The 280,286-nt window shown below is 50.5% G+C and overlaps 1 protein-coding gene and 1 long non-coding RNA gene across 7 annotated transcripts; one reads left to right on the top strand and one right to left on the bottom strand.

Moving 5' to 3' along the window:
- Positions 1-12,357: 12,357 nt before the first annotated feature.
- ARAP1 (ArfGAP with RhoGAP domain, ankyrin repeat and PH domain 1) lies at positions 12,358-205,263 on the top strand. 6 transcript variants are annotated; one of them, XM_053306340.1, is made up of 34 exons: positions 12,358-12,521; positions 89,332-90,153; positions 115,723-115,859; positions 116,395-116,465; positions 120,093-120,202; positions 123,253-123,417; positions 124,027-124,096; positions 125,597-125,717; positions 129,831-130,036; positions 132,390-132,496; positions 133,175-133,374; positions 139,038-139,123; positions 151,049-151,231; positions 158,980-159,154; positions 164,557-164,691; positions 165,952-166,087; positions 166,687-166,789; positions 168,022-168,211; positions 169,527-169,572; positions 171,118-171,281; positions 173,065-173,277; positions 176,108-176,213; positions 177,715-177,862; positions 181,951-182,037; positions 184,169-184,237; positions 184,520-184,637; positions 185,995-186,108; positions 187,644-187,789; positions 190,101-190,183; positions 194,161-194,211; positions 199,723-199,786; positions 201,476-201,631; positions 201,780-201,819; positions 204,225-205,263. In XM_053306340.1, the coding sequence occupies exons 2-33, from the start codon at positions 89,426-89,428 to the stop codon at positions 201,795-201,797; spliced, it is 4,506 nt and encodes a 1,501-aa protein (XP_053162315.1). In that variant the 5' UTR covers positions 12,358-12,521; positions 89,332-89,425; the 3' UTR covers positions 201,798-201,819; positions 204,225-205,263. The 6 variants fall into 6 exon arrangements, with proteins under 6 accessions (XP_053162315.1, XP_053162317.1, XP_053162316.1 ...); XM_053306341.1 differs by lacking the exon at positions 12,358-12,521 and adding an exon at positions 58,609-58,711; XM_053306342.1 differs by lacking the exon at positions 151,049-151,231.
- Positions 96,828-99,847, bottom strand: LOC128349671 (uncharacterized). The gene is made up of 2 exons (XR_008318913.1): positions 99,701-99,847; positions 96,828-99,536 (listed from the first exon to the last, which is right to left on the bottom strand). It is a non-coding gene; the product is annotated as an uncharacterized LOC128349671 (long non-coding RNA).
- Positions 205,264-280,286: the final 75,023 nt, after the last annotated feature.

Consider the following 280,286-nt stretch of genomic DNA (forward strand, 5'->3'; position numbering starts at 1 on the left):
CAGTTCTGGAATCTGCTTAGCTGGACCCCCACATAGGAAGAGGGTGTGTGAAGCTAATCCCCTTTGCAATTTGTGTTACTTGCAGCCCAAATCTAGGGGTGACCAGTCCACTGCCAACTAAGCAACTTGTCCCCATGTGTAACATAAACTGGGAGCTCACATTGTGGTACAGCTCCTGAGCATAGCAAAAGTGCAATCTCCAAGCCTGGAGGTGCAGCTGTAAACAGGGAGGCTTCTGGGAGCTGGGCAGAATAAGCTCAGCTGGTAACAGCTATCTAGCAAGGAGATTATTGGGGAGGGTCTGGTTGATATTATAAATGCTACTTTGAGGGAAGGTAGGATGCCTCCCAATCTCAAGATGGTAATTGTTAGACCTCTTTTAAAGAAACCTATATTGGCTCCCTCAGAGCTAGGTAATTATAGACCCATCTCCAACTTCCTGTGGTTGGCCAAGGTAATTGAGAGGATGGTAGCCTCTTAGCTCCAGAAAGTCTTGGATGAAACAGATAATCTATCTAGACCTATTCAGAGTGGTTTTCGGGCACGTTATGGATTGGAGACTGCCTTGGTTGGCCTGATGGATGATCTCCAATTAGGTATTGACAGAGGGAGTGTGACTTAGTCCTTTTGGATCTCTTGGCAGTTTTCAGTACCATCGACCATGATAGTGTTCCTTCTTTGGAACACTTCCCCCGCCCCCCAGATTCGATCAGTCCCCTCCCTAGCTGTTTTTAAGGCTCTTCTTAAGAGCTACCTGTTTCACCAGGTGTTTGCCCCTTAATTTTTTAAAAAATTGTTATTGGTTTTATTATTGTTCACTGCCTAGAGTCTTTGGAGGAGGAGGTATATAAGGAAATAAAATAAATACATAAATATCCATCTGGATCACCTGAGGGATTTGGGTGTAGGAGGCACTGTTTTTACAGTGGTTTCACTAATACCTCTCAGGTAGATTTCGGATAGTGTCGCTTGGGGACTGTTGCTCTTCAAAGTGAGAGCTTTTATATGGTGTCCCTCAGGGCTCCATTTTGTTTCCAGTGCTATTTAATATCTACATGAAACTGCTGGGGGAGATCATGAGGGGATTTAGTGCAGGGTGCTATCAGTATGCTGATGACACCCAGATCTATTTCTCTGTGTCAACTTCATTAGGAAATGACATAACTTCCCTAAATGTCTGCCTGTAGGAGGCAATGGGCTGGATGAGGGATAACAAACGGAAGCTGAATCCAAATAAGACTGAGGTACTCATTGTAGGGAGCTGCAATTCAGGAGATGGGATAGATCTTCCCGTTCTAGATGGGGATCCCCCCCACCCCCAAAGAACCAGGTACACAGGTTGGGTGTAGTTCTGGATACTTCTGGATCCAAATCTCTCTCTGATGCCTCATATGGAGGCAGTGGCCAGGAGAGCTTTTTATCAACTTTGGTTGATATGCCAAATGTGCCCTTTCCTGGAAGAAAGTGTCCTCAAAACAGAAGTGTACATGATGGTAACCTCCAGGCTTGACTACTATAATGTGCTCCATGTGGCGCTGCATTTGTACTGCAATTGGTGCAACATGCAATAGCCAGGTTGGTCTCTGGGACATCCTGAAAAGACCATATTACTTCTGTTCTGAAAGAACTGCACTGGCTGCCAGTAGGTTTATGGGCATAATAAGAACATAACAACAGCCCTGCTGGAACAGACCCAAGGCCCATCTAGTCCAGCATCCTGTTTCACACAGTGGCCCACCAGTGCTGGGAAGCCTACAGGCAGGAGTTGAGGGCATGCCCTCTCTTCTGGTGTTACTCCCCTGCAACTGGTATTCAGAGGCATCTTTGCAGAAGCCATGCTGGTTCTCTCCCAGCAGGGCCTGGCCTTCTGTGTGTGTTACAATTTTATCCTTGAGGTTGTTTTCCATCAATTTGCCTGGAAGAGACGTTAAGCTAACTGGCTTGTAATTTCCCGGATCGCCTCTGGATCCCTATTTGAAAAATCGGTGTTACATTCACTACTTTCCAGTCCTCTGGTATAGAGCCTGATTGCAGGGATAAGCTATATATTTTTGCAAGGAGGTCGGCAATTTCACATTTGAGTTCTTTGAGAAATCTTGGATGGATGCCATCTGGCCCTGGTGATTTGTTAGTTTCAATTTTTCCAAAATACAAAGTGCTGGTTAGTCTGAGGGTGCCCCCAGTTCACCTGGTGATGGTTCAGAGGCAAGGCTTCTCTGTCGTTGCCCCAGGGCTGTGGAACGCCCTTCCTGCTGAGATTAGAGCTGCTCCATCACTGATGGCTTTTAGGAAACACCTGAAGACACATCTCTTCAGCCAGGTATTCGGATGAATTATGCGGTTTTGTTGTTCAAATTTGAATTTTATATACAGGTATGCCTGGTTACTCACAGGGATTCAATTCCTTGCTGACTACCATGAGTAACTTCCCCCTGCTAGCTTGGCAAAATGGCACCTTTTAATGTGGTGATTCTCTTTACTGAGCAGGGGGAGAGTAACTGGCCCTCTCCACCCCCAGGAGCACAGGACCTCCAGTGACGGTTGCTGGTGTCTGTCTTATGTTTCTTTTTAGATTGGGAGCCCTTATTTATGTATTATTTCTCTGTGTAAACTGCCCTGAGCCATTTTTGGAAGGGCAGTATAGAAATCAAATCAATCAATCAATCAATCAATCAATCAGCTTCCTATGTTGAGGCTGGAGTTGCAGAACGTCTTGGGCAGCAGTACGAGACACAGGTCTGAGCCTCAGTGCCTCCAGAGCAGGCTGCCACTTGAGATGTGTACAATTTCCTCCGAAACTACCAAGACACGAGTCAGATTGAAAGCATCTGCCATTTGGCCCAAGCAATTGTTGTTGTATTGAGGAAGTGTCCGTGTGTGAGAATTTCTGCATGTCTGGATTGCCGGGCAGCTGGCTAGACGGGAGCCCTCTCTCTGCACAGCCTCCTTCAGTCTCCACATCAGCAGAGATGACCTGAGAGCGTCACAGTCTCGGGTGAGGTGCTCGGGTCACCTCTGTTGCTGTGTGACGTTCCTTTTCCATCAGCACATTGCTTGATTAATTAGCTCCATTGCCAAGGTATCACGTTAAACATTCGGCCCACTTTGGCACCAGAAAGCAACACACGTCGGCAAATGTAATGATACCTCCATTGAATTAAAGGCCCCAGAAGGGCAAGTGGGCGGGGAGAGAGAAGGAGAGACCGCTGGCATTGTTGGAGAGTGTATTGGCTTTCCGGAGGCACAGAGGCTTCTGGGGCTGCCTCCCAACAAAAGAGGGCTGTGTCTGGATTTGTGGTTCTTTCACAATAAAAACGGATGCCAGCAGCTCTTTGCTGTTGCCTAAAGAAAACAAGTCGAGATTAGATGCTGGAGATTGTGAAGCAGACCTGCAGGAACAGGTTTCTGTCCTGGAAAATCCATCCCTTGCAGGAGAAGGCAGGAGAGGAGCTGGGGCGGAACTCTGAAGCCGGCCAGAACTGCAGCAGGACTGGAACTCGGCTCCCTTCCCAGGGTAGAGCTAGCACCGGTGGGATGAGGAGGTCCCCCAGAGAGGGCAGATTCTGGAGGAGTGCCACGAGAGAGTAATGAAGGGTCAGTGATTTAGTGGGGATGATGTCTGTACCTCCACTGGCAGGCAAGGATTGCTTGTCCCAAACGCGTCAAAGTATCTTGTGCCCTGCAGGTTCAGCCAGCCTGGAAGCAGATAAAACATTGGGAGCTGCTTCCTACCGAGTCAGACCCTTGGTCCATCGGGCTCAGTATTGTCTGCACAGACTGGCAGCAGCAGCTGCTGCTCTCCTCCATTCCAGGCAGGGGTCTGTCCCCAGCCCTTCCTGGGACCTCCTGCATGCCACAAGGAAGCCCTTCTGCTGAGTTGCAGCCCCATCCTCTGCACCCCTCTAGTGCCGGGGATCCCAGCCAGAAGCCGTTGGACCACAACACCCATCGTCCCCAGCCACAATGGGCCAGGAGGTGATGTGGTCCAGCAAGATCTGGGGGCCCACAGCTGGGACCCCCTGCGCTTACAACCCCTCCCTCCCTAGCTGGGTTCCCCTCCCTCCTGTTCCCATGTTGGCAGTGCCGTAACTAGGGAAGACGGCGCCCAGGGCAAGCACTGAAATTCCCGCCCCCCGCCGCACCCCCCGCCACCCCCCCAACATACATCTGACTGACACACATGGAAAACTTTTATTTTTAAAATTTAAAAAATTACAAAAATTACCAATATCATACATGTGGTCAAGCTCCTATCTACCACTTCAGATTTGTTTTTTAAAACTATCCAAATTGTGGGGCTATCATTAATTTGTTTGGATAGCTCAGGTTAAAATGCTGGAAAATGACAAATTTCATTATGCTGGGGCTCATGAAATCCCCAAATATTATGTGGAGGTGTACTTGGAAAACTAACAGAACCCTAACCCTAACCCTAACCCTGCCCCCCTATAGATACGCCCCTGCATGTTGGCCTCAAGGTTGCTTTCCCTGCGGCCCTCCCTCCCTCCCCAGCTGCTGCTGCTGCTGCTGCTGCTGCTTCCAGGTCCTGTCCAAAGGCCGGTTTTCCTCCAGGACTGCTGCCGCCTCTTCAGAACATCAGACCAGCCCTGCTGCAGGATCAGGCCCAAGGAGGAGGCCATCTAGTCCAGCCTCCTGTTTCCCACAGTGGCCCACCAGATGCCTCCGAGAAGCCCCCAGGCAAGAGGTCTGTGCATGCGCTCTCTCCTTCTGCCGTGGCTCCCCTGCAACTGGCATTGAGAAGCATCCTGCCTTTGAGGCTGGGGGTGGCCTGTAGCCATCAGGACTAGTAGCCATGGATAGACCTGCCTTCCATGAATTTGTCTGAGCCCCTTTTCAAGCCACCCAACGGGATTTATCAAGGGGACTCTTCTCCTCTCTCCCTCCTGGCTCCCTTCTTTTAAGTCCCACATGCCACGGTAAGCCCCACAAGTACTGGCACCCCAAAGGCCTCACCTTACCTTCCCTCATAGTAGGTCTTTCTCTGACATGGGTCCCCACCCCACTTCTTAAGGACTGCCCTGCTGGGTTGGGTCAAGGATCCCTCTGTCTGAGCATCAGGGTTTGCATAGTGGTCAGCTAGAGATGGCTCTGGGAAGGAAGCCCCCAGGCAGGGCATGAAGGCAGCAGCCCTCTCCTGCAGTAGCTCCCTAAAGACTGGTATTTAAAGATAGACTGCTTCTGAACATGGAGGCTCCATTGGGCTCTTCTTACTCTGAATGCAGGAGGAGGAAAGGGGAAGGGAGGGGTGAGCTACCATTCAAAGGTCTTCCTGACGAAGAATCTGCTTATTTCCTTGGTTGAAGGAGCTGGGAATGTGCAGCTCAGAGGAGAGAAGAAGACTCTGTTTCATGTGTGGTTGGTACTCCCGTGATGTGGAGCAGCACACGGAGATGCTTTCACAACCCAATGTCCTGGGCCGGATGCATTTCGACAGATAACAGTCTTCGTCAGTGGCGTTAACTGTGGTATATCCCACTCCTTGTTTTCCCATGTTGTTATTCCAACATTCAGCATTTAGTCTCTTCTAGAACAGATCTATGACTGTGAACATCCTCACTCCGAGTTGCCACAGAAAACCTTGGCCCTTCTCGCTCCCATTATGCAGTTGTGCCCCACTTCCCCGGAGCCTAGGAATCGAGTTGGGCTCACCAGGACTGTGTCAACCTGCACAACCTAAGGCCCGGGGGCAGATCTGGCCCACGGGGACCTCTTTGCTGGCCCCAGGTAAGAATATCCTGTAGCAACAGCAGGAGCTATGGAGCGCTCTTGGTCTGTTCTGCCGATTCACAGTTGCAGGGGCTCAGTGCGGCTGGCCACTTGAAGACCTCATCTCCCCCATCCCTGGGCTGGAGCCTGCTACTAGCACTTTCCCTCTTTCCCCTCACTCCTACCCCTGACTCTGTCCCTCTGCCTTTCATTAATATTTTAAATCATTAAGTTAAATGTAATAATTGATGTGCTGAAATTAACCTTGGCCCCGACACACCAAGTCATGGTTGATTCTGGCCCACCCAGGCATTTGAGTTGTGCACTCCTGGGTTAGATGCATACAGCACCATGAGGCTGCTTGTTGTATCTGCCTTCTGTTGTGCCCTGAAGCCCAGACTGAGCAAAAGGACTCCTGGAAAAGACAGACCCAGAAATTGCCAGCCAGGGGTGTGTGTGTATCTGTCTGTTTCTACCCAAGGAAGGGGAATCCACTTGTGCCAAGCTGCTCTTGGGATTGGGACATTCCTCCCAAGGTGTGCCAGCAACCTGCTTCCCTGTCCTTCACATGAATGGGTGCAAGGCCCAAGAAAACAATATCTTAGAAATTACTAATCATTTGCTCACTCCCCAAAAGGCCTGAGGAAATAATGGCAGTCAAAGAGCTGAACACAGGGTGCAAGAAACAAACAACGGGTGAGATTAGTTCTGTCATTTTATCTGTTTTGAAATTTATAACCCACTTTTTCTCTCGGAGGAGGCCACCATAAAATAATAAATGCCAAAAAAAAAAACCCCACCAATCTCATAACCAACCAACAACAATATTACTAAAAGCAACAAAACAACAGATCACAACAATTTAAAAGAAATGTACCAAGAGGTATTCTGGCTTCTTTTATACAGTCTTTCAAACAATTTTTACAGTTGTTAAAACAGCCCTGGATGGCCATTGGCCGGCTTTTGGCTGGGGGGTGGGGGGAGGGAGAGAGAAAGCTTGGGAAAAGAAGCAGCACGTTAGCAGAGACGTGGGTGCTATGGCAGATGTGGGGCAGAGGAGGCCCCACTTCATTCTCTCCCCACCCACCCCCCAGTGTCTGGGGATGGAGAGCTGGCCTTGTGGTCACAAGCATGACTTGTCCCTTGTGAAGCAGGGTCTGTCCTGGTCTGCCTTGGGATGGGAGGCTACCTGTGTGTGCACTCTTAAGATACTCCCCTGAGGGGATGGCGTCCTAGCTCAGTGGAAGAGCACCTGCCCGCTTGCATGCCGAAGGTTCCAAGTTCCCTGCCTGGCAGCATCTCCCAGATACGGCCAAGAGAGACTCCTGCCTGCAGGCTTGGAGAAGCCGCTGCCAGTCTGGGTAGACAGTACTGAGCTAGATGGGCCAATGGTCTGACTCGGTAGAAGGCAGCTTCCGAAAACAGCCAGCATAAGAATGTTTTTGAATGGTAGTGGAATCCTGACAAGGAAGGAACGGAATGATTTCCCATAGCAGGGAGTTCCACAAGATGGGTGCCACCACTGGAGTCTCCACAGTTGAGCCCCCTTGCCAGAAGAGGAGTCCTAACTAAAGCTTTCCTGGTAAAAGGACTACACACCTTTTATCTCCACTGATAGACCCCACTGGATATACAACCGAAATGGACTTTAAGCAGCCAGCCAGTCGATTTTGCCCAGGGATGGACTGCATCATGGCCAGTCCATGCAAATGATGGTCTTAGCCAGTTCTTAAAAATCTCCAGTGGCTTATACCATTTGGTATATCAATGTGCAAGGTTACAGGTTTCACTCTGTGCAATGCAAAGCAGTGTAGATCAGCAGGCTGCATACCTCCCAGCCAGGAGAGGTTGAAAGCTTTGTCACCCTTGATCCGCAAATGAGCTACATAACACTTCAAGAGGATTTGCAAAGGACTTTAGTCAGTAACGTATTTTCCTCTCTGCCCGCTGAGTAATCCTTGGGGATGCTGAGAGCAGGAGCAATTGCATTCTGTGCCATAGGAATGAAAGCCTATATGGACAAGGTAACATTCTCTCACAACCCTTAACCTCCCCCCCAAAAAAACCCCTTCAGTCTCAGAAGTGATGGAGTGAGTCCTTCCTTGCACGCCACAATGCAAGCGTCCGACCAGGCGGAACACTTGCCGGCCTGTGCCATGCAAGACCTAGGAGGTTGTGTGTATGGAACAGCGCCATCTGCTGCCTCCTTTCGCAATCACGTCCATGGCAAATCCTGGATTTTGCAGGAAGTTTTCCAAGAGAGAATCTGACCACAGGGAGGCGTCCATACAAGGGAACTCCGCCACAGAAGGAGGACGGGGGAAGCCACGGTCTGAGGTTAACGTGGAAAAAGTAAACCTTAACAAATAGGAAAGCTCCGCCCTTGTAAAAAGCTCAAAGGTAGTTTTCAACGACATGAGTCATCTCTCTCTTAAATGAAAGGCAGATGATAAATAGGAATCAATACTGTAAGTAAAAACATTTGAATGGCGGAACATATCCCCCAATGTGTCCCACTCTGGCTGACTGAACATATGAAAGATATGAAGAAAGGCGAAACTAGGAGCACGGGACGTTGCCTTCTATGCACCAGGCCATTGGTCCAGCTCACTTAGTGTTGCCTACACTGGCTGGCAGTGGCTCTCCCAGGAGCCCCTCCCAGCCCTACTTGAAGATGCTGCCAGGGAGGGACTGGACCGGTGGGACCTTCTTCCCACAAAGTAGATGCTCTGCCAATGAGCGGGGGCCCCATCCCCAAAGGGGGCACGCATGGGTCTCCCATCCCGGCCCTGACCACCCCAAGACCTGCTTAGCTGTATGGTGTCCCCTTAGACCATGCGCTCTGGGACCCAGTTTTGTGGAGGGCTTTTTCGTTCTGAAAAGTGTGTTGAGGGTGGGGATCGGAATGACAGAGGTTCGCAGAGTTATGCCCCGTTTGGTGGAGACCGAGAAGTTAACTCTGGGTCATGGAATGAGATCGATGGACGGGAGATTTAAGCCAGAGAAACCCAAAAGGCTTCTTTGTACAAGATGAAATTAATCTGTGGACTTCAGTGCCACCAGGGCAGTGCTTAGATGGCTTTAAAAGGGAATCTGACAAATTCACACGGAGGCCAAGGCCATGGCTAGCTAACAGCCGATGTAGAACCTCCATGTCCAAGGCAGTATACCACTGAACGCCTGCCACTGTGGGCACAACGGCAGAGGAGAGCTATTGCTTCCGTGCCTTGCTTGCTTGACTTCCCAGAAGCCTCTCTGGTGGGCCATGGCGAGTAGCGGGAGGCAAGGCCAGCTCATGGGCCTTTGGCCTGATCCAGCAGGGCTCTTAGGATGCCTCCGGAAAGCTGGGGAGTGTTTGGAAAACTCACAAGCAGGGGCCGGAGGTAGTTGTCCGCTCCCACTCCTGCAGGACAGAGCTAGTTCTTGCCATTCCTGTGCTTGGACTGCAGCCGGGGAAGCTTGGTGGGTCTCGCCCGCTCTTTGTCCTGCCTGGGCCTGCTTCCCCTCGGACAGCGGTCTGCAAGCCTCTGGTCCTACACAAGGCTCCAGAGTCTCTGAGCAGAGGGTGCCCAAGCCCCAGAACGGCAGGGAATCCCACCGACGGGAGGCGTCGGCTCGGTCTCCTGCTTTCGGTGCTTTCCAGGGAAACAGACACCGCCTCCGCTCCGGCCCGGGCAGGCAGCCCACGAACAGAAGAGAGCCCGGGCCCTTCTGTCAGCCACCCACGGTCGGGAGAGGGGCAGTTGCAGGTGGGTGACTGGGGCACACCAGGGTGCGGAGGAGGGGGGAGGGCGGTTTCTGCCGCCCAGGGCTGGCTGCAGTCCCAGGGAGAGCAGGGCCCAGGCAGGCGGCTGGAGGAGCCTGCTCTGGCTTCCGGCTGACTCATCGCTGGGGCGGCTGCTGAGTCATCCTTTGGCACTGGGGGGGGGAGACTTGGTCCGTCTGTTCAGACCAGGAGGTAAGGTCCAGCCCCGTCTCCTCCACCCCACAGCACACCTCTGCCCCCCCCCCCGTGCTGGGTCCCCCCCGGCTCTAAAGCTCCTCTCCCTTCCTGCCCCCGCCACGTCAGACCCCCTTTCCCCGCCCCATGTGTGTCCACACCCCCCTGGGGCGACTTGCCCTCCTGAGCAGCTCTGAATAGTCTCCAAGGCACGCCATGGCTTTCTTGGAGAGAGCCCCAAGGAGCTTTCCTGGTCTGGCGAGGCCATCACTGTAGCTACAGCCAGACTAGTTTTCTCAAGAGTACTACTCGGAAGTCGCTCGAAAGGATCACACGGAGTTCCAGCAGGACCCCTCCTGTCCGCCACTGGGGGTGGGGAGGAACAAAACCAGAAACGGGACTTGCCTGCTAGAAGATGCTTCCTCGGACCCGAGAGGGTGCCAGAGAGCCGCTTCTACGGAGCCACATGAGTTGCTCAGAGCCCCTGCAAATTTCTCAAAGGGGGTGGGGGGGTGGTTCTTACACCTGGGCCCCACTGACTCGCCCCAGATGCTGCTGGACAGCTCCCATCATCCATTGTGGCTGGGGATGATGGGAGCTGTAGTCCAACAGGGACCCAAGTTTGGGGATCCCTGCTCCCAGGAATGCCCTTGGGGTGCGCCCTCACTGGACACGAGCAGGTCCCCCAGCTGCTCCAAGAGCTGCGGAGGAAGCCCAGGTGGGGAGCTCAGGACCATCCAGACTCCCACCCGCCCCCCGTTTATCACAAGATCCAGCCATTCAAACCTCCTGACAACCCCCTTTCAGGTGTTACCTGGAGATGGATGCCAACCCCAGAGGGCTGGCAGCTCTGCATTTTGTGCAGAATTACATCTGATCCAAAGAAGGGGCAGCTCAGAGACACCAGGTCACAGGTTGTCCCAGGTGCTGCTGTTTCCTCCAGTTGGTGCAACCTCAAACAAGTTTGAGGAGAGCTGGTCTTGTGGTGGCAAGCATGAATGCCCCCCTTTGCTAAGCAGGATCCACCTTGGTTTGCATTGGGATGGGAGACTACATGGGTGAGCACTGTAAAATATTCCCCTTGGGGGATTGGGCCACTCTGGGAAGATGAGCACCTGCCTGCTTGCCTGCAGAAGGTTCCGAGTCCCTTCCCTGGCAGCATCTCCAGATAGGGCTGAGAGAGGCTCCTGCCTGCAACCTTGGCTGCCAGTCTGGGTAGACAATACTGAGCTAGATGGTCTGACGTGGCAGAAGGCAGCTGAGCGTCCTATGTTCCTAAGTCACTCTGGAGCAGAAAAGAGAAGCACCTGGGCACTCAAGTGGGGGCCCTTGCATCTGGGTCATAAGAACAGCCCTGCTGGATCAGGCCCGAGGAAGCCCATCTAGTCCAGTGTCTGGTTTCCCACAGTGGCCCATCAGGTGCCTCTGGGGAGCCCACAGGCAAGAGGTGTGTTCATGCCCTCTCTCCTGCTGTGGCTCCCCTGCAACTGGGATTGAGAGGCATCTTGCCTCCGAGGCTGGAGGTGGCCTATAGCCCTCAGACTAGTAGCCATTGATAGGCCTCTCCTCCGTGAATCTGTCCCTTTTAAAGCCATCCAAGCTGGTGGCCATCACCATGTCTTGTGGCAGAGAATTCCCTAGATTAATCATGTGCTGTGTGAACAACTAATTCCTTCCTAAATTTCTTGGCAGTCCGTTTCATGGGATGACCCCCTGGCATGGAGTCCATGCTGGACAACTATATGCATTTAGGCTGGGGCTCTTCCCCTGGGTGCTTTCCAGATTAGACCCTGCAACGGGTCACGGCGTGTCTCGGAAGTGTGCTCCCACACTTCCTGCGTTGTGACACCGCAGTCCCGACGGGGACAGCATGGTGCCGTTCACATTTCCAATGCCTTATTCTGAATTTAATCGCTGTGATATCAAACGGGGATGTTGTATATCCGGCATAAGGAAGTTGCTGTTTTTTCCGGGTTGTTCGTTTTCATGAGAGGGCTCCCTCTGCTGTTTATATTTCAAATGCAACAACTTGCCTGAACGGAGACATTTTGCTGCTGTTGAGCAGGGAGAGTGGAAAGCTGACTGGAAAGGTAGCCGGCTTTTCAGTGGCAGCACCAGAAAAAAATGGAGGGGGGGCATAGAAGGAGCAACGTGCATTTCTGGGTGGGTGTTGGGTGCGCTGGGTCCCCTGTTCGTTGTTTGAAACAGAACTCATAGCACATTTCCCAACAGCACTCTCATCCTTAACAGTTTGCACGGAAATAAACCCTTCGAGTTCCTTAAATGGGGCAAGGGGGGGGGCCACTTCTGGCCCGGTGGTGCGCTGACCCCCCCCGGCCGGGCCCCCAGTCCCGTGGCGAGAGAGGGAGCTCTCTGTGCACATGCTAGGAGCCCTGCGCCCATCCAGGCACGCGCGTGTCAGCTGCGGGAGTTTAGGCGCGTCCCTGAGACGAACCGGGAGCTTGCAGGGAGGGCGAGCGGGGCAGGCAAGCGCGGCGCTCCAGCGCGAAGGGAGAGGCCGGCTCTGGGCAGCGAAGGCGCCCACGGGACGCTCCGGAGGAGCTCCACGTGTCCGGGGAGAACCGCACGTCGCGCCCTGCACACGTGCTGGCCCGGGCGCCCCTTCCTCCTCCTCCTCCTCCGCGCGGGGCTGGCTCAGCCCGCAGCGCCGCTCAGCTCAGCTGCTCTCCGGGGCGCTCAGAAGGGGCGGCTCTCTCTGCCCGGCCAGCCAGCAGCGAGCGGGGCGCAAAAGCTCGCTGGGCGTCGTGGGAAGCGCCAGATCCCGGGCAGCAGCAGCAGCAGGAGGAGGAAGAAGAAGGGCGCCGCCGGAGCAGGGGGCGGAGGAGGCGCCCAGGTCAGTTCCCCGCGGCGGGCGGATCCCCTCCCTCTCGAATCCGTCCCGGGCCAGCCCGGCGCTTTGGCCCGGAGGAGAGGAGGAGGAGGAGGGAGGTTGCTGCGCACATTCCTGGGCTGCTGCTTTGCGGGGAGGCGGCGAGTCGGCGACCTGCGCCCGGGCCGGGGCTGCTCCCTCCAGCCGCCCTCCCCAGCCGGCCGCCTCAGCAGTCGCTGGAGGAGCGCAGCGCTGAGCACGCGTCGCCACAGCCGTCTCCCGCCGGGAAGGGCTGCCCGTCCGCCCGCCCGCCCGCGGAGAGCGTTTTCGCGGCCTGCGGCGGCGGAGTTGGCTAGGTGGTGCCCCAGTGCAGCCGGCTTTCCCGGAGCGGAGCCTTCAGGGCGGAAGAAGCCGTGGCTCGAGTCGCTTCCCCCTCGGGGCTGGAGACTAGCTCAGCTGCTCGGCAGGCAGGCAGACATGCCACCAGTGACGCGCTCTCGCCGCACTACAGTGTGTGGGGGCAGTGGAAAGCTGCACCTGTTGACTCCCTGCCTGTCACGCTGCCCCAGGAGTCGGCGGAACGCGGAGCTGCTGCTCTTCCTCGCAAGAAGTGCTTGCTTTCGTTGCCGCTGCTGGCGCCTGCCAGGCTGGCCCGGCGGCGGATGATCCTTGCGCCCTCGGCTCCCGTGGCTTTCCCGAGTGCAGCAGCAGGCAGCAATACTTTCCGCGGGCAGAGAGCCAGGCAGGCAGGCAGGCAGACGTGGGGCTGGAGGAGGAGGACCACTTGCCGTCGCTGGGGCTGAAGGGCCGCCGCGGCAGGCAAGAGGTGCAGCAGGCTGGGGGCCCCCGCTTGGGGTCCCCAGCTGTTAGGCTCCGGCAGCGCCCCCCCCCCCGCAGCCGCCTCGTGCCGCAGGAGCTCCGCTGGTTTCTCTGCTGCTTTGCTGGGGGAACGTGTCTCCCTGGGATTCTCACCCCCCTCCCCGCGCCCCACTTCTTGGGAAGCAGCAGCCTGCCCGCCCGCGGCAACGGCGAGCCTCTTGCTCCTGCGCCTCGTCGGGTCGGGAGTCCTCCTTCTGCCTGTTAGAAGCAGCTTCGCGAACCCCAGCCTGCTCTTTGCTGCTTCACGACTCCTTAAGCTGCTGGTCCGCAGTAAGGTTGCTGCCCCCGGGCTTGGCAAGCGTGTGGATGTGCGCCCGGAGGATCCCGCCCTGATTTGCGGTCCTCTCTGATGTGACAAAGAGCCCTGCGCTGCTTTTGCGTGCGGGTGGTTGGCTCTGCGTTGGAATCTCGCAGGCTGCGCCTCCTGGGTTTGCGCGTTTGGATGCGTGGCTTGGGGTGCGCCTGCGCCCGGATCGGCCAGCTGAGGAGGACACTCCCGGGAGTTCTTCTTCGCACCTGGCTTCGGGGTAAACGTCAAGCGAAGCCGCCTCGAAGCACCCTCGCGGCATCGAGGGAAGCAGCCCCTCCCTTCTGCTCTCGGTTTTGTTTTGAAACAAGTCCACATGGCATGCTCCGCGTTTTCCTTCTAGCCAAAGGGGGGGGGAGGGAGAGAGCGAGTTCCTGCAGAGAGAGATCTGCATTTCTGAAGAAAAAGTAGCTTAAAACAAAGCATTTGAAAAACCTGGACATATGTTGAGATAGCAAGATTAGAATTCGCATCACAAAGCCCAGTTTGTGTGCAGTGTTCCCTTTAACAGGGACCTTCCAGTTGTGGAATACAACTCCCAGAATCCCCAGCTGCAGTGGCTTTTGCTTGGGGGTTATGGGAGTTGTAGTCCACAACATCTGGGAATCCCTGTTAGGGGGAACCCTGTTTGTGTGTGGAGTGGGTCCAGAAATCTCCAAGGGGCTTAGAGGTAAGTTTGGCTGGTGTGTGAACACACACACTCTCTTCTGAAGGAGATTCAGGGCAGAAGCCCTGTGTGTCAAGCCTCCGGGCATCTCATGGAGTGGGCTGAAGCCACCCTGGGCTGCCTTGGGAGGTCCTTTGCCCGCAGGCTTTTGGCCGCATCCTGCAAACAAGGGGTCTTTGTGCCCCATGTGCCCATGGCCCTTCTACATTGGACACCCGCGGCTGGGAGGCCCACATCTTTATTTCGGGGGTTTGTGTCTGTGGATGAAGTGGCCCAGTAAAACCAGTCAATAAAAAACTGGTCCAGTAAAACGGAAGATGCTTCTTGTTTTTCTGTGAGAAATACTTTGACCCCCATTAGATTTTATTTCACTCCTTTTTTAAAAAAAAAGTCTGCTCTATGGGTGGATCACTTTTGGGAGCCAAGATGGGATCTGTTGCAAACTGCCACAAGCTTTGGAGAGTAAAAATCTATTTGGGGATGCTTGTTGGCGGCTTCAGAATGTAGCTCTCGTTGGCTTCATCTGGGTCGTGGGCCGCCAACGGAGGCAACCAAACTCGCCCACCAAGTGGATGGTTTTTGTGCTGCCTCTTGATTCTGCCCCCTGCCCCCGTCCTTGCTGCAGGGACTGGCCTCTGAGTACCAGTTGCAGGGGAGCAACAGCAGGAGAGAGGGCCTGCCCCTTTCAACTCCTGCCTTTAGGCTCTACAGAGGCATCTGGTGGGCCACTGTGCGAAACAGGATGCTCGACTAGATGGGCTCCCTGGGGCCTGATCCAGCAGGGCTGTTCTTATGTCCTTAAGGCAGGGCTGCACAACTCAAATGCCCTAGTGGGCTGGAACCATCAACAAGTTGGTGTGCAGGGGCCAAGGTCAATTTTTAGCACATTACATTCAAATTAAAAATATTATTAGTTACTTGTGGATCTATTCCCCCTGTCAATTGACCCATAGTTTTAAACAAGGATAGTGGCCAGAAAATGAGTCCTGTCCCTGCTCATCAGTGGGGCCCCTGGAATGCATGCCAGCCCCGAACAAATGCGAAATCCTCTCCTCTCCTTGTATCCCCGTTGCTTTCAGGCTGCAATCCTAGGCATGCTTATATAGGAGCAAGCCTCACTGGGCACACCATGGAGCATATTACTGAGAAAGCATGCACAGGATGGTGCTATAAGGCAGTCCCCAGCTCCTGTGTTGCTGCAGGATACCTGGGGGCCAGTCAAACAGTCCCTGCGGGCCGAATCCAGCCCCCCGGGCCTTATGTTGTGCAGGCCTGCCTTAAGGTGTGTGCATGTGGGAGCAGGAGCTTCTGGGCCTCTGGGGCCATTCCTAGGAAGAGTCTTGCTGGGTCAGACCGAGGTGGGCCCAGCAGCCTCCTGTTTCCCCCAGGGGCCAGCTAGGTGCCTCTGGGAAGCCCACCCTTCCCTGCTGCTCTCCTCCTCCCAGGGCTGGTATCTGGAGCTACCGCAGCCCTCGTCGTCTTCCAAACTGCACTGCAGTCATTCATCTGTGTGCGCCTCTGACGACGATCCAGTGAACTTGGCCGTCCACCCCTGCAGTGTAGGCATTGGGAGGGGAGTGGCTCATCGTGTTTCTCTCCCCCCCCCCACACACACACCCTCCCTGTCAGGCCCTCCAGATACAAGCTTCTGCCCAGGGCCTGGGACATGGTCGGTGTGCTTTAAGGGTCCACAGAACTGCCATGGGAGCGTGCCGAATAAGTGCTTGCAAACGTGCCGCCCTCAGCCCCTGTCGCCTTGGAGGCCCCGGGATGTCCGTGGGTTGGGAACCTGTGTAAGGAAGCCGTGCATGATCTGGGAGGTGTGCTGCTGCTGCTGCAGGGTCCCTTGCAATCTTGCCGGGGATTTTCAGGCTGCTCCTCTTGCCCAGGGAGGCCCATCTAATCCAGCATCCCGTTTCCTACAGTGGCCCACCAGATGACCACCAGATGAGCCCCCAGGCAAGAGGGGAGGGCATGGCCCCTCTCCTGTTGCTGTTGCACCCCTGCAACTGGTATTCAGAGGCCTCTTGCCTCTGAGGCTGGACGGGGCCCGTAGCCATTGGACTAGTAGCCCTTGACTGACCTGTCCTTCATGAATTTATCTAAACCCCTCTTAAAGCCGTATCCAGGCTGTTGGCTGTCACCATATTGTGTGGCAAAGAGTTCCATAGATTAATTATACGCTGTGTAAAAAAGTACTTCCTTTTGCCGGTCCTCAATTTTCTGGCCTTCGGTTTCAATGGGGCAGCAGTGTGTCCTGCTATGGGATCAAAACATAGTAGGAGGCTGCCTTCTGCTGAGCCAGACCATTGGGCCATCTAGCGGAGCATTGTCTGCTCTAGTTGGCAGCGGCTCTCTAGGGTTCCATGTAGGGGTCCTCCCCAGCCCTGCTGGAGATGTGGGGGATTGCTGAAGCTGGGGCAGGTGCTCTGCCTCTGAGTGGCCGTCCTCCTGCCCCCTCTGCTGCACTGGGGTTTTGGAGAAGAAGACTGTGCCTGCCCTGGGGACTTTCTGTTGTATTTTGTTTGACTTGCTTGCTTCCAGTCCTGATGGCCTTAGGAGGTCTGCTCCTTATCTTGCTTTTTCAAGGTGTATGTTGGTCCTGTAATCCTTGGGTTCCGCTCCTGTGATCATCAGTCATTTTTTTGCAGCCATTAGGTTTTTAAGATTGAGATTCTTAAGATAATCAGTTCTGCGTTGGATACCTAAGCCTGCAGCTGTTAGTCAACAGCTTTAAAAAGGTTTTTATCCTGGAGTAAAATCTCCCGCCTGATCATTTGGGCTGATAGTGGGCAAGAAACCTTGCAGATCGTGCTGATGATTTGGCTTCCTTATCAGCAGATTTGGAACCAGATTTACATTGGGTTTAAAACGATTTAAAAAGCTGTTAGGGCAGAGCTTGTCCCTAGGAAAGTGGGTCTCCAGATGTTGTTGGACGAAAACTCCCATCACCCCAAGCTTCAGTGGATGATGGGAGTTGTCGTCCTTCAACATCTGGGGACCCAATTTGAGAACCCCTGTCTTTGGACGTCCCAAAATGGTCATGCTGTCGCGAAATCCAAAGGCTGCTTCAGGAGGAACGAGAGGGGAGTGTGGAATGCTCTGGCATGTCCATGCATGAATCCAATCAGGACTGCATGAGGCACGGACGATGAGGTAGCTGTTCCCGCCAGGGGATCCCAGGATGCACATCTTGGCTTGCATACACATGCTTTTCCTGGTGTTGGTACAAAACGGGGAATGTTGCAGCTCATGACTCGAGTAGGGAAGCCTCTTCCCTCAACTGTCTCTTACTAGATTCTGCAACCAGGACCAGACATTGTGCACAATGTGAGGGTTGCATTACATAAGAAAATGTCCTGCTGGATAAGGCCCCAAGGCTCATCCAGTTCAGCATCCTGCTTTATGCAGTGGCCAGGCAGGTGCATCTGGGAAGCCCCCGAGTGGGGAAAAGAGGGTGGCTTCCCCTCCCATCATTCTAGCATCTTCCCTGGCAGTTAAGAAACCCCAGGCTCATCTTGCCTGTGGCTAGGATAAGAAGAACGTTGGGGTATTATTTCCAATTTGTGCTCATCAGAATAAAGTGTTGAGGAGCTGGAGAGGAGAGCTGGTCTTGTGGTTTCAAGCATGACTTGTCCCCATAGCTAAGCAGGGTCCGCCCTGGTTGCATCTGAATGGGAGACTTGATGTCTGAGCACTGCAAGATATTCCTCTCAGGGGATGAAGCCGCTCTGGGAAGGTTTCAAGTTCCCTCCCTGGCTTCTCCAGGATAGGACAAGATTTTTTTTTATAGGACAAGATTTTTTTAATTGAACCAACAAACTACCAAAGCATACAGTACGTTGCCAAAGCACAATTATATACAAAGTGGTTGTTTGTACATGATATATCTACAAAGATTTACACACAAGGATTTGGAAACACACACGTTATGAAGTATATGCAGGTAGTACTGTAACTCGGGGGTGGGGGATTACAAGGCACATCAGGTAATCGGGGGGGGCGGGGTTTACGTCCGACGTCCATTTCCACAATTTGTCCCATTGCTGTTTAGAAGAGATACTCTTGTCTTTTTGCACATAACCATACAAACTTTTCCAGAAGAGATTTACTGTCTCATCTGCGTGAACCTCTTGGTCGCGTCTTCCCTCCCGATTCCTATGCAGGAGCATTGCAGAAATGACATGCAGGTTTACTAACCTGATGACGAGAAGGGGAACGTTCCAGTTCCCTAGTATGGGGGCACCCATTCCATCCTGTTTCCTTGAAGGTTTCTTTCTGAGAGAAATTCCTGCCTGCAACCTTGGAGAAGCCACTGCCAGTCTGTGAAGACCATACTGAGCTAGATAGACCAATGGTCTGACTCAGTATATGGCAGTTTCCTATGTTTCCTATGAGCTGGTCTCCCAAGTTAAGCGCCAGCTTTGTGCTGGGATAGCAGCAACAACCACCACCAACAAATATTTATACACCGCTTTTCAACAAAAGTCCCCAAAGCGGTTTACATAGAAAAATAATAAATCAGATGGCTCCCTGTCCCCAAAGGGCTCACCATCTAAAAAGAAACATAAGATAGACACCAGCAACAGTCACTGGAGGGATGCTGTGCTGGGGGTGGAGAGGGCCAGTTACTCTCCCCCTGCTAAATAAAGAGAATCACCACATTTAAAAGGTGCCTCTTTGCCCAGTTAGCAAGAAGATCCTTAAGAACATAAGGACAGCCCTGCTGGATCAGGCCCGTAGCCTATTTAGTCCAGCATCCTGTTACATACAGTGGCCCACCAGATGCCATTGGGAGCCTACAGGCAAGAGGTATGTGCATGCCCTTTCTCCTGCTATTCTCCCTCTGCAACTGGTATTCAGAGGTATCGTGCCTCTGAGACTGGAGGTGTCCTGTAGGCCTCAGACTAGTAGCCATGTCTTGCATGAATTTGTCTAAGCCCCTTTTAAAGACACCCAAGATGGTGGCCATCACCACACCCCGTGGCAGAGAATTAATTGCATGGATTAATTATGCGCTGTGTGAAAAAGTACTTCCTTTTGTCTGTCCTAAATTTCCCAGCCTCCAGTTTCATGGGATGACCCCTGGTTCTAATGTTGTGTGAGAGGGAGAAAAATTTCTCTTTAAAGCAGAAGTCCTAGTGTGTGTATCTGTGTTTATTTGCCAGGGCTTGAATTGGGGGCTCTGTGTCATTTAGTTGTTTCTTCCTGCCTAGAGGGGGGCAGAGGGAGGAGTCAGATAGGGCTGTAGTGAGTCACACCTGGTGGGAGAGCCCACATTCCTGTGTCTCAGTTTGAAGCCTACTCTCTATATAAGAGGTGATGGTCCAAGAGCTTAGCGAATTGAGCTTAGTGAACAGGGCACTGGAGTTTTGCGGGAGTCTAGTGAGAAGTGTACAAGGGAGCCTGAAATGAGTCCCCTTGATCACAAGGAGCCCAATGGGAAGAGAAGGTAATTACTACTTCCTCCTTCACCAGTTATGAAGATAGAAAGTCAGCATGGTGGTGGGGGGTACTTCTCAATGTATTGCACAAAGTGTTGCATGTATGACTATTTGCCCCATGGGCAGAAGTCATGGGTGTGTGCTCGGTGCAAGGAGCTCCTGGCTTTCAGGGAACAAGTTGATTCCCTCGAGACCAAGGTGGCGAACTTCTGCCCATGGAGCAACATGGTTTAGATTTGTTAGGCACAGGGATACATTTTGTGGCAAGCAAAACCTGTACAAAAGGCACAGGCTGCACTTGAACCAAGCTTGTTGAGAAACCAAGTTGGGTGACTATACAAGGCCGGAAAGGGAATGTGCTACTGGGGATGTGCTATCGTCCTCTGGATCAAAATGCTGACAGTGACTGGGAGTTGCAGAAGGAACTCATCGAGGCTTCAAGGAGAGGCAGGGCAGGAATAATGGGTGACTTCAATTACCCACACACAGACTGGGTAAATTCACAGTCAGGTAATGAGAAAGAGGTCATACTTCTAGATATGTTGAATGACTGTGCCCTAGAACTGTTGGTCACGGAACCAACCAGAGAGAAGGCGACCTTGGACTTAATCCTGAGTGGCACCCAGTACCTGGTGTGTTATGTCAGTGTCATGGACCCCTTAGGGAAGTGTGACCATAGTGTGATCAAATTCAGCATACATGTGGGGAGAGAATCGCCAAGGAAGTCTTTCAGAAGACTTTTCAGAAGGAAGAATTTCAGAAGAGGAAACGTCTCCAAAATGAGGAGTATGGTGAAAAGAAAACTGAAAGGGAAAATCAGGAGAGTCGCTTCACTCCAGAATGCATGGAGTTTACTAGAAGCACAGTTAGAATGTATACTAAAAAGGAGGAAAGGTATCACTAAGTCCAGAAGGATGCAAGCATGGCTAATAGGTACCGTCAAGGAAGCCATAAAAGGGAGGAGGACTTTCTTCTGAAATGGAAGACCTGTCCAAATGAAGAGAACAGAAAGGAACACAAACTCTGGCAAAAGAAATGCAAGGTGACAATAAGAGAGGTGAAAAGAGAGTTTGAGGAATATTTAGCTAAAAGCATCAAGGGGAATAACAAAAGCTTCTTTAAATACATCAGAAGCAGGAAACCTAGGGAGGTGGTTGTACCGTTAGACAATGAGAGAGTGAAAAGGATTATTAAGGAGGATATGGAGGTTGCAGAGAAGCTGAATGAGTTCTTTGCGTCTGTCTTCATGGCAGAGGTTACTGAGCATATACCTGTTCCTGAACTAGGCACTTCAGCGGCAGTGGCTAAAGAGCTGAGTCAGATAGCCATAACAAGAGATGATGTTCTAAACTGTCTGGAAAAATTAAAAACTAGCATATTGCCAGGGCTAGACAGCATCCATCCAGGAGTGCCTAAAAAACTCGAATGTGAAATTGCTGACCAGCTAGCAGTATATATATATAACTTATCCCTGGAATCGGGCTCTGTACCAGAGGACTGGAAAGTAGCAAATGTAACACCGATTTTCAAAAAGGGATCCGGGAAATTACAGACCAATTAGCTTAACGTCTGTTCCAGACAAATTGATGGAAAGCATCCTCAAGGATAAAATTGTAAAGCACATAGAAGAACAGGCCCTGCTGGGGGAGAACCAGCAGCCTCACGAACCTTTTGGAGTTCTTTGAGAGCGTCAACAAGTGTGTAGATAAAGGTGATCTGGCTGACATAGTATACTATACTTGGACTTTCAAAAAGCTTTTGACAAGATGCCACATCAAAGACTCTTGAAAAAACTTAGCAGTCATAAGGGGACAAGTTCATGTGTGGAGTGGGCAACAAAATGGCAAATGCGGTTCAATGTTGGCAAGTGTAAAGTGATGCACATTGGGATGAAAAACCCCAACTTCAAGTATATGCTGATGGGATCCGAGCTGTCGGTGACGGACCAGGAGAGGGATCTTGGGGTCGTGGTGGACAGCTCGTTGAAAGTGTCGACTCAATGTGCAGCAGCTGTGAAAAAGGCCAATTCCATGCTAGGGATCATTAGGAAGGGGACTGAAAATAAAACGGCTAACATTATAATGCCCTTATACAAAACTATGGTGCGGCCACACTTGGAGTACTGCATACAGTTCTGGTCACCACATCTTAAAAAGGACATTGTAGAACTGGAAAAGGTGCAGAAGAGAGCAACCAAGATGATCAGGGGCCTAGAGCACCTTTCTTATGAGGCAAGACTACAACACCTGGAGCTTTTTAGTTTAGAAAAAAGCTGTCTGCGGGGAGACATGATAGAGGTCTATGAAATCATGCATGGGGTGGAGAAAGCGGAGAGAGAGAGATTCTTTTCCCTCTCACACAACACTAGAACCAGGGGTCACTCCATGAAATTGATTGCCAGAAGGTCTAGGACCAACAAATGGAAGTACTTTTTCACACAACGTGTGATCCACTTGTGGAACTCTCTGCCACAGGATGTGGTGACAGCCAACAACCTGGATGGCTTTAAGAGGGGTTTGGATAACTTCATGGAGGAGAGGTCTATCAACAGCTACTAGTCGGAGGGCTGTGGGCCACCTCCAGCCTCAAAGGCAGGATGCCTCTGAGTACCAGTTGCGGGGGAGTAACAGCAGGAGGGAGAGGGCATACCCTCATACCCTATACTGCCTGTAGGCTTCCAGTGTCATTTGGGGACAGGGATCCATCTTATTTATTTATGTATTTATTAATTTTTTCTCTGTGTAAACCATTCTGAGCCATATTCGGAAGGGCAGTATAGAAATCAAATAAATAAAATAAATCTGGTGGGCCACTGTGTGAAACAGGATGCCGGACTAGTTGGGCCTTGGGCCTGATCCAGCAGGGCAGTTTTTATGTTCTTATTTCTCTCTTTCCACACTCTCTACTCCATGCATAACTGTATACACCTCTATCATGTCTCCCCATAGTTGCCTCTTTTCCAAACTAAAAAGCTCCATGTGGGGTACCCTGGCCTCATAAGGAAGGTGCTCCAGGCCCCTGATCATCTGGGTTGCCCTCTTCTGCACCTTTTCCAGTTCTATAATCTATTTTTATTTATTTATTTACTGTTACATTTATATCCCGCTGTTCCTCTTAGGAGCCCAGAGCGGTGTACATGTTTATGTTTGTCCTCACAACAGCCCTGTGGGGTAGGTTAGGCTGAGAGAGATGCAGCTGGCCCAGAGTCACCCAGTGAGTTTCATGGCTGAATGGGGATTTGAACTCGGTTCTTCCTGGTCCTAGTCCAACACTCTAACCACTGCACTACACTGCCTTCCTACAATGTCCTCCTTAAGAAATGGTCACCAGAACTGCCTGCAGTACTCCAAATGTAGCTGCCCCATAGATTTGTGCGTAAGGGCATTGTAATATTAGCAGTTTTATTTTCAGTCCCCTTCCTAAGGGTGTGGTGATTAGCTAGCTGTCTCCCTAGCTGTCTTGGTGATCAGGTGTTTGGGGTTTTCCAGGGCTGGGGTTGATGGCTTTCAGGCCATGGTAGCTTTTCAGAAGAAGGTGGCAGAGTCTTTTGACCCCTTAAAGATGGGACAGGCTTTACGACAAGTATCTATATACCGCTTTTCAACAAAAAGTTTCCAAAGCGGTTTACATAGATAGCTAGAAATAAATAAATGAAATGACCCCCTGTCCCCAAAGGGCTCACAATTTAAAAAAGAAACATAAGACAGACACCAGCAACAGCCACTGGAGGGATGCTCTGCTGGGACGGATAGGGCCAGATGCTCTCCCCCTGCTCAATAAAGAGAATCACCACTTTAAAAAGGTGCCTCTTTGCTCAGTCAGCAGGGGACACTTTCTTGGGTCGGAGCCCACTTTGTCCTGATGCATGAAGTTTTTACGGTGGCAGAAGCCTTGTTGGTGTCTTTCTGAGGACGACGATCCCTTTGAAATCAGAAAAGTCCCCCCAATGCCAGCCTGTCTCTCTGCAGATCAGGCCCCACAAATATAAGGAATGATGCCGCTCTTTGAGCTTTCCGAGTAGGGGCTCTTTGGAGCAGAGAGAGCGGAGAAACAGTGGCCACTACAGACGAAAAACTGAAGCAGGTCACCAGCTTTCCCTCACCCACCCTGAGAGAGGGGGAAAAAGACTCTTTGTATGCAAGAAGAAAAGGACAGCAATGGCTTTGCATTCACATCTTCCCACAAACACGGCTGCAACGTTTCGGCTCCCATTGCTAGCCTGAAAGAGACCTTTGGCTGCTCCCAGTCCACAGTCGGGATCAGGAGCACGTGCCCATTTCCTCTCTTGCTGGTTTGGCTCTGATTTTGGGGAAGCCTCCTCACCCGAGCCTTCTGTGAGGTGCCCCTCGACATGGGGGATAACTGAAGGGTGGGGGAAGTGCCCCCCCCACTGCTCAAAGAGCTTCATTATACATTAAGGCGGGGGTTTTCCATCTTAGGTTGTTGGACTACAACTCCCACCATCCACAGCCACAATAGTCTTGTGGTGGTTGTGGATGATGGGAGCTGTAGTCCAGTGACATCTGGAGACCCAAGCAGTGTTGCCTCTAACAAGGATTCCCAGATGTTGTAGACTACAACTCCCAGCATCCCCTGCTGCAGTGGCCTTTGCTTGGGGATTATGGGAGTTGTAGTCAACAACATCTGGGAATCCGTGTTAGAGGGAACCCTGGACACAAGGTGGGCAGGAGAACCCCTGCAATAAAGGGTCAGAAGTAAACACACCATGAAGCCGAAGGAGAGGCAGACAGGTGGGCAGAGGCTGTTTCAGGTGGCAGATGTGAATGGGCTGTGTGGGAGAGATGGATCTGACCTACGGGGCATAATTCAGTGGGAAGTCGTCCCATGCAAGCCCCGTAGACATGGGTGTGGGCACACGGGCGTCCTTGTGAGTGGTTTTCTGCATTTTCTCCTTTTGCCTCTTTGGATGTTGCTCCGATGAATCAGGATGAATCAGAGTCTGTTCCCCTCGCCAGAATGGGTGGATCTTAGCATAGAGCACCCTTTCTGATCACGCTGTGCGATGTTCCCTCCCTCCAGCTTGCTCTTCGGGGAAACCCGGTTGTGTCCTTTTCCTTCTTTTCAATGGCTCAGTCCCCTTGGCCTGGCATTCTGGTAATGCTGAACTCTGAGGAGTGGCTTGCTTTCTCTTACTGCTATAATGGGACAGGGACATTTCTGGGTGGGCCTCACCTTCAGATTCTGGCAGGGTTGGTTAGATTCCCCCCCCCACTTTGCATCTACGAAGGGCATTTTCACAAGTGATGCTTAAAGGTCGTCTTCTCTCTGGAGATATTTGTGTACCTGGGATCTGAATAAGCAGGTTCCAGCTCTTGGAGCAAGGACAGATGTGCAGCAAGATGGATCTGTACTACTGTCTTGCAATACATAACAACAGCCCTGCTGGATCAGGCCCAAGGAAGCCCATCTAGTCCAGCATCCTGTCTCACACAGTGGCCCACCAGATGCCACTGGAAGCCACAAGCAGGAGTTGAGGGCATGCCTTCAATCCGGCCTTCGTATAGTTTCTGAACATGTCGCAAAGCTGCCAAATCCAGAGCCAGAACATTGATCCATCTAACCGGATGCTGTCTACCCCTAGGGGTCCCCAGATGTTGTTGGGGACTCCTCCTACTACTACTCCCATCATTATCAGGCACAGTGGCCTTCAGCTGTTGTGGCTGAGGGTGATGGGAGTTGTAGTCCAACAACATCTGGGGACCCGAACTTGGTAACCCTTTGGTTTAAGGCAATCTCGAACAGTGACTTTAAATCTGAGTCCTAGGTCCTTGAAGTGGCCTGCTAATTTGACTCCCTTGGTAGAGCCAAGCTGCATCATCTCATTTCTCGGAGCAAATGCAGGGCCAATTGGTGAACATGATGCATTGGGAGCCTGGCATCTTGGTCTCGAGGGAGGCAATCTTAGGTGCGCCTCTCCTGTTTGCAGGCATCATGGCCAGTCTGTCACCTCTTTGGAAATATATGGATGAATGGGTGGCTGGCTGGCTTTTGGGGTGGGAGGGAGGACAGGCTGTCACCCAGCAGTTGGTGGCGGCGGCTGGAGGATCTTGCGAGGTCAGTGCAAACAGCAAAGGCTTAAGTACTAGTAGCTTAATTTTAAAGTGTCAGTCACCCAAGTACTTGTTAGTTAATAGATGCATAAGAGTGAATAGGTTGACCTTTTTGCTCTGCAAGGGGGCAGAAGACCGCATGTTGGCCATGGTCAGCCCCTCCTGTATTCTACCAAAGGAAACCACATGGCTCTGTGGTCACCAGGAGTCCACACTGACAACCTTACTTTTAAGTAAAAGGGCAAAAGGTTTGTTTTCTCCTGGGACGAGCCTGGCCTCTTTAGCCTCTCTCCCAGTTTCACAGTCCAAGTGGGTCCCGTATAATCCCTTCCATAAACTGCCAGCAAATACAAAAGACAACTGTACATCCACTTCAGGCATGAACTGTATGTCGGCAGCTCACTCCTGCTAACTGAGCAAAGAGGCAGCTTTTGAAGTGGCTAAAGAAATAAACCATATTCAGGTAGTTTTCCCCCCTAACGGCAAGTTGTAGACTTGCTGGGCTTCGCTCTGGCCTTGGCATTCTCTCTTCCTGGCTCCAGCCTAGGGTTGAAATGCTTTCCCTTGCTTTTGAGCATCCTGCCTCCTGCCAAGCTGGTAGGCCAGAGGCTTTGCATGTGGGTGTCAGGCTAGAGGTGGCTCTGAGGGACAAGCTGAGCGTTCTTCTCTGGGGCTGCCGATCTGGCTCGGCCAAAGGAAGCTGAAAAGCAGCCCTTGGTAATGCTCGGAGCAGAAGTGGCTTGGCGCCAGGGAGTTCTCAGAAGCCTTGAGGACATCAAGGCCTGGAGTATTTATAGGGAGCAAGGACTTGCTCTCCAGCCTTTGACCTGCATCCAGAGCTCTTGGCCCAGAAGTGATTTGCTTGCAGGCGGAAATCCGTGTCGTCTTCAACCCGCTGTCGAAGAGACCTGTATTGGATCCCTCAGAATTAGGCAATTATAGGCCTGTCTCTAACCACCCATGGTTGGGCAAGGCAGGCAGTCCTGGAAGAAGCAGATTATCTGGATCCATTTCAAACTGACATTTGGGCAGGCTGTGGGGTGGAGACAGCCTGGGTCGGCCTGTGGAATGATCTCCAATTAGGAATCAACAGCGGGAGTGTGACTCTGTTGCTCCTTTTGGAGCTCTCGGAGGCTTTCAGTACCATTGACCGTGGTATCCTCCTGGAGCGCCTGAAGGGGTTGGGGGTGGGAGGCCCTGCTTTGCAGTGTGGTTCCGCTCCTACCTCTCAAGTAGGTTCCAGATGGTGTCTCTGAGATGGTTGCTCTTCAAAACGAGAGCGATTGTATGGGCTCCTGAAGGGCTACGACTACGAGTATTTATATACCTCTTTCCAACACAAGTTCCCAAAGCGGTTTACATAAATATACATAAATAAATAACTAAAATGGCTCCCTGTCCCCAAAGGGCTCACAATCTAAAAAAGAAACATAAGACAGACACCAGCAACAGCCACTGGAAGGATGCTCTGCTGGGGCTGGGTAGGGTTCTGGATTGGGTTGCACTCCCCCAGAAAGAGCAGGTATGCAGCTTGGGGGTATGTCTGGACCCAAACCTCTCTCTGGTTTCTCAAGCTGAGGCAGTGGCCAGGAGTGCTTTCTATCAGCTTCTGCTGATATGCTAGCTACATTCATTTCTGCAGATAAACTACATTAAAACAGAGGTGCATATGCTGGTAACTGCCAGACTTGACTACTACAATGCACTCTCTGTTGGACTGACTTTGTCCATAGTCCAGAAACAGTAGCTGGCTGCTACAGAATGCAGCAGCTAGGTTGGACTCTGGGTGGGTTGGTTGGTTAATCAATCAATCAACTGATTAACTAACATATTTTTATACCGCCCAAAATGCAAGCTCTCTGGGTGGTTTACAAGAAAATAAAAACAACCAATCAAAAGATTAAAACATTTTAACAATTACAATTTAAAAGGTTAAAGCTATTAAAACAGGATCTAATTAAAAGTCTGGGTGAACAAATGCATCTTGACTGCCCTTTTAAATGTTGTAAGAGATGGGGAGGCTCTTATTTCAGTAGGAAGTGTGTTCCAAAGCCTTTGGGCAGCAATGGAGAAGGCTAGACCCCAAATAGCCACCAGATGAGCCGGTGGCAACTGCAGACGAACCTCTCCAGGTGATCTCAATGGGCGGTGTGGTTCATAGCAAAGAAGACGTTCTCTTAAATATCCAGGGCCCAAGCTGTTTAGGGCTTTATAAGTTATAACCAAAACCTTGTACTTTGCCCGGAAACTTATCGGCAGCCAGTGTAGATCTTTTTAAGATAGGAGTGATATGGTCTCTCTGAGATGACCCAGAGACCAGCCTGTCAGCCCCACATATAGTGCATTGCAGTAGTCAAGTCTGGAGGTGACTAGCAGGTGTACTGCTGTTCGGAGGTCATTTAACTCAAGAAACGGACGCAGCTGGTGTATCAGCCGAAGCTCATAAAAGGCACCTCTGGCCACTGCCTCAACCTGGGACACCAGGGAGAGTTTTGTGTCCAGAAGCACCTCCAGACGGTGTTCCTGTGCCTTCTGGGGAAGTGTGACCCCATCCAGAACAGGCAGATCAAAATCATCTCTCGAGTTCCAACCCCGCACAATGAGTACCTCTTTCTTATCGGGATTCAGTCTCAGCTTGTTACCTCTCATCCAGCCCATCACTGCCTCCCGGCAGGCATTTAGAGAGGTTATGCCTTCTTGTGATGACGTTGACATGGAGAAATAGATTTGGGTGTCATCAGCACACTGATAACACCCTGCACCAAATCTCCTGATGTTCTCTCCCAGCGGTTTCATGTAGATGTTAAACAACGTCGGAGACAATATGGAGCCCTGAGGGACACTATACTGAAGTTCCGTTTTTGAAGAACAACAATCCCTGAGAGACATCATCTGGAATCTGCCCGAGAGGTAGGAGCAGAACCATGGCAAAGCAGTGCCTCCCACCCCTAACCCCCTCAGATGCTCCAGAAGGATACTATGGTCGATAGTATTGAAAGCCGCCGAGAGGTCCAAAAAGACCAACAGAGTCACACTCCCTCTGTCAATTCCCAATTGGAGATCATCCATCAGGCCGACCAAGGCAGTCTCCACCCCAAAGCCCACCCGGAAGCCAGTCTGAAATGGGTCTAGATAATCGGTTTCCTCCAAGACTGCCTGGAGTTGGGCGGCTACCACCCTCTCAATTACCTTGCCCAGTCACGGAAGGTTGAAGACAGGCCTCCTTAAGACAAGGAGGCATCCTGCCCTCCCTCAGAGAAGCATATATTATCTCTACTAGGCCTTCTACAACAACCTCCCTTCCAGATAGTATTAGCCACTTCGGGCAAGGGTCAAGAGAACAGGTGGTAGGCTGCATCGCTCCAAGCAGCTTGTCCACATCCTCACGAGTCACAAACTGAAACCGATCCAGCCTAACCACATAACAGGAGTCGCTGGACACCTCCGATTCAGACGCTGCAGTAATTGTGGTGTCTAAATCCAAGTCAGCCTGAATACGAGAGATTTTATCCACAAAGAAATCATTAAACATGTCACAGCGTGTAATAGATAGTTCCAAATTCTGATCAAGGGAGGAGGGGCACTCACTAGCCCTCTCACAATCCTGGACAACTCCGTCAGACATGAATTTACGGATGCAGTATGGGCCAAAAAGAATCGCTTCTTTGCCACCCATATTGCCAGAGCATAGATCTTCAAATGTTCTCTATGTTGCAATCTGTCGGATTTGAGTCGAGTCTTCCTCTGCTTGCGCTCCAGTTGTCTATCTCACCGCTTCAGCCTGCATAGTTCTTCCGTATACCAAGGGGCCAATTTTGAAGCGAGTCAGAGAGGACGCTTAGGTGAGATCATGTCTACTGCCCTGGTGAGCTTGCTGTTCTCCACGAGGGCATCAACAGGTTCACCGGCAGAGCCAGCACTAAATCCCTCCAAGGCTTCTTGGAACCCTTGTGGATCCAATTACCTTCTCGGGCAGACCATTCTAATGGGCCCCTCGCCCCTGTGAAGGTGGGGTGTGACTGTGAGTCCACCTTAATCAGATAGTGGTCTGTCCATGACAATGGGGAAATCACAGGAGTCCCCACCCACGGAACACCACCCTGATCAGAGTGAACGACCAGATCAAGCGTGTGACCAGCAATACATGTCAGTCCCGAGACCACTTGGGATAGGCCCATAGTTGTCATGGCCACTATGAACTCCTGAGCCATCCCAGACAAATTGGTCCCAAAGTGGACATTGAAGTCCCCCAGCACCACAAGCCTGGGAGACTCCAATGCTAAACCTGAGACCAAGTCCATCAGCTCAGTGAGGGACTCTGTCGGGCAGCAGGGCAATCGTTACACCAACAGGAGTCCCAGTCTATCCTTGGCCCCCAAACTTAGGTACACACATTCAATATGGTCAGACACTTCCACAGGGATCCTGGTCAGGGAGAGGTGATTCCTATAGACCGCAGCCACTTCATCTTCCCGCCCACGTCCCCGCACCGGCTCCTCAAGAGAGTACCCTGGAGGGAGAAGCTGGGACCAAACTGGGCCACCAGCCTCCCCTAACCAAGTCTCTCTAATACATACCAGGTCTGCCCCTTCATCCCGAATCAGATCATGGATGGTTTCTGACTTATTCTGGACAGACCTGGCATTACAGAGGAGCAAGGGTGGTTGGCACTGCTCCCCAAGGTCAAAGAGCTGGCAGGACAGCCGGAAGGGGAAACAGCTAATGGATTTCTGACTTCCCTTCCCCTGTAACGACGCACTGCCAACTTTACTTCCCCACCACCACTGGAATAGCCACCCCATAGTCAGTGGACGCCCCCCCCCGTCTCCCCATCCCCAGACAAACCAAGACACATCTGAAACACCCAGGATCCAAATACAACAGAAGCAAAAAAAATATCACCAGGCCCTCGTCCTCATTGTCCCCCAAAGGGGCAGCCCCGTTTGGGGGCGACCCCACTGCCACAGGGCAGCAGCCCTTTTTATAAGCCCAGAAAGATGGCTAATCTGAGCAGCTGACCCTCAGGAACTGCTGACTCACCCCTCTGACCCTGATCCCGCACAGACTCACCTGCAGGGCAGCCACAGCCCCACATGCTAGGGGGCACACAGGCTGGCAAGCTGATAACAGCAGACAGCAGCCACACAGGCTCTCAGTACTGGGCAGCCACTGTCTCTGGGAAGCAGATGTTAAAGCCGCCGCCTCCTCCTCCCTACAAGGCTTCTGGCAACTGAGGCCAGAGTTCAAGAGATCAAGAGCCGAAGAGATCATTTTGCACCCATTTTAAAAGAACTGCACTGGCTGCCAGTAAGTTTCTGGGTGAATACAAAGTACTTATTATTACCTCTGAAGCCCTGAATGGCTGGGGGCCAAGGTATTTAAGAGATCGCCTTCTTCTTCATGAACCCTGCTGCCTAGTAAGATAATCAGGGGAGGTCTGGTTGCGGTTGCCTCCGTCTCGGTTGGTGGTGACTCGAAACGGGGCCTTTTCTAGGCTTGCCCTGGGACTTTGGAACGCGCTTCTTAATGAAGTTAGAGCCTCCCCTTCTCTGGATCATTTAAAGAAGGACCTGAAAACATACCTGTTTGGTCAGGCTTCTAGTCCATAATTTTAAAGATGAAAGTTTTTTAGAGTTTTTAATCTGCATTTTAAGCTATTTTGCGTTGTGTTTTAACTACTGTTGTGTTTTAAAATTGTGAACCAGCCAGGGACTTGCATATAGGGTGGTATAATAATGTGTTAAAGACATATAAACAAACAAATGACAGGACCACCGATAGGTGGCTACAGCCCACACGAGCCTCTACTGATAACTCAACCATTGCAGCCACAACATTGCGCGGGAACATTACAATATCACTAGCCCTTGATCTCGGAGCAGATCAGCATTTGAGTGATCCTGGGTAAAGGTAGTGTGTGCCGTCAAGTCGGTTTTGACAGGTGTTGCTGTGCGCTGTGGCAGCACACGAGCAAAAATAGGAGGCGAATGGAATAGTCGCTCTGTTAACCTCATTTAAGGGGAGGGGGGATTAGGCGGGCTAGCTGCTGAGCCCGGTGGTTCCGGCGATCAATAGAAAGCGGTCTAGGTTCCCTTACTGATGGTGGGAATCCTCTATAATAAAAGGCTTGGTGTCCGTCCGTGGACGGACACCAAGCGTGTGTCCGTGCCTCCGATGGTTGTTCTGGGCATGCGCGGAGCGCATGCGCAGGACGGCCGAGGCAGAAACGGACAAAGGGACCAGGCGGCCATGTTGGCCGGGTGGGAGGAGCGGCGGCAGGCTGAGGAGAAGCCTCCGCCGCCGCTGGGCAAGCCGGCCGAGGGGGCGGCAGAGCCGCCCCCTCGGCCAGAGGAGACGGCGGGGGAGGCTGAAGAAGGCGGAGGCGGCAGAGGAAGCGGCCATAATGCCCCCAACTCTGCGGACGATGACAACGCCTCCATGGCGGTTGCCGTTGCCCTGCTTCGCCCACCGCCAGGAGAGGGAGAGTAGGAGGATGCGCTGCTGGACTGGCTGCGCCTCCTTTGGCCGCGCTGAGCCCCGAAAAGAGCTGCCGCTTCTGACCTGAGCCTGAGCCGGCGGCGGCAGCAGCGTCAACAGCAACAACAGCGGCACGGGAACATTCCGCCACCTTGCTATGCCCGCCAGCCTCGAGCGTGGGGAGGGAAAAGTTCTTCCATAAAATGGTAATCCTAATCCTAATCCTATACCATCCAACCCCCCCCCCACTAGAGCCCGTTATTACAATGGGCTTACACATACTAGTAGTGTCATATTATTGCTAGAGTCAATCTACAAACCTGCTTACATTGTTTATATGCCACACTGTTGGTCTAGTTTACAGTAAACCACTTTACTATGAACACCCATCCACTTTATCAGAAAAAAGAGGCAAATACATCTGAAGTCATCTGAGATACTGAGGGCATTCTCACGATCAGTGGAAAGTGGGCGAAGGGAGCTTAGCCCGCTCTCCACGGATCGTGGGAACCACCGGACTCACAGGCGAGCCTGGTTTCCCCAAAGCGGGTGGCCCGCTTAAATACCCCTCCCTTAGCCCAGGTTAGCGGAGCGAGTGCTCCACTAACCTGGGTTTTCCGATCGTGTGCTGGCGTGGCTCCGTGCTGGCGTGGCTCCAAGCAGCCTCCCAGGCTCATGGGTCTCTCCAGCATGGCTCGCATGCTTGTGCGGGGCATCCTTGAACTTCCGGGAGCCACACGGCCCCCGATCCCTGCAGCCCCCACCAGCTCCGGGATGGAGTCAGTGGTCGTGTGGGCAGCCGATCCGGCCACCCAGGGCTGCAGCCTTGATCGTCTGCGGGGAGAGCGGGCTAAGGAGAAAGGATTCATGGTCCATACTTGAACCTATCTCTCTTTCTGGAAACCTTTTAGAAACCATTTGTGGGTCAAATCCCTTCCTATTTACAATATACTACCAAGGAGAATGTACTAATTTGTCTGATAGATCTGTTTATGGTCTGCAATTATTTGAGGTTTTGCCTGCCAGCTGTCTTTTTCCATGTGGTGATAAAGTAGTTGAGTCAACTACTACTCTTTATTATATTGTACATTTTATAATGAGGTTCGGCTTGCTCTTACTACTCCATATTTAAGAGATTGCTCTGGCCATTCAGATGAAGCTTGTATTAGCTATTTACTTTTGGATTGAGATGCTGAGGTTGCATACAATGTGGCTGAATTTCTTCTAACTGCTAACAGCAGTAAACAAGTTATGGTATCCTCTACAGCTTCTTAACTTTTCTCTATTACAATTGCTGGATGTAATTTGTTATGCTTTGATGTTTTGATGTATTTTTTCCTCTTCTGGTCAGTGACCAAATAAAGAACTTTTACTACTCTTTTTCTACTGATTTCTTGAATTATATTGACAAGCTTGAATTACCTTTGCAATTTATCATGGTGGTCATAGATATTATCTCATTGTATTCCACAAGATGAGGCCTTCCATATCATTGAATTGACTCAGCATAAGAGGTCTATTCTGGAACTTCCTACTTCGTTCCTCAGGGATTTAGTGGAAATTTTTCTTGCCAATGCGCCCCCCCCCACTTCAGTTTTCCAAAGATTATTTTTGGCAGATTCCTGGAGTTGCCATAAGGTGTTGATTTGCTCTGGAATTGGCCAACCTTTTAATGGATAATTTGGAACAACTATATATTTTAAAGGACAATAACTTTTGGAGCTTATAAGAGACACCTTGATGATATTTTCATTATATGGTCAGGTCCTGAGGAGGAACTATTAAAACATTTCTAGACAATATCCATCCAACTATTAAATTTGATTTATCATGGGGAGGATGAGATTAACTTCCTGATGTGGAAATTAGGAACAGGGGGTGGGGATCTTAGTTGTGGATTTATAGAGAAAATCTTCAGATGTCAATTCTGTTAAAATGTGGTAGTTATCACCCTGGCCCCTTGAAAAAGAATCTTCCTTACTCTCAAATGCTAAGACTTTGAAGCAGTTGTAGTGACTTAACTTCCTTTTGTAGGCAAGCCAACATTCTTAAAATACATCTCTTAGAAAAAGGATATCCGGAATGCATTATCAAAGAAGCTTTTTACAAAGCCAAAGCTAAAGGAAGAGGGATGCTGTGGGGTCCTAGTACTGGAAAGAATGCTGCAGATAGGATGGTCATCCCTGTGACCTACAACACTCATTTGCATGGTATAGAATAGTTATTAGGAAACACGCATTTGTTACAAGATGTGAAAAAACAACCTATGTTTGCATGTAAGTGGGGTCTGGATTTAAGAGATATGTCAGTACGCAGCAATATGAGAGATGTACAGAAGGTCAGGCTCTACCTGTAGGACATTTCCTTGTGGCCATTGTACAGTTTGCCACAACTGTGAGAAACTCAAGAAATTTAGGAACATGTGGTGTATGGCCTGAGTAGGACCTGGTGCGAGTTGTCAGTGTCGTGGAACCTTTAGGGAACAGTGACGACAGTATGATCAAGTTCAGCATACATGCGAGGATAGAAATGCCAAGGAAGTCTAACACAGAATTAGACTTAGAATGCCAGAAGAGGAAACTTCCCTCAGATGAGTTTGGTGAAAAGAAAACTGAAAGGGGAAATTGGAGAGTCACTTTGCCCCAGAATGCATGGGCATTGTTCACACAGGACTTTTAGCTCACTTCTCCTCCGGAATGGAGGATGTGTGTTCACGTATCAGCCAGATTTACACTGAAGTCCCTGCGAGCTATTGAGATGCACTTCACACACAATTTGGGTTTTTCATTGCAAGTTAGAGTGTAGTCCGATTTATATCCAGGGTTAAAAAATAAATCAATTTTTGCATCCTTTTTGGGGGGGCAACTTTGAACTTGCAGTAAAGCCTCACAGTTAACAGTAAAGCCTGCTGTGTGAAAAATGCCATGGAGTTTATTTAAAACCACAATAATAGAAGCCCCTTTACAATGTATACCAAAAAGGAGGAAAGGTACCACCAAGTCTGGGTGGATGCCAGCATGGCTTACAAGTAAAGTCAGGGAATCTATAAAGGGGGAGAAGGCTTCCTTCCGAAATTGGAGGGCCTGCCCAAATGAAGAGAACAGAAAGCAACACAAACTCTGGCCAAAGAAATGGAAGGTGACAATAAGGGAGGCAAAAAGAGAGTTTGAGAAACATTTAGCTAAAAGCATCAAGGGGAATAACAAAAACTTCTCTAAATACATCAGAAGCAGGAAACCTGCCAGGGAGGCAGTTGGACCATTAGATGATGAGGGAGTGAAAGGGATTATTAAGGAGGATATGGAGATTGCTTGATAATATCTCCATATCCTTCTGAATAATCCTTTTCACTCCCTCATCATTTAAGGGTCCAATGTGGCTCTAAGAGTTTACACCGACTTGACTTCACTTAATCAATCAATCAATCAATCAATCAATCAATCATGGATTGCAGAGAAGTTAAATGAGTACTTTGCATCTGTCTTCATGGCAGAGGATACTTAGCATATACCTGTGCCTGAACTGAGCTTTTCAGGGGCAGAGGCTAAAGAACTGGGTGAGACAGAGGTGATGAGAGATGACATTCCAAACTGTCTGTAAAAATTAAAAATTTACAAATTGCCAGGGCCAGATGGCATCCACCTGAGAGCCTTTAAAGAAGTCAAATGTGAAATTGTCAAACTCCTTACAAACATATGTAACTTATCCTTAAAATCAAGCTTTGTACCAGAGGACTGGAAAGTAGCCAGTGTAACACTGATCTTCAAAAAGGGATCTGGGGGATCTGGAAAATTACAGGCTGGTTAGCTTAATGTCTGTTGCAGGCAAATTGATGGAAAATGTTCTCAAGGACAAAGTTCTTAAGCATATAGAAGAACAGGCCCTGTTGAGGGAGAACCAGCATGGCTTCTGCAAAGGTAGATCTTGAGGCAGGGCTCTTCCCACACACGAGCAGGCTGCAGCCTTGGGCGGCCGGATTGGCCACCCACATGACTGCCGGCTCCCTCACGGAGCATGCTCTGCACGAGGGCACAGAGCATGCTGGAGAGACCCCTGAGCCGGGAGGCTGCATTTTAGCCTCCCGGTTGGGGGTCTCCTCCTGTGGCGCAGCAACACACAATTGTAGAGCCTAGGTTAGCGGAGCACTTGCTGAGCTTAGAGGGCTTAGGGGAGGGCTCCGTCAGCAGGGAACCCTCTTGGGAGCAACCAGTCTCGCCTGTGAGCCCGCTAATGGCTGGAGTGCGGATCTAACTTCTTCGCGTACTAGAGGTTCTTGCAAGTAGGGAATATCTTCTCGAGGATCTTGGATGTGCAGGGCCCACCCTGGTTTGAATGGTAGATTACATTATTATTTATTATTTATTACATTTATAAACCATCCCATCCAGAGGCTCTGGGCGGTGTACATGCATCAACATCCCCTTATGGCATGGGGGCCTGTTCTGGGAAGAGCTTCTGCCTGCTTGCATGTAGGAGGTTCCATGTTCCCTCCCTGACAGCATCTCCAAGACAGGGCTGAGAGAGACTCCTGCCTGCAACCTTGGAGAAGCTGCTGCCAGTCTGGGTAGACAATACTGAGCTAGGTGGACCAAGGGTCTGACTCAGTATATGGCAGCTTCCTATGTTTTTCGATATATGCAAGGAAAAGAAACATTTTCAATACAACATAAACTTCATACAACTATGCAATTAATTCCTTTGTTCCTGCTTTTCAGATCACTTAAAAACTCTGATCCCAGCAATAGACAATTTTAAAGAGAATTCATGGTCAAAATACAAAGAAATAATTAAAATACAATGGAATAAAATGTAATATCTACCAAATCTTCAAGTTGAAGAATCTCCTAGAAGTGGGAATCCCTAGAGGGGAAAGGAAATGAGCAAGTAATGAACAAGTCAGAATAATTTCAAATACTGTCCCACAAACATTGGCTCCTATTGATACAAACAATGTATCAAAAAGGTTTATTATCTGGACCTTGTCTGTGAGCCTCCCATATTGTGGGAGAAGACAGACAAGGCTTGAATTAGTAGATCAGGCCATAGGGAGATTAAAGGGTGGAGAATGCATCTTAGAGTTTTGACCTGTAGGGGCCATCTAGAATTCAAACTGGAAGCTTCCTGGTCTTGAGTATTGATACTTTTACCAATTTATAATCAATTTATGAAATTCATTGCCACAGGATGTGGTGACTGCTATTAGCTCTAGTAGCTAACAGCAGTCACCACATCCCCCCTTTATCCCCTTTTAAGAGGATAAACACATCCATGCAAGAGGAGAGTTCTATCAGTGACTATGAGTCAGGAAGGCTCAATAGAACTTCCAGGTTCAGAGGCAGTATACCTCAGGATGCCAACTGTTGAAGAATAACAAAAAGGGAGAGGGCTGTTGCTTTCACACACTGCTTATGAACTACCAGACGGCATCTGGCTAACTGCCCTGGAAAGCAGAATGTGATTGGAAAAGAACTGCACTGGTTGCCAGCAGCACGGTTCCCTCTAACAGGGATTCCCAGAGGTTGTTCCCTACAACTCCCAGCATCCCCAGCTGCAATGGCCTTGGCTGGGGATTCTGGGAGTTGTAGTCAACAACATCTGTGTGAATCCCTGTTATAGGGAACGCTGGTTGCCAATAAGTTTCCGGGTGAAGTACAAAGTGCTTGTTATGACCTCTAAAGCCCTGAATGTCCTGGGTCCAAGGTGTTTAAGAGAGCGCCTTCTTTTTCATGAACACTGCCGCCTATTAAGGTAATCAGGGGAGGTCTGGTTGCTCTTGCCACCGACTTGGTTGGTGGCGACTCAAAACCCGTCCTTTTCCAGGGTTGCTCCAGAATGGGCTTCCTAACGGATTCGAGCCTCCCCTTCTCTGGATGTTTTTAAGAAGGACCTGAAAACATAGTTGTTTAGTCAGGCTTTATAGTTGTAAAGTTCTTGATCTGTATTTTTAGCAGTTTTTAATTGTGTAAATTTTTTTAAAAATTGTTGTGTTTTTAGATTGTGGAGATGCGGTTAGGACTTGGAGATGCGGCGGTATAAAAATATGTGAAATGAATAAATATTGGCTGGCAATGGGAAGAAGCCATGGAAGGGATTCTGTAGGGCAGGGGTTCCCAACCGGTGGTACTCCAGATGTTGCTGAACTACAACTGCCATCATCCCCAGCCACAATAAATTGCAGCTAGGGATGATGGGAGTTGTAGTTCAGCAACATCTGGAATACCACCAGTTGGGAACCCCAGCTGTAGGGCAAGGGTTCTTGGGTCCCAGATGTGCTGGACCACAGCTCACCTCTCCAGCCACAATGGCTGAGGGATGATGGGAGTTGTAGTCCATCAATACCCAGGACCGCAAACCCTTGCTCTGTAGGGGATACTGCCTGACAGGGAAATGGGGCATCATTGGAGTTGGACCTCATTTTTAAGTCTGTTCAAAGTGGCAAAGCTCTGCCCTACACATGGGTTGTTTTTAAAAAGGCAAGAGGGCTTCTGAGCATATGCAGAGTGCCTTTTAAGTATCATCACATGCAACCAGTTCTGATGTGTCTTCAGTAAGGGGGAAGGCTTTCAGCTCAGCAACGTCCATGAAAAGCCGAGCTCTTGTTTTCAGAGGTGCACCTAGGTAATTTTGGAGCCTGAACCTAAAGGCCTTTGGAGGCCCCTGCCCTTGCTGAAGGGTCCCCCTCCATGCTCCAAGTTAAGCATCATTCCCACCCACCCCCACACACAAATCATGACACACACAATATTGTTAACACATGTGTTCTTGAGGGCACAATCAGCAACGGAACTCACAAGAATGTAAGAATATTAAACAGATATATTTATGCAAACATGCATTTGCAGAAACATGTCAACACATAACATACTCCCATCTCACATATTTCTTTCTCCACTCCTGCCTCTGTCCTTAGCACAACTGGCACAGGTCACAACCACACTCAGCCACCCAGCTGCGACCCCACCACCCAGGACAGACTAAAGAGGATTTGGGGGGCCCCGGGGGTGGGGAGGCTCTGGGCTTCAGCCCCGAAGTCCAAGGCTGAGAGCGCCACTGCTTGTTTTTCAAATGAAGCCTCGGTCTTTGCAGAGTGGGCTTGAACTGCTGACTCTCCTGGACCATTTCAGGCCACAGGTGGGGGCGGGGAGAGTGCATTTGGCATCTCTAAACATTTCCCCACTCACAAGATCTCCCTGCATGCAGAAAAATAACATGTCAGGGGGCAAAGGCAGAGGGCTGAACACTCCCCCCTGCCATGGTGTGGGTGAAAGCGAAGATGGGGGCGTCCAGCTCTGAAAGACCGACGTGGGTCTCTCTGTGGAAGAGCAAAACCACCAGTGGAAATTTACTGCTGGGAATTCTCTGTTGGGCCCCTTGCCAGGCAGAAAATGGGCCAGCCAAAACAACACAAGCTGCAGCGAGAGAGGGAGGGAGGGAGGGAGGGAGAGAGATTCTTTACACTCTGTTTGCTTGATGGGGTGGGGGGAGTGAGAAGAGAGGAGGCATGGATGGATTGAAGTGGCTGGAATTGCGTCTGGCTCAACTTAAATTATTATTTGGGCTTGTGGAGGGAAGAGAGGGCAGGAATCATGGCAGCTGATGCAAAGTACTGTATCTATACAAGGTGGTTAGACAGAAGTAAACCTCTCTGTCTAATATTTAATTCTGCCCTTCCAGCAAAGAGCTGGGGGCAAAGTACATGGTCTTCCCAAAACCTTGCAAGGTAGGCTAGGCTGAGAGAGGAGATTGGCCTGAGGTCATCCAGCTAGTTGGGTGACTGAGGAGGGATTCAAACCCAAGTCTAAGAAGGACACTCTGGGATCCTCCCTCTGTCTCTCCCAGTTGGTAAGGTAAGCCAGGGGCACTTTATAATATTGACACCATTTCCCAAAGTTAATCCTTCCCCATTGCCATCCCAGTGGGCTCCAGGTGGGTTTCTTGGTATAATAACTAGAACTGTAAGATTTAATCCATTCATCAGCCAGACAAATTAATTAACAAGTTCTTCTAGTATGAACTAATTTGCCTGGTTTCCTCTCACTATCCCTACAACTGGACTAAATTTGGTCCAAATCAGGCAGTTCACAAGTTAGCCCACTTTGTTGGGGTGATTGGCGAACACCCGGAAAACTACCTTTTGGGCTCATGTGGGGAATTTAGCCCAGAAAGGAACAGTTTCATGTAAGTTTTCATTTATGCAAAGTTTGGGCACAGGAAATGACGGGACCGAGACAAGATTTAGGTTTCAAAATTAAAAGGAGGTTTTTACTGTAGGAGCAGAGGCACTCTTACCCCTGGACTTCGAGGCCAAAGTCCAGGGCCTCCACACACCCTGCCCCCCCCGTCCTCTTTAGTCTGTTCTGGGTGGTGTGGTCTGTGCCCTCAAGAACCTACATGTCGTGTTTCAAAATGATGCTTAACTTGCAGCTGGGTGTGTGTGTGTGTGCGTGCTTCAAAGGCCTTTAGGTCCACACTCCAAAACTACCTAGGTACACCTGTGTGTAGGAGGGGGTACAAGGAAGAGAAATACATGGTTAGAGCAATATAACTATCAAAAACACATTTATCTGCAATGAGGCGTTTTAGCTCAGAGTCCTAATGGTGCCAGTTCCCAGGCGGGCAAGAGAAAGAGGCTTTTTAGAGAAAGAGGGGGTTGGATTCAAGAGAAGGGAACAGAGGTAGACTTTGGACCCAAGGAGGGGCTAAGGCTCATATCACTTGGTCTGGACGGGGAGCTCCGGTGGGGGATGTGTGGCATGGATGGACCTCGTTCCTCCGGAACAGATTGGTCCGAAGTGAGTGCCCGAGGGTCAGGAAGATTAGTCGATGGGGTGGATTCCGGGAGAGTATTTTCCTTGGTCCCAGCTTCCCAGGTTAGCGAGGACGGCTGGGCAGGAGAGCAAATCTGGGAATTGGCACGAAGTGCTGAACACAGCCTGGTGTGAACAGCAAATCTCCCCCAAAGCTGGTGGGGTCCCAAGTAAAGCCTATGCGGGAGCACGAAGATTGCAGGGTGCGCTTGTTGGAGTCCTGAATGAAAGACACAGGGGAGCACATGGGACCATGTCATTGGGGGTTCTTATGTCCCAAAATGTATTGTGGGGGTAAATTCCTCTTGCCCTTTCCTTCTGATTAGAAGTGCCAGGATGGACCTGCATGGAATGCATTGTTGTTGGTCGCTCTTCCTGAGTGTAACAAGGTGTTAATTTCTGAGGCACGCAAGGCTTTTGTTATGAGAAATAAAGGGAGATGTCTCATAATCTAATCAGCAGTTTTGATGGGTGCATCTCTTAGGTTCCTTGTTGCTTGCTTGATGGATTGGATGGATGAAGTGCCTTCAAGTCGGTGTGGACTCTTAGTGACCACATAGATAGATTCTCTCCAGGATGATCTGTCTTTAACTTGACCTTTAAGGTCTCTTAGTGATGCATTCATTGCTGTCGTCATCGAGTCCATCCACTTTGCTGCTGGTCCTCCTCTTCTTCTCTTTCCTTCCACTTTCCCCAGCATTATGGACTTCTCAAGGGAGCTGGATCTTCGCATAATGTGTCCAAAGTATGATAGTTTGAATCTGGTCATTTGTGCCTTGAGTGAAAATTCTGGATTGAATTGTTCTATGATCCATTTGTATGTTTTCCTGGTCTCCTCAAAAGTCTTCTCCGGCACTACAGTTCAAAAGTGTCAATGCTTTTTCTTTCCTGCTTCTTCAAAGCCCAGCTTTCACATCCATAGAGTGTCACAGGAAAAACCATTGGCAGAACTGTTCTAATCTCTGTAGGTATCGACACTTCACAGCATCTAAATATCCTTTCCAAGGCCTTCATCGCAACCCTACCAAGTGCTAGTCTGCAACGTATTTCTTGACTGCTGGATCCTTTATGGTTGATGGTTGATTCTAAAAGACAGAGCTGTCCACCACTTGAATGTTTTCATTATCAGTTTTGAGACTGGTTGCTCTACCCGTTGTAATTAGTTCAGTCTTCTTGACATTTAGTCGTAGTCCCATTTTTGCACTGTGCTCCTTGACTTTCATTACTAGAGCTTGCAGAACATCTGCATTCTCAGCTATCGGAGTGCTGTCATCAGTGTAGCGCAGGTTATTGATGTTTCTTCCTCCAACTTTAAAACCACGCTCATCTTCTTCCAATCCAGCTTCTCTCAGTATATGTTCAGCATATAAACTGAATAAATAAGGAGAAAGTAGACAGCCTTGTCTTACTCCTTTGCCGATCTGGAGCCAATCTGTTTCACCATGTCCCGTCTGGACTGTGGCTTCCTGTCCTGTGTTTAAGTTTCTCATGAGAACAATGAGATGTTCTGGGACATTTTCCGAAGGATATTCCACAACTTGACATGATCGATGCAGCCAAAGGCTTTTCTGTAGTCAATAAAGCACATATTGACTCTGTGTGTGTGTGTGTGTGTGTGTGTGTGTGTGTGTGTGTATTTGGCTTTTTCTTATTCAACCTCTTTGTGGGAGGAGGAAGATTTGCCTTCACTGGCTTCTCTATCTCTTCCTGAACATAAGAACAGCCCTGCTGGATCGGGCCCAAGAAGGCCCATCTAGTCCAGCATCCTGTTTCATGCATTGGCCCACCAGATGCCACTGGAAGCCTACAGGCAGGAGTTGAGGGCATGCCCTCTCTTCTGCTGTTATCCCCCTGCAACTGGTACTCAGAGGCATCCTTTGAGGCTGGAGGTGGCCTATAGCCCTCCAACTAGTAGCCGATGATAGACCTCTCCTCCTGAAGTTATCCAAACCCCTCTTAACGCCATCCAGGCTGCTGGCTGCCACCACATCTTGTGGCAGAGAATTCCACAAGTGGATTATGCATTGTGTGAAAAAGTACTTCCGTTTGTTGGTCCTAGATTTCCTGGCAATCAATTTCATGGGATGACCCCTGGTTCTAGTGTTGTGTGAGAGGGAGAAGAATTTCTCTCTTATCCACTTTCTCCACACCATGCGTGATTTTATAGACCTCTATCATCATGTGTCCCCGCAGTAGTCTTTTTTCTAAACTAAATAGCCCCAGATGTTGTGGTCTTGCCTCATAAGAAAGGTGCTCTAGGCCCCTGATCATCTCGGTTGCCCTCTTCTGCACCTTTCCCAGTTCTACAATGTTCTTCTTTAGATGTGGTGACCAGAATTGTACACAGTACTCCAGGTGTGGTCGCACCATAGTTTTGTATAAGGGTATTATAATATTAGCAGTTTTATTTTATTGGCTCCTGCTGAGCCAATTAGCACATTAACTCACTGCTGTCATTAGCTCACTACGGTCACTAGAACATTAGCTCACTTTTGTGTAAGGAGGGGAAAAGCTGGGTGGTTCCTTGGTACAGGATGGCCTTGACAGAGAGTTAACTCGATTTGAGTTACTTCTGGGGTCTACTTAGAGGAATTCCCATGTAGGGAAGCCCTGCATTTATTTATTTACAACTTGCTTGTTTAGGAGCCAAATCTAGGGGCCAATAGCCCATTGCCACTAAATGACCTGTCCCTATGTGTACAAACAGAGGGCTCACGATTGCTGTGAGGCTCCTGAGCATATACAGTGTGTGATCTCCAAGCCTGGAGCCTGGAACATAAGCAGGGAGGCTTCTGGCAGCCAGACAGAACAGCTTTGCTAGCAACAACCTGCACCTCAAAAATTCATGTGTCTGCCATCTTGAATTAGGGTGGATGACATCATTATATATTATCCTTTTGAGGTGTCCTGACAATTGAACCAAATTTGTTCCAAATCAGTTCCCACTTTTTGCCTCAAACGTTTAATCATCTGCCATCTGCCATCATCACAAACTATGCCATTGAGGTTTGCCCGTGTGTCACTCACAACAACTGTTCCAAATTTGGTTCAAATCGGTTAGGCGGTTCACAAGTTGGCCCACTTGTGCCTCAAAAGGTTATGCATCCTCCATCTTGAATCGGGATAGATGACATCATCACAAACTACGCCGTTGAGGTGTCCCTATAACTGGACCCAATTTGGTTCATATTGGTCTGGGCATTGCGAAGTTGATGAAGCGGGGCGGAAACACAAACACACGGATGGATACACAAACACCACACACAGAGAGAGAGAGAGAGAGAGAGAGAGAGAGAGAGAGAGAGAGAGAGAGAGAGAGAGAGAGAGAATGCCAGGTGATCTACAAGTTGTCTCCAATTAATTGGGAAGCAGTTTTTAAAGTTTTTTTAAAATACAAACATGCATAAAAACTGCAAATAGATCTGAGCTATGGGGGTGCTTAACCCTTTCCCTGCTGCAGATTCCATCCCTGACCCGTGTGCCACAGTCAAGGCTGTGGTCAGCTTCCATGGCCTTCTCCCCAGGGCCCCCAGCTTGCCTCTGTCCCGTCAGTCTTTCCAGCCAGAGTCGTTCAGCCTCTTTCCCTTCCCAGCTTAGCAGGCTCCGTTGGGCTTGAGGAGGAGGCAACAGCTTAAAAGCACTTGTTCACATGGAGAATTCTGTGCAAAAAAAGGTTAATTCTGCAACCTTTGCCAGTTGAGCACACCTGCATAGATGCTGCTCTTGTGCACAGATCTGGTCCTCTGAGCCCTGGAAGAGTCAGGGAATGATGCAGACCCAGTTCCCTTTTAGACGTTAAAGGTTTAATGTCAAAGATGAATAGAAATCTGATACTTTCAGGAAGTTTAGCTGAGTGTGAGTCCAATCCTTTTGCCTCCCTTTATCCTCCCAGACACTCTTCGAGGGAGGCTGGGTGAAGAGAGTGCCTTGCTCAAGGACCTCCGGAATTTATCTCTGGGTCTTGGTTCACTGGCTGAATGGATTGTACTGAGTCATTTGAATAAATCAGATGAACAGTAAGAACTGGTTCAGTGTGATCCAGAAGCTTGCATAGCCTGCCCCCCGTGGTTATCTTGTGGAATTCTCTGCCACAAGATGTGGTAACAGCCAACAACCAGGATGGCCTTAAGAGGGGTTTGGATAACTTCATGGAGGAGAGGTCTATCAACGGCTATTAGTTGGAGGGCTATAGGCCACCTCCAGCCTCAGAGGCAGGATGCCTCCGAGCAGCAGTTGCAGGGGAGTAACGGCAGGAGAGAGGGCCTGCCCTCAACTCCTGCCTGTAGGCTCCCCAGAGGCATCTGGTGGGCCTCTGTGTGAAACAGGATGCTGGACTTGATGGTTCTCCTTGGGCCTGATCCAGCAGGGCTCTTCTTTGGTTCTCATGGCTCTCCTCCCCTAGAAGTCAAACAGAGGCTGGACAGAAATCTGTCAGGGATGCTGTAGGAGTTTCCTGCAGTGTCCAGGGGGCTGGAGTAGAAGACCTCAAGGGTACCTCCCCGCTCTGGCCGCCTGTGATTCTATGGCAGAGCTTCCAGATTGCGGCAGTTCTGAGATTCTCTTAAAAGACATGGTTAACCGCAGGATGGATGCGATGGGGAGTGGTTTCCTGCACCTGCCGAAATGACCCCTGTCGGTTCCTTGGCGTGTGCTCATGTTCTGCCAGACGATGTGTGGGCCGGACCTCCTGGCTGGGTTAGCCTGGGGGCAGCCAGCGGAAGCCCGTGTGGCTCTGGGTGACTCACCAGCTGGCCCTCTGGTCAGTGACTCAGCCCCGATTGGCAGGAAGATGACCCCGGCTGCTTGCCCTGCTGCTGCTGTTCCTCTCCTTGCCAGAACAGTCCCTCTGGGATGTGACCTTTGGAAGATCACCTCCCCAGGACAGCTCCTCTTCCTGTCCCAGCCGGGCTCTCCCAGCTGCTCTGCCTGCAAACCCCATCCCTTGAAATCTGTTCCCTTCTCTGTTTCGCTGTGAGTCCCCTTTCTCCCCTCTCTGTACAAACGCCAAGACACATTGTGATGAGACCGGGGGGGGGGGGGACACGTAGGAAACGGCCATATACTGAGTCAGACCCTTGGACTATCTAGCTCAGTGTTGTCTTCACAGACTGGCAGTGGCTTCTCCAAGGGTGCAGGCGGTGGGGGTTGCTCTATGCTTTCCTGGGACCTATCCTCAGTAGAGAGATTGCTCTGAGGCGGCCGCCTCACTCCAGCAGGCCCGAGCAGAATGCTCTCCTGGTCTGCCTACTGCCTGTCTCGAGAAAAGGCGGCTCCCAGCACCCTGTCCCGTGTCCATGTGGCCAAGAGACAGAGGCCAGGATGAGGCTCTTCTGCAGACAGGAGCAGCTGTCAAGGGGTCTCTTCTCCTTCCCTCGGCCCAGGAGCAGGCGGGCTTCTGCTTCCCAGCTGGAGTGTCCAGAGGCAGGGAGCAGGCCCAGTCTGGACTCCTAGGGCCCAGCTGGTCTAAGGGAGGAGAGCTGGTCATGTATTGTCCCCTTGGCTAAGCAGGCTCTGCCCTGGTTTGCATTTGAATGGGAGACTTCACGTGTAAGCAGCACTGTAAGGTCTTCCCCTTAGGGGGTGTAGCCGCTCTGGGAGGAGCACCTGCATGTTCCCTCCTTGGCAGCATCTCCAGATGGGGCGGAGAGAGAGACTCCTGCCTGCAACCTTGGGGAAGCTGCTGCCAGCCTGGGTAGACAATCCTGAGCTAGATGGACCAAGGGTCTGACTCGGAAGAAGGCAGATTCCTAGGTTCCTCCTTGATAAGCTTGCCTAGGTGGCTAAGGGATGCAGGGGCATCAGGTGGTGAGTTCACCATGCGATGGCGAGTGTGCCCTCCCCCTTATGTCAGCCCCACTTACCTGCTGCTGCAGCCCTGCCTCTGTGTCCCCCCATTGCTGGTCCTGCCCCCCACATCTCTGGCCCCACCCTCAACCACCCAGCTCACTGCTCCTTCCCCCCCACCCGGGCCAAAACTCAGATCTGATTGCCACCCTTCTTGGAGAGGAGAGCCGGTCTTGTGGTAGCAAGCCTGACTTGTCCCCTTAGCTAAGCAGGGTCTGCCCTGGTTGCATACGAAAGGGAGACTTCATGTGTGAGCACTGGAAGAGATTCCCCCTCAGGGGATAATGGGGCCGCTCTGGGAAGAGCTGAAGGTTCCCAGTTCCCTCCCTGGCAGCATCTCTAAGATAGGACAAGATTTTTTTATTTTTTTTAATAGGACAAGATTTTTTTATTGAACCAACAAACTACCAAAGCATACAGTACGTTGCCAAAGCACAATTATATACAAAGTGGTTGTTTGTACATGATATATCTACAAAGATTTACACACAAGGATTTGGAAACACACAAGTTATGAAATATATGCAGGTAGTACTGTAACTCGGGGGTGGGGGATTACAAGGCACATCAGGTAATCGGGGTTGGGGGGGGTTACGTCCGACGTCCATTTCCACAATTTGTCCCATGGCTGTTTATTAGAGATACTCTTGTCTTTTTGCACATAACCATACAAACTTTTCCAGAAGAGATTTACTGTCTCATCCACATGAACCTCTTGGTCACGTCTTCCCTCCCTATTCCTATGCAGGAGCATTGCATAAATGACATACAGGTTTACTAACCTGATTACGAGGAGGGGAACGTTCCAATTCCCTAGTATCAGGGCACCCGTTCCGTCCCGTTTCCTTGAAGGTTTCTTTCTGGGACTTCGAAAGGAGGTTCTATTGCTCAAACCCGAGGTTAGTTCTTCCCAAGTCTGCTTTTCCAAATCAGGCCACTCTAACAGCTTGCTTACTCCCTGCCACACTCTTTTGGCTACCACACACTCTTTTAAGAAATGTGAGTGGGTTTCCCTGAATGTCTTGCCTAGCTCACTAGCTTTCTGTTTGCAGGTGATTTTAGGGCACTCTTGCTGGTCCTCTGGGAGCCATGGCTTAGCCGCATTAAGTGGTAGTACTTGATGGTATAAGCGCCACCTTGTTTCCCATAAGTGGAAAGGGACTTTTTTCTCTTTAAAGAGAGCGATAGGGTGATCGGGTTGCAACAAGTACTGTGAGGTGCGTTGTTTGTAGCGTTTACATTCTAAATCAGGTTTTAAGAAACCCACTTCTAGAATCTCTCCATAAATTGTTTTCCTTAGCTGCTTAACTGAGGAGGATCCTTTAAATAGATCCGGTTCAACCTTCCATTTTTAAAGTGTGAATAACAAATCTCTCAAGTAGTCCAGGTGTTCTCTTTTTAATACTTGTGTGATATTACCATTGAAATATCCTTTCCCCCACCATGGTTTGCCCCATGCTGACTTTCGCCAACGCAGAGCGAAAAGCGAGACCCAGGTTTTTTGCAGGAGGTTGGACATATTATGGACATTCACGAAAATCCAGTTTCCAAAATTGTAGGACATGAATTCAGTTACAAAATAGGGTTGCAGGGCAGGTAGGGCTGAGAGAGATTCCTGCCTGCAACCTTGGAGAAGCCGCTGCCAGTCTGTGAAGACAATACTGAGCTAGATGGACCAATGGTCTGACTCAGTATGTGGCAGTTTCCTGTGTTCCTATGTTTCTCCCTCGGTGACCTCTTTGGTGGCCTGCAGAGCTCTCTTTCCTGGCTGGTGTTGCTGCTGGTTGCAGGAAGCGTTTCCTACTGGTTTCTCTCACGGCTGCTGCTGTGCTGCTCTGGCTTGTGCTCGCTCATTCGCTCTCTCTCTTCTCCAACACCAAACCTGTCTAGGTTGTCTCCTTTTGAAATGGAGGCGGCAAAGCAGACCCAGGTTTCCTGAAAATGGGGTGCAGGGGGGAGGGGGGGAGATCTGAAGCCGTCCCACTCAGCCCCATCAGAGTCCTTGAACATCTTTGGACTCGATTCTGGGAGTTTCCAGCTGCAGCTTTCAAGAGTGCTTGCATCATGTAATTGGGCGAATGCCTTCGAGTTGTGTGCAGTGGAGGTTGCTTGGCAGAGGAACCGGGTCTTATCTTTATAGGAACACAGCAAAGAGCACCCGGAGGGAGAAGGAGAGACGCTTTTGTTTGGCCACAAATACCTCCGACTGCAAATTCAGCTGCATGGTTTAGTGGGCAGCAATAGCTGCGTTCTGCTCCGGGGGAAAGGAGAGTGAGATGAAATTCTTTTTATTGGAGCAAATAGCTTGTTGTTAAGAGTACACCACCTTTCAAAGGTCAAAGCAGAAATCATACGATTTAGTGGTTACACAAAACTTTTCTTGCAGGTTTGAATGATTTCACACACATTTTTGATAGGCTTCTCAGCAGCCCTTTGAGGCGGGCCTGCAAGTGTTCCTCCTGATTTTTTCCATCTGTGTGTGGAATTCGTCTTGTTCTGGGCAGCAGTACCAAGGAGGCAGGGTGTCCAGAGAGCCGACTGCAACCTGAGCAGGATCTAAAAGGAACTGAGTGGACAGAAGAGAACTTGTGAGCGCGCCCGCGCATGCGCCTGCCTTTTTGGGAACACGGATGCCCATGGAGGATGTCAAAGCTGGAACAGCTGGCTGAAGACACACACCCCACGCCACCCCCACTGAACTCTGGGCTGAGCTGAGCTGGTGATCAGCAGCTTCCTAGCCTAGAGCGCCTGCTCTGAACTGCTGAGGCTGCTGTCAGAACTGCACGGGAGTGACTAGTGAGGCGCTCTTGATGTGCTGGTGGTTAGAATGCTGGACTAGGACCGGGGAGACCCGAGTTCAAATCCCCATTCAGCCATGAAACTAGCTGGGTGACTCTGGGCCAGTCACTTCGCTCTCAGCCTAGCCTACTTCACAGGGTTGTTGTGAAAGAGAAACCCAAGTATGTAGTACACCACTCTGTATAATAATAGCTGAAGTTAAAAGAAAAATTGGAAGTGAATACATACGGAGATTTAGAAAAATCCTAAAGTCCAAACTCAATGGCGGGAACACCATACAAGCCATAAACACCTGGGCTATACCTGTTATCAGATACGCTGCAGGAATAATAGACTGGACCCAGGCAGAGCTAGAGACGCTAGATTGTAAGACCAGGAAAATCATGACCATCAATCATGCTCTGCACCCCTGCAGTGATGTCGATAGGCTATACCTCCCTTGCAGCTCAGGGAGGGAATGCTGCAAGTCAATCAAACAGTAGAGGAGGAGAAAAGAGGCCTTGAAGAATATATAAGGGACAGTGAAGAAGATGCACTTCAAATGGTCAATAACGAGAAACTATTCAACACCAATGAAAGAAAGCAGGCCTACAAGAAAGAACAAGTCAAGAACCGAGCAGAAAAATGGAAAAAGAAGCCCCTGCATGGTCAATATTTACACAATATAAGTGGAAAATCAGACATCACCAAGACCTGGCAATGGCTTCAGAATGGCACCTTGAAGAAAGAAACAGAGGGTTTAATACTGGCTGCACAAGAACAGGCACTACGAACAAATGCAATAAGAGCCAAAGTCAAAAAATCCACAACAAACAGCAAGTGCCGCCTTTGTAAAGAAGCAGATGAAACCGTGAACCACCTAATCAGCGGTTGTAAAAAAGATCGCACAGACTGACTACAAACAAAGGCATGACCAGGTAGCAGGGATGATACACTGGAACATCTGCAAAAAATACAAGCTACCTGTAGCCAAACATTGGTGGGACCATACAATTGAAAAAGTGGTAGAAAATGAAGATGCAAAAATATTATGGGACTTCCGACTACAAACAGACAAACATCTGCCACACAATACACCAGATATAACTGTAGTTGAGAAGAAAGAAAAACAAGTCAAAATAATCGACATAGCAATACCAGGGGATAGCAGAATAGAAGGAAAAGAAACAGAAAAAATCACCAAATACAAAGATCTACAAATGGCAATTGAAAGGCTGTGGCAGAAAAAGACCAAAGTAATCCCAGTAGTAATTAGCTCCCTAAGTGCAATTCCAAAAGACCTTGAAGAGCACCTCAACACCATCGGGGCCACAGAAATCACCATCGGCCAATTACAAAAAGCAGCTTTACTGGGAACAGCCTATATTCTGAGACGGTATCTCTAATAACCAACAGTACTCATGATAAAATCCAGCCATCGCAGGTCCTTGGGAAGGACCCGATGTCTGGATCAAACAAACCAGTCAGTAACACCTGTCTGACTCTGTAAACAAGAAATAACAAAGTGGGGGAAATTAGCTGGCATGGGAGTCCTCCTGCTTCTGGCAACAAGGCCTGCTTGCTCTGGTGCTTTTCACCACCAGGCAGAATGGAGAGGCAGCAAAAATAATGCATCATCCTAAAACACATTTATACTCTGCCTTTCTGTTTCCAAATGGGGGCAACGAAGTGGCTTACAGAACATTAATTTACATAATTAATAATTCTTTTGGCTGTTAATTAAAACCACATAACATAAAAGCAGAGTACTGCAAGCAGGAGTCAAAGAAAAGAGCTTCACAGATGCAGCCGGCCAGAAGCCGTCAGTTTCCTAGGAGGAGGCCATCAGGGTGCGATGTGGGTGGATCACCTTGGGCTGGGAGCTGCAAAGTCTCGGTATGTCATATGTATGCCTGGAGAAAGAAGGAAAGCTAAATTACAGCAGAACAGTCAAGGAAAAGTCATGTATGCATACAGAGAGATGCAGGAGTTAGCTCTTGGACTGTAGTTTAGTGTGAAACAGTGCCTGGATTTGTGTGTGTGTGTGTGTGTGTGTGTGCTCCCCAGGCCCCGCCCACCCGATCGGTTCCCCTTCTTTTGCACTGGATGGATCATATGAGCAGGCTGTCCTACTTGCATACAAATGTACGTGTAAAGGCCTCATTGTGCTCTGAGCGTTCTGTGCGTGATTATTGGTGGTCGCCTTTTATGCTTGCGTCATATCCAGAGACATGTCACCAGAAACAGGGTCTTCCTTTGTCTCTGAACATAAGGTTCCCAGGCTTGGGTCCCCAGATGTTGTTGGACCAGAACTCCCATCATCCTCAAAGGCCATTGTGGCAAGAGATGATGGGAATTGTAGTCCAACAACATCTAAGGACCCAAGTTTGAGAACCCCTACCCTAATGCATATCCCTGTCTGAAGGTCACACACTTCCCACTACACAGACTAGGGATGCACAACTTTGCCCCCGCCCCCGCCAGATGGGAGTTGTAGGTTTTGGACTACAACTCCCATCATCCCCAGCCCAGTGTCCTTTAATCAAGAATTATGGGAGTTGTAGTCCATCATCTGCAAGAGGGCTGAAGTTGTGCAGCCCTGACACAGACAGAAGGAAGCCGGGTTTTGCATAGGCAAGTCCAAGTCTGCTTGGTTGTTGCTGTGAAGGCTTGCCGTGTGAACTGGCTCTGTGCAAATGACATGTTCCGCCCCAGAGGTGGCTGCATTCCAGTGAGCGACATGACAGGATTTGGTGGTTAGAAAGGACCTGTGTGTGTGCTAATTGCCCAGGGACGTCTTTGTATGGGGCGGTATATAAATGTACTAAATAAATACAATAATAAAGGTAAATGCAGAGATCATTCTGGCTCCCTGTATTGTTGCCCTTTTTTGCATCTTGGCTCTTTTCTGTTTCGTTGGAACCTTAAAGACTATCAGATGCACTGCAACAGAGGCGATTGCACAGGAGAGAAGCCACTCCATCTGACAAAGTGGACCCTGGCTCAAAAAAACATCTGCGACTCTCAATGGGTTTTTCACCACAAAGGTGACCCCTCCGGAACTTCTTTTCCTCAGGGAGTCTTAAAATCCTGAATGTTGTGGGACTGGTAATAAAAGGAGAAGAAACAGTTTCCTCTTTCAACGAAATGGAGGATTCCATTACAGTTGTGGGGAGAGGCTAGAAAGCATGACTCTCAAGGTGTGACTGAAAATGTGTGAAATGTTGAAAGGAAGCAGCCAGAAATGGACAGGCGTGTGTGTTAATGCGTGTGTTAATGCGCTCCAAGCCACGCTTAGAGCTGGGCATATTCAGAAGGGTCCTGGGTACAGGAGGGAGTGGGAAATGCTACATAATAATAATAATAATAATAATAATAATAATAATACAGACAAACATCTGCCACACAATACACCAGATATCACTGTAGTCGAGAAGAAAGAAAAACAAGTGAAAATAATCGTCATAGCAATACCAGGGGATAGCAGAATAGAAGAAAAAGAAACAGAAAAAATCACCAAATACAAAGATCTACAAATTGAAATGGAAAGGCTGTGGCAGAAGAAGACCCAAATAATCCCAGTGGTCATTGGCGCCCTGGGTGCAGTTCCAAAAGACCTTGAAGAGCACCTCAGCACCATCGTGGGGGCCACAGAAATCACCATCAGCCAATTACAAAAAGCAGCTCTACTGGGAACAGCCTATATTCTGTGACGATATCTATAACCATTGACAATGAAATTCTGGCATCCCAGGTCCTTGGGAAGGACTCGATGTCTGGATAAAACAAACCAGTCAATAACACCTGTCTGACTGTGTAAACAAGAAATAATAATAATAATAATAATAATAATAATAATAATAATAATAATGTTAATAATCCTCCTCCCCGTAGCTTTGTGTTTCCCAAAGCAAAGCAAGCCACGTGGAAAGAGGAGGGGGAGAGTAGCTCTGCGGAAGGGGCCTTTCTTGGTTTCACTCTTGCGGCCATCGTCCTGTCTACGTATGTGTGAATCCCAGCCAGGCCCCTTTGCCTTCACTTCCTCATCTCGGTCTCGGAGGCTTCTCGAGTTCCCTTTCCGGCCCGTTTCCCCTCTAGATGGCTCGTGTGTCGCCCTGCAGAGACGTGCTCAGGGCTGCCGGCAGCCTGACTCCGAAGCAGTCTGGGGGGGCTGCTGTACAACTGGGCGCCCTCTCAACATTGCAGGGATGGGCTCAGGACCTGCTGGCTGTGGCCCCTCCCACTCCATCCCAGGGATTGCTTGGTGCCCCCCCCCTTCTCAGCCCGCTGGGGCTGCACCACTCTGGCCACCTCTGGCTGTTCTCGAACTGCAGCTCCCCTCAGCCCGGAGAACTGGCCACTGTGGCCGGGGTGGTGGGCACTGCCGTCCAAGAGGGCCAAGGCTATGCAGCCCGACCCTCACCCGTTGCTCACTGCTGGAGGTGCGGCCTGCCTTTATTCTGCAGCAGGCGGCCCCTTCACTGGGTTGAAAGGCTGGAGGGAGGGCAATTGCCCTTAGAACAGGGATTGCCCTACAAGGCGTGATCAGCGATTCAGAAGGGAGCAGCGTGTCAGCTGCAGGGTGTGGAGTGCCAGACACTCTGTGTGTGTGTGTGTCTGTGTGTGTGTTTATGCACGTGTGCTTGAGAAAAACAGACGCCTCCACATGCCACACTCAAGAGTAAACTTCCGCCTCGAGGAGGCTGTCGACTCCAGCAGCTCGACTAGCCCCCAAGGCAAATGGAAGGCTAGGGTCTGAGCTGGAGGCAGCCCCTGCCCCTGGCCAGGATGGACAGCCAGAGGGCATGCAGCTCAGGCCTTGGGCGGGCAGCAGAGGGGAGGGGGCTGGGTGCCAAGGGGACAGCTGCCAGGAAGCCTTGCTCGGCTGCCGTGCCCCAGATGTGCTTCCGGTACGTGTCCCCAACCCGGGCCCTCCAGAGGCGGCTTTCTGCTTGCCTGGCTGACGGGCCACCTCTTGCCGGGCAGTTCTGAGCAGAGACCCAGTCAGGGGCCAAGGGGCCTTCGCTCTTTTCCCTGCTGAGCAACCCATCCCGAAAGCAACACAAGCAAGACCGAAGGGGGGTGGTCTCCAGTACCTGCCTGTGTTTCTGAGAGGTTTCCTGTCATTTTGCTGTGTGCATTTCCTGCCAGAGCCCGATCATGGCCCAATGCCCTTCCTGAAGCAGGAAGCCGGGTCCTGCTCTTACACCACCGGATTCAGTGCCCTGCAATCGGCAGCTGGCTGGCTTATTCGGCTTCCTACCAGTGGCTGAACAAATTGTCCCTCGCTTGCTGGGATGCAGAATTTTTATTAGAGTGAAGAACCTCCCCTGCAGAACAAACAAGAAACGTTGGCTCCTCTCGGCATTATTTACTACTGCCAGACTGGACAAGTTGCTGGATCCCCTTGGAGGATTTCAGCTCTCAGTTTTCCTCCCCGCTCGCTCCCCACAGAGAAGGGCTGCAGCCTTCCAAACTGGGGAGAGTGAGAACCTTTGAGAGCAGACAGGCAGGGTCTGAATGGCTCTAGTGTTGTGGTCCTGGAATGTCTGTGCCCTGCAGCAAGACCCTTTGTCCGGACTCCGGCCATCAAGAGTCCCCTTGTGCTCCAACAGCAACTGCCTCTCACATCGCCAGCCATGCATTTCTGAAACGTTAAGACCCGGCCTCCTACCTGAAAAATGCATTTTCTTATAGGGATGTCCAAATCTCAAAGGAATAGGGGGCTGGCTGCATTTACCCTGTCTGCTTGGCACACACAGAGACACTCTTTATTACCAGAGTTTTGCATTGCCTCTGTCTTGAGCTGTGCTGCAAGTTGCATGCAAGAAGAAATAGCTAGGCACCCAGTTTCTAGGAAACTATAATTTGAGAATCTCTCTCTCTCTCTCTCTCTCTCTCTCTCTCTCACTCACACACACACACACACACACACACAGGAGGAGCAGAATCTTGAGCATTCTTTACTTGTCCCCTTAGCTAAGCAGGGTCTACCCTGGTTGCCTATGAATGGGAGACTAGAAGTGTGAGCACTGTAAGATATTCCCCTCAGGGGATGAGGCCACTCTGGGAAGGGCAGAAGGTTCCAAGTTTATTTATTTATTTAACATATTTTTATACCGCCCAAAACTTACGTCTCTGGGCGGTTTACAACAAGATAAAACCAAAGTAAAACATTAGTTAAAACAAAAACAAGAAATTTAAAACACAACTATTTAAATTTTTTAAAAACAATATTAAAACAAGTTCCCTCCCTGGCAGCATCTCCAAGATGGGGCTGAAAGAGACTCCTGCCTGCAACCTTGGAGAAGTCGCCGCCAGTCTGGGTAGACTGCGCTAGATAAACCGATGGTCTGACTCAGTATATGGCAGCTTCCTATGTTCCATCTAGCTCAGTACTGCCTCCAAGGCTGCAGGCAGGAGTCTCTCTCAGCCCTATCTTGGAGATGCTGCCAGGGAGGGAACTTGGAACCTTCTGCAGGCAGGTGTTCTTCTTCCCAGAGCGGCCTCATCCCCTGAGTGCTCACACATGGAGTTTCACACATGCCGTCTCCCATTCAAATGTGAACCAGGGTGGACCCTGCTTAGCAAAGAGGATAATTCATGCTTGCTACCACCAGACCCGCTCTCCTCCTGGAGGAGGCATGGGGGTGAAGGACTTGAAGGGAAAGATGAACAACATGTATTTGGAGAGAGAGGTGAGGGCAGGGTTCTCCTTGGGGGTGGTGCAGAGGGAAAAGAAGAGGGTGCAAGCCCCCCAGCAAGAAGCGGTAGCCTGGAGCTTCTGGGCCCCAGCAGTGTGAAATCTGCTGCCTGGAACCCCACCACTGCTGACCGGAGTGCATCTCACGCGGACCACAGCAGCCACCTTCTGACTCGGTTGACCTTGTAATGCGCTCTGATTTGCTGAGCAGCAGGTCAGGACCCAGCAGAGTCGGATGGCAGCAGCAGTGAAAGGTGGGAGCATGTGCCAGGTTGGCGGCGGGGGGACGGGGACCTTTGTGCTGGCAGGGCGGAGAGCCCCCGACCCGTTGCAGATGCCTCCCTCCAACTCAGCCCGCAACGTGGCCGGCTTGTACTTGGGGCAGGGAGATTTGAGGCAGGAATTGCCTTGCTGGCACGAGGCTGGGGAAAGAGGCTGATGCCCCTTTTGCCCACTCCAAAGATACCCCTGGGTGGTGGAATAGTTGGCTAGTGTTTCGTTGTTGCGGTTTTGGCATGGCTTTAAGCGGCTCTCCATCCATTTCTGTCCCCTTAACTCTGGAGTGTAACAGCTGCCTTTGGCTTCTGGGAAGGCCGGAAGGGCTGCTGGGAAGTGTTCGGGGGAACTGGAGAACGCTGGCCTTGTGGGCTCCAGTGAGCTTGGCACGGCGGTGGTCACTCTGGGATGCCTTCGGCTCGCTTGGGGTTTGGACCCTGTACAGCTGACTGAGGCCTTCCGCTCTATAGTGGTAAAACAAGGCATGTGCTGGGTGGTTGCTTTAAGATGTGGCTCTCCCAGAATTCCGTGTCTGTTCAACCGAGTGATTTCTGTGTGGGCCCATAAATAGGCATTGAAGGTGCGGTAACTCTGGCCACCTTCCCTGCGTTGGGTTCTGTTTCTGTCCTGAGGACCAAGGGTGGTTCCCCATGGCTCACTTGGGCTTTCTTCAGGTTCTGCACACGCCTCCCACGCCCAAAAAGGGAGGCATGCTTCACTCTTCATTGTTTATTTTGCAGAGTGTGAAAGAATAAGGATTACCTGCCTCCGAGGAGACATTGTGTCTGCATGAGTCATGCTTCTGCACATGTCTGCGTGAGTCACTGTTCTGAGCATGCTTCCTGGTGTGTGTGGGGGGAGCGCGGGAGGGAGGACGAGCATCCTTCCTCGAGCTCCTGCAGTGTCCCTCCCTGGGTCTGTGTGCTGGGAATGACCAGTGAATGCAGAGACGGGGCAGACTGCCTAGCATCAGTGGGGACCGATTGGAAAGGGGTTGTGGCTCACGCAGAGACACGGCGGGCAGCCTCCTCTGTCCTTTGGGCTCGCAGAAGCCTTTCAGGATTGAGTGTATGTTCTTGCAGTGCCCAACTGGGGAGCAGCGCGTGGATTAGGAACTGCTGACCTAAATGGAAAAAGAGCAATAGTCCTCCTTTTGAAAAATCACGTTAACAGTCATTGCATCTTTGACCTGCTTCTTTTTACGAAGTGGCTAAGAGAGAGAAGCTAAAGCAGGGATTCTCAGCCTTGGTCCCCAGATGTTGTGGGACTACAATTCCCATCATCCCCAGTCACAATGGCCTTTGGCCAGATCATTGATTTAGGCAGTATAAAAATGTAATGGATGGGAAAATAAACATCTGGAGGCCCAAGGTTGAGCATCCCTGGACTAAAGGGAAACCGAGGGTGCATAATCCCAGTGGGAAGTTCTCCTGCAAGCCTTATTGAAATGAACCAGAGCAGTGCAAGAGCATGGTAGTGTTCTTGCGCTATGCTGCTTCATTTCAATGAGGCCTGTGTAGGAGAACTTCCCACTTCTTTGTCCAAACGTTAATGGGGTTGAACAGAGAACAATGGACGTGGTGAGTGGGGAGGGTGACGTGGACTCTGCCCTTGCTTTGGTTATTGCAACTTCCTCCGGTTTACCCTTCTGATCAGGATGGTTCCTTTTGTCAATCATTAAAAGGTCCCTCTATGTTGAGCGCTGCAACAGTCAAACACTCATGCTTATGGCTCTCAGCATCGGCCTTCCTGCTGCTAGACTCCTTGCACGATGTTCTCTGCATGCTTTTTAAGGTGGGGTGTGTGTGTGTTTCTCTCTCCAGTTCCTCATCTGCGGTTTCAGCAGTCGGAACCGTCTCATAAGCAGAAATTCCCTGTGCTGGTCACAGAAGCTCAGAACTGGAGGACGCTGCTGCTCCACTCAGGGACTGCCAGCCCAGGAGGAGGCCAAGTGGAGAGAGGTCGGTGCTGGATCTCTGGCGGGTCTTTGAAATCTAGATTCCGAGGTTGATTTGGATCTGCTCCTCTGAGGTTGGAAGGAAGTCGAGAGTAGGCTGCGAAGCCTCTTCAGTGAAGCGCTTTCCTGCTGTTGGCAGCTAGATGCCACAGTGATCTCTGACAGCCTAGTCCTGCGGGTGGTTTACTCAGATGTAATTCAGAGGAAAGGTGTGCAGAAGCACCTCCGAGCTGTGTTGCTTTGGGTACCTTTGGAAGGAGCATCCCGTGGTTTCTATTCTGGAGCCTCAGTTAGAAGGATATGTGAACAACCCCCCACCCCAAGCGCTGGAGGAATTTCAATCACTTTTCGCTGCCTTCGCTTCCCTTGAAATTCCTCCAGTGAGTCACTCAAGGAAGAGCCTCTGAGTCAGCTTCAACATTTTGCTTTAGGTGAAATTTTGTGGCAGCTTCTAGTTTTGGCCCATTGTGGTCAGAAGAGTCGGGCCGCCACCCCTGTGATCTTGGGAGACGGCGCCCTTTCTTTCCCTCTGGGTATGCCACAAATAGGGTAGTGTGAAGCAGGGTTTTTGAGCCACATGTTGTTTGGGAAGGCTTGGCTAAGAGGTTTTGCTCCTGCATGGGGTGGCTAGTTTAGTGTCGAAGCACCTGTTTGCAGGCACCTGGTCCCAGGTTCAACCCGTGGCATGTCCATTAGACTGTTTTGGATAGCAGAGCTGGGCAGGAGTGGACATGGGAGCCCTTGAAATGAGTCGTGGTGGAGAAGATGTCACGGTGTGTAGTGTGTTCCTCTTTACGAGCACTTCCTGTGCTCTGGCCCTGGGCGTGCTGGCTGGCTCCGATCCGGATTCCTGTGCTGAGCAGGGGCTGGCCCAGGAGATCTCCCAGGTCCCTCCCAACCCTGACATTCCCGGGAGAGTTGCTGCCTGTCCAAGAGAAGACCCTTCGGGAGTCGATGAACCAACCGTAGGGCCACACGTTGGGCAACTTCATGTGTTCCTCCTACCAGATTTCCCTCCCAGGTGAAATTGCTTTCATGTTTCTGCGCCGTGGGTGTGTTTTCGCTTTCTTGTGTGGTTGTCTTGCCTGGGCCATCTGGCACCTTTCAGCGCCCTGCCTGCCTGTGCTTCTCTAGATTGTGTGGGCAGAGCCACGGCAGGCTGTTGCTGAGCAGCGTCCTCCGCATGCTTTCTCTTCCCAGCAGGGTCCCTGTGCCTAAAACTCTCGGGCAGAACAGACACAGCCCCAGCCTTTCCCCACCACTACATCTCCAAGCCTGGGCAAGATTCCACCAGAGAGAGAGGGGGCTTGTTTCTTAAAGGCACAGCTGGCCTTTCCATGGTTTTTTTAAAAAGCAAGTTGATGTGGGGAGTGACCTGTGGTCTGGAGGCCGGACTCACTCGATGGCCTCTGGTTCTTTCTGGAGCTTGCCGAGAAGAATGTGGCTTCCAAAAGGGAGAGGTGCTCTGGGGTGGGCCGTAGGGTGTAGTGAGTAGAGGTCAGGAAGGCAGGATAGCCTGTTTTCAGTCACAGGATTCACCCTTCCTTAATGGCAGGAACACTTCCCATCTCCTGGACCTCAGTCTCACTGTCTGTAAAGCTGAGGAAAGAAGGGCGCCCCACCCCACCCCACCCCTTTTAATGAGCAAAACTCTCCTGGATCAAGCCCATCGTGCTCTCTGCACTTCTCAGCCGGAAGGAACGGTTTACCTCGCCAGTGTCTGAAAGCCTGTCTCATTCCTGGTCCTGGGTAGGTCAGGACAGCTCCCCGGTCCAGGAGGGGGCGGAGGTCCAAGAAGGCCCAGGGGGGCTTGTGCTGCCCTCCCAACCAGCTGCCCCAAAGGCAGTGTTTGGGGAGAGCGACTCAAGTGAAAAGGCAGCGGCCTGGTGGTGTGTCCCTTGGGAAGGGTGTGCCTGGGCAGATTCAGCCCTCCTTGCCCCTTGGAAGATTGAATGAGGACTGGGACCCCCCCACCCCGCACCCGCAAGCACCACCCAGCGTCAGTGTGCCTGGGGGTTGGAGGCACCAGCAAGAACTCTGTGTGTGCTTGTTCCGTGGAAGGGGCAGAAATTGTGCATCCATTCCTGGGAGGGGCAAATGAAGCGGCTGGGGGTGTGAATTGGGCAAAGGGCGGAGGAGCGGGGAGCATGGGGGTGGTTGTGGGGTGGTGGGGCTTCTTATGGGGCTGTGTGCAAACACAGCCCTCCATTCTTCTGGGGAAGTGCCCGGTGGCCCCTTCGAAGGTGCCATACATCTCCCCAGGTGCCTTGTTGGTGCTGCCAAGGACGAGCACGGCAGCTGCCCCTCTGGGAATCCTCTGACCCCCGGGATGATCCAGACTGCCCACCACGCCCTTCGAGGACGGGAATGCGGGCCTCTGCCTTGCTAGTCCAGATGCGCACCTTGCGCTGAGTGCCAGGCTGGAGACAGAGCAGCACACAAGGCTGATGAGGTCACCCCCAGGGAGAGAGAGGCAGGGGGCTTGCGAGGAGAAGAAGGGGGTGCCCCTTGGCTTGGCCCGGCTGGCTTTGTGCTCGCCAGACAGCAGGCTGCAAGCAGGCGGGTTGGCTGGCTGGGACAGGCAGGGAGGCAGGCGTGTGCTTGGAGGCGTGCTGGGGCCGACCCCCTCGGCCAGCGGGGCTCGGCTGTTAAAGCAAGACGGTTGTGTGTCTGTGCATGTGCTGTTTATTTAAGGGCGCTGGCACCTGCAAATAAACCACAGCTACCGGCTCTTCATGAGCAGCGCCACTTAAGATGCAGGCAGAAGAAGATTGGGAGCCATTCTTACTTTACTTAAAGAACTATTTTTCTAATATAGACCTTTCAGCAGGGTTTGAAATTTAGTAATTACAGCAGGTTGGGCAGGGTAAAATCGAGTTGCAATGTGGAGTATCTATGTCTTGAATTACTATAGCAATGGTTTATATCTATAGCTAACATGGACCGCGCAGACTGGTAAGCGGGAAGTCAATATTGACTTAATTAAATGTAGTTGGATTGTTAAGATGTTGCAAAAACCAATAAAATTTTAAAATGCAAAAAGATGCAGGCAGAAATGTCACCAGTTGTTCCTGCAAATAATCTGAACCTGCTGGATGTATACCTGTCAGGCAACACAGCTGAAGTCCGGCAGATTAACTCGCAGTAGAAACAATGGCAAGGCTGGCTATTTTATAGCTCTTTCTTCTTGTGTGGGGCCTGGTTTAAATGTTGGTCCTTCAGAAACCTTGTGCATGTGGAGGAGTGGGTAGTCCTCTTTGCGTGCTATGTTCAGCGCGCACACAACCCCCGTCCAGACATTCTGCTGTATGTGCATGCCGATATCTGTGCACATGTTCCAAGTTCTTGTGTGAATGCTTGCACATGTGTCCATTTCAAAGTGGGTGAACCTGGGAACAGACCCCTCCACTGCAGGCTACAGATGGGAAGTGGGCTGCTGCTGCTCTCAGTGTGTGGAACCGAATAGCTGACTAGCCCGCTGGGTCCCTCGGCATGATAACTGTGCCAAAATATCGTAGAGCGTTGTCACTCCTAGCTCGTCTTGACACGCTGCATGCGGCCGTGCTCAAGGGAAGATCTAGGAAAGTCCTTGCCCCGTCACACAGATAGCACCGAGACAGCTGCCGTTGTATTGCTCCATTGTAACCATTCTAGAGAGATCCTCAATTATTTTCTGCTCCCTTTTTTGAAAGATTACCCAGGACGGTTGGACAGTTTTAATGAGAATTTTCTCTTAGATGAAAATGATTTAATCTCTTTAAGTGCTGCTAAGTTTTGTGCCGTGGCAAGCAGAGAGCATCACAAGATGATCACCTCGCTTGATTAGCAAGCATTCTGTGTGATAGTTCTGTGTAGGCATAGGGTGTGGGTTGTTGTTTTTAATCACCTTGGGTAGTTTTTCTTGTGTTTAGATTTCATTTTCCGAGGGGTTATTAAGTAATTGGTGGTGATTTGTAACTGTTCGGGTTGTTGTCCGAAATAAACAAACATAATCTGTGACTAGCTTGCCATGTGTATGGAGCTGTTCATGCACCCACTGTACACAGATTGTACCTGTGCAAACATAACATCTGGCTGGGACTGGCCCGTGCTATAGCCTGTAGTGTGTACTGTACCCTGTCAGGCACAGTTGGGGCTGCTGCGTGAATTGGATGTGCGTAGAGCCATCTGCCTGCATTATGAGTTAGGTTAGAAGTGCAACCACCTTCAGTTTGGGCGATGGCGTTTGATGTGTTCATACCCCAGGCGGGGTTTCATTTTGAGCCAGTGTTCAAGAGCTCAGGTTTCTGAAACTTCAGTGATGGGATTGAGCTTTAACCATGTGTGAAGTAATGAGGAGGAAGAGTGCCTCTGAGCACATGCAGAACCTTTGCCCTCCAAGCATCATGATCGTTACTACTATTTATATGTCACTTTTCAACGAACAAGTTCTCAAAATGGTTTACATAGAATAATAACAACAACTAGCTGGCCTGGTGCAGAGCATCTGTGCCCCTCGTTCTCCCTGTCTCCACCCCATCAGCCTCATTTTGTTCTTTTCCTCTCCCATCAGCCCCAGTTCATTCTCCTCCCCACCCCACCAGTGCCCTCCATGGGTGGCTGGCCTGGCCTCAGCTTGCCCTCCGCGGCCGCCTCCTGCCGGCCACTGCCGCTTGCCCTCTGCCAGCCTCCTCCTGCTGGCCACCGCTTGCCCTCTGGCAGCCACCTCCATTTGTCTTCCGCCGGTTGGCCTGCACTACCGTCCCTGCCCCCCGCCCGGCTGGCGCTGCGGCCATTTTCTCCCTCGTCCCCATGGCTAATCGGCAGCTGCTCATGAACTCTTGCGAGAGCTGCCATGCATGGGATTAGCCACGGGTATGCATTAGAGAAATAAATATATAGACGATAATATGCACCTACGAATCCACTTGCCACCTGGCCAGTGGGAAGTGTCACCAGCATGCTGGTGAACAGGACACCCAGCACCACACCAGTCTCCTCACCAGAAGCCTCATTTCCATTTCGGAGAAGTTAAGAAGCGGCAGGAATCCTTCCTGAGCAGTCAGAGAGGGCTCTCACCATTGCTTGCCCTTTTCACCTCCCGGTGCAAATGACAAAAGACCCGCTTCTCTCCCGAGCCCTCTGCCTGTGTGCCAGGAAAGGATCTGAGGGAAGAGAGCGGGGTGCTGCTGGTGGCCACCACAGAGAAGGGCTGGCCGGTGAGCTACGCCTAGACTTGTGGGTCCCTGAATGTGCATCTGCATGGCCTCCTTGGGTGGGGCCCCGAAGGAGCCAGAGGTTGGATTCATGAAGCCAGCACCACTCCTGTCAAAATAAGAAGGCCTTCTCTCTTCAGTTGTAGCCAGCACATCGGAATGGACGGGAACAAACGACCTCCCACTGGCCCAGGGCTGGAGCCACCATTGAGCCAACGGGTTCGAAGAGCCAGGGCCACCGCCAATCAGGGGCCACCGCCAATCAGGGGCCCCAGCCCCTGTGCCTTATGTCAGATGCAGGGGGCATAGCTTGGCTTGCAGACGGGGCCGCACAGCCTGCAAATAATCCCTGCCTTGGCAGCGCGGCTGGAGCTGCTTTCCCTGCCTGAAGGTCAGGGGGAGTCACTCCCGGCCACGCTGAGCATGTGGCTCGGGAAGGGGACTTTGCCTGCCAATGGGGCTGTGCAGCCCCGTTTGCAAGCACAGCCATGCCCCCCAGCGTCTGATGTCCGGCTCAGGGGGTGGGGCTAGGGGGCCACTGCTGGCCTCCTGCCTCCACTGCACTGCACATCCCTTCATTGGCACCTACGTGATGGCTGCTGATAATGGGGTGTGCAGTCCTGTGGGAAGCGGGGAGTCTGCAATGTCCGGTGAGATCAGCTTTACTGCATCTCCCTCAAACAAGAGCTGGTCTTGTGGCAGCAAGCATGGATTGGCCCCTTTGCTAAGCTGGGTCCACCCTGGATTGCATTGGAATGGGAGACTACATGTGTGAGCACTGGAAGATATTCTCTTTAGGGGATAATGGGGTCACTCTGGGAAGTCCACCTGCCTGTTTGCACACAGAAGGTTCCAAGTTCCTTCCCTGGCAGCATCTCCAAGTTGGGGCTGAGAGAGAAGACTCCTGCCTGCATCCTTGGAGAAACTGCTGCCAGTCTGTGTAGACCATACTGAGCTAGATGCACCAAGGGTCTGATTCAGTCAAGGGCAGCTTCCTATGTTCCTGCCACTGGAAATGCAGCATTTGGCTACATGGCAGGGTAGCTAATCTGGGGCCTCTCCAGACTACAACTCCCATCATGCCCAGCCACAGTGTATTGTCGCTAGGGGTGATGGGAGTTGAAGTCCAGCAACAGCTGGAGAACCTCAGGTTGGCCATCCTTGGTACATGGGATTGAGTGGTTTGCAGAGGCATACCGGAGTGTTAGCATCACGGAAAGAGACAGAAACCAAAAAAGGTTGGCCTGGCCATAGAGACCAGGAAGCCACCACCTTGAATAGGATTGCTCATATGCAGCCATTAGACAGACAGAGAGACAGGCAGGCAGGGAGGCACATAGGAGGCCAGTGGGAAGGGGCTTCAACTGAGGCCGGAGGGAAGGGGCTGCAGTCCAGCACATGCTCTGTTTGCAGAAGAGAAGACGGAGCTAGATGGGCCAAGGATACGACTTAACAGCACAGCAGTGCCCAACCTGTGGAACTCCAGATGTTGCCGGACTGCAACTCCCGTCATCACCAGCCACAACAAGTGGTAGCTGGGGGTGATGGGAGTTGTAGTCCAGCAGTATCTGGAGGACCACTGCTTGGGGACCCCTGGCTGAGTAGCAGGCGGCTTCAAATGCCCCCCTAGGTCAGTCTCCTCGGACCATCGGCAGTGGCCCTCCAGGGCTCCAGGCAGAGAGGGGGGTTCTGTCTTTCCCAGCCCTACATGGAGAGGCAGCCAGGGAGGGAACCTGAGTCCTCCTGCCTGAGAGGGGCTGCAGCTCCTCCCTCTCATTCCGCACCTCCTAAGTCAACCTTCTCCTAAGTTTATTTTTCAAAAGGTCCTTAAATGTAGCTGTGTGAGCAGAAGATGAAGAATGCCGTCTGAATTCCTTCAGTCCCAGAAATCCGTTTTGTCCTAAAAAAACTGCCGAGCGCATTTCAGCTCCTGCCTTCACCAGCGGCTGTTATGCAAGACAGAAATTCATCCTCTTCAGAAGAAGGAATCTGTGTCTCTTCCGCCCACAGGGAATATTGCTCCTCAGGAAAGCCTTGAGGAAGACTGCAGTTCTCCTTAGAACCTCCACTGGTCATACGGAAGCTCCTGTCCTCTTCAGGAGATCTTTAATGCTGGAGGTTCAAGCATGCTCCAGGCAGTACAGTTTGCAACACGTCTCTCAATACTTGGGCCTTCTTGGGTATCCTTTATTTCCTGTGCCTGAGCCTAGAGCCAAGCTGGCCACTGGATAATAGGAGAGATAAAATTCACATCTTCCCTGTGCGGCCAGATCCTACAGACGACTGGTCCCCAATGTGACCACTTGCACCAGTGTGAACGTGCAAATGAGCTCCACATGGCAAAGAGCCACCAGCATCCTTTGCAGGACATTCGGGGTTCAGTGCAGAATGATCCTGAGGGAAGGAAGCTGGCTGCAGCCTGGGTACATCTGTCTCTTATGACCCACGCCTCTGTACGTGTGGGCAAAGGGAAGTGTCTAGGTTTGGAGCTGCCGTTATTTAGGGTCCTAGAATGCCATTCAGTGCCAGTCCCTTATCTGGGCTCCACACATTTTTGTGTGTGGGAGTGGATCCAAGATTTTTTTCAGTGAGCTTGTGTGGTTGCTACTTTCTTTTAAAACCTTTCAAAAGACTTTTTGTGGGTTTTCTTGATGTTTCTGCTTTTATTATTGTGCATTGCTTTATTTGGGTTGCAAGCAGCCAAAGAACTGTTTGAAAGGCGGTGTTTGAATGCTGGAAACAAGCAGCCAAGTAATGCAGGATGCATGAAATTTGATGCCCCTGTCCAGGTGCCCATCTGCATTTACCTTTCCTGCGATCATTGGCTTGCAAACAGGTGTGTGGCCGCGTTATCAGAATTGGGGAAACACCTGACCTGATGCCCCAAAGGAGCAGTTTCTGCATGGTCTTGATTAGGTGTCTGCCACAACAGCCATCTTACTGGTAGCTTCAGGGTAGCTCAGGTGATGTGGCCCTCTGACATCCAGCTTCCTTGTGCTTTGTGGCCAACATGGATGCCTTGGCAATCTCCCCACACCAGTCAGCTGAAACCCAGAAACAGGGATTCCCAGATGTGGTTGACTACAACTCCCAGGATCCCCAAGCAAAAGCCATTGCAGCTGGGGATTCTGGGAGTTGTAGTCAACCACACCTGGGAATCCCTGTTAGAGGGAACACTCGACACTGCCATCATCCCAGTCACCATGACCAAAGGCCACAGTTTCTAGGGATGCTGGGAGTTGTAGTCCAACAGTGTTTGGGAACCCTTGCCGTGTGCCCTTCACCAGGGCAATGTTGCTTCCCACAGGTTGGTAAGGTGGCAAGATCCGTGCTGCATGAGCGCCTCCCAGCTCCATCATGTGGCATGGCAGATGGGGGCGTCTCTTGTGGCCCACAAGTGCAAAGCTGGCACATGGTTCGAGGACAGCTGCTCCTGTGGTAGCGAGCATGCATGGTCTTTTTGGATCTGAATGGGAGAGCACATGTGAGCACTGTCAGAGATTCCTCTTTGGGGATAACAGGGTCTCTCTGGGAAGAAGAGCACCTGCCTGCTTGCAAGCAGAAGTGTCAGAGTGCCCTCCCTGGCAGCATAGGAACATAGGAAGCTGCCATATACCGAGTCAGACCATTGGTCCATCTCGTTCAGTATTGTCTACACAGACTGGCAGCGGCTTCTCCAAGGTTGCAGGCAGGAATCTCACTCAGCCCTATCTTGGAGATGCTGCCAGGGAGGGAAATTGAAACCTTCTGCTCTTCCCAGAGCGGCTCCATCCCCTGAGGGGAATCTCTTGCAGTGCTCACACTTCTAGTCTCCCATTCATATGCAACCAGGGTCGACCCTGCTTAGCTAAGGGGACAAGTCATGCTTGCTACCACAAGACCAGCTCTCCTCAGCATCTCCAGGATAGGGCAGAGAGAGAGAGAGAGAGAGAGAGATTCCTGCCTGCAGCCTTGGAGAAGCCACTGCCAGTCTGGGTAGACAGTACTGAGCTGGATGGACCAAGGGCCTGACTCGGTCTATGGCAGCTTCCTGTGTTCCAGTCTCCGGCTTCCAGCTCCAAGGTAGCTGGGGGCCTCCATGGAAGAACTGCCCCGCTGCCGTCCAGGGCATCACCAAGGTGGGGGGTGGGGTGCACTAGGCTCGGGCATGTGCTGATGACACACCCAGCAGGGTCCAGAGGCCTCCCAGGAGGCCCGGCGAGTGTGGCCAGGCACCAGGAGGGACCCAGCGCACGACGGCAGCGAGACCTGCCCTCCCCGCTGACCACCCTCTTGGGCTTGTCCCAAGCCGCCTGCCTTGAATTGGGCCCCAGCCTGTCCCCAGCCTCTCCTGCTCCATCTCCTGCTCTTTCCAGCGCTGTTTGGGTGGTCAGTTAATGCATGGGGGGTGGGGAGTGGGACGGCAGCAACAGACTCCACCCCCTGTCCTGTGGGCACAGAGCCCCCAGAGCAGTGTTCCCCCTAACAGGGATTCCCAGATGTTGTTGACTACAACTCCCATAACCCCCCAGCAAAGGCTCTTGCAGCAGGGGATGCTGGGAGTTGTAGTCAGCAACATCTGGGAATCCCTGCTAGGGGGAACGCTGGGTGGGGGTGGGGAGTGGAACGGCCTCAGCAGACTCCGCTCCCTGGCCTATGGGCACAGAGCCCCCAGGCCTAGTTGTGCATCCCAAGGAGTGGGGGCAGGGCCTCCGCCCCACACGTGGCCCCTGAACGCGCTTTGCGGGCCTGGCCAGGGCTCCTGCGGCTCCCTCTCCCCTCTCGCTTGAAGCGGCCTTTTCTGCTTCGGAATTCTTGCTGCGGCATCTCTTAAGTCTCTTGCAAAAGCTGGTTGCCTAATCCCAGGCAGGAATGCATTTTGCAAAGGGGAGACTTGCAGCAGGGCAGCTGGAGAGGGAGAGGAGGCGGCCGGGCCCTCCCTGCCCACCGTGGCCCCCTCTCACGTGGGCCGCCCAGCCACGGAGACCTGGCAGGCCTCCCGTCTCTGGGCTAGCTGTGGAGCAGAGAGACGCCAGGCGGGTGCTGCTTTGCTCGGCACGCCATGGAAGTAGCTCCGCACCTCGGCGTTGCTCTTTTGCAACAGCCTTGTGGTCCTTTCCCACTCACCACTCCTGCCACAGCCTCCTTTGGGGGGTTAGGAAGCTAACAGTGTGAAACACGGGAGCATGGATTCCAGCTGCCCCTCTGAGCAGAATTGCCACAGGCTGGAGCTCAGCCTGTCCATAGACGGAGAGTGTGTGAGGGGGTGGGCAGGAGCAGGCTGGCTGGCCACACTTCTGGTGCTGCGTTCGGGTCCTTCCAAATGGCCGTAGGAAGGCATTGAATTTCTGAATGGCCAGCAGGCATCCACCCTGCGTTCAGGTGAGAAGAATCAAATGCACAACTACAGGACGGGGGAGACGTCGCCCGGCAGCAGCGCATAAGAAAGGGGCCCAAGAGTCCCAGTGGACCACAAGTTGAGTACGAGCCAGCCGTGTGATGCAGCGGCAAACAAGCAAATGCAGTCTTAGACGGCATTGACAGGTGCATAGTGGCCAGATCACGAGAAATAATCGTTTCATTCCACTGCACTGGTCAGACTGCATTTGGAATACTGTGTCCAGTTCTGGGCCCCACATTTTAAGAAGGACAATCAGAAAGAGTTCAGAGGAGGACAGTAAAGATAATGAAGGGTCTGGAAACCGAGTCGCGCGAGGAACGGTTTAAGGAGCTGGCTGTGTGTAGCCTGGAGTAGAGGGGAGATAAGGAAGCCGTCTTCAAATATCTGAAGGGGATGGGCTCATCGCTCCGTGGCAGAACATCTGCTTTGCAGGCAGAAGGTTCCGGGTGCAATTCCTGAGAGCATCTCCAGGTAGGCCTGGGAAAGACCCCTGCCTGAAAACTTGGAGAGCCGCTGCCAGTCTGGGTAGACAAGACTGAGCTAGATGGACCAAGGGTCTGACTCGGTATATGGCTGCTTCCTTTGTTCCTTCGCACTGGTGTGGTGTAGATTAGAAGGAGAGCCGGTCCTGAACGCAGGACTAGAACCAGTGGATAGAATTGTCAAGGAAGCTGTTAGAGCAGCTATCAACTGCAGAACAATCTGCTTCCTATAGTGGTGGACTCTCCATTGCTAGAGGTTTTCAAACAGAGTCTGGATGATGCCCGTCTGTCGGGGTGCTGTAGTCGTTTCTGGCACTGAGCGGGGATGGACTAGAGGACCTCCAAGGCCCCTTTCCATTCTGAGATTCAGAATTCCTTTCCGTGCGGATTCTGCCACTCATTTTAGTATGCCTGGCTCTAGTTGACAAAAGCTTCTGCTGCAGTGCATGTCTTAGTCTTGAGGCTGCCACCAGACGTGCTGTTGTGTTTGCTGCAAAAGACGAACTGATTTGCTCCTCTCCAGAACGGCCAGGAATGGCTTGACTTTAAGATGCCACAAGACTTGTCTTCACCCTAACCATATCAATGCTTTCACAATTTTATTATGACTGTTGTATAGCTCGAGGCTTTTGGAAACTGTGGAAGTCACAAAATGAGCAGAAGTTGACCACTTTGCAGAGAATGATGGACTTCCGGTGGACGTGATTCATTCTCAGTTGCCAGGACTGTAGTGGATTGCTTCAGTGATGCAGATTGTGTGTGGTGTGTGTGCCGAATGAGAAGGGAAGGAGGGCGAGGAAGGAGGAGATGCCCACGAGGCCTTGTGATGCATTGGCCCCAGTTCTGGGCAGCAGACGCAAGGATTGCGTGCCCCACATAGACCTCTCTGCAGCTGCAGCCTTTGGCTGGCTCAAGGTCCCGTGAGCTGAATTCAGGCATCACACTAAAGGGACTGTGATTGGACAGGCTGTCTGGATTGACTTTAACGATGTACTTTTCCCCTCCCATTTCTCTGGTGCTGTCCTACATGGCATTTCTTCTGAGGCAAATGTGCATAGCCACTTTAATTGAATGTGTTTATAAAGAGCTTTTATCGTGTATCTATGATTCTATATCCGCAAGAAAAGTTACTTATAAAAACACAGCTAGTAACATCGCAACAATGAAAAGTAAGATAGCATAACAGCAGTTAAAGCTGTAGAGGATTTACATACCAAACGCACCACTCCTGGGGAAAATCCAATAATTGTACCACTGCCACTTGGTCAACGGAGCCTTCAGCGTCCGCCAGCCGTACTTCCAGTGGTGATGGGCCAGAGTTGTGCTTCTGGGGATAATTTGAAGGCTCATCAGAACATAAGATGGACGCTGCTGGAAACGGCCCATCTAGTCCCGCATCTCCCCCCCTTGCAATGGCCCACCAGATGCCTCTGGGAAGCCTACAACCAGGAGATGAAGGCATGCACCCTCTCCTGCTGTTGCTTCCCTGCAGCTGGTATTTGGTGGCATCCTGCCCCGGAGCCTGGAGGAAGCCCATCGCCATCAAGTCTGTCTGTCTGCCTTGTGGGCAAAAAAGCCTTGTCTGTCCACCATTTGTGAGAAGCTGGTGCTAGAGAAAACTCCGGAAAGGGGTAATGCAGGGTGGTTCTCGGGACGAGAGTAGAGGTATATGAAAAGTGGTATGAAAAGAGAGGAGAGCTGGTCTGGTGGTAGCAAGCATGACTGGTCCCCTCTGCTAAGCAGGGTCTGCCCTGGTTGCATATGAATGGGAGACTTGATGTGTGAGTACTGTAGGATATTCCCATCAGGGGATGGAGCCACTCTGGGTAGAGCAGAAGGTTTCAAGTTCCCTCCTTGGCTTCTCCAAGATAGGCCTGAGAGAAACTCCTGCCTGTAACCTGGGAGAAGCCGCTGCCAGTCTGTGAAGACAATACTGATCTAGATGGACCACTGACTCAGTATATGGCAGCTTCCTATGAGTAGTAAGCGGCTGATAGACCTGTTTTCCATGAATTTCTCTTAGCCTTGCTTAAAGCCATCCAAACTGGTGGCCATCACAACATCCTGTGGCAGAGAATCCCATAGATTAATGATGCACTGTGAAAAAAATACTTCCTTTTGTCTGTGCTAGATTTCCTGGCAACAGGGGCGTATCTAGGGAAAATAGTGCCTAGGGCAAGCACTGAAATTGCGCACGCACACCCCCCTCCTGTCCAAACATGTGACACCCATCTTTCAATGGAAGGTGAAATGCTTGTGTTGTGTTAAAGATTCATCAGGCATGAGTACAGAATAAATATTTATCAGGCATGAGCACATCCATTCCAAAAGAAATATTGATTTCTGTTCACTATTATATGGCTTCTCTTTCACTGAAGGTGAAATTGAGTATTTCATTTGCAAATGAACAGTCAGTATCCCCATCCATGTTGTACCAGATCAACTGATACAGTTGAAATCCCCCCCCTTTTAATTTACCCAGGAGCGGGGTAGGGTGGGGGGAGGAGGGTGTTTGAGGAAAACGGTTGCGTGTAGTGGTTAGAGGGTTGGACTAGGGCTGGGGAGACCCAAGTTCAGATCCCCATTCAAGCCATGAAACTAACAGGTGACTCTGTGTCAGCCACTTATCTCTCAGCCTCACCTCTCTCACAAGGTTGTTGCAAGGATAAACATAACCATGCCGTCCTCTGATCTTCTTGGAGTAAAATTAGGTTATAAATGGGAAAAACCAACACATTAGATGCTTGCACCAGCACCTGATCACCTAATCCACACCTGATTGCCCAATCCACACCCACCTGCCCCCCCCCAGCGAGCACTTACCGTTTATTTCAGGCAGTGTTTGCTGCCTGAAAGCATCTATTCCCCTTTCTCTCCCTCCAGAGAGGGAGAGAAAGGCAGAATAGATGCTTTCAGGCAGCAAGTGCTGCCTGAAATGATGCCGAAGAGCTTGCTCAGGCTCTTCAGAGCTTGAGGCCATGCCCCCTTTGACATCACACACAAAGGGGTGTGGCCTGGAGCTCCGAAGAGCCTGAGCAAGCTCTTCGGTATCATTTAAGGCAGCGCTTGCTGCCTGAAAGCATCTATTCTTCCTTTCTTTCCCTCTCTGGAGAAAGGGGAATAGATGCTTTCAGGCAGCAAATGCTGCCTGAAATAAAGGGTAAGTGCTTGCTTGGGGGCGGGGCGGGGCAGGGCGCCTCTCTGGACCGCATTTGGGGTGGAGGTGGGGGCAGGGCATGGCAGGTACTTTGCGCCCCCAATGGCGCCCAGGGCACATGCCCTGCCTGCCCCACCCTCATTACGCCGCTGCCTGACAATCAGTTTCATGGGATGACCTCTGGTTCTAGTATTGTGAGAGAGGCAAAAAAAAAGTCTTTATCTACTTTTTCACACCCTGTGTAAGATTATAAACCTCAGTCATATCCTTCCTTAGTTGCCTTTGGTCTAATCGAAAAAGCCCCAGACTTTGAAGCCTGTCCTCATATGGAAGATGCACAGCAGGCCCCATGATGATTTTCCTTGCCCTCTTTTGCTGATCCTGGGTAGAGTTGCCATGCCCCCCGAAATACTGGGTTTCACCCAGATTTTAAGCATCTCACCCAGATTGCTTAGCCCACCCAGATTCACCTGGATTTCAGCTCTCTCTCTCTCTCTTTTTTTAAAAACCTAAGCTCTATCCCTTGTAGAAGCAGAGTTATGGAGCAAAATGTGCAGTCACTATTCTGCTCAAAAATTATTTTCAAGCCAATCTACATAATATGCAAATTAGGCATTGGGATTTGGAAAGCCAGAATATGGCACCCCTAATCCCCGGGTAATCCAGTTAAATGGTGCAGTGTGGAAATAACTTGCCTAGGGAGCAAGAGGTTGCCGGTTCAAATCCCCGCTGGTAACTCCTATATTGGGCAGCAACGATATAGGAAGATGCTGAAAGGCATCATAATCTCATACTGCGTGGGAGGAGGCAATGGTAAACCCCTCCTGTATTCTGCCAAAGACAACCACAGGGCTCTGTGGGTGTCAGGAGTCGACACTGACTCGACAGAACAACTTTACTTAAATCCCGGGGGGTGCTGCTTCTTAGTTCCCTCCATTGTGAGAGTGGTCCATTTTATTCCTACTTTCTGTTGTTCTTTAACCAGAAATCCCTAAAAGGAACAGTTGTCTAATCCCAAGACTGCTAAATTTATTCAAGAATATTTGGTGAGGGCTGTTGTCAAAAGTCCAGGTACAGTATACAATGTCAACTGGATCACCGCTTTTCACATGTCTGTGTCCAGGGAACTTGACACTCTCTGGTGAGGTCTACAAGATTAGGAAGGACAGGCTTCCCTTTGCAGAAGCCATGCTGATTTCTTGTTCTTCGATGTGTTTAATAAACGTACCTCCACTTCCAGCCTCAGAGGCAGGATGCCTCTAAATACCAGTTGCAGGGGAGGGCAGGAGGGAGGGAGGGCATGCACAGACCTCTTGCCTGTGGGCTTCTCGAAGGCCTCTGGTGGTCCACTGTGTGAAACAGGCTGCTGGATTGGATGGGCTTCTTTGGGCCTGATCCAGCAGGGTTGTTGTTCTTATGTTCCTAATGTATCTTTAATTATGTGTATGACCAATTTACCTGGAACAGATGTTGAACTAACCTGCCTGTAATTTCCTGGATTATGCCAGGATTCTCTCCCCTACCCCTGCTTTATGAAAATTGGTGTTATATTGTTAATCTTCTTGTCCTCTGGCATAGACCCCACTTTAAGGGATAAGGTAGATATCTTCTGTGAGATCAGACATTTCACAGTTGAGCCCCTCAAGAACTTGCAGGTGGACGCTGTCTAGACCAAAAGATATGTTACCTTTTAATTGTATCAGACGTGATCTGTTGCTGCTTCTGTTTGACTCCCTCTCAGACCCCCTCTCTAAGGAGGTCAGTTCAGGGGCTGGTCTCTGCCCTAGATCTTCTCTAGTGAAGACATGGAAATGATTCATTCCGCTTCTCTGCAGTCTCCGTATCCTCCTTAAGCATTCCTTTCACTCCCTTGTCATCTGTCAGTTTGACTGCCTTCCTGGCAGGTTTCCTGAATCGGATGTATTTAAAGAGCCAGTGTGGTGTAGTGGTTAGAGTGCTGGACTAGGACCGGGGAGACCCAAGTTCAAATCCCCATTCAGCCATGATACTAGCTGGGTGACTCTGGGCCAGTCACTTCTCTCTCAGCCTAACCTACTTCAAAGGGTTGTTGTGAAAGAGAAACTCAAGTATGTAGTACACCGCTCTGGGCTCCTTGGAGGAAGAGCGGGATATAAAATGTAGATAGACAGACAGATAGATAAAATAAAATAAATATATAAAGCAGTTTCCAGTGTTGTTTTGGTGATATGTGCCATACTTCTCATAGGCCTGGGCAGTGGAAGTAACCTGTTCGCAGGCTGTTAAGGCCTTTAAGAACAGAAGAACGGCCCTGCTGGATCAGGCCCAAGGAAGCCCATCCAGTCCAGCCTCCTGTTTCGCACAGTGGCCCCCCAGAGCCCTCTAGGGAGCCCACAGGCAAGGGGTCTGTGCCTGCCCTCCTCCCTCCTGCTGTGGCTCCCTTGCATCTGGGATCCAGAGGCAATACTTCAAAGCAAGGCTTCCCAACTTTGGATCTCCAGATGTTAGACTACACCAGCCACAAGGACCAAGGAGACCCAGTATCTCTCCTGCTTTTTAACATCTGCATGAAGCTGCTGTGAGGGTTCCTTGGGTGTGAATAGCCCTCAGTTCTGCCTCTCCTCCTCAGTATCTGATTTTTCAGTAAAGCTGCAGGAAAAGCCCTGATCCAGGGCCTGGCTGGGGGAGGTTCTGGTCCGGAGGATGAGGGCTGGCAAGCTGAACCGCAACCCAGCGGGGCCAAAGGTGCTGTGGGCCATGGATTCTTCTGCCCTGCTTGGAGGGGGGTGCAGGCTGTCTTGGGCAGGATTGGGCCTTCCCTGAAGGGTGGGCAGGGTGTGTGTGTTGCTGGACCCAGCCCAGCCCCAGATGCCCTGGTGCTGGCTGCTGTGGTCAGAAACAAATCTATTGTGGCTGGGGATGATGGGAGTTGTAGTCAGACAATAGCTGGAGAGTCCCAGGGACAATTTGTCCAATGGGCACCTTTTCAGCAGTGTACCCCCCCCCCCGCGTATGTAGTGCTGACCTTTATGTTCTCCAAGGGCCGTAGGGAAGTGTGCCTCTGTGCACATGCAGAGTGCTTTTTCCTCACCACCAAGTGAGCTCCTATAGGACACGTGGCTTGCAACCGATGGGAGGCCAGTCATATGTCCCTCATCATCCGAATGTGATGCTCGGTACTCCACAGGTGTCCAGCATCCCTTCCTTGGCTATCATCTCTGTCGTGCCTTTCCCCGGGACACCCATCTGCCAGAGTTTGCATTTCCTGATTTCTCTGCCTGCTTCCTTGTGGAAGTGATAATTGACTGCATGGAGTGGAGAGGGTAGACAGAGAGAAGTACTTTTTCACACAGTGCATAATTAATCTATGGAATTCCTTACCATAGGATGTGTTGATGGCCACCAGCTTGGATGGCTTTAAAAGGGGTTTAGACAGATTCATGGAGGACAGGTCTATCAATGGCTACTAGTCTGGTGGCTATAGGCCACCTCCAGCCTCAGAGGCACAATGCCTCTGAATCCCAGTTGCAGGGGAGCAGCAGCAGCAGGAGAGAGGGCATGCACATACCTCTTGCCTGTGGGCTTCTCAGAGGCATCTGGTGGGCCACTGTGGGAAACAGGAGGTTGGACTAGATGGGCTTACTTGGGCCTGATCCAGCAGGGCTGTTCTTATGACTGGTCCTTGAGAAGCAAACCAGACCTGCAGTCTCTAGCCTTGGTCAGTACAGCTGCAAAAATGACTCTCAGCAATTCGGGGTGGGTGGGTCTAGAGAGAGCCAAAGAGCACCTTCTTAAAGTGGTGATTCTCTTTTTATTTAGCAGGGGGGAGAGCAACTGGCCCTATCCACCCCCAGCACAGTACCCCTCCAGTGACTGTTGCTGGTGTCTTGTGTTTCTTTTAAGATTGTGAGCCCTTTGGGGACAGGGAGCCATCTTTATCTATGGATTTCTCCATGTAAACCAAAACTGCTTTGGAACTTTTGTTGAAAAGCGGCATATAAATCTGTAGTGGGAGTAGTAGTCCTAGAGAGAAAACAAAGAGCAATAAAGATGCAATCACTTTTGACTACTCTAACCCCTTGCCAGTTCAAATGGATCAGCACTACAATGTCACCGCTGAGTTATGTAAATACAGAGCCATTATGGCCAAGCACTTGTGGTTACGAGATGTCAGACAGGACAGGATGCTTCTAGCCGACAGTTCAGGCAAAGGCAAACATTCCCAAAGTTCATGGAGCTTGTGGCCAAGAGGGTTCTTGACCAGAGTCTCTTCACTGCTCCTGGACCAGCTTAGGTGCAGAATCAGGCCGTGCCGGTTGGCGCAGCACACCTCCTGCAAAAGCAGGTTATGAGCTGTGACTTGGCCGTATTCTTGGTGAAGGTGACTGATGAATGGAGAGCTTGTGCAGCCCAGAGGACCCAAATAGTGGTTCATTTCTGCCCTGAGCGGACCTGGTCTCAACCCTGCCTTGGAATCCCTTACTCCAGACCTGCAGTGGCTGATTGGGGCTGTTGAGTAGGGAAGCCACTCTGAATATGCTCAAGGGAGCTTTTGTCCTAGCATTTAAAAAAGGCTGAGGCGGCAGTTATGCTCTAGAAACAAGGGAGGAGGTCGCGGTTTAGTGGCGCAGAGCTTGGTGACTCAGCCAAACGGCTTCTGCTGGTAACTTTTAAGGGGAAGTGTTCTCTGGGAAATGAGGGGGATTTTTCAAACCAAGCTAGGCAACTCAAGAAGTGTGACGAAGCTGCCCGGGGAGCAGGCTAGGGTTGGGAAAGAATCCGCAGCAGCCACAAGCGGCGTGACGTCTGTTGGTATGGCGACGTTTTAGGAAGCTTAAATTAGCCAATGCTACTATTTTTACCCTGCGCGCTGCAAAAATCCAGAGGAAAAGCTCAGCTTGTGTGATTTGGTCCGTGCAGGTTTCTCTTCTTCCCCCTCTTGACACACTGGGGTGTGGGCCAAATTGGTCTGTTATGTCTTCTGAGTGTTCTCTCCACCCTCCCACCCCCAGTTTCCATTGCTGGGGGCCTACAGCAACTGGGGCTTATCTGTCCCATTGAAAATTAAGAGTGTCGGAGTAGGCCGACTGCATGAGGCCAGAGGTCTGTCTTGGGCAGCATCCTGTTTCCAGTTGTGGGCAGCCGGGTGCTCCCAAGAAGCCTGCCAGCAGGGCCTGAGGACAACGGCCTGCTCCCCAGCAGCTGGTGTTGAGTGGCATTCTGCCGCTGAACCTGAACCCAGACCTCGCCCATCCCATGTGACCTTGCCAAGCTGTCTGAGAGGGGTGCTCCCAGGATTCCTTGCCGTGCCACTGAGGCTGCTGGGATGCCAGAGTGTCAAGGTAGCATTGAGAGATCCGGGGTATATAACCTTCCTGCATGCAAAGGAATTTTAACTACTGTATGTGCATGTATTAACTGTAGAAAATTAAGACCTTGTCTGGAGCAGGTGAGTTGCCTGGCTCTTTTCTTAGTTCAGCCAGGTGAGGAGGAGAAGGTGAAGGCAATTTTAGACTCCGTTTGCATGACTGGTTAAGAAGAACATAAGAACAGCCCTGCTGGATCAGGCCCAAGGAGGCCCATCTAGTCCAGCATCCTGTTTTGCACAGTGGCCCACCAGATGCCCCTGATAAGCCCATAGGCAAGAGGTGAAGGGGGCAGGCCCTCTCTCCTGCCGTTACTCCCCTGGAACTGGTACCATAAGAACCAGCCTATAGTCTACGTATGAGGCATAAAGAATTCCTAAAGATGCTGAGGTGGGAAGTGCTGGCTTGGGGAGGGAGTGGGGAAGCCATTTCTTTTCCATGGAAACTTCATCCCGGGTGCAAATGCCGCAGCCAAAGTTTCAGACTGAGCTGGTGTTTTGGAGTGTGCAAATCTGTTGTGGTGCCACCTTCGCTGTCTTCTGATTCATTTCCTAATACAATCTGAAGTGTTAGTTTTTAGTTAAAGGCTTGTCTTCTCCCACCCCCCTGCTCAGATCCTTGTGGGGGGGGGCAGCTATGTTGGCCTACTACCATCAGAAGTAAGATTGCTGGGACTCCTGCATGCTGGCTGTTCAACAGGTAGAGCTGTGTGTTTAACTGTGCAGCTCTACCTGATGAATGGTCAGCCTGCAGGCAACGTGGCTCTAGGCGTGGCAGGATGGGAGAGAGAGGAGCAAGGGGAACTCTGGGAAGGAGAGGCAGCTGTGCCTCCCCCCTGCCGCCCCGGGCACAAGCTTTATCTCTGCCTCCATAAGGGCTAGATCCTTGCTTTTAAAATGAGTAAATGTGGACATTCTCTGTGCTGAATGTTCTGTTTGGTTCTAAACCTGAGTGGTGATTTCACCTGGAATTCCCGGGCACCAGATGCTGACCCTTGCGCCCGTTTCCGCTCCAGCAGATGCTGTCGTGGCCAAAGTTCCTCTGTTCCTCTGTGTCAAAGAAATCAGGACATCTCAGCTTCCTGTTGGAAGTCAGTGTCCCGTCCAAAGGTCAAGCGGATGAAGGGCCTGAAGTTACCTTTTTGTACCCAAAGGTCTTTGCAGCCGGCACGCTCTTGTCCCCTCACCGCCAGTTCCTGTCCAGACCACACGCTGCCGCCGAGAGGTGGTTGCCTGTGTTGGGAGGCTGGCGGTGTTGCGCTTGTGCCTCTGCGAAAGGGCGTGTATTGGCCGCCGCGTGGGCTGCTGTGGTGAGTCGGAGAAACGTGACTCTGGTGACGGCCGGCCTGGGTGGTGGTGCCCCCTCTTCTTCAAGCACAGGAAACTCCTGCCGCTCCCGTTCCGGAGGCCCCAGGCCGCCAAGCCTTCCAGGGTCTCTCTGCAGCCTATTCTGGTAATAGGGGGCTCTGGGGGTGGGGGGAAGGGGTCTTGGGGCAGAGGTACCAGCCGCAGGCCTGCCTGGAATTGGCTTCCTTGCCAAGGGGAATCCCCCTCCTCTCTTCTCATTGACCTGGGTGCTCAGTTTTGCCATTTGGGGTGGAGGAGAGCTTGCTGCTGCTGCCGCCGCCACCACGAAATTCAGCCTGGAAAGAGGAAGGGCGGAGGAGGCCGCTTGCCTTTTTGTAGCATCTGCCAGCCACTGGGCTGCTGTCGTCGGGTAGACCCCGCTCTTTGGGGGCTCACGGAGTGGAGTGGGGAAAGAGGAGCTCTGCATCGGGGGCCACGAGAGCCTTTCCGGCCACGGTTGGACTACAGCTCCGAGCATCCCCAGCTGCATTTTATTACGGCAGGGGATGATGGCAGTTGGAGTCAAACAACAGCTAGAGAGCCTGAGGTGGGCTACCCCTGCTCCCTAGTCCCAGCCCTGGCGTATTGGGGGTGGCTGGATTAGAACAGTGATCGGGTGAATAGATTGGACTTGAGAGCTGGGGAGAGATCATAGCCCAGCGGCAGAGGGCCTCCTTGGCCTGGAGAAGAAGGCTCCATCCTTAGGGGTGTGGGTGGCAGGGCTGGAAAAGGCCGCCTTCTGCCTGAAACGGGGACAGCTCCTCCTGCCAGGCGGTGCTGGACTGCAGCCTCCACCCTCCAGCCCTTGCGGCTCACAACATCTGGAGCACCAGCGTTGGGGAGCCCTGCTCTGCAGCCGGTTATAGCCAAACCAGTCAGTGAATGTGGGGAAGGACTGCACTTTGTGGGGGGGTTTCAGAGGTGGGGGGAGCAGGCTGGGCCCGTCACTCTTCCAGCTGGGCCCACCCTCCTGCAGAGAGGGGGCAGAGACTGGGGTGTGTGTTGAGAATGGCAGCCCACAGTGGGCTGAGTCTAGGGTGGCCATAGGCTGGCTTTCCCGATCTGGGTGCCTAGTTTGCATATTATTATGTAAACTGGCTTGAAAAATAATTTCTGAGCAGAAGAGTGACGGCACGTTTTGCTCCATGACTCCATTTCTACAAGGGCTGGAGCTTAGCTTTTTTCTTTTTCTTTTTTAAAATGAAAGCTCAAATCTGGGCGGTCTAAGCAATCCAGGTGAGAGGCTTAAAATCCAGGTGAAACCCAGAATTCCGGGGGACGTGGCAACTCTAGCGGAGGGACTCTCCTCTCAGGCGGCAGGGGTGGGTCAGGCCCACACAGACCCTGAGGGTGAGGGGCTCCTGCGCTGACATCTTGATGCTCACAGAGGCCCCCTGAGAACAGGACGGTTAAAGACGCTGCGGCAAAGCATCTTGGCTCTGCCATCATTTGCTGCGCCTTGTGATGTTGTTGTTCCTTGGCTTGACAGGTCTGGTCAGGGGTGTAACTATAACAGGGCAAAGGGAGACAGTTGTCTGGGGGCCCACTGCCTTGGGGGGCCCCCCAGAGGCAAGTCACATGACTGACTCCCCCAGCCACGCACCCGCCCAGGGGATTCCTTCCGTTGTATTCATCCTCCGAAACTGATGTGAGTGTGAAGACCTGGAGCTACCAGAACAGCAGGTCTTTCTCTAGGACCATTAAATGACTTGTATCATCCATACAAAACCATTTTTAAAATAATTTAGGATGATGTTCTATTGTGGCACATAGGATCTATCTATCTATCTATCTATCTATCTATCTATCTATCTATCTATCTATCTATCTATCTATCTATCTATCTATCTCACACTATGCTTTTTGTTACCTCTATTCAGCCTCATTTAAGATTTCTTTACTTCATGAGCTGAGCTTCAGTGAGGGGGGGCCCATTTTAAAATCTTGTCTCTGGGCCCCCCACTCCAACCTTGCTACGCCTCTGGGTCTGGTGGTCCATCCATCCCTTGCCAGGGTCCTGCCATTGGCTGAAGAGTGTCACTCACTGTGCAGCAAGTGCTGCAGAAAGAAGCCACTCCCCCTGTTCTCCATATTCTTTCATTCATTCATTCATTCATTCATCCCAAAATGGATTGTGAGGAGCTCCAAAAGGATCTCTCCAAACTGGGGGAGTGGGCGACAAAGTGGCAAATGCAGTTTAGTGTCGGCAAGTGTAAAGTGATGCACATTGGGGTGAAAAACCCCAAGTGTACGCTGATGAGATCTGAGCTGTTGGTGACTGACCAGGAGAAGGATCTTGGGGTCATGGTGGACAGTTCGTTGAAAGTGTCGACTCAATGTGCGGCAGATGTGAAAAAGGCCAATTCCATGCTAGGGATCATTAGGAAGGGGATTGAAAATAAAATGGCTAATATTATAATGCCTTTATACAAAACTATGGTGCGACCACACTTGGAGTACTGCATACGATTCTCTGGTCACCGTATCTAAAGGAGGACATTGTAGAATTGGGAAAGGTACAGAAAAGGGCAACCCAGATGATCAGGGCCCTAGAGCACCTTCCTTATGGGGCAAAGCTTACAACAGCTGGGGCTATTTAGTTTAGAAAAAAGTCAACTGCGGGGAGATATGATATATAAAATCATGCATGGTGTGGAGAAAGTGGATAGAGAGAAATTCTTCTCCCTCTCCCATAACACTAGAACCAGGGGTCATCCCATGAAACTGATTGCCAGGAAATCTAGGACCAATAAACAGAAGTACTTTTTCACACAACACATAATCGGCTTGTGGAATTCTCTGCCACAGGATGATTTAATTCATTTTTTAAATGAATTTTAAAAAAAAATGTTTTAAAGATGTTTTGTATTTTGTATGTTTTGTTTTGTGTTGTGATTTGTTTGTTAGAACAATTTGTTATGGTGGCTAACAAAGTCCATCATCATCATCATCATCATCATCATCATCATCATCATCTGTGGTGGAGACGAATGTCTCCAGTATTTGGTATTCAGAGGTATCCTGCCTCTGGACATGGAAGCTCCATTTAGGCCTGATTCTCTTCCAAAGTCTGGAAGAGAATCAGCCTGTTTTGGTGGTGGCTGGTGGAAGGCAGGGGTTTCTGGGTGGAGAGAGAGAGACTGAGAATATTATTTAATAGAGTGAAGTTTGCAGGGGACTAGGCACCACAGGAAGCAGCACAATCTCATCCATTTCCTCTGTCCCTGGAGTAGCTGCTCACCACCGAGAAGCAGCACACCTATCTGGAGGCTGCCAGTTCTCGGGAGGCATCGCGGGGGGGTGGGGGGGTGGGGCACCTGCTTGCTGTGTGGCAGGTCCCAGGCTCAGCCCTGACCTTCCCACTTGGAGGCTCTCGGGTTGCAGCGTGGCCGGGGAGGCCCCACAGGCCAGGGAAGCTGCAGCTAGAAGTGGGGTGAGTGTCCCTGACTCGTCACCAGGGTGCTTTCCAGAGTAGCTGCTCATCAGCAGCAAAATGCCTCCATTCAGGCAAGTCTCCTTCCAACCGTAAACAGCAGGGGGAGCAGTCTGGCGGAAACTAACCACCCGAAAAAACAGCAACTTACGCTGGATATACGACGTCCTAGCTCTATATTGAAGCGATTAAATTCGGGACAAGGCATTGGCAATGTGAATGGCACCCGGCTGTCCGCATAGTAGGGACTTCGGTGTCATGATGCAGGAAGTGTGGGAGCACACTTCTGAGATCCGATGTGACGCTCTTGCAGGGTCTAGTCTGGAAAGCACCCAGGAGTGACAGCCCCTTGTTCAGATCTCTGCCAGCTTTCTGAAATTGCCACGGTTGGTCTCCCTGTCCTCACACCACGTTGCTTGCCACTGCAAAACCGGGAGGGCTGGTCTTGGGGTAGTAATGCTAAGCATGCTAAGCGAGGTCTGCCCTGGTTTGCATCTGGATGGGAGACTACATGTGTGAGCAATGGAAGAGATTCCCTTCAGGGGACGGGGAAAGTCCTAAGTTCCCTCCCTGGCAGCATCCAGGGGGGTCAACTCCATAGAGGTGGTGGGGCTCAAGCCCCTTCCAGAATTTCCCTGAGGGATCAAAGCCCTCGCCGGGCTGCTAGGTGGGGGTGGTGGGGCTCAAGCCCTCTTCTGGATTTCATGGAGGAGGCAATGCCCCCCCTCAACTGCCAGGCAGCACCAGCAAGCGTGCATGCTCAAGTTCATCGGTCAACTGAACAACCTAGTCAGCCCTGTGTTGTCTTTGAGCAGCTCAGCACGTTCTTAGGAGGCAGAGCTTCCTTTCCGGCCTCTTTGACTCTATGATTCTCTGATCAGAAGAAGGAGTCGAACAAGGAGAAAAGCTGGTGGTGCTCTCTGCATCCAGCTGCTCTGCCCAGGGCCACCCCATCTTCCCTAATGGGAAAATATCTTCCAGGGCTCATGCATGTCGTCTCCCATGCAAATGCAAACCAGGGCGGACCCTGCTTAGCAAAGTGGACAGTTCATGCTTGCTACCACAAGACCTCTCCCCCATGTGCCCCGTGGCCCGCCGGAAATTGAGAAGTCTGTGCCCCTGGCAGCATCTCCCGATAGGACTGAGTGAGACTCCTGCCTGCAGCCGTGAAGAAGCCGCTGCCAGTCTGGGTAGACAATACTGAGCGCGATGGACCAAGGGCCTGACTCAGTATATGGCGGCTTCCTATGTGTGAACTTGTTCTGTTTTTCATGCAAGGGTTTGCTGATGGCCGTTGTGTGTGATGCCCTGGAAATGCTGGGCAGCAGGGCCAGAGCGGGGGCCCTGAGAGGGGGGTGGGATGTATGAGGGGAGGGCGCCAGGTCTTGAGCAGAATGATGGGTACTTGAAGGTGGGAGTATCCACTGCTGCTGGGTGCAGCGGGGAGCAGGGGCGCCCCGTGGGTGGGGCACACCGGGAATCTGCCCTGTTGCCCTGTGGGCCTGTCCGAGTCTGCTGGGCGGTGCCATTTGTGCCGGGCCTCTTTAAGAGGCAAGCCTGGGAATCCGCAGGGAAAGAAGGCCAGCAGGCTGGGCTGGGGCGTCCGTTTCAGTTTCGCAGGCACAGTAGAAGCCTGCCTAAGTGGCCTGAGCCTGCGTGATCTCCTTAGGGGCCCAAGCCGCTCCTCATCTCCAGGTTCATTGTGAATCTAAAGACTGCAATGGATTTCTCTGCCTCTGGAGTTTGAGAGTTCAGAGTGCTGTCTGCTCCCTGACATCTGTGCTGCTTCAAAAAAACAACAGCCACTAGGAAAGAAAGACCTGTTTCTCTGTTTGTTCAGGCTTTTACCCCTCAGGGGTGGCCAGGTTTCTTAGCTCTTCTGTTGCTCTGTCTGCCTTCTTTATGGTGTTTGCTTTTTGGCGTGTTGTGGTTTTTATGGTTTTAACTGATTTTAATGTGTATTTTTATGGTGTATTATTTTTAGTCAACGGCCTTGGGATAAGTTTAATGAAAGGCGGAACAGAAACTGAATTGTAAATAAAAATAATACATTAGTGAGGCCAAGGACTGGCTTTTATCTTTCCAAAGGCAGCCTGTCCTCCGCTGGTGGTGTGACCCAGTACCAGAGCCTTTTTGTAACCCGAAACCCAAGAGGCAGCTTGGGCTTAAATTAAGGACAGGCATTGGGTCCTCCCTTCTCCATTTTAAGGCTGAAAAAATTTGGGGGCGAGGATGAGCTGGTCTGAACACCATGCCCATGTCCAGACAGATAGGTCAACAAACAAACAAACAAATAAATCTTGGTCATCTAGCCTGAAGAAGACTATTGTGTAACTCAGAGGCTTGCATGTTGCATTTTGAATACTGAGTGCATCATAAGCCTCCACGTGTCAAACTTTGGTGTGAGTTTTTCAGCTGGGCAGGGTTGCTCTTCATGCTGTACGGATCGCATCTGTGGTGAGGCTGGAGGTAGGCAGGTTATTCTGGTGCCCAGACTAGGAATGGACTCTGTTAGAAGATGATTTTCCCCTTTAAGCTGCTCTTCTGATACATCAGGCTTAGTAGCTCTGCTAACTGAGCAATGAGGCACCCTTTAAAATTGGGATTCTCTTTTATTGAGCAGGGGGAGAGCAACTGGCCCTATCCACCCCCAGCACAGCATCCCTCCAGTGGCTGTTGCCAGTATCTCTCTTCTGTTTCTTTTTTAGACTGTGAGCCCTTTGGGGGCAGGGGACCATTTTGTGTATTTGTTTATTTATATCGATGTAAACCGCTTTGGGAACTTTTTGTTGGAAAGCGGTATGTAAATATTTGTAGCAGCGGCAGCAGTAGCTCACAGTAAGTTTCGTAAGAGCGTCAGAGGCCTGGGCTGGTACTGGTGAAGGAGGAAGGAAGGAAATGGTTTTCATCTGACCAGCTCCGAACATCCTGGCTTGTAACGGCTTCCCTGGTTCCGTTGGCAACAGGCTTATCTTGCTGTACAGCGGCAGGGGTTGTCAAACTGTGGCCAGCCATTGCCATCCAGGTGCACTGCTGCAAGTCTGCAGAACAGTTGAGAAGAGCATTCTGCAAGTTGCTCTCCTGCCTTCTCGGGGTCAGCAAGAGATGGGTCAACACCAGCAGCGTAGGGAAGCTGCTGCCGGCCCTGGTTCTGCTTGCCCCCTGCATCCTAGCCATGCCCCCGTGCCTGACATCCAATGCAGGAGGCATATCCCTGTGCAGAAATGCAAACTTCAGCCAGCACCACATTTCCAGCGTGGGCGGGAGCACCTTCCCCGGCTTGGAAAGGCAGAGGGATGCATTCCTGAACCCAGCGCTGGATGAAGCTTCAAACTGAGCCAGTGGAGCCAGTGGAGCAAACTGAGCCAGTGGAGAAGCTTCCGTTTTTGAGAAGCTTCGGCCAGGCCGGGAATGCGTCTCTCTGCCTTTCCAAGTTGGGAAAGGTGCTTCCAGCCACGCTGGAAACCCAGCGCTGGCTGCAGTTTATTTGCCAATGGGGGGGGGCGTAGCCCCATGTCCACACATGACCACACCCCCTGCACCTGATGTCAGATCCAGGGGGCGTGGCTGGGGCTCATCAGGTGCTCATCAAGAGTTGATCAGGGGAGTGGCGGCCTGGGTGCTTTGAACCTGTTGGCACTATGGTAGCTACGCCCCTGATGAACAATTGCCAGGTGAGAGCAAAGCTGGAAGGACTGCAGGTCTGGCCAGTGCTCAGGATTGGTTGTGGGCAGGGTGCTGTGCAGTGGCTCTTCAGTGCAGCAGGGACCCAGCCCTTTGTCCGGGGTCTCCGCAGGGGTGCAAAGCCCTTGGCGTTCTACATGGCAATCATGTGCTGCTCATGCTAGTCCAACCGATGACTACCACTCTTCCTGTCTTAGGGACCTTGGAAGCTGCCTTCTACCTATCAGTGGCTTGGTCTGGCAGCGGCTTCCCTGGTTTCAGTCAGGAGTCTTTGCCAGCCTTTTCTGGAGATGCTGCTGCCAAGGATCAGGCCTGGAACTGTCCACATGCAAGTCCCATGGTAGGCTGGTGTCAGGAGGACCTCCTAAAACAAATGACAGGGGACGCCCACTGAGATGCACTGGTTCCTTCCAGATGGTCATGGAAGTTATTTATTTCTCATATTTTTATACCACCTGATATGCAAATCTCCAGGCGGTGTACAACTTTTAATATTAAAAATCACAGATTAAAACACAATGAAAACAATATAAAACAAATTATTAAGATTATTAAAATTCTAATTCAAAGCTTGCGAGAACAGGAAAGTCTTGAGGGTCTTCCTGAAAACAAACAGAGAAGGAGATGATCTTATTTATTTATTATTAAAAATTTTATACCGCCCTTCCAAAAGGCTCAGGGCGGTTTACATTAAAACACCATTAAAATCAATTTACAAAACAAAAATTATAAACTACATAAAATAATAATTAACAATTAAAACATCATAAAACACCGATTAAATAGCTAAAACAATTTTAAAACAAGTTTTAAAAAGCTGAGAAAGCTTGGTTAAAGAGGGGCGTTTTATTATTATTTCAGCAGGGAGCATACTCCACAGCCCTGGGGCAGCCACAGAGAAAACCCTGTCCTGGATCGCCACCAAATGAGCTGGTGGCAACCAACCATAACTAGACCTCTCCAGACATTCGTAACAGGTGGCAGGGTTCATGGCAAAGGAGGTGCTCTCTTAAATAACCTGGTCCCAAGCCGTTAAGAGCTTTATAGGTAATAACTACCACTTTGTATTTCACCTGGAAACATATTGGCAGCCAGTGTAGTTCTTTCAAAACTGGTGTTATGTGGTCCCTTCGTGTTGTCCCAGAGACCAACCTGGCTGCTGCATTCTGTACTAATTGTATTACATACAAGGCAGCCCCATGTAGAGCGCATTGCAGTAGTCAAGTCTGGAGAAATGCATCCAATTTCCGAATGGCCAACAGCCATGACAAGGATGTCTGGTGCTCAGGTTGCTCAAGAGGAACGTAGGTCCTGGAGAGTTGTTTTGCGGTGGGTCTGGTCTAGGGTACTGGCACCAGGGCGCTGAAGAACACAGCTAGCAGTCCTATCAGCCGCCTTCTTGGGATTCTGGAAGGGTTTTAAAGGGTCCAGTTCATCTATGAGAATGGGCAGGTTCACATGGATTCAAGGGAGCATAAGAACAGCCCAGCTGGATCAGGCCCAAGGCCTATCCAGTCAAAGCATCCTGTTTCCCATAGTGGCCCACCAGATGCCTCCGAGAAGCCCACAGGCAAGAGCTGAGGGCATGCCCTCTCTCCTGCTGTTGCTTCCCTGCAATTGGTATTGAGAGGCATCTTGCCTCTGAGCCTGGAGGTGGCCTATAGCCATCAGAATAATTGCCATTGATAGCCCTGTCCTCCATGAATTTTCCTGAACCCCTTTTAAAACCACAGAAGCTGGTGGACCTGGGTTGAGGACTATGTATGGCAGGCATTCTCCAGCTTGAGTGCCCAGATGTTGTTGGAAGCCAGTATTGGAGTCCAGCAACATCTGGGTGCCCAAGCTGGAGAACCCTGATATCGGCGTTTATATGTGAAAGCCAGCCTCCCCTGGTTGAGAGGAGAGCTGGTTTTATGGTAGCAAGCATGACTTGTCCCACTAGCTAAGCAGGGTCTGCCCTGGTTGCATCTGAATGGGAGACTTGATGTGTTAGCACTGCAAGATATTCCCCTCAGGGGTTGAAGCCGCTCTGGGAAGAGCATCTAGGTTCCAAGTTCCCTCCCTGGCAGCATCTCCAAGATTGGGCTAAGAGAGATTCCTGCCTGTAACCTTGGAGAAGCTGCTGCCAGTCTGTGAAGACAACACTGAGCTAGACCGACCAATGGTCCGACTCAATATATGGCAGCTTCCTATGTTCCTATGCTTGGGTGTCCCAGAAAGAACAAGCACCAAGCCATTGAATGAATGAATGAATAGTTTATTACGGTCCATCACCAGATAATAAAACAGAATACAGCATAAAACAAAACACAAAAGTTCAGAACTTAGATAAAAGTGACTTTAAAAACTCACAGCTGAGTTGTTCTCGTCTCACTTTGCTAGCCGCTGCACAAAATTTTGCTAACCTCTCTGTGACCTCCATGTGACTATCCATTAAAAACGAGACACATAATAACCATCCGAGTGCCCCGGCCTATTTTTTAGTAATGTTTCTATCCAGATGGAGCGAATGGTCCTTAGAAAGCACAGTGTAGTAACACGTGGGCTACTGTCTCAAAGCACCAAGCCATTGACGAGAGCTCTTTTGTCCTTTCTCCCACAGTGGTGGCTGCCATTTTGGATCCCGCAAACGCTGAGAGAGAAGAGGAATGAACTGAGCCCAAGGAAGGCCCCCTCGACCGGGCTCCCTCGCCAGCATGGCGGAAGGGGCGTCCCTCCCCATGGCCGAGTGGCTGCGGGCCCTCCACCTGGACCAGTACATCGAGAACTTTGAGCAGAATGAGCTGTGGCGGGTCTCAGACTGCCAGTTCCTGACGGACGAGGCCCTGACCCAGCTGGGGGTCCTGCTGCCGGGCCACCGCAAGCGCATCCTCTCTGGGCTCTTGAAGGCCTTCACGGAGGCGCTGCCTGCCCTGGAGGTCCCCAAACTGCCTCCAAGGAGGCCGGTTCCCATGCAGCGCCACATCTTCCGCCCCCGCCCAGGAACCGCTGCTCCTTCCCCAGCGGAGCCGGATGCCGCCTGTGACCCGGTGACGCTGCCCGGAGAGACCTTGCCGCCTCCGCGGGAGCCAGAAACCGCCTCCGCTGGCCTCAGCCTTGTGCCGCCGCCGATCCCTCCGAGGGTGGGCTGCCGGCCCCCGGTGAAGTTTTCATCTCCTGCTTTCTCGGAACTCTCCAGGGCCGTTTCCCTTGAATCCGCCCCCCTTGTGGATTTTTCCTCTCCGCTGCCGCCCCCTCAGCCCGCTGGAAACAGGCTGAGTCTGGACGGGACGTTTCCTGAAGAGATGGGGAAGCCCCCGCTGCCCCCGCTCCCGGCCAAACGCCACCAGCTGGACAGCAAGCCTCCCTCTCAAAAGGCGCCCCCTTGGCCTAGCCATCCGCCTATGTTGCCCCCCAGGGCCGTACACCCGAAAGGGACCATCAGGTGAGTTTCCTTTTGCAAAGGCTCTGGGGCCGAACCTACTGGCGGGAGGGTTTTCTTGGTTGGTGTTCCCAATGCCCACACCATGCTGCCTTTCCAAGTGCCTGAGGGTGGACTGCAAAGGGGTGGCACGCCGGGGCTTCCCCTGGAGGGTGGGGATGTCTTGACAGGTGCTTTGGTGCTAGCAAACGGCCTGGTGTCCAAGTGGTGGGAGAATGGAATCCTTGGCTTTTAGAGCTGGAAAGGACTCTGGTGTCCAATCCCTTGCTCAGAGATTTCAGAGGAAGAGGTGCTCCAGAGGGTAAGGAGGCCCCTCAGGGGGCTGGCAGACAGCCTCAAAAAGAGGCTCAAAGGACTGTGGACACACTCCGGGGTAACTTTTCAATGCACTTGTGTTTTAAAAAGACGTTTTTAATGACGAGAGGTTGCTTGCTGTCATGCTTGCCATGGTGGGGGCCATTCCGCCTTTGATGTTGTGCTCTTGGGTCTCCAGAGAAGGCAACTTCATAGCTGTCCCACAGTTGGAGACAAGATGTTGGGCTAGAGGGACCCCCTGTCTGATCCAGCAAGACTCTTTTCTTCAGCCTGACAAGAGCCATGTGGCGTAGGCCAGTATGAACTTCTGCAGTGGGAAAATGCAGCTCTTTTTCTGCAATGGACTTGCAGCGTTGTAGCACTATAATGCAAAGATAAAATCTTAAATAAGGCACCAGAAATGTGAATGGCCCCTTGCTGTTAGCGCAGGGCCTGCAGTGTCAAAACACAGGAAGTGTGGAAGCACATGTAGCAGATCCCTAGTGACCCTGTGGTAAGGTTTAACCTGGAAAGCGCCCATGTGGCAGGTGGGGGCTGGGGATGAGAATTTGTCACAGGCCACCGAAACCTGTTAAAATGGCAAGGGACATTTGTATATAGCGGCTCTGATGCAACATGTTTCTGGTACAATGCTGCCATCTAGTGGTCACATTGTTGAGTTGCATCCATTAGCCTAGAACAGAAACTCTGATCCTCCAGGGCGCTTTCCAGATTAGACCCTGCAATGGGGTCATGTCAGATCTCGGAAGTGTGCTTTCAGCCGTTCACACTTCCTGCGTTGTGACACCACAGTCCCTATGGGGACAGCAGGGTGCCGTTCATATTTCCAATGCCTTAGTCTCAAATTGAATCGCTGCCATATAGAGCTAGGACATCTTCTCTCCGGCATAAGGAAGTTGTTTTCTTTCTTTTCGGGTCATTGGTTGCTGTGAGACGGCTGCCCCTGCTGTTTACATTTTCAGTGCGACTTGCCTGAACGGAGGCATTTTGCTGCTCTTGAGCAGCTACTCTGGAAAGCGCCCTGATGTTGCTGAACTACAACTCCCATCATCCCTAGCCATAGTAAATTGTAGCTGGGGATGATGGGAGTTGTTGTTCAGCAGCATCTGGAAGATCACAGGTTAAGAGCCACTGGCCTAGAATTTAGGGAGAGGAGGAGATGCACTGTCTTTCCAGACAGTGGCTGATATCACCGTAATGAAGTGCATGTGAGGTTGAGTGTGCAGGCAGGCACCCAACAGTACCCCCCTCGCACAACTCTCCCTGCCCTCCTGCACTCACACTGTTGTACAAGAGGGGCAAGAGCCCAGAGTACTCCCCATGCCCCGGAAATGGTAAGATTGGAAACACCTGGCATCGGGACAGCGACATATTTCTGATCGTAGTAAGTACCTCTGGAGTGTGCTTGGCCCTCCTGCGCAACATTGTGAGCGCAGGAGGACAGAGGGAATTGCCCAAGAGGTGCGGCTGCCTGCCTACACATCCGACTTAGATGCATTCTTCATTAGTCGGCAGGTCAGTCCGTGAATAGGATAGAATAGAATAGCATTTATGGTCTTTGACCCACAAAACAATAGAAACCAATCACAAGGCATGTGTCAATCCAATCCAATAAAATCACTTAATTCCTTAGTTACTAAAACGACTCCCCCTATATTTCTAGATTGCCAGAATTATCCAGTCACCGATTGCTAGAAGCTGTAGTTAACACATGGCGAATACTACCTGCTGCAATACAGAATTAGGCAACACTGTAGGTAATAGCCAGCAGCTGATCCATGAGAAGAAATGAAACACAAAACTCTTCTGAATGTCCTGGCAAGTTTAGTTTTTAAGAAGGAGCAATTAGAACATTATGGAGCTCATGATAAAAAATGCAATCTAGTAGAACATCCCCCCCCCCCCGCCAGTTTCAATAGCTCCTATTCCATAGGGGCATGCACACTCCATCTAGGCGATTCTCCAACCCTGCCCTCCCACACTGCAGATGGTAAGACATCAAAATGAGCACACTCTGATGATTAGGGGTTGTTGGTCCGTGGTTACTCATTCTCACAGGTGATTTGGGGGGCAGTCATAAGAACACAAGAGCAGCCCTGCTGGATCAGGCCCAAGGAAGCCCATCTAGTCCAGCATCCTGTTTCACACAGTGGCCCACCAGATGCCGCTGGGCAAGAGGGGAGGACAGGCGCTCCCCAGCAACTGGTATTTGCAACTGCTATTTTTAAACTGGAGTTAAAAGTGCAGTTTAAAAGTCCAGATGACATTCTTTGCATCCGTTTAGCTTCATTGCAAGATCTGCTTGACAAGCTGTGAATCGGAGTCTTTTCAGACTGCCTTTATGCTAACTTGAGCATGGAAGGGGGAAACCTTGCATGAGGAGGAAAAGGGGTAGACAGACAGGCCCAAGAGTGCTTATCTGCTTCGGTGGTGATGTATGGGAGGTTGGCTCCCAAGGGTACATCCGACACGCCCTCCCTCGCTTCCACACGGGAGTGGACTTCTGTTCCGGTTCTTGCCTTGTGTAGTCCTTGGTCCGTCTTTTCCCTTAATACTGAGGCCAGTTTGACATTATGATCTCTGCCTGCTTTAAAACACGCTATTGGCGTTCTCCTGGAATTTCACGCTCTTCACTGTGTTGGCTCTTTAAGAAAAGAAAGTCCTCAAGGGAAGGAGGCTCCTCCTCTCATTCTCTCTGTGCCCTTCCAAATGCTGTTGCTTCTCTTTATTCAGTGCTGCAGAGAACCAGGAGCCAGTCTAAACTACATCAAAGGGGCATCAGAAAACTTCTTTCTGTTCTGGCCGCTCCTGTTGCAGGCCTTTCAATGGCAGTCAAGTCTCAACACTTTAAAGCTGGAACTTCCCCCAAGCCCGTCCCAGGGAAGGAATGGGACGTATTCAAGGACACAAACAAGCACAGCTTCATGGATAGAATCATAGCTCAGGGACAGAATAAACGCTCTGCCTGCACAATATTCCAGGTTCCCTACCTGGCATCTCCAGTTAAAAAGGAAAATCCTCAGCCTGAGACTTTGGTGACTGGTTGCAATCACAGGAGGTAATGCTGGGACCAGTGGTCTCACTCGGCTGAAGGCAGCTTCGTATTCTGTATGTTCAGGTTTCTTTTTTGTTGGCCTGGTAACGTCAAAGCCAATTCCTTTTACATGTTATTTGTCAAATGCCAGGTTTGCTAAAGAGAGTCAAGCACATCTTTTAATATACTCCTAAATTTCAGAGTGCTGCCATTTCTGTTGTTGTAAGGTAAAGGTAAAGTGTGCCATCAAGTCGATTTCGACTCCTGGTGCCCACAGAGCCCTGTGGTTTTCTTGGGTACAATGCAGGAGGGGTTTACCATTGCCTCCTCCCGTGCAGTATGAGATGATGATGCCTTTCAGCATCTTCCTATATCGCTGCTGCCCGATATAGTACCAGTGGGGATTTGAACCGGCAACCTTCTGCTTGTGTTAGTCAAGCATTTCCCCGCTGAGTCACTTAAGGTGTAACCTTAAGTGGCATTGTAACCTTAGAGAACTGCTTCTCCCTCCTCTATTTATTTATTTATTTATTTATTTATTTATTTATTTATTTATTTACAGTATATGCCATTTCTCAACAAACAGTTCTCAAAGCTGTTTATATAGCAGAAGGAATGGTTCCCTGTTCCCAAAGGGCTCACAATTTAAAAAAAACAAAACAAAACAAGGTAGACATCAGCAACTGACCCTGTACGGATGCTGTACAGGAGCTACTGTGTACAGTTCTGGTCACCATATCTTAAGAAGGACATTATCGATCTGGAGAAGATGCAGAAGAGGGCAACCAAGATGACCAGGGGCCTAGAGCACCTTCCTTATGAGGCAAGACTACAACACCTGGGGCTATTTAGTTTAGAAAAAAGACGACTGCGGGGAGACATGATAGAGGTCTACAAAATCATGCATGGTGTGGAGAAAGTGGAGAGAGAGAGATTCTTCTCCCTCTCACATAACACTAGAATCAGGGGCCGTCCCATGAACCTGAAGGCCAGGAAATTTAGGGCCAGCAAACAGAAGTACTTTTTCACACAACACATAATTAATTTATGGAATTCTCTGCCACAGGATGTGGTGATGGCCACTAGCTTGGGTGGCTTTAAAAGGGGCTTAGACAAATTCATGCAAGACATGACTATCAGTGGCTACTAATCTGGTGTCTATGGGCCACCTCCAGCCTCAGAGGCACGATGCGTCTCAGTACCAGTTGCAGGGGAGCAACAGCAGGGAAGAGGGCAGGCACACACCTCTTGCCTGTGGGCTCCTTAGAGGCATCTGGTGGGCCACTGTGGGAAACAGGATGCTGGATAAGATGGGCCTCCTTGGGCCTGATCCAGCAGGGCTGATCTTCTGTTTTTATGAGTTGAACAGGGACAGTTGTCCTCCTCTCCTGATAAATATAAGAACCACCACTTCCACTACCTCTTGGGCTCGCGGGGTAGTTCTGTGCAAGGCTGGATGAGAAAATGTGCAGACAGCTAGTAAAGCTTTTCCTTTCAGTGGGGCTTGTGCAGGAGAACTTCCCATGGAAATATGCCTCCGCCCTCTGCACAGCCAGCAAATGATCCATTTATTCCATTTCTTGTTTTGCCCTGAGCTTTTCAGCCTGGGCAACATAGGAACATAGGAAGCTGCCTTATACTGAATCAGACCATTTGTCTTTCTAGCTCAGTATTGTCTACACAGACTGGCAGTGGCTTCTCCAAGGTTGCAGGCAGGAGTCTCTCTCCCAGCCCTATCTCGTTGGAGATGCTGCCAGGGAAGGAACTTGGAAACTTCCGCTCTTCCCAGAGAGGCTCCATCCCCTGAGGGGAATATCATTAAGCGATGAGTCCATGCTCTTTGGGGAACAGCTTCTTGTGTTCAAGCAAGAACTAGTCAGGGTCCTGGAGAGAGGCTGGCCCCTTTGCTCCTGAGAGGGACCCACAAACCGCACAAACCTTGTGTTTGTTGTGGGAACCCAGATATAGGCTGTAGAGTTGAAAGTAATCCCAGATAATTTTCCTCTGTGAATGTTTGTGTTGAATATTCATCTGATATTTGAGATCTTAGGACAATTATAATGTTTTAAAGTTTTATTGATTGTCCTTTTAATTTGTTTTATATGGTTTTAATTGTTGTGACTTAATTTTAATTTGTAAACCACCCAGAAATTTTATATGGGGTGGCTTATACATGTGATAAACAAACACATAAATCAAAATTTGAAGAGCCTTGACACCCCTGTGCCCACTTCAGAAGGCCTGACCCCAGGTCAGCGGCTGCTTTCGGGACCCCCAGGCTTTTTAGGGGTTATTTTTGCCATATAGCACCATCCGTGCTGCCTTGTGCTTCTTATTTATTTTATTTGAAGTCTTTTTGCCCCACCATTTGATGTTTTTGAAAACCCTTAAGGTGAGAAAAATCATGAATCACTCTAAATGGCAAGATAAAAAGACCAATCAAACTACAGGAGATGTAGCATAACACAATAAACCAATAACCTAGATAATATATGCCAATAAAACAGCAAAGTGGTTACATTCCAGAATCAGCCGTAAAAACCAGCACCCCTTTTTGTTAAAAATAGATTCAAACTGAAGCCTAAAATTCAAAGAGGGTAGGCAGCAGGTTACCATTTCTGGAAAGAATGTTCCACACCTAGGGAGCCATCACAGAAAAAGGCCCTTCTCCCTTGCCCCTTGCCTGAGCTCTGCAAGCTCCGAGGACACCCTGAAAAGGACTCCAGACGACCAGGGAGGTTGGTGTGGGACCAGCTGGTCCTTTAAATACTCAAGTCCCAAGTGATGAAAGGCTTGTTGGTCAAAAGTCATGCACACTAAAGAAACAGGCAAGTTCTTGCCCTGAAGAATAGCAAGGGAAACATGTAGAGTTTTCATCTGTCAGGGATGTTGGAGGCTTTCTCTGCACTGAGCAGAGGTCAGACGAGACCTCCAAGAGCGCTTCCAACTCTAATATTCAATGATTCTTTTATTTGTGGAGTGGCATTTAATGGTTTTAATTCTGTTTTATTTTGAAAATGTCTCAATTCCATTTCATACATATCGGCCCAATAGAGGGTGCGCAACTCAAATTCTTAGTGGGCCACACCCAACCGTGCATTAGTGCGCGTGGGGCTGAGGTCAGTTTTCAGCACATTCGTTTATTTTATTTTATTTTATTTTATTTATTTATTGTTGAATTTATATACCGCTTTTCATTAAAAGCAAACCCCAAGGCGGTTTACAAAAGTTAAAAAACATACAATAAAAATGACAATTAAAATATTAAGCTAAAAATATAAAACAAATCTAATATAAAAACTATAAAATACAAGCATAAAACTATAAATAAGTAGAAATATTTATTTATTTAATATTTTGTTCTTGCATTAAAACAAATCAAACATAATTATTAAAGCAATTACTAAAATATATATAATTCAAGACATAAAGACAGTGGGTTACATCCAGATTAAATCACTCACATTGAAATTAAGTTAGTCATGTCCCATTAATTCCAATAGGTCTACTCATGAGCAGTTTAATCTGGGTGTCAGTCAGATAAAATGAGAGCTGTGACATTTAATTTCTGTATCATAAGATCAGTGAACAGGCTTGCCTCCTGGTTGATGCTGAAGAGAACCTTGCTGCCCAAGGCAGGGGTGGGGCTGCCGTTGGTCGGCCGTGTTCCAAGAACGCCAGCCACCAGGAGGGGTGCCGCCACGCTCCCTGACACTCAGTTTTCTTACTCTCGCTTTTATGCATTTTTGTCTTTTTATGTCTTCTAACCTTTTTTCACCTTTTAAAAAATGCCCCCCATCCCTTTTATGTCTCTGTATGCCTTTTGTGCCTTTTTATGACTTCTATGGCTTATGATGCCCTTATGCTTCTTGTGTATTTTTCTTACTTTTATTATCCTTATGTCCCTCTACCCTGTGTAACCACCCCTTATACTTTATGCTGGTCTATGGCTGTAATAAAGATTGATTGATGGGTGGTGCTGAGGAATGAGAGAACTTTTGCTTCTATATGTCGGAGGTGAGGGTGGGGGAGAGAGAACCGTTTCCCAAGCTGGGGGATGGTGTGACACTTGGCATAGTTATCTATCTATCTATCTAATTTATACCCTGCCCAAATGTATGTCTCTGGGTGGCCCAGAAGTTGTCTGTGGCAAAGGCAAGGAGAGAGAGAGAGAGAGGAGGAGGAGGGGCCAAGCAAACTCGGGGGGGGGGGGCTCAGTGGGGCTGCCCACACCAGGCTCTGGCTGAGGGGAGGAGCAGGGCTGGAATCGGCAGGAAGGGGAGGAGGAAGCCAAGCCCCACACAAGCCTGGAGCTGTGGCTGTTTGTTGCTTTGGCCTGGGGAGGGGGCGCTCAGGTCTGCCTGTTGGCTGGGTGCTGCTTCTCATTTGTACCATGCAGCCCCCTGGGGGCCAGCAAGACGTCCCCGCTGGCCAGATCCTTTGTGCAGGGCTGTCCGAACATGTCGAGAACATCCCTGGCCGCGCTCCAACCAACCTCTCCTGGAAAGCCTCCAGTGAAGGAGGCTGGCCCACTGCCAGACAGTTGGGAACTAAGCCAGAGCTGGAGACTGAAACCAGGGGGAATGGGGCGCGACAAGTCCCAGGCGCCAGGGAGCCCTGGTGTCTAGAAACGGAACTGTAAGAGGACCCAGGGGCCTCCTGTTATTATGATTATTTTTGTTTAGTTGTTATTATTTTTATTTCACATATTTTTATACCACCCAAAACTTACGTCCCTGGGCGGTTTACAAGAAGAGAAAAACAACATTATAACCTTAGTTAAAACCCCAAGCAAGAATTGCAACACAACAACTTAGAACAATGTTCTAAAACAAGATCGAAACAATCGAGACAGTCTCAGTCCCAAGCCTGGGTGAGCAGATGCGCGGGGGGGATCAGGCCAAGCCTGGTTTGCCCCTCCGCGGCCCCCCCCCCCCGGGGCCGCCGCCAAGTCTGGGGAGGGGCGAAGCCGGTGCTGCTCCCGCCCGGGTGCTTCTCCCTCGCCTGCCTCTCCCTTCCCCCAGCACGGCTGCCGCTGCTTGGCCCCGGCGGCTCTTTGGACGGGCCCGGGGCTCCTGCGCCGCCGCCTCAGCAGCAGCTCGCGGGAGCTCAGCGGGGCCCCCGGGCGGCTGCCAACGAGTTCAGGGCGCCGCCGTTTCTGGCTCGCTTGCCGCCTCCTCGGGCTGCTGCTGCTGCTGCGGCTGCTGCTGCTGGGCGCTCCCGGAGGAGGCAGGAAATGCTGCTGCCGCTGCGAGAGGCGGAGGAGGAGGCGGAGGAGGGCGAGTCCAGCGCGGAGAGGGGCTGGCGCTTGCACCCCTTGGGGGCCGCGTCCTCCGCGCAGCGGGCTGCCTGGCTGCCGCCCCCGACCCGAGTCCCGCCTCCTCCCGCAGCTGGACACGTCGGGACGGGGCGCTTCGCGCGGCTTCCTTCTGGCTGCCTGGCGGGCAGGTGGCTGGCTGGCTGGCTGGGGTCGCCGCTGCCGCCTCGCCTCGCCGGCGTGCGCTTGCCCAGGTAACCGAGAGCGAGTCAGTGGCGCGTTGGCGTGGCGGCGGCCGGCGGAGGACGGGCTGCTGCTCCTGCTGCTCCTCTGGCGGGAGGGGCCGCCATGGCCGAGGAGGACCAAGGCAGCCCCCCGCCCTCCGCCTGCCTCTTGGGTTGCTGGCGGGCGGCCTTCCTGCCGGCTTGCACTCCGGCGCTGCTTCGTGTCGCCTGGCGCCCGCGGCCCCCCGCCCGTCTGAGAGGGGCTCTTCTGGCGCAAAGCGGGGCGGCTGCGGGAGGAGGAGGAGGAGGCGCCCACTGTTGGGGCAGCAGACAGAGGGATGGGGGGTGGGCGACCCTTTTTTCCTGCTGGCCAACCAGACGGGAGAGATTTCGCTCGTTTTTGCAAGTTTTTGCGTCCAGACTTGCTGTCGAATCCCCCCCCGAGCCTGGATTTGGCGGACGACTTCGATGGTTCGCCCGCCCTGCAATGGGTCGTCGCCCTTTGGCCGGGGGCTGGTCGTGCCCTCCCAGAAGTTCGCGGAGATGGTCTAGGAGCCTGGAAGGGAAAGAAGAGCCTGGGGAGGGAGGGAGGGAGGGAGGAGGGCCTGGCTGGTGGGGGGGGGGCGATGTGGCTCCAAAGTTAAGAGAAGGCGGGGGCGCCCCCAGCCCGGCAGGTTCTGGAGTTCTCCCCCCCCCCGCCCCGGGCATGCCCCAACTCACTTTCCTCAGTCACGTGGAATTTAGTCGAGTTGTCATCCAGTGAACGGAATCTTGGTTGATTAATTGCATGAGTTTAGTCAGTTAATGGAGTTTGATTCACATAGAAATGAAAACAAATGCGTGGGAGCAAAAGGCAGCTTTTCTTTGTTTTTCACTTCAGGGGAGGCAACATTCCCTTCTGTGTACAAAAGAAAGCAGAATGCTTCTTTTTAAGATGGTGCCTGACTTCTGCAGTTGCTACGAGCACTTACATTTAAAATAATGCATTTTTAAAAGATGCTACTTGATTAATCTGGAGCACTTTTTAGTGCTCCAGATTAAACAGATGGTTTATCTCGCATGTACTGACACACCTAAAACCTAGGGCTGCAATGTTTATTAATCAACTACATTACTTAATTAAACAAAACGTGTTAGGTTTTGTTTAATTAATGTAATTGATTTATAAACACTGAGCCCTAGATGTGTCAGTATATGTACATCTGTTTATATCTGATAGACATGGTTTTAAATTGGGATGGACCAGATGGTGACCTGTGGGCTGGACCTGGGGATCTGGCCTCTGCTCTGAGGCCCTTTTGGTGTGCCACCTCTGAGTTTTTCCCTCCAAAATCAAGATATGTTGATTTTGCCCAGAGAGCTTTGCTTGCATTCTCTTGTGTTTTAAAGCAGAGAGGTTCCAGGGAGTGTTGGACTACAACTCCCATCATCCCCTGCCACAATGGCCAATGGGTGTTGCAGTTCAACAGCATCCGGGCGCCTATGGCTGAGAATCCCTGGCAACTGCTGTTGTCTCCCGCTTTGATTGTGCTGCCCTGGCCTCTTGTGAGTGTGGTTAGCTTGGGTGGCAAAAGGCACCCTGAGAATGCAGAAGTGAGTTCCCTCTGCTTTGTCAGTTCCCCTGATAGATTAGTCTGTTGGATGCATTCACGTGGATTAAAATGTGTCACCTTGCCTCCTCATTCATTCTGTGTGTCTGAAGACCACACAGAAATGCAGTGGCTTGGTCAAATGGATCCTTTGGTCAAATGGATCAAAAAGAAACCTAAAGATTCTTCAAGCGTGGTAGCCAAGGCAGGCTGTGGCTTTCTCTCTGGCAGGAAGAAGAGCCATAAGCAGTGGCCACTGCTAGATAGCACCCCTCTGGAATGGGTGCCAGGATATCTTCAGCTGGGAGTTTGGTTAGGAACTGGACTTTAAATATATAATTTTTTATTAATCAGTTTTACCTATCTTTTTAAAGAAAAGAAAAGGGGAGGGGGAAACCCAGAGCTTGTTTATTTTTGAAGCCGTATTTATGCGGTGTTTGCCTGTCCAGCCATTCTGTTTGCTGGATTTCCAAACCGATGCAGATATTTAAAATGGGGAGTAGCTTTTGTTTACGAATCAGTGAGTCTTCCTGTATCTTCAAAGAGGCAATTCTATTGCATTGCTGGTAATGTGCATATTTATTTTCACTTAATGCATCATTCAAAAGCCATAAGGTTAATCAACTTTTAAAAAATAATCTGTAAGTGGCTAAGGATATGAGGGTCTGCCCTTTGACTGGACCAGCTCTGCCCTTTTGACCTGGGCCGCCAGGTGTTGTTGGACTGCAACTCCCATCATCCTCAGGCCCAATGGCCATTGTGGCTGGGGATGATGGGAGTTGTAGTCCAGCAGCACCTAGGGACTCCCGGCTGAGAACCCCCGATTCAGACTATTGACTCTGCCAGCCCAGTTTCACTTTTAATCTGCTTTGGCTTTTATTGCTGTTCTTATCTTTACTGGTTTGCTTTATTTTCAAGAGTCGTTTTGCGTATGTTAACTGAGATGTTGTCACCTTATGCTTGGTGGTATGTCACTGTAAGCATCTGTTGGAAAGGTGTTGGGTACATTCCCGAGGGAGATCAATAATTCTGTGGTTGGCAGCCGCTGTCCAGGATTTCAAGCAGGGATTTTGACATTCTTTAATGGAGATAATGATCCTTAGCACTTGTATGGTGCTTTCTTGAGTGTGTAAAGTGTGCTTCACTTATTGTCGTTATCCTGGCTTACAGCAACCCCGCTGTAAGGTTTATTTGTTTCTTTAAAACATAGCCCCGCCTCTCCAGTACATTACTGCTCGGGGTGGCTCACAACATTTAGGTTTAGTCCCATATTAGGAACATAGGCAGCTGCCATATACTGAGTCAGACCACTGGTCTATCTAGCTCAGTATTGTCTTCACAGACTGGCAGCGGCTTCTCCCAGGTTGCAGGCAGGAATCTCTCTCAGCCCTATCTTGGAGATGCCGCCAGGGAGGGAACTTGGAACTTTCTGCTCTTCCCAGAGTGGCTCCATCCCTTGAGGGGAATATTGCAGTTGGGAAGGTGAGGGATTCCCGGGTGATGCCAGACTACGGTTCCCATCATCTCCAGCCACAATGGCCAAAGGCTGAAGGCCACAGTGGCTGGGGATGATGGGAGTTGTAGTCAAACATCATCTGGGAACTGAAGTTTGGGAAACCCCTTCACTGGGCCAGCAAATAAATGTACATATAACACTATGGCAAGGATGGCCAAGGTTTGTTCTAATGTGTGGCTGGTGGAGATGTGTTGTGCCGTACAAAATAAATAGTGCAATGGAAGCAAAGTTTCTTTTTAGTGCCGTTGGGCCTATGGCGAGGGCTGGCATTCCAGTGTGTTATTGCAGCTGTGTACTAGCTGTGCAAACTGGTTATGAAAGTTCAGTCTGTGCACGACTGCAAAGGGAAAGCAAAACACCTGGAATCCACTGCTCTCTGGAATCCGCCTGCTACCTGCTGGAGAAGAAGAGTTCTGTGCCATGCCGCCTGGAATTTCACGTTTCAATGAAATTTTAACATGTTGGTGCTACTTTGCATCGTGTGTGTTTAACCTTTTCTTTTTAAGTCATATTGGTAGGCCGGATTCTCAAATTTGGGTCCCCAGAAGTTGGACTACAAATCCCACAATCCCCAGCCAGTTATGGCTGGGGATGATAGGAGCTGCAGTTCAACCGCATCTGGGGACCCAAGTCTGAGAACCCATGGCCTAGGAACGTGGAGTGATTATTTAAAATGGATGATGTGGTTTCTCAGAAGTCCAAAGAAGCTGTCGTCTTTAATGCAAGTAAACCCAAACGTTCCTTCTGGCAAAGGGGTCGGGGTCTTCTGATGTGCCAGAGGTAGCCAGATGGCGGTGGCAAGTGACTTCTAAACAAACCGTCTTTCTCCCCGACTCTTAAAAAGTTGACTAGCAAGCTTTCCCTTGTCCTGCCAGTTCTACAGCTCGGAAAAAAGCTCTGTATTGCTTCCTCAAAAGAAGTCTTTTTGAGAACCTTTCTGTGGGCTTGTATGGAAATCATTAACAAATTCCCAGCACTCCAGTGTTGCTGGGAGACAAGGGGGTCCCTTGTTCTGCCCTGCAGGCAGAGTTAGGAAGATGAGAAGTCCTTCCCGCTGCATCTCTCTTTGTCCACTTGCGCTCTGCTTGGGCCCCCCCACCTGACCTCCCCCCCCCCAAATTCTTGCTAGATGGCTGTAGTTTCGGTGGAGAGGCTGGATCTTTTGATAAACACACATCCGGGGCCAGTGGAGAGCAGAATCTGGAAGTCACCAGCGTTGTTGTGGGCAAGAGAGTTAACAGTTTATTTGTCTGTTTGGGGGAGATGGACTGACTAATATTTAGAGACAGCCTGAATGGTTGGAGCAGATTGACGTTCCTGGCAGCCACTGTGAATCCCCCCCCCCCCACACACACACCCAAGGGTTGTTTGTACATGTGCAGGGGAAGAATTGCACCCCTCCATTCTGTGTTGATTTGTGGTTTCTCCGCGGGTGTGCGGGCAGCTGAACTTCACGGTCTATGTCTCGGACAAGACACATCAATGTGTCCCCTTTCTGGCTGTTTCAGAACGGACCGAGGTCCTGTTGGTTGGTGGCCCATCTGATCCAGGGGACCTCGCCTTGTGAGATCGGGTTACAGAAGCCTTGCTGTGACGGCTTCTCCCTGGCACCTGGAGATTACTCTGGTGGTGAGAAAGTGGGGCTAGCCGCCTGTTTCCATGTGGCTCAGCACATTCCAGGCTGTCTAAACACCACGTGATCTGTTTGGGGATGTAGCCATAATTTAGAAGGCCCCAGGCTCACTCTCTGGCAGCATCTCCAGGTGGGGCTGGGGAAGACTCATAAGAACATAAGAACAGCCCTGCTGGATCAGGCCCAAGAAGGCCCATCTAGTCCAGCATCCTGTTTCGCACAGTGGCCCACCAGATGGAACTGGAAGCCACAGGCAGGAGTTGAGGGCGTGCCCTCTCTCCTGCTGTTACTCCCTGCAACTGGTACTCAGTTACTCCCCACAACTGGTACCCCGCAACTGGTACCATTGAGGGTGTGTACTCACGTGGGCATGGTACCACTGAGGACATGTGCCAGTACTCACTGGTACTCCTGCCTGGAACCCTGGGAGAACCGCTGCCAGTCAGTGCGTGGACAATACTGAGCCCACGGACTCGGAATAAGGCAGCTTCCTATGGGCCAGGTGTGCAGCTTCTTCCTGTAAACCTGTGGGCCAGATTTGGGCGTCCTCCTTAACCAGCACTGCTTTTGGAGACTCGGGTGGGGGCGAGGCGTGCTTTCCCCCAGCTTTAGCTGATAGGGCAAGAGTGTCCTTTCCCGGCTTCATGAGGAGATGAACTAAGACAGTGGCCTTGGGTGGCAGTCATCACTGGGCTGCAGGCTGTATGGAAGCCCCTGCCTTTGACTTCTGCCCGGCTTAGGAGGGGGAGGGGGAGGGGAAGGAGCGATGGGGAGATACTCTGGCCCACCATGTTCCTCTCCTCCACTTTCCTCTTCCTCCCTTCTCCTCCAAATCTGACCAAGATGGAGGCAGTGGGGCAGACGTTTCCCCACCGTCGTGCCAGCATTTCAGTGTTCCGTTGCAAGTGCCTAAGGATCATGGGCCGCCCTTGCTGGAGGTCAGACCCAGAGGTGCACCTAGGTAATTTTGGAGCCTGGACCTAAAGGCCTTCGGAGCCCCCCTCCCCCCCGCCTGCTGTATCTCTCCCCACCCCCCACCCCCACACAGTATTTTTAATACGTGGCTTCTTGAGGGCACAAGCAGCAACTGAACTCTCAAGAATGTAAGGGTATAAAACAGTATATTTGTGCAAATATGCTTAGCAGAAACATTTCAACACGTAGCCTCACTTATTCCCGCCCCACATATTTCTTTCCGCACTCGCCCCTCTGTCTCTAAAGCAGAGGTCATGCTAACGCTCAGCCGTCCAGCGCAACACAGTGGCCACACCACCCGGGACAGACTCAAGAGGATTTGGGGACCCCCAGGGGGTGTGGAGGCGCTGGACTTGGGCTTGGAAGTCCAGGGGGAAGAGCGCCTCTGGTCAGACCTCGCCCGTTAGGCTTGATTGCTGCAACGTGCTCTCTGCAGGGCTGCCCTCAAAACACTTTCGGAAACTTCAGCCAGGCGTACAGTGCTGCCGCCAGATTGCTGTGTGGGAATAATAGATCCGAGCACATGTCTCTGCTATTATTTAATCTGCACAGGTTGCCTGTACGTTTCGCGGCTCAATTTCCAGAAGGCCCAGTGAGGTTCCATGTCTTGAAACATGGTGCTAACACTTCAAAGGTTGAAACCAGCACTGGAATCCAAAGTGCTGGTTTTAACCTTGACAGCCCTTAATGCAAGGGCTGCTTCTGCTTGGGTCCCCAGATGTTGCTGGATTGCAACTCCCGTCATAGGAAGCTGCCTTATACTGAGTCAGACGCTTGGTCCATCGAGCGCAGTATTGCCTGCACTGGCTGGCAGCAGCTTCTCCAAGGCTTCAGATCATTGCCCGCCTCACCTGGAGATGCTGCCAGGGACTGAACCTGGGAGCTTCTACTTGCAAAGCAGGGTCTCTACGCCTGCACTATGGCCCCATCCCCACCTTTGGGCATTGTGGTTGGGGATGATGGGAGTCATAGTCCAGCAGCCTCTGGTGACCCAAGGTTGGGAGCCCCAGCCTAAAAGGGTTAGGACAAGGTGCTTTGTTTCAGGAGCGCCTCTCTTCATGAGTCCTCCCCTCCATCCCTCCCTCCTCCAATATGTCCTCTTTTGGGACGTGGAACCTAACTGGGCCTTCTGGAAATCTGGTTTGGCAAGGCTCACAGCCAGATCTACCCAAAGATACGGCAGCCCTCTCTGCTCACCTGAAGTGAGAGAGGTCAGAGGAGACACTGGGTGCCTTCTGCTTTTCGACTGCCTCATCATGCACCCTCCACTTCCTCTGACGTGTCCGCCCTTCCCTCGCTCTGCTTTTGCTTTCCTTTCTCTTCATTCGGCTTTCACCCTGACTCATCAGGGGACCCTCGAAGGTTCAGGACACTGTACAAACTTCTCTCACACCCTGCAGACTGAGTGTTGTTGGGAATGCCCTGCCAGGAGATGTAGTGGGCAGCCCCAGAGAGAGAGAGTCTTAGAGAGCTGACTCTTAAAGAAACCAACCAGATGAGGCAGATTTGTGGAGGAGGATTTGACAAAGGGCTGTTAGCGTTTGTGGCCAACGGAGCCTTGTAAATGAGCCCACAAAGGTTACTTGACTGCGAAGAAAAACAGCAGCCGGCCTTCCCATGTAGGACTGTATTAGTCATCTGTGGCATATCGATGCCTGAGCTGGTGGAGCAGGAGGAAGGGATCACGATGAGAACCGTTTCCCTCCGGCCCCCAAAGGTGATATTATTTGCTCAGCCTTGGTGGCTGGCTGTTTACAAGTCCAAGCGAGATAGAACTTCCCTGTACAGAAGCAGCATATCCTGCTCTGAGCTCCAGATGCTGAAAAGAAGCAGCAAAGAGGACCCTTGCCTTTTAAGTTCTTTGTGTGGGTTTTGCGGAAGAATCTGACCGAGCAATGACGGAAACAGGGTGCTGGCCTAGATGGACTCTTGCGCTGATCCAGCAGGGCTCCTGTGATCTTCAGATGTAAAAGGGGCATAGACAAGTTCATAGAGGAGGTGTCTGTCAATGGCTGTTAGCAATGTGCCAGTGATATGCAGCCTCCAGGTTCAGAGGCAGTATACCTGAGAGTATCAGGTGCTGGGAGGAACCCAGCATGGGAGGTGAAGGCCCTTCTTGCATCCTTTATGAAAGGATCTCACTGTCCACTGTTAGAAACAGAATGCTGGGCTATATGCTCTTGGTCAGATCCAGGATCGCGGTTCTTATGAACACAAGAACCCTGTCTACAAGATAATGCAGATTAGTTACTGCTTAGTGTTATGAAGCGGTAACTAATCTGTGTTCTTTTGTGGATGCACTTCTGAATGTATTGTTCCAAATGCACTTTGCACATGCAAAATGGGTGACGTTTAATGTGCTTCCCCAGCAAACATTCAATGCAGAACAGCCCAGAACCCCTTTTCTGGGCATTCATGGTGGTGGTGCCCAATTTCTGGCTAGAGTTTTGTGAGCCAGGAAGAGGCACACCCCTCTGACTGCCTCCTGGAACGAGGGAGGAGGAGGCAACCTGGCTGGAGCAGAGCCTGCAATCCTGGGTGCTCGCTTAATGTATGGATGGCTGAGGGCTCGTTTCTATAGAGACAGCGGCTAAGGAATGTGGCTGCAGTGGAACTGGGGCTTGACCTGGAAGTTTTCCACACTCGGCTTTTAGCCCACAGCCCTGCAAGCTGTTGGGGAGCATTTCACACATGATTCGCTGCTCGTTAGAGTGCATCCCGATTTATATCTGGGGTTAAAAAATCCACCTTTTGCATCGTGGTTTTTTTTTGGGATAATGTTGAGTTTGCAGTAAAGCCTTGCAGAAAACTTGCGGTGAAGCCTGCTGTGTGGAGAACTCCCTGGTGGTGTTTCTCATGCAGCCCTGTGCCCCCTCTTTCCCCCGCCCCACCTCTGGCTAGTCCAGAGGACAGCATGAGCTGCAGGTGCACATGGTGTTGCAAAGAGGTTGGGGATCCAGCCTCTCTCATCAGTCAAACCATTGACCCCAGATCCTGGATCCCGGCCCTCTAGGGCCAAAGTTGCCCCATCTGGCATGGGGCCTAGGCAGGGCTCTGCTCCAGAGCGCTGCTGCCCTGGCTGCTTTTGATCTCCTCTGCACTTTGCTTTCAGCTCCAGGAACCACCCTCTCTGCCTCCGGGGTTGTCTCCTTTGTCAACATTGGCTGTGCTGGACGTGGCAGCCGATGGTTCCAGGGCCGTTCTGCTCTCTTGCTGGTCTCCTCTGTCACGGTTTCCGAGAGAACTCTTAAAAAAATAGTGCTTTGTGGGAATTGCTCTCGCATTTGGGCTTGGCAATAAAGTGCTTCATCCTGGCTCCTGCCCCACTTGCCAGGATGCTTTTGCTTGGGCAGGAACTGAACCGAAGCCCTCGCTGCCTCCTAGGTCTCTTTGCAATCATGGGTGAGAGTCTGCTGTGGTTTTCCAAATTTCACTGTGCTGAGGTGCTTGTTCACAATGGGTTCTCAATGGACCCAAGAACAAAAAGCCAATTCATGGTGGGCTGGTCATGCAACGTCCAGCGCCAAGTGCTGAAGCCAGCATGGAGCAGATCCTAGTGCTTAGTTTTTAATTAATTGCATGCATATCCTGCCCGTCCTCCAAGGAGCCCCAGGAGGTATATATGCTTCTGCCTCGCTGTGTTTTGTCCTAATAGTAACCCTGCAAGGTAGGCTAGGGTGAAAGTAGATGATTGGCCCAGGGTTACCCAGGAGGCTTCATGGCTGTGTGGGACTTGAACCTGCATTTCTCCTAACCTGGTACTCTAACCATTGCACCACATTGGCTTTTGATTGAAACCAGGGGCTTTGGGGAGACAGTGAGTGTTCCTTTTGGCAGGACCTGGCGGTGGCCTGTCCTAAGGCTTGGCTTGGTTTGGCCTTCACCAGCTTTTGGCATTCATGCAGAGCTGGGAATCCACACAGTGTTCCCCAGGACAGCCGAGGGCCCCTCCCATGTTTTTGAAAACCTGGCATCTCCGTGACATCCTACAAGGAATCCTAGGAGATGTCTGTGATTTCATGCTGCCTCACTGGTGGCCATCAAGCTTTCCTGGCCACTCAGTTGAGCTGTAAGTTGGGACATTCCTGGATCGAGTCTGACCTCTACCATGAACTTGCTTTGGTGGCCTTAGGCAAGCCCTCCCTCTCAACCTCGGCACCCTAGCTGACACGTGAGGATAATACTGATTGACCTTACAGGGATATTGTAAGGAGTGCAGTTTGGTAATGCGCATGACACACTGGCAATCCTGAAAGAGAGCTTTGCAAATGCCATCTAGCTGTGATTTTGCAGTTGGACTGGCCCTTTTAGCATGAGTGTACTTTGCAGAATGTCCCAAGACTTTGCAGGACAGAAGAACATAGGAAGCTGCCATATATCGAGTCAGACCCTTGGTCCATCTTGCTCAGTATCGTCTTCACAGACTGGCAGCGGCTTCTCCAAGGTTGCCAGCAGGAATCTCTCTTAGCCCTATCTTGGAGATGCTGCCAGGGAGGGAACTGGGAATCTTCTGCTCTTCCCAGAGCGGCCCAGTCCCCTGAGGGGAATACCTTGTAGTCTCCCATTCAAATGCAAACGAGGGCAGATCCTGTTTAGCAAAGCGGACAATTCACGCTGGCTGCCACAAGACCAGCTTTCCTCCCTGGGTCTCAAGTCACCCTCTGGCCCTCTAAGGATCTGGAACTTCTTCGGCCCATCCTGTTCTGTTTCATAAGCACAAGGAAGGAAAAGGCGGACCGGAGGCAAAAAGGAATGTGACTCTTTCACCTTGGGGTTCCCAGCTGTTGTTGGACTATAGCGCCCAGCACCACCCCCAGCCACAGTGGGCTTCAGGATGAGGAGAGTTGTAGCCCAACAGGGACCCATGTGGTTGACCATGCAGCTCTACCTGACGAATGGCCAGCCTGCAGGCAACATGGCTCTCGGGCAGGGCAGGGCAGAGCGGAGCCCCTGAGCTGCTGCTGGGAAGTAGAGGTAGCCGCTCCTCCTCTGAGCTCCCTTCCCAGCTGGTTAGGATGATCCACAGCCGCCGCCGCCGCCGCCCTGAACTCTCTGTAGGTAACAGAGAACTCTAATAAAGGTAAATTTGGAGGAAGCTGCAGCAGTTAAACCAGTTTGTAAAAAAAAAAAAAAAAAGCAGATCATTGCATTGGCAGCTGTTGTGGCGGCTCAGGGCCTGATTCAGAGGCTTGCTTGCACAAGCTAGCCTGCCGTTAGGATGTGGCGTCCTGACTTTGGAGTCATCCTAGTTTCAGAACTCCCAAGGTTCTGTTGTTGCTGCAGGAACAAGCACACTGGCAAACGTTATGTTATTGTTTTTTTAAAAAAAATCCTGCCTTATTTTTACAAACAAACAACACCCTGAAAGTGGCAAACACTTAAAACTGCAAGACTTTAAGCATAAAGGACAGCAAACAATCCTTGCAGATTGCAGCAGCAGCAGCAGCAGCAGCAGCAGCAGCAGCAGCAGCAGCACATAAGCCAAGGAATAAGATCTCAGTGGACCAGCAACACAGAACACAAGTCCACAGCAAAACAGAAAATAAATAATAATAATAATTATTATTATTAATAAAATTAGCTAACCCAGGGGTTTTTGACCTTGGGTCCCCAGCTGTTGTTGGACTAGAACTCTCATCATCACCAGGCACCATGTCCATTGTGATGGGATGGTTGGAGTTGAAGTCCAACTCCTAACCCGGTTTATCTGACCACTTATCAGCCACAGTTGCTTGCAGCCGTGGCTGGCAGACCCGGGGAGGGGAGGGGCGGGATCCCCACAATGCACCGCACACTGGCGTCCTGGCACCCTGACTCTTGGAGCTACCAGCAGGAGCCCGTGCTCGTCTGGGTGGGCAATCCGCCCGCCCAAGGAGGAAGAATTTCTTGTTTGCGGGGAAGGTACATGGAACCAGCCTTCCCCACAGCCCCAGCCCTTCTCACTGCTTGTGAGAAGAGGCTCCTAGAGTCATACGCTTGTGTGAACCAGGCTGATAAGAATCACATTTTTGTCGCCACCTTCCCCCAGGACTCAATCTGGTTGGGGAGTCGTGGTGAATTTCCGTCCTTCAGAATTTCATGGGTGGAAATCAGGGCACTCTTGTGTCCTTGCTGGTCGTAGCTCTGTTCTCCAAGCCAGGCTCATTTCCTTCACTCCTCTGCCCTGCTGCTACGCATGGCTGAAGAATCTCTCCCCCCACTGCCCCCGGCTGTGTTTATTTCCTGTAAGGATTGCTATCTAATTTTGTTCCCTCCCACACCAGCCTTTGCTGGCCTAGCAAGGTGTGCTGCCAGCCGGTCTGGCACGGCCTTCGGCAGCAAGGTGTGCTACTGCATTGACCAAAGCAGCTTCCTTGGTAAGCACACTGAACAAAGTTGAGTAGAACATTTAGCCTCACCTATTGGAGGGCCTGATTGTTCTGATGCAGGAGAACTGCAAGCCAAACATGTCAAGAAACTCTTTATTTATTCAGTGGGTAGTTGGTCTTTGACAACCCCTCTCAGCTGTCAGACCATTGCAGTTTCAATTGTAAATAAGCACATAGAAGCACAATTCCACAGCAGGACCAGATCACAGTGATCTTCCAAAGATACAGACAGGAAGTTGCCCAAACGGGGGCCTTTGCAAGTCAGAAGGGAAGGGGTTAGGCAGGCCCTCTAAGGAAGAGAGTTCCAAGGTCTCTGGGCACCACAGCCAAGGAGGCCATGGACCCACCCACTGCACTGTGCTTGGAGAAGGGGGTGTGGAGCAGAACCTTCTCAGCAGGACTGCAAAGATGGGCGGAATCCTTTAACTATCCTGGACCCAAGCAGTTTAGGACAGGGATGACCAACTGTAACTCTCCCGTAGTTGTTACTATTTTTATTTATTTAAAACAGTTACATCCCATCCCTGCAGTACAGTACTGCTCGGGACAGCTCACAACAATAAAAGTAACATAAAATTTAAAACCATAAAGCAGAGCATAGAATAAAATCAATTAAAACAAACCCAGTTAAAAATAAAAGCCCAATTAAAACTCATGAGACTGTGGTTAAAAGGCTTTAAAAGGCAGCTCTAAACAGGCAGGTTTTCATAACTTTTTTTTTTAAAAAAAAAACCCCAAACCCTAAGGGGCAGGGAGCATGGCGAAGCTCTTCTCGGAGGGCATTCCAAGGGGCCACAACCGGAAAGGCCCTGTCTCTTGTCCCCGCCAATTGAATCTCACTCAGTTGGGGGTGGCTGGGTGGGTTTATTGGCAGGCTGCAAGCAGGGTTCTAGATAAGAAGTGCAGGGCCCTGGCAGATTCCTATGGGTGAATGCAGTCCAACAGATACCCTGGCCCCAAGCTGATATGAGCCACCCCGTGCAGTACTATACAGGAGAGACTGGATATAAATATTTTTGATAAATCAATAAATGCAACTCCTCTCACCCACCCACCCCTGCCACCACTGTGTTGCAGTCCACCACAGCTGAAGAGCCTTGGGGTTGGTTGGCCACCAGTGGTCCCTCTAATCTTTTCCATCTCTGTGCGGAATGAGTTTTGGTCTGGGTGGCTGTATGAAGGCAGGGTGTGCGCACCATGTGCATTCAGAGTGGCCCCTGTGTTCCTTTTAAAAGTGAACCTAGATACAGGCCCCTTCAAATGAATGGTACAAATAAGATTCAACCTGAGTGGGATCTAAAATGAACCGAGTGGACATCCAGAAACGTGTGAGAGTAGACAGGTGCGCACGCCTTCGTGGGAACACTGTTGTCCACCCTGGCTTAGGGCATTTAAAGGAAGTAACCAGCCCTTTCGGCACACTTCCAAGATGAATGGAATTCAGTGTTTGTTTTTTAAAAGTGCATGCTGCCAGGATTTGGATAAGCAGAGGCTGAGGGAGTCACACATTGGCATTTTGCACCCCGGTGTTATCAAGAGGTGCCTGGCCTCATCTTCTAGAGAATGGGAGGGGAGGTGACAGAAACCGGCCCCCACGCATGTCCACACTATAACACCCTTTTGAAAAGGTGTTTCCCAGCATCTCCCCGAGAGGTAAAACGGAGAGAGGAGTTGGAAAATAAGGGCTATCCCTGTTCAAGGGGGCAGTTGGGGTTCCCGGGAGTGTGTGTGTGGCCTGCCTCCTAACCCCTGATGTCTCTGCTGACTGTGACACACGGGATGCACTCTGCAGTAACTCAGAGACCTTCTCATCACTGGAGGCCTGCCTTTTTGAAAAGCTGCTCCAGGGTTGGGCCCGAGGCCAAATTCAGCCCTGGGCTTGCCCCTTGGAAAACTCTCGGGAGATTTGGACTTCCAGGGCTGGGGCGAGTCTGGGGTCCTTTGAACCCTCACCTTTGGGCACCCTTCAGAGCCAGGCCCTGGCTCAGAGAGAGGCTGCTTGAAATTAAAGGGGAAGCCACACCAGAGGTTTGTTCCACCGAATCCCTTTCTTCTTTTCTGTGCTAAGCAAGCCACTGTCTCTTGTACACTTCACTGGGGGCGGGGGGAGAGAAAGAAAGGGTGGGAGAAGTGGCAGAGAAGAAGCCGAGTGACTCTCGCTGCATTTTCTGGTTGCACTGAGAGCAGCAAGGGAGGAGGAACGGGAGCCCATTGGGGCGTCTCCTCTGTGGCGGGGAGGAGGGGGTGCCCCAGGGAAAGCGGATGGGGCTGTTGCTTGAGCTCAGAGGTGCCTTTTGTGACCCAGACCGGTTGGACCTGTTGTCGGCTGGCATTCTGCCTCTGCCATTTCTCCCCGCTGTTGGATTACCTCCTGCTTTTTTTGTTTTGTTGTTCTTTTTTTAAAAAATAATTACTGTTAATTTTTCAGACGGGATGAAACATTTTGTAAAACCTACATTATGACAAAGAAACAGTTAATGATATTCTCCCAACTGTCAGCATAATAAAACATTTCCTCCCCCCTGCTTTATGCAACATATAAATATGCATGACTTTCCAACCCAAACTCCTTCCTCCATTAAACGCGCAAATTTAAAAAATCCAAAACCAAAGCAAAACAAATTGCTGCAGTCGCAGAATCACCCAGTTCCTCCAGAACGGTTGTGTTTGATCTGAGGTTGAAGGCCTGTATACATTAGAACAGGGATTGCTAACCTTGGGTCCCCAGGGGTGGTTGGACCACAATTCCCATCATCAGTAGCCTTTGGCCACATTGTGGCTGAGGATAATGGGAGTTTTAGTCCAAACCCTAGGGACCCAAGTTTGATAACCCCTGCATTGCAAACTTAAGCTGCTTTCAAACCAGTATAACCATTATGGCTTCCACTAGGCATTTTGTTCTCTGAGGGAACTGGAGAATGAGACTGGGATGATCCCCACACTGAGAGAGACTTTTCAAGACTAGAAGAGATCTGCTGGGTTGGAGCAAATGTCCGTCTAATCCAGCATCCTGTGTCCAATAAAGGACAGGCAGATGTTTCTGGGAAGCCCCCAAAAACTGAGCTGAAGACCATCTAGTTTGTTCCTCGAGCAATTAATCTTCAGGAGTAGAGTGCCTCTATGCATGGAGGTTCCATTTACTCTTGACTGTTAGTTAGTAATAGCCAGTGATAGATCTATTCTCCAAGAAGTTTATAAGACACTGCTTTCCTGGAACAGCAATTATCAGTGTTCTTTGAAAAAAAGCCAGGGGCTGTTTAAACTATGTGGTTACAGTCTGTAGTGTTGAGGTGAGTTCATTAAAAAAAAAAAAAAAGTCCTCAGACATAAGTGACTGAATTATATCTTCTTGTAGTTCCTGGCGAGTTCAGTTCCTTGTAATTGCAGTCGGACGCGTTTTGAACTTAGTTACTTTTTCTCCTGTGATATTCTCACGAGGACAATGCACCTCCAACCTCCTCCTAGTTCAAAGACGTTTTCACCATTTTTTCAGGACCATCTTTCTTCTATAGGAAATTACGCCCTTATTGTAAAATTTAAAGAGCCACAAGTCCATATATAATAAGCGTATCCATCAGAAGTTTAAAATTCAAGCTTCTTGCAAAATGGCATTGATGAGGATGACGTTGTTCCTTGAAAGAAAGTCTGTGGCTGTTTAAACTATGTGGTTGCAGTCGGTTGCAGTCTGTAGTGTTGACATGAACTCAGTGGTGAGACTGAAATGACTTGCGGCTTCTGGGAATTCACATCCGCTGTCCTGGGATTGCCTGATCTCACTAGCCGCATTCAGAGATGTCTGTACACTTATACATGTGTTTGTGTGAATGACTGTACCTGTCAGTGTTCTCTCTAAGGTGTGTGCTCACACATTTTTTGGATGTCTGCTCAGTTAATTTTAGATCCCGCTCAAGTTGAATCAGGAAGGTCCCACTCTGAATGCACATGGTGCGCACACACTGCCTTGATACTGCTGCCCAGAATAAAACTCATTCCGCACACAAATTAGAGAGAATACTGGTCCCTGTGTTCATTTTAAAAGTGAACCTAGATACAGGCCCTTCAAATGCATGGTACAGATAAGAAGTGCACATTTGTACCGGAGCTCAGCATAACATGTGAACGGCTGTACCTGTGTACATGGTACACTCATTGTAGGAGGGTTGAACATGAAGTGTGGTTGGGCTTCCTGTAGCCTGGCATTTGCTGACCTCTTCAGGCATTCTAAAAGTGGGTCCAGTGTCCCCAGAGAGGGTGGAAAGGAGTTCGCTATGCTGGCGCGTCTGGTGGCCACATGCCCCTTTCTTTCCCTGGGTTCCCTTTCACTTACCTGCAGCGTCCAGTGTCGAATCTGGGAAACTGTATCCTGCATTCTGGAAACGACTTTTGGATTGCCTGAAGGAGGCTCATCTCAAGGCGTGAGCAAGAGGCAAAGTAAGAAGGAAGCTTCTTGCCATGCCTGGGCAGGTCAGTTTTCAGGCCCCACCTCTGATACCATCACAGTGTGGTTGCTGCCTTCACGTGGTCAGGGTGATGGATGCACCTGGCAATTATGTGGGTCAGCCCGATTGGGTGCAATCCATAGGATCCCTCTGTGGAGAAGCAAGGGGAGACTGCCAGCCTTGTGGCTGGTTTGAAGGAAGATCTCTGGTTTCTGATTGCAGCCTTCCTGTGAAGGACGGACCCCAAGACCCCAAGGAGCCCCTGGCCGCCCCACCGGTTCTCTTGCCGCGCCAGAAGCTACCAGAACACCAGAGTGCCCCTGAGTTGCCTTTGAAGCCCGCCCTGCAGTTGCAGTTTGGTGAGTGGACGTTTGCTGTAACCCACCAGGTGGAAGACCAAAGCGGAGCTGGACTGAATATTCACACACACCAGAGACTTCTGGTTATTTTTGCAGGCGTCAGATACAAAATGTCATTGCATTTGGTGAAATTGAATCCAATTACAGAGTAACATTGTATGTTAGCTTTGAAACAGAGCCCCTGGTGGCGCAGTGGTAAAACTGCCGCCCTGTAACCAGAAGGTTACAAGTTCGATCCTGACCAGGGGCTCAAGGTTGACTCGGCCTTCCATCCTTCCGAGGTCGGTAAAATGAGTACCCAGAATGTTGGGGGGCAATATGCTAAATCATTGTAAACCGCTTAGAGAGCTCCGGCTATAGAGCGGTATATAAATGTAAGTGCTATTGCTATTGCTAAATACGGTCATATGTACTAAATACTGTTGCATGTCGCCTGACGCCAACACTGGGTTCGACAGACCAGGGGCTGGACTCTGTTTAAGGCCGTGTCAGAAATTCACAGTGATGCCACCTCCTGCTTGGTGTGTCTCCACAGATGATTCTTGCTATGTGGACTCCCCGTTTGTCGGAGAAATAGAAGCTCCCACGGAAGAAATGACCGAGAAGGTGAGTCCATAAGACTTTGGAGCGCTCCTCCTCCTCCCCCACCCGCTGTGCTCCAAAGGGAGAGCGGAGGTGGGCATTACATTACTGCAGGGGGACCAACCGGAGGTTTTCCAGCTCTTGTGGGACTACAGCTCCTAGTATCCCCAGTTGCATTTTATTGGACGATGGGAGTAGTAGTCATCAGGTTGTTCACCCCAGCCTAACTGCATTGTTCTGGCAGGGCCCTGGACCATCCCCTGATTAGGATCAAGTGTCAGCCTTCCTCATCCTGAAGACTAAGGACAGATAATGTGTGAGTGGTGGGGAGACAGATGGAACATGCCATTAATGCAGAGAATCAAAATTAGGTCTCGGCTAACTCCCCACCTTAAGTGGTGCCGCGGGGAAATGCTTGACTAACAAGCAGAAGGTTGCTGGTTCGAATCCCCGCTGGTACTATATTGGGCAGCAGCCATATGAGAAGATGCTGAATTGAAAGGCATAATCTCATACTGCATGGGAGGAGGCAATGGTCAACCCCTCCTTTCCAAAGAAAACCGCAGGGCTCTGTGGGCGCCAGGAGTCAAAATCGACTTGACGGCACACTTTAACTTGCTCTCGGGTTTTTGAGTGCGTTTGTGCTTTCTCTAAACCCGCCCCCCGCTGCTTTTAGCTTGTTTTTAATTCCTTTTGGTTCCCTTTTCTCCGTTATTTGACCTGCATAATTTCTTCAGCAAAGTCATTTTCCAGAATGGAATGCAAGGAAAAGTATCCCCTCTGTCTTCTACCGCTCATCTTGTCCCCCTCCCCAACTCAGGGTGGCCAACCGGGTTGATGGGACTCCAACTCCCATCAACCCCCCCTTCAGTAAACTATGGCTGGGGATGATGGGAGTTGGAGTCCAACAGCTGGGAAGCCTCAAGTTGGCCACCTCTGACCTGTATTCTTTCAAGGAGCAAAGAGGAAATTAGGGAGATGGCTTTTGCAGGGGGGCAGAGTAATCATCGCCATAATGCCACCTGGGGGGCCGGATTCTGCTGGTCTCTCTCCTTTGGAAATGAAACTGTAGATACCCAAAGCCCTGAGAATCTTCTCTTTCTGGCTCTGGCCGGGCAGAATCCCATCTCTGTCCTGCGGCCACCCTCCACAATATCTGTGGAGACGCAGACCCTTGGATGTCTCCCCCACCACCCATGGTCCTGAAGGACCCCTTTCAGCTGCTGTGGGGCTCTCTGTGTGCTGCTCTGCCCGGAGGGGAAACTGCTGACCTTGCTTCTGAGAGAGACTTCTCCACAGTGGTTCCTGCTGCTATTAATAAAGGGCCCGGCTTTTGCTCAACATCCTGTTGTGTTAAGCATCTGAAGCTTGGAGGGGACAGAGACGATACAGCCTGGAAGGGGCCACCATGGTATAAAGCTCTGCTTTTTACTCTTTCCTACTATTTGCATCTGTATGGAAGGTGACATTCTAGACGGTGCTGGTGCTTTAGATAAAAGATGCATGGAGGGTTTTTTTTTCTCTCCCTTTCTTTCCTGGACTTATTATTAATTATAAATTGGGGGAAGCCATAAACGAAACGCCTAGTTGTGATGGCAAATTTGCAATTTTCCCTTTTTGTTTTTTTGGATTGCCATAATGTTAAATACTGTGTTGTAAGACTGCAACATTCAGGCCCAGTTATGACGATACTTCAACATGTGATCAGATCACGCCCAAGGAGGCCCATCTAGTCCAGCATCCTGTTTTATACAGAGGCCCACCAGATGCCTCTAGGAAGCGCACAGGCAAGAGCTGAGGTTCATCCCTCTCTCCCGCTATTACTCGCTTGCAGCTAGCATTTAGAGGCATCCTGCCTTTGAGGCTGGAGGTGGCCTATAGCCCTCCGACTAGTAGCTGTTGATAGACCTGTCTGAATTTATCTAAACCCCTCTTAAAGCCATCCAGGCTGTTGGCTGTCACCACATCTTGTGGCAGAGAATCTTAGAGGTTAATTATGTGTTGTGTGAAAAAGTACTTCCTTGTATTGGTCCGAAATTGCTTGGCAATCAGTTTCAAGGGACAACCCCTGGTTCTAGTGTTGTGTGTGAGAGAAAAATGTGTCTCTCTCCACATCATGCATGATTTTATAGACCTCAATCATGTCTCCCCTCAGTCAGCTAAAAAGCCCCAGATGTTGTAGCCTTACCTCGTAAGGAAGGTGCTTTAGGCCCCTGATCATTTTGGACAAAAAGGGAATAACTGCAAATTTGCCTCTTCTGCAGCTTCTCCAGTTCTTTCACTCTATCCACATTGGTCTGTCCGTATGGATTTGTTTTCCAAGTTGGTATAAAAAAACCCAGGTTTAAAAGTATCATCTAAACTGGCCCTTAGCTGACTTAATTGATTAGAATAATCCAGGGCTTCTCAAGGGTGGGTCCCCAGCTGTTGTTGGATTAGGGTTGGATTATAACTCCAGTTATCCCCAGTCACAGTGGCTTTTGATTACAAATATCTCAATTCATCAATAATCTGCCCTTGGTTAATTGGGCAGCAGATTTTTTATTAAAGGAGATCAGGGGGTGGGACTAAAGCCCTCCAAATTCCTGCCCCATTCTGGCATTATATGATTCATGATTCTACAGTTGACTGCATACAAGCCCATGGGTGGCAGTTGTTTTCATAAAAGACGCCTTCCCCTTTCACACACAGAAGGCTGGTATACCTCTTCTGAGATAGTGCCTGTTGTAAAATATATGTCCATCCTCAGAAAACAAAGAGATACTGCTGTTTTGTTTGTCTACAAATCTGCCCAAATTTAATTGGCAAATTAAAACCAACTGAGTAAGTTTTTTTTTTTTTAATGGAGCGACAGCTTCCTTCTTTGCTGTGTTGTTTGCTGTAGAGTTCCTGTGGATGAGAGAACAGGGCTTGGTCTTAGTTCCCCATCTGTGAAATGGAATCAATCATGCAGGTGCTCTTCCCAGAGCAGCCCCATCCCCTATCTTACAGTGCTCACACAATTAGTCTCCTATTCAAATGCAAACCTATCGCTTTTTAAAGTAGCTGCATGCTGAGCTCTAGGGCTGTGTGAACTGGCTTGAGGGCTTGCCTTTGAGCTGGACCGGGCCCTGTTCGGCTTGCTCTTGAGCTAACATCCCCCCCCCCCCCCGAGATGGCTCAGAGCTGTTTCAGGGGTTCTAAGTTTTGGGTTTTTTTAAAAGACTCACCACGGGGTCTGGGGCAGTGGTGGCCGTGGGTGGGGGTGGATTTCTCTTCCATCTCCCCTTCCCCCACCAGCCTTCTCCTGGTCTAAAAAGGGCCAGTTCTGGTCTTTTCTCCAGTGGTGGCAGCCGTTTTGGAGGCGGCCACGTGTGCCCAATGGGCCTCTGCATGGCCTGAGTCAGGACACCCCTACTGAACACAACACCACCAGGGCTGCCTGTAATGTGCACAGCTACACCCGGCTGATTGGGAATGCCAAGGTTGCCTTGGACATCTTCATGGGGGCCACTGTTTTTAATGATTGTTTTAAACTGCACGTATTGTAAGCCACCTTGGACCCTTTGCCAAATTTCGAATTAATTAAACAGTCACAGACCCATTATAAAATAAAAATGTTGGCCTTGGATCCTTTGTCCTGGCTTAACCATTCTTGCCTTCTCTCTGCAGGAGGAGGCAGAGACCACGCCGGAGACTCAACGACGCTTCCAGCGGTTCAACAGCCTGCTCAGTGAAGACGAGTTGATTGAAGATTATTACAAAGACGAATCTTCTCCCAGGTAAGGGTTGTCTTTGATGTGCTGTATCTCTGCATGTGAGCATTATGACTTGGGAATATCTTGCTGCAGCCCCTGTTCAAAGGGTGAATCAGAGGCAGAATGTTCTAGAAAGAGCAGGAAGGAACTGCTGGGTCAGCTGACACCTTATTACACAGAAAACCTACGACCAAATCTAGACTCCCCCCCCCCGCCCCCATTAAAGTAGTTGCAAACTCCAGTTGGTTTTTGATTGGCGCCGTGGTGCTGGGAGAAGGAGTGTTTAACTCTTTTCTCCTGCTGCTTTCTGCCTGGTTTTTTGCCCCAGGGCTTGAGGGGAGTATTTAGCTTCGCAAAGGAAAGGGTTAAATGCCCACCTTTGCAGCTGCTAGCAGCTGGGCAGCCCCTCTGCTGCTGTGGCTCAGAGTAGAAAATAAATCAGTGTAAATGCTGTGTGTGTGTGTGGGTTTAAAGGTTGGGAGATCTGATCATGTAGTTTGGCCCTGTAGCAGTCTGGCTTTCTGCCTCCATCACTTCTCTCAACTTTAATATGATCTCTACTGTATTATAGGAACATAGGAAGCTGCCTTCTACAGAGTCAGACCCTTGGTCCATCTAGCTCTGTATTGTCTACAAAGACTGGCAGTGGCTTCTCCAAGGTTGCAGGCAGGAGTCTCTCTCAGCTCTATCTTGGAGATGCCAGTAAGGGAATTTGGAACCTCCTGCATGGAAGCAGGCAGGTGTGCTTCCCAGAGTGGCCCCATCCTGCAGTGTTCACATGTAGTTTCCCATACAAATTCAAACCAAGGCAGACCCTGCTTAGCAAAGGGGACCATTCATGCTGGCTACCACAAGACCAGCTCTCCTCCCTTATGATGATTGTGTTATGTTCAATGCCTAGGAAGGCTGCCCTTGCCAGACCCTGCTGGGGAGTTTGGTTTTAAATCTGGACAGCTGGTCATCCTTTGTTCCAATTTACACTAGAATTTGCTCATGCCTAACAATTCCTGAACTTGTTCACTTTGTTTTCATGCTCTGGGTTTGCATGGGAGGCTGAAAAGAGGCAGAAGCCTCTGCAAAAGGCCCCTGTGCCGTTCTAGGATACAAAGTGTGCCAGCCTCTCCCACCCCCGCTGCCCACCCCCAGTTATACATTACCCAGGATAGCGCTGGGAATGGTGTGGAAAGTTATGTGCCAAGTTATGTGCATTCCAGCCACTCTGGCAAGCGAGGGGAGGCCCGCCAGGTTCCTCTGGGGAGGCTGCTGCTGACTCATCCCGAGTCCCTCTCTCTGCCATGCTGGTTATAGAACTGTGTTGTGGAAGAGCTTTGCCAGAGGGGGAATGCATTCTCCCTGGCGCCTGGGAAATGCGGGCAAAGGTTGCCCTGTCTCAGACAGGCATTTGCAATTCCAATGATGGGAGAGAGCCCTTGCAGTGGAGGCCTGCCTCCTCCAGCTTGCTCTTAGGGGCCAAGACTCACTTCTGTAAGGAGGCTGAGGTGTGGAGCATAGCAAGGGGGAGGAGGCCTTTGGCCTTTGGGGAGAGGGAGTTTGCTTCAGCCCTTGCTTTGTCATGGAAGGCCTGTAGTTATTTTGGGCCATGAGGGGTGGGCCTTGGAGGAGAGCTGGTCTGGTGGCAGCAAGCATGAATGGTCCCCTTTGCTAAGCAGGGCCTGCCCTATTTTGCATTTGAATGGGAGACTACACAGGTGAGCACCATAAGATATGCCCCTGAGGGGATGATGGGGCCCGCTCTGGGAAGAGCCCCTGCCTGTTTGCATCCAGAAGGTCCCAAGCTCCCTCCTTGGCAGCATCTCCAAGGTAGGGCTGAGAGAGCCCTATCTTGGAGATGCCATTTGTTCTGTACCCATGGGGTGTGCGTAGTAATTTATATATTGTATATTATATATGCTGAGAGTTGGCAGGTATATATCATTTCATGCCTCTGATGAACTAAAATGAATGCGAGAGAACAACCACTGAAATGCATTGCTGCTCTCCAAATGGCCATCAGCCTGCATTGAATTTCCCAGTGGCCAAGGATTATCGGCCATCCATCCTTGTTCTTAAGACAGCCAGAAGCTGTAACAGTGCAGAAATAACAAAACGATGTGATCATACTCGGCCAGGAGAAACAGTGATATCGTTGAAAATCAGCAAAAGGTCTGCTGAATGACTCATGGGAGACGTCCTGCTCCAGGAGGTTATCGTCTAGTCCATCTAGCCACAACAGAGCAGTTGCTGATGTGACGCTCCTCCTTTATGCTGTCGTCATCACACAGAGGGCCTGCAGCCGCTTGGCAGAATGGGATGTTGCTGTTGGATAATATTTGTGGGGGCGGGTGTACGTTGTTGTTGGTTTTTATGCAGTACCATAGCTCCACATGGTGCTTTACAGGTGAACGTAAGCAAAAATGGCAGGGTCCCTACCCCAAGGAGCCTGAATTGCAATGGATACCGCTTAAATATACAGAAGAAATTTCAACAGATAACAGAGGCAGGGCAAGGATGCTGGTGGCTGAATGAGTTACATGTAGTAGTTGGGCTTTCCTGTGACTGAAGATGGAAGTCAGCTCTACTTTACAAATAAAGCAAACCAATTTTGTCCCTTCTCACATTGTGAATCTTAAGAACAAAAGGACAGCCCTGCTGGATCAGGCCCAAGGAAGCCCATCTAGTCCAGCATCCTGTTTCGCACAGTGGCCCAGCAGATGCCTCCAGAAGCCACAGGCAGGAGTTGAAAGGGGCTTGCCCTCCCTCCTGCTGTTACTCCCCTGCAACTGGTACTCAGAGGCATCCTGCCTCTGAGGCGAGAGGTGGTCTATAGCCACCTTGAGATTCCATCACATCTTAAGTCATTTGATGGAATTATAGGGACTTAAAAGTTTTCTTGTTCCACAGGGAGGGCTGCTGATGTGCTTGCTCTGCCTCCTGAGCGATGGCTTGAGTTTTGGGGCACTGGGCGCTTGTCTCAGGCCGGGTCAGCTACCAGTTCCTGTGCCAGAGGACATGCAGGTGTCAGGAGCTCCCTTTAATGGCATCACCCCCATTCTGGCTTTGTGTCCCCCTCACAGCAACCACTACTGGAATGACGGTGGGCTGAACTCCTTCTATCTCAGGAGCTCTCTGGCCTTTCGTGCATTGAGCCCCGACGGTGACAGCATGGACAGGTCCGACTCTTCGGCAGTACTCTCCCCTGTCTTCAAAGCAGGATGGCTGGACAAAAACCCTCCGCAAGGGTGAGCAAACCTTATCTCTAGACCTTTGAAGTTACAAGGAAGCAGATTTAGGCTAGACATTAGGAAGAATTCCTTAACTGTGTAAGGGCTGTTGGACAGTGAAACTGTCTGCCACATGGAGTTCACTGTGGCTTCTCTTCACTGGAGCTTTCCAGACAGAGGTTGGGGGGCTGCCTGTCGGATGCTGTAGCAGTTTCCTGTACTAAGCAAGAGGTTAGACTAGAAGATCTCAAAGATCCCTTAAGAAGTGTTAAACTTCTGTGATTCTATGATTGATTGATTAAGTGCCATCCAGTCGGTGTCGACTCTTAGCGACCACATAGATAGATTATCCCCAGGATGATCTGTCTTCCACTTGGCCTTGAAGGTCTCTCAGTGGTGCATTCATGGCTGTTGTCATCGAGTCCATCCATGATTCTATGACCTGCACCCAAATCCGATGTTTGATTCAGGTATCAGAGTAGGCTTGTGCTGAGAAGATCTAAACTAACCCAGTTGCTGCCCCCTCCTTTAAGCCCTGGGGCCATCATACGCGGAGGGGACCGACACTCCCCACCAGTTTGCAGCCCATCACAGTTAATGGTGCTTTCCCACCCCCAACCTCCCTAGGTCTTATATCTACCAGAAGCGCTGGGTGAAGCTGGACGCTGACTTCCTCCGATACTTTGATAGTGAAAAGGTGAGCTGAGGAGAGGCTTCCAGGGTGACCAGCTGAGGCTGGGTGCCAAGAACTGCCTCCCACCCCCTTCCCCATGGGCCTCCTTGGGCGGGGTGGGGAGGGGGTAGAAGCCCCAAGGTGCTGGGAAACTAATTATTAGTTTTATTCATCCCTCTGAGAATCCATTCAGTGGCAAATCTTGCCTGGCATATTCTTTATTTTATTTATTTATTTATTTATTTATTTATTTATTTATTTATTTATTTATTTATTTATTGTTAAATTTGTATACTGTCTTTCATTAAAACAATCCCAAGGCGGTTTTTTTAGCTGAAAGCAAAAAACCCTCTGTTGTATTGATATCCTTGAATAAAAACATCCAACTCCACCTCCTCTGCCGCCTCTTCCTATCCCAGCACGCACCCTCCTAATTCTCTCATTCTGGACTAATAATGAAAAGGGGGAGGACGCAGAAGAGGAAATAATGAAAGGGCAGAAGAGGCAAGGAGCCAGAAGAGAAAATGAAAGGGCAGGAGAGTGCAGGGGATGCAGAGTGTCTCCTCTCCTCTCCTGACATTCCACCATTTCCTCTTTGGTGTCCTCCCCCTTTTCATTACTAGCCCTGCATGAGGGAGGGAGGTGGGCACCAGGATGGGAGGAGAGAGCAGCAGCAGAAGACCATCTCGGGGTAGCTTTGGCGAAGAGCTTCTCCGGGTGGTGAGCTGCAGGCAGTAAGAGGAGGCAGGTGAGATGATGAGGGGTGTCTTGCCACCCCGCCAGCCCCCACCATACCTGTTGCTTGAGGCAACTGTGGCACCTCACCATGGGAGGACTGCCCCAAGAGGCTTCTATCCTGGGGCAGGGGGGATCAGATGGAGCCATCCACCTCTCCCATCACTCAGGCCATAGTGTCGTCGTCCCTCGGCTTCCTGCTATGTTCCACAACCAGCACAGATTCCATGTCCTTGCCTGAAGCCCTCCCATCGTACCCCGCTGTCCTTCCTTCCCAGTGTATTGACCCCACCACCCCACCCGCAGCCTGGAGTGGTACATTCCTGTGAGCGCTTCATTTTGAATATGCATGCCCCACCTTCCGATCAAGTGGTCTCCAAGGCAACTTACAGCAGATTACAGCCTACAGAAGACGACCCAGCAGCCCTTGCTCTGCAGGTGGTAGGGGCACAGGGGTCCCTCTTCCCGCTCAGTGGGGCAGTCTGAAGGAGCTGGTAGCTAGAGCAAGAGCTCTTTCTGGCCAGGGATGGGGCAGAAAAGGACCCTCCTGCTGTTTCTTCTCTGGCCAGGGGCTGCGGCCACTTGCCCTGGTGTTCCTGGGAGGGCGGAGCCCCTCAGCGGCCCTTTCCTCCTGCCTGGTGGCAGAGACCTGAGCGTCCTCCCCCTCGTCATTTGAAGCGGTTGATGGTGTCATCTGGCCTCCTGCAAGCTGAGAGGAGGGGGCCAGCATCTCTGCCTTCTGCTGACCGATTGGCGTCTTTCTCTTTCTTGTGCCCATGCATACTTTAGGACGTTTACTCTAAACGTCTTATCCCAGTGTCGTCTATAACCCGGGTGGCCAGCATCGGGGACCAGAAATTTGAGGTGATCACAAACAACCGGACCTTTGCCTTCCGAGCTGAGAGCGATGGTAGGTGAGACTCCTTTTTACACACACACACACACACACACACACACACACACACACACACACACACGGGTCACCTCTGCGTCTGGCTTCCCGTGGCGGGGGTGGACAAGAGATGCTTAGCATTCCTCCTACTTGCTCTAGAGCAGGGATTCTCAACTGTTGGGTCCCCAGATGTTATTGGACTTCAACTTCTATAATCCCCAGCCAAAGGCCACTGGGGCTGGGAATTATGGGAGTTGAGGTCCAAAAACATCTGGGTACCCAACGTTGAGAACCCCTGCTCTAGAGCACCTTCCTTACAAGGCATGGCTACAACATCTGGGGCTTTTTAGTTTAGAAAAAAGGCGACTGGGGGAGACATGGCAGAAGTCTATCAAATTATGCAAGGTGTGGAGAGAGTGGAAAGAGAGAAAATTCTCTCTCTCTCTCACAGCACGGGAACCAGGGGTCATCCCCATGAAACTGAAGGCCGGGAAACTGTAACCAACAAAAGGAAGTACTTCTTCATACAGTGTTTTAAAAGCAGCTCCAGGAGAGAGGAATGTGCAGAGTCCAGAAGCAGCAGGGTGAATGGTGGGGTCTTCCCTTTCCCACTATATGTATTTGGAACCCTGCTGTTGTATGGGAAGCTGTGTTGGGAAGGGCCGGAATGCTGTGCCGGGAAAAGAACCCCTGGCAGGTCTCTCTGCTCTCCATTTCTCTCCCCTGAAACTGAATTTCTCCTTGGAAAATGGTACCGGGGGCTCCGTGACACACATCTGCATGCAACCAGGGGGTGATGGGAGTGCTAGTCCAACGCCATGTGGGGTTTGGGAAGCCCTGCTCTAAAGACTCCTAGTGAGAGAGGGCAGGTTTCCGGAAAAGCAGCCAGTGTTTGTGGCCACAGATCAAAGTCTGCGCTTGCCAGAGACACCACCTGTTTCGGTCCAAACTGTTCGGTGATGTCTTCTCTTTCCTTCTGGGCTGCCCTGGAACCTGGAGGACCTGGAGCGAAAGGCTGCTAAAGAAACACGACCATCATTTCTGAGACTTGGGCAATGACAACTCTCCGAAAGAGCCCCCTAGAACACTCTTGTGCCATTTCAATTTTTGTGGTGACTTTAAAAGGGTTCTGGGGCTTATTGTTCGGTGAGGTGCTGAAAGAGCCTCTATTAGAGATGTGTGGCTCTTGCAGAACCAAGTTCCCAGGCTTCCCTGCAGAGAGGGAGTGGCTGGTTGAAAGTCAGCTGCTTGAATATGCCCTTGGGCACTGATGTTGTAGCTAGTTGGCAATCTCGGGAACTTCCTCCGCAGCAGTTTTAGCTTCCTTCTTCTCCTTCCTTTTCATGTAAAATTTACAGCTTCCTCTTCTGTGAATGGCAGTGAAAATAGTTGTCTCTCTTTTTCTTGGAGATATTTTTACATATTTGAAACTGTCAGCATTTTCCCAATCAACCCTGTTGCTTTAATTATTTTTAGCATCATGAGTGGACTAGAGAGTGATCAGGAAGTCTAAAGCCCCTGTCCACGGCCCTTCCAGTCCATGTGGTGGTGGTGGTGGTGGTGGTGGTGGTGGTGGTTACAAGAGATGCAGAGCAAACTAAAGAGGCGGGGGTTATCAAATGGGTGCCAAGTGTGAGCTAGGTCTGGCGTTCCCACCTTGGGTCCACAGATATTGTTGGACAACAATGCCCATCATCCCCGACCACAAAGGCCACTGAGGCTGGAAATGATGGGTATTTTAATTCAACAACACTTGGGGACCCAAGGTTGGGAACCCCTTGGAGATAGTATAAAGCCGTCTCCCTGTTCAGAGGGAGCATAGATGGTCTATTGCTGCGAGGCAACCCTGGAGAAGACGGTTGACCTTTGCCTCCTGCTTGTGGGCTTCCCAGAGGCATCTGGTTGGCCACAGTAGGAAATGGGGTTCTGGACAAGATCTGGCAGGGCTCATATTCTGGCTGGGGCAGGGGCGTAACTAGGTTGGAGTGGGCCCTGAGACAAGATTCTTAAATGGGGCCCCCCCGTCACCGCTTACCTCTCCTTCCTCTGGCCGGATGTCTCTGCTAATTATCCCAACTAGTTACAAGGTATAGATAACACGAAAGCAGAACCAACTAATACAACAGATTTGTGATGGCGTATTGATACCAATTGCTGTTTGAATCACAATTATCTCCCCCTGCGTAGAAGATCCAACATTTGCAGTTCCAACCTATGCATGTGCAATCACTTAGAAGTAAGTCCCACCGTGCTCAGTGGGGTTTACTCCCAGGCAAATGTCCACAGGATTGCAGCCTGTGAGTAGAGAGGCATAGGACTGAACTCATAGAGGGCTCAGGTCTGAATGTTAGGGGCTTCAGGTACACTAAAAATCAGTATAAAAGTGGGGGAAACAGGAGTCCATTTTCCTCCCACTCCTCCCATATCAACTAAAGACGCTCTACTTGCTGCCGCCCTGGATCTCTGGCCGCCAGCGCCTGAGAGGGGAAATGGTGTTGTCAAAGGCGTTCGTTAGCCTGGACTCGCTCAGCAGCCCTCTCCGACTTCCTTGCAGCAAGTAATGCCCGAGTTCACGCCTCGCCTTTCTCCCCAACATGCCCAAGAACAAGGAGAGCCAGGTGAGTGAGTGTGCGCGCGCGCGCAGCAGGCAGCATCCCTTTCCCCAGACCACTAGCCAGAAGAGAAACCGGGCAAGAGATGCAGCAGCAACAACTGCACACTGCCACCAGCCCCGGGGCTTCAAAGGGGACCCAGCCAGCCGCACTCTCACCTCGCATCGCCGCCCCCCTCACCCACCCGCCGAAGAGGAAGCCGCCTTCCGTGCTTCTCCCTGGGCTTGGGTGGGGGCGTCTCTCTTGTGCACGCTCCTGTCCTTTGATTTAAAAACCTGCCGTGAGCTTTCCAGGGCTGCCTCCTCAGCAGTGGAAGATCGGGTAGGCGCTGGGTGGGGGAGAGCCTCTGAGGGGCCCCCCCAAGGTGGGGGCCCCCAAGACAACGGTCTCCCCCTGCCTAATTGTAGTTACGCCCCTGGGCTGGGGGGACAAAGGCCGGATCTTGTCATAGCCCTGGCTCTGCACACTTCAGGGGATGAGGCAGCAAGGGGAGATCCTGTGAATGAGATCCCAGGCAATCGCATGCAGTGGGAGAAGCAGGACCAGGACCCCCACCATGCCCTGAGGACATGGCCCTGCCTGCCTTCTCTCATTCAGAGACGTCTCTCAAGGGTCTGCCAGCCCAAGCGGAGGCCTGCCGGAGCCAGCACTTAAATGAACCAAAGCAGGCCCCTTTAAACAAGAGAGACTCCCCAAAGGAAGGGGCAGGTTAGTCCACTCTGCCAGGACCACAGCCACCAAACCTGGCAGGCAGCTCCTGCTGTGGGCATGCTACACCATCCTCCATCAATGATAGAAGAAGATGGAGTCGATGACGACTCTGCAGCAAGCTCCATCTTTCGCTCTTATGCTCAGCTCTCCGGATTTCCTGCTCGGAGCAATCCACTCTCTGGACCCCTTTTCACTGGTAACTTTCTGAGGTCTGTGTCCCTCCCAGATCCCTGCTTTGGTGGAGACCCTGGCTTGCCTGGGACAGGATAGATCTAGAGAAACAGATGGCCTTGTGACAAAACTGATCCTGGACTGTTGCATTTCCGACTGCAGGTAGAATGCTCCTTTGTAGAGGAAACTCTCTGCACAGGCTGGGCCGAATCAGGTGGCGTCTCTGGCAAGCACGGACTTTGATCTGTGGCCACAAGCACTTGCTGCTCTTCCGGAAACCTGCCCTCTCTATCTAGGAGTCATTAGAGCAGGGCTTCCCAATCCCCAGATGGCATTGGACCAGAATTCCCATCATCCCCTGGTTACATGCAAACATGTGTCACAGAGTCCCCGGTACCATTTTCCAAGGAGAAAGTCAGGTTCAGGGCATGGAAATGGAGAGCTTAGCTAGCACGCCGGGGAGAAGGCCTAACTTCCCTCTTACATGCTAGCTTTCTCCATGGTGTGTGTGTTTGTTTATGTAGGAGGGAACAATCCAGCATGAAATGGTACATACAGTCCAGGAACACAGTTCTGAGCAGACCCTGAGCAGCTCCGCCTAGACTGGGCCTAACCCAGATGTCCTTCTCTCTTGCAGCGGATCGCAACGAGTGGATCAAAGCCCTTCAGAAGACCTTGGACGAGCGGAAGGCCCGGTGTTCGGACAGGGTATCTTTCATCCAGGCGGCCGGCAGCAGCTTTGACTCTGTGGACAAATGCGGCCTTCTGGAGTTGCGGGGGTTTAAGAACAAGCTGTACGTGGTGGTGGCCGGGGAAAAGGTCTTCCTCTATAAGAATGCGGAGGTGTGTATATGCCAGAGCTTTTCTGAAGTCCAGCCCCCTATAGAGAGACTCCCATTGGTTGCTGCCATTGTTAATAAAGTGCCTAAAATGGCGGAGTGCTTTACGGAAATGGAAAATGTGGGGTTGGGCCACAGGCGGCCCCTTTCGTGGGTATGTTTGTTGACTTCCTGACTTAGGTGGGACTGTTAGGAAGTGGCGGTGAACTTTGTGTGTCACCCACTACATCGTCGGAGAGGCCATCCTTGGAGTGCCCCTGCCTCCAGAGGCTAGGCGCTGATAGCTGGGGGTCAGGCCTTCTTGATCGTCAGGACCCGGCTTTGGGAGATTCCACACACACACTCTGGACTAATTGCCTGGCATCTGCTCGCATGAGCTTTAGGCACTGGGTGAACACTTATTTATTTGTTCATGTCTGTTGCTGTTGTCCTGTATATATTTTGAATGCTTTTCAACACAAGAAAGTTGTCCAAACAGTTGACATAACACAAGGAAAAAGGAAATGGTTCTCTGCGCTGGGTTGAACAGCACAGTTGCTCTCCCCTGCTACATAAAAGAACGCCACCGAAAGGGGGGCATTTCGGCCCGGTTAGCAGAAGGGAGTCCCAAACTGTGAGGTGGGTCTCGCGATCAGTGAGACCCTCTTTCTCTGGGTTTGTGGGGAGAGCGGGCTGAGCCTGCTCTCCCTGCAGACGATCGGGCAGACCTGCCTGGGCGGCCAGATCGGCTGCCCACATGACTGTCAGCTCCGTGATGGGGCTGGGGAGTTTGGGGGCCGTGTGGCCCCCAGATGCTCCAGTATGCCCTGCGATAGTGCGCAGGGCATACTGGAGAGACCCCTGAGCTGCGAGGCTGCTTTTCAGCCTCCCGGCCAGGGTCTACCCTAGCCATAGTGCGGAGCTGCGGCAGGGCTACTCACGATCCCAAAAACCGGGTTTGTGGGGCACTCGCTTCGCAAACCTGGTTTAAGATGCGGGCTACTTGAGCGGGTTACCCACTCAGGAACCACCAGGCTTGCAACCGAGCCCGGTGGTTCCCACGGTGGGACGAAATCGGGCTAGTGGAGGCTAGCCCGGTTTCTTCCCATCATGTGAATAGCCTCTGTGTGTGGCAAGAGCGCCTGAAGACTAATTGACCCCTTTGTTAAGCAGGGTCTGCCCTGGTCTGCATTTGAATGGGAGACTACATGTGGACACTGCAAGATATTCTCCTCAGGGGATGGGGCCAATCTGGGGAGAGCACCAAGTTCCACCCCTGGCAGCATCTCCAGACAGGGCTAGGAGAGACTCCTGCCTGCAACTTTGGGGAAGCCGCTGCCAGTCTGGGCAGACAGTACTGAGCTAGATGGACCAAGGGACTGACTCGGTAGAAGGCTGCTTCCTATGTCTGAAATGACCCTAAGAGACGGGGGGCGGGGGGCACACAGTGTCCCTGTAGGTATTTCGGGCCAATGTCTTCTCACAGTCCTTGCAGAGTGAAGGAGGTATAACTGGGCGGAGCTGCAGACAGTTGTGGTGGTGAGAACAGCTGCAGTGAGGTGTGCTTTGATTGCTTGGGGCAGAAATCTGAGCATTTATGGGACAGGAGGTTGTCGTACAACCCCTTCTGATGCAAAAAGGGACTATAAGGGGTGCAGAAAATGTATTAATTTGAAGCCCTCAAAAAATCAAAATGCGTCTGGGCTGTATGGTTTTTTCCTCAAAGAGAGGGCTACTTTCTGGAACAATTCAAAGCTTGCCTTGGCTATAGTGAGTCCGTTTGCAATGGAAAATTGAGCAGAAAACTCTGCTATCTTGCTGCTTCAGGATTTGGAATCTAGTTCCAATCTCAAAAAAGCAAGGCTCTCCGACTGACCCAATGAGATGAGGAAAATTACTCAAAGTAGTCCCACTGAAATTAAATGGACAAATTATTGCCTAACTTGTCCTTTTTAAATTTCAGTGGGATTACGTTGAGTGATTTCCCTCATCATGTCAGTCTAGGTTTTTAGTTTCAGAAAGAGCAAAGTGCATTATTTTTATTTCTGAAATGGTCGTGAAGGCATGTTTGACAGCAGATTCCAGAGTTCTTCAAGATTTCCAAGTCTCAGGGCTTCTGCTCTTCCATCTTGCCTTCAAGGCACAGACAGCCCGGGTGCTGGATATGGGAGCAGAAGAGCCTATTGCTGGCGCTCTCCTAGACGTTGCTTGAGAGTCAAGCATCTAGTCCTCTGGAATTATCCTTGTGGTGGCGGCTGCAAAAGTGGTGTGTTCTGCTTTCATTCGGTCGAAGCTCAAGAGGCCCTGGGAATTACTCTGTGCCATGATGATCCTGGCAGTTCATCCTTGCCTGTTGTAATTCTTCTGCCTTGGCACAGGACTTCCGTTTGCGGGTAGGGATCACCTACATAGAGATGAATGTCGGGAACGTCAAAGATGTGGACAGGCGCGGCTTTGACCTGACGACGCCTTACCGGATCTTCAGGTAAGGTGGGCTGCTCTGGAAGCCCCTTGCTCAGGTCAACCGTAGGCTGTTCGGTTTCCTCCCTGCCCCGAACCCATTTTGAGCACCTGGTCCTCCTTGTTCAACTGGTATTCAGTAGTATACTAACTCTTGAGTGTGGAGGCATCTAATAACTGTTGATAGACCCATCTTCCATCCCTTTTAAAGGCATCACCACCTCTTGTGGCAGTGAGTTCCATTAGCTAATAGTGCATTGTGCAAAAATGCCCTTTATTTTGTCTGTCCTGAATCTCCTGCCAATCTGTTTCATTGGATGATGCTAACGTCTAGTGTTAGGAAAGAGGGAGAAAAAGAAATCCTTGTCCACTTTCTGTATCACATGCATAGTTTTATAAATCTCTATAAAGTCCCCCAGTAGTCCCTCCCCCCCTCCAAATGAAATCCCCCACAGAGTTTTAGTCTTGCCTTGCAATGAAGGTATTCTGTTTCTCATATCTTCAATAATTAAATAGATATTCCTTTAATAATTAGAGTTCAAATAGATATTCCCAGAAAACCAAGATGAAAACAAAACCCCAACGCTGGAACTGCCTGGTGCCAACCCCCAATTCTCCCAGACCTCCACCTCAAAACTCCTCATACAGACACTTGACAGGGATGTTCCCCAACCACCTGAGAGCTTCCTCTTGTCTCTTCCAGCTTCGTTGCAGAATCCGACCAGGAGAAGGAGGAGTGGGTGGAGGCCATGCAGCAGTCCATTGCGGAAGCCCTCTCCAACTTCGAGGTTGCTGAGAAGATCTGGGCGGTGGAAGCCAACTGCTTCTGTGCTGATTGTGGGTCCCCCAAACCTGACTGGGCCTCTATCAATCTCTGCGTGGTCATCTGCAAGCGCTGTGCAGGTGAGGCGGCCTTGTTGTCCTGAGAGTGGAGAGAGCTCCTTGGCCGGGCTTGAGTCGGCCCAGATGGTGGCAGTTCCAGACCCCCTTCTTGGAGAGCCAGCCCATGGGGGAATTTCCCTGCTGACTGGACAGTGAGGCACTCTTCCGAGTGGTGGGTTTCTTTGCATTTGACAGGGGAGAGCAACTGGCCCTATCCAACCCCAGCACAGCCTCCCTTGAGGAGTGGTTGCTGGGCTCTGCCTTTTATTTCTCTTTCGAATGATAGCCCTTTGAGGACAGAGAACCATAGTATTGTTTTCCATGTACACTGTTTTCAGAACCTTTTAGTTGAGAAGTGGTATGTTGCTAATAATAACAATAAATAATTTGTCGCCATAAGACAGGGTTTCTCAAACTTGGTTCCCCAGGTGGTGTTGGACTACAACTCCCATCACTCCCAGCCACAGTGGTGGAAGTCCCCCAACTTCTGGGGAGCCAAGTCTGGGAACATTGAGATCATCTGGAGAGGTTCACCTGCAGTTGCCACTGGCTGGTCTGGTGGCCACTCAGGGCTGGGCCTTCTCCGCTGCTGCCCCGAGGCTTTGGAATGCGCTCCCTGCTGAAATAAGAGCCTCCCCCTCTCTGACAACTTTTTAAAAGGCAGTTAAGACACATTTGTTCACCCAGGTTTTTAATTAGATATTCTTTTAATTGTGTGTTTAATCGTGTTTAGGTTTTAAATTTTAATGGTTGAAATGTTTTAATCTTTTTATCGGTTGTTTTTATTGTTTTGTTGTAAGCCGCCCAGAGACTTGCAATTTGGGCGGTATACAAATGCGTCAAATAAATCAATATAATAAATAACAGCTTTCCTATAAGCTGTTGCTCCCTTGTGCTCTGCAGCAACGAGTCAGGAAAAGTTCTCACCACCCTGCTTCCATATTTCCAGTCATTAACGGTGGTTACTGTTTTCACTGTGCTCCCAAACACGTGTTGAGAAAGGGTACACAGAGACATGCACAAGAGCAGCCTTGCTGGCTCAGAGAGACCAGAGGTCCTTTAGGCTCCTGTTTCCCGCAGGGGCCAGCTAGATGCCTCTAGGAAGCCCTGAGGGCAGTAGCCTTCCCCCAGTATGAAGCAATAAACAGCACACTAGGGGTGTGCACAAGTCATTCGGTTTGCCTGAACAGGACCGGGCATGTTTGGTTTTGGGTACCCCCGAACATCCTCCGGATCAGCTCGAGTTCGAGCCGGTTCAGACTGTTAAAAAAAATACAATTTTTTAAAAAGAATGAACTCACTGCCTCCGGGGGCGCTGCTGTGGCTGTGTGTGTGTGTTTCCCCCCTGGGGTCACACAGGTGTCCATTGTGCATGCGCGCCACCCTCCAAAATGGCCACCAAAACTATGGTGTTGCGAGGCCTGAAATGGGCCGAAAACTGCCTGAACGGGGCCTTTACAAGACTGGGGGATGCTGGCGGGGGCAGGGGAAACCTCCGGAGACCCACCGCAGCAACGCCTCCAGAGGCAGTGAGTTCATTTTTTAAAAATTATTATTTTAACTGGCAGGGCGGGGAGATTTTTTTTGGCTCTCTCTCTCAAGCCAAACTGGGCAGGTGTATTCAGAACCATTTATTTTTATTTTTATTTTACATTTTATATCCCACACTTCCTCTAAGGAGCCCAGAGTGGTGTACTACATACTTAGGTTTCTCCTCACAACAACCCTGTGAAGTAGGTTAGGCTGAGAGGGAGTGACTGGCCCAGAGTCACCCAACTAGTTTCATGGCTGAATGGGGATTTGAACTCGGGTCTCCCCAGTCCTAGTCCAGCACTCGAACCACGACACCATGCTGGCTCTCCAGTGTGTTATGCCAGTGTGTTATGGGGGGTTCCATGTGACCAGCACGACTGATGGCCCATGGGAGACATCTCTTCCTCCACTCCATTCCCTTTTAAAGACACCTAAGCTGGTAGCGTCTCCACATCCTGTGGCAGTGAATTCCATAAGTGAATTCTATCTTGTGTGAAGAAGGCTTTTCTTCTGTGTCTGTCCTGAGCTCCTGCCAGTCAGTTTTATTGGGTGACTCCAAGTTCTAGTGGTATGAGAAATGCAGAAACATTTCTTTATCTGAACACATTCCATAATTTTATGATGTTTATTGGGGATGGGGCCATCATTAATCATTCTGATGGATGTCAGAATGTCGCTCAGGCATAGAGCATCTGCTTAGCTTGCAGAAGGTCCCAGTTCAATCCCTGGCATCTCCTGGTAGGGCTTGGAAAGACCCCTGTCTGAAACTGGAGTGCCACTGTCGGTCAGAGTAGGTGATACTTGCTAGATGGACCATGGGTCTGACTCAGTAGACAGCACCTGTTCATGTCCTATTTTAAATATTTTTAAATCCATAGCCTCCATACAAAATCCTAACAGCTGTGCCAAAGATTTCCTTATACTAAAGGAATATTCCCAATCCCAACGACATTCACTGTAATGGTTCAAGATAATCGTAAGTTCACTTTGACAAGGCTGAAAAGTATTCTCCGATTCAAATTCGATAAAGGAATCTCTCATATTTAGGGTATGATAACTGATCTCTTGATCAACATCTACTGTTTGAGAGAGCCAGCGTGATGTAGTGGCTAGAGTGCTGGACTAGGACCAGGGAGACCCGAGTTCAAATCCCCATTCAGCCATGAGACTTGCTGGGTGACTCTGGGCCAGTCACTTCTCTCTCAGCCTAGCCTACTTCACAGAGTTGTTGTGAGGAGAAACCTAAGTATGTAGTACACCGCTCTGGGCTCCATGGAGGAAGAGCGGGATACAAATGTAATAAATACATAAATAAATAATAAATATAAGCTTCCGAGGTAGTGAAAGGCTTCTTTTTAGAATCAAGCATAGCCACATGACTTATCTGTGTGCTAATCTTGTCTAACTTAGCTATTACTGTTGAGAACTTCTGAAAAAGACAAATTAAAGTCTCAGCCATTAAAATAGAAGTCCTTAAGGTGGGCTCTGTAGCTAAATCAGCAACCAAAGAATTATTCGACATGCGACCAGGCTGAGTTGCTCCATTCCTCTTCCCCTCTGACAGCGCTGATGATAGTGGAGATTAGGGAGCGAAGTTCTTGGGAAGTGGGGAACTTAACAGTCCCTCATAAATGCTCCTTCTTTCTAAATCAGTTCTTTCCGTAGAATTGAATTCTATTTGTGGGTTATAATTTTGGTCTAAAGCTCCATCCGTAGATTCACTTATTGATGGCTGCGTTGCGAGGTAGGATTCTAACTTGGTTTGCATAGAGTTTGTAATTGCTCTAGTAGCAGCTTGTTTAACTCTCTGCTGTTCCTTATTCCCATTCAGTTTCTTTTTGGTTTGTTTCTTCCTCATTATTAATACCCAGTTTTCTTGCCAAAGATTAATTAACCGTCAGGAATAGTCATCCACTTGCACCAGCTTAAGGGGTTTTATTATGCCTTGTCTTGCCCCCGTTCCAAACGACATACCACATCCTCAGCTTCCTCAATTCTGTAAGCCGAGGACCTTTAAGCCTATAATTCTTCCTCTAGTTTGTCAGTTATGGGTTACAGCAGGAGCCTCTTATGTTGGCAGATTAATGAGATTAGCAAGTAGTAATTAGCCGATGCTTTACATAGTTTTTGTTGTCCTCGTTTCCTCAGTCACAAATGGCTAAATAAATGCGGACTCAGCCATTTCAGACTAAGCCAAGCTAAACTGAGCTAAACAGCTACTAATTAGATTTTTGCAGGCTTTTCTTCATAACAACTGACTAAGTTGATAAGGAAAGAGGAACAGTAGCTAGAAATATTTATAAACATACCTAAACGCAGCTCACAAAAAATATCTGTCTGTGTCCTATTATTTTTATTTAGCAAAGAAAGATGACTGGTAAGGACATTGATTGATTGATTGATTGCTGTCAAGTCGGTATCGACTCTTAGCGACCACATAGATAGAAGTTAAAACGTTGTTGCTAATAAAGTTTTAACCTCTACCATGCCCCTTCCCCCCCCTTTAATTAAAAAGCCCCAAACATCATAGTAGCCTTTTCTCACAAGGAAGGTGCTCCAAATCCAACCTTCTTATCGTCTTGGTAGCTCTTTTCTTGACTTTTTTCAGCTCTGTGATCTTATTTTTTTCAGATGGGACAACAAGAACTGTCCACAATATTCTAAACGCAACCCCACCTGAGTGGTTTGTTTGTTTGTTTGTTTGTTTGTTTAACATGTTTATATACCACCCCAAACTCACGCTTCTGGGCAGTTTACAATAAAACAATACAAATTTAAAGCAAAATTAAAACATTAAAACATTATTTTTTTAGACTGTGAGCCCTTTGGGGACAGGGAACCATTTAATTTTATTTATTTATCTCTATGTAAACTGCTTTGGGAACCTTTGTTGAAAAGCGATATATAAATATTCATCATATTCGTATTAAAACAAATTGAAATTTAAAAACAATGTTAAATTCTATAAGTCTGCTTAAAAGACTGGATGAACAAATGTGTGCTAACAGCCTTTTACATTTTTTTATATTTTATATACTTTTATATAAAGAGTTGACATTTTTAGTGAGCCATGCATTTTTCCCCCCTGGAGAGCTGCAGCCAGTTCAGAGCCATCCTTCCTTAAGAACATAAGAACAGCCCTGCTGGATCAGGCCAGAGGCCTATCTAGCCCAGCACAATACATAAGCAGGTCCCCCGCTTGCTTCCTTGCTTCCTTCCACTTTGCAGGCCCTCCAGGTGGTGAATATATATGTGAAGTTGAGATTTTGGAGAAGGGGGTCCTGATTGTGTATCCCTTTAGACTCATTCCCCTTCTGCCTCATCTGCCAATTTGTTGCCCCTTCCCCTAGTTTGGGCAGATCCTTTAAAAATCATTATTCGATCTGTGACGCAGATTCTTCTTGCTCCCGCTGTGCAGCAGCCTGGGGGGCAGAGGTGGGGCGTGGCCTCTCAAGTGCTTACCCTTAAACTGAGAGCTTAAACAGCAGCTAATGCTCTGCCCCATTGCACCCCAGTGGTCCTCTGCCAGGGTTGACTTTTGAAGCCATAACTGAGCTCCTGTAAAATGGCCCCTTTTAGTGACATGCATCCATTTGTCTCTCTTATACCTCTTGGGGGGCGGGAGCACTTTCCCACCCACCCACCCACCCACATCCCCTTTGCCTTCCCGGTTTCCTTTGCCTTCAGCCTGCTGAAAGCAGCTATGGAAGGGAGGAGGAAGAGGCTGCTGGGCTGGCAGGGTGCTTGATGGCTCCTGCCTGGGGCGGCTGTGTCTCCTCCGGCGCGCTTTCTGACTGGCCAAGAGCTTCCCGGAGCGTGCTTTGAGCTTCCCCCTGATGCAGCAGCTCCTCTGCCTCGTGGCCAGGCTGCTTCCTCCTTACAGGGTCACTCACTTCTCCAAACCTTCTGCTCTGGAGAGGGTTGAAAGCTGGCAGAACTTTTTCGATGGCCGATCCCCTCTTTCCCAGTTCTCTTCCGGCACTGCCCACTCTCTTGTCTCCTTAATAGTCACCACTTTTTCCAGACTGAGGAATCGAGGCCCCAAAGTGCTAACGGAGTTCACCGAGGGGGAACCCGTCGGATTGTCAGACCCCTGCATTGTGCCCTGCTGAGGCAAGCTCTGCCTTTTCTTTTGTCACTTCCCAACACAGGAGAACACCGTGGGCTGGGGCCTAGCATCACCAAAGTCCGGAGCCTCAAGATGGACAAAAAGGTCTGGACGGAAGAGCTGATAGAGGTACTCTTGGGAAATGAGGGTGCTGCCGGCAAAGGGGGCGGGTAGGCGTAGGGTCAGGCATCCCAGGGAAGCCCTTGGTTTGTGGGATGATGGGCTTCAAGAAAGCATCAAGCTTTGGAGAGAAAAGGCTGAGGCTTGGATCCAGCAGAGCGTGCCAGGCTGTCTGCGTGCAGAGTGGACCTTTGTGTCTGGTTGCTCATCATCGCTGGAAGTTCCTTCTGAAAGGGTGCATGGAGAAGGGGCTGCTGGGAGGTGGGTGTCAGAGAGAGATGTTGATGTTACATGGAGAAGCTCCTGTTGTTGTTAATAACAATACCTGTACTCCTTTCAGCACGCTACTGCTCGGGGCGGCTTACAACATCAATAAAATAGATACAATATAGGATAAAAAAATTAATTAGGTTAAAAGACCAAGCTAAAACCACAGTTAAAATAACATATTTAAAAAATTGAAATTAAAAGTTATCAATAAAAAGCTAAATGCTAAGAAACCTACCAGATAAAAGCAAAGGATAAGATATTTTAAAGCCTCTCCAGAAAGATGAGGACCAGTTGCGAGGGAGTAACAGCAGGAGAGAGGGCCTGCCCCTTTCAACTCCTGCCTGTGGCTTCCAGCGGCATAGGAACATAGGAAACTGCCATATACTGAGTCCGACCATTGGTCTATCTAAATCAGTATTGTCTTCACAGACTGGCAGCGGCTTCTCCAAGGTTGCAGGCAGGAATCTCTCTCAGCCCTCCTTTGGAGATGCTGCCAGGGAGGGAACTTGAAACTTTCTGCTCTTCCCAGAGGGGCTTCATCCCTTGAGGGGACTATCTTGCAGTGCTCACACATCAAGTCTCCCATTCAGATGCAACCAGGGTGGACTCTGCTTAGCTATGGGGACAAGTCATGTTTGCTACCACAAGACCAGCTCTCCTCTCCCACCAGTGGCATCTGGTGGGCCACTGTGAGAAACAGGATGCTGGACTAGATGGGCCTTCTTGGGCCTGATCCAGCCGTGCTTTTCTTATGTTCTTATTATGTGTCTTCAGTAGTTTGTTAAAAACACTGAGGGAGGGAGCACGTCAAAGCTCTTCTGGGAGGGTGTTCCAAAGCCGAGGGGCCTCAGCCGAAAAGGCCCTGTCTCTAGTTCCCGCCATGAGCAGGGCCTGAGATGCTGAACAGAGGGCCCTGGCAAGTTCATTTGGGTGAACGGTGGTCCGAGCGGGAACCCAGTCTCAAGCCGTGTAGGGTTTTTTAAAGGTTCAGGAAGGAAGGACAGACAGCATGTCTTGGCACCCATGCGAGCCTGTACAGGCTCATAAAAGGGGTTTGCTAGGTAAGGCTCTAAAGGGCAATAGAATATTGCTAATGAAAAAGGGGTTGATGCTTTTTGAAGCAAGTCACTCTCTCAGGGCAGCCACTTTAAAGGGGAGGGTTCTCAAAGTCGGGTCCTCAGCTGCTGTTGGAGGACAACTCCCATCATCCCCGGCCACAATGGCCAAGGGCCATTACACTACAAAGCAACATTTTAAAAGACATTTGGCCGTGAATTAATTGACCCAGGCCATCAACCCCATACCGTTTGAGGCCAAGATGATTCCTCTGCCATTTCCCTGTGGCAAACCGTTTTCATGAAGTTCTGTGTCCCCACGGTTTGCACTGCTTCCCAGATCTGCTTTCAGTTACGGCAAAGTGTCACTGTGGCCATGTGGGGGCGCCGTCTTCACAAGGAAGTTTCCCTGTAGTGGAATTACTGAGGGAAACCGCTGTGCAGAGAGTCCTTGTTATCAAGCGCACGGCCGCATCATTCATGAACTGGACTCCAGAAAAAGAAGCCCAACTGCTAACCGTGGGCATGGAAGGGGGCAGAAAAAGAAATCCCTAAAACAGTCCTTCACGTGCTCAACCTCGGGACTCATCGATAGCTTGTACCAACCACATGGTGCTTCACTCTGGGACAGGAGGGTCCTCCACTCCAGATATTGGTGGGCAACATCTGCTTTGGCCATTGTAGCTGGGAGAAGAAAGAAGGGGATTGTCATCCAGAAACATCTGGGGACCCACGGTTGGGAACCCCTGCTCTGGGGGGAAGAGCCTGAACTGTATCTCCAAACAATTTTAGGTGCCCCAAAAGTCTACTGCTTCCACCAACTAGGGGTGTGCACAAAACCAGTTTGCCCGGTTTGGTTCGAGTCCAAAGCGGACTTAAACAGAACTGGGCATGTTTGGTTTTGTGCCACTGAACAAACCTCGCCCCCGGTTCAGCTCGAATTCGAGCCGGTTTGGGAGTCCTAACAGTTTTGTGTTTTTTAAAAATTAATTAATGTATTTATTTTAGAATTACTCACCAGCGGGTCTGGCAGCCTCGGGGTGCTGGTGTGGCCGCGGGGGTGTGTGTGTCTCTGCAATCCCCCTCTCCCCCGCCAGCCTCCCCCCGATACTCTAAGGGCTGTTTCAGCCTGTTTTCGGGCCATTCTGTTCCTTTCCCTGGTGGGAAAGGCCATTTTGGAGGCTGCCGTGCATGTGCCCTGGCCATTTCCATGGCCTGGGTCATGATCCCCAAAGCTGCAGGACGCGGCAGTGAGTCACTTTTTTAAAAAAAGAATTTTTAAACATTAGAACCCCTGAGCTGGCCCTGAGGGTTTTTTCCCCCCACTTGAGGCCCTCAAGCCGGATCAGTTCGCACATCCTGACCACCAACCAATTTATCCATAATTATGTAGTTCCTTATTATGGATGTTAACTGCAACAAGTTTGCAGTTCTAAAGGTAAAGTGTGCCGTCGAGTTGGTGTCGGCGCCTGGCACCCACAGAGCCCTGTGGCTGTCTTTGGTAGGATACAGGAGAGGGTTACCATTACCATCTCTCGTGCAGTATGAGACGATGCCTTTCAGCACCTTCCTATATCACTGCTGCCCGATAGAGGTGTTTCCCATAGTCTGGGAAACATACCAGCGGGATTCATTTACCATTTAGGTCTAAAAGGTTGCAGGGGCAAAATAACACTGTGTGTATATGGGAGAAATCTCTCTCACCCACCAGAGAAGGCCCCCATTGTCTTAAGGGTCTTCCTTGGGATTTGGGCATCTTCCCCTCGGATTGTTCCTCTGCAATCTCTTCAACAACACCCCCCCCCCAAATCTCTTGGGATTTAGGAGGCTGTGGGGTAACAGCTGAGTGTGAGAGGGGAAAGCCCACCCACCACGGGAAAACCCTTATCCCCTCAGCATCCTCGGTGATGAGTGGTCTCACTCACAACTCCTTTGGATGTTCTCCTTGTAGCCTCTTAAATCTCCTTCTATTTTTGATGGAATCGGGAGAGTTTTTAGGGGCGTTTTAAGAGGGTGAAGTGGCAAAATCCCACCTGCCTTCGACAACTTCTAGGGCAAGAGGGCCCTTTGCGATGCAAGCCGCTTTCTCTCGCTCCACAGGGTGAGGAGGGGAGATTGTTTTCCTAGTATAAGATTGGCTTGCAAAGCGATCTGAGTTATTTTTGATATTTATGGGGAAAAACTTTGGTTAGTTTCCAAAGCAGTCTGAGGAGAGTTGGAAGAGCACACGCTCATCTCTACTTTTAAGATGATGTTTGCCATCTGTAGTTTACATATGTAGTTGTGCTACAAGAATTGCTTTCTTAAAAAAAAACAAAAAACTGCCTAATTAAAAGTTTTGCATTTGCTTAATCTGAAAGAGCCAGCGTGGTGTAGTGGCTAGAGTGCTGGACTAGGACCGGGGAGACTCGAGTTCAAATCCCCATTCAGCCATGAGACTTGCTGGGTGACTCTGGGCCAGTCACTTCTCTCTCAGCCTAACCTACTTCACAGGGTTGTTGTGAGGAGAAACCTAAGTATGTAGTACACCACTCTGGGCTCCTTGGAGGAAGAGCAGGACATAAAGTGTAATACATCCATACATCCATAAATAATCTACCCAATTAATTGACTACATGTTGCAGCCATAATAATAACTGATAGTAACCCTTGGCATTTATAAAGAGTTTTAGAGTGTTCAAAGTATTCTCTGCACATTTTCTCTGTAATCTTAATAACAATCCTGTTAGGTAGGACATTATCATCATCATCATCATCATCATCATTATTGTTATCCCTGTAATGCTGAGGCTAAAAAGGAAAGGCCTACAGCCACCGAGAGAGTGGATTGCTGAGACCAGATTGGTTTGTTATTTCTCTGTGTAAACCACCCCGAGCCATTTTTGGAAGGGTGGTATAGAAATTGAATAAATGATAATGATTATGATAATAATAATAATCATGCTGGGTATCCCCTGCATGACAGCTCCACTCTCAGCTGTTGATCCATTTCAACATGTTAATCCAATATGACGACCATGTTGATCCCGATTAGATTACTGCAATGTGCTCTAATTAGGGCTGCCCTTGAAGATGGCTCGGAAGCTTCACCTGGTCCAGAATGCTGCTGCAAGGATGCTCTTGGGCTCAAGTCGCCTCGTGAGTGTTACACGCATCCTGTGGCACCTCTGCCAGTCAGCTTCCAGGATAGATTCAAGGTGCTGGTTGTGTCCTTTCAAGCCTTACATGGCTTGGGGCTAAGGTACCTGTCGGACTGCATTCACTCATGTGAATCTGCTAGGGGCCTTCATTCAGCATCTCAGGCCCTGCTCATGGCCTCACCATTAGCGGAGATGCGGCTGGTGGAGGCTAGAGACAATAAAAGCAGTTATGGAAGTCGAATGCCAGAAGGGGGAGGGATGCTTCCCAGTGTATTGCATGGAGTGTTGCATGTATGACTATCTGCCTGAGGGGCAGAAGTTGTGGGGGTGTGCACTCGGTGAACATAGGAAGGCCATATACTGAGTCCAACCATTGGTCCACCAAGCTCAGTATTGTCCACACAGACTGGCAGCAGCTTCTCTAGGGTTGCAGGCAGGAATCTCTCTCAGCCCTGTCTTGGAGATGCTGCCAGGGAGGGAACTTGGAACCTAGAGGCTCTCCCCAGAGCGGCTCCATCCCCTGAGGGGAATCTCTTCCAGTGCTTATACTTCTAGTCCCCCATTCATATGCAACCAGGGTAGAGCCTGCCTAGCTAAGGGGACAAGTCATGCTTGCGACCACCAGACCAGCTTTCCTCCTGAAAAGAGCTCCTGGCTCTCAGGGAACAAGTTCATTCCCTTGAAGCCAAGGTGGGTGGCTTGGAGAAGCTCAGAGAGGTATGTGGATGAGACCCTCAGGGAAGTGATAGAGGCATCCCACTCCCAGGCTGACAGCTGCTCTGCTTTCATGGAAAATGAAGGTCTCAGGGAAGGAAGACATCAGGCTGAGGAAGAGGGAAATGCTCCCTTAGCAGGGACCTCTTCCTTGGGTGATACACCCATATCGTCTCACACAGAGGATACTCTTCTGGAGTTTGGGGGCCTTCTAGTAGTGGGAATTCAGTTGTTAGGGGCATAGAGGGATGGGTTTGTGACCCACATATAGACCGCATGGTGACTTGTCTGCCTGGTGCAAAGGTTGCGGATGTCACGCTGTGTTTAGGTTGGCTGTTAGGCAATGATGGGGAGGAGTCAGTTGTCGTGGTGCACGTCGGCACCAACAATGTTGGGAAATACAGTTGGGAGGTCCTGGAAGCCAAATTTAGGCTGATAGGTAGCATCTTGAAGTCCAGGACCCCCAGGGTAACGTTCTCTGAAGTGCTACCTGTCTCACATGCAGGGCCAGTGAGACAGGCAGAGCTGAGGGGGTCTCAATGCGTGGATGAGACGGTGGTGCCAGGAGGAGGGGTTTAGATTTGTTAGGCACTGGGACACATTTTGGGAAAAGACAAGCCTGTGCAAAAAGGATGGGCTGCACTTGAACCAAGCTGCAACTAGACTGATGGTGCTTAAAATAAAAGAGGTCACAGCTTTTAAAATGATGCCTGGGGGATTGTGGTATCTCATTCGACTAGCAAAATCCCCTAAGGTGCAGGGGTGCAAACTGTTCAGATAAAACCTTTCTCCACCTAGAGATGTCTATACCAGGCCGCATAGAAATATGATAGATAGATAGATAGACTAGAAGGGGAGAGAGTAGAACCAGGGGCAGAGCAGATGGAAAAATATGACAGCCGCTCAAAAAGCTCAAATGACAGGGAGACAGCACATGCTAATGCCAGGTAAGAGACTTGGCATCTAGGTGTTTATATACCAATGCCAGAAGCCTCTGAGCCAAGATGGGCGAGCTGGAGTGCTCGGTTGCTAAGGAAAACATAGATATAGCAGGCGTAATGGAAATCTGGTGGAATGGTGAGAACCAGTGCGACACTGTTATTCCTGGATACAAATTCTGCAGAAAGGACAAGGAATGGAGGACTGGGGGTAGAGTAGCACTGTATATTATAGAAAGGATAGGATCTAACAAGCTAGAAAACCTAGGAGGACTAGAGTCCTCCACAGAATCATTGTGGGTAACAGTATGAAGACTGAAAGGAAATGAGTTACTAGGGACGTGCTACCGTCCTCCGGATCAGAATGCTGAGATTGATTGTAGTTGGAGAAGCAAATCAGAGAGGCGTCAAAGAGAGACAGAGCGGTAATAATGGGTGACTTCAATTACCCACACATAGACTGGGAAAATTCACTTGCAGGTCTTCACAGAGAGGCCAGATATTCTAGACATATTAAATGAGTGTGTCTTGGTTGTGGAACCAAGCAGAGAGAAGGCAACCTAGGACTTAATCGTGAGTGGTGCCTGCCCAGGACCTGGTGCAAGATGTCAGAGTTGTAGAACCATTGGGGAACAGTGACCATAATGTAATCCAGTTCAGCTTATATGTGAATGGAGCATTGTCAAGGGCATCCAACACAGATGCGTTGGACTTCAGAAGGGGAAACTTCTCAAAAATGAGGGGACTGGTCAAAAAGAAGTTCAAAGGGAATGTCAGAAGTGTCAGGTCACTCCAGAAAGCACGGAACTTATTTAAAACCATAATAATAGAAGTTCAATTGGAATGTATACCAAGAAGGAGGCAAGGTACCACCAAGTTCAGGAGGACGCCAGCATAGCTACCAGGTATAGTCAAGAAGCTATAAAACGGAAGAAGACTTCCTTCAGAAAATGGAAATCCTGCCGAGATGAAGGGAACAGGAAGGTACATAAACTCTGGCAAAAGAAATGCAAGGAGACAATAAGGGATGCAAAGAGAGTTTGAGGAGCAAATAGCTAGAAGGGAAATAACAAAAACTTTTGAAAATATATTAGAAGTAGGAAACCTGCTAGGGAGGCGGTGGCACCCTTTGATTATGTGGGCGTTAAAGGGATTATTAAGAAGGATAAGGAGATTGCAGAGAAGCTGGATGAGTTCTTTGCATCTGTCTTCATGGTGAAGGATACTGACCATATATCCACTCTGAAACTGAGCTTCTCAGGCATGGAGGCTGAAGAACTGGGCCAATTTGAGGTGACGAGAGAGAGAGAATCTGTCTTGAAAAGCTAAAAATTAACAAATTGCCAGGGCCAGATGGCATCCACCCAAGAGTTGTGAAGGGACTCAAATGTGAAATGGCTGATCTCCTAGCAAAAAATATGTAACTTGTCCCTATAATCAGGCTCTGCACCAGAGGACTGGAAAATAGCCAGAGTAACTCCCATTTTTTAAAAAGGGATCCAGGGGGGATCTGGGAAACTTCAGGCTGGTTGGCTTAACTCCTGTGCCAGATAAATTGATGGAAAGCATACTTAAGGACACAATTGTTAAACATAGAGAAGAACAGGCCTTGCTGAAGGAGAGCCAGCATGGCTACTGCAAGGGCAAGTCGTGCCTCACTAACTTTTTGGAGTTCTTTGAGAGTGTTCAGGCATGTAGTTCAAGGTGATTTGGTAGATATAGTATGCTTGGACTTCCAAAACGGTTTTGACAAAGTTCCTCACCAAAGACACTTGAGTAAGTATAGCAGTCATGGAATAAGGGCACAGGTTCATGTGTGGATTGCTAACTGGTTGAAGGACAGGAAACAACAACGACTACTATGTATATACCACTTTTCAACAAAAGTTTCCGAAGAAGTTTACACAGAGAAACCTGTCCCCAAAGGGCTCACAATCTAAAAAGAAACATAAGATAGACACCAGCCACAGTCACTGGAGGGGTACTGTGCTGGGGTTGGATAGGGCCAGTTACTCTCCCCCTGCTAAAAAAAGAGCATCACCATGTTAAAAAGGTGCCTCTTTGTCCAGTTAGCAAGAAACAGAGGGTGGGAATAAATGGACAGTTTTCACAGTGGAGGGAAGTAAGAAAAGAGGTCCCTCAAAGATCTGTTCCGGGATCAGTGTTCTTTAACTTGCCCATAAATGATCTAGAAGGTGGGTTCTGGAGCAAAGTGCCCAAATTTGTATGACACTAAACTAGTTAGGGTAGTAAAAGCCAAAAGAGATTGAGGAGCTCCAAAAGGATTTCTCCAAACTGGGGTGTGGACTACAAAATGACAAATGCGGTTCAATGTAAGCAAGTGAAAAGTGATGCATATTGGGGCAAAGAACACCAATTTCACATGGGTTCTTGGGGTTGTGGTGGACAGCTCATTGAAAGTGTCGACTCAGTGCGTGGCAGCTGTTTAAAAGGCCAGTTCCATGCTAGGGAACATTAGGAAGGGGGTTGGAAATAAAACTGCTAATATTATAATGCCCTTATACAAAACTATGGTGTGGCCACACTTGGAGTACTGCATACAATTCTGGTCGCCACATCTTAAAAAGGACATTGTAGAACTGGAAAAGGTGCAGAAGAGGGCAACCAAGATGATCAGGGGCCTGGAGCACCTTCCTTATGAGGCAAGGCTACAGCATCTGGGGCTTTTTAGTTTGGAAAAGGAGCAACTACAGGGAGACATGATAGAGGAGTATAAAGTTATGCATGGTGTGGGGAGAGTGAACAGAGAGAATTGTTGCTCCCTCTCTCACAAACTAGAACCAGGGGTCATCTCCTGAACCTGAAGGCCAGGAAATTTAGGACCCACAAAAGGAAGTATTTTTTCACACAGTGCATAATTAATCTATCATATTTTCTGCCACGGGATGTGGTGATGGATACGAGCTTGGATGGCTTTAAAAGGGGCTTGAACAAATTCATAGAGGAGAGGTCCATCATTGGTGGCAATAGGTCACCTCCAGCCTTAGAGGCAAGATGCCTCTCAATCCCAGCAGCAAGGGATCAACAGCAGGAGCTGGGGCATCATGCCCTCACCTCTTGCCTGTGGGCTCCCCAGAGGCATCTGGTGGGCCACTGTGTGAAACAGGGTGCTGGACTAGATGGGCCTCCTTGGGCCTGATCCAGCAGGGCTGTTGTTATGTTCTAGTTGAGGACTGCTGCCATGGAGAGAATTGAAAAGTTCACAGCCTGGGCAAGGCGCGTAGCATGCTGGGAAATGTTATTGGTGGCCTACGCAACCCTCAACGCTGAGGCTGGCCTGCAGCCACTCAGAACCAGACCCTGCATCCGGCCTCTGCATCGCCACACCCTTCTCTGCTTCTCATCACCACTAGTGTTCTCCAGACCCCATGCCTGCATGTCTTTATTCTGGCTTGTTTGTTTTTCCTCTTCTGAAGGCTGCCCTTGAAACCTCCTTCCTTTCTTTCTGGCTCTGGACAGAGTCAGAGGCATTGCTGCGGATTTATTTTTTATTTTATTTATTAAACCATTTTTATACCGCCCAAAACTTACGTCTCTGGGTAGTTTAATGATATGCCTGCACACAAGAAGAGACCAAGATTCACATAACCATTTTTGAAGTGCCAAAGTGGTTGTGGGTGACCGGTTTTTTTTTTTTTTAAATTTAAGCATTTTAAATACCACAAGCTGGTCTGGTGGTAGCAAGCATGACTTGTCCCCTTAGCTAAGCAGGGTCCACCCTGGTTGTATTTGAATGGGAGACTAGAGTTGTGAGCACTGTAAGAGATTCCCCTCAGGGGATGGAGCCACTCTTCTGGGGAGAGCATCTAGGTTCCCAGTTCCCTCCCTGGCAGCATCTCCAACGAGATAGGGCTGGGAGAGAGACTCCTGCCTGCAACCTTGGAGAAGCCGCTGCCAGTCTGCGAAGACAATACTGAGCTAGATGGACCAAGGGTCTGACTCAGTATATGGCAGCTTCCTATGTCCCTATGTTCTATGTTTCCTTCCACTGTTTCTCATCTTAAAGCTATGAAAAGTGTGAGTGGAAGAGCTTCATGTCTGCTACTGCTGGTACCACTAAGGGCTTCCTTGGGGCCAGTGATGTGCTTGGCCCTGCACACAGAAGCGTCAGTATCCTGCCTTGGCCGAGAAGCTTTGCAGTATAAACAGGCAGACAAGATGTGGATGGGGGAGGAGCCAGGGGTCGAAGTTTGAGTGGCAAAGATGTGGGGGCCTGGGTTGCGGAAGGGTCAAAAATGGCAATTGCTAAGTACATAAAGTGAGACTAGGATGTCTCCAGAAGCATTTGGCTTGAAAAGGTGGCTGATGCGCAAAGCAGCCTTAAGGCCCTCTGAAGCCATGGCATGGCTAGTTCTGCAGGAGTAAAGGCAAGTTCAAGCAGCCAGTTTGTTACAGGCGAATGCCACCCCAAGGTAGGAATCCCCCTGCCCTTCATATGCTGGAGAAGAGGCCACCAGGCCATGGCGTTTCAATCAGGTCTTGAACCCTGCAGAAATGGCACCCAATTAGTTTTCGGAGGAGGGCTTGCACCAGGATCGATCATCGCCTTTGCCATGGTCAATACTCTCATCAGTGACCTAGAAAAGTAGTGTGTGTCTGGGGGGTGGGGGGGGATGGGCTTCCAACAGGAGACGTGTGTAATGGCGGTGGAGGGGGGATAATGCAAGGTGAAGGTCAGGGTGGGATCTGCTCCCTGCACGGGTGCAGCACATTTGCACCAGCATGTCGTCGTTAGACTGGAGATCAGGCTGGGACTCCATGTTGAGCAGTTCACCTCCGCTCCGCATGCCTTAAGCCCCACAGCACTTGGGAGTCCAGTTTAACATTAAAAGCAGACCAGACCATGCCTGAGGAATGATAAGGGATGAGGACAAGAAGCCAAAGCACACCCCAAAGCCTCTGCCTCCTGCGGGCACCACAGACAGGCCTCGGAAGGTGTGGCACGCGCCTTTACGTTACACTGAGATCTTTTGCCAAAATGCCATTCTGAGGATCCCCGTGACTTTGTTCAGTGATGTGATCTTCCTGCACCAGCACAGCTGTCTTCATTGTGAGCCCTTTGGGAGCAGGGAGCCATCCTATTTATTTATGTATATCTATGTAAACTGCTTTGGGAACTTTTGTTGAAAAGTGGAATATGCTTACTTACTTACTTACTTACTTACTTATTTAAACATTTTTATACCGCCCAAAACTTACGTCTCTGGGCAGTTTACAACAGGATAAAAACAAAGTACAGCCTTAGTTAAGACAAAAATGGGGAGGGGGGAAACACACACATTACAACAATTTTAAAATTTTAAAATAATATTTTAAAACAGCATTGAAACCATTAAAACAACATTAATTAAAAGCCTGGGAGAAGAGATGCGTCTTTAAAGACTTTTAAAAAGCTGTCAGAGATGGGGAGGCTCTTATTTCAGCAGGGAGCGCATTCCAAAGCCTCGGGGCAGCTGCGGAGACGGCCCGTCCCTGAGTGGCCACCAGACAAGCCTGTGGCAGCTGCAGACAGACCTCTCCAGCAGATCTCAGTGGACGGTGGGGTTCATGACGAAGAAGGCGTTCCCTTAAATTCCCAGGGCCCAAACTGTTTAGGGCTGTGTTTTAGGGCTAAACTCCCCTAAACATATGGGTGTCCAGGGTCAGAATCCTGACTCTGTGTGCCAGAGCCAAGGAGTGGGCGAGAGCTCCTTGAGGCCTCCAGGCAGTTAGAGAGCACGTTATCCTCATGCTTGGAAACCAGATGCCACCCTTGGCCAGCCAGCCTTCTTACTGCTGCGTTTTTTGCATCCTCAGCTCTTTCTCCAGGTTGGGAATGCCGTGGCCAACCAGTTCTGGGCTGCCAACGTCCCCCCCAGCGAGGCCATCAGCCCCACGAGCGGGAGCCAGGAGCGCAGACACTTCCTTGTGGCCAAATACAGGGAGGGCAAATACCGCCGGTACCACCCGCTCTTCGGGAACCAGGACGAGCTGAACAAGGTTGGTTGCCAACAGGGGAGGAGCCGCCCCCCCCCTCCCAGGCCTCTTCATAAGGGCAGGTTCAGGTGGGCAGACTGGCAGATGATGTCATATGGATACTGATGATGACATGTGGATACCAATGATGATGATGTCATATGCGTAGAATCGGGGAGGAGGAAGCCTCCTCTGTTTATGGCTTGGGACTCCTGGGGCAGGTATAATTCTGGGCAGGATGCCTTGGCCAGGGACCCCCAAGCTTGTGTCCACAGATGATGTTGGACCACAACACCCAATGCCAAAGGCTGCTGCAGCTGGGGATGATGGGAGCTGTAGTCCAGCAACGTCTGGACCTAAACAGGAGAACCCCCCAGCCTAATATACTGTGCAAAGGATTGTGCAAATCAATCCCCAATGCTGACATTTTAAAGACACCTGGAACCAGCTAGACAAATATGCATAAATTTGTGTCATTCTACTAGTTTTTATTCTCCTTGCACACTTAATGACCTTAGATTTGTTCTGAATGCCTTTTGCTCGTCCTTGCGCCTTGCAGTTGAGTTTAAGTGGTTCATTTTTTAAAAAAGGAAATGTGAATAAACCTTAGACTTCCCTCATGGGTGCTTTCTATAAAAGCCCCATCACATGGGTTGGTTAGACATTTCCACAGATGATGGGTCTACCAATGACTACTAGTGATGATGGGGTCTGTGGAGTTTCCAGGTTCAGAGGCAGTATACCACTTGAAGACCAATTGTTGGAGAGCAAGAGCAGAGGAGAGGATCGTTGCCTCCATGTCCTTATGGCTTCTGGGAGGCACCTGGCAAGATGCTGGACGAGATGGCCCCTTGGTCTGGCACAGGAGGACCCTTCTTATGTTCACCACCATGAACAGTGGCATGGATGTCCAACCACGCAAAAGACTTCCATTGAAAACTAAAGTGACTTTTGCATATCAAGCTGAAAGTTGCTTCTGTTTCCTTCTGCCTATTGGGTGGTGCAGCCATGTGTGTCTGTGTGCGGTGTCCATATTGTGGTAGAAGCTCATCTTAGCGAGTTGGGGGTAGGGATGTGCCTGAATAGTTTCGGTGCCTCATTAGAGGCACTATTCGGGTGGCCGCAGCTGAATCGTTTCAGCAGGAGGCGAGTGATAGCTTTAAGAACGAGGTAAGCTGTCCTACCTGCTCTTCCACTGCCCCACCACAGTGCAGGGGTTGAAAGTGAGAGAGGAGCAACCTGAGCTGCCTCCTTTGGCCCCTCCCTGGCTCCTTCAGATGAGCTGCTACTGCCGCACTGTGTGGTTGTCGTTCTCCCTATAGTCTGTTTGGGAGCGGGAGCTTCCAAAAGCCTGGAACTGCATAAGAACAGAAGACCAGCCCTGCTGCAGGATCGGGCCCAAGGCCCATCTAGCCCAGCACCCTGTTTCCCCCAGTGGCCCACCAGATGCCTCTGGGAGGCCCGCAATCCAGAGGTGAAGGCATGAGGCCCCCTCTCCTGCCGTTGCTCCCTGCGTGTTGTGATATTCGGAGTCGTCCTGCTTCTGAACCTGGAGACAACCTACTGTGGTCCCGAGGCTAAAAATGTGGTTGGGTCAAGCGTTTGCTGCTGGTGACCTGGAGAAGCGGAGTCAGTGACCTGGTGTCTCTGTGCTTTTCCTTTTCCACCCGGAAGCATATTTCCAAGACAAAACCGGCTCAGTGCCTAGAGGCTGTCAGGACCTGGATGGGCCAAAACAAGCTCAGGCTCAATCCCTCCAAGACCGAGTTGCTCTTGTTCAGTCTGCGATCTGGCCAATTGCTGTGTGTGAATTGATCTCCTGACGGGGTTGTGCTTCCCTTGAGAGAGACGGTTCATTATCTGGGGGTCCTTCTGGTCTTGCGGCTCCTGCTTGAGCAGCTGGTGGAGGCCGTGGCCAGGGGTGCCTTTGCCCAGCTTCGGCTGGTTCGCCTGTTATGGCCTTTTCTCGTCCGGCAGGTCCTGGCAACAGTAAGTAAAGTAAAGTAAAGTAAAGTAAAGTAAAGTAAAGTAAAGTAAAGTAAAGTGTGCCATCAAGTTGATTTCGACTCCTGGCCCTGTGGTTGTCTTTGGTAGAATACAGGAGCGGTTTACCATGGCCTCCTCCCACACAGTATGAGATGATTCCACCTTCCAGCATCTCCCTATATCGCTGCTGCCCGATATAGGTGTTTCCCTGGGAAACAGCAGGGATTCAAACCGGCAACCTTCTGCTTGTTAGTCAAGCATTTCCCTGCTGCGCCACTTAAGGTGACCCTGGCAGCAGTAACCCATGCCTTTGCTACCTCTCGTTTGGATGACTGTAATGCGCTCTACCTAGGGTTGCCTTTGAAAACGATCCGGAAGCTTCAACTAGTCCAGAATGCAGCGGCAAGCCTCCTCATGGGTGGCCGTAGATTTGATAGTGCCACACCTCTTTTATGGTCGCTGCACTGGTTGCCTGTTCACTTCCGGGTCCAGTTCAAAGTGCTGCTTCTCACCTACAAAACCTATATGGGCTTAGCACCTGTATATCTCCGGGATCGCCTCTCTCGGCCGGTTGTATCCCATCTTGTGAGGTCTTCTCAGCTGGCCCTCCTTAGTGTCCCGGGCCCTGGTGTCGTGTGTGGTGCCTTCTCCGTGGCCACCCCCTTTCTTTGGAACATCCTTCCCCCGCAGATTTGTTCAGCCCCCTCCTTGGTGGCTTTCAAGGCCCTTTTCAAGACCTACCTTTTTTGCCAGGCTTTTGCCTTTTAATTTTTTTTTTAAAAACTCTTGCTACGGTTGTTCTTATTGTTCACCACTTAGAGTCTTTGGGGCAGGCAGTATGCAAGAAAAATTTCACGAACAACTGAATTTCAGTGGTTTTTCACTCTATTTCCATATTGGAATGGGTTGTGTTGGCAGCCCAAGTCTCTGGATCGGGTGCTGCTCAGAGGGCCACCCGGAGGACCTTTTCATTCCAGTCCCAGGGACGGGAGGGTGGGGACTCCTGGAACACTGGAGTGGGGGCGGAGAGCCGTTGGAGGGAAGTGGGGAGCTGGGACTCTCCTCTCTGCAATACCTAGGAAATAGCCTGGCTTCTGAGAGCAGTCAGGAAGCTGTAAATGCGTGTGGAAAGAGGCCTGGAGCTCTTGAGGGCTCCAGGAGAGCTTTGTTGCTTGGAGCAGAAAAGAGTTTTAACAAAGTGTTCTAAAACACATGGGCTAGTATTTTAGGGCCCTGCTGCAAGACATTCCCTTTAGGGGATGGGGCCATGGCTGAGGTGTAGAGCATCTGCTTGCATGCTGGAGGTCCTGGGTCAAGTCTCAGGCAGGGCTGGGAAAGGCTCTGAAGCCGTGGAGAGCCGCTGCCAGTCCGTGTGATGTGAATTCGGTTGGCTTGTTTGGCTAGTGTCCATAGACAAGCTCGAATGTTCAGGTGTTTGGGAGCCTTGACTCCCCCCCCTTGTGGGCAATCTGAAATAGTGTCTTGGGCAGAATTTGAAATGGTGTCTTTGGCAAGGTGTCTTACCCAGGTAGGATGGTTCCAGGGCTTTGCAGCTTGGGGAGATGCTGTTGCATGTATGACTCCAGAGAAAAGTGGCAGTCTTCAGGCATTTGTTGTCTATCCCTCTCCTATAGCACTTAGGAGCAGGAAGATGAACTTTGCATTGGGCCCTCTTCCTCGAGCACAGGACAGGGTAGCAGATGGATGTTCTGTCACCATTGGGTTGGATTGGAAATGCAGTTAGGGACTGCCCTCGGGTAGCTGCTGATTGTCTGTATAAATGTAAGATGCACCTATAACCAATTTGTATTCAGTGCAGAGCCGAAGCCCACTGGATACCTTGCTAATCTGCAGTAGCAATAAACGCCTCAAAAGAGATTCCCACTGTGTCTGTTTGATTGGCTAAAAGGCGGACCCAGGGACGAACCGAATTCACATCACGTGTAGACAGTATTGAGCTAGATGGACCAAGGGTCTGACTCCGTATAGGGCAGCTTCCTAGGTTCCGATGGGCTTTTGCAGTGACAGAGAACCGATTAGAATCCCTGGGGGAGCTGATGCCAGGACCCCCAACACTAGAATGATTTTTATGCATGGAATTTCTAAGAACTCAAAACAGGTGGTTTTTTTTTTTTTTTTAATGCAACCAGCCACCCCTACCCCACGGTGGTGAGAAAGCCTTCTGATATTCTGTATGCTCAGTTAAAGAACCAAAAGGAACCCCAAAACTAGCAGAGGACCCCAAACTTTCTTAGCAGCATGTCTGCCAAGGCAGCGGTGTGTGCATGCAAAAAAAAGAAAGAAAGAAAAAAAGACTCAACAGGAGATAATAAGAGGAAACCAGATTTTAGTTGAACATTTTAGCTTACACCTTCATCAGCAACACATTTGTTGGGATTTTTTAAAAAAAGGCTGTATGAGCACACACAGCTCGCAAGGTAGCAGACTGTTCCAGGGCAGGTGATGGAAAAGAATGATTGGCAAGATGTTGCAGATGGATAGAAGGGTGTGTGTGTGTGTGTTTGTGCATGTGCACGTGCGCATGTGTGCGTAAAATTGTATTTATATTTAAGGAAATCAGTGTTTTAGAGGATGTTTTGAAAGTAAAAAAAGAAAGAAGTTCAGAGATAAACAATGGAAGCTTCTTAGACAGTTTTTTGGAGAGAAGGTCCCCTCTTTGTACTCTTTGCTGGAAATAGTCCTTTGCTGCCTCCCTTTTTTAAAAGGGGAGAGGCCCACATGCCCGTCTCAGAACAAAGGAGCAAGAAATCACCCCAGGATTTCCTGGGAGCTCTAAAACAAAAAGAGAAATTTCTCCTCTTGGTACAACAGAGCCGTTACTATGATACAGCCCTCTTTTGAGGCTCCTGGTTCTGCCTTTTTGATAGACAAAGCCAATCTAACAGAAACAAGGGTTAGACAAACCCTCTTTGGGATCCAGGCCAATCTCTCTTGGCTACAGCCCATCGGGCAGGCCTTGTCCCAGACGAGAGAGCTGGTCTTGTGGTAGCAAGCAGGAATGGCCTCCTTTGCTATGCAGGGTCTGCCCTGGTTTGCATTTGAATGGGAGACTACATGTGTGAACACTGTAAGATATTCCCCTTAGGGAATGAGGCCTTAGTTCAGTGGAAGAGCCCCTGCCTGCTTGCATGCAGAAGGTCCCAGGTTCCCTCCCTGGTGGCATCTTCAAGATATTTATTTATTTATTTATTTATTTATTTATTTAACATATTTATATACTGCCCCAAACCAAGGTCTCAGGGCAGTTCACAACAAAGCAATACATGGCTGAAAGAGACTCTTGCCTGCAACCTTGGAGAAGCCGCTGCCAGTCTGTGCTGACAATACTGAGCGAGATGGACCAAGGGTCTGACTCCGTATGTGGCAGCTTCCTATGTTCCATTTAGAGGGGAAAGTGGATGAAGTGCTTCTCAGTGCTGACCCATTATAACTCCTTTTGCCCCACTCTACAGCCTGGTCTCTGCTACCTCGGGGGCTCCCAACTTTGGGTCCCCATTGGACTACATCAGCCCAAGCCACAATGGCCTTTGGCTGGGGATGATGGGAGTTGCAGTCCAACATAATCTGGGAGCCCTGGGTTCAGATGTACAAGTGATGGTCATAAGTATGAATGATCTGTGAATAGCACACATCATCAATCTGTGCAAATAAACTGCTCCAGTGCGGTTTTTAGGACTCGCATATGGCATCCATCAAGATAGTTGACCAAACTTTTAAAATCCAGCTGATTTCCTTCACATCCAGCCAAACTCCATCTTCCTTGCTTAGAGGGTAGAATCATAGACTTTTAGAATAATAGAATTTTAGGATTGGAATGTTGCTCTGAGGTCTAGAATCAGGCCAGAATGTAGACCCCAGATGCTGATGCACTACAACTCCTCTCTCATCGCCAGCCCAGATGGCCTTCAGCCATTTTGCATGATGAGAGTTATAGTCCAATATCTGGGCACCCAAGGCTGAGGAGCCCTGGGATAAGGGGCAATTCCATAACAGGGGCTCATCCTAACGAGCGGGGGTGGGGGGGCACCAAAGGAGGCAGCTTGGATAACTGCTCTCTCTCTCTCTCCCACCCTACCCAAAAGCCACCCTGCCTGCAGTCTGGCTATTCATCAGGTAGAGCTACAGCTCTGCCTGATGAATAGCCAGCCTGCAGGCAGTGCAAGATTGAGAAGAGCCATTGTCTCCTTTGTCACCCCCCCCCCGGCTTGTTAGGAGAAGCCGCTACTGGGGAAATTCTATTATTCTAGCAACAGCAAATGGCTGCTTTTGAGTCCTGGGAAGACATAATTTCTCTGCAACAGTCTAAGGCAGATGATACAAATGCTGACACCGCTCTGTACCTCAGCCCATGCCAGATTGCTAGGTGTGGCAGTATCTAGCAACAGCCTTGCACTGAAGCCTCCTCCAGAAAGTTCCTCCTTTGTGGGACAAACAAGGCACAATTTAGCCAAGAGTACTGAGCATACCTCGAAGGAGGAGGCCATGGCAAATCTCTCCTGTATTCTACCAAAGGAAACCGCAGGGCTCTGTGGGCGCCAGGAGTCGAAATGGACTTGACGGCACACTTCATGTTACTGAGCATGGGCTAGTGAAGGACTTGGTGGCTGCAGAAGAGCGGGGCAGGTAGGCTTAGCAGGAGGGGTGTGCTTAGGAGAAGCTTTTCTGAGGAAAAGGAGGCGTTCATGGTGCCATGGAGAGAGGCAAGCGGACCTGCTTGTTCAGAGACAGAGAGGCAAAAGCTGGGGAAGGAGACCCAGAAGGCAGAAAGGAGGTGGCAGTGACAGAGCGGGGAGCCTTGAACATGAGGACTAGCCACTTGAGACTGCATGACAGTAAGGCCTCCAGGAGAGCAGAGCTGCAGTTATAGCAGCGGGAGGGAGCTTGCGGGTTTTCTGCCGGCCACGGACCATGGGTCTTGGCAACCTCCCTGCCTTTGCGATCCCGGGAGGGCAGAAACAGAGGTGGCTTATTGTCAAGCGCTTAGGGGCTGCGTTGGGCCTGGTGAGTCGCGCAGGCGGTGTGCAGCCTGGGGACCAAGGAGCACAGCGGTGGGGTGCTTCCTCTCCAAACTCCCGGCATGGCCCCACCTTGCCTGGACAGGTCGTCAATCATGCCCAGGGGGCAAGCTCGGGATGGCCCGAAAACTCCAGCGGCGGCGGCGGCGTCAGCAGCAGCCCCAGCATGTTTGGCTGGGTGTTTTCGTAGCCTGCGCCTTACTTGAGGCCAAGTTGGGGGAAGGGAGCCTAATTAACTTCTGCAGGGCGTGGAGATGCTGTGCTGCCCGGAGGAGCTCGGGTCGGTCGGGCTGGATCGAATGGCTCCAGCCGCTCCCCCTCCCCTCCCCCGGAGGCTTCTCTGATTCTCGCTTGCACGGAAGTCCGATCCCCACCCTCGGCCCTTCTGGCCGCTGACCAGGCCGTCCTGGGGACTCTGGAATCCCACCCGTGGGCTGGCTGGCCGGCCTCCTTTCTCCCTATAAAGAGGCCGCCGCCTCCTCTCTGGCCTCCTGACTTCATCCAGGGGAGCAGAGGTCCGTCCGCGCTGCAAACCTTCCGTCGCGCCCCGTCAGGCTCCCTCTTGGTGTGCCTCGCTGCGCTCCCTCCCTCCCGGGGGTGCCCTCCAGCCTCGGCCTGGGGGCCCTTGAGCCTCCCCGCGGTCTGCGGCGGTGGGCTTCCACTCCCCTCCGTGCCTGGCTCTCAGCTCTCTCCCCCCCCCCCGCCCGCCCCGCCTGCTGACGCTTCTCTGCCGCCCCCCCCCCCCCACAGGCCCTCTGCGTGGCTGTGACCACCCGCGACCTGGCGGAGACGCTCTCGCTCTTGTTCTGCGGAGCGGAGGTGAGCTGCTGCTCAGGGGACCCCGGCTACCCGTCCCCCCTCGCCTTAGCGGAGCAAGCCGGCCAGAGGCTGCAAGTGGAGTTCCTGCTGCAGAACAAGACCTCAGGTAAGAGGCCGCCCCCCGGGGAGGGGCCGGGAGGATCCGTGCCTGTGCCTGCAAACAGGGGCGGGTGCGCGCGCGCGTTCTAGCTGAGCTGCAGCCAGTGCCTGAGGGAATGGGCAGAGGCTGGGAGTGGGGAAGTCAAGGGCATCCCAGTGGAGAAAGGGAAGGGAAGGGAAGGAAAGTAGACGGCATCCCAATTAACAAGGACTCCGCTTGAGGCTGCAGTTGGCCATGGCTCAGCGCAGGCTGCCTCTGAGGCTGGGGGGTGGGGTGGGGGGCCAGAAGACGGCCCCGCCTCTCTCTCTGTTGTGCACCTCTCGTGAGCTTTTCAGAGGCATCGGAGCTGCAGACGTTGTGCAGGACGGGAGCCGTATCCAGCCATGACGTTGTGTGTGCATACGGGGGTCTGTACGCCTTTGTGCGGGTGACTGTCCCTGCGTTCGTTTTAAAAGCGGACCTGGCTGCAGGTCCAGGCAGTTGCAGGGTACAGATAGAAAGGCTACAGGTGCACGTGTGCCGAACAGAATGTGTGGATAACTGTACCTTCATTCAGAACTATACGACTGTACACTATACAGTAGACAGATCCTATGTGTGTTGAACAGAATGTGTGGATAAGGCTTAGATGGTGATCAGATGGGAAATTAGAACAGTGGATGGGAGAGTGCCTCTGGGGATGTACAGAGTGCATTTCCCTCAACAGTCTGGAAGCACAACCAAGAACTGCCGTTACTTGCATTTGTTCACTTTTTGGGGTTACATTGAACCACAACAGGCCAAAATCTCCAGTCTCTCTGCTGGGCATTTCTTTCTGGGTGCTGCGTTTCTTGCACAGTTTCTCTGGCTCTTCTGTCCTAAAACAGACATGGGGAAGCTGCATGAAAGGAGTGCCCACCTCACCCCTGTGTGGACACAGAGTTGGTGTAGTGTTGCACCTGTTGCAGAGCTGGCCACGCTGGCCGCCACCTGCGTGGATGGACAGCTGTGGGGTTAGAAGTGGGTGGGCCCCCCAGGCACCCTTCTCTTCTCAAACCTGAGCTGGGAATGTGCCATTAGTTCCACCCGCAGATCCCAACAAATGGACTGGAATGAATTTGCAGACTTAGCACCATCTCATCTGGCCTGAATGGTGACTGACGTTGCTCCACTCATGGTCAACAGGGATTCTCTCCCATGTGGTGCTGCTGTGTGCCCCGAGCCCAGCCTGCAATGGATGGGCTGTGTGCCTGGACCCATCTACGGGCTGCTAGATTTACCTCCCTCTCACTCCCCTGGGGTGGTTTGACTCTTGTTTTCTCCTGCGGATTGGCTCATGCGTGGCATCTCTGATTTCAGGTTGCGTTCACTGGTTCTAAATTTCATCTTGCAAAAGAGTCCCCCATGCAGACCCATGTAATATTGAGCATACTTAGCACTTGTATAAAGCCTTAGAGCAGAGCTAGGCAAGCTTGACTCTCCAGCCAAGTTGTGGTTTCTGAACTACAAGTCCCATCATCCACAGCCACAGTTTGTTGAGGCTGGGGGTGCTGGGAGTTGCAGTTCAACAACAGCTGCAGAAGCTTAGGCTGGCCATCCCTGTATGATGAGATTGATTTTGAACACATTTTTAGCCGGGGATTTGAGAGAAGAGAGACTTCTGCCAAGAGGTGGAGGGGAAAGATTCCTGGAGGAAGAGGAGGGAATTGTCTGGGGGCCTCAGTTTGGAAATGTGAAGGGTGTGGCGGCAGAGAGAGAGAGAAAGAGTCTTGCAAGCAGCCTGGCTGTAAACAGAACTGCTTCTTTGACCAACCAATAATTTCTGCCTGCAAAAAATGCAGGAATTTGCCTAGCAGCACTTATTTGGGTGCTCCTGCCTGTTTCAAAAAATGGTAGAACCGGATCAGAGTGCTGCTGCTTTGGTCGAGATGAACCGGCAGAAGCCCAGCCCGAGTCCTGGACTTCCTTCCCAGTGGCTCCAAGAAGTAATCCCTTCTCCTCTTTCCAGGTAGAATCAGGCAACAGGTCTGCAATGGGCAGGCAAAACACTGAACTTCTGAGGTTGCTGGTATTGAATGAAACGCGAACGGCGTGCTCCTGGGGTCAGTAAAGAAACACAATCCCATTCAGCTGTGTTCGCATGGCAGGAAGTAGGGAGCACCTCCAGGAACTTAAAAGATGTTTCAGGGAGGTCAAGCGAGGTAGAACCTGGGGGCCGCTGAGTGCAAACGTCTCCCTGAAAACGGACCCAGCCCAGCTTCATGACATCCCCACTCACTAGTCCGTTTTCACACTGGGCCAGGGATACTTCTGGCTCCCAAACTGGCGGGATCGTGGAAATGTCTGCAAAACCCTGAGCTGAGTTGGCCCATCCCAGTGAGAGGCAATCGTCTGCTCCCCTCCACCTCTCCACGCCCTTGGGTTGTTGGGTTTTTTTTGGACAGCACAAATTACTGGCGAGGAGGCAAAAGTTCCCCTATCTCTAAGAGAGATGCTGCAGCGATTGGTCTGAGACACTGAACAACAAAGACAGACAGGCTGAAAAAACAGGCAGCCTTGCTGAGTGCAGGGCAGGGCTTGGATGGGGGTTTGGAGACATCTGGTTTGCATCGCCTCTCTCCTTGCCTCGCCGCTGTTTGAGTTGGCTGCCGTGAGCCCAGGAAGTTGGTGGATTAGACAGCCTCCTGCGCGCTCAGTGGGTGCCAACGGGGTGGGTGCAAGCAAAGGAGAGACTTCTTGGAGGGAATTGGATAACATTTTGTCCAAGGTGTTGAGGGGCTTCAGGGCTTGAATTGGGGTCCTTCTCATTGAGGTTTCCCAAGCTTGGAACATCCCCAGATGTTGTCCGACGACCAATCCCATCATCTGCCACCACAATGGCCATTTGCGTTTCATTCCTTGATTGAAATGACCACAATGGCCATTGTGGCTGAGGATGATGGGAGTTGTAGTCCAACAACATCTGGGGATCCAAGCTTGGGAATCCCTGATTTAACCATGACGATGACAACAATGATGGTGAATATTTACATACAGCTTTTCAACACAACTTCGCGTAGACGTTTGCCTAGGAAAATAATAAACAGATACACAAGATGGTTCCCTGTTCCAAAAGGGCTCAAAATCTTAAAGGAAATACAACGAAGACACCAGCAGTCACCACGGGAGGGAGCTGGAGAGGGCCGGTTGCTCTCCCTGTGCTAAATAGAAGAGAATAGTCACTTTAAAAGGGGCTTCTTTGCTCAGTTCTCAGGGGTAACAGGATTTAAGGAATGAAATGCAAGCAAAGAAAGAAAAGCGAAACCTTTATCTTTGCTTGTGGGGCAAAGGGGCTAACTAGCACTGGGAATTGCCCCGCCTGACTGTGAAATGGAAATGGTGCTTCTGAACAGGTGCAGAAAACATCCTTTCCTGCCAGGCTCAAAGGAATTATAGTTTTAGAAAATTCACTCAAGGCTCAAATGGTTCAGGACCCAACTCAGAAGTGGGTTGCAAGTATCTGAGTGGGAGGGAGGGCTTGCACTTTTGAGCACCCTTATTTCAAATATTCACCCCCATCCCTGGTTAAAATTATAAGATAAAATGTTTAAACGCTAGCCAATGAAGCAGTTTTCAGCTTGCATGCATATTCAGCATTTGAGGGGAAACTGCAAATTCCAGAGCCCATCTCTGTGGAAGCAAGAGAGTCTTATTTTTCTCTTCTCTGGCACATCAGTTTGGCTGCTAACCGGAATCAGACTTTCTGCAGAGTGCCTGGAATGAAAGGGTGAGGAGTCAAGAACTTCTCATCTTGGCAGAGGTTCTGTTCCTCTCTTTCAGTTAGCCATTGATTCACTCTGTAAAAGTGGAAGTGAACCAGAGGGGAATGGGAGCAAAGAGACCGTTATCCTGAGATTTGATGGGCCTGGAGCCCATGGTGGGTCTTGAACCAGTGACTCAAGGGGCATTGAGTGATCAGCCAGAGTGTCACCCGCCCAGCTCTGGCCATAGGAAGGAACTGTGGGAGATCAACACAGAATGTATGCCAATAATGAGCCCCTGGTGGCGCAGTGATAAAACTGCCGCCCTGTAACCAGAAGGTTACAAGTTCAATCCTGACCAGGGGCTCAGGGTTGACTCAGCCTTCCATCCTTCCGAGGTCGGTAAAATGAGTACCCAGAATGTTGGGGGGCAATATGCTAAATCATTGTAAACCGCTTAGAGAGCTTCCAGCTATAGAACGGTATATAAATGTGAGTGCTATTGCTAATGCTAATAAGCTAGAGCAGGTTGAGTGATACTCCCTGACCCTTAAAAAGGATGTTAGGTCAGGCTGTTTGGAATACTATTAGGAATGGGATTCCTGGCCATCCGCAGCATCTCTTTCTGTGCTTTTTCTAGATAGAGGTAAAGTGTGCCGTTGAGTCGGTGTTGAACCGGCAGTCTCTGGCTTGCTAATCAAGTCATTTCCCCACTGTGCCACTAGGTGGCTGCCCTTTATAGACCGAAGTCTATAAAACTATGCATAGTGTGGAGAGAGAGAGAGAAATTTTTCTGCGCCTCTCACAGCACTAGAATCAGGGGTCATCCCATGAAACTGAAAGCTGGGAAATTTAAGACTGACAAAAGGAAGTAGTTTTTCACACAGTGCATAATTAATTTGTGGAATTCTTTGCCACAGGATGTGGTGATGGCCACCAGCTTGGATGGCATTAAAAGGGGCTTTGACAGATTCATGGTGGACAGGTCTATCCATGGCTACTAGTCTGGTGGCTGTGGGCCACCTCCCGCCTCAGAGGCAAGAGGCCTCGCAGTCCCAGTTGCAGGGGAGCAACAGCAAGAGAGAGGGCATGCACATACCTCTTGCCTGTGGGTCTCCCCAGAGGCATCTGGTGGGCCACTGTGGGAAACAAGTGGACTAGACGGGCTTGGCCTGATGCAGTAGGGCTGTTCTTGTGTTCTTAAGGCCAGGGGAAGGCCCCTAGCTCAGTGGTTGAGCCTCTGCTTTGCATTCAGAAGGTGACAGGTTCAATCCCTGGCAGCATCTCCAGGTAGGGCTAGGAAAGACCCCAGCCTGGAATCCTGGAGAGCTGCTACCAGTCAGAGTAGACCGTACTGAGCTAGATCCACCCAAGCTCTGAGTCAGTAGAAGGCAGCTCCCTATGCAAGCTAGGCCGTTTTGCTGCAATGCATGGGGATAGCAAATGCTTTTGTAATAAACTTCATATCGTTGGCAGCCTTTGGATTTCCATGTCTGCTATTTTTCCTCGCTTTGTTTCCTGATAATGCTCTGTGTGTGTGTGTGTTGCCTGCATGTAACCTCTGCCAAAGGAGCATCTCTGCCAGGAATGGGGCCCCAAGAGCAGCGGCCTGATAGGGCAAGTGCTCTGTAGCTCGGTGCCTTCAACCTGTGCCTCATGGACCCTCTTGCCTCTCCCTTGCGTTCACAGAGACCCCTCAGCTGGACATGGGGACCAACATGGAGAGGCACTACTCGGTCGTCCTGCCTTCTGTCGCTCACAACGGCTTCCTCTACAAGACGCCCTCCATGGCAAAGCTGGTCCACGAACGGAAATCCCGGGAAGGTAAGCTGCCCTCATCACGGACCGAGGAAGCGGCTTCAGAGTACGGGCAGGGGCCTTGTTCCGGCACTCTAGCCTAGTGCTAGCGGCTTTCTTAGGGTTGTGCAAAACAGTTGCTAGCAAACCCCTCCAGCTCTTAGAATGGAGCTCAGAAAAGTGGAGAGAGGGAGCTTTAGCCGCTGACACTTCCTTGCTCGCTGCTTGTTTGGGATGTTCAAATGCTGAAGCTCTAATCCAGGGGTTCTCAAACTTGGGTCCCCAGATATTGTTGCACTTCAACTCCCATAATCCCCAGCCACAGTGGCCACCAGCTTTTTTCTGTGCAGAATTTGGATTGTGTAGGCACAGACTTTGAATTCTGCCCTAAAAGAGCTCCCTGAACATAAGGGAAGGTGATGGATTCCTGGATATGTTGGGTCCAAGCGTCTTAGGAGTCAGAATCGGTGCCTGGAGCAGTTGCTAGTGCCCTAGAGATATGCCTTTCTGTGTTGGCTCAGCCTTAGTGGCTGAAAGTAGTGCCAGATATTCTTAATTAGACGTTTTTTGGCAGGAAAGGGGGACATTAGGAGAAATGTTCCTCGAAAGCCCTCCAGAATTTATCTGTCTTCAGCCTGTTCGCTTGTGTCCACTGCTCCATTCAAGAGTTCACCTCCAGCCTCAGAGGCAAGATGTCTCCAAATACCAGCTGCAGGCGAGCAACAGCAGGAGAGAGGGCATGCCCTCAGCTCTTTCCTGTGAGCTTCTCAGAGGCATCCGGTGGGCCACCGTGGGAAACAAGATGCTGGACTAGACAGGCCTTTGGCCTGATCCAGCAGGGCTTTTCTTATGTCCTTATGAGTTGCTTGGTAAATTGTATCGTCCTCCTCTTCTCTGATTGGTTGGGAATATGTTCCCAACCACGTAAGGATCTTTAGCAGCTGTTTGCCCATTCAGAGTAAGGACAGTGCTTCCTGCCCTCACTCTGAGTTGACTTCATAATGATGCCATGTAGTCAGTTATATTTGGCTATTCGGCCACTCCATATTCTCAGCACAGCTGAGTCTTATGAAAAGCAAGAGAGGGCTGCCGCTCCCAAATAGGGCTGTGAAGTTGCAGGGAATGGGATGCTATTTTGGCTCAGCCTTGACTGAAAGCTATTGTTCTTTGCATTACCCTGGAGTGTATCCCAGATAGCAGTGCTGGGGGCCTCTCTGGTAGCACCGGGCCTCTGCCTCTCCTTCCTCTTCTCCCACACACACGCTTGTTTTTGTTAACCACATTCAGAGTTCAGCCGCCGCTGGTGCTGCCTTCATGACGGCATCTTCAGCTACTATGAAAACAACACCAACACGGTACCCAATGGAGAGATCAAGATGCAGGAGATCACGTGTGTTGTGAATAACCCTCCGGACACTCATGGGTAAGGGGCTCCTCCTCCTCCTCCTTTCCTGCCTGGGTCTCAGCCCTCCTAGAAACAGAGAGCTCACACTGTGTGTGCTTCATGGGCCCACTTTGGTCTGGCCTGGCAGGGTGGAGAGCTGGTCTTGTGGTAGCCAACATGATATGTCCCCTTTGCTGAGCAGGACCTCCCTTGGTTTGCATTTGGATTGGAGTCTGCACGTCAGCACTGTAGGATGTTCCCTTTAGGGGATGGGGCCGTAGCTCAGCGGAAGAGCATTGCAGAAGGGCCCAGGTTGACTCCCTGGCAGCATCTCCAGGGAGGGCTGGGAGAGACGCTCTTGCCTGCAACCTCGGAGAGCGATGCTGCCAGTCAGTGCTCAGCTAAATGGACCCATGAGCTGGCTTGGTATAAAGCAGCTCCCTACAATACGTTCCTCTGGTGTCCTGAGGACCCCTGTAGACATGCAGCTGCCTCCCAATCCCCATAAATGCCTCTGGTCTCTTGGTGAGCCCCACCCAGAGCGCTGAGCCTGCACGCCCTCCTAAGAGGCGGCCCGTCTGCATTCTGCATGGTCTCTGCCCTTGGCCAACACTCTGCCTTCCTCTCCTTGGCTGCAGGTTTGTCAGCACGTTTGAGGTGCACATAGAATCGGAACGACTGTACCTCTTCGGACTGGACAGCCCCGAGGCCATTAAGGAGTGGGTCAAATGCATCGCCAAGGTGAGGGTCTCCTGGGAGCTTTTCCACTCTCTGGGGCTGGTGGGGGTTGCACCTTTTCTGGGGCTCAGGTGGGAGCGCCCCTGTGCCTCCAGGGGCCTCTTTGCTCCAGAACGGCACGGCTCACTCAGGGCCGCAGGATTCTAGATGCAGTCAAGCAAATAGAAGGTCTCCTCCCGCTGGCCGGGGAGGGATGCCAGTGTTGACACCTCTAGACGGGGAGGGCCACTCACAAGGCGGGTCTCCTGGCCGTACCTTTTCATAGCTTAGCCTCTGCATGAGTTTCATGACACAGTCTGTAAGAGCTGATAAATTTAGATACACAGTAGAGCTAAAAGAGCGCCAGTCGGTTGAGATGGCTGTGTAGGATTGGGGAGCAGAGCGGCTTCAGCCCTGAGAAAGGGTCTTGAGCAGCAGGGCTGAGGAAGAGTTCCTGCCCAAGATCACAGAGAGCTGCTGCCAGTCAGAGTAGACAGTGCTGGGACCAAGGGACCAGAGGAGGAACTCAGCAGGAGGCAGCTTTATACATTCATATAAGTCCTTGGGCCGGGGTGTGTGTGTGTGTGTGTGTGTGTGTGTGTGTGTGTGTGTGTGCTTGTGTCTCTCCCTAGAGTGGTTTTTCCCGGAGAGGAGAGCTGGTCTTGTGGTAGCAAGCATGACTTGTCCCATTAGCTAAGCAGGGTCTGCCCTGGTTGCATATGAAAGGGAGACTTCATGTGTGAGCACTGCAAGAGATTCCCTTCAGGGGATGGAATCGCCTTGGCAAGAGCATCTAGGTTTCAAGTTCCCTCCCTGGCAGCATCTCCAAGATAGGGCTGAGAGAGATTCCTTCCTGCAGCCTTGGAGAAGCCACTGCCAGTCTGTGATACTGAGCTAGATAGACCAAGGGTCAGACTCAGTATATGGCAGCTTCCTATGTTCCTCTAGGCCAGGGTTCTCAAACATGGGTCCCCAGATGTTGCTGGACTTCAGCTCCCATAATCCCCACCCACAATTTGCCCTACTGTTGTATTGTGGGAATTGAAGTCCACCGACATCTGGGGACCCAGACGTGGTTTGAGAACCGTTGAGAAGGTTCTTCTCAAATGAGTTTGAGGTCACCCAGATGAGTCTGAGGACCCCTGTGGTAGGCAATTCACCCACAGTGTGGGGAAGGGCCCCTTTCCCCCTCCTTCCCTCCCTCCCTCCTTCCCTCCCCCAAAGCCACTTCTGACTACTTGGGGGTTGCCTTCCAGTCCTTCCTCCCCATGGCAGCTGAGGGCCTGCTGAGCCGTGACTTTGAGAGACTCGGGCGACTGCACTACAAGGGGGGCCTGAACTTGGAGCAAGCCAAGGAGGGCTGGTTTGCCCTGGTGCAGTCCACCCTCTACGCCTACTTGGAGGGCGGCGAGGAGACGGTTCATCTGAGGAAGCTGCAGGAACTCTGTGAGTACCCCCCCCCTCCTCCCTGCAACCCCAGGACCAAAGGGCAAAAGATAGATCACCTCCCCCCCCTCCCCGTACCGTCTGGCTGGCAGAATTAGTCCTCGTAGCAGCAGGCTTGCTGACTGCATGCCCAGTGGTCCAATCCATGGCTGCACAACTTTGGCCCTCCTGAAGGTGTTGGATTGCAACTCCCATCATCCCTATTGGCCATTGGGGCTGGGGATGATGGGAGTCGTAGTCCAAAACCAGCTGGAGGGCTGATGTTGTGCAGCCCTGGTCCAATCCTTTGATACAACACATTGGGAACATAAAATGCAGCTAGTTCTGAAGAGTAAATTTCTTCTTGTTGTTTTTCTATTGGAAATGAGATCTTAGCCCAGGGCTTCTCAGACTTGGTTCCCCCGACACTGTTGGACTACATCTCCCATCCTCCCCAGTCATTGTGGCTGGGGATGATGGGGTTTGTAGTCCAACAGCATATGGGGAACCAAGCTTGAGAACCCCTGCCTTAGCCTTATTCATACATTATGTTTGGATGTGAATACAGGTATATCTATACACATCTATGGACTTTTGAATGACTGTACATGATAGAAAGTCCATTTGGAAAGCGAACCGGAGTACAGGCCCCGTCCTATGCAGGGCTCAGACAGGAATTGTACCTGTGCGGAATGTAATGTCTGAATAACTGTGCATGACTAACTGTGCATGACTAACGTGGCACTCGGGTCATACATGCCTTGAACATAATGTGCAAAGTAGTGCTCTTGCTAGGAGGTCTTTTTGCAGCCAGAAAGAATTCCACCCCTTGTTGAGCAATTATTTTGCAGTGCCATGGATCCCTTCAGTGGGTCTGACAGCACGCCTTGTCGATATCCCAGGGTTTCCCCCAACACCCTCCCAAGAGCACCCTGGATTCAGTCTTTACATATTCATGGGTGAAGAATAGAACTTTCACCTGATGGCAGCATTTGTAGTTGGTTGGTGGCTTGTCTGCCAGTCTGCCTTTTTTTGGAGGCGTTCTCAAGCTTGGTGCCCCAGACGCTGTTGGGCCAGGACTCCCATCGTCTCCTGTCACCGTGCCTGAAGGCCCGTCTGGCTGGGGCTGATGGGACTGGTCGCCCAACACCTGTGGACCCCGGTTGAGAACCCTGCCATGACATGCCAGAGCCAAATCGCCTTTGTGAAGGGGAAGAGACACCTGTGCTCCGAGCCCCTGTCTTTTCTCAAATAGGCCCCATCCTGACCCATCAGATAAAGCTTGACTTGATCGCTTGCAGCCCGGCCTGCTACAACTCGCCCTTTTCTTTTGCAGCCATCCAGGGAGACAATGAAGTTCTTGTGCTGGTGGAAAGGAGAAGGTAAAAAGCTTTTGGGGGAATGGTGGGGGGTGGGGAGGGAGGATAGAAACAGAAGGGCAATGGGTTTGTCTTCTAGTCTGCTACCAGAGACTTCTTTCTCCATTCATTCATTCATTCATTCAATTAAAAACCGCCTTAAAAAAAAAAGCTTGCAAAATTAACCCAATCAATAGAATTGCAATTAAAAACAACATCAAACACACACATGCAAATTGGGCAGATTTAAAATGACACACCATAAGAGCCTGTTGAAATAGGAGGGTCTGTAAAAGAAGTAGGAGAGCTGAAGCCTGCAGACCTCCTAAGGGAGGGGGGGTCTCCATGTCCTGCCATTGACCCCTTCTGTTGCACACATGGGTCTTTTCTCACGTGATGATGAGATATTTATCTAAAATGTTTGTAATGATGATTCGTCCAGGCAGCTTTTTCAACGTACAGTTAAAGCAATGAAGAGGCTGGTGGCGAGAGCAGCGTACTGGGCAGTGGCACCCTTTTCCTGCCCAGCTGAAGCCCTGTTGCTGCAAACCATTAAAAGGCTGGTCAGATAAAAACATCTTCACCTGGCTCCTGAAAGATGCCACGTTTGGTGCCAGGTGAATAGACAAGGGGTGGGATTGAGGTGCCACCACCACAAAGGCAACATAATAGCTGCCCGCCTGACAACAGTTTCCTGTTTTATTGCTTTTGTTGTTGTTGTTGTTGCTTCTGTATTTGCTGTTTGGTTCTTGTTCTGCTTTGTTTTAGGTTCTTTCATGATTCTTTTGGCCTGGGAGGCTTCAGCAGAGCAGCAGGAGCAGCTATCTTTTAAATAGAAACAAACAAGTCATGGGTTCTCAGGCCTGGCTCTCCAGACTACAACTCCCATCACCCCCAGTCACGATGGGCTTTGGCCATTGTGGCTGGGGATGATGGGAGTTGTAGTCTTGTAGCATCTGGGGACCCAAGTTTTGAGTACCCTGAAATAAGTAATTGCTGTTGGAAATCCCAGCACCCTGGTGTTTTTACAATCTTTGGGTATTAATTCCCCCAGGGTGTGTGAGGGTGAAGTCAAAGATCCCAGGGTGGCCCTCGAGTCCTCAGTGTTTTGGAACAGAAAAGGACATCTTGCTCAGTTGTCCATCTTTGGGCTGTGCAGAAGCAAATATGAGCTCTGACCATTTTGAAGAGCAACCCAGCAGTTACCGGATGTGAGCAAGTTTACATAGGAAGCTACCTTACGAAATCAGGCCGTTAGTCTAACGAATTCAGTATTGTCTACCCTGACTGGCAGCCACTCTCCAAGGTTTCCCAACCCTACTTGGAGATGCCATCAAGGATTGAAACCTGGGGCCATCTGATGCAAGCATGCAAATGTTCTTCCACTGAGTTATGGCCCCATCCCTTCAGGGGAATATCTTACAGTGTTCACACATGTAGTCTCCCATTCAGTGCAAAGCAATGCAGACTCCGCTTAGCAAAGGGGACCATTCGTGCTTGCTATCACAAGACCAGCTCTCTTCTCCAGTTTGTGGCTCTGTTATCCCATTTCCTGCTCGCCTCCTCCAGGACACTGTACATCCAAGGCGACAGGAAGCTGGACTTCCTGGGATGGGTCAATGCTATCCAGAAGGCCGCTGGGAGCTCCGGAGACACTTTGTCTGAACAGCAACTCACAGAGATGGACGTTCCTATCATTGTGGACCGATGCATTGATTATATCACCCAGTGTGGTACGTCGGGGTCTTTGGAAGTGGGGACGGGGGTGAGGAATAGTGGATTACAAAGATTTAGCACATTTGTTACAGGGATGATAACAAAACCACCCATCCTTTTGGTTACAAAGATTTAGCATGCTTTGTTTTCTTTTACGAGGATTTAACCTTTTTGTTTTTCCAGAATTGGAGGTCACCTTTCAAACTCCCTACAGGAAAAACTGGGACAGGACTGAGTTGACTCCCAACCTCAGAGAATAGTAGCTGACATTCTGCGCAGTCTTAGAACTGTAGTGGTTAGAGTGCTGGACTAGGACCAGGGAGACCCGAGTTCAAATCCCCATTCAGCCATGAGACTAGCTGGGTGACTCTGGGCCAGCCACTTCTCTCTCAGCCTAACCTGCTTCACAGGGTAGTTGTGAAAGAGAAACTCAAGTATGTAGTATACCGCTCTGGGCTCATTGGAGGAAGAGCGGGATATAAATGTAATAATAATAATAATAATAAAATAATAATAAAAATAACAGGAGCTGCGTCGATGGAAGAGTCAGCACTGGAAGTCTGCACGGTGTATTGCCAAGGAGGGAAATACAGGCTAGGGTGGTGGGGAGGGGAGCTGTGCAGCCCTCAAGGACATATTTCTGAAGCCAAAAGGCTCTTTTGGAGGCAGGAGAGAGCAGCGAAAATCACTCCCCCTCCCCCTCTGCCTGCAGTTCCTTGTTGGCAACACCCTGCATGGAGCCACGATGGCCGAGACTTCCACCACTGCAGCTCCTGTTAACGCAGCTCCAACACTACACAGAATGTCAGCTAGTAGCTTTTCAAAAAAGAGAGAATCTCTCTGTCTTGGAAACCCAAAGCTTGCAATCATCTGCTGGGCTTCTTCAGGAACAGGATTAACCATGCTACTCCGTGCTGCTAGATGCTTTTAGGACCCTAATGAAACCCCGTATTTTTACAAGACTGTGTCCCAATGCAAACATGCCACAGAAGCAAGTGTTAAAACTGTTCCTGGATTGAACCACTCCAGGCTGTAGTTAGGAGTCTGTAGGTTTAAGCGCTGCTTCAGGAAAAAGCTCCATGCACAGAAAAATAGTGCATACTGGAGGAAATCTAGGCTGAGATCCCCCCCGCCCCGCCGATATGCTTGTTTTTTACACCAGGGCCAAGGCCTGGGGGTTATGGGAGTGGTTGACAGCAACATCTGGGAATCTCTCTTTCAGGGATCCCTGGTATGCAGGCAGGCATTCAAGCATGCTTACCTCTATCTTCAGTGTGAAGTGATACAGCCCAGGAAAAGCTCCCATCACTCATGTAAACTGGGCCTTTGGAAAATACCTGGGGGGTTCGTGTATTGGGGATTGCTCTCCATGGTAGTCCAAAGTGCCCTTGGAATAAGGCCCGCTTAGAAATCAAAACAAATAAGTTTTCCTTCAGTCATGGGCGTTCTTACCCCTGGACTTTTGGGCCGAAGTCCAGGGCCTCCACACCCCCTGGAGGCCCCCAAATCCTCTTTCGTCTGTCCTGGGTGGTGTGGTTTGTGCCCTCAAGAACCAACGTGTTAAAAAATGATGCTTTACTTGCAGTGGGGGCCCCCCCAAAGGCCTTTAGGTCCTGGCTCCAAAATTACCTAGGTGCACCTCTGCCTTCAGTCCCTAAGTCGGAAAGCAAGCTTATGTTCCAGAGCCACATGGCCATTGCACGTTTCCTGTGAAGTGTGCCCTCCATCACCCCATCATAGCTGTGCCACTTGGCCTATCCCAGAATCTCACCTTGACCGCCCCCCCCGTGCCTCCCCCAGGGCTGACCTCGGAAGGGATCTACCGGAAGAGTGGGCAGAATTCCAAGACCACTGGCCTTCTGGAGATGCTCAGGAAAGACGCCCGGAAGGTCCGGCTGAAAGAAGGGGAGCACCAGGTGGATGACGTGGCCAACACCCTGAAGAGATTCTTCCGGGATATCGGGGATGGGCTCTTCACCAAGGATTGCTCCCTGGAGTGGCTGAAAGCAACAGGTCAGAGGCTGTGATGCCGCTTCATTGTGGACAGTCCGATTCCCTGCCAGTCTCGTTTGGGCTCAGGCCTCTCCTCTTAGGAACCTCCTGCTTATTGGCAGGAGCAGAGGAGGCCGTGCTCTGGGTCCCTCTCTCCTAGCAGGCTGCGGCCCTTTCCTCAATGCACTCCTGAGACTTTAGGACGCTCCTTTGCACCAAGTCAGACTGTCAGTCTGTGTAGCTCTGCAACATCCAGGGATGGGTAACAAGCTCTCCTTAGCTTGCCTCCTACTTAGCTCAGTTTCCCCCAACTTCTTTGGGATTCCCCACCTCACCCCTCAACACTCCCAAGAGTTTTGTAGTGTTGGAGCAATTGAAGGGTCAAGATTTGCTTACCATCCAGTCTGGATAACTTCAAGGTATGCATACCGCTTTCTTTTAATTTAGTTGCTCCTCCTGTTACCCTACTCTAGTCTTTTGTTGTTTTTATAATCGACCAGCAGAACCGCCTACGATTTTTGAGTGAGCAGGTGAATAGAACAGCTGGGTAGCTCTAGCACCACCTGCTGGTTCATTTTTGGAAATATGGAGCTGAAAAACCATATGATTTTTATTTAGAAGCTGAAACTGCAAGAAGAGCCCTGCTGGATCAATCCGAGTGATCCGCCAACTCCTGTTTCCCATAGTGGCCAAACAGGTCCCTGTTGGAAGCCAAAAAACTGGACATGAGGCAAGAGCCCTCTCCTCCTCCTGCTGTTCCTTCCTCAGCAACTGTTATTCAGGGATACACTGCCTCTGAACATGGAGGTTCCATTTAGCTCTCATGCTTAATAGCCATTGATCTGTCCTTGTCCAGATCAATGGACAAATTGACTTTCTCTAATCCCTTTCTAAAGCCCTCTCAGCCAGCAGCCATCTCAATATCTTGTGGCAGCGGGTTCCATAAATTAATGTTGTGTTTTACAAATAAGTCTCTTGGGGGGGGTGGGGGGGGCTTGTCCTGAATTGACTACCAATCAGTTTCACTGGATGATCTGGAGTTGTGTTATGATTAGAGAGGGGAATGTATTGCATTTTTGTGCTGATTTGAAAAGCTCAGATCTTGTGCAATAGGATGTATGTCTATCCTGCCCAGCTATGGACCAGATTCACAGCATCAGGGATGCTGTAACATCAGGTGCGCCCAGAGCAGTTGTTGGGCTGATGCAGGATTTTCTGCAGAGGCAGCAGAAGCCTCTAGGTGCAGGGACTGGATGCCCCCATTACCCTGAACGGCTACCTTCTAGAATGCAGTCTGCCTGGTGCAAAGAGATCTAAGGCCCACTTGGGTGTGAAGGGAGAGGGGGGTGGGATCCTGGCTGACTCTGGGCTTGGATCTTAGTTCTCCCCTTGTGGCAAGGGGGTGCCACCTTTCCTCCCCGGTAGAGATCCTGTGCCAGTCAGCCTCGTGCAATGGTTAGAGTGTTTGAAACGGAGGAAGACCCGAGTTCAAATCCCTCTTCAGCCATGAAACTCACTTGGTGACTCTGGGCCAGTCACTTCTCTCTCAGCCTAACCTACTTCACAGGACTGTCAGCCCAAACCATATTGCATGGCTCTGGGCTCCTTGGAGGAAGAGAGGGATGCAACCGTTGAAATAAATAAAATAAACAAAGAGGCGGCAGATTTTTCAGGAGTGGAACACTCTTCTCAGGATAAAGTTGCAGTGTGGGGGGAACACTTATTGCAGTGTTGGCCAAATGCACAACATTGCTGAGGAAACGGAGACTACCCCAAAGGGGTTTTTAATATCTATTTGTCTAGACTAGAGGAAGTGGTTTGTTTATTATTGGCCTCAAAAGAGCCAACGTACTCTCTGTGGGATCGCCAAGGCTCAAAGGATGAGAGCTCTGTGGGTTCCATCATTTGGCGTCCCAGGACCATCTCAGATGACCGCTGTGCGGGCTCCGTCTTGGGCGTGGCGCTCTCAAGCAGCAGCAGAGGGTGGTCAACGGCTGTCTGGGCTGTGCCGCTCCAGCTGCAGGCTCAGGACCCACACGAATGAATGGTCCTCCGTACCCCCGCTCAGGGTTCCCTGTGCATAGACAGCTACCGTGTCAAGGAGCAGGGTAGTCAGCCTAGCCTTTCCCCTAACGCCCTGGTTTTCTAAATGCAAGACCCTTTGCGGGGAGGGAGGGCCCTCTGTCAGGCTGTTTGACAGTGGAACCACTTGCCTCATGCAGTGCTGGACTCTCCTCTACCAGGGATTGTCGGGCCATCGGTCAGAGAAAGAGATGTGAACGCCTGGGGTGGGGGGAAGGGGGTGTGTGTGTGTGTTTTCCTCCCCCGTGCCCCCCATATTTCTGGATCTTTTTAGAAAAAAGGAATTTGAAGGGGAAAGTGGGCGGGGGGACAGGACTGGTTTTCCAGTCGTCGCCCCCCCCCCCCGCCATTCCTTCACACCTGTAGTCAGATTCCTTCCCTGCCCAAGGGGGTGGACTGGAAAACCTCTCTGGACCCCTCCTCTGACTCTAAAATCCGATGGCTGTGCTTCATGGTGAGCCCCCGCCTGCAGCGGAGGTGGTTCGGCCCGAACCCAGGCCGCCCCCCTTGACCTGCTCTGTGTGGGGACTGAGCCTTTGCGTTTGCCTTCCTGGTGCCGCAGGAGAGAGGGGAGAGGCCCTCAGCAGCTCACCAGGTGGAGCTGGACTTGGCTGGCCTGTCCTGGCCACGGAGCGGGGCCTCAGGGATGGGCGTCCGCAGGCCGCCAAGGTCTGGCCTGCCCGCCACCCAGCGTGGCCAAGCCGTGGCCGGGGGTCCTGCCCCACCGGCCGCCTTTTCTCACTGCCTTGTTGCTTTCACGCCCTGACAGCCCTTGAAGATACTGAAGAGAAGATCGCCCAGTACCGGAGGCTCCTCAGCAGCCTCCCGGCCGTCAACAGGGCCACGGTGAAGGTGCTGATAAACCACCTGTACCGGTAAGGAGGGGGCCTCGGAGAAAGAAGGCTGCTGGAGACACAGATGACCGCCTAGGGCGCCAGATCTTGGGGAGCGGCATCTTGGAGAGGGACAGACAGTTCAGTCTCCCCCCACCCTTTAAAATGCCGCTGCGTGGCGGGGGCAGCGCAAGGACGAAACCACCCCCCATCTTGTAAACCAGGAGAGGAGGTGAGGAGCTCCGTAATCACCAACTCTGCAATCCCGGATGGCAGAGACAGCAGCGAAAGAGCTCCTCACTCCAGCCCGGCTTCCCTGCAAACGACACAGAGCGGGCCATTTCTGGCCTCTGTGCATGCACCCGCGCATGTGCAGAGGTCCCATACAGGCCAGAATTGCCCGCTCTGTGTCATTTGCAAGGAAGCCGGGCTGGAGTGAGGAGCTCTTTAGTCGCGGGCTCTGCCTCCTGCTTCCAGCGCCCGACCTCACTTCTCCTCATGGTTTAGGAGACGGGCAGCGCTCTCGCCGCCACACAGCAGCATTTTTAAAGGGGGTAAAAAAAGAATAAGGTTTCCCTTCCCCTCCCCAAGCCCCCTTACCCTTGTCCCTGGGGCGGCTAATCTCTGGCTGCCTATGGGCCGCAAAAAGATCCATCTGCCCTGGCTGGATAAGGCGGGGCTCCCTAGCCGTGGGTCCCCCGATGTTGCCTTGTGGCTGGGGATAACAGGGCTTTTAGTCCAGCAGCCTCTGGGGGCCCCAGCCTGGGAAAAGCCTTAAGAATCTCCTTGCTGGGATAAAAGCCCTCCCAGCCCAGTACTCTGTCTCTAGTGGTGGTCAGCCTGCTGCCCAGGAAACGGAAGAAGAGCCCTGTTGGATCAGACCAAGGGCCCATCACGTTCACCCTCCTGCTTCCTGCCGTGGCCAAGTAGGTGCCTGGGAAGCCCACAAACAGGACACTCATGCAGACAACAGCCTTGCCCTCCGGTTGCTTCTCAGCAATTAGTTTTCAGAGGTAGACTGCCTCTGTACATGGATGCTCCATTGTGACTAATAGCCGCTGATGAACCTGTCCTCCCATGAATTTGTCTAATCTCCTTTGAAAACCAGCTAAGGCAGGGGCCATGATGGCATCTTGTGGAAACAGACCCCACAGGTTAATAATGCTTTGTGTGAAGAAGTTGCGGAGTAGACCAAAGAGCCTTCTAGCCCTACACTGTCTCCAGTGGTGGTCAGTTAGGTGCCCCAGGAAGCTCAAAGCAAGGCTTGATGAAGATAGTCACCCCTTATGGCAGGGATTCTCAACCTTTAGTCCCCAGATGCGGTTGGACTACAATTCCCAACAGGTTCCAGCCACTGGGGCTGTGGATGATGGGAGTTGTAGTCCAACCGCATCTGTGATTCAGAGGACCTGAGGTTCTGTTTCTAAGTATAGAGATTCCAGCCTTCCTTCTCCTCGTGTGCAGAATTATCTTCCGCGAATCTCTTCCCTTGGCAAGAAGGAAATCATCCAAATCTCATAGCTGCCTTTTGGCTTCCTTGCAGTGTCCAGCGCTTCTCGGACATGAACCAAATGACCACACACAACCTGGCCATTGTTTTCGGGCCGACGCTCTTCCAGACGGACGGCCAAGATTACAAGGCAGGGCGCGTGGTGGAGGACCTCATCCGGTGCTACGTGGACATATTCAGCGTACGTGTGGCCAGGGGAGGGGTGCTTGCTCCAAGGAATGAGAGCATTCATTGTGGACGAGGCAGGGACTGGTGGGGAAAGGGCGGAGGGTGGGGACCTCTGCCCACTGGGCCCAGAACCACCTTTTTAAAGTGGTGGTTCTCTTGACTGAGCAGGGGGAGAGCAACTGGCCCTATCTGTCCCCAGCACAGCACCCCTCCAGTGGCTGTGGTTGGTGTCCATCTTTTGTTTCTTTTTTAGATTGTGAGCCCTTTGGGGACAGGGAGCCACCTTATTGATGTATTATTTATTTTTTCTATGTAACCCACATTGGGAACCTTTGTTAAAAAGTGACTTATAATAATGACCTGTAGGGGTCGTCGTAGTAGAAGCCAGTGAGCTCTGCCAGTGAGTCTGGGAAGTTGGGGGGGGGACCCCCAGGGGAGCAGTCGCATGTCCATGTGGGGTGTACTCAAGAGGCTTTCTACAATGTCACCGGGATGGAGAGGCAGCAGGACTGGGGGAGAAGTGGGAGAAGGGACCTCGGCACGCCGACAGCCCCAGGCTCAGCCCGCTGGCAGCATCTCCAGGTAGGGGGTGCTGTGGAAGATCCGCCCGGAATCCTGGAGAGCTGCTGCCGGTCTGTGCAGACAAGGCTGAGCTGCAGGGGCCAGAAGCCAGACTCAGCAGGAGGCAGCTCTGGATGGCGTCGGGGCCAGAGCTCAGTGTCAGAGCCTCTTAGCTCGGCAAGCAGAAGGTCCCAGGTCCAGTCCCTGCTGGCAGGGCTAGGAAGGCTCTTTCCTGTGACCCCGGAGAACAGGTGCCCGTCCGTGCAGGCAGTACTGAGGCAGGTGGGCCCAAGGTCTGGCTCAGAGCGCGGCTGCTGCTTGGGCTGTACGGATGGAGAATAATAGTTTCCTCCGTGATTCCTGTGCAGAGCCTGCAAAGGGCTCCGTCCTGACCAGCCTCCTGCTTGTGATGAGCAAGGGCGCTGCGGGGAGTTGGGGCTGGAGATGTGAAGGCCTTGCAGGGTGGGGTGGGGGGGTCTGGAGAACACAAGGTGCCCCACTCCCCATCCCCCCCCGCCCCAGTTCCATCCCCCCTGCCCAGGCCTTCACATCTCTCGGTGGGGCTGTTGGGTGCTGAGGGGAAGGTGCTGCTTCCTCCGCTTCAAGGCAGAGCTGGAGCTGGGAAGGCAGGTGGTGAGGCTGAGCCCAGTCATAAGTGGGGGGTGGGGGGTGGGAAGCAGAAGCGCAGCAGTGGGCCTGGGTGGGCGTTCAGTAGGGATGGGTCCGGACCGGTCCGGAGGCCATTGTAAAGGCCTCCGGACCGTCCGGACTGGTTCAGACCTGGCCAGTTCGGTCTGGGTGGAGGGGGTTCCTTTAAGGGCAGGGAGGGTTTACTTACCCCTCCCGCCGCTTTGCCCCTCCAGCGCTCGTATTTACTGTAGAAATTGGGGCGGCAGGATACCTCCCTGCCGCCCCTTGCCCTTCCGCAATGCAAAAGGCTCCGGCAAGCCTTTTGCACACCAGTCTACCCGCCGGCAGGGGCTGAGGCCGGGTAGACCGGGCCTCCGGCGTCGGGAAGACGTGAAGCTCGTGTGTGATGTGCACGTGCGCAAAAGGCTTTTGCATTGTGGAGGGGCAAGGGGCGGCAGGGAGGTATCCTGCTGCCCCAATTTCTACAGTAAATACGGGTGCTGGAGGGGGCAAAGCGGCAGGAGGGGTAAGTAAACCCTCCCCGCCCTTAAAGGAACCCCCTCCACAGTGCCGGACCGCAGCTGTGCGGTTCCGTGCACACCCCTAGCGTTCAGAAGAACCAAGAGCTTGCGCAACACAGAGAGTTTATTTATTTATTATTAATCACATTTGTACACCGCCCCAAACTTTAGTCTCTGGGTGGTTAACCATAGCGTAAAACAAGTTAAAATATATACAAAAACTTAAAACAATTTAACAATTTAAAAATCAGCCACAAAGTAAAACCTTGAAATTTTAAAGAACGGGAAAGGCTTGGGTGAAGAGGTGGGTTCTCGAATGCTTTCTAAAAATGGTCAGAGATGGGGAGGATCGTATCTCAGTAGGGAGCACATTCCGCAGTCTCGGGGCAGCAACCGAGAAGGCTTTCCCCCCTGTGGCCACCAGCTGAGTTGGCGGCAACTGGAGACGGATCTCTCCGGACGACCTCAATGGGCAGTGGGGCTCATCATGAAGACGATGTTCCCTTAGATTCCCAGGGCCTCAGCTCTTGCACGAGCACAAGAGCATCTCGGAGCCGTGCCAAGTCAGGGGGCCTCTCGGCATCGGTCCCTCTGGCACAAAGGGCCCCTGCAAAGCCTGTGAGGAGACACAGCTGCATCTGCACTAGCCCAGCACCCGTCTGCAAGGCACCCGCCTTGTGCCCGTGCTGCCCCTTTGCATGCTCGCGGAATTTGTCTGGGTATCAGCCAGCCCCCCGCCCGGCCTGTTTCAAGTCCTGCTCTTTCCCAAGAGAAACGTGTCTCTGCAAACCAGTCGAGCGGCTTGGTCTTCAAGTGCTGCCCGCCGGCCTCCATTGGAAGCAGGATGCTGGGCCTCTGCCTTAGCCGTCTTTAGTCTGATGCAGCAGGATTGGCTCTTCTGAGCTGCTCGCCCGCTCAGCCCCCCGGCCGAGAGACTTCAGCCCGCCGCTGCTTCCAAAGGGTTCTTGAGCAGGTCTGCTGCCTTCTCTGGGCTGCAAAGCAGGGCCTTCGCCGACAGCAGAGAGGACGGGCAGAACGAAGCACTTAACTTCTTTGCAAAGACGGTTTCCCTTGGGAGGGACCAGAGTGTTGCTCCAAATGTGTGTCAGGGATGTCAAGTGCTTTGCTTTTGCTACCCTGCTGCTGCTGCTGCTACTTGCAACCGATGTGATCTTCCTAAGGGGAGCAGCCACAGTTTAGCGGGATAGCACATGTGGAGACATTCGAGTACCATTCCTGTGCTAACTCCAGTTAAAGCAGGGGTCCTTGGCACTGGGTCCCCAGATACTACTGGACTACAATTCCCGTGATCCCTGACACCCTGGTCCTTGTGGCTGAGGGTGATGGGAGTTGTAGTCCAGTAACCTCAGCTGGCGCCCACAGAGCCCTGTGGTTTTCTTGGCAGAATACAGGAGGGGTTGACCATTGCCTCCTCCCACGGAGTATGAGATGATGCCTTTCGGCTCCTTCCTATATCGCTGCTGCCCGATCGATAGAGGAGTTTCTCATATTCTTGGAAACACACCAGTGGGGATTTGAACCAACAGCCTCCTGCTCTCTAGGCAGGTTGCTTCCTCGCTGCCCCATCAGGTGGCCAATTTTGGAACTTAAGAGGTTCCAAGTTGGGGAACCCCTTAGTTAAAGACCAGTTGGCTGGGAGCGGGAAAGGCTTCTCTCTGCCTGAGAGCCTGGAGAGGCCCTGCTTGCCAGAGCAGATGCTACTGCAGAAGACAGACCACTGGTCTGACTCGGTATGCAGCGCTGTGCTTTCTCGGTTGCTGCGAGACTGTGGAATGCGCTCCCTACTGAGATACGATCCTCCCCATCTCTGACCATTTTTAGAAAGCATTCGAGAACCCACCTTTTCACCTAAGCTTTTTCCGTTCTTTATAATTTTAAGGTTTTAATTTGTGGCTGATTTTTAAATTGTTAAATTGTTTTAAGTTTTTGTATATATTTTAACTTGTTTTATACTATTGTTAACCCCCCGGAGATGAAAGTTTGGGGCGGTGTACAAATGTAATAAACCAACCAACAAATAAATAAAATATGTTCCCCAGGAGCATCCATTGTGCAGTAATGGAGCACCTGCTTTGCACCCAGAAGGCTCCAGGGTGAAATCCTGGTTATTTCCAGTTAAAAGCTCTAGCAAGGATTAGCAAGGGATCTCTCTCTCGCTCTCGCTCTCTGATTGGCAGCAGCTCCACAGGGGCTCTCCTGGCAGATGGAGATCCCTTCCTCCTCTTGGACCCGTGTTCTGACGCAGAACAAAGCAGCGACCCAGATGTGCTTGTCTTCATGCCAAGCTGAGCTTTGGCCCTCTGTGACTTCCTCTCTCTGTCGTTTGCTTCTCCTTCTCTTTTTATATTCCCTTTTCAACGCTCGGCAGGTGGATGAAGAAGAGATGCGGAAACAGCAAGAGGAGATCACAGCAATCATGAAGATGCGGATCGCGGGTTCGTCCAGTGGGACGCAGGTAGGCTGCGTGATGCGTCAGCGAGCAGAAGCCGGCGGGTGGGGAGAGATGCTGCGGCTGCTCCCTCTCCCTTGAGGTGTCTGTGGGCCAGTTCTGAGAGCGGGATGCCCTTAGAGTGGGGTGTGTGTGTGTGTGTGTGAAGTGCTGGTGCAGACACAGCAAGGCCATTCCTAGCTCCTGGCTTCATGTGACGACAACTGGTTTCTGAATGTGCAGGTGGGCCACATTTTTGCAGGATCAGGCTGAGGGGACAGGTTCCGTTCAGGGTCAAAGAGGCTGGAGGTAGTTTTCAAAGTCCAAAAGCTTTAGGTAGAATCTAGCAGGGGAGACAAATGAGGGTTTGTGGGGAATTTTTAAGCAACACGTGAAGCTTCCTTACCTGCTGAGTCAGGGCCTCTCGCTCAGTATTGTCTGCACTGACTGGCAGCCGCTCTCCAGCGTCTCAGACAAGGTCTTTCCCAGCCCTCCCAGTAGGTGCCAGGGGTCTGCATGCAAAGCAGGTCCCGGGTTCATCCCCCCACCCCACCCCAACATTGGGCGGTGGCTCCTCCGCTCCTGCCGGCCTTTTAAGCATCCCTTTTTAAGGAAGTTGTCCGATTCAGAGAGCAGTTGAATTTCAGCACAGCTGAGGCTGCCCGGAATTCTGTGTAGCCTTTTGATTTGGTTTGGAGCCAGATTTGCCCTTTGGACAGAACACGTCTTGGGCACCCGATGTCTCAGCCCTCTCGTCTTTGTCAAAACCCAGCTGCAGGAGGTGGCGATTCAGTTGGGGAGCATGATGTGGGGGGTGTTGGTTTGGGGGGAGTAACCTCCCCTCCCCTCCCAAAAGCTGCTGTTTGCCTAGGTGGATTCCCACAGAGGCAATTGCTACAGCGGCAAATCCTGGGGGAGCGGCAGATCTTGGGGCGGGGGGAAGTTTATTCTTAAAAAAAAACACCTTTTAAAACTGCCGCTGGTGTTGGCGGTGGCGAGAGATTAAGCCTCTTGCCGCCCCACCGCCACAGCGAGGAGGGTAAGGGTGGTGAGGATGAAGCCCTCCCCGCTTTATCTCTAAACATGTGCACTCATTGGGGAGGGAGGAGGGGAGCTGGAAGGAGCTCTCCCAGAAGCTGCTTTAAGGTAAAATGGGGGAACTTCCTCCCCCCCGCCACAACCCTCCCAGTCCTGGCTGCAGCCGCCCCATTCCACCACTCAGGCAGCAGCAGCGGCATTTTAATGTAAATGGGGGGCTTGCCTCTTGGCCTCCGCTCCCCACACCAGCCGCTGTGTGGCCTTCACCGGCTGCCCCCTATCCCACCAGCGGCGGCAGCAGCATTTAGAAGTTAAAAAGTGGTGGTGGGGGCCTTCATCCTCGCCACCCCTACCCTCCTCACTGGGGCGGTGGAGGCAGAAAATCCTTGGCTGCCTACAGGCGGCAAAAGGCTTCGTCTGCCCCTGGCTGTTTGGCTCCTTGGAGAAGAGTTGCAGACGTTTCCATAATGCATGCTCAGGTGAGGACTGTCTTGGTGGCTCCAAGCCGACTCGACTCTTCTTTTCCTTCGTGTAAAACAGTCAACAGAAACAGCTAATTGGCTCCCCTGTGGGGGTGGATAGAAGGATGAGCAAGACGATGACTGCAAACCCAATGAGTCGCGTCTAGCAGCCCACAGGCTGGATGGAGCCTGGGAAAGGGGGGCAGCGTTTGGTGACTCGTTTCCTAGGGAGGAAGCAGGTTTGTTCGAGATAGGAACAGACCTATTTGGTCCGATCCAAGCCTCTGCTGTCCAGTGGTCCTCTGTCTCCCGTTAGTCGTCAAGAAGGCGCCCCTGAGGAAAAAGTCACAAGCAGGGCAGGGTGGAGACAGCTGTTTCCTGTTCGTTCTCTCTAGCATTTGGAAGTCGGAGATATCCTGCTCCTGGATTTGGAGGTTCTGCTTTTAGCTGACACCTACTTTTCATGCCCGACACCGACTGGTAGACTTGCCTTGCACGGGCATTTTAGGTCCCAAGGGTGCTTCTGCGATCCCAGCCAGATTATTCTGGGCTGGGTGGAAGGTGGCACTTCAAGAGTGCCTTGGGAAGTCCTCCACAGAGTTGTGGGGTCCGGCTGCCCCTAACCTCGCTCCCTTCTCCCCCATGCTCTCCCCTGTCAGCATGCGGGCGACTTCATCTGCACCGTGTACCTGGAGGAGAAGAAGACGGAAGCGGAGCAGCACATTAAGGTGTGAGGAGGGGCCGCTGGGGAGGAGTGCCGTGGGGGCGGAGTGGGGGGGGGATGTGGGGCTTTGCTGAGCCTTGGCTCCGTGAAGGGATGCTGGGATGGCGGAAGGGGGCAGGCCAGGCCGTGGGAGCATCCTCCCCCCCCAGCATGCCAGGGGTTCACGCCTCTTGAAGCGGGAGCCCCCCCCCCGCTTTGGCCTCCTCCACGGGCAAGCCGTGGGTCCTTCCGGGTGCCTGAGGGTGCGGGTGGGATCAAGGCCTCGATGAGCTCCCCTCCCCTCCAGATTCCCGCCACCATGACGGCAGAAGAGCTGACCTTTGGAATCCTGGACCGGAGGAAAATCGTCATGAAAGAGAAAGACTTCTGGAGCTGCTTCGAAGTCAACGAGCGGGAGGAGGCAGGTGGGTGCCGGCCAAGCCGGAGGGTCAGGCCCTCGCCGCTGGCCCCCTTGCCCCAGCCCCCAGCCCCAAGTGTGGGGGAAGCAAGCGCCAGGCAAGGAGGCCTGGGGTGCGAGGGGCGCTGGAACTAGGCGAGGGAGCTGGGGCACCCACCCAGCGGTCGTGGAGTGGCTGGGTAGTGGCTGCGTCCTGGAGCTCAGCGGTGCCTGGGCTTAGAGCACGGGCTAGTCCTTGCCACCTCCTCCCAAGAAAGGGGCAGGCCCTAGCCTGGCAAACAGGCCTGCCCCTGGGCTGTGGCATGGATCCATTGTCCGCTCTGCTCCTGCGGTCATGGAGGTCATAGAGTGGGAGAAGCGGGGCGCTGGTCCTGTGGGAGCAAGCTGGAATGGTCTCTGTTGCTAAGCAGGGTCTGCCCTGGTTTGCATTTGCAGGGGAGACGACATGCATGAGTGCTGGGAGATATTCCCCTTAGGGCTGCTTGCATGCAGAAGGTCCCAGATTCCCTCCCTGGCAGCATTTCCAAGATAGGGCCGAGAGAGACTCCGGCTTGCAGCCTTGGAGAAGCCGCTGCCAGTCTGGGTAGGCAATGCTGAGCTAGATGGACCAAGGGTCTGACTCAGTATATGGCAGCTTCCCATGTTCCTAAGGTTTGGACCTGGGATGGGTTCCCATCAGCAAGGTCCCCTCGTATTGCAGCCTGCTTGGGCAGGACATTGTCTGGGTGTTCCTCCAGGAGGGTTGACTGCCCGGGGACCCAGTCTCTGTTCAGGCCCCCACAGTATGACCCTGCTCCTCATCTGAGGAGACCTCTTTGGTTTGGGGGTCCCAGTAGGGATGGGTCCTGGCACTAATGCACAAAGCTCTCCGCCCCTCAGGGTCGGCCCCACTATGCAAACAGCCCAGGCAATTGCTTGAGACGGCCAGCTCCTTAAGGGTGCCGGTAAAGCCGTGCCTGTTCCAAAAGGAGCAGGTGAGAATCACTTGTGGAGGATGCAGAGCCCCACTTCATGGATTGTGGAAGGCTATGCTGAGGGGTGGGGGGCAGCCATCTTGGGCCAGCCCTGCTCCTCTTCTGGGAAGGTCCTCCTCCCCCAGCAGAGCGGAGTGGCTGGAATGTTGCACTAGGACCGGAAAGACTTGAGTTCGAATCCCCATTCAACCATGAAACTCACTGGGTGTCTCTGGGCCAGTCACGTATCTCTCAGCCTAACCTACCTCACAGGGTTGTTGTGAGGGGAAAAATAAGCATGCACACCGCTCTGAGCTCCTTGGAGGAAGACTGGGATATAAATGTTAATAATAATAATGATAATAATGAAGTGTTTCTCCTCTCCGTTCCTCTCCGCCTCCCTGCATACAGAGCGTCCCTTGCACTACAGCGAAAAGGTCCTTCCCATCTTGCACTCCCTGGGAAAGGAGAGCTACCTGGTGGTGAAGAGGCAGCTGTCCATGGAGAACATGCTGGTCTATTTGGGTAGGTGGAAGCAACTCCATGGCCCGCTCAGAGCAATAGGCAGAGCATTTCACGCAGATCAACTCTCTGGGATCTGGCCTGGCTTGGACTCTGTGTTAACCGTGGCTGATTCTATTAGCACCGGATTTATTATAGGTTTCTTTTCAGCTCATATAAGCTGAGGTTGTGGACAGGATCCTTGGAAGCCTGAGGCTGTCCATATGCAAGCTTAATTCAGACCCTTCTTGGCTAATAACAGTTGCTGGGAAAGGCAGTGAATTCATCATTAGCAGAGGGCGAAATGGCACCCTGACTTCAATTGGCAGTGGTCTGCCCCCTGCTGAAGCAGTCCTTAGATCCCCTCCCTAGAGGTTGGATAATTAGCAGCAGGTCTTTAACCTCCGTTTTGTGGGCAAGATGTTTGTGCATGTAGTAGGGAACCAACTCCAGCGATTTCTGGAGGAAGCTGATTATCTAGACCCATTTCAAACTGGCTTCCAGCTGGTACTGAAAATGGTGTGATTATCTCTGCCTGGAGAAAAACCCAGCGAGTAGATCCCTGTTGGTGACTGCTTTTAACTTTTAATAAATATTCTTTTCATAATAATAAACTTTTAATAAATATTCGGAATTTGTGGGTATGTTTGTGCAAAATAAAATTGTACTTTCTGATTACCTACAGATAGCAAATTTTGCATACACAATCCTGCCACTTTAAATTAGCTGAATATGCTACTTTTTGCCCTGGAATATGCTGGGGGGGGGAGGTTTAAACATATATTTATTTTTTAGAAGAAATTCTGAATGTAATGATCAAAAGCAACTGTTATTGTTCTCAATGGATTTTTAACACTCAGATTAATAATTCCAAAAGGACAACATGCCCAAGAGAAGCATAAGATTTTTTTTCAGATTCAGATTTCAAAATGATTTTGCCCGGTCCACGATAGCCCTCACCTACTAGTCCTTAATACATATTTTTAAAAGAAATGCAGGTGAACCTCACCATTCACGGATCCAGCATCTGCAGTTTTGTGTATCTACAGTTGGGTAATTGACACCTGAGCTCAGCATAAGTGGGGGTGGGATGGCAAACAAAGGGTTAATTGCACATATCTGTGGATTCGGCTGCTATTTTGAGGAGAAGAGCCACTTTGTGGCTCGTTTGTAAAACAAAAAACAAAACTCACTTTTTTTTTTTTTGCGGGGGGCCAAAACAGGATTTGGGACTTTGCGGGGCACGGGGATTGCTGGATACCAGTGCAGCACAGTAGGGCACTTCCCCCCACATTTTGAGGGCCCTTTGTTTCTGTTTTTTGCCCTTTGTGGAGCCTCTAGGAACCCAGTGGCTAAGTCCCATTGCCTTAATGACTTGGTATCCACAGGAGTTCCACAATACGCGGTAGCAGCAGAGAACGGAACCCCTGCGGATGCTGGGTTCTCTTGTATGAGAATTTTCAGGAACTGCGGGAACCCTCCCCCTCCAGCTACCAGTGAAGCCTTGTCTGGGTCATGCTACCCTCTCCTAACCCCTCGATCCCTTTGTTCTTCCCCAGCCAGCAGGGTGGGCGACAGCAGCAAGCATGGCATGATGAAATTCAGGGAGGAGAAGAACTTGCTGGGCGTGGGGCTGAGCACCGGCTTCCATGACCGATACTTCATCCTGAACAGCACCTGCCTTCGACTCTTCAAGGAAGTGCGGGTACGTTGGCACTGGCAGTGATGAAGCCAAGCCTGGCTTATGATTGTCGCCTAAACCAGGGGTTCCAGACCTTGGGTCTCCAGACATTGTTGGACTACAAGTTCCATCATCCTCAGCCTTTGACCTTTGTGGCTAAGGAGGAAGAGAGCTGGTCTTGTGGTAGCAAGCATGTAGCAAATTAAAGCCTTTGTCTCAGAGCAGCTCACGCGAGAGGGGGTGGAATGCTGAATCATCCCTGGCGAGCTGCCTGGATAGGCTTCTCCTGAAACTAATCTATATTTCCAGTAGAATTAAAATGCAGCCATCACCACCCCTCTTATCAACAGAGCTTGAACCTCCCTGGGATCGTGGTGGAATCCCAGGGAAAACTCTTTATTTTGCCATTGGATAAATACAGAAACCTTCCACGTGTAGGCTTACACGTGATGAAAAAACCAATAGCTGCTGAGCGCTTGAGGATGCTTTTGCACCAGAGAAATCTCCTTTCCGCCCTCCCTTTTTCCTTGAGCTAAAAACCAACTCTGAGAGGCTTGTAAAAAGAACAGAACACAAACACAACAGTTTTATTCAATTACTACAGACTGCTTCTGTCTGAGGCTTTTAGGTTTTAAATACACTCAAAAATTCTTAGTAGATTACAAAAACAGGTTTTCTTAGGCTTCAGTTTAGGTTGCATTTAGGTACACTTAGATGTTTATAGAGTCTTTTGCAATGTCCTAGTTGGGTAGAGCATAGGCTAGTGTTTCTTATTTTAATTACATTGCTGGTAAACAATAATAGAACAGTATCAGGAATATGCAAAGCATGCATACAAAGAAATATAAATTTCTAACACAAAACCTGATTAACAAACTGTTCCCTGTGCTAAATCCCCTTTTCCTTGAAAACTCACCCAATGCCTGTTGAGAATCAAGTTTCCTGCAATCCTGTCTCTCAAGGATCTGCAGTTATTCCATGAGAGAAACCTCCATGCTGGCTTTGACCATGAGGGTGCAAAAACTCCATGCCCCTCACTAAGCCTTTTCTCACGTGCTTCTCTCCAAAAAAGACCACCCTTCTTGTTCTCAGAATTCCCAGCAACCGCTCTCTAGGTCCCTCCCACCTGGTGTACTGATTGGCTGCCCTGGAGTTCACCAGCCTGTTGGTTGAGACAAGGGTTCACTCCCTGTTAACTCTTCAGAAGGGAGTGGGGGTGAGAGGCTGATCACTACAAAGCATGACTTGTTCACTTTGCTAAGCAGGGTCCACCCTGGTTGCATACGAAAGGGAGACTAGAAGTGTGAGCACTGTACAATATGCCCCTCAGGGGATCAAGGGAAGAGCAGAAGGTCCAAAGTTCCCGTCCTGGCAGCATCTCCAAGATAGAGCTGAGAGAGATTCCTGCCTGCCACCTTGGAGAAGCTGCTGCCAGCCTGGGTAGACAATACTGAGCGAAATGGACCCGTGGTCTGACTCAGTATATGGTAGCTTCCTATGTTCCTCTGATGGAACTTGTACTCCAACAACATCTGGAAACCCTGCCCTAAACCTTCCCTGGTGAACCTCTTTGGCTGTAGCTCCAAACTGGATCTGAATGGAAAGACTTCTGTTGGGGCACCAACCATGTTGCCTCTGCTGTGCAGGCAGATGGAGGCCATGTGGCTCCCTTGAAGCCACATGGCCGTGCTTTCAAGGTCTAAGTGTCCCAGAGCATGGTCTGAGGGCACACAATACAGTTGCCTTGCTGAAGCTAAGAAGGTCTTAGTGTGGTCAGTGCTTGGGTGGGAGACCCATATCTGCCACCTTTGAGGATGGGGCCCTATCTCTGTTGAAGAGCATCTAGTTTGCAGGAAGCGGGTCCCAGGTTCAGTCTCTGGCAGCATCTCCAGGTTAGGACTGCCTGAAACCTTGGAGAGCCGCTGATTGTCAGTGTAGACAATATGGATATGACAAATGTTTATAGACCGCTTTTTAACCAAAGTTCCCAAAGCGGTTTACATACAGAAAATCAATCAATCAATCAATTAAATGTCTGCCTGTCCCCAAAGGGCTCACAGTCTAAAAAAAGAGACATAAGACAGCCACCAGCAACAGCCACTGGAGGGATGCTATGCTGGGGCTGGATAGGGCCAGTTGCTCTCCCCCTGCTCAATAAAGAGAACCACCACTTGAAAAAGGTGCTGCTTTGCTCAGTTAGCAGGAGTTGATACTGAGCTAGATGGACCGTTGGTCTGACTCAGTAGAAGGCAGCTTCCTCTCTTCTGAAGGGAATTTTGCTTCCTCGTCTTCTTGCGCTCTCACTCCTTCCTCTTGGCCATTTTCTTCCCTCCAGAGCCACAAGCCAGAGAAAGAATGGCCAGTGAAGAACTTGAAAGTCTATCTGGGGATAAAGAAGAAAGTCCGTCCTCCAACCTGGTGAGGCCCTGCTTTGTGTTCAGATTGGTGTGCCTTTCGCACAGTCTTCACGTTTCTTTCTTCCAGTTCACGCTGGAGGCACCCTTCCCTGGCCTGCCCTCGCCTGCGACTTTTAGAGTGTGCAGGAGTACAAATGACCTGCTCTCAGAAGGAGGTGCCTCCTCCCCCTCCCATGTTCCCGAATGAGTTCCTGATCTGGACGTGTCTCCCAACTGGAAGGAGGCACTCAGTCGGCAGCCTCTCTCTGCGTCGGGGAATGACCGGATGATCCAGTCTCACCTGGTGCACCGGCCACCAGGCATATGTGAATTGGACAGGAAGCAAAGCCAGAGCAGTGACTCTCGCAGAGGCACACCGGATGAGTCACTGCTTTGGGTTTGCGGAAACCTCCGAAGACTCCGTTTCTTGTGGCACAAGAGTCCTGGCATCCCTGGGCAGCAAAATTGGGTGGGTGGGTGGGGGGGCATTTCAGCCATTTTCAAGGGGTGAAGGGGGCTGCGGTGGGGGGCAGTGCAAAGGTGTCTTTGTAAATGGCAGCCTCCAGCCACCGAGAAAAGTCCTGCTTGCTGGCAAAGGGAGTGTCCGTGCTGCTGAGAAACTGGTGGTGAAAGTGAATGGTGGGGGGTTGGAAGCAGTGTTCCCTCTAATGAGGCTTCCCTGATGCTGTTGACTACAACTCCCAGCACCCCCAGCTGCAATAGCCTTTGCTTGGGGATTTTGGGAGTTGTAATCAACAACATCTGGGAATCCCTGTTAGGGGGAACACTGGTTGGAAGCGCCCCCAAAACTCCTGCCCCAAACTCTCGTGGGATCATTTCAGCTGAACTCTGCCTAAGAGGCACAAACCTGGCCGGGCTGTTTCTTGAGACCCCAGCTGGAATCCTCAAACACCTGGCCACTTTTCCTTGCGGGCACCAGCTGCCCTGTCCCTGCTCCAGTCGCAGCTGCTTGCTTTTGCAAAGCAGAGCTCAGTGCCCGGAGCCGGCAGCTAGACAAAAAAAACACGTCCAGGGGTTTCAAAGGCCTCGTCCTGGGGCCGTGCCCACCAGCAAGTAGAGTGTTTTGCGTGCAGCACGGCTGCCTTGTTCTGCTGTCAGCATTCAAGGTTTGCTCCTTGGGCAGGGCGATGTTGGGGCAGATGAAAAGCTGGGAGGAAACCCGCCAGCGGATTGTTAAGTGCTGCAGGCAGAAGAACTGTCTGGTTGTTGAAAGGGAATCGCAGGCAGCTGGTTACAGCCCAGATTGTCAGGGGAGAGGATGCCTGGAGTTCTTGCACTCCTGCTTTCTGCCAGCAGGTGGCAGGGCTGCTCCACAGGACACCTGTGTGTTCCTGGAAGCTGGCGCACGGATGAGTACCTCAAGCACCCAGTTGCTCTCTCCAGGAAAACCTGGGAGGCCCTGGAACGCCACAGGATTTCCAGCTGACCCAGCTTTTGCTGAGGTCACTGATTAATTTCCAGGTGGGGTGTGCAGGCTAGGAGAGCATCGGTCTTTGGCAAGGGGCAGGATGCAGGGAGTCAGTTCTGGGAGGTGGGGGGAGGCTGTCTGTCAGTCCCGGTGGGCCAGAAACAGGTGTGTGGTCCTAAACAGGCAGGGGTGAGTTTCAGAGGGGCAAGAGGCCAGTGCATGGCCAAAGCATAAGGCCAGAAGAAAAAGCCCTGCTGGATCATGCCAGAGGCCCATCTGGTCACTTCATGGAGGAGAGGTCTCTCAATGGCTACTAGCTGGAGGGCTATAGGTCCCCTCCAGCCTCAGAGGCAGAATGAGTCCCAGTTGCAGGGGAGTAACAGCGGGAGGGAGGGCATGCCCTCAGCTCCTGCCTGTGGCTTCCAATGGCATCTGATGAGCCACTGTGTGGAACAGGATGCTGGACTGGATGGGCCTCCTTGGGCCTGATCCAGCAGGGTGGTTCTTATGGTCCTGCTTCATGTAGTGGCCACCCGTGGTGAATCTGGGAAGCCCGTGAGTGGGGGGAAGCGGGCAACTCCCCCTGCACGTTGGAGTTCCCTAGCACCTGGTGTTCTGGGGCGTGATGCCCCCTCTGATCCTGATGGAAATCTGCAGCGATCCAGGCGATGAGCCCCTGAGAGCCCCCTCCTCCATGAATTTGTTGAATCCCCTTTTAAAACGGCCCAGACGGGTGTCCATCGCCACATCCCCGGGCAGTGTCGTCTAAGCCCACGTTGTGTCACGAAGTCCCTCAACCCAGCAGGGGTCAGGATCCAAGACAGCCATTGGCCAAATGAATCAGGAGCTGAGGAATCGCCCCCCACACAGAGAGGAGCTGCTCAAACTGAGGAGGGGGCTCTGGGGCTTTGTAGAGGCTGGCAGGCAGGGATTGGCTGTCCGACACCCACGGGCAGAGAGTTCCGGCAAGCTGGCCCTGCGGCTCCTAGATGGCGCTCTTCAGGCGCGGGGCGCGGGCTGCCAGGCTTGCCACCCCCACCCCCGACTATGGGTGGGGCAGAAGGTGCCGGAGGCTGGCTGCTGAGTGCCCCACTTGCAAAGACCCCCATCCAGGGCCTTCTTGGGGGAGCTTTAGCTGCCGTTCAAAGTGGGAACCGTTCACACACTGCCCCGTGGAGGGGTTTTGCAACGTGGCATGATGAGCACCCTGAGGAGCCGCTTGACTTCGGCCTCTGGGGCTCACTCCGGAACAGATCTCCTCACCCCAGCTTGTGCTTCTTTGGGGCCAGTGCGTGGAGGCCTGTATGACAAAGTGAGGAAGAAGCTGGGCTTTGATTGAGGCTCCGGGCCCTTCTTCCCAATCAGAAGGTTCAGACCCGAGTGCAAGGAGGGTCAGCCTTTGGCTCCAGCTGTTGTTGGACTCCAACTCCCATCATTCCCAGCTGCAGTCAGTTGTGGCTGGGGATGATGTGAGTTGTAGTCAGCAGCTGGAGAGCCATCCCTGCCACTGTGCCTTCACTGGGAGGAAGCAAGCCCTCACACACAGTGGCAGGCTTAGCGTTTACGCTCCCCCACGAAGTGCACAGAACATAAGAACAGCCCTGCTGCTGGATCAGGCCCAAGGAGGCCCATCTAGTCCAGCATCCTGTTTCACACAGTGGCCCACCAGATGCCACTGGAAGCCACAGAGGGCATGCCCTCCCTCCTGCTGTTACTCCCCTGCAACTGGTACTCAGAAGCATCAACGCTGGAGGTGGCCTGTAGCCCTCCGACTAGTAGCCGTTGATAGACCTCTCCTCCATGAAGTTACCCAAACCCCTCTTCAAGCCATCCAGGTTGTTGGCTGTCACCACATCTTGTGGCAGAGAATTCCACAAGTGGATTATGCGTTGTGTGAAAAAGTACTTCCGTTTGTTGGTCCTAGATTTCTTGGCAATCAGTTTCATGGGATGACCCCTGGCTCTAGTGTTAAGTGAGAGGGAGAAGAATTTCTCTCTCTCTCCCCACTTTCTCCACCCCATGCATGATTTCATAGACCTCTATCATGGATGGAAGCTGCCCACTCATCTTAAGGCTACCTTGGGCACCCTCGACTCTGGCTGAATGCCCAACAGGGAGCTGTGTGACTTAGTAAACCTGTTGTAGATCAGGCATTGGTCAGCAGGAGCTTCCTCAGTCAGATTTGTGACTTTCCGTTTGCTTTTGGCATCTTCCCTGAAACTATTTGGGGAAGCCAGAATGTGTGGGAGTGCAGAGAGCGTCGCTCTATATCCTGGAGCCCTGCAGGCTTTTTGGTGAGGAAATGAGAGACCCTCCAAAATCTCCGGAGGGCATTCCCCTCCCTCTACCCGGCCCCAAGCCTGGCTGCCATCCAAGGACAGCCGGCTCCAGAGGCCAAGAGGAAGACCTCTTTGCGGCAGCTGAACAGAGACTCTGGGAGAGGCAGCTCTCTCTGCAGGGCTGCAAAGAGAAAGCGCCGTCAGGCAGACTGGGGCAAAGGAGCCCTTGCCGGGGGGGGGGAGGGGAGCCTGCCCTCCTGCATCTTCCCCCCGTCTTTCTCTCTCTTGCAGCTGGGGCTTCACCGTGTTCTTTGAGAACGAGAAGCTGGAGAAGCAGCAATGGTAAGCAACAGCGGACACAAAGCTTTGTGCCCTTCACCCTGGGCTTGGTGTTCAGCCCATCCAGTTGCTTGGAGAAAGTGGGGGCATTCCATGGACTAAATGTTTTACTTTAACTGCTGCTTTGATGCATTTGTATTCCGCTTTCTACAAATAAGAGCGTAGAAAGCTGCCATATACTGAGTCAGACCATTGGGCTTTCTAGCTCAGTATTGTCTTCACAGGCTGGTAGCGGCTTCTCCAAGGTTGCAGGCAGGAATCTCTCTCGGCCCTCTCTTGGAGATGCTGCCAGGGAGGGAACTTGGAACCTTCTGCTCTCTTCCCAGAGCAGCTCCATCCCCTGAGGGGAATCTCTTGCAGTGCTCAGATTTCTGGTCTCCCATTCATGTGCAACCAGAGCGGACCCTGCTTAGCTAAGGGGACAAGTCATGCTTGCTACCACAAGACCAACTCTCCAAAGCGATAACTGAGGAAAGAGGCGCCTGTTAATGGTGATCCTCTTATAGTTAGCAATGATAGTTTACTGTTTTATTTATTTTTCTCCCAGGCATTACGTAGAACCAAAGTTGCTTTAAACTTAGGTTTGTTTAACAAACCTCAATTGGTGCCATAGACAATCATCAAATCTTGGTGTGTTTTGCCATATTGTGGTTTGTTTGTTTGTTTGTTTGTTTGTTTGTTTGTTTGTTTGCATCGCCTTCCCTCCCATGATCTAGGCTTGCCTCTCCCTATGCAAGAGCCCTGGAAGGGTGCAGCTACCGAAACAAACCAAGATTAAACCACCATTGTGGACTCAAACATTGGGCTGGTTCAGACATCATGCAGAATCTCAGTTAGATCCAGGCTCCCTGTGACATCCCTGTGTCTCGGGAATGCCTGCTCCTGCATTCCGTCCCTGAATGAGCATCTACTTCCTGTGTTGGTTTAAATAAGCTGAGATGGATTGTGTTCAAGTCTACCAATCTCGGCTTATTCTAACCTTGCTTCAACTGACAGAGGGAGTGTGACTCTGCTGGTTCTTTTGGATCTCTTGGTGACTTTTGATACCATCAACCACGGTATCCTGAGGGATTTGGGGATAGGAGGCACTGTTTTACAGTGGTTCCGCTCCTACCTCTTGGGTAGATTTCAGATGGTGGTGCTTGGTGACAGTTGCGCTTCAGAATAGGAACTACTATATATAGAATCCCTCAGGGCTCCATTCTGTCACCAATGCTTTTTAATATCTGCATGAAACCGCTGGGTGAGGCCATCAGGAGATTTGGTGCTGGGTGTTATCAATATGCTGATGACACCCAAATCTATTTCTCCTTGATATCAGGAAATGGTATTCGCCCCTTAAATGCCTGCCTATAGGCAGTAATGGGCTGGATGAGGGATAATAAACTGAAGCTGAATCCCAGCAAGACAGAGGTGCTTATTGTTGGGGGTTGTAATCTGCAAGATGGGACAGAACATCCTGTACTGGATGAGGTTACATTCCCCCACAAAGAACAGATTCATAGTTTGGTAGTGCTCTTGGACCCAGGTCTCACCCTGGTGCCTCAGGTTGGGGCAGTGGCCAGGAGCGCATTTTACCAGCTGCGATTGATTTGACAACTCTGCCCATTATTTGAGAATGACCTGAAAACAGAGGTACAGCAGCTGGTAACCTCAAGGTTGAACTGCTACATTGCATTCCATGTAGGGCTGCCTTTGTACATGGTTTGGAAACTAGGGGTGTGCACGGTCCGGTGCACCCCCGGTCTGGCACAGGGGGGACTGTTGCTTTAACCTGGGGGGGGTAGTACTCCCCCCCCCGCCGCCGCTCTTCCCCCTCCGGCGCTGGTCAGTTGAAAAATCTTCTTGGGGCGGCAGAGGTCCTCTCTGCCGCCCCTGCCCCCGTCGTCGTTTGGAAAGCCTAGAACAGAGACGAGCGCTAGCGGCGTGCGTGCGCCCTGCGTGGCATGCGCTTGTCTCTGACGCTGCCGCGCACACGCCGTGACGTATGTGGCACGCGCGTGGCAGCGTCAGAGACGAGCGCATGCCACGCAGGGCGCATGTGCGCCGCTAGCGCTCGTCTCTGTTCTAGGCTTTCCAAACGACGACGGGGGCAGGGGCGGCAGAGAGGACCTCTGCCGCCCCAAGAAGATTTTTCAACTGACCAGCGCCGGAGAGGGAAGAGCGGTGGTGGGGTGGTGGTGGTAAGTACTACCACCACCACCACCCCGCTTAAAGCAACAGTCCCCCGCCCAGCCGGACCGCCGGACCAGTCCGGCGGTCTTTTGAATTGTGCCGGACCGAACCGTGCACACTCCTATTGGAAACTTCTGTTAGTCCATAATGCAGCAGCCAGACTGGTCTCTGGGGTATCCCAGAGAGACCACATTATATCTGTTCTTAAACAGTTGCACTGGCTGCTGATATGTCTCCAGGCAAAGTACAAAATGCTGGTTATTATCCCCTTTAAAGCCCTAAATGGTTTAGGTCGGGCTCCCTGAGAGAACACCTTTCTCTACATGATCCCCACCGCTCATTAAGAGCATCAGGAGGGCTCTGTCTTCCGGTGCTACTGGTTCATCTGGTGGCAACCTGGGATTGGGTCTTCTCAGTTGTCATGCCTGGGCTGTGGAACGTGCTCCCCATGGATAAGAGGATTAGCTCCCTTGGAGGCCTTCCAGAGAGCCTTAAAGACCCATCTTTTTAGCCTAGCTTTTAATGCTATCTAGTCTTGATTTAATGAGTTTTAATCTTGCTTAAATGTTTTTGTTTTACTTTTATTGTTTTATTATGTGTGTTTTTAATGTAAACCGCCCTGAGCCACTTTAGGAAGGGTGGTTTATAAACTGAATAAATAAATAAATAAAACTCAAGAACATCCGAAGTTCATTTCAAACCTTTGGTTTTTTGAGGCAAGTAGGTTAGAATAAGCCGGTGGGTTTGGATGACACAATCAATCGTGGCCTATATTAATGTAGATAGGAAGCAGACGCTGGTGCAGGGATGGAAGTGGGAAGCACGTGTTCCCAAGACTTGGGGATGTCACACAGAGCCCAGCTCTTACCAAGGTTCTGTGTGAGCTCTGTACCAGCCCATCAGGTGAAACTGTGGTTGAGACAAGCCAACCCACTTCAAAACTTGAGTTCAGATCATGGTTTTGAAAGAAACCATCGTTTGTCAAGAGGGGCAGGTTCAGACTTACAAATATATCGCCGTTAGATGGAAAAAACCACAGTTCTACATGATATGTGGACCTACCCATAGCTTATTGATTGTGGGCTGTTTTGTTGTGTTGCAGCAGGGGTGGGAAAACCTGGCCCTCTAGCTGTTGTTGAACTTCAATTTATTGTGGCTGGGGATTATGGGAGTTGTAGTTTGAATTGGTATGTTAAGGGGTGCCAAAGGACAGATAGTAACTGATTCTGAGAAGATCAAACAGAGATGGAAGGAGTATATGGAAAATCTGTACAGCAGGGACGTCAACAACCAAGATACTCTAGAAGATATTCCTTACTTGCAAGAACCTCTAATAAGGGAAGATGAAATTAGATCACAGCCCGGTCGTTACCAAGTCAGAAGGCTACAGGAATTGATGGAATAGCTATAGAAATATGGCAGGCAACAGAAGAAGAAACAGTCAAGGCTCTAACCAAACTATGCCAGCAAATCTGGAGAATGACACGGTGGCCAACAGATTGGAAGAGCTTCGTCTACATACCCATACCAAAGAAAGGAGACTTAACAGATTGCGCAAACCATCGCACAATATCCTTAATTTCACATGCTATCAAAATAATGCTCAGGATCATCCAACGCAGATTAGAGCCCTACGTGGAAAGGGAAATGCTGGATGTTCAGGCTGGTTTCAGAAAAGGCCGAGGAACAAGAAACACCATTGTTGATGCACTCTGGATAACTGAGAAAGCCAAAGAATACCAGAAAGAAGTCAATAGGTGCTTTATTGACTACAGAAAAGCCTTCGATTGCGTTGACCATGTCAAGTTGTGGAATATCCTTAGGAAAATGGGTGTCCCAGAACATCTCATGGTTCTCATGAGAAACCTCTACACAGGACAGGAGGCTACAGTCCAGACGGAACATGGTGAAACAGACTGTTTCCAGATAGGCAAAGGAGTAAGACAAGGCTGTCTACTTTCTCCTTCTTTATTCAATGTATATGCTGAACATATACTGAGAAAAGCTGGATTGGAAGAAGATGAGCGTGGTTTTAAAGTTGGAGGAAGAAACATCAGTAACCTGCGCTACGCTGATGACACCACTCTGATAGCTGAGAATGCAAATGATCTGCAAGCTCTAGTAATGAAAGTCAAGGAGCACAGTGCAAAAATGGGACTACAACTAAATGTGTGTCTACACTTACAAAGATTAGAATTGTTCAGACAATGGTTTTTCCCGTGACACTCTATAGATGCGAAAGCTGGACTTTGAAGAAGCAAGACAGAAAAAGTATTGATGCTTTTGAACTTTGATGCTGGAGAAGACCTTTGAGGATACCATGGGCAGCCAGGAAAACAAACAAGTGGATCCTAGAACAAATCAATCCAGAATTTTCACTCGAGGCACAAACGACCAGGCTCAAACTATCATATTTAGGACACATCATGGGAAGACCCAACTTGAGAAGTCCATAATGCTGGGGAAAGTTGAAGGAAAGAGAAGAGGACGACCAGCAGCAAGGTGGATGGACTCGATGACGACAACAATGAATGCACCACTGAGAGACCTAAAAGGCCAAGTTGAAGACAGATCATCCTGGAGAGAATCTATCTATGTGGTCACTAAGAGTCGACACCGACTTCACAACACTTAATCAATCAGTTCAACAACAGCTGGAGGGCCAGGTTTGCCCTCCCCTGAATTACATTGTTGATTATCTGCCTTGGAAACAGTCATATGGAAGGTGTGGGATGCAAACTTCTTAAGTGGAAATTTTAGCATTTTTTTTAAATTCAATTTTTAAAAAGTTTTTAAAATGTTTTCTATTGTATTGTGTGTTGTAATTTGTCTTGTTTTAGGTGTGCTTATTGAATGTGTTTTACTGTTGTGTTGTGAGTACCCAGAGGACTATTTGATATGGGGCAGCTAACAGATGAAGCTGATTGTGAATTAAAACGCTTGTGGGTCAGGGACAGACTCCCACCTCCCTTGACGGCTCCTCGGGTCGCTCTGAGGAGGCCCGACTCACTCCCAGGCCTTCTGCTCCTGGATCCCGGCCGGCTGTGCTCCGCCGTGCCGCGCTTGTCAGGGCCATTCCCAGCAACGAGGCGGTGTCTGACGAGGCAGCACTGATGAGAAGTGAGCGAGCCCCACGGCGTGGCGTCAATGCGCCGTGTCTTGTCATGTTCCGCGCCTGCCTGGGGATTTCTGCCTGAGAGGGCTTTGGAGTGAGCAGCCTCTGCTCTCCTGGCATCTGGCCATGGTGGGGCCCATGCAGGAGGAGCTGAGGGGAAGAGGAGTCGTCACTCCGTTCAGGCTCCGTGACGCTGCCTTGCCGCCTTTCCCCTTCTCCTGTAGGTATCTCTGCTGTGACACACAGATGGACCTGCGGGCCTGGTTTGCCACCTTCCTCTCTGTGCAGGTGAGTGGAGGAATGGCTTGGGGGGGGGTCAGGGAGAGGCTAGGGCAGCCTCCCCCCTCAGCGCCCCCCGGCTCGAATTTCCTTCCTTGCCCTTGCAAAGTCCAGGCCACCTTTCTGTGTGTCCGTCTTCTTCCGGACTTGGCCACAAGCGTGGGTGGAATCCGAGCACCACAAGCCAGGGGTGCTGGACTGGAGAACAAAGCCAGCGTCTGGTGTCCAGGGAATCCAAATTCTGCTACCTCGAGGTAGAATTCTGTGACCTGTATAAATTATGCAAATGTGGACACCTTTGCCTGACCCCTTACTTCGCTCAGGTTTTGCGAACGCAAAGGACTCTGTGAGAGGCAGAATCTTATTCATAGAACCAGAGACCTTGAGAGTTGGGAGGTCTCCTAGTCAGGGGTGGATTAGGCAGCCAAAGATTTGCCTCCCCTTTATAAGCCAAGGGTGCGTGTGCAGAGGCCCGCAAGGGGCCGAAATCCACCCGACCTCTGCCATTTGGGAGTTAGGCGGGTCCATGTGAGGAGCTCTCTCGCCACTGTCTCCGTCACCATCTAGCACCCGACCTGCCATGATTTGGGAGGCGGGTGGGCCCACTAGGAGCTCTTGCTGCCGCCGCTGCATGAAAGCCCCACTTTCTGACCACAGAGAATCTTATTCGTAGACCTCGAGACCTTGAGAGTTGGGAGGGGACCTTGGAGGTCTTCTAGTCGGAGGTGGCTGTGTAGAAGTTTTGAAAGTTGTTTTTTAAAAAAAGATAAAAATTTCCCCTGCCCCCCAAGATTTGCTGCTGTAGGCAAATGCCACTATTGCCTATGCGGTTATCTGCCCCTGGTTCTGGTCCAACCCGTGGCTCAGTGCCACGGTCTTCTGCAGTATCCCTGACGGGTGGCCATCCCACTTCTGTTTGAAACCCCCCAGTTAAGGGGAGCCCACCACTGCATCAAGAGGCAGGCTGTTCCACTGTCCAACAGCCCCCTCTCTGACTGCAGGGACTCCAGGAGGTGTTTCCCATGTACTTCCATGCATATCTTCACAGCCTTGAGGGCTAGAACCTTGGCTTTGGGGTGTCTCCCCACCCCCTGCCCTTCTAATGGAATCTGAAATGCTTAGGAAAGTGACTCCAGCTGCCAGTCCTTCTCAGTGGCCTTGCAGAGTTGCGGCATCCATGCCTGTTCAGCCCAACAGGGCAACCACAGAGTCAAACACTGTCATTTGTAACCTCTGGCTATGCAGTCAGCAAAATACTGCCAGGCTCTCCCCTTCCTCCTGGAATTTTCTAGGCAGATGCAGCAATGTGAACTTTCACTGCAAATTTGCAAGGATGCTGAGGCCATTGTGACTGGGGATGGTGGGAGTTGTAGTCCAAGAGCATCTGAGTAGCCAAGGTTGGGAATCCCTGGCCTAGAGAGCAGAAGGTGGGAAGGAAACTTTGCGTGAGGGAGAGGCCGTAGTGGCAGAGCCTCTGCTTTGCATGCTGAAGGTCCTGGGTTCAGTCCCTGGCAGCATCTCCAGGTAGGGCTGGGGAGGACTCCTGCTTGAAACCTAGGAGAGCTGCTGCCAGTCAGTGTTTAATGGAAGAGTCACACGTGAGGGGAGCAGCAGGCAGCAAACGAGTCCTGCCATTTGCATTCCAAGTGGCCAGACCCCAATAGATTGCTCCTCATGATCTCTTTCCCACTTTTCCAGCACGGTGGCAACATTTGGCCTTCAGAATCCTCCAAGATCCGAGTGTCCCGGACCCAGCAGGATTCCCGATTAGGTAACATCTCGCTGATTCCGCTGCGAGGCAACGAGAATGAGATGAGGAAGAGCGTTGCAGCGTTTGCGGCTGACCCTCTGATGGTGAGAGCAGTGCCTTCCCCATCCCCACGACTCCACTTGGGAGTCTGCGGGCCTCCTCTTCAGTGGGACCGTTGTCCGGAAGCAGTCCAGAGCAGCGTCTGCTCCGCAAGATAACCAGGTCTTTTCTCTCTCTCTCTCTTCTCTCCAGCTTCTTCGTGATGTATGAAACTGGAAGCTAAGCACGCCAGGTAACTCTCTCCCTGGGCTGTGAGTTTCCCTTGGTGTAATCCCCGGGGCAGGGGAGATCCTCTGGCAACCAGACGCCTTCCCCCTTCTCTTGGGGGAAGATGCATTCTTCCCTTCACAGATGCATCTGTTGCTCTTAGTCGCAATGTTCCAGGCCCCGTGGGGACAATGCAGTCCCCTGAGTGGATCGTAGCACCTCCCTTGCCTTCAGGGCGAAACTACCTTGACGTGCATTGTGGAATATCTGGCTATCAGGGGGCTGGTGGAGACGATACAGCAGTCCCTTGTCCATGTAATTAGGAAGGAGCTGGGCCGAGAGCATGGATGTCCTTACACCCTCCCAGAATGCGCCTTTATGGCATGGGAGGGGAGGGGTGGGTGGTTGGTCCAAACGGCCACAGAGCAGAAAGAGCCCTTCAGTTGAACAGCTCACCCTCTCAGGAGGACATGACCTTCTCCCCCACCCCAATGAAAATTGGATATAGGGGCTGAATGCTCCTAATGGGATCACAGCATTCTAGAATCTTAGAGCTGGAGATGACCTTGCAGGACTTCTAGTAACATAGGCAGCTGCCTTCTACCGAGTCAGACCCTTGGTCCATCTAGCTCAGTATTGTCTTCACAGACTGGCAGCGGCTTCTCCAAGGCTGCAGGCAGGAGTCTCTATCAGCCCAATCTTGGAGATGCTGCCAGGGAGGGAACTTGGAACCTTCTGCTCTTCCCAGACCAGCTCCATCCCCTGAGGGGAATATCTTGCAGTGCTCACACATCAAGTCTCCCATTCAGATGCAACCAGGGCAGACCCTGCTTAGCTATGGGGACCAGTCCTGCTTGCGACCACAAGACCAGCTCTCCTCTCATACCACCAGACCAGCTCTCCTTGCCCAACCCCTGCCCAGGTTAGGAAACTGGCGTCCTAGCTGTGTCTTCTGCCCCAGGGATCAAGCAAAGATGGCTAGGTGGAGGAGGAGAGGCGGCCTCCTCTGTTGCCAACAGCTGTGTCACAGCAAGCGTGGCTTTTCTCACCACTGGAGCAGATCCCGGTGACAAGCTGCACCTGCCCCAATCCCCTCTGTGCACCTGTCCTGGGTCCAACTCTGCTTAGAATAACCCTGCCAAATGTTTGCCCGGCCTGCCCCTTAAATGTTTGCCCGGCCTGCTCCTGCTCCTTAAGGCCTTTGTGGCTCAAGATCCCAGCGCACCCCTCAGCAACCCCTGCCGCTTCACCTCCCTTGGCTGGGTCAGAGCTGATCTGTCAGCTGGCACCGGGTGGGAGCCAGGAGTCAGGCCGAGAGTGAGGAAGGCTCCTGTTCTCTGGGCCAAGGCCTCACCTGAACAAGGAACCTTTCCAGCAGAGGCTCTTGGGTCCCTGGCTGATGTTGGGCTACAAGTCCCAAAGGCCACTGGGTCTGGGGATGACGAGACTTGTAGTCCAGCATCGTCCCGGGACCCAGCTCTGAGGACACCTGCTTTATAGTCCTCCTCCTGTTGAGGACAGCCTGTCTGGGCAGAGTCACTTCTGTCCCTGGGCATATTTTTCTGCCCCGGGGAGAGCGATTGTATTTTTCTACTCCTAGGCCTCCTTTCACTAAAATAGCCTCAGGGTGGCTTGCAACGTAATAAAACATCAGGACAATAAAACAGGCCAATATAAAAGTGATTTAAAATGGAAAAACAGAATTAAAATACTGTTTAAAGCTCCACAGAACACACACAAATGCATACAAAGAATGTGCCAGACATATTAGGACCATACAATGAAACAAGCCAATGTGTTTCATTTTAAGTGTTGAAATATGTTAATCTTTTTATTGGTTGTTTTTATTGTCCTGTAAACCGCCCAGAGAACTTGCATTTTGGGCAGTGTAGAAATATGCTAGCTAGCTAGCTAGCTAGCTAGCTAGCGAAATAAATAAATAAATAGATAGATAGATAGATAGATAGCATGCCAAAAAACATAATTAAAATACTGCTTCGTTTTAAAATACATAAAAACATACAAAGAAGGCATGCAACAGATCAGTTCTTCAAAGGTCCACCTGAATAAAACTGTTTAGTTGCCTCTAGAAGACAAGGAGGGAGGTCAGGAAATAGATCTCTGCAAGAAAGGCATTTCACAGCTTGGGGCAACCACAGAGAAGGTCCTGTCCTGCGTTCACTACAGTTGAGCTGGTAATGGTGTCTCCATGTAGGACAGAACCGCCCCCTCCTTCAAACAGATCGTGTAGAGTGTGTAGGATCACTTGGGGGTGCTCTAACCTAGAGTCTTGGTGCACCCGCCAACCCCGGTTAACCATGAACAGACCTGGGGACAGCTGGGCCTAATTCTAGCAGCTCCTAGCAGAAACGTCTTCCAAGTGTCCCACTCCTGAGCATCATTGTAGTTTCTTTTCCTTCTTGCCTGCAGGTTTATTGGCAAAAGACAAAGCTGAGGAGTCCAGGGGGAAAAGAAGAAGAAGAAACGGCTCGGTGTTTACTTGGCTGGTCCTTCAGGGAGGGCGGTGGGGGGGATACTCAAAATCAGAGGCAGCCCTTTTCCGGATTCCACATCTCTCTGAAAGGCCAACAGGAGCGAAAACAAGCGAGGCTGATGTGACGAATCCCCCAGAGACCTTCCTAGGGAAGCCGGATTAGCATTTAGCACACTGATAAACTGGAACAACATCTCTACAAGGGAGGGGAACATCCTGAGCAGAGCAGAGCTGCCCCCAAGAGAAAGGCTGGTTTCTTATCAGCCTGGGCCAAATTCTCTGCCAGAGTGGCAGCTGTTCCCTTCCGCCACTGACACCGCCCTTCTCTGCCCATTTCCTTTTCTCTAACGGAACTTGGGCGGAAACCATCAAGCATGCCCATTTGGTCCAGTGGATGATGTATACTTTGAACGATCTCTGGGGAAACCCAAGGTTTTACCCGTCTTGGTTTGAAACTCAACCATGGGCAGAGAGGACGGGAATTCGGATGATCTAAGAGGAACTAGAAACATTTCCTGGGTGCTAGCAGAAGCTCCGAAGTCACCACTGCAGAGAGAGCCAGTGCTGAAGAGCTCCTGGGTGCCTGCCTCTGCCCTCTCTCGACCTGGCCTGTCATCTGTTGCCTTTTCTGGAAGGGCTGATTGACCACACGGTCATGGGCACGGGAGCTTCTGTTCACGAACCCATTCATGGTACATAGACAGAGGAAGACAAAAGATATAAAATCGGCAGAAGATATAACATTTGGAGTACGGACATGGAGCAGCGATTGGGGAGGGGGTGGCAGGGCTGCAGACTGGCCTCCGCTTAGACGTGGAAGAGACAATATAAGTCTGGGGGCTTCTCTGTGTCCTCTTCTTCTGGTGTACAGGAAATAGAAAGTTATGCCACTGCTGGGGATAGGGGCAGGTACTGTCTTTTGTTAATTTTTATTTTGACTTTTTTGTAATATTAAATATCATTGTTGGATCCAGAGTGGTGGTTTCTGACATTTCTTGGAGCCAGCTGGAAGCCAAGATGAAGGTCTGAGAAATGGCTGCCCTCTAGATACTCACCAAGATTGCTGGAATGGAGGAAAAGGGACACGTGCCTTATCCAGAATTCCAGCAACAAGAGGAACGGCACCCCCATGTCCACACTGTCACAAGACTTCTGTGGGTGTGAAGAGGGTTTATTTGTACTAAGATACCCAACACACTTCAAATGCAAAAGAGCCCTTCTAAATGGGACATGGTTTTTACTGTGGGAAAGAGCTTTGAAGGAGTTGCTTTTGTTCTGGAATGTTCTGCAATGAACAAAGGCACTCAGGGGGAGGGGGGAATGATGGAGCAGAGGTAGGCAATGTTGACTCTCCAGCTGTTGCTGAACTACAACTCCCATCATCCCCAGCCACAATAAATCGCAGCTGGGGATGATTGGAGTTGTAGTTCAGCAACAGCTGGAGAGCTAACATCGCCTACCCCTGTGAAAGAAGTTTATAAAATTATGTGTGGTGTGGAGAGAGCGGGCAGAAAGAGACTTTTCTCCCTTTCTCATAGTACTAGAACCAGGGGTAATCCCATGAAACAGATGGCCAAGAAGTTTAGGACCGAGAAAAGGAAGTGCATTTTCACACAGTGCATAATTAATCTATGGGATTCTGTGCCACGGGATGTGGTGATGGCCACCAGCTTGGATGGCTTTAAAGGGGGCTCAGACAAATTCATGGAGGACAGGGCTATTAAAGGCTACTAGTCCTGATGGCTATAGGCTACCTCCAAGTTCAAGTATCCTCTGAATCCCAGCTGCAGGGGAGCAACAGCAGGAGAAGGCACCTGGTGGGCCGCTGTAGCTCTGGTGAATGTCACCTGTTGGTCTCAGGTATGTGAATAATCTGCCAGTTGGAAGTACTATCAAAGGTTGTGGCCTGCTATAACGGATTGAAGCCTTTATCTTGGAGCAAGTTCATGTGAGCGAAAGAAATGCTGAATCATCCCTGCTTGAGCTGCCTGGCTAGGCTTCTCCTAAAATTATCCTGTATTATCAGTAGGCTGAAAATGCTGCCGCTGCCACCCCTCTTATTGACAGAGCTTGAACCTCCCTGGGCTTGGGGTGGAATCCCAGGGAAAACTCTCTTTATTTTGTTATTGGATAAGTACAAAAATCTTCCACGTGCAAGTCTGCATGTGGTGAGTAAACTGATCGCTACTGAACATTTGAGGACATGTTTGCACCAGAGAACCCCCCCCCCCCTTTGGCCCTCATTTTTCCTGAGTTTAAAAACAATTTGGAGAGGCTTTTAAAAAGAGAAAGAACTAAAAAACCCAGTTTTATTCAGTTACTACAGACTGCTTCCATATGAGGCTTTCTCAGCTTTTAAATACAGTTAAAAATACTTAGTAGGTTACAAAAATAGGTTGTCTTAATGCACACTTAAATGTTTATAGAGTCTTTTGCAACACCCTAGGTAGGATGGGTGTAGGTTAGTGTTTCTTATTTTAATTACGTTACAGGAAAAAACAATAATAGAACAGTATCAGGAATATGCAAAAGCACACACACCAAAAAAATAGAAATTCTAACACAAACACTTACTTAAACCACTTTCTCCTGCCCTAAACTTCCAAAGCCACTAGCTTTGGCTTCCTTTCCCCTTGAACTCACCAAACTCTGGTTCAGAATCAAGCCCCTGCAGTTCTATTTTCCAGGAGCTGCAGCCATCCTCCTACAGCCAACCTCCCACCTAGCTGCTTCTAACAAAGACCTCTCTTCTTTCTGGCAACAGCTCTCTAGGTCCCACCCACCTGGTGTACTGATTGGCTGAGCCCTGGAGTCTGTCAGTCAAGACAGGGTTCACTTCTGGTTAACTCTTTAGGAGGAAAGGAGTCTGATCACCACACCTGGCTTTGGAAGTTTTGCAGTCTTACTCAGCGTTGTGGCAGTGCACATGGAATTGGCAATGGAGGGGGCTTGTTGCGCAGTTTCACCTGTGGCCTTGCTGTGCAACAAGTTTGCTTTATGGCAAAGACAAGTTCTGCAGCGGCGTAGAGCTGAGAATCTTCCCCAGCATGTTTATCTCAACTTCTCTCTCATTCATATGCAGCCATTATGCATTAATGCTGAAGCAATGGTTGCTTACGCGCTCGTGGGAGAGGGTCCTTTCTCTTCCTCCTCTGTGTTGGGCCTCAAACCCCATTAGTGTCACTCGGCTATTATGCCTCCATTAGCAGGTGAGAGGGATGGTGCGCCTTTTCTGAACTGTCTGGACTGCTAGATCATCTAGAGGGGACCCAGAAAGAGGCAGGCGGCACTCTTGGCTTTTGCACCGACCATCATAGTGCTGGAGAGTCATGCGAGGCAGTGCCAGCTGGGGGGTGTTGACATCCATGGCCCAGGACTGCTAAGTGGGCACCCAAGGCCTAGGCTGGATCCAGTACTAGAACTCCAGGATCCATTCAACCCATTTAAATTGGCTGATCCTTAAGGTCAGGTGTGACCCCATCCATCACAGAGGTATATACTTCATCAGGGTCATCACTCCCACTTCAGCCTTGACTGGGTTCAGTTTACACAGCCTGAGTATATGGGGTTGGGGGCGGGGGTCTACCTGCGCCTCCAGGGTGGTTTCCAGATGGCAAGCCTTCCAACGCAAAAAGTGGTGTGAACAGCCACATTTTGTGTGCCAAATTCAAATCGCGGTTGAAATCCATTCTAAGCTACAGCAGGGAAATGCAGCTATTTTTCTGTGATGCATATGTGCCGTTTTGGGGCTACAGCGCAGCAACAAAATCCGAAAGAAGGCATCAGAAATGTGAACGGCATCTTGCTTACAGCACAGGGACCGTGCAGGCAGTGCGGAAGCACACTTAAGGGACATGTTGTTGTGACACTGTGGTCGCGGGCAATCTGGAAACCTCCCAGCATCAGCCATGGGCTCCAACAGGTAACCGGCAGTGATGCTGTGCCTGTTTGCAGGCACAGACCCCCACAAGAGATGAGCTTTTCAGAAACCTAAACATTCTGGTAAATTGAAACTCACTCCCCCTCCTGGAAAGCTGTCCATCCAAATGTTCTCTTTTGCATGGATTTTCCTCTCAGGAAATCTTACTATGCACATGTTCTTGATGCCCTAAATCAAGGGTTCTCAAACATGGGTCCCCAGGTGTTGGACAACAACTTCCATCAACTTCCAGGACGATGGGAGTTGTTGTTGCCCAACAACATCTGGGGTCCCAAACTTGAGAACTCCTGCTAAAGAGGTTGTGATCTGATTGGGCATGTTGTGTGGACTATATACTTAGTAAAACCAAAAAGCATTAATTCCCCGTACTGTATTCCTAGTTTTTCAAGTAGCCAAGTGGTTGAACTGATATATTTGATTGGTGGGGGAGTGATCAATACATTCTAATGTAGTTGGAATGTGATACTGAAACAAATTCAAAGCTTTATGTACAGTAAAAAAGTATTTTTATTAGAATTCTCAGTAAATCAGTGAAAAATGTATGTACTCCTCACTAAGGAGAATAACCTCAAAACTGGAAATTAAACTGGCGATGGCTTGCCTAACATGGCCCTGGCCTCTGTTTGTTGTGGCTCATGCATTTCACAGAACAACAGTTTATGTCCACGTGACTTGTCCACGTGACTGCCAGCAGGGTGGGAAAAGCACCCAGCCTGGCTAAGAGAGCCAGATGTGCTCCCGGTTTTCGGCCATGAGCTTGCAAACATTCAGGTAGGGGGTGGAGAGAAGGATCCTGTGCTGAGTGGCGGCTGGGTGGGGCAAGCGCACCCCACCCGGATTCTGTCCCCAGCATTTTGCCAACGAGGTAGGAGGACAATCCGGCCTACCCAGCTGCCCCCTTGCACACGGCCCACCCTCCCCACCTCTGACCTTAACAGTTGCAAGCGGGCCCCTGGAAATGGCAAGTGCTCCTACCCTGCTGGTGGTTTGTGTGAACAAGCCTTTTAGGGCATGGACATCCCCCCACCCCCGAAAAACAGCGTAGGAACCCTTTTGGGGGATGTTTCCAGCCCTGCCCTGCCGCTAGCCTGCTCCTTCTCTTTCTGAAACATGGCAAAGACTTTGCTTGGCTGTGTTTTCCTGCCTGCAGCCCCCTTGGCCCTCCGTCCTGCTGCCCATGAGCTCTCCGGCTTGGATGTTGCCACGTTCGCTTCATAGCCAAAGACAATTCCCCGGCACCTCTGCAAACCCCAGCCTTGCCTTGACATTTGAGAAACGTCCATTTCCCTGCTTTTCCGCAAGCCGCGCTGACATTTGCACAGCACAGCTGTTCCCAGGTCCGAGTGGCCAGGCCGGCTGCCTGCAGGTGTCTCTGCGAGACGGGGCTGTCTGTGCAAGGCTCGGGCAGACGTGGATTTGCAAAGGGGCTGCTGGAGCGGGCCCAGGAATGGGCCCCGTTGAGAAGGGTGTTCCTATCCCTGAGGAGGCGGACGTGGGGGAGGCATTGCTGCCGTGGGTGCTGAGAGGGAGCGCAGCAGGAGGGCGTCGAGGAGAGGGAGACAAAGAGACCGAGGAGGCTGCTGCCGATGGAGGGACTTGCGGGCGGCTGATTGTTCTGCCTCATCTATAGAAAACCTTGAAAATCTGTAGATAAAAAAACAAAGGGGGGGGGAAATCCATGGTTGGCTTGGAGGCTCCGGATAATGTACTCCACATAAGTGGGCACATTTTCTATGACAAGCGCTTTAGACCGAGGAGAGGAAGGGAGTGAGAGGCTCTCCATCTGCGGGGAAATGGAGTGATTTGTACAAATTAGTTTCTCGGCGACACGTTCTGTGACTTTGTACATGTCACCCTCAGAGCAGGACACAAAAGTCCTCCTAGAACAGGCACGAAACTCAGCATGACGTGTTCGGCTTTGGAGAGAAGAATGCTCCGCTTCCAAGGGGAGGCCAGGGGCTCAGGAGGAGGATTTGAGGGGGTGGGCAGGGAGCCCCACCCAGCCCCAAGAGAGCTGTCTGCCTTGACTCCCCAGCCTGGCCCCACGGCACCGCCCTACAGAGGCAGCTGCAGGCCCCTTCCCTTGCCCCAGTCTGCAGCACAGGGCTGCTGGGCCCCTGCTTCTGCGGTGAGACTAGCCACAGAGGGTCTCCTGGCTTATTTTTTTAGGCACAGCTCCTTATGCCAAAGAGCGGAGGAAGGCTGGTGTGAGGGGAGAACTCGGCTGCTGCTGCTGCCGCGCACACCAAGAGGGAAAGGGTTAGACAGCCCTTTGCCGCTCACTGCATGCACTGGCAAGCCAATGGCCCAGGCCCTTTAGCCCCCTCCTCAATGCAAAACAAGCCCCCCCCCGCCCGTCTAACTTTTTGCTTCCGCCCTGTGTCTGCCAGGCATTCCGTTCTGTTGCGGCTCAGAGTAGTACACCAGCCAGCAGGCGGCTTATGTGTTAGGATGTCCCTGGTGAGCGCTCAGAGGGAAGGAAGCACCACTTCAGGGGCTGCTTCCTTGCTCAGTGTTGAGTCTGGGATTCAGGGGTGTGTCGCTATAATTGAGTGGGGGGCTCCTACTGGCCTCACGCAACAGCTTAACTCACTAGCACACTGTAGGCTCCTGACGGGAAGACTCACCTCAGCTTCATAAAAGGTGAGAGCTGGTCTGGTGGTAGCCAGCATGACTTGTCCCCTTAAGCTAAGCAGGGTCTGCCCTGGTTGCATGTGAATGGGAGACTAGAAGTGTGAGCCCAGTGGAAGAGATTCCCCTTAGGGGATAATGGGGCCTCTCCGGGAAGAGCAGAAGGTTCCCAGTTCCCTCCCTGGCGGCATCTCCAAGAGAGGGCTGGGAGAGACTCCAGCCTGCAACCCTGGAGAAGCTGCTGCCAGTCTGTGTAGAAAATACTGAGTGAGATGGACCTAAGGTCTGACTCAGTATATGGCCACTTCCTATGTCCCAATGTGAGCCCTATTTAGGAGGGGTTTGTGTGCGTGCTTTAAAATGTCACATATATGTATTTTTTAGTTTCTGAGCCAGCGGGGTCCATGCATGCAAATATGTGCATGGAAGTGTGTTATAGTGCAAAGGAGTGAGACAAGGAATGCTGAGTATGTTTTATTTTTCCACTTCTTCTGCAGCAAAGACACAAGGGAGAAGCAAGTTGGGTGGGGGGTGCATCTTCACTTCATGTCTGTCCCAGAGCCCAGCCTTGCTATGCCCCCACTGAGATTGCCATCTTTGGTTCACTCACTTCTCACCGAGAATCCAAATGAGTCCAAATCAGCAGCAGTATTCCCTCTAAGACGGGTTCCCAGATGTTGTTGACTGCAACTCCCAACATCCCCAGCTGTCATGGCCTTTGGCTGGGGGTGATGGCAGTCGTAGTCAACAACATCTGGGAATCCCTTTTACGAGGGACTCTGATCATCAGGTCATTGTGGGTTTCCCCCTCTCAGAAATCCCCTGGGGCTTTTACACACAGCAGGCTTTACAAGGAGGCTTTACTGCAAACTCAAAGTTGGGCCAAAAAACTGATGCAAATTGTGGATTTTTTAAAAACCTTGAATAGCAATCAGGTTACACTCTAACCCGAATTGTGTGTCAGCTGCTCAATAACTTGCAGGGACTTTGGGGTAAATCTGGCTGATATGTGAACACCCCACCTCCATTCCGCAGGAGATGGGAGCTAAAGGACCTTAAAAGCCCCTTGTGAAAAACTTCCTGGGAATTATGCTCTGTGATTACTTCAGTCAGGCTTTTAATTTATAGTTCTAAGGCTTTGGGCTTTAGAGTTTTTATTTGCATTTTAAATTGTTTTAATCATGTTTTAATGGTTGTTTTTAAATTGTGAACTGCCCAGGGACTTTCTGCATGGGGCGTTATAGAAATGTGCTAAACGGATGGATGGATGAATGAATGAATGAATGACTTAGCATCACTCTCTGGTGACTTCTGGTGGGGAAATGGTAGCTATCAACCACCTAGCAAGTGTTGTTCCCAACCTGCAGCAATCCAGTTGCTGCTGAGTACCTACTCCTCAGCCATAATTTATTGTGGCTGGTGATGATGGGGGTTGTAGTTCAGTAACATCTGAAGTACCACAGCTTGGGAACCCCTGACTTAGAGGAGCGGCTGGAAGATTCATTCCAAATACCCCCCTGTGCTGGAGAAGGTGAGGGGCTGGAGTCTGTCGTCCCAGCGCCTTACAGAATCGGCCCCAGTGTGCACCAGCATAACAGCCTGGTGCGTCTCCATCCAAACAGCTTTCAAGGCTTGAGTCTGATCCAGGAGAGAAGGGTTGCTGGGGAAATTTCCTGCAAGAGGGCTGTGTGATTCGCAGATGGGGAGACTGGGACAGAGGCAACCACGGTGCTGAAATCTGATGCGTGCCTCTGCTTCCAGGCCTCGATGTGGCTATCAATGGATTTGTCTGCTGTCATCTGCGGCTGTCCCAGGGCTCTGGAATGCACATCCAAATCAGAGTTTCTCCATCTCTGGCTGTTTTTTAAAAGACCCTTAAGACACATTGGTTTTCTGAGGCTTTTGATTAATCTCAGTTGGGTTTATATCATAATTGTTTTAATCATTTTATTCTTTTTTAATATTTGTTTTATTTTAACTAATGGCACAGCAGGAAATGACTTGACTAGCAAGCTAAAGGTTGCCAGTTCAAATCCCTTCTGGTCTGGTTCCCAGACTCTGGGAAACGCCTCTATCGGGCAGCAGCGATATCGGCAGATGCTGAAAGGCATCATCTCATACTGCGCGGGAGGAGGCAACAATATGCCCCATTCAACCCCTCCTGTATTCTACCAAAGACAACCGCAGGGCTCTCTGGGCGCCAGGAGTCGATACCAGCTCAACAGCACACTTTACCTTTACCTCACCTAGCGATGCACATGTCAGGCAGGAGGGATGGATAGATAGACACATAATTAGATAGATACATTTGTAATAAACTGAATGGGGCATATTGTTATGGCAAAAGGAAGGAGGCAATCAATTAGAAGCCGCTCTGCTCTGCTTCTGGACAAAAAGTCACAAAGAAAACAGCAAGGATTATGTTAAAAATGAAGAGCACAATCAAGGGAAGAAAATTGAAATACAAACAATGAAGAAACTTGTGCTGGGAGCCCGGGGGAAGGCGGCCCACTGTTCCTTCTGTGTGTTGCCTTTGTCCGTGTGCAGAGTTGCATTAGCATATTGAGTGGTCCTCTCTGCTTCCTTTTGCAGGCAGCTGTTTGCAACCCTGGCGTTCAGGCCCTCCTGTCTCTGAGAGAGGATCACAAAGAGGACGACTTCCCCAAAGTTTCTCAAGGCTCCTGCTTAATCTCTTGCAAAAGGAGGGGGGGGGGTGGATCCGTGAAGCCGGAAGCCCTGCACACCAACCCTAATGCAGTGGTTCTTCACTGATGAGCGAAATGAACTCTGCACGTTCTCAGAGGCACTTCCTGTTGGAGATGGAGCTCCTGAAGGCATCGGTTCTTAGCACCAGCAACCTCTGGACCACCAGGGGCATCAGGGAATAGAGATAGCGAGTAAGGGAATCCCCTCCTGATCACTCTCTGTCTCTTTTTACATAAGAACAGCCCTGCTGGATGAGGCCCATCTCGTCAGGCATCCTGTTTCCCACAGTGGCCCACCAAATGCCGCTGGGAAGCCCACAGGCAAGAGGTATGTGCATGCCTCTTCATTTTATTTATTTAACCGTGAAAAATAAATAAATAAATAAATAAATAAATAAATAAATAAATGCCCTCTCTCCGGCTTTGGCTCCCCTGCAACTGGTATTGAGAGGCATTGTGCCTCTGAGGCTGGATGTGGCCCACAGCCACCAGACTAGTAGCCATGGATAGACCTCTCCTCCATGAATTCCTCTAAGCCTCTTTTGAAGCCATCCAAGCTGAAGGCCATCACCACATCCTGTGGCAGTGAATTCCATAGGTAAATTATGCACCAATTCCCCTTTGTTAGACTTAGGATTCGTTCAGGAGTCATACTCTCACTTGAGAGAAAGACTTCAGTTTTCTTCCTCTCTCCTGATGTAGTGAGGAGCTAGGCACAAGGCTTTCTATCTCTCTGATGTAGTTCCTAAATAAACAACTTTAGAGCTTTAACGCCATGTCTCCAGACAATATTAATGAGCAGTGCTCTCACTTGTGCACCCCTGCTGTAGGTGGAGCAGGTAAACTTTCTGACCCCTCCAAAATACCTACACTTTCTTCCTGATTAGTACTTGAGTTCTGCAGGGCTGCTGTCACTGGCTTATGCTGACAAGTGTGTGTGTGTGTGTACTCCAAAGCAGGCAACCAGGCAGGGGCGTAGCCAGCCTTGGGCAACCGGGTTCAAAGAACCCAGGCCGCCGCCCATCAGGGGCTGCGCCTCACAGCCCCGACATACCCCTGGCGTCTGATGTCAGATGTGGGGGGGGGGAGGGCTAGTTTAGCTCCCGAGCAGGGCCAAGCAGCCCCATTCAGGAGTTAAATGGCCATCGCTGCATTCGCAGCGTGGCCAGGAGCTGATCTTCCCTGCCTTTAAGGGCCCGCTCCTGGCCACGCTGCGAATGCAGTGCTGGCCTGAATCTAACTCCTGAAAGGGGCCGCACGGCCCCGTTCGGGAGCCAGACCACGCCCCCACACCTGACATCAGAGGCGGGGGCGTGGCTAACCCCCATGTCTGATGTCAGACGTAGGGGGCACGGTGAGTGGGGCTGTGGCGGCAGCTGGACACGGGCCGCCGCTGGTCTGACTCTGCTACTGCAACCAGGCCTTCCCCCAATGCTCGGCTCGCTCCCGCTGTGGCCTCTGTTGCGCGGAAGGCTTCTTCCTCTGCAGTCCCTCCTGGATCGTGTGCCTGTCCCCACACCCCAGCTCTTCTCCCGCACCTCCCAGCTCCCTTCAGGGAGCCTTTGGAAGCGCGTGGAGGTCTCTCCAAGCCCTGGGGAGGACGAGGCACCAGCGGGGGAGCCAACCACGGCCATTGTGCCCAGCCTGGAAAGAAGGCTGGCTGGTTCACGGAACGCATCCAATGGAGGCAGGCCGCGGAGGCTGAATCGCAGGCAGCCCGGGTGGGAGGAGGCATGCGCAGGGCCATCTGCTGCGCTGCCTGGGCCGGTGGCGTCTCTCCGCGTTCCTGCCCTCCAGAGCCACAGGCTCTTTTGTTGCCTCCGGAGCAAGCAATTGGAATCAGGCAAGTTGCCATTCAAAGCTCTGCCGAGAAGAATGGGGAAAGGGCCCTACTGAGGCATCAGGAGAGGAAGGAATCTCACCCATGGTACGGGCCTTTGCACACTGTAGATGCACCTCGGAGGACTGAATGGGAGCGCGCTGCAGAGAGAAGGGATTGTTCACATCGGAGTCCTGTTGTTGAGGACATGCTTCCGTCTTTCAGCCTAGGATGTTTTTCGGTGTGTCGAGAAGGAACACTCTCTTGTCATGCCGAAGACGAGGTCCAGCGGAGAGAGCATGGAGTGTGTGGCGACCCCTGGCCGCCCATGCCGCCTTCTCAGACAGTACCCTTGCTTGAGCACAGGTGCTTTCAGCCCAAACAGTCTCCCTGTGGTGAGGATACAACTGTGGTGCTGCGTATTATTTACTTAAGGACACAACATAAGCAGCAGCTTTCTGGATCAGATGAGTCGTGGCTTGTCCTAACGAGCCCGCAGGGTGCCAAAGGAGGCTGCCTCTGCTTCCCGGCAGCAGCTCGGGTGACTCCTCTCTCTCCCATGCTGCATGCAGGCTGCCCATTCATCAGGTAGAGCTGCGCGCAAGGCTGGGGGTGATGTAGTTCAACAACAGCCGGATGGCCAGGTTTGCCCACCTGGCTGCCTAGAAGACCTTCAAGAGGCTGTGGCTCAGGAGTAGAGTCCCTTCTTGGCTTGCCAAAGGTCCCAGGTTCAGTCCCTGGCAACATCTCCAGGTAGGGCTGGGAAAGACTCCTGCCTGAAACCATGGAGAGCTGCTGCCAGTCAGTGTAGACAATACTGAGCTGGCTGGATCAAGGGTCAGACTCAGTATAAGGCGCTTCATATGTTCCTAAGGGCTCTCTCAAACTCTTATCATCCTAAAATTTATATTGTTCTCCATGTACATGGCATATTATTGTTTCCCTTCCTTCTTGCCCTTATACCAATCTATGGTGCGGCCACATTTGGAGAACTGTACAGTTCTGGTCGCCATGTAGTGATACTTCTGGCAAAACTACCCAAGCAACGAGAGCAGGGACACCAATGGGGGCTCAGTGAGTGAGCTTGCAGAAGGCCAGTCCCAGAAGTGCCACCCTTACGGCAGGAGGAGGTACACCCCCCCACACACACACACATCATGTGCTGGCCGTATGGCTGCCAACCGCAGTATTCCTGCACAGACGGCTGTGTCACTATCTATGCCCTGGAGAAGCTACACCATCATTTGTGGGGGCAGCAGAGGCTCATGCTATGCACAGACCATGCTGTGCTCCAAGGGCTGCAAGAAGCCCAACCCAAAAGCAAGAAGTTTGTGCACTGGAGCGCGATGCTTTTGAAGATGGACCCTAGAGACAGCAAAATTATACTAAGAATATTTATGTATGTATTTACTTACTACATTTTTATACCGACTTTCTGCCTTGAGAAAGGCACCCAAAGCAGTTTACAATAATCTCCGTTGCATAGTTGATTCAGTGGGCTTATCTATGATATTTTATGGTTCTTAACCATTTTTCTTCTTTAGATTGCACCTATATGGAGTAAGTAACTAGGCTGAGTTATCTCCAGTTAAAGGCATCAGGTGAACCGGTGCTAATTTGTCACCCTGACTGGATGCTGGTTGTGAACACCTCTCACTCCCTGGGTCTCATTTTAAGCAGGGGGGTGTCAGGCTTGAGGGAGGACTAAGTCTTAATAAGAGTAACTGCTTGGAGGGTGGGCTTCTCCAAATAAGGAAGAAAGCCCGGGAGAATCAAATCCCTGTGGCCCAATCCAGAGTGAAGGAGCAGGGTTTACTGGACAACGGCCTATTGTTGTCCAATAAGAGCAGGGGAGGTGTGTGTTAGAGTTCAGTTCTTCCCCGGAGGCCTCAGAGTGAGGTCTGATGAGCACCTACTATAGGGAAAGGGGAGACTAACAGCCTTGGGCTGGGAATCAACTGGGAGTTCCTTACCTGGAAGTAAATAGTAAGAATAGGGACCAGTTTGTTTTATTTATTTATTTAACATTTTTTATACCTCCCAAAACTTACGTCTCTGGGCAGTTTACAACAGAACAAGATAAACAACAAAAGAAAAGTTAAAACATTACAACAATTTAAAATTTTAAAACAACATTTTAAAGCAATGTTTAAACAGTATTTAATTAAAAGCCTGGGTGAATAAATGCATCTTTAAAGATTTTTTTAAAAAAGTTGTCAGAGATGGGGAGGCTCTTATTTCATCAGGGAGCTCATTCCAAAACTTCGGGGCACCAGCAGAAAAGGCCCGTCCCTGAGTAGCCACCAGACCAGCCGGTGGCAACAGCAGATGGACCTCTCCTGATGATCTCAATGAGCGGTGGGGTTCATGATGAAGAAGATGTTCTTTTAAATACCCAGGGCCCATGCCATTTAGGGCTTTATAGGTTATAACCAAAACATCGTATTTTGCCTGGAAACTTATTGGCAGCCAGTATAGCTCCATCAGCCAGGGAGTAATGTGGTCTCTCCGAGATGACCCAGAGACCAGCCTGGCTGCCACATTCTGAACCAGCTGAAGTTTCCGGACTGCATACAAAGGCAGCCCCACATAGAGTGCATTGCAGTAATCCAATCTGGAGGTGACCAGCAGATGTACCACTGTTATGTTCATCTCAAGAAATGTTCACAGCTGGCATATCAGCTGAAGCTGATAGAAGGCACCTCTAGCCACTGCCTCGACCTGAGTCACCAGGGAGAGGCTTGGATCCAGAAGCACCACCAGACTGCATACTTGTTCCTTCCGGGGAAGTGTGAACCCATCCAGAACAGGCAGATCAAACGCATCTCCTACGTTTCGACCCCACACAAGACCCCACACAATGAGTACCTCCTTCTTATCTGGATTCAGTCTCAGTTTATTATCCCTCATCCAGCCCATCACCTCCTCCAGACAGGCATTTAGGGAGGTTATGCCCTCTCCTGATGATGTTGACATGGAGAAATAGATTTGAGTGTAATCAGTATACTGATAGCACCCTGCACCAAATCTCCTGATGATCTCTCCCAGCGGTATCATGTAGATGTTAAACATCGGAGGCAATATGGAGCCCTGAAGGACACATACAAATGTTCAGATTTTGAGGAACAGTCTCCAAGGGACACCATCCGGAAGGTATGAGCGGACCCACTGCAAAGCAGTGCCTCCCACTCCCAACCCCCTCAGATGCTCCAGGAGGATACTATGGTTGATAGTATTGAAAGCCACCGAGAGGTCCAAAAGGACCAACAGTGTCACACTTCCTCTGTCAATTGCCAATTGGAGATCATCCATCAGGCCGACCAAGGCAGTCTCCACCCCATAGCCCACTCGAAAGCCAGTCTGAAATGGGTGTAGATAATCGGTTTCCTCCAAGACTGTCTGGAGCTGGGAGGCCACCACCCTCTCCATTACCTTGCCCAGCCACGGAAGGTCGGAGACAGGCCTGTAGTTACTCAGCTCTGAGGGATTCAATACAGGCTTCTTCAGATGTGGTCTAATAGTTGCCTCCTTAAGACAAGGAGGCATCCTGTCCTCCCTCAGAGAAACATTTATGATCTCTACCAGGTCTTCTACAACAACCTCCCACCAGATAGTATAAGCCATGTTGGGCAAGGATCAAGCGAACAGGTTGCAGTCTGCACCACTCCAATCAGCTTGTCCACATCCTCAAGAGTCACAAACTGGAACTGATCCAGCCTGACCACATGAGAGATGTTGCTGGACACCTCCACAGAAACTGAAATAATTGTGGAAACTGGGTCTGAGTCAGCCTGAATAAGAGAGACTTTTTCCACAAAGAATTCATTAAACACATCACAGCGGTTAATCAATGGTTCCAGATTCTGATTCAAGGGAGGAGGGGCACTTACTAGCCTTCCCACAACCCTGAACAACTCTGCTGGATGTGAACTTGCGGATGCAATACGGGCAGAAAAGAATCACTTCTTTGCCACACTGATTGCCTGAGCATAGATCTTCAAATGTACTCTATGTTGCAATCTGTCGTATTCGAGTCGAGTCTTTCTCTACTTGTGCTCTAGTCATCTACCTTACCGCTTCAGCCCCTGTAGTTCTTCCGTATACCAAGGGGCTAGTTTCAAAGTGGGTTGGAAAGGATGCTTAGGAGAGATTGTGTCCACTGCCCTGGTGAGTTTATTCCAATTCTCCACCAGAGTGTCTGCAGGGTCACAAGCAGAGCCAACACTAAATCCCTACAAGGCTTCTTGGAATCCTATTGGATCCAGTAACCTTCTAGCATGGACCATCCTAAAGGGGCCCCACCCCTGCAGAGGTGGGACATGGTAGTGAGTCCAACCTTAACCAGATGGTGGTCAGTCCATGACAATGGGGAAATCACAGGAATCCCCACCCACGGAGCATCACCCTGATCAGAGTGAAGACCAGATCAAGTGTGTGACCAGCAATATGCATCAGTCCCGAGACCACCTGGAATAGGCCCATAGCTGTCATGGCCACTATGAACTCCTGAGTTGCCTCGGACAAATTGGCTCCAAAGTGGACACTGAAGTTCCCCAGCACCACAAGCCTGGAAGACTCAACGCCAAGCCTGAGACCAAGTCCGTTGGCTCAGTTAGGGACTCTGTCGGGCAGCAGGGCAATTGGTACACCAACAGAAGTCCCAGTCTATCCCTGGTCCCCAAACTTAGGTACACACATTCAACATGGTCAGACACTTCGACAGGGATCCTGGCAAGGGGGATATTGTTCTTATAGACCACAGCCACTCCACCTCCCCACCCACGGGCCCTCACCTGCACCTCAAGAGTACCCCGGGGGGGGGATCTGGGACTAGAATGGGCCACCAGCCTCCCCCAACCATGTTTCTGTAATACATCCCAGGTCAGCTTCTTCATTCAGAATCGGATCATGGATGGTTTCTGATTTGTTCTGGACCGATCTGGCATTACATAGGAGCAAGGGTGGTTGGCACTGCTCCCCAAAGTCAAAGAGCTGGCAGGGCAGCCGGAAGGGGAAACAGCTATTAGATTTCTGACTTCCCTTCCCCTGTAATGACCTGCTGAATTGCCAATGTTACTACTTCTGTTCCCCACCACCACCAGAATTGCTGCCCCATAATTAGTGGATACACCCCCTGTCTACCCATCTCCAGATATGCCCAGACACTTTATTTTTTATATTTATTTTTATTTCCGTAACATATTTTTATACCGCCTGGACATTATAAAGCAATCTCACCCAGAACTAATTGAAACAGAAGCCACACTATTAAATACCCACGAACATGTGAATTCTTGGGCCAGGAAACCTCGCCCTCACTGTCCCCTGCAGTGACTCCCCCACTGCATCGTTCTCGTAGTTCCTGGGGAAGGGTTTGATTTGAATGGAAGCAGTGAGTGTTGATGCCTCTATAGTTTTCCTTATCCGCCGCTTATTATTAAATCCTTGTTTTTATTATAGAGTGTCACTTCTTTCGGGGTCCTTCCCTAGTCACACGCTCCTGAAGGCCTAAGAGTGTTCAAGCCGTTCTTGTAGGGAGGGTTTTCTACTTTACTCTCCCAGAATATTCCCTTGGAAGGGTGAATCTGCTCATATAAACAGTGGTTGGTGGCCGCCTACCCACAGCTAGAGGCAGGATTTTGTATTGCCCCCAGCTTTTGATTGTTACAGACTTAAGAAGGACATTGCAGAACTGGAGAAGGTGCAGAAGTGGGCAACCAAGATGATCAGGGGCCTGGAGCACCCTTCTTATGAGGCAAGGCTACAACACCTGGGGCTCTTTACCTTGGAAAAGAGGCAACTAAGAGGAGACATGTTTGAGGTGTCTAATTATGCATGGAGTAGAGAGAACGAACAGAGAGAAACCTTTCTCCCTCTCTCACAACACTGGATCCAGGGGTCATCCCATGACACAGAAGGCCGGGCAATTTAGGACCAACAAAAGGAAGTACTTTTTCACACAGTGCATACGGAATTCTCTGCCATGGGATGTGTTGATGGCCACCAGCTTGGCTGGCTTTAAAAGGGGCTTGGACAAATTCACGGAGGAGGACAGGTCGATCAGTGGCTACTACTCTGAGAGCTATAGGGCCCCATCATCCTCAGAGGCAAGAGAGCCAGCGTGGTGTAGTGGTTAGAGCTGGGTGACTCTGGGTCAGTCACTTCTCTCTCAGCCTAACCTACTTCACAGGGCTTCTTCACTCGATGTCTGGATAATACTTACTTCACTCCAACTTCAACCTACTTCACTCGATGTCTGGATAATACAAACCAGTCAATAACACCTGTCTGACTGTGTAAACAAGAAATAATAAGATGCCTCCGTATAGCAGTTTCATTGGGGAGCAACAGCAGGAGAGCTGGCATGCCCTCACCTCTTGCCTGTTGGTTTCCCAGAGGCATCTGGTGGGCCACTGTGTGTGAAACAGGATGCTGGACTAGATGGGCCTCCTTGGGCCTGATCCAGCAGGGCTGTTTTATTTCTGTGTGTTCTTAACCAGCAACCGTGGAGGGATCATTCCTGGTGCTGCTTCCTCCAGCTGATGAGGTGAAGGTCAGGTGCACAGCGAGCTTTGAAGGTGTGAAGATGTACTATCAGGTGCTGCTAACATCTTGGTAGGCACAGCTAGAGGGGCCAGCTAAGACGCGGGCCACCCTGCCACCAGCATGTCCTGTCCTTCAGTCATCCGCTATCTGCCTGCCTCCTCTCCCAGCCTTTCATGGAATAGCTTCAGGGAAGGCATTCCTACGGCTGAACCCCATAACCAAGCTGCCATTTCCCCGCCCCCCAGTGCTTCAGACTAAACTTGTCTTCCTTCAATTTTGCACTTCTTGTTTACATGAAGAATTGCTCCTGCCCCCTTTTCTTTCTGAGGTTAACTATTTGAAAAGTGTCAGCCTCTCTCTAATCTCTACGGGCTGTTTTTTGGAACTTGCTTTCTAACTGGAGACTTTCCAGCTTTAACTCTCAGCTACTGGTCAGAGACGTTGCCGCCATCTGTTACAGGCTTCCTCGGCTGCAGCTTCTGCTGCGCAAATAAGGTCTGTTGTTAGACTAGATGATCTATAGCCAAGGTTTTGTTAAAAGTAACTGCTGTGTGTTTGTGTGCGTGCATGTATAAGAAAGAGAGCGAAAGCAAGCTCATGTTTTTAATGAACTGTTTGCATGCTGCACAGAAGAAGGCCAGCTAAAGGGTCCGGAAAACCTTGATTTATAAAAAGCAAGGGACAAAGCTGGTTCCCCCCTCCCCTTGGCACATCTTTAAAGCTGTGTGCCTCAGGTGAACAGCCTGCTTTTGCCCAGACCGCCACAGAGGCTCTGTGAAGAACAGCCAAATGTCTTGCTGTCAGCATCATAGGAACACAGGATGCTGCAGACCCTTGGTCCATCTCACTCAGGATTGTCTACCCAGACTGGCAGCAGCTTCTCCCAGGTTGCAGGCAGGAGTCTCTCTCAGCCCCGCTGTCTTGGAGATGCGGAGCTATATGGCCTCATCATCACCTAATATGAGGAACAGGTTTGAGGGTCTGACTGCCCCCCCCCCAGTGCTTGGACTTTACATCTGGCCCCTCTGGGTTTCCTTTTCCATCTGTTGCCCGGACGAGGAGCTGCCTGCCAGCCTGCTGCCTTCAGGAAAGCCTTGACACTTAACACCTGTGTCGGCCAGCAGTCCTTTGTGGCAGGAGGGGCTGCTGGGAAGTTAGAGGCTCATTAATGACGGAAGACACACCGGTGGCGGCGTGGCTGGTGGCCTGCCTGTAGGCGCCACCAAAGTGGGCCAACCTTTGGGGCTGGGCCTCCGGGGGTGGGACTGAGGGCTGAGGGGTGTTTGTATCGAGGGTGGGTGGAGGTTCAGGTTCAGGGCTGGTTTTATGGCCCTGCGTTGTGCCAGGCCTAGTTGATGAGATGGGTTTGGGCTCTCCTGAGGGGGCTGATGCAGGGGGTGCGCCTGGCAGCCTTAGGGCAGCTATTACTGTCATGGGGAATAGAAGAACTGGTGCTGGCAGAGCAGCTGGCCGTTGCAGGGGAAGGGAATTTAGTAATTTAGTGACTGTTTCCACTTCCAACTGCACTGTCAACTCTCAGGCCTCGGGGAGCAGCTCCAACGACCCACAGAGCCTGGCCTTGCTCCTCTGCAATGCCAGGTCAGTTCAGAATAAGACCGAAATTGTCCACGATTTGATCGTGGATGAGGGAGCTGACCTGGCATGTATAACCGAGACCTGGTTGGGGGAGGCGAGTGGCCCAGTGTGGGCTCAGCTTCTCCTACCAGGTTACTCTGTCGTGGAGCAGGCCAGGGGAAGTGGGGGCGGGGGGGTGGAGTGGCTGTGGTCCATAAGAATCCCATTTCCCTTACCAGGGCCCCTGTGAGACAGCTGTCCTATATCGAGTGTGTATTTTTGCCGCTGGGAACCAGGGATAGATTGGGGATTCTGTTGGTGTACCGTCCACCCCGCTGCACAACTGAGCTGACGGAACTAGTCACGGAGTTGGTGTTGGAGTCTCCTAGACTTTTGGTGCTGGGGGACTTCAATATCCACTCGGGACTGGCTTGTCTGGTGTGGCTCAGGAGTTCATAGCGGCCATGACATCTACGGGCCTAGCCCAATTAGTTTCTGAACCAACTCACGTTGCCGGCCACACACTCGATTTGGTCTTTTGTTCGGATCAGGGGGGTGTTCCGTGGGTGGGGGATCCAGTGGTTTCCCCATTGTCATGGACGGACCACTACCTGGTTAAGGTTGGTCTCACAGCCACAATCCACCCCTGCAGGGGTGGGGGACCTATTAGGATGGTCCATCCGAAAAGGCTGCTGGACCCAGTGGGATTTCAAAAGGCCTTGGAGGATTTTGACGTTGGTGCGGCCGGTGATTCTGTCGATGCCCTGGTGGGAACCTGGAACAGGGAACTCATCAGGGCAGTAGATATGATTGCTCCGAAGTGTCCCTCCAGGCCTGCTTCTAAGACACGCCCCCCCCCCGGTATACTGAGGAGTTGCCAGGGATGAAATGGCTGGGTAGGTGACTAGAATGCAAGCGGAAGAGAACTCGGCTCAAATCTGACAGGATGCAGCATAGAACCCATTTGAAGACTTAGGCGATGCGGTGAGTGCAGCAAAAAAGAGTTTTTGGTCAGCGCGCATTGTGTCTGCGGGTTCGCATATGGCAGAGTTATCCCAGGTTGTAAGGAGTATAATCTCTGCTCCTTCTGCCTCAAATCAGCTCCCAGAGATACTCTGCTGTGACTCCTTTAGTGAGTTCTTTGCGGATAAAATCTCCTGTATTCAGGCTGACTTGGACTCCACTATTTCTGCAGGGTCTGTGAGGGAGGTATCCAGCAATCCCTCTTGCAGTGTTAGGTTGGATCAGTTTCAATCTGTGACTCCTGATGACGTGGACAAGCTGCTTGGAGCGGTACAGCCTACCACTTGTTCTATGGATCCTTGCCCAGTCTGGCTGCTTCGATCTAGTGGAGAGATTGTTGGAGATGGCCTAGTCAATATCATAAATGCATCGCTGAGGGAGGGTAGGGTGCCTCCCTGTTTGAAGAAGGCAATAGTTAGACCTCTTCTTAAGAAGCCTACCCTGGATCCCTCAACGGTGGATAGTTATAGGCCAATCTCCAATCTCTACTGGCTGGGCAAGGTAATCGAGAGGGTGGTGGCTAACCAGCTCCAGGCGGTTTGGGAGGAAACTGATTATCTAGACCCATTTCAAACTGGCTTTGGAACGGGATATAGGTTTGAGACAGCGTTGGTCGGCCTGATGGATGATTTTTACTAGGGAATCGACAGAGGGAGTGTGACTCTGCTGGTTCTTCTGGATCTCTCGGTGGCGTTCGATACCATCGACCATGGTGTCCTTCTGGGTTGCCTGGGGGAGTTGGGAATAGGGGGCACTGCTTTCTCTTGGGAAGATCCTAGATGGTGGAGCTTGGTGACAGTTGTTCCTCAAAGCAAGAGCTGTAATATGGAGTCCCCCAGGGCTCCACTCTGTCACCAATGCTTTTCAATATCTACTTTTGCCCAGACTGCCACAGAGGCTCTGTGAAGAACAACTAAAGGTCTTGCTGTCAGCATCATAGGAACATAAGATGCTGCTGCCTTATACTGAGTCAGACCCTTGGTCCATCTCACTCAGTACTGTCTACCCAGACTGGCAGTGGCTTCTCCAAGGTTGCAGGCAGGAGTCTCTCTCAGCCCTCTCTTGGAGATGCTGCCAGGGAGGGAACTGGGAACCTAGATGCTCTCCCCAGAAGAGTGGCTCCATTTCCTGAGGGGAATCTCTTCCACTGCTCACACCATGTGGTCTCCTATTCAAATGCAAACCAGGGTGGACCTTGCTTAGCACAGGGGACAATTCATGTTCTCTACCACAAGACCAGCTCCCTACAGTGTCCCCATTTGGAAGTGTGACCCGGGCCCTTCACGTCTGCAATCTGGTGATAACAACATTGGCTTCTCTCATAACGTACAAATCACTGACAGAACGTATGTGAAATACTTTGAGCAGTCCCCAAAGCCCAATATAAAAGACCAGAATGTGACGAAGTCATGAATGAAGAAGTCCAGCACATGCCTAAATGTGCTGGACTTCTTCATTCATGACTTCGTCACATTCTGGTTAGACTACGGTAATGTGCTTTACGTGGGGCTGCCTTAGAAGACAGTTTGGAAACTTTATTTCGTCCAGACTGCAGCTGCCAGGATGTGAGCTGGACTTGCTGGTTGGCGCATGGAACTCCAGTATGATGTCATCTTCATTCGTTTCCAGTTTGGGTTTGAGCTCAGCTCACAGGGTTGGTGCTGACCTTTGAAGCCACATGGGGCTGTCCTTGAAGAGAATTTAGATGCTTCAACTTGTGCAAAAAGTGCTGGCTATGTTTCCTAACTGTAAGAGCTGTTGGACAGCTGAACAGCCAGCCTCATGCGTGGTGAGCTTGCCTTCAGTGGAAGTTTTTCAACAGCAGCTGGATGACCATCTGTCAGGGATGCTCTAGCATTTCCTGCACTGAGCAGGGGGTGGGTCTAGAAGACCTCCCAGGTCCCTTCCAACTCTAGCATTCTATGATTCAGAGACAAGCCTGTTGAGATATTAGGACACCAGAATAATCTTGTTGGGCCAGACAAAGCTCTCTCTCCAGGACACTTTCCAGCAGTAAAACGCTTCGGCTTGGCAGGATCATTTTGCAAACATAAATAGCGTGCACAACCCTCCTACAATGGGTGAATACAGCTATTTTTCTGCAATGCACATGCAACGTTGTAGGACTAAAACGCAAGAATAAAATACGAAAAAAGGCATCGGAAATGTGAATGGCACCTTGCTGACAGTGCAGGGACTGTCATGTCAAAACACAGGCAGTACGCAAGCACACTTAACGGACACAGGGGTGTAGCTATAATTGAGTGAAGGGGTTAAATGAACTCGGGGGCCCCAGCTCCTGAGGGCCCCCCGGCATTACTCCTCTCTATTTTCTTCATTATCTCCCTCACTCTGAGGGGCCGCTGGAAAGAGGGGGAAACATGAGCCCCCTCTCCCCTAGCTATGCCCCTGAACAGACACACAGTGACACTCAGGGGTGTAGCCAGCATTGTGCAAACGGGTCCAAAGAACCTGGGCCGCCAATGGAAAAGGCCGCCGAAGCCCCGTGGCTCGGGCTCCAGAGGAGCCCCAAGCTAACTCCCCCCATTCCCACGCCCGGGCCGCTGAGAGCCTGATAGGACGTTTCCCCCCTTCCCTCCAGAGAGGGAGAGGAAGGGGAAAACGTTCTATTGGGCAGTCAGCGCTGCCTGAAGTAACTGGCAGCAGAGTTCGCCCGGGCTCTCAGTGGCCCGGGCCTGGGTGGGGGGAGTTCACTCTGGGCTCCTCCGGAGACCGAGCCACGCCCCCACGCATGTGATGTCACACACACAAGCGTTTGGGGGGGGGGCCGCCGAGCGGGCCCGGACCCAGGCCACCATTTGGCTGGCTCCGCGCCTGGTGACACTGCAATAGGGTGTAATCTGGAAAGCGCCCAGCATCTCCACTAGACTTTTAAGCCATCTTGGGCCACCTCCATTCCCGGCGGCAAGGCATCCTTGCTGCATCTAGAGCTAGCCCCACAGCATGCATTTGGTTTTCCTAGAAATCAGACGCAGATGTGAGTCTAGCAGGAAACTGAGTCATTTTGAGCGGTGTGCTTCCATGCTGGAAGTCAAGGCTTAACCAAAGAAAATGGGGATCACGGACCATTGTCGAAACTAACCCAAGATCACGGAAGTCAAGGCTTGGCAGAAGCAGCCGATCATGTGCTCAGAAATGGCAGGATTCCTGAATCCCGGGGCCTGCAATGATGTTGTCTGGTGGGGCTGTATTAATCCTGCCTCTCTGCATCCCAACCATTCTTGCTCAGCATGCAAATCGGTACAGAAACAGTTTCCCAGAGATATTGCAAGTCCCTCTTGTGCTTTCAGCTCCAATGGGTTGGTTTAACACATCACTCTTCAGGGAAGGCTGAGCCAAAGTAGGAGTTTTGTGCTGATTATAGGAATAATCCTTCTGGGGGTAACAATGTAGTGGGTCATGACCCGGCCACACAAATGGCCAGCACCTCCCAAATGGCTGCTGCACACTCTCAAAGGGCTGAAATGGCCCTGAAATGGTCTGAACCAGCCCTTTGGAAACTAGGGGGAGGCTGGTGGGGTGAAGGGGAAGCCACCAGAGACACCCCCCATGGCTGCAGCATCCCCCCCGGGGCCACTGAACCCCTCAGCGGTGGTAAGTCTTACTTTGGGTGGGAGACCCCCAAACCGGCCTAGGGTTTGAGCCGGTTTGAGCTCGAGCCGGCTCACACATCCCTACAAGGTACATGTTGCAGGATACAGGATTGGCAAGCAACTTTGGGGGAGAAGCAGTTATAATTGCCAGTTACAGACTTCAAACCAAAGCAACAGATGCAACAGCTTTTGGATTATGGCATGGGAACAAACCCAACTTAGGACATACCAGAGTGTTTGGATCAGAAGCATATACATCTGTTCATAAAGAGGAAAGAAATAAAATGAGCTGCAGATATGAAGAAGGAATACTCTCTGGATGTGCACACAGGAGCCATTGCACCTATTTATACTCTAGGAGGAAAAGGGCACAGAATCCTTGAGGTGACTATGGAGCAGTGAGAATAGGCAATGTAATATGTGGAAGCCAACTGATTCACCCTTAGACAACCAAGGGGGCATCCAACTCTCTCGGGTGGAAAAGACTATGTCTTGAAGAAAACACAGAGATGCAAAGCACCACTGTGTTGGAGAGGCAGAAAAGAATGGCTAGTTAAGCTGAAGTCCTGCCCAACTCAAGACATGGTAGCAGATGGGCTGACCAAGCTCCTACCAAGAGACCGGTTCCAGATTCTCTGAAAGAAGATGGGAGTCGTGGATTGGTGCACAGGGCGCTTTCCAGACTAGACCCTACAATGGGGTCAGGACATATCTCGGAAGGGTGCTTTCACACTTCCGGCATCTTGACACCGCAGTCCCTACAGGGACAGCAGGGTGCCGTTCACATTTCCAATGCCTTGTTGCGAATTCAATGGCTGCGATGGAGAGCTAGGATGTCGTACATCCAGTGTGAAAAAATTGCTGTTTTTTCGGGTTGTTAGTTGCTGCGAGATGGCTCCCCCTGCTGCTTATCTTTTCAGCTTGCCTGAACGGCGGCATTTTGCTGCTGATGAGCAGCTGGTCTGGAAAGCGTCAAGATGATGAGCAGGCATGATGCTCCTGAAGGCATCGACCAGCAGCCCTGTTGGCCACTAGGGGCACTAGGGAACAGAGACCATGAATAAAGGCATTCCCCCTCTGAGCAGGCTGGGTCTGCTCGGATTCCCCTTTGCTAGCCTCGGGGTTTCATTTTCTCACCTGAGAGAGCGAGACGACCCTCTTTCCCCTTCCCCTCTTTCTGTATGTAGCTCGCCACGAAGCATGTGGGTCTTCTCTATCTCCCGGATGGGTTTCCTAAATAAACAACTTCATTGAGAATTCCGTGTTTCCAGACAATATTAATTAGCAGTGTTGCCTCGTCTGTGCACTTCTGCTGTGGGTGGGGCACGTAAATAAATCTCCCCTCCGGAGCTCTCTCCAAGGCCAAGTATGCTATGTTGACCGGGTCACCTTTACCTCCTGTAATTAAGCTCCCCCCTCCCTGGTGTCTCTTCCGCTTGCTCCACTGGCAGGCTGTGACTGCTGGCAGAGGGTGCCAAGCTGGATTAACGAGGCCCTGGGCCAGCAGCGCTGGGCACTGACATGGCAGTGGATGGCCTTTTGGGCTCAGGCACGTCAGCCTCCAAAGCCGCCTTTCAGCGCCAATCTTTCCGGAGCAATCTCCTCCAGCCTCCTAGGCAGTTCTGCCAACTCATTTGCAGCTGGCGTGGCAGACTCTCGCCACCCCGTTTCAATTGCAGCCGCCGCCTGCTACTTTAGCTTTCATGTACCATCTGCCTCTGGCTTCCCAGCCACCACAGAGTGGGAAGCTCGGAGGAAATCAACTGCTTTGGGGCTTCACAGGCAGAGGCGCTCTTACCCCTGGACTTTAGGGTCGAAGTCCAGGGCCTCCACAGCCCCCAAATCCTTTTTAGTCTGTCCTGGATGCCGTGGTCACCTGGCCGAGTGTGACGATGCTTAATTTGCAGGGGAGGGGGGCCTCCAAAGGCCTTGAGGTCCAGGCTCCAAAATGACCTAGGTGCACCTCTGTTCACAGGCTGCCACAGGACCCAAAGGAGGTTTGATTACTCCTCTTTCGCCTCCTCCTGCTGAAAACCCAACGTTCCCAAGCTGAGCTAGATGCTGCATGCTGCCACATCCAGTCCAAGCTCTTCATTCTGTCTCCAGAGGGCTCTTGTGGATGGTGGCATCTCCAAGGACAGCACTGCAGCCCCACAGACCAGAAGCAGGACAGGAAAGACTTCCGCAAGGAGTTTCCTTCTTGGGGTTCGGCTCTACCCTTGCATACGGGTAGAAAAAACAGGTATACCACAGGTATACTAATTGCATATGAGCCAGCGTGGTGTAGTGGTTAGAGTGCTGGACTAGGACCAGGGAGACCCGAGTTCAAATCCCCATTCAGCCATGAGACTAGCTGGGTGACTCTGGGCCAGTCACTTCTCTCTCAGCCTAGCCTACTTCACAGGGTTGTTGTAAAAGAGAAACTCAAGTATGTAGTACACCGCTTTGGGCTCCTTGGAGGAAGAGCGGGATATAAATGTAAAAATACAAATACAAATACAAATACAAATTTAAAAGCATCATCTGAACTGTCCCCATAAGAAGAGCCTTGCTGAGTCAGAAAAAAAAATTCAATCTAGTCCAGCATCCTGTTCCACACAGTGGCCCACCAGATGCTTCCGAGAAGCCCACAGGCAAGGGATGAGAGCATGCCCTCTCTCCTGCTGTTGCTCCCCTGCAACTGGGATTCAGAGGAATCTTGCCTCCGAGGCTGGAGGTGGCCTATAGCTATCAAGACTAGTAGCTAGTGTTGCCAATGCTGACTGAAGCGATTCCTGGAGATTTCTGCCTCCCCCCCGCCTCAGGATTTTGTTAAATATCACAAATATTTTTCACAATATCAAGATATTAGTATCTCTAGGATTGCTTTAATAGAAATTGATGCCCATTCATGGCTAGGCTTGTGTATTGGATTAGATCTGATATCGGATATTGGAACAATATCCCCCGCTCAGCACCTGCTCCCCCCCCCCCACGAGGGATTGAGGCTGCCGGGTGAAGGCCCATCTCTGGCAGATCTGAGGCTCCAGCGCCGTAATGATCCACAGCCGACAGATGTGGGGCACCATGTCTCTGGGATCAAAAGCGCGCCAAGGCCAATTCCCCCCTAAGCACCTGCTGCCGCCTGCATTTCTTGGAAGGGCTGCCTGGTTCAGAGCTGTGCTAGAGAGCAAGAGAGGAGGAGGCTGGAAGAAGCACAGCTGTGGCAGATCGAGGGAGAAAAGCCCTGCGCTGGGAACCAAAGCCGAACAAGAAGCATCTGGGCCCTAAAGCAGTGCTAAGAACTTACAAACAGCCCTGCTGGATCAGGTCAAAGGAAGCCCATCTAGTCCAGCCTCCTGTTTCATGCAGTGGCCCACCAGATGCCGTTGGGAAGCCCACAGGCAGGAGTTGAAAGGGGCATGCCCTCTCTCCTGCTGTGACTCCCCAACAACTGGTACTCAGAGGCATCCTGCCTTTGAGGCTGGAGGTGGCCTATAGCCCATTGATAGACCTCTCCTCCGTGGAGTTATCCAAACCCCTCATAAAGCCATCCAGGTGGTTGGCTGTCACCACATCTGGTGGCAGTGAGTTCCACAGTGTTCTTCCCTGTAAGGCCCCGGGGGCCAGTGGGGCCCTCATCAGCCCTAAGTGTGGCTCTCTAATTCCTTATTGGACCTCTGTGAAGCTGAGCACTCTGCACCGTCTCCCTGGCACCATGTGGAGAAGACCAATCCCCCTGTGCTGTGCTGAGTTTGGCCCAGTGCCAGGGGGCTCCAAGGGAGACAGAGCCCTCTCGAACCCCAGCAGCAGCAGCAGCAGCATCTCGGAAGGTGTGCACAGAGTGGTGCTGGGGAGTGTAGGCCTTCTCAATGCTTCCCCCAAACAGGTGGCTCCGCCTCTCTTCAAGGGCCCTCCCAGCACTGAGAAAAGCACAGGACTGTCGGAGGCCAGCAGAGTGGGAAATGGCTCTCACAGGGAAGACGTTTTCCCCACAGTGACCCTCCCTTGCCTGAGACGCTGGAAAGTGGAGGGGTGCACAAAACTGGCTTTGCTGGTTCAGTTCGAATCTGGCCTGGATTCGAACCAACCCATCCCAGCTTGGTTTGGGCTCCGGTCAAACCAGACCCAGTCTGGGACTTGTAAGTACTAAATGACTCCCCTCCCATTCCCTCTAGGTGTAGGGAAGCCCCCCTGCCCCTTTACTGGTAAAAGGGAAGCCTTACAGGATTCCCTTTTACTGGTAGGGCTCTGAATCGCCTCCGTTTGAACCGGGCCCAGTTTGGTTTGAACTTGGACCAGCTGAGGCCAGTCCGGTTCGACCCCAAACCTGTCAAGCCGAGCTGGTTTGACATCGAGCCCTGCTTGAGCCGAGCCAGCCAGGGGCATAACTAGAATAGGGCAAGAGTTGTCTGGGGGCCCACTGCCTTGGCCCCCCAGAGGCAAGTCACATGACTGACTCCCCCAGCCGCGCACCCGCCCGGGGGCTTCCTTCAGTTATATTCATCCTCCGAAACTGATGTGAGTGTGAAGACCTGGAGCTACCACAACAGCAGGTCTTTCTCTAGTTCCATTCAATGACTTGCATCGTCCACAATTTACAAAACCTTTGAAAAATAATTTAGGATGATGTTCTATTGTGGCACATAGGATGCTGTGCTTTTTGTGACCACTATTCAGCCTCATTTAAGATTTCTTTACTTCATGAGCTGAGCTTCAGTGGGGGGGGGCATTTTAAAATCTTGTCTCTGGGCCCACTCCAACCTTGCTACGGCCCTAGAGAGTCACTGTCAGAGCAGATAATACTGGACTAGTTGGATCAAGGGAATTGATTCAGTAGAAGGTAGCTTCACATACACTTGTGCTTATGAAATTAAAATTCTCTGCCCATGCAAGCTGCGTTCTGCAGCAGGAAAAGGTGGATTCTGCAACCTTCATAAGTGATGCAAACTGAGCCTATTTGCATATATTCTCATGGTGCACAGTGTCTTCTAGTTTTTGTTAGAGGCACATTTAACTCCAGTGCTTACCTGCCTGGTATGCATGTCCTCAACTAAATGAGTCAAGAGGCAGCTTTTAAAAGTGTTGATGCCCCATCCACGGCTGAGAACAGGCTCGCTCCATAACTATGAATGGTGCCCTTGCTGCGAAGAGCTTCCAGCTTTCTCAAAATGTTTCCACTGGCGAAATCCACAGTCTGCTTGTGGCCATTCCCAAGGGAATCCAAGAAGGAGTTGGGCTTACTGTAATGCTTTGGACTGTAGCGATTCTCTCTCTCTCTCTGCAAAAGTCTAAACCTCATGGATGTTGAGAGGTAACATCCTCTCAACATTCAAGAGGTTTAGACATCTGGGGGAGAGAGGGTGGAAGGAGAAGGAAATGACGACATTTGGGTGTTGCTCCTGGTGCTGGTTTCCCCACTAGACTTGGCATTGATCGAAGCATGGAAGGGGTGGAGCAGAGGCTCCTAAGCTTGGGCCTCCAGATGTTGTTGGACATCTGGGGAACCAAGCTTGGCAATGCCTGGGGTAGAGAAAGAGGAAGGCCCACAGATGTGCACACAGGAGCCATGGCACCTATTTATTGAGGTCCAGGTAAACCGCTTTGGAAACTTTTGTTGAAAAGAGGTATATAAATATCCATTGTAGCCTTGTAGTTGTATTTGAGGAGAGTTCTGTTGTGTTGGGAATTCTCTCTGGTAAGAGAATCCCTTGTTCATTATAGCAGAGTGCACAGAGGCACAACACAGCAGAATTTGGTTAGGCATGCGTGTATGCTGAGAACTTGGAGCCGGTTCATAGTTTCAAATCAATATAGATGGCATTTATTAGAGAACTCCATTCTGGATAGGAAAGTGAGGAGTTAGGATCTCTAATCTAGCTAGCTAGCTGGATGCAGATGGATTCTGCATCTCTCTGCACATATGGTGCAGGGAGAGGAGCTTGCATGTTGCAAGGTAGAAGGAACAGGAAGAGAAGGGAGAGAGGAAGGAAGCGGCTGGAAGGAAGGAAGTTTGTCCCTAAGAGTAGCAATCTACATTCCAAAGGGATAGTGTCAGAGCAGTAGAGAAGGGATGACCAATGTCTTGACCCTCTAGCCCTCTGACTCACTAGTCTGTCCTCCTATGTCACTGAGACAAGAGACAGCACAAAGTCCTTAACTTCCAACATGTTGGGCCATTAGCTAAATCGAACCTCCAGGTTCAGAAACAGTATATCTCATAGAAACAGACTTTGGGAGCAAACAAAAAGGGAAGGCCACCCCTTCCCTTGGAAACACCCTCCTGGACTAAATGTTCCTTGGACAGATCTAGCAAGACCATTCTTTTTCTCCCTTTTCTTTTCCTCCCTTGCACAACTGTGAATGTGCAGCCGGTCCTCAGAAGAACAGCCCTGCTGGATCAGGCCAAGGAGGCCCATCTAGTCCAGCATCCTGTTTCGCACAGTGGCCCACCAGATGCCGCTGGAAGCAACAGGCTGGAGCAGGGGCGTAATAAGGCTGGAGTGGGCCCAGACACAAAATTTTAAAATGGGCCCCTCACTGATGCACACACACACCTCACAATATATAGTCATGTGACTTGCCTCATGTGACTTGCCTCTGGGGGGCCCCTCGAGGAGTGGGGCCCCCAGGCAGCTGCCTCCCCTTGCCTAACGGTAGTTACGCCCCAGGCAGGAGCTGAGGGCATGCCCTCCCTCCTGCTGTTACTCCCCTGCAACCGGTACTCAGAGGCATCCTGCCTTGGAGGCTGGAGGTGGCCTATAGCCCTCCGACTAGTAGCCGCTGATAGACCTCTCCTCCATGAAGTCATCCAAACCCCTCTTAAAGCCATCCAGGTTGTTGGCTGCTGTCACCACATCTTGTGGCAGAGAATTCCACAAGTTGATTATGCATTGTGTGAAAAAGTAATTCTGTTTGTTGGTCCTAAATTTCCTGGCAATCCCAGGTCTCTTGTCCTCCTAGGTCTCTTGTCAAGCCCTCCCCATCCCTCCAGATGCCCCCCCCCGCTGCCCCACTGCTTCACCAGCACCTCTGCCCCCCAATCTTTTCCCAGCAAGCCTAACCACCATCCTCCCAGCGGGACCCCCGCTTTTCCAATCGCAGCTGCACGAGAGAGAAGAAATATGCACCCCAACGGAAGGCATTGGAAACGCCCCCCCTTCTCCCACCCCCAGCCCACGCTAAAGTAATAACTGCTGCCGATTAGGAATGGCGCCAATTTAATAGGACTGCCGCCGCACTCTGCCAGACTTTAAAACAGTCATTATTTCATCAGACGCCCCATTAAATTGTCACTTCCCCAACCCCTCTCCGGTTGTTTCCCCTGTCACCACCGCTTGTGACAGCCTCCAAATCTGCAAAGCATGCAACACCAAGGTGCCCCCCCACACACACCCACGGCAGTAATAGAGCGCAGTGAAGTAGGGAGCAGGTGGGGACAGAGTGCGCTGAGAGGGGAGGAAGAGGAAAGCAAGGCAGGTATCAGCGAGGAGGCAGGCCCTACCCACTCAACCTCCACCCAGGGAGCCCTGGTGCCCCCCAAGAACTGGTGCCCTAGGCGACTGCCTAGATCTGCCTAGTGGACAGGCTGGACCTGCATTTGGGGCAGTCTTGATTTGTAAAACCAGTAGCTATGCAAAAGGAGAAGACACTTTTAAAATGTTTTGTACTGTATTTTATATTGCAGTTTGTTTGTTCTGTGCTATGTGTTTTGATTGGTCGTTTTTATAACGTTGTGAGCCACCCAGAAAACAATTTTTTAAGGAGTGGCTAAGAACATTGTTTATTATTATTATTTGGCTTCATAAGTTGGGGGCCAAGGCAGCTTTGCCCAACTTCTCTGGCCTCGCTGGGGGTGGTAAACCCGTGTCTGGACTGTCCCATTACAGACTACAGCTGGGAACTCCTGTGCCTGAACAGTCCTCTCTAGTCCCAGACAACATTCCCTGTGTGTAGGAAATAGTGGGATGTCCCTTTGGTTGCATCACTATCCCTGGGAAATCCTTGGGAGAGGGGGTTGGATTCTGATTTCCTTTTGAGGGGAAAAGATGCCCGCAGAACTTCTTTTGAGCTTAAAGTCTGAGCACTATGCCTGAAGGCGGCACCTGGTCAGGATTGGGGATTTGACAAAAGGAGTAAATGCTCCCCAATAGGCCAGGGAGCCACAGCTGAAGGCCCACTGAAGAACTCCTTTTGCTCGTTAACAAAATATGCAAACTGAGCTTTGAATGTCTGCAGCCAAAGATGTTGCAACTTCTACCTGACAGCTTCAGTCCCAGGATACAGGAATTTGGCTGTCTCTGTCCCTTCTGGAAACTGCTGTTTCCTTCGTTGGCCAAAATCTACCCCTCCAGGAGGCTTTACAGACAAGGCTGTTACCCCGAATCTCCTTCGGAAGAGAGTGTGGGCGTTCACACAACAGCCAAACTTACCCCAAAGTCCCTTTGAGATCCTTGGAAGCAACCCACAGACAAATCGGGCTTTGTCTTGAGAATTCTAGCTCATCTTGGTGTATTTCTGGGTTTTTTAAATGCTGGTTTTAAGTTACTTTTTCTGAAAACGCCGGAGCAGATAGGGAGAGGCCCTGACGTAGAATCATTAGCATGATGAGAGAGATGCTTTCTTTAGAAATGCAGATATAGTTCCTTAGAAATATCTCTCCCCACCCCCATTGGCTAGAAGGAAAACACGGAGGCATGCCATGTGAACTTGCATCAAAACAAAACCCGGGAGCAGGGGGAGAGGCTGCTTCCCTCGATGCCGTGAGTGTGATTCGAAGTGGCTTCGCTCAACATTTACCCCGCAGCATGAAGCTGTGTGCCAATAACTCCCAGGAGAAGAGGGGGACACAGCAGGGGCATAGTTACAATTGTAGAAGGGGAGGAACAAATGTCCCTGGGTCCCTGCATGGTGGTGGGGGTGTGCTCACTGGCTGGGTGACAGCTTGCGCTTCGCTCTCCCCATTTCACCTAGAGAGGGTAGGATCTTCAGGAATCCCCCCCCCCTTCAATCTTGGCTTTTTTGGTGTCTGGCCTCATATTCCTCCCCCCCGGGGAGGAGGGGCCAATCTTCACTGGTCTTCCCAGGGCCTACTCCAACTGTGCTATGCCCTGAGCAGGGGAGAAAGGGGGCAGAAGGAGGGCAGCAGCCGAGGACTGGGGAGACCCCGATTCACTTCCCCACTGAGCCCTGAAACCCCCTGGGTAATGGGGACAAAATGAGGGCAGGATAAGAACGCCATGAATGAAATGTAACTTTAAAAAAAGAAAAAAGAGTATCAATAATTCAAGTCTCTCAAAGCCATGGAGGGTGGACAGGAAATGAAGTGGTGAGGGGGAGTGTGTGTGTCTGTGTGTGTGTGTGTCTTTGGCAGTGACTGGGAAAGCTTTTAAGCATGCAAAAGGGGGGGGGGAAGCCCCCCCACCAGTTAAAAACCCTTTCAGAATTCACAAGCCTGTCTCTTCTCCCCACCCCCCAATTGGTGCTTGCCTCTCCTGTTCCATTAGCTGCCCACACATTGCTTTTCTTCTGTCAAAAGATGCAAAATGCTGCTGGTACGTGTGAGATGCCGGAATGACAGCTCTCCTCTTGGAATGGCTCCTCGTGCAGCCTCTGCCCCGCCCTTCTCCCTGCTTCCTCGCCCACCTGGCTTGGGCCTTCTTCCCATTCCAGGCTCCGGGACAAGGCGTGCGGTGCATCCTCCTGGGCGCTTTCCGGATTGCAAGCCTTACACTGCAGAAAGCGTTGTAAACTGCAATGTTTTGTGGCGCTGAATTCAAACCACATCAGAGATCGGGGCAAACAGGCAAATACAGCTACTTCTTTGCAACGCAGATGCGCCGTGATAGGGATGTGGCGCAGCAATAAGATCCGAAAGAAGGCATCGGAAATATGAACGGCACCTTCCTTACAATGCAGGGGCTGCAATGTCAAAACCCAGGCAATGCGGAAGCACACTGCAAGACTGTGATAGCGTGCAATTTAGAAAGTGCCCTGCAAACCACACAAGCTCCTCTGCAGCCCCATCAATGCAGAAAGGGGGCCCTAAAGCCTGAAAATGTGGAAGCAGTGGGCTATGCTTGGAACAAGGAAGCATTTGGAAAAAGATTCGGCTGGCATTTCCCAGCCAGCCTCTACCTCTGCAAACCAAACCAGGGTAATCTCTTCCCCAGGCGACTGGCACTTTTTAATAAAGCAAGGAGCGGCCAGGACGTGTTTGTGTGTTTGAGAGGATTATGAGAAGCCAGGGCTTAATGTTGAGGACAAGCGATGTCAGGCTCACGCTTTCCTCCAAATGCCACGCTCTCTCCTCCTCCTACACCCCCAACAGCATCTGTATTTTTTGGTCAATGTCCCCTCATCAGTCATGGGCCCTGTCTGGCAACTGTCTCTGCCCTTTGGGGATGGAGACCTTGTTCAAAGTGGCTCATGCAAGTTGTGAGTAGCAGATTGCCATTCCTCGGGGTTCCGTTCCATCCCCAGAGGGCCCCGCTCTTGTCTGCAGGGACCAGGAATTCAAACTGCTGCTGCTCTCTGGGTTTGTCTGTCTTCATTAGGCGGACATTGGATTTAGCCAAGATTAGGGCAGGTTGTTTGACAGGCCTTGCCTTCGGGCCTTCTCTTCATTGTGCTGCCTTTGTCAGCTTTGGGAAGAACAGCGGCTGCCTCCACCAAATAATCTGCGGGTGACGGAACGGTTTTCTAAGTGACAACGCCAACTGGCCCGTGGTTTGGAAAAACAAGCCGTGGCCTCTGGCCTCACAACTGGCAAGGTCTGGAGCTGAGTGGCAGATCACCAGCCACAGCATGTGCTGCTGACCAAGCACTCGAGCTCAGTGGGGGAGAGCATCTGCTTTGCAAACAGAAATCCTCAGGTTCAGCCCCTCACGTCTCTGGGTACGGCTGGGAAAGACTCCTGCTGCCTGAAATGCTGGCTTGCCCCTGCCAGTCAGTGTAGGCAATACTGAGTTGGGTGGAGGAATAGCCTGACTCAGCAGAAGGCAGCTTCCTATGTTCATAGCAGGAACCCTATGAACAAGAGAGGAGAGCTGGTCTGGGGGTAGCAAGAAGCTTGACTTGTCTCCTTAGCTAAGCAGGGTCCGCCCTGGTTGCATATGAATGGGAGACTAGAAGTGTGAACACTGTAAGATATTCCCCTTCTTAGGTGATGGAGCCGCTCTGGGAAGAGCCTCTAGGTTCCAAGTTCCCTCCCTGGCAGCATCTCCAAGAGAGGGCTGAGAGAGACTCCTGCCTGCAACCTTGGAGAAGTTGCCGCCAGTCTGGGTAGACTGAGCTAGATAGACCGATGGTCTGACTCAGTATATGGCAACTTCCTATGTTCCTATCCCAACATGAGGTCCCAGTTGGGAATGAGCACAGTTATTCCTCCACAGAGCCATAATGACGGCTGTTTGCAGGTCCCACCTGGATTCCATATTTGAAGAAGGACATTGATAAACTAGAACGGGTTCTGAGGAGGGCAACAAAGGTGGCGAAGGTCTGGAAACCAAGTCCTATGAGGACGTTGGAGGAGAGGGGTGGATTTGACCTTGAGAAGACGAAGGGGAGCTAGGATCACTGTCTTCAAATATCCAAACAGCTGATACAGAGAAGGAGGAACTTACTACTTGCTCTCTGTTGCTCATGTTGAGGGCAAGTCAAGAACCAGTGGGTTGGAATTACAAGGAAGCAGATTAAGTTAAGGAAGCAGATTATGCATGCATGTATTGTTAAATTTCTATCCCACCTTTCATTAAAACAATCTCTAGGTGGTTCACGCAAAGTTAAAACAAGTTAAAAGTTAACACAATTAAAATATTAGCTAAAATGTTTAAAAAACCAGGTTTGATTAAAAGATTAAAAACAAGCACAGTATAATCAGAAAAGATACAAAGCCGCCTGCAGGAACAGGAGGAATATTAGGAGGCATTTCCTGACGGTAAGAGCTGTGGGACAGTGGGACTGTCTGCCTCATGCAGTGGGGGGGGGGCTCTCTGTCCCTGAAGTGTTCAGACAGAGCCTGGACAGCCATCGTGGCACAGGACGGCACCAAGGCAGCTTGGCAAAGAGGAAGAGCAGAATGGGAAGGCTGGCACATCTCCCTTGGGCGGGACTCTGGCGTTGCCAAGCTCAGCACTGTGCGGGGAGCACGGGCCAACTCCTCTGCAGTAGGATCAGACCTGTGATGACAGAGAATGAAGGCTTGTGTGGAGATGCCCTGAAGATGATGAGGCCACGTGAGTCAATTTTAACGCAACTGGCAGCACTGGGCTGCTGTGGTCGATGGTCCAGCCTCACCCTCTGCTTGTGTGATGAGGGGCATTGCCTTCATACAGCACCCACTGGGTGGTGGTACAGAGCACCCGTCTCTCTTTGATGGATCCAAAAGGCCATGCAGAAGGCAAGGGGAGAGCAAGGCTGTCTGCCAGAAAGCTCAGTGTGGGGTAATAGACTCATAATGTTCCATCGCCTTAAAAACACACACACACACACACACACACACACACACACACACACACACACACAGATTTAATCAAGGAGAAAAACCATTCTTTGTCGAGGCTCACTTTGGATTGGCTGCCATCCCTGCAGCATCCCGTTGGGAGGTTTCCATGGCTACCTGGGGGACCTTGGCAACCAGAACCTCAGGAGGATGTGGATGCAACAGGCCTCCATGTGCAAAGAGCACATGTTTCGTAACACTGATAATAATAGTTGCGAAGTACCTTACCACCTGCTTGCTGGGTGCTTTGCTAACGTTAATCATTCTTACCCTCCTGTTGAGAGGAATTGGAAAAAGCTTCTACCAATCATCTCCAGCACTGAGGCAGGGCGTCTTGCATCTGTAGCATCCTCAACAGGTGCCTCTCCGACCTACTTCTCTCTTTCAAGCTCTCTAAGCGATCCATTCCAGCTCAGGAAATGTCGTTATATTATGTTCTTCATTATGTTTCTTTATATCTGTGTAGTTTTTACTCCAGGCTTTTGTGAGCCAATCCAGTAGGTAGACTTTAGAGAAAGGCTTCTCAACCTTGGTCCCCAGATGTTATTGGACATGATAATAGGAGTTGTAGTCCAACAACATCTGGGGTCCCAAGGTTGAGAACCCTTGTGTTCGAGAGTTAGACACAAGACCAGTTAGGCTTGGGTTCAAATCTCCATGAAGCTTATTTGCTGACCTTGGGACAGTCAATTTAACTCAGCCTAACCGACCTCAAAGGGTTGTTGTGACAGTTAAGTGTGATAGCTCCATCTATGCTGCTCTCATATTAATCTGTTCTATTAATTTTATTTGCTTAGCTATTCTTACTTTCTTAGATGTTCTGGTTTAGGCTGTATTGATGTAAGCTGTGCTGCTTGTATCGGCCTTATTGTGGTATAATTGTGCCTTATTTTTAAATTCAATGGGCAGCCGCCTTGAGAAAGGCCCAGAAGGCATTGTGTAAATAAAACAAATGAAGTCCTGCACTGTGAGACATTGAAGACATTTTGCCTTAAAACCACTCCCGTTTTCAGAACAAAACCTTCAAGGATGGCTTGTAAGTTTGCTGGATTAGGGGAAACCTATGTGTCGCTTCTCTCAAGGTGAAAATTGTGACTTCAGGGGAGAAGTTCTCATAGGGGAGACACTTCACTCTCCTCCCACAGCGTTGCGGCCCTGATTGGAATTGGGGGGAAGCATCCACACCAGGGATTTCCCTCTGCCCACAAAATAATTAATTTAATTTAATTTAATTTAATTTAATTTAATTTAATTTAATTAGCATATGTCAAAATGCCCAAAACTCACATCTCTAGGCAGTTTACAATAACACAGATTAAAAACAAAGTTAAAACACTGAAGCCGGGGTGAATAAATGTGTCAGCCCCTTTAAAAGCTGTCAGAGATGGGGAGGCTCTTATTTCGCATTCCAAAGCCGTGGAGAAGGCAGTGGAGAAGGCCCATCCCTGAGCAACCACCAGATGAGCTGGTGGCAGCAGCAGATGGCCCTCCCCAGATGATTTCAAAAGGTGGCGGGATTCATGGTGGAGAAGGCATTCCCTTAAATACAGGGGTGGATTAAGCTTTTTGCCACCGTTTTACATTAAACAAAAAAGTTTGCCTTTGTTTTTAATGAGGTAAAGCAGTGGGGGGGCTTTCTCCTCTCCCCCTCCACCCTTGGTGCAGCAGCCGCTGCCCTCAGAGAGGGGGCACCAAATTTGAGGAGGGGCAACATTTGCTGCTCCTCAAATTTTGCCACCACAGGCAAATGCCTGGTCTGCTTCTCCGTTAACTCGCCACTGCTTAAATACCCTGGGCCTAAGCAGTTTAGGGTTTTATAAATTATAATCAACCCTTTGTATTTTGCCTGGAAACTTGAGGATTGAGGATCTCTGTCCTCTCAAGAAGTGTGGTCCTCAAATGGCCACTTCAGTGATGTTTGGCTGACACCAAAGCTGCTCTATGCCACCCAAGAAGGCCACTCAAAAGAGCTCCTTTACAATAGAGGCTCCCAGCCTTGGGTTCTCAAGTATTGTTGAACTACAACTCCCATCATCCCCAGCCACAATGGATGGACCTGGGGATGATGGGAATCATAGTCCAACAACATCTGGGGACACAAGCTTGGAACTCCTGCTTCACCATACCACAAAGGTTGGTTTAGGTTGGCTGATCACACCTGGTAGAGAACCTGAGGTACATGGAGATGTTTACGCTTGCCCCCAACCCCAAAGTTTCCTTGTAGGATCGAGACCTCTATCAGTTCCTCATGGGATGTCAGTAGCAATAGGATAAAGGGGCTGATGGGAGGCAGAGCTCATGGCGGCTGGTGACACCTGAGACTGGGTGGGTGCCAGGCAGAGCCAGCGTAGGCAGCGCAGGAGCAGAGTCAAGACCACCCATTAGCCCTATCCAACCTCCAGCACTAGGGATGTGTGAACTGGTTCGACCCCAATGGTTTGAGGGGTTCGCGACCCCCCATTTTTTTTTTAAAAAAAAAACTTTTCTCCCCTTCAGGGCAGTGGCGGGGTGGTGGTGGAGGTTCCCCCCCCCGGCCTCCAAAATCACCACCTCTGACCATTCTGGCCAGTTTTTTGGCCCATTTGGGCCTCTGTAGATCAGTGCGGTGGCCAAAATGGCGGCCACTGTGCATGCGCAAATGGCCTCTGAGAGGCCTGGCATTGCCCAGGGCCTTGCAGAAACCATTTGTGCATGCATGGCAGCCACCATGCCTAACTACGGAAGCCCATAGTTCAGCGCAGTGGCCAAAATGGTGGCTGCCATGCATGCACAACTGTGAAAGCCTAAACAGGCCAAAAAAACGGCCCCAACGACTGATGCAGAAGAAGAGGACGTTGATGAGTTTTATGCTCAAATTCAGTGTGAAATTGACAAGACCATGCAAGCAAGATGTGCTGCTGGTGGTTGGAGACTGGAATGCCAAAGCTGGAAATGGTAAGGAGGAAAACACAGTCGGACTGTATGGCCTAGGAAACAGAAATGAAGCAGGAGAATGCCTTACTAGTTTCTGTCAAGCCAATGATCTCTTCATTGCTAACACATGCTTCATACAACCAAAGCAGCACCTATACACATGGACATCACCAGATGGAGTACACCAAAATCAAATTGATTACATTATTGGTGCAAGGAGGTGGAAGAGCTCAGTTATAACAGCAAAGACGTGGCCAGGTGCCGATTGTGGAACAGATAATAAACTGCTTATGTGCAAGTTCCAAGTCAAGCTAAAGTGGAAAAACAAAGCTATCCCGCTTCCACAATATGATCTTGAAAATGTACCCACCTTTTCCAAGGAGAACATCAGGAATCACTTTGAAGTTTTGAACCTCATTGATAGGTAACCAGAGAAACTGTGGAATGAAATCAAAGAAGTTGTTAAGGAAGAAAATGAGAAAAGAGACTGTCAAAGACCAAGAAACAAAAGAAAGCAAAACGGATGTCAGAACAGATGGTGGAAATTGACAAGAGGAGGAGAGAAGCCAAAATCAAGAAAGATAAAGACCTCATGAAATACCGTAATAGGGAATTTCAGAAAGCTGTTCAAAGAGATAAGGAGCAGTACTACAGCGTCATCTGTGAAGACCTTGAGGATGGTTTTCCAAAAGATCTCTGAACTCAGAAGGAGGTTCCAACCTCTAATTGGTATGTTAAAGGGTGCCAAAGGACAGATAGTGACTGATTCAGAGAAGATCAAACAGAGATGGAAGGAGTATACTGAAAATCTGTAGAGCAGGGACGTCAACATCCAAGATACTCTAGAAAATATTCCCTACTTGCAAGAACCTCTAGTATGGGAAGATGGAGTTAGATCAGTGCTCCGGTCATTACCAAGTCGGAATGCTACAGGAATTGATGGTATAGACACAGAAATATGTCAGGCAACAGAAGAAGACTCAGTCAAGGCTCTAACCAAATGATGCCAGCAAATCTGGAGAATGACACAGTGGCTAATAGATTGGAAGAGGTCAGTCTCCATATACATACCAAAGAAAAGAGACTTAATGTAAAGAAGACTAAACTAATGACAATGGGTACAGCAACCAGCCTCAGAATTGATAATGAAGACATTGAAATAGTGGATAGCTCTGCCTTTTAGGATCAACCATCAACAGTAAAGGATCCAGCAGTCCAGAAATATGCCGCAGACTAGCACTTGGTAGGGTTGCAATGAAGGCCTTGGAAAGGATATTTAGATGCTGTGATGTTTCTATACCTACAAAGATTAGAATTATTCAGACAATGGTTTTCCCCGTGACACTCTATGGATGCGAAAGCTGGACTTTGAAGAAGCAGGACAGAAAAAGTATTGACGCTTTAGAACTTTGTTGCTGGAGAAGACTTTTGAGGATACCATGGACAGCCAGGAAAACAAACAAATGGATCATAGAACAAATCGAACCAGAATTTTCACTCGAGGCACAAATGACCAGGCTCAAACTCTCATATTTTGGACACATGATGTGAAGACCCAGCTCCCTCGAGAAGTCCATAATGCTGGGGAAAGTTGAAGGAAAGAGAAGAAGAGGACGACCAGCAGCAAGGTGGATGGACTTGATTAGGGCAGCAATGAATGCACCACTGAGACACCTTAATGGCTAAGTTGAAGACAGGTCATCCTAGAGAGAATCTGTCTATGTGGTTGCTAAGAGTCAACACTGACTTGATGACTCTTAATCAATCACTCAGTCTCAGTGGGAGTACTCAGTGCTAATTTTCTGAAGCCTGTCAGTCAAGCTGAGGGGAAGTGTATGTTGAGCTTCAGCCTGTAGCCGGCCAATTAGGCACAAAGGAGGAGGGCTTTTTCACCCTCTTTCTTCCCCTTCAGCAGCAGACACATTGCTGAAGATGTGTTAGCTTCAAGCGAACCTCCTGGGGGAACAAACTGTGCGGCTGCAGCATGGGGCTGTAGGAGGGCTCTGGGTCCCGCCCAGTCCCCCTCTTCAAGTACTCCTAAGGGTATTAATACATCCTGTTGGGAACCTCTGCCTTAGCTTACCAACTAAGTTGGTAACTATAACTTATCAACCTCTATCATTAACATAGTCTTATCCACTGCAAGTTTGGGTCCTATTATACCTTTATAGAAAACTTGACTGATTAACCCCAGGACTCGATAACCACACATTTTAAAGCTTAAAATTTTTATTAAAAGAATTCAAGGCATACAAGTTGTTAAGGTATGGCAAGTTCACTAAAACCAAAATATGAGCAAACACCATTCCGAAAAGTATAGAATGCACTTGGCATTTAAGGCTACTTTTATGAGTGTTGTTGTAAATAACAAAGCCCACCCAATATCTCGTAGCAACTTTCTCCACTAAATAAATCTCTCCCCGACACCCTAAACAAAAATCCTATTTATTCTCCAAGCCCTTGCCTTGCTCCAAGCATTTATATGGTTCCTCTCCAGTATGGCTTCTTCGGTGCCTAGTAAGATGTCCACTCTGACTGTGCTCCACATGGGGCTGCCTTTGAAGAATATGCAGAGACTGCAGCTAGTGCAAAATGTGGCAGCTAGGATGTTATCTGGAGTTGCCTCTCACAACTCCATTGGCAGCCAATCTGTTTCTGGATCCAATTCAAGGTGCTAATGTTGACCTTTAAAGCCCTAAATGATTTGGGCCTGGGATACCAGAGGGACCGCCTTCTCCCAAGGGTTTCTGCCCACTTGACGAGGTCATCAGAGGGGGCCCTGCTCCTTGTGCCGACAGTGAGGGAGGCTCGCCTGTTGTGCATGTGGGACAGGGCCTTGTCAGTCATTGCCCCCAGACTTTGGAATGCTCCCCTGGTGGGCCTCCTCTGCTCCCCAGTCTCCATCTCAGGTTTTTTTTTTTTTTAGAAAGCAAGTAAAATCTTGGCTTTTTACCCAGGCTTTTACACGAGTGTTTTGCTGCTGCTCCTTTGTATCTTACGGCTATATTGTACATGTTTTTTAAACTTTATGCAAGATTTGTATTTTATATTATTACTGTGTAGTTTTTATGGTTTTATATTGTTGAATGTTTTGTAAACTGCCTGGAGATTATTTTAATGAAAGCCAGTATCGAAATTCATAAATAAATAAATCAGTCCAAAGGCTTCTAATGTCTGAAAAAAGTATAGTGGTTCAACACGATCAAATGCTTTCTCAACATCTAGAAACACAAAAGCTCCCTCTTGATTGTTTTGTTTACATTTACTGATGATTGAAATCAGACATCTTATAAAGCTAGTCAGAGAGCCCTTTCTCACAATCGGGGAGAAAGGGTTCCAGACTGCACAAGAGGAAGCCTTAAAATGCTTACCTCCCCCACAGACGATCCTTGAGTTCTTGCTGAGTGAGCAAATTGCTCCCCAGACTATTGCTGACTGCTAGCGGCAGCTGGGAGGTTTGGGGGTCAGGAGAGCTGGTCTTGTGGTAGCAAGCATGACTTGTCCCCCTAGCTAAGCAGGGTCCACTCTGGTTATATATGAATGGGAGGCTAGAAGTGTGAGCACTGGAAGAGATTCCCCTCAGGGGATGAAGCCGCTCTGGGAAGAGCAGAAGGTTCCCAGTTCCTTCCCCGGCAGCATCTCCAAGATAGGGTTGAGAGAGACTCCTGCCTGCAACCTTTGAGAAGTCACTGCCAGTCTGTGAAGACAATACTGAGCAAGATGGACCGATGGCCTGACTCAGTATATGGCAGCTTCCTATGTTCTTAATTCTCACAATGCACTGCACAAGTGCACAGTGCATTATGTGCATCCTCTTGATTCAGGCTGGGAAGCCATTTGTGTGTCTGTGCCATGCGGAGCCGCACAGCACTGGCACACGATCAGTTAGCGTTAAGGGCACCAGAGGCGTATCTACGGAAAATAGTGCCCAGGGCAAGCACTGAAATTGTGCCCCTGTCCAAACATCTGATGCAAACTTAGAATAAGATCTGCTTTGTTCCAGTAGTGTGGGGAAAAGTAAGTTAGAAGGGAAATACAAAAACAAGCCCACCCCCCACACAAAATCAGCACAAAGTTCCTGTAAGAATTTAGCAGTAAACTGGTTTTTCCAACAGTCCCTAAAATTGTTGCCTCCCTATTGACTGAGCCATCCATGATTGATCCCTACAGGGAGCATAATTCATTACAGCAGAGGTTTTCAAATGTGTGCCCTCTGATGTTGCTGGACTACAGTTCCCATCATCCACAGCCAACCCCCCCCCACTGTGGATTATGGATGTTGTAGTCCAACACCTGGTGACCCATGTCTGAGAACCCCCTGCACTCAACAACTGAGAAACAAAGAAATAATTACTTTGATGTTTATTTTTTACATTTAGTTAGTTAGTTAGTTATTCGATATCTATACCGCCCTTCCAAAAATGGCTCAGGGCGTTTTACACAGAGAAATAATAAATAAAAATAAGATGGCTCCCTGTCCCCAAAGGGCTCACAATCTAAAAGAAACATAAGACAGACACCAGCAACAGTCACTGGAAGTACTGTGCTGGGGGTGGAGAGGGCCAGTTACTCTATTTGTATTCCACTCTTCTTCTAAGGACCTCTGGGTGGCATATATGGTCTCCCACATTTTAGTCTCAAACTTGAAAGGGGGACATTCAAAAACCTGATTTCTACATGCACCCTGAAGTAAAAGGTCAAGGTAAAGTGTGCAGTTAAGTCGATCTCTACTCCTGCCACCCACAGAGCCCTGTTGTTTTCTTTTGGTAGAATACAGGGGTTTACCAACCCTGAAGTGGTACAGTCCAAGCTTTCACCTCAGGGCTATACCACATCATTTTAATGAATATGTAGGCTAGAGCTGCAGTGGATCCACCTATCACAAGCTTTTCAGACTTTGAGTAAAGATACTTGTAGGGTTTGCATTCTTACTGTAACAAAAACTACTTTTTTTGTTCTTACAATAAACTCCTTTTTAAAATTAAAACCTCTCTCCCAAGCCAGTTTTCTTGAGTTCAGATACCTGCACAAATTAAAACTGGTTGGAACTGTCTCCCCTTTTAAGCTAAATTCCCCACATTTGCCCAAATGGGGGGCGGGGGGAGTGGGGGTGTTCACCAATCATCCCCAAGGCAGTTCCATCAACAGTACAGGCTGACAAAGGATGGAGAACTACATTGTGTAGCGCGCACATGTACCAAATAAACATAGTGTCACAGTTCCAGACTAAACAACAAGTCTGGAAGTGCCCTTCTATTCCTTTTGGCTGGAGAGATATTTGAAAAATATTTTAAAAAACACAAACACTCAGAAGCCATAAAGTGCTGAATAAAACTTCTGATAATCATACACTGGATTTTTATGCTTGTTGGCTTTCCTGAAGATTTGCAGAAGCAACTTAGATACATGTGAAGCTGATTTATACTGAGTCAGACACTCCATCTAGCTTGGCATAGTCTACTCTGACGGGCAGCGGCTCTCACTGACATATTAAGTTTTTTTAAAAAAATTTTTAACCTGTAGTCCCTTCGAGGGGCTTCCTAAAGGCCATGTGTGTGTGTGTGTTTCTGCAAAGGGTTCCCCTCCCCCCACTGGCCTCTTAATTTACCACTGCAGCCTGTTCCGGGCTGGTTTTCGGGCCCATTCAGGCCTGCAAACATCGGCACATTGGCCATTTTTGAGGCAGCCACACATGCTCAGATGGCCTATGCAAGGCCTGGCAAGGCCTAGGGCCTTGCAGGGACCATTTGAGCATGTGCAGTGGCCATTTTAATTTTATTTTTTTTTTTAATGGCCACAGAAAACAAAATGGCCACTCCACATGTTCAAATCATCCTTGTGAGGTCCTAGGCCTTGCCAGGCCTCACAGAGGCCATTTGAGCATGTGTGGCAGCCTCTAAAATGGCCACTGCGCCAATGTTTGCAGCCCCAAACGGGTCCAAAAATCAGCCCGGGATGGGCTGTAGCTGTAAATTAAGAGGCCGGCGGGGGAGGAGAAACCTTGCAGACCGCCCTCCCCCCCATGGCCTTTAGGAAGCCCCCTGAAGGGGCTACTGGTAATTTTTATTTTTAAAAAAAAAATTCATGAACCCCCCCCATTGGGGTGCGAAGCAGCATGGCACTGGCGCCCCCTTCAACTGGTGCCCAGGGCACTTGCCCTGGCTGCCCCACCCTAGATACACCTCTGAAGGGCACGCAGAAGAGGGCAACCAAGATGATCAGGGGCCTAGAGGACCTTTCTTATGAGGCAAGGCTACAACACCAGGTTGGGCTTCCTTAGCACGCTTTTACCTGCATGCATGAATAGTCCTAGAGTGTCCTATCTTGATCAACAGATTTCCCAGTAAATACTCCTAATCTTTTAGTTAGTTAGAATACAAGATTAAATTTTAAAATCTTGATTAAACAAAGAAATAGGCCTGTATGAGTCAGATAGGGTTTGCTTTGCCAGACCAGAAAGAAATCACCCTTTCCTTCATTGTATCCTGCACTACATCCTGCTGAATATCCCTTCTCCCCACCCCCCCATCGCCCCATCACCCTTGGTCTAGTCTAGTGAAGCATCTGTCTTCCCAGAATGCATCTGTCTTCCCTGGTGCTTCTCCCTCCTTTCTCTGCTCCACCCCACCTGAGTGTCAGCTGAACTACTTTGGAATAAATGCACTGTTCTAGAGAAAAGACATCTACAGCTCATTCAGAAATTTGCTTGTTTGCTTACTCCTGTCTGGCTATTTGATTTTCCTCCCCCAGTTTGCTACTTTCCTGTCAAGCTGTCTTCCTCAACAATCCCATCTGGCCTCTCTCTCACTCTCCCCATCACTTTCCCGATCCCTTCAGAATTGCCTGTTCTAGGAATTGCCTTTCAAGTGTATCATTTGTTTGGCCAATTCTCTAAACAATATGTAATTTCAAATTCCCTTCTTAATTGCTCATTGTCTGGTGTGGCTTTGGATTTTGTGGTCTCCATTTGTAGTCTGGCCATACCTATTTGGTGGTGGGGCGGGGGGGGGGGACTCTAGATCAATATAATTCTTTAAACATGGACAGATTACCACCTGGGACTTACTGGGACCTCAAAACTCTGCATGGCTTGGGGATCCATCACAAACCTGAAGGGGCTGAAGACCAGTTGGAACTTAATCCAGACCAGGCAGATGTTTTTGGACACCGGAGCAGGAGATTTACACAGACTCAGGATTAGTTCACAGCCTTGGCCAAGATGCTGAGCCCAAAGGGGAATGCTCCTCTGGTAGCAGAAGACAACTCACAGGACTTAGCTGGTAATCTCTTGTCCAGGCGAGAGTTCCATTACATAGCCGAGAGGAGGGACCTTCTGCAGGAACAGTCTCTGCACAGATGCTGGATCATCTTCCTCTCCCAAGATGCTCTGGAAGGCTGAAAACACTCTCAGTTATCAAAACAAACAGAGAAGGAGATGCTTTTATTTCAGCAGGGAGTATATTCCAAAGCCCTGGGGCAGCCACAGAAAAGGCCCGGCCCCGAGTTGCCACCAAAGGAGTTGGCGGCAACCACAACTGGACCTCTCCAGAAGATCATAAAAGGCAGGAGGGTTTATGAGACTGAGTGAAGCTTCAGGGACCTATTTGGGTTTGACTTGCTTCAGCCCCATTCGGCCCGATAGGAACCACTGCCTGGGAAGTGAAGCAAACCAGATTAAACACTTCAGCCCCTCGAAGCTTTGCTTCACCCCACTTCCCCACACCTCTTAAGTGTCTTACTGGGACCAGCAGAGACCAGATGATATGCCTCCATCATGCTTTTTCTTCACTTTCTGCCATGAGGGAACTAACAGCTGCTTTCTGCAGGTTGACATTTAAAAGAATGGTTTTTTTTCCTTTCCCCCACAGAGTCCCAGGAATGGTATGGGTACTTCTGGGATTTGTAGTCTTTTCTGAGGCTGCAATGGCCTCAGAAAAAAAGTGTGTTAACAGTGCCTCTTTGCATGACATAAAAGTGCCTTTTTGAGTTCACCCCCCCAATGAAAATTCTTTTCAAATGCCCTCTTAGAACACATCTACCCGCGGAGAATGCTGATGTGCCAGCGAGTGGGCTGTGCTGGGACCGTCCTCCCTGACATCTAGTTTCCCAAAGAGTTCTTCTGTTCAGGGGGAGCATTCAGGGGAGAGCCAACATTTTTGGACACTGGAGGAACCGAGGAGCCAAATGCAGCCTTGTCCTGTCGTGCCTGTCAAAACCACCCCTTGCAAACCTTGGAAGTGGGGTGGCCGGATTGGGGGGAGGCTGGGCTGTCTTTCAGCTTTTTGCGGGGTTCAGGGTGAAAATCTTTTTCAGGGCCCCCTCCCATGATGAATCAATATTGTTCTGGCCCTGACCGAACTAGAAGAGTCTCTGTTGCTGTGCTACAGTGTGCCCCCCCTTCAGGCGTGGGGCCCTGGGTGGCACCCCCGACCTCCAGACAATCCAGGGAGGTCGGAAGGCTGCCCACAGCCTCCTCTCCCCTCTCCTCATGCTTCTTGCAAGACGGTTTTAATGGTGGCAGTGGGCAGCAGCATTTTGCTGCCAAGCTGATGCTCCAGTCATTTGCCACCTGAGACCACCATCCCACCTTGCCTCATGAAAGGGCTGCTCCCAAAGCATTTGTTCACGAGGTCCTCCATCGGCAGCGTTACAGTCCCAGAACTGCTGGATGGGGTTACCTTCTGCTTGGGTAGCTTTAAAAAAGCTAGTAGGATGTATCGCCTCTAGACCCTGAAGAACCGCTGCTTGTCAGAGCAAGCGGTACTGGGCTTATGTATCGTCAGCTGATGCCCAGCAGGAACTGGCAGCAGGCGAGGGTTCCTTGGAAGGTCTTACCCTTAAATTTGGGAGGCCTGCAGGGATACAAAATTGCTCTTCTCCCCCAAAAGTGATGCCCTTCCCAGAGCTCACTTCTCCCTTGCAAGTTGGCATGGAATACAACCCTGGAATAGAATGAGGAGGAAGAGAAGAATCCAGGAAAGCCTGTGGCTGCAGGTGGCTTTGATAACAGTCCTTCCACAACCCAAATTATCCACGACTGTGAATGTTTTAGGGTATGCTACCTTCCATGGCTGAATTTATATCTAGAGACAGAGTCTTGCCTACGCCTCATGTAGGGTCTATTTTCAGCCACCTAAGCTCTGTGTTTTCCTGTGTCACACACAATAATCTGGCACGACTTGACTTGAGGGAGGTAAAATAACATATAAATAAGAAAGCAAACTGCACCTTTTGTGTCACTGATGGAGGAGGGGAGCTATTTAGGGTGCTTGAGGCCTTTTGAACATTCTTTTCCTTTCTGAGGGCCTGTAAATGGTGTTGGAGATGTGACTCCATAGGCATCAGCTCTCGGCACAAACAGTTCCTAGTGGCCACTGGGGCCATTAGGAGTTAAGGTAGAGAGTACAGGCACTCCCTGACTTACAAACACCCAACTTACAAATGACCCATACTTACAAACAAAGCTCCATCCCATCCTAAATTAATGAAGTCCCCAACTTACAATGTCGGCTTGCATATACAGACATGTTGTCCCTCATAGGAACTATATGTGTCCCGAGTTATGAACGTCCAAATTACAAACAAACTTTTGGAACACAACTGGTTTGTAAGTTGGGGAGACTCTGTATAGGGCAAGGGATGAACATTTCGGCGCCTCTTTGGAAAGGCACCAAAATGCTTTGGCTTCCTGGCGCCAAAATATTTCAGCATGGGGCAGAGGGTTCCCTTAAGAGGAGGCAGGCAGGCCCTACCTTCCACTGGGGTGCTTTCTGGATTAGACCCTGCAACGGGGTCACGGCATGTCTCTGAAGTGTGCTTCCACACTTCCTGTGTTGTGACACCGCAGTCCCTACGCAGACAGCAGGGTGCCATTCACATTCCGATGCCTTGTTTCAAATTTAATCGCTGTGATACAGAGCTGGGATGTCGTATATCCAGCGTAAGGAAGTTGCTGGTTTTTTGGGTGGTTAGTTTCCACGAGACTGAACCCCTGCTGTTTACATTTTGAATGCAACTTGCCTGAACAGAGGCATTTTGCTGCTGTTGAGCAGCTAGACCGGAAAGCGTCCATGAGGTAGCTCATAGTACGGTACAGGCTTTCTGATTAAGTTTGTAACTTCAAGCAATTGTCTCCACTCCAGACCCCTTCTGTGAGCTCATCCAACTGGGTTTCTCTGCTAAATAAGGGGTTGACTCAAAATCTCCCCTAGAAACTGAAACATAATAAACTAGACTTTTTACTTCTTTTTACTATATCTGTGGTCTGCGCTGAATTTATGCTCCATAAAGTCACCCCTCCCCACCCCATCCCACTTTGGTCATTTTGCTACTCAAAGTTTCTGGGGATCTTTGGGGATGATGCGGAGAGCCCTTGTGGCTTTGGGGGAATTCAAAGTGCTTGCAGGTTTCAAGGTGCCCAGCCTACCTCTAAGGGATGGCGATGCCAGCAAATAGCTGTTTAGGAGGAATCTGAGGGTGCAGAAGCAGCAAAGGCCTTGCAATCCCTGGGTCACCTTCCTTCCTTCACTGACCTTAGGCATGCTTCTGTTCTGGGTCCTTAAAACAGGACGCACGTGCAAGCAGTTGTTCTTATGTCTGCCGGAAAGCCCACTCCAAGGGCCGAGGGGGTCATACTTATGGCAGGAGAGAGGAGCAGCGATTGCAATTTGCTGCCCGGAAGAAGAGATGAGGCTTTGCTGGCAGGTTCCGTCTGCCTTTGGCTTGCTTGCTTGCTTGCTTGTCCCCGTTCCTCCCTCCGTGCTCCTGTTCCCCCCTCCAGATGATCCTGATCTGGAGCCTGGGAGACTGAAAGCGGGGAGGAACTGGCTGTGGGGGCCTCCTCCTTTGAATGAAGGACAGCCGCAGCAGCCATTCGGAGTAGGAGAGAGGGAGGAGCTTCCTACCTGGGGAGCCCCGCCTTCAAGTCCCCATTCAGCCATGAGACTAGTTGGGTGACTCTGGGCCAGTCACTTCTCTCTCAGCCTAACCTACTTCACAGGGTTGTTGTGAGGAGAAACTTAAGTATGTAGCACACCGCTCTCGGCTCCTTGGAGGAAGAGCGGGATATAACAAATGTTACGGTGCCACTTTCTGACCGGAGGTTTCGGTGATGAAACCAAAGTGCAACTGAGAGTTCAGATTCAGGGTTGGTGGCAGAAACTTTGGGTTGCTTTTCTTTCGGACCCTCGGATTCCCACATTCCGATGACAGCTAACCCGAATCTCCAGTTTGGCATGACATCCAAAGTCCCGCTATAGTTCTCTCATGTTAAAAAGTGCTTTTCTATTCCCAAAGCACAATTTCTCTCCCCCAAAGTGTCTTTCCTCCCCCCCCAAAAAAAATGTGACGAGCTGCCCCTCAAGCTTCCTCTCTGTCTGCACCCTGCTCCTCAGCATCTGGTGTAAGCAGTCTGGTGCCTCTGAACATCCTCCTCTCTTTGGAGGAGACCTTGTGCTAGCAAGCACGGATTGCCCCCTTTGCTATGCAGGGAGACTACATGTGAACACTGTGAGAGATTCCCTTTAGGGGGTGGGGCCGCTCTGGGAAGAGCATCTGCCTGCTTGCATGAAGAAGGTTCCAAGTTCCCTCCCTGGCGGCATCTCCAAGGTAGGGGGGCTGAGAGAGACTCCTGCCTGCAACCTCGGAGAAGCCGCTGCCAGTCTGTGAAGACAATACTGAGCTAGATGGACTAAGGGTCTGACTCGGTAGAAGACAGTTTCCTATGTCCTATGTAACATGATGGAACTTCTTGTAGCCATCATGACTAGTAGCCATTGATAGGCCTCTCCTCCTCTCCTCCCCCCCAACGAATTTGCCTCATCCCATTTTAAAGCCATCTAGCCCAGCAGCTTTCATCACATCTTTCCCAGGACCTGGTCACAAAGCATGGGCGTAGCGTCCTTTGGACAAAGGAGGACAAGTGTCCCCAGGCCTGGAGGGTCAGGGGCCCCACCAGGCTTGGGTGCTGGTGCCCTGCAGCTGGGGTGTGCTCGCAATGGGAAGAAGCACACCGGGGCTTCCTTTCTCCTCCCCCCCCACACTTCCTCCTCCCAGTGACCTGCCCCTCACCACCGCTCTGCCCCCTGAGCCATGCAGGGAGCTGACGGAGGAAGGGATGCCCAGCCAGCCCCAATCCTCCACCGGCCCCAGCGGAAGAGGACAGCGGCGACCCTGTGACCAGCTCCATGCCGTGGTGGCGGCCACCCTGCCGAGCCCGTTCTACACCAAGCCTCGGAACAGGACGGGGAACAGCAGCTGCAGGAACAGTTGCAACTCATAAGGTGAGTTGAAACAGGGAAGGGAAGGCTTGGGTGGGTGAGGTTGGTTGCCCCGCCTCTTTGCAGCTGATGTCAGATGAAGGGGGCGTGGCTTGGGGTGCTGGGGCACGCACAGGCTTTGCATGCGCGATGGAGGCCCCCTGCCTGCACTTACAATGTCCCCCAGCTCCCAGGAAGCTTGCTCTGCCCCGGTCACAGAGGAAAGGGTTTCCAGACATACAGTTGGAAATGTCCTCCTTGCCAGCGCTGTTGAGAAGTTAATATGGATTGGCTTCTCCTGGGGAGACACAGATGTTACCGCTGTGCTCTCTTGACCTCCCATTTTCTTTCAAATAAGCAGCCCATCCCAGCAAGAAGAGACATCTTCATCATTGATCCTCTGCCAAATCAATTCACCGCAGTCTAACTTTCCAGCGCTAATTGCATTAGAGATTTCCAATCGGAGCAAAATGTACAAGGGAATGGTGGGGTATAGATGTTCTTTCAACTCCTCAATTAAGTCGGGGTGGGGGCAGGCAAGGAGATGGCAGATAAAAGCTAGTTCTAGTAAGCCAATTAAGGAAAACAACTGAAAGCTCTAAGGCAGGGGCTTCCTACTGTGGGTCTCCAGATCTTGTTGGACTACAGCTCATAAGCAGAGCCCTGCTGGATCAGGCCCAAGACACTTCTAGTCCAGCACCCTGTTTCCCACAGTGGCCCACCAGATGCCTCTGGGGAGCCCCCAACCGAGAGATGCTGGCATCCTCCCATTCCTGCCCCTGCTCCCCTGCAACTGGGTTTTGGAGGCATCCTGCCTTTGAGTCTGGAGGTAGCCTCTAGCCATCAGGACAACATCTGGGGATGATGGGAGTTGTAGTCCAACAACCTCTGGGAGCCCAAGTTTGAGAACCACTGACTTAGTCCCTTCTGAAGGGAAGCTTCATGTGTTTTGCAGCATACAACACACCCCTCGCCAGGCAGTGGATTACCGTCAGTCCGTCTTTGTTGCAGATGGGACCCTTCCTTCTTGTTCAGCTTGATTCCTTCCTCTCTCTTCCTAAAGCTTCCCTCTTTTGCTCAGCTAACCAGGACCTCCCCACCCCCTCTTCCCCATATCCAAGACGGCCACATCCTCTGAACCCCACAACCATCTCTCTTTTTCACTGCCCTGATTACCTTCCTGATGCTTCCTTTGACCAGCTGCAGCTGACTCACCCGTCCAAACATGGCATCAGAGGCACATCTGCAAACATCAGGCCTGTGGGAAGTGGCGAGGGACAGGGGAGCCATAGCCTAGCCCTGCTCTCTCCCCACAGAGAAATGGAGGCTAACCTGGATTTGATTACCCAGGCAGAATCTTGGGGAGGGAGGATTTGTATGATCCCCGTTCACATAGCAGCAGCAGCAGCAGCAGCGTCACAATCAGGTGGCATTTCTGCATGAGGACACTTCTTCTTAGAACTGCCCATCCAGGGGCATAGCCAGGGGAGAGGGGGCCTGTGCTCGTCCCTCTCCCTGTCAGCCCCTCAGAGCGAGGAGCTAATGAAGAAAATAGGGAGGGTGGAGCTGGGGTTCCTCAGGAGCTGCCCCCCCCCCAGGTTCATTGAACCCATCTGCTCAATTATAGCTACACCCCTGTGTCCATCTGTGCAGTGAAAGTCTTCATGGCACCACCAGGTAAATCTCCATCCAGCACAAGCACTTCTCCTGCCAGAGCTGGCCAGACGCAGGGTCTTGGGTGCCCTTGGCAAAGTTTGACTTTGGCACCATCCCCCCCCCCTCGTCAAGTGATGCCCGGGCTTTACGAGTTGCAGGGGAGTAACAGCAGGAGAGAGGGCATCATGCCCTCAACTCCTGCCTGGGGGTTCCCCGGAGGCATCTGGTGGGCCACTGTGTGGAACAGGATGCTGGACTAGATGGGCTTCCTTGGGCCTGATCCAGCAGGGCTGCTCTGATGTCCTGATGTTCTTTAACTTGAGCTGCCCAGACTGCTCATCCACTGGGACAGGAGAGAGTTCGGGATGGGAGAGAGATCAAAGCCAAACCAGGCAAGGCTGACTTTGCTCGGCTCACTCTTTCTCCCCTCCTGGGGAGGAGAGCGACTCCCAGCGAGTCAGGCCTGTCACTGGTTGCTTGGAGAGGGGAAGGGAGGCATGTCCTGCTCCCCGACCCCCACCCCCAGTTGCCGCCCTAACGGGCCACCTAGGTCAGCCTACTGGGTGGGCTGGCACACTGTCTCCTGCCCTTCCAAGCTGTGCTCTCTCCGGTCTCAGATCCGGATTTAGCGGCGGCTTTTGCCACTTCAGCTCTACCATGCGTGGCTGCCTGGGACTTGGAGCCAGACCCTGAGCCCTGGCAGAACGGCTCTCAGGATCCCTGACAATTGGCCCAAGACAGCAGGTCTGGGCTTCCAGCCTGTTCTCAGTGAGGCCGCCAGGTCGGAGGTCAGCTGCGGAGGGGGGAGCAGCAGCAGCAGCAGCAATGGGGAAGGAAGATCACTCCCCGCAATGCCTTCACCAGCCAGGGGAGGAGAGCTGGTCTTGTGGCAACAAGCATGAATTGTCCCCTTTGCTAAGCAGAGTCTAGCCTGGTTTGCATTTGGATGGGAGACCACACCTGAGCACTGGCAGATATTCCCCATGGGGGACGGGGCCATTTTGGAAAGAAGAGCGCCTGCCTCTTTGCATGCAGGAGGTTCCAAGTTCCTTCCCTGGCAGCATTTGCAAGATGGGGCTGAGAGAGACTCCTGCCTGCAACCTCGGAGAAGCTGCTGCCAGTTTGTGTTGACAGTACTGAGCTAGATGGACCAATGGTCTGACTTGGTCTAAGGCAGCTTCCTTTTGCAGAATGGCCCTGGGCAGGCATCTCCAAATCCACTTGAGTGGTGAGTGCCTCTGACGAGTAGGACGCCCAGTTTCTTGATCTCCCCTCCCCAGAGGTCTTGTTTTGACTTCCGTTTTTGAGAAAGCAAGAAGCAGCAGGAATCCTTTCAAGCCCTCGGAAAGGCCTCCCACGGTTTCTTCCTGCCTCCACCTCCCAGGCCAAACAACAGAGGAGCTGCTTCTCTCCTCTGCCTGTGTGCCAAGAAAAGATCTGGCCCAGGGAAGAGAGGACCACCAATAAGGGCTGGCTAGTGAGGGAAGCCTACCTTTGTGGCTCCCGGGCCTCAGGCCCCTGGGGAAGGGTCCTCGCTGGCGGGGTGACAGCTGCTTTTCCGCCCCCGCCCCCTTGTGCCTCCCAGAAGGAGAAGAAGGTGGAAGGTGCCCCAGAGCCCACTCCGAGCTTGCACCGCCCCTGCCCTTCACCTTACCAGAGGAGGAAGCAGCACCAGGAAGGATCCTTCAACTCGGACTGGCCTGGAGTGGCCAGCCTGCCATTTCCCTCGTCCGCAGTGGGAAGCCCTGCTGCTGCCCTGTTCCCTGTCCAGCTCTGCGTCCAGCACCTGCCAGGAGCGAAAGTGGGTCATGCCCAAACTGGAGCCTGTGACTGTCGCTTCCCCTGCAGCCTTCTTGCACTTAGATCACTCATCGGCTTGGCGCTGTTCTTCACAACAAGCCACTTAGTGATTTTGCTCAGGTTTCTTTGCTAAAGGGATCTTTTCATTAGCAGCTCTCTCAGAAGGTGAAGAAACTGCAGCCCCTCGCCCCTTGGAGAGCCCCAAAGGTGTTAATGAGCTGCAGAGGGGGAGGGAATACACAAGGCCTACTAAACTTCTCTACAACAACAATGGTGCACTTTGTCCAAAGTTCTTCCATTTATATCCTGAAGTGTTGGGAATTCTAGGGAGTGTGAGGTAGCTTTATTCCCTGTCCGCTGCTGGCCGGCAGAGGGAACTGCAGGCAATTGAAGCCACGATTCAGAAATAATGGCGCAGAATCCTTCTGATCTGGAGCGTTAATCTTGTGCTGGTGCTGAATCTATAGCTCCAAGGCTCTCTCAGTCTGGGCAGTGTTGTTGAGGGAAGCCACTAGGCTGCCCCAGGCCATTCCCTTGCCTGCTGCCTGACTTGTTCTTGCCAACCCGAAGAGGCACGGCCCAGTTCCCCATTGGACTGGTAAGGCTGAGGAGCTGTCCAGCCAAGGAATCAGACTACAGCACCAGCAGTGAGGCAAAAGGAATGTTGCACTAGCAGTGGCCCGGCAGCAAGTGCAATGAGCAAGGAGGTTGATACACCAGCAGCAGCAGCAGCCAGGCACCGCTGGTAGCAAGGGAGAGGTTTTATAGCTGCCCCTGCCATGCCTTTCCTGGAGCGTCAGCAGGGCCCTGATCCAGAGTGTGCTGCTGATGTTGTTGCTTCCTCTTCCCAAATCGAGCCCAGAGATGAATGCCTGTGAGGCTGCACTATGTCTCCGGGTCCAGGCTTCAGCTCAGGTGTATCACTATCTCTACTCCTGGGATCCTGAAGAATCTGGAGCGGGGATATGTCTCCAGTTAGGGGGTATCAGATCTCCTGACTCTGCAGCCTCCTCAAATTGAGTATCTTCCAGGTAGTCTTCTCAGGGGGTACCAGTCTCCACTGCTGGTATGTTTTCCCCTCAGCAGCTTAGGGGTAATCTTAGTCAGGGAGTTGCCACAGAAGCAGACCTCCTCCTACAGCACTGCAGCCCTCATCCAAATTCCCCTCACCCCCAGGGCTGCTTTTTGAGAAAAGGAAGCCATGGCAAGTTCCTTGTAACATCCAGTTTGGCCCTCAGTGGTGCAGAGTGTCAGGTGCCTGGACCCTGGTGCAAGTCCCTGTAAAACTCACACTAACCTAATTTTGATACAGCTGGGTGTATCATCCAGCTGTGTTTTGGCGGGAGGGGCAGGTTCTCAATGCACACATATGCATCAGTAATGCAATGGAGGAAGAAAGACTCTGAGGTAGTGGAAGCTGCGACAAACGGCAGGAAACACAGAACAGAATGATGGAGAATTCCTAGCGTGTCTGCTCCCAGTTCAGAAACAAGACTAGGTAATTTGGAACACCAATTTCCAGCAAGAAATTCAGGCTGCAAGAGCTAAAATCACACAGATCACATCACAACATGGCAGCGGGGCGGGGGGTGGAATTATTTTAGACTAAGAATGCCGTTTTTGTGATGGCACCTTAATCCTTCAGGATTATGGTGACCTCAATATCAAGGTGTGCAATCACTAAACGAAATGAAATGAAATAACTCCATTATCTCAGCTTGGAGGGAAAAAGAGGAATACCAATAATAGCACTGCTGTGAGAATGCCAGGGGTCCCTTCAAAGCTCTCATCTGATGGTGGCTTATTCCTTCAAGCAGGTCATTTGGTTTGCCCTTTCACAAGTAAAATTAAAAACACAATTATGTCCCTGATCTGTGTGGGCAGGGAAGTTCAAACTCGTGTATATGATTTCTGTGGTTATGTAACGCAGAAAACAAGCATTTACTGTAAGTTTGAGATACAGTGCCTAGAAATTTGTCTACTTAAGGCAAACAATCTGGTAGAAGCTTCTTTTTGCATTCTTGTAAAACATGGACAGCTACTGGTAGATTCTGGGGGATTCTTAGTGGGTCCACAATGGTTTCTGACTCTCCTGTTCCAGGACAGAATTTGTTGGTCCCAGGAATCTGAGGCCAGCTGTTGAAGGAAACCAGAGCAGAGCAGGAGATCGGCAGAGAGCCAAGACAAAGGATAGCGCCCTGGGCAGACTCAGGGCTTGGATGGAGAGCTCCAATGGTGGCAGCAGAGGGCTGGATGCAGGCTGGGCATCCATCAGAGGAAACGAGGGTGGTGCTTCAGCAAAGGTCTGCTCTCAACCAGGCCCCTAATAGCCCTGCTCCCTGGATCCCCTCTGCTCTTCCCCTGTAGGAGTTGCCAGAGCTTAGAGGGGCAATGCTTTGTTCTGCTCTGACGATGCCAGGGAGCCAGGTCCTCGAAGGAGTCCTCCAAGTCTGAGGATGGAGATGGGGTGTCTCCTCCAGTCATGATGGAGGGGGCGGATCTAATCAGGCTGGTGCATCTTGCTCAGTTAGCCCCCTGAATTGTCCATGTCTTTCCCCATTTGCAGAGTTTTTGGACCTGGGATAATGACACTGACTTTCTGTTCTGTAAGAGGAGCTAAAGTTAAAAGGCTTTCTCCCCGCTACTCCTGCAAACAAATTCTTGGCCTGAGCATATGTTCAGAGGTTCCCTGCTGCTTCATTCCAAGTGTATCCCCCATACCATAATAGCCACAATTTTGCTCCTGACCTCAGCTACGGGGTCTTGAGGTTCCAATAAAAAGCAAAGTCGATCCCGCAAGCTTGAATGCTGTCCACTGCTGTGAGAGGAGGCGGGTGGGTGGAGCATCTTAAGGATGTGCAGGTTCTGAATGGTGGCCAACATTCCATGCAGTAGTACGCCAGTGTTAGGGGGCCCCTGGGGATGCTGCACCATGCAAAAGGCAGCCCAACAGTGTGGCACACAAGGCCAGTTGTGCAGAGACATAAATCAGTGTCCATGTAGTTGCACAGCACTACTTCCACTGGAAACCATGCAAATTCCATTGCACAGCTTTACAGGCAGTGTTTTAAGTCACAGCATAACTGCCACCGGGCTGCCTTTCACACGGTATAGCAGGTCTCTGATGCTGGTGTCCTGCTGCGCGGAATGTCGGCCAATATTATTTGCCACAAGAAAAGTACCATGTCCAGGATCTCCCCCATGGTGGTGGCATGGCATCTCTCAGACTAGAATGTAGCAGGTGGCATCTTCTTAAAATGTTAATTTTATTTTTGCTTTCAAAAATATATATAAGCACCAAGTCCAAAGCATGTTCATATTGCCTGGCACTGCTTTACAACTGCTCGTATTTACAGTTTAAATTGGGCTGGTACCTAGCCCCCACACCCGTACATACATATGTGGCATTTTCTGAGAACACAGAAGTTTGGACATTGGACTTTAAAAAGTGGAGGCTGTGGTAACATAGGAGACCACGGGGAGCTGAAAAGGCGTTTTAAGCATATTCTTAATAATATTAACGTGTGCCTCTTCCTTGCCCCTCTATGAGAAGCCTCTGACTGATAGAAAATAATTGAATTGGTTTTTGGTTTTTTTAGTGGCATTCATACCGAAGAGAGCTGTTTTGCTTCTCGGATTAGGAACATCCACACAGACTTTGATCTGATTAACAGATAGCCATTTGTCACACAATCCAAGCACAGTCTCCAAAATGTACGGATTTGAGAGAACAAAGATGCAGAGATTTTGCCGCCATCATCATAGACAGAATGGGTGCAGCAGCTCAGCTCTCTGGATGAACTGAAGAGGGAGAAAAAGGAATTCTTTTCTGGAAAAGGAATAAGGAATTCTTCTCTGGCCAAAAAGACAAAAGGTGAAAGTTGCCAAACATCAGAATCCAGAGGCTGCAATCAAGGGGATTTAGTATTGCGAGAATCCCATTGCTAAATTTGGGAATGGCCATTTTAAAGTATGCTGTGGCCATACAGATATGAATAAGAAATCAAATTAAAGCATTGAACACACAGATCTGCAAGAAAGAGTATTTTTGTTTATTTGCCAGATGATAAAATAAGAAGAACCAAAGAAGAGGGTGAAACTTTAGATGAACTGAGATTGGCTGATACTTGGCAGTTTGACAAGCACTTCCTTGCCATTGGTTGAGTTGCCGTGATGTCACAAAAGCCTAAAGGAGGGATAGAAGGCAGGAAGTGGAGGGAGCTGTGGGCTGCAGGAACGGAAGGAGCGAAGAGCTAGGGTTAGCTCTAGGCTATAGGGGAGAGTAATGCAGGAAGAGCAAATGCTAGAAGAAACAGAGGCCTGGCAAACATGGGTGTGCAGTTTCCTGCACTGAGCAAGCCAGGGGTTGGAATTTATTGTTATGGTCATAGACTAGCACACAAGAAAGATCATATAATATCATAACAATAATGAAAGGATATATATATATATATATATACACACACACACGTACTAATCATAGTACTAATCATAGTAATTAATATAACCACCAAATCATATTTATGCTAATCTTAAACCATACAGTGGTTGAATTACTTAACAAAAAGAATAGAATAGAATTCTTTATTTACAACCCAAGGTCAGCATAACATGACATAAACAAAACATCTCATAACATAGGGAAATACAATTGGAAGAAGGGAATATGTAAATATGTGCATAAGTATCCACCTATAATAATCAATAACAATTATAAAATTAATCAAGAAAAACACGCTGCCGTAACAATACTGCAATAGAACAAAATTTGGCCACCTTAAAGGTAACATCTAAAATTCTATCCGCAAGAAGATAAGAAACATAAAAGTCTCCTGAGCACCCTGGGAAGGGTGTCAGAAGAGGAGTTAATAAGGAGCATCTTCAGTCTCTATATAATGGACAGTGCAACAAAACATGCTGGATGGATTCAACTTCCCCCCTACTACATGGGCATAATCTATCCTCCTTGGGGATCCCCAGAAACCTCTCTGAGAGCACTGCTGAAGGTAGCATGTTGTGTCTTGCCCTAAAAAAGGCCCTCTGGTAGCACGTCATGCTCAGAGCTTTCAAATAGGCAGCAGGGCCCCAACTAGAACTGCTCAAACACAACCTCCTTGTAGTACAATCAGGGTTTCGGGAGAGTTCTTGTTGAATTTCAGAGCCCAAGAGTCTTTGCTTCAGGATCTGCCTAGCCTGGTCATAACTTAATAAGACCAGTAGTCCATAGACAGACCCAAGGGCACAATTTTGTCCTGAAAAGCCCAGGCTCGAGTGGGCTGGAATACATCAGCCAAGATAAGAGAGATCCATCCTCGGGGCTGGGGGAGGGGGGGAATCTGACTTTAAGCCAATAGGTCAAAATAGGCAACCAGGCCCAGACCTCGATCTTCAGAACACCCAACTCAAACCTTTAACAAAAAGACAAGCAGCTGCACAAAGCTTGGCCGCCTTTTCAGAAATCTGGGATTTCTGATCAGCCAGAAGAAACAAGTGTAAAATTTGTCTGACTTACCCAGATTTTTTTTTGTAAAATGGGTGTAATAAAATCTGACTGAAAATCATGATAAAAGGGACAAAATAAAAGAACATGTTCCACAGTCTCCATAGCCCCTTTGTCACAGGGGCATAAGCACTCCTGGAATGAGTGGAGAAGATTGGGGGGGAAAGAGCAAAGAGTGGGGTGGTGCAAAACATTTTCGAGCTTGAAACATTTTAGTTTGAAATGGGCCACTTTGAGTGTTTCAAACTCGAAACAGAACACCTTAAAATAAATGGCCTGTTTCGAGCTTGAAACAAAATAATCCCATTTGGGTTTGATCGTTTCGTGTGTTTCGAATGCCATTTTGGAGGCCTGCTTTCCCCTTGCTGATTGGTTTTCTGACACTGGCTTCTGATTGGCTTGCAATCTCCTTGCTTCTTGGTTGGCTTCTTATAATAAAAATCAAGTGTTGTCATGGGCAACTGTGCCTCCATTGGCTGGGGGAGGAGGGAGGTGGGAACACCATGTCCATTTCTTTAGTGGGTTGGGTGCTAGGTAGCACCCACCATGCCCTACCACACAATCTACTTTGGTGTTCCTAGGAACTACCCAGGGGGAACAATGGGGTATTTCAAGTTCCCCATTGTTCCCTATGGCCAGAACACAGGAAACACATGAAACATTTCAAGTCTGTTTCGCTGAAACAGCCGGCTCGACTGGTGTTTCAATGAAACATTTTGACCTTTTTGGATTTAATTTCGAACTTGAAACAAAATGCAAAATCCATTCTGTGCACATCCCTAGTGAAGAGTTGGGAGGGGAGGGACCAGAGAGCTGCCTGATCATGAGTTTCTCACTTCAGATATTGGCTCAAGAATTGTGTTGTCAAATAACATTCTGGATGGAAAGAAAATCTCATGTGAAGCACCCAAGTATCCTCTGGCCTAGAGTGCCACAGACCTTGTGTGGCCTAAGAAGAACCACTAGAGAGAGCCAGAATGCCTGCAACTCTTGTCAGAAGGCCAAGGAATTCCTCACCTCATATTTCACATTGCAGCCAGGAGTGGAAGAGCAAGTGAGGTCTGCATGGCTCAGTACAACCTTGCAACCAAGTGCCAGAGTTGAGCCCTGGCTTTTGAAAGCCAGCTCAAGCAGGAAAGGTTTATAGCACCTTGAAAAGATTCCCTGGTGCAGCTCGGGTGTCTATCCAGGAGGAAGGAATTCACTATCTGCAAAACCAGTCCTAAGGGTGTCCTTTTTGCATGGAGTTGGAACATTGTGTGTGTGTTTGTGGGGGGGGGGGCACACTGCATTTGGGTAGGTTTTGAGAGATGGTGACACATTTCTTACAAAGCTGAGGCAACGTAGGGAAATCTGATGAGCAGTGTGCTAAATGCAGTTTGTATCAGTTTGTATTTGAAAATCCCAAAGGATTTTTGCCTCTTCATTTTCTGTGACCTTCTCAATCGGATGATTCCACCAGTTCTTGCTTGCTGGCAGTTTGTAATTCTTGCAAAGGTTCCAGTGGATCATCTCAGCAACTTTATTGTGTCTTTTCTTATAATCAGTCTGCGCGATCTTCTTACAACAACTTACAAAGTGCTCAACCGTCTCATCCGCTTCCTTGCATAACCAACACTTGCTGTCTTTCTAGGTCTTATCAATTTTTGCTTTTACAACATTTGTTCATAGTGATTGTTCCCAGGCTGCAAAAATGAGACCTTCCATTTATTTTTTCAGTGTCCCCTTCTTTAACCACTGCCATGTCATGCTATTGTTGACTTTCGAGTGTATGTCATTAAAGAACTGACTGTGCAATGGTTAGTTGTACCATTTTTCTCATCGATTCCTCATCTGCTGTTTTTTATATTCATCCTTTGATTCCTTTATTTTCAACAGTCCTGTCATACTCACTTCCTGTAGCATTTCTTCTTGGCTTTCATTGATGTATTCTGCCAATGCTTGGTTTTCTTCTTCAACAGACTGTCTGACTTGCAACTTTCCACGTCCGCCTTCATTTCTTGGCAGGTACAACCTAGCAACATCTCTTCTTGGGTGCAGGGCATGATTGATGGTCATTATTTTCCTGGTTTTCCAATCCAGCACATCCAGTTCTACTTGTGTTCAATCAACAATACCTGCTGTATATCGGATTACAACAATTGCCCATGTGTTGATTGCTTTGCTAGCATTACCACCATTAAGTTTGGATCTCAGTGTCTTTCGTACTCACCTGATATATTCCTTGCTAACTTTGGTCTTCACTTCAGCATGCTTGATCTTGTCACTTTGGAGAATGCCCAGATACGTATAACTTTCCTCAGGTGACATATTCTTTATGTTGTTTCCGTTTGGCATCTCAATTTCTTCACTAGTTGTCATTTTTCCTTGATTTATTGCCAATATAGCACATTTGTCCAGTCAAAACTCCATTGCGATGTCACAGCTATAAATTCTAAATGTATTGAGTAATGACTCAATTTCAGATGGTGACTTTCCATAAAGCTTTAGATCATCCTTTAAAAGAATATGGGAAAGCTTAACTGATGTTTTTGAAGTTTGGTATCCATGGTTTGTTTTGTTCAAGATAATGGATAGCGGAACGAGGGAGATTACAAAAAGTAAAGGCGACAATGAGTTTCCTTGAAATATTCCTCTCCAGATGTTAACTTCTCCCACTTCTTCTCCATTGACTAGCAAATGAGTCTTCTATGTGTTCATTGCCCTTTTTACAAAGTTTTAATGTTATCATCACTCCAGGCATTTTAGAATCCAGTTATGTGGTAATGACTCAAATGCTTTCTTATAATCAATCCAAGCTATGTTTAAATTCGTCTTCCTTCATTTACAATTTTCCAAAACCATTTTGTCAATAAGAAGCTGATCTTTCATGCCTCTTGTTTTCCAACAGTTTCCCTTCTGTTCCATTGGTAGCAAACTGTTCCTTTCTAGGTGGTCTTGCACAGCATCTGCTACAATTGCTGTCATAAGTTTGAACATTGTTGGAAGGCAAGTTATTGGCCTATAGTTACTTGGTACTGTGCCTTTTTCATAATCTTTCAGAAGAAGACATGTCTTGTCAGTTGTCATCCATTCATCAAGTTCTCCACCTTCGAGGATATAATTCAATTGCTCGGCTGGTCTTTTATGTAAGCTGGTCAGATGTTTGAGCCAAAAGCAGTGTACTTCATCCATGCCTGGTGCTGTCCAATTCTTAATCTTTTTTGCTCGCTTTTCAACAAGTTGGGGTGTTATTATCAAGTCACCCATTTTGGTTCCATCCAATTTCCCTTCAAACTTTTTTATCTATTCTGCATTCTTGTTATAATCAACAGGGTTGTCCCAAATGTTTCTCCAAAACCCGAGGAGCGGTTCCCTGTCTGGTTCCGCAATGTTATCCAATTTTTCTCCATTAACACTCTGGTAAAACCGATGTTGATTTGAATAGAAAAGGAAATTTTTGTTGGTATTGCAGTACACGAGCATCATATCTGCTGATCTTCTTCGCTATTGCTGTAATTTGCCATTTCACAATTTTGAGGGCTTCTTTGATCTTCCTGGTATCCAAGTGGTACTTCTTTACTAAGTATTCCTTGATCTTTTCATTCTTAAGCTTTTTCTCTTTCATGTAGGGCAGGCTGGCCCAAGGGCTTGGGGGAAGAAGGAAGAAGGGAACAGCTTGGGTGGGGCACTGACTGCTTTGCTGTCTTTTGCTTCTGCCCCACCTCTCCTCCAGGTGTGTAACATCTCCTGGGCTGTTGCTGTGCTGGGGCTTCTGCCACTATATAGGGCAGGCTGGCCCAAGGGCGCGAGCCTCTTGGCGCGAGCCGAAGGGCGAGAGCATGGGGCGAGCTGCCCAGGGCCTTGAAGATCTCTCCCCTTCTGTGCTGAGGATCCTCTCTCTGCAATTAAGAAGCTAGCAGGAGATGTACAAGTCTGGTTTTGGTTTTATTAAGCCAAGAAGCTGTGGTGGGTTAGTCTGGGGAGATGTGTCTGGGAGAGCGAAAAAGTGGGTCTGGAGTGGGGGTGGCAATATCACAGGTAGTGGGCAGAGGGAGGTATGGCGGTGGGAGTTGGGCAGGCCGTTACAGGGGGCAACGGTCCAGGCAATTGAGGCCTGTTCCTTTTTCCGGCCCTTCTCCCAACCCTCTGACCCCAGGGAGCTCTGAGAACACTCCCTCGAGGATTAGGGTGCTGCTGCTGAATGCCAGGTCAGTCAACGCAAAAACATCTCTCATCCACGATTTGATTGTGGATGAGTGTGCTGACCTGGTATGTGTGACGGAGACCTGGTTGGATGCGCTGGGCAGGGTTGGTCTCTCTCAGCTTTGTCCTCCAGGTTTCCAGATCGTGTAGCAGCCCTGCCTCGAGGGTCGGGGAGGAGGTGTTGCAGTCATCTTTCAAGAGACCCTCCCCGTTTCCAGGTGCCCGGTCAGGCAATCTCAGAATTTCGAGTGTTTGTCCTTGAGGGTGGGCCTCCGAGATAGGCTGGGGATTCTGTTGGTGTACCGACCACCCCGCTGCACTTCAGTCTCCCTACCTGAGCTGGCAGGGGTGGTCTCGGAGGTGGCCTTGGGTTCCCCCAGGCTTATTATTTTGGGGGATTTCAATGTCCACGCTGAGGCCCCCCTAGTGGGATTTCATGGCCTCCATGGCAACCATGGGCCTGTCTCAATTGATATCGGGCCCTACCCACGTGGCGGGACACACTCTGGATCTGGTTTTTGCCGACCAGGAAATAAATGATCTGGAGGTGGGGGAATTTGAGACCACTCCCTTGTCATGGACAGATCATCACCTGGTGGGGTTTAGTTTGACTGCTCCGTCTGCCCTCTGCAGGGGTGGTGGGCCAATTAAGATGGTCCGCCCCCAGAGGCTTATGGATCCGCTTGGATTCCAGACGGCCCTTGGGGAGTTTCCAGTGTCCAGAGCTGGTGACCCTGTCGAGGCCTTGGTTGATCTCTGGAATGGAGAGATGGCCCGGGCTGTTGACACGGTTGCCCCCAAGTGCCCTCTCCGGCTTGGTGGAGCCCGTTCTGCTCCTTGGTTTTCCTCGGAGCTTAGGGCGATGAAGCAACTCGGGCAACAGCTAGAACGACGCTGGAGGAAGAGTCGTCACGAATCCGACCGAACACGGGCTAGAGCCCATTTTAGGGACTACTCTGTGGCGGTGGGGGTGGCGAAGAAATGCTTTTTCTCCGCCTCCATTGCGTCTGCTCAGTGCAGACAAACAGAGCTGTTTCGTGTGGTGAAAACATTGCTCCACACATCCCCCCGGACAATGGGGGAGGAGTCATCTACGGCTCTTTGTGATCGGTTTGCCTGTCACTTTGCAGATAAAGTCGCTCGCATCTGTGCTGACCCGGACTCCAGAGTTTTGGCAGTTCCGGCAGACGTGCCTCTGGTACCATCTGGTCCCGTTGTGTTGGATTCTTTTCGGTTGGTGCGGCCTGAGGATGTGGACAAGATCCTGGGCAGTGTGCGGGCGACTTCGTGCGCTCTTGACCCTTGCCCTTCATGGCTAATAAAAACTGCCAGGGAGGGGACAGCAGATGGCTGGAGGTGATCGTTAATGCTTCATTAAGGGAGGGCAGGATGCCATCGTGCCTTAAGGAGGTGGTGGTTAGACCTCTATTAAAAAAGCCCTCCCTTGATCCCTCCAACCTGGACAACTATAGACCTGTGTCTAACCTGCCCTTTTTGGGCAAGGTGATGGAGCATGTGGTGGCGCCCCAGCTGCAGAGGGTCTTGGATGATACGGATTATCTGGACCCTTTTCAATCTGGCTTCCGCCCCGGGTATGGGACTGAAACTGCCTTGGTCGCCCTAGTGGATGACCTACGCCGGGAACTAGACAGGGGGAGTGCGTCCCTGTTGGTTCTGCTGGACCTCTCGGCGGCCTTCGATACCATCGACCATGGTATCCTTCTGGGCCGCCTCTCTAGTATGGGGATCGGAGGCACTGCGTTGCAGTGGTTCCGGTCCTTTCTTGAGGGGAGGGTCCAGAAGGTGGTGCTGGGGGACTACTGCTCGGCCCCGTGGCCGTTGGCCTGTGGGGTCCCGCAGGGTTCAGTCTTGTCCCCCATGCTGTTTAACATCTACATGAAGCTGCTGGGAGAGGTCATCCGGGGACTTGGACTGAGTTGTCAGCAATATGCGGATGACACTCAGCTCAATCTCTCCTTGTCATCTGATCCTAGGGAGGCGGTGGATGTCCTGAATCGGGGGCTGGAGGCCGTGATGGGTTGGATGTGGGCTAACAAGCTGAAATTGAATCCGGATAAGACGGAGGTACTGTTGGTCAGTAGGAGAGCCAATCGGGATGAGGAGATTTTACCGGTTCTGGATGGGGTTGCACTCCCCTTGAAGGAGCAAGTATGCAGCTTGGGGGTACTACTGGACCCGGCTCTGCTTTTGGAGGCTCAGGTGGAGGCGGTGGCCAGGGGTGCCTTTGCATGGCTTCGGCTGGTGCGCCAGCTGCGTCCCTTTCTCGAGAAGGCAGATCTGGCCACGGTTACCCACGCCTTAGTCACGTCGCAGCTGGATTACTGTAATGCGCTGTACGTGGGACTGCCCTTGAAGAATATTCAGAAACTGCAGCTAGTGCAAAACGCGGCAGCGAGGGTTTTATCCGGAGCTGCCCATTGGGAACATATCACCCCCATTATGAAAGAGCTGCACTGGCTGCCAGTTCGTTTCCGGGTCCAATTCAAGGTGTTGGTTTTGACCTTTAAAGCCCTTAACGGTTTGGGCCCGGGGTATTTGAGGGACCGCCTGCTCCCAAGGGTTGCTGCCCGCTTGACGAGGACATCTGAGGGGGCCCTGCTCCGGGTGCCGACAATGAGGGAGGCCCAGCTGTCATGCACTCGGGACAGGGCCTTCTCTGTTGCTGCTCCTAGACTCTGGAATGCTCTCCCAGTGGCCATTCGTTCCTCAGACTCCATCACGGCTTTTAGAAAGCTTTTAAAGACTTGGCTTTTTACCCAGGCTTTTACATAATCGTTTTTACTGCTGCTTCTGGGTGTTTTTATCTGTTGTCTTGTTTTTATGCTTGTTTTATATGTTTTTAGCTTGGTGTTTTTATTGCTTTTATTGTATGTTTTAATTTTTGTAAACCGCCTTGGGGTTTTCTTTTAACGAAAGGCGGTATAGAAATGTAAAAACAAACAAACAAACAAACAAATAAATAAATAAATAAATGTCTTTCGATTTTCTGGCATCTGCCTTTAACTTACTAATATTGTTGTTGTTGTTGTTGTCGTCGTCTTTGTTTATCATTAGTTGTTTGTTTGTTTGTTTAAGATACTGCCTGACTCCAAAGGCTCTAGGTGGCTCAGAAAGAGGAATACAATAAAAACAAAATAAAACAACAATTTAGAATAATTTAAAACCTTCAGAGATTACTAAAAGCCAGGCCTAGATTTCACATCCAGCATTGGTGTAGTGGTTTGAGTGCTGGACTAGGACCAGGGAGACCCAAGTTCAAATCCCCTTCAGCCATGAGACTTGCTGGGTGACTCTGGGCCAGTCACTTCTCTCTCAGCCTCACCTACTTCACAGGGTTGTTGTGAGGAGAAACTCAAGTATGTAGTACACCACTCTGGGCTCCTTGGAACATAGGAACATAGGAAGCTGCCATATACCGAGTCAGACCCTTGGTCTATCTAGCTCATTATTGTCTACCCAGACTGTCAGCGGCTTCTCCAAGGTTGCAGGCAGGAATCTCTCTCAACCCTATCTTGGAGATGCCAGTGAAGGAACTTGGAGCCTAGATGCTCTTCCCAGAGCAGCTCCATCCCTGGAGGGGAATCTCTTCCAGTGCTGTTCACACTTCTAGTCTCCCTTTCATATGCAACCACGGCGGATCCTGCTTAGCTTAAGGGGACAAGTCATGCTTGCTACCACAAGACCAGCTCTCTTCCCATGATCTCTTCTCCTTGGAGGAAGAGGGGGATATAAATGTAAATAAATAATAAATAAAAATAAAATAAATACATAAATAAAATTTGATTTGACCAAGGGAGGAGGGAAAGCTGTCCCCACCAGCTCCTGCCTCCCACACAATCACTTCTCCCTCCTCCTGCCTAGTTGTTTGCCCCTACACAACCGAAAAGCAGGAGCACAGAAAGCTCCCAAACCGGGGTACAACACTTGTCCTACTCAATTTTTGGCAGTGTGAACCGCCTTAAAATCTGCCTTGAAGCCTCACTTGCTAACCCCAGATGTCTGTGGACTGGTTGTGAGACTTTCAGTCCCAAAGCACTCTGCACATGTTGTTGTTGTTAGATTTCTATACCACCCTTCCAAAAATGGCTCAGGGCAGTTTACACAGAGAAATAATAAATAAATGATGGATCCCTTTCCCCAAAGGGCTCACAATCGAAAAAGAAGCACAAGATAGACACCAGCCACAGTCACTGACTGGAGGTCCTGTGCTGGGGGTGGAGAGGGCCAATTACTCTCCCCCTGCTCAATCAAGAGATTATCACCAGAGATTGATTAAAGAGATTAAAAGGTGCCTCTTTACCAAGTTAGCAGGGGCTAACTGTTCAAATACCGTCTTGTTTTGTTGCTGCTTCTGAGTGTTCCCCTCCCTGGTACTAGAAGCCAGTTCTGAGTCTGGGGAATCCTGCCTCATATTAAACCCTGGTTTTGTACAGCAGCTCAAAGCAACTCCGCCAAAGTGGAATGTTGAGGGACTCGAAAAGTACATATGCCAGGCTAGAAGGAGCAGGCTTATCTCCAGAGTTTGTAATTGAAAGACCTGATAAAAAGTCCAGATATAAATCAATTTTGGCAATTTAAATAAAGCCATTAAAGCTGAACACTGCAAAGACAGAAAAGCAACACCAGCTGAGCTGCTGAGACCTTGGCACCCCCCCAAATATAGTCCTTGCTCAAAAGAGAATATGAATTTAATCGTATTTTAATGAATTAAACCATCAGTTAATGACATAGTGTACCTTTTTGGGTGCTGCACACTTAAGGGTAAGCAGTGCTGCACACTTAAGGGTGCTGCCAAGGTATTTCCAAGGATAATAGCATCAGGGCTTACAGCATTACAGGGTGCGGAATGTATAATCCATGAGGCTTTCTTCAGGGCGAAGGACCGACAAGCCAGGATGCAGAGAGGAACCTCTCAGCACCCAGGGCCCTCAAAGGCTTCTCTTCAGTCCAGACTTTGCATGGCCAAGTTTGTGCTGCCATTTCTGCCCTTTTCAGTTAAATGGAACGTTTCTCTGCAGGCTGTAAACTGAGTCACAGACCACCCAGCTGGCTGAAAGGACAAGCTCCAAATGACGGTACAAATGGGAGCCATCAAGATATTAGGAGGGAAATGGGTTTGGGCTGCATAATATATCGTTCTAAACCTACCAGTGTCCACTGACTGCAAATCAACTCTGCTCAGTAGCAGGGAAATGAACAGAGAAGCCTTTGAATAGGGTCATGACACTGGACTTTTTGTGCCTAGAAGAGAAATCTGTTTTGTTTTGTTTTGTTTTGTTTTTGTTTTTGTTTTTAATTAATGTTTTACTTTTTAATCTTCTTGTAAACTGCCCAGAGATGTAAGTTTTGGGCGGTGTAAAAATATGATTGATTGATAGATAGATAGATAGATAGATAGATAGATAGATAGATAGATAGACTGTGCCTCCCTCCAGAAAGGAGAGAGCAGATCATTACTGGGGACAATAGAAGCTGACCCATGGGCAGTTGTTTGTTTGTTTGTTTGTCTGTTTATTACATTTATTTATTTATTTATTACAATTAGCAGCTGCAAGATTCTTTTTTGCCCCAAGTAATTTTTGGTTTGCTGCATATAGAACTGGTTCAGATTGCAGCATGTGTGTGTGTGCACGCACGCGCGCATGCGCGCGCAAATGGATTATTACCCTGATACCAGTGCAACTCTTGTATTTGGAGCTGTCCTTGTTCAGCTTGCTCCTTTGTAACTGAAAAGATTATTACAAAGACACTATAAGAGAGGAGTGGCCAACCTGGGGATCTCCAGCTGTTGTTGGACTACAACTCCCATCATCCCCAGTTGGGGGTGATGGCAGTTGCAGCTCAGCAACATCTGGGGACCCATGTTGAGAAGCCCTGGTGTGAGACTTCTGCGCTCCAGCTCTTTACAAGCGGCATCCAGGATCATGAGACACAGGCATTTGCATGGCTGCTCTTAGCAAGGAGCTGCATAGACTAAGGAACCCAGTCTCTGTGTGTGTGTGTCTCTGTTTGCTGCCCTATGTCCATGGGGCTCTCAGCACATCATCTAGACCAGCAGGGGTCCTTAACTTTCTTGCACCTACAGACTCCGAGATCCTCAAGTATTGCCCACGGACCCCCCACCCCATGCACTGCATGTAATGATGATGATGATGTACCTGAATCCAAGACAAGGTTTCTTACAAGTTCTTTCATGCTAGAAACCAGAGGGCCATCTTAAATTCAGAGTCCTCCTCTTTTGGGGTAAATATAGGTATAACCTGTGGCTAACCTCTATTTTTAAGGAGCTCGTCTTAAATTCAGAGTTGTCTTGTATTCAGGTAAACATGGTATCTAATATATTTTCATAAGGCTCCAGGAGAAATCAGAGAAAATAAGAGAATAAGGACTCAGGATAGTTTATTCTGACTTATTGCTGAAAAAGATGGAAATCAGTTTTTATTTATTTATTTATTATTTATTTATTTATTTATTATTTAACATATTTTTATACCGCCCAAAACATACGTCTCTGGGCAGTTTACAACAAGATAAAAACAAAAGTAAAACATTGATTTAAAACAAAAACAAAACAAGAAATTTAAAACACAACAATTTAAAATTTTAAAACAATATTCTAACAACAACATTAAAGCAATCAAAACAGTATCAGCTCAAAGCCAGGGTGAACAGATGTGTCTTTAAAGACCTTTTAAAAATTTTCTGAGATGGGGATTTCAGAGATGGGGATCTTATTTCACTAGGGAGCGCATTCCAAAGCCTTGGGACAGCAACGGAGAAGGCCTGTCCCTGAGAAGCCACCAGACTTGCTGGTGGCAAATGCAGACGGACCTCTCCTGATGATCTCAATGGGCAGTGGGGTTCATGATGAGGAAGACATTATCTTAAATACTCAAGGCCAAAGCTGTTTAGGACTTTATAGGTTATAACCAACACCTTGTATTTTGCCCAGAAACATCTCGGCAACCAGTGTAACTCCTTCAATACGGGAATAATATGATCTCTCCTATATTATGATGATGAAGATGATGATGAAGAATAATTCGATTTCTACACCGCCCTTCCAAAAATGACTCGGGGCGGTTTACACAGAGAAATAATATATAAATAAGATGGATCCCTGTCCCCAAAGGGCTCACAATCTAAAAAGAAACATAAGATAGACACCAACAACAGTCACTGGAGGTACTGTGCTGGGGTGGATAGGGCCAGTTACTCTACCCAGAGACCAACCTGGCTGCCGCATTCTGGACTAACTGCAGTTTCTGGACTACATACAAAGGCAGCCCCACATAGAATGCACTGCAGTAATCCAGTCTGGAGGTTACCAGTAGATTTACCACTGTTTTGAGGTTGCTATCTCAAGAAATGGACACAGCTGGCATATCAGCCGAAGCTGATAGAAGGCACTCCTGGCCACCACCTCAATCTGGGACACCCAGGAGAGACTTGGATCCAGAAGCACCCCTAGACTGTGTATCTGTTCCTTCCGGGGAAGTGTGACCCCATCCAGAACAGGCAGATCAAAATCATCTCTTGAGTTCCGACCCCGCACAATGAGTACCTAAGTCTTATCTGGATTCAGTCTCAGTTTGTTATCCCTCATCCAGCCCATTACCATCTCCAGGCAGGCATTTGGGGAGTTTATGCCCTCTCCCGATGATGCTGACATGGAGAAATAGATATGGGTGTCATCAGTATACTGATAGCACCCTGCACCAAGTCCCCTGATGATCTCTCCCAGCAGTTTCATGTAGATGTTGAACAACATTGGAGATAATACGGAGCCCTGAGGGACCCCATACAAAAGTTCAGATTTTGAAGAACAACGGTCTCCAAGGGACACCATCTGGAACCTGCCTGAGAGGTAGGAATGGAACCACTGCAGAGCAGTACCTCCCACCCCCAACCCCCTCAGACGCTCCAGAAGGATACTATGGCCGATAGTATCGAAAGCCACTGAGAGGTCCAAAAGGACCAACAGAGTCACACTCCCTCTGTCCATTCCCAATTGGAGATCATCCATCAGGCCGACCAAGGCAGTCTCCACCCCATAGCCAGCCCAGAAGCCAGTTTGAAATCAGTTTCCTCCAAGACTGTCTGGAGCTGGGAGGCCAGTTGCGTGTTGGTGTCTCTTATGAACAGGGTCAACAGCAGAGGTATTCAATAAAATTCAATAAAAATAAAGTAAATACCATATTTGATTATAAATGATGGTTGGGGGAGGAGCCACCTTTAATTATATGTTTAATTTTCCACAGATCACCTGTGTCTACCCCCTGGACCTTCAGAGGATCCATGGACACTGAAGGTCCAGGGAGAGGTGAGCTGGTCTAGGAGAGGTGAGCTGGTCTAGGAGAGGTGAGCTGGTCTAGGAGAAGAGAGCTGGTCTTGTGGTAGCAAGCATGACTTGTCCCCATAGCTAAGCAGGGTCTACCCTGGTTGCATATGAATGGGAGACTTGATGTGTGAGCACTGCAAGATATTCCCCTCAGGGGATGAAGCCGCTCTGGGAAGAGCAGAAGGTTCCAAGTTCCCTCCCTGGCAGCATCTCCAAGATAGGGCTGAGAGAGACTCCTGCCTGCAACGTTGGAGAAGCCGCTGCCAGTCTGTGAAGACAACACTGAGCTAGATAGACAAATGGTCTGACTCCGTATATGGCAGTTTCCTATGTTCCTATGTTCCTATGACCCTGGGTTAAGGAACCCTGATGGAGAACCCCAGAAAAGCAGGTTTTTTAATTGCAGGGCAAGAGACCAGTGTGTGTACATTACATGCAGACATGCATCTGAAGACAGGAAAGTTGTCCTCTGTGAGTCATGAAGAAGACATATATTCTTATTCTATGGAATTCTCTGCCATGGGATGTGCTGATGCCTTGGCATCCACCAGCTTGGATAGCTTTAAGTGGAGCTTAGACAAATTCATGCAGGACAGGTCTATCAGTGGCTACTAGTCCAATGGCTATGGGCCACCTCCAGCCTCAGAGACAAGGGCTCTTTCCAGACTAGCTGCTCAACAGCAGCAAAATGCCTCGATTCAGGCAAGTCGCATGTGAAACGTAAACAGCAGGGGGAGCCATCCCGCGGAAACTAACAACCCGAAAAAACATCAATGTTCTTACACTGGATATACGGCCTCCTAGATCTATATTGCAGTGATTAAATTTGAGGCAAGGTGGGAACGTGAACGGCACCTTGCTGTCCATGTAGGGACTGTGGTGTCACAACACAGGAAGTGTGGGAAGCATACTTCTGAGATCTGATGTGACCACATTGTAGGTCTACTTTGGAAAGTGCCAAGATGCCTTTCAATACCAATAGCAGGGGAACAGCAGCAGGAGAGAGGGCATGCCCTCACCTCTTGCTTGTGGGCTTCCCAGAGGCATCTGATGGGCCACTGTGTGAAGCAGGATGCTGGACTAGATGGGCCTTCTTGGGCCTGATCCAGCAAGGGAGGCTTTTCTTATGTTTTTATTTTCCCTCCCTGCCAGTTTTAGCAAGCTGAAGGAGAACTGCCATAAGATTGAGCAGCTCCCATCCATTTCAGTGGGACTTGTGGAGGAGAACCTCCCATTGGATTGTGCCTAATTGTGCCTGATACTCCACTCCCCCACTGCCCCATTTAGGGGGAAAGTGCAAAACCCATTTTTTAACACAGGCCTTGGGGGTTTGTTCATGCTGCTTCTTCTTCATTCCTATCTTGCTGTGCTTTTTTCTGAGCTGTTTTACTTCTTGTGTTTTTATGCTTTAATTGATAGTACATGTTCTCTTGTGTTTGTTAGTTTCGCAAGCCTCCTTGACCTTTGGAAATAGAGCAGAGATCCTTACACACATGAAATGAAATGTAGGGAAACCAGAAATGAAAATTAATATTAAAATATCATTGGTGGTTTATTACTTTGATCACTGGTCAGAAAGTAGGGTGTAGAGGACACCAGATCTGAGGGAGGAGGCTGAATGATCAGGGAAAGGGGTCAAAATCTTCTTGGGGTGGATTCTTTACAGCGCTCTCTAACTAAAAAAACAGAATCAGACTACTAGAGTCAGAAAGAATCTATCTATCTATCTATCTATCTATCTATCTATCTATCTATCAATCATATGCATATACTGCCCCATATAAAATTTCAGGTGGTTTGCAATCTAAACAAGCAGCAGGTAAAATACAAAACAGATTAAAAGTTCCCACGAATACAACTTTACAACATCTTACAGTGCTCACAGGTCATCTCCCTTTCAAATGCAAGCCAGGGCAGACCCTGCTTAGGAAAGGGGACCATTGCTACCACAAGACCAGCTCTCCTCCCTTGATTGATTGATTAAGTGCCGTCAAGTCAGTGTCGACTCTTAGCGACCACATAAGTCTAGCTCCTCCCTTGGTCTAGCCTCAGTCTCCTTCTTTCTGATCTCAACCCCTTGATTCAAGCCCGTAGGAGCAACAGAGAACAAATCCACTCCCCCTCCTATCTGGCATCTCTTCTGGGCAAGGCTGCTTCACACCGGCTTCACACACCTTAGAAACAGGACTGAGCTGGCCTGGGTCAGGAGAACGGCCAGGAGGACCCTTTGAGGGTGTTGTTGCTCAAACGGCCAAGTTCTCACACCACCACTTGTGCTGCTGGTGCTACGGAGCCTGGTCAGATCTCCCAGCCCGTGTGCCTGTGCCGTGTATGTGTGTGTGTGTGTGTTTAACTTTAAAGCAACAGCAGGGGGCTCTGCTTTTGATTGGAATAGCAACTTTGTGCAAAGGGGCGTTTGTGTTGCCCTTCCCTCCCACACCTGTATGGTGAGTTTGGGGGAAGCAGGGGAAAGGTTAAACATCCCTCTCCCCCCCCCCACTGCTGCTCCAGTCAAATCCAATTGGAGCCCCACCCCCTCATTGGTAGGGGTTTTTTTTTTGAGGGGAGGAAATTCAGTCGGCTCTCTCTCTCGTGTCCAGTAGAGTTTGGGCCTGAGGGTGCTCTTACCTCAGAAACCACCCCATTGACTGCTGCTATCTGATATCAGGTGCTCGATTTTGTTACTCCATTATGAGCAGCATTACATTTGTTTGTTTGTTTGTTTGTTTGTTTGTTTAGCACATTTATATACCAGGGAAGTAACCGGCCTAGTGAGCAAGAGGTTGCCGGTTCGAATCCCTGTTGGTATGTTCTCAGACTATGGGGACCTCCTATATCGGGCAGCAGCGATATAGCAAGATGCTGAAAGGCATCATCATCTCATACTGCGCGGGAGATGGCAATGGTCAACCCCTCCTGTATCCTACCAAAGACAACCACAGGGCTCTGTGGGCGCCAGGAGTCAACACCTTGACCTTGACCTTTATAGCA

The sequence above is a fragment of the Hemicordylus capensis genome, chromosome 3, assembly GCF_027244095.1.
Source record: "Hemicordylus capensis ecotype Gifberg chromosome 3, rHemCap1.1.pri, whole genome shotgun sequence".
Classification (NCBI taxonomy): Eukaryota; Metazoa; Chordata; class Lepidosauria; order Squamata; family Cordylidae; genus Hemicordylus; species Hemicordylus capensis.

Bases quoted from the DNA above. Each gene is read 5' to 3' on its own strand.
- ARAP1 (XM_053306340.1), top strand. From the start codon at position 89,426: ATGGCGGAAGGGGCGTCCCTCCCCATGGCCGAGTGGCTGCGGGCCCTC. The intron at 123,418-124,026 runs GTGAGCAAACCT...CAACCTCCCTAG, and splicing joins GACAAAAACCCTCCGCAAGG to GTCTTATATCTACCAGAAGC. The intron at 187,790-190,100 runs GTACGTTGGCAC...TCTTCCCTCCAG, and splicing joins GACTCTTCAAGGAAGTGCGG to AGCCACAAGCCAGAGAAAGA.